This window comes from Hemiscyllium ocellatum, chromosome 10 (assembly GCF_020745735.1).
Source record: "Hemiscyllium ocellatum isolate sHemOce1 chromosome 10, sHemOce1.pat.X.cur, whole genome shotgun sequence".
NCBI lineage: Eukaryota > Metazoa > Chordata > Chondrichthyes > Orectolobiformes > Hemiscylliidae > Hemiscyllium > Hemiscyllium ocellatum.
The window spans coordinates 79,133,786-79,413,860 of NC_083410.1; the positions used below are offsets into that span (position 1 = coordinate 79,133,786).

The window sequence follows — 280,075 nt, forward strand, 5'->3', positions numbered from 1 at the left end:
GATGCAGCCACACACAAAGGTGGCCATCAGGGTGAGGGTGGCATTGGGTGTATTTTTTCCCCGTTGCCCAGATCTTTGTACAGCGAGTCCCTTCGGACCCGGTCCATCTTTGATCTCCATATAAACTGGAAGATGGCCCGGGTGACTGCAGCGGCACAGGTTCTGGGAATAGGCCAGACCTGTGCCATGTATAATAGCAATGATAGTGCCTCACACCTGATGACCAGGTTGTTTTCCTGCGATGGAGAGCAACTGTAGCTTCCATCTGCCCAGTTTCTGTCTCACTTTGCTGATACGCTCCTCCCGACTTGGCGCACACCCCAGCCCCCGCCGAACCAAATACCCAGCACCTTCAGGTGGTCGGTCCTGACGGTGAAGGGGATCAAGGATTGGCCGGCCCAGTTCCCGAAGAGCATGGCCTCACTCTTGCCTCGGTTTACCTTGGCCCCCGAGGCCCATTTGAACTGGTCACATATGCACATGAGTCTGCACACGGACAGCGGATCCGAGCAGAAAATGGCGACGTCATCCATGTACAGGAAGGCCTTAACCTGCAGGGCCCCCGCTGCCAGGAATAGTCACCCCTCTCAGGCTCGCATCCTTCCTGATGGACTCGGGAAATGGCTCTATGCAGCACACAAACAAGGCAGGAGAGAGAGGGCAGCCCTGCCTGACTCCAGGTCTGACTGGGAAGCTATTTGAATCCCACCCATTGATTGAGACTGCACTGACAATGTTGGTGTAGAGCAGTCTGATCCAATTGCAGATTCTCTCCCCAAACCCCATTTTGGAGAGAACATCTCTCATATACCTGTGTGATATCCTGTCAAAGGCTTTCTCCTGGTCCAGGCTGATCAGGCAGGTGTCCAACCCTCTGTCCTGCACGTAGGCGATCGTATCCCTGAGGAGTGCGAGACTCTCAGCGATCTTCCTGCCTGGCACAACACAGGTTTGGTCAGGGTGAATCACCAACGCCAGAGCAAACTTGATCCAGTTGGCGATTACCTTTGACAGAATTTTGTAATCCGCATTCAGCAGTGAAATTGGTCTCCAATTTTTGAGTTCCTCCCTCTCCCCCTTCCGCTTGTAGATGAGGGTGATGATGTCTTTCCTCATGGATTCACTCATGGTACCTGCCCGAAGCATACTGACATACACCTCCAGCAGGTCCTGGCCAATCAAGTCCCACAGAGCGGAATAGAGCTTGACCGGTAAGCCGTCGCTTCCGGGAGTTTTATTCTTTTCAAAGGACTCGAGGGCCTTGGTCAGCTCGTCCAGATATAGCGGCTGGTCCAGCCTCTCGCGTGTTCTGTCATCTAAGACATCCATGATAGAGGACAGGAACGACTGGGAGGCCGCGCTGTCGGTCAGCTTCGCGTCATACAGACTGGCATAGAAGGATTTACTGATCCTCATGACGTCAGCCTGAGATGATGTTATCGAGCCATCTTCTTCCTTCAGGCTGCTGAGCACAGAGCTCTCTTTGTGCACCTTCTGGAAGAAGAAACGTGAGCACGTCTCGTCCTGCTCCACCGATCGGACTCTGGACCGGAAGTTTATCTTGGAGGCCTCCGAGGCAGAGAGCGAGGCTTGCTGGCCCTTCACCTCCTTGAGGTCCTCCATGACATTGACCCCCAGCAGGAGCAGGTTCTGCATACTTTCCTGGAGCTGGGACAGTTTTCCCCACCTCTCTCTCGCCTCCTGAACACCTTTGAGGTTGAAGAACCTCTTGATGTTCCCTTTTACTTTTTCCCACCAGTCCGCTGGGGACTCAAAGAGGGGCTTCACGGTTCTCCAACCTGCGTAGTCCCTCTTGAGCTCCTCAATGTTTCCCGGGGTCAACAGCTTTGTGTTCAGCTTCCAAGTTCCCTTACCCGCCCGCTGCTCATCCTGTAGGTGACAGTCGGCCAGCAGGAGGCAGTGGTCAGAGAAGAACACCAGCTTGACGTCGGTGGATCTGACCGAGAGCGTTTGGGACACAAACAGGTAATCTATCCTCGAGCGGATAGACCCGTCTCCCCGTGACCAGGTGTATCTACGCTGCGTTACATCTGCAGGGATGCTGAAGATGTCATGCAAATTGGCATCTTTTACCGTGTCCATCAGGGCTCTGGATGTGGTGTCTAGTTTACTGTCCCCCCCCGCCGGATCGTCCATCTGCATCAATGTTACAGTTGAAGTCTCCGGCCAGAATGACCGGCCTGGACGTAGCCAGCACGTAGTGGGCGGCACGGTGGCACAGTGGTTAGCACTGCTGCCTCACAGCGCCTAAGACCCGGGTTCAATTCCCGCCTCAGGCGACAGACTGTGTGGAGTTTGCACGTTCTCCCCGTGTCTGCGTGGGTTTCCTCCGGGTGCTCCGGTTTCCTTCCAGTGTCCAAAGATGTGCGGGTCAGGTGAATTGGCCATGCTAAATTGCCCATTGTGTTAGGTAAGGGGGTAAATGTAGGGGTATGGGTGGGTTGCGCTTCGGCGGGTCGGTGTGGACTTGTTGGGCCGAAGGGCCTGTTTCCACACTGTAAGTAATCTAATCTAAACAGTGGAAGCTGCTGCAGGATGGCCAACCGTTCACTCTTACCCACTGGGGCGTACACATTAATCAGTCTCAGGGGAGCATTCCTCTACATGACGTCAGCGACGAGGAGGCCACCTCCTTAACCTCGGAGATGATGAAGTTGCCTCCTCGCAACAGGATACCCAGGCCGGAGGCGCGGCTATCATTGCCCCCTGCCCAAACTGATGGCCCATGGGCCCACAAGCTCGACCATCTCCTGTAGCTGCTGAGGTGCGGTATCCCACACTCCTGCAGAAACAGGACGTCGGCTTTAACATTGGCCAGGAAGGCCATCGTAGAAACACATCGCGTAGCCGATTTGATGCTATGCACATTGATGCTGCCAATTTTTAACCCCATTTTAACAGTTTACGAGTTTAACAGTGTCCATTTGCTGCTGGTCTTGCAACTCTGGGGTAGCTGTGTGCATCCTGTGGTGATGGCAAACTGCTGGACCTTCCCAGGGCTGAGGTAGAAAGGAAGATACACAAAAAGGAGAACATAAATCATGTGTTGTGTTCCTTCTCTATAGTTTTTGCAGCACCAAATACTGATGTCAAGGTAAATACAGTTAAGTAATCTACACAGCTATTGTGCCTACAATAAAACAGGGTAAAAGTCTGAGAAAAGTGGGAATTAGCCAATAATTCATGATTTTATAAAGTCATAGAGATGTACAACATGGAAAAAATCCCTTCGGTCCAACCTGTCCATGCCGACTGGATATCCCAACCCAATCTAGTCCCATCTATATCCCTGCCCATATCCCTCCAAACCCTTCCTATTCATAAACCTTTTGTTGCAATTTACCAGACTCCCCTCTGTGCCTATCTAGCCTAACCTTTGTATTCCTTTCATGGTCAGATTTTCTGGATGTCTCCTCCAACATGGACAGGCAGAATAGTCTATTTTTCTGTGCATTAGAATTATTGAATGGAATATTGTGATTCTCTGATGTGTTCAGTGGATCAGGTTCCCTAATGTTGAGGCATATTCGGGAAATTACCCTTAACAAGGAGTTGTAATGCGTATGTTTATATTAAGTTAAGGTCTTCTCATTATCTTACTTAATGCAAGATTAATCACTGGTGATAGCTGAGAAGCGCACTAGAATAAATTCAAATTTGTGCATCCATTCTAAAAAGTTTCAGAAATATAAAGTAAACTAAACTATAACATGCAATTCCAGTGAATGTTCTTGCTTGTTGTTTCTTATAGAATTCCTGACGTTGTTGATCTCTGAAAGCATAGCAATCATTGCACACAGCTCTGTGTCAACCAAAACTATGTCTTTTTTTCATGCAAAGTGCCCAAATTTTGTCACTCAAATTTTTTGCTCACTGTCTATTGATGTCATAGGCAAAGAGCCAGGGGCTCTGCATTTGTGGACAATGTCGATCTTCACTGATCAAATAGGAGCTGACATGAAGAGGAAAGCTGCACAACCTAAAATAGTGCCTGTATGCAGATGAAATATTTGGCCAGAGGCCACAGAAGGATTTGATGGTTTCACTCCTTCTTTCCTCAGTATATGGCAGTTTGGCTGTAACTCCTCATAAGTCAGAACAGCTCAGCTGTTCTATAGCAAAGAGAACTGCTACAAAGTTTTCAGCTGTTGACAGGCTTGACTTGCTGAGAGCACGGGTTAAATATAACTCAGGGGAACTGATTGCTACATAGCCACTAGTGTCACAGTATCTGAGGGCTGTATCAGCACCGACAGAGGAAACACAGCAGTGAGACATTAAACAGGAGAGCAACAGACTTATTTTCCAAACACTAACAGTTTCTAATCGGGAGCCTGTGTGGACTTTTTATGCTGGCCAGCCTGTCTAAAAGAAGAAACATACTCTCATCCTGTTTTCCACTATTTCCTGCATGATCTCAGCAGATGGTGGGTAGAGAGCATAAAGGAACTCATCTTCATCTGTTCTATACTGTAGCAATGTTTGCCTGATCTATACTTACCCAAAGATTGTGGAACAATCTCTAATCACTGAACCTGTGCTCGATTAGATCTGTTCTGTGTCTGATAACATCAGGTAAGAGAAGTTTCTTGTTATCTTTTCCTTCTAAGTTATCAAAATGAAATGAAAAGTAAAATAAAAGCACAGATTCTACCATTAACAGCTTCTATTGTTTACAGATAGTGAAACATACATTGTCCATTTATCTTAAGTAGTGAAGTATATCCTTTAAACTGTGAAAAGGTTGATACAGTACTTTCCTTTTGAAACTGGAGGTATGAACAGGAATGGCCAATCTTTTTCTAATAGTGTTCTAATTGTATTATATATATTATAATATAGCACACATAAACTAGATCAAAGTAGCCTCAATCAACATTAGATTCCAGAATTTGTTTTGTAACAACACAACAAAAAATGTTAATAAAATTGTGAACTCTTATTCTGCTCTTCCTCACTGTCTTCTCAATACAATAACATAAGATTTTGAGTATTGGACTGGGACTTCTTTAAAAAATGTAATGGCAATGTTGTGTATTTCAGTCAAATGGTTCATATCTTTAAAGAAGCCAATAATGAAAATTTAGCTATTGGAAATCTTTGCAATTTACTTCATTGTAATTTGGATATTTCATGGGTCATGATCGACAGCACTGTAGCTCAAGCAACTACCATCTGTTTAATGTTTTGTTCTGCTTTGCTGTGAATATCCAAGACAGACATAATGGATGTGATTGGTTATACAGACCACATAGATCCTTTTTACACTCACAGTCTTAGCCAACTCTTTTTTATGTAAAGGCCTGTTACGGAGCAATAGAAATACTAGCACGAGCAGATGCAACTTCAGTCATTGGCCTATTCCTTGAGACAGTAAAGAAGTCTGTTACTTTCAAATAAGAGTCATGTAAATTATGTCTGGAATCAAATCCACAAATGTACTATGTATAGATGTCATAATGCAAAATTTTGAGTCAGTTCATCATTTCTAAGATCCTTTTATGAGGCTGTGAATTTTCCGTTATTCTGAAACAATCAAGAGTACAGTATTCCCATGATTTATTTTTTTCCCTTTGGAATGATTCATTTTATTGGTGTTGTTGACTGCCATTTTAACACCATTGTGTCATTGTTGCAGATTCTTCAGCAGTTATTTGGCAGTAACTAGCCTTCATTTACCAGAAGGAATGTCTTACAAATGTTAACCATTTGAAAACCATATTGAAATTTTTATATGTTAGGAATTAAAGCAAATAATTTTTTAAAAAATCTTTCAATTGGCTAAATAAAATGAAAAGTTGTTGTTTTGGAAGTATGAGTTGGTTATCTGAATTCCAAAGAAAATCAATTATGTATATATTTTACTGTGAAGACCATGGGTACATTTTGAAAGCTTTGTCATTGAAAGAAAGATTAATTCTGAGAAGTAAAAAATTATTAGCTATGGTGACATCACTTCAAGTGGCATAGAAGTATAAACTCTAGAGAATGTAATTTGTAGAAAATCTACAGGACACTAACTTCAGTATGACATTAAGCCATTTAGAAGTTCATGTTCTTCATCCTACAAAGATGGAAACAAAAACAGAAATTGCTTGAAAAGCTCAGCTAGTCTGGCAACATCTGTAGGAAGAAATCAGAGTTAAGAAAGATCCAGTTATCCTTCCTCAGGATCTGAAACGTTAACTCTGATTTCTCTCCGTAGATGCTGCCAGACCTGCTAAGCCTTTCGAGCAATTTCTGTTTTTGTTTCTGTTTCCCGCATTCGCTGTTCTCTCAGTTTTGCAAAGATGGAAGGTGGTTTCTATTTTAGAATGCGTGACAGGCTTTATACTATGCTAGAAAATACAAACTAACTTATAGGTAAGGACTTAAAATCATGTGATACTTATTTGCTGAATTTCCACTATTTAACCCACATATCAGTAAGATATTTTTTAAAAATACAAAAATTCTTTCAATATCCATTAATTCAATCTTTGGTTGACTACGTTCCAACCATCTGATCCCGGTTAGTGCCAATAAATGTTAGTGACGTGCTAATTACTTACTTACATTCTGGAATACATAGATCTTTCCATGTGCTAAATTTGCATGGTGCTTGGAACTGCCAGAAACATATGGAAGTGACTGAACATAACACAATTTCATTAAAGGTATTCACAACAAATAGAAACTCTGAATGAGTATTGAGACTGCCTCAGTACAGAGCGAGGTAAAAGCTAACCCTATTCAGCCTTCATAGAGTTTCCTGTTTACCAGCAGATGTGTCCACACCAGTTGATCTTTACTCAGATTGCATTGTAAAGTTATAAATAACAACAAGCAACATCCATGGCCTCAGTTCTTTAACATTGACATCCTACGTCTTTTGGAAATGAAACCCATTAGTAGTTGCATTACCATGAATGGGATTGGAATGATCTGGTACATTATCTTAATGGCACTGACCCCTATAAAAAAAGTTATTTGGCTTCAGAAGTATGTCTCTCTAAAACCTGTGTGTTGGTTTGTTCTGGCAAAGAGGTTAAGTCAACAAGTGAAGTGAAACTAAAGAGTGGTTGAAATGTACATCTGTGTGAGCCATCAAGTAGGATCTGTGCCACACACAAGGGGGGACACAGTAGCATTGAGTGAATCATCTTGTATTTTAGTAATATTTTGTTGTGGATGAAGAAGCAAAATAGTTCGGCATGAGATGAGAAGTGAAGCCATTGCAATCTTTGCTCAGGAAAAGTCTGGAACTTCTCATCATTTTGCAGAGGAATTTCACTTTTTTTTTGTTTCCTATCAGTAACCAAACTTTAAACAGATTGCATTTAGAGCCTTCCTTTTTTTTCGAAAAAAAGAATAGTCTTGCTTGCAGAGAGGCTTTATCTTAGAGTTGTAATTTATTGGACAACAGGACTAGTTTGTGGAACATGAGAAATTAAATTGCACAGTACAAAAGGACAAAACTTTTTTTATATTTGTATATAGATGTAATGCACTTTTACAATCCATGCTTATGTACAAAAACTGTTTCCAATAGTAATTTTGGGGACTTATAAAGAAAATCAATCAATGCTAGTATAGTTTGTGTTCAGGTTCATTTATTGACAACAGTTCTGCTGGAAATTCAACACTCTTGCAATTTTGAGACAAAAGGGGTGACCTTCACTTCTATCCCAGAATGATGGTTCATCTTAAAGAAATGTTGACATTTTGGTGGCCATATTGTTTTGCAAACATGTTGTATCTTTCCCCATGATTTTCTTTGTCAATTACTTCCCTCTATTCTCAGAACTGTGAGATGCATTGCCTCCTCTTAGTTCACAACAATTGACACACTTGTCAAAAACCTGAAATCATATGGGAGCAACTTGAATTCCTGCTCTCAACAACAGGACATCTACCTAGCTCTGCCATCTAGGCTGGCACATGATGTACCTTCACTTCTGCCATTTTTGAGAACATTGACAGCAAAAAATGTTATTTGATATTGTTTCCAAACCAGTTTGTAGGTCCTCTTCTGAATTTGGAGCTAAGACAGTTTACTGGCTACTGCAAAAACTCACTCCCCAGATAACTACAGAAAATGTGTACTAGACACTTGATGTTTATACAAGGAAGATGTAGGAAAACATCATTTGGAAAACATTCAATTCTTTATGTTCCTTCCTTTGATGAACAAACAAAGGCAATCACCGTTCTCCTGACCTGCCTCGCCAGTCTTGGGATAGACCTGTTGAAGCACAATGAGCAATATGTGGTGTCAGAATTCATCTGGCTTTAAAGACATTCACCTGATGAAGGAGCAGTGTTCTGGAAGCTAGTGCTTCCAAATAAACCTGTTGAACTATAATCTGGTGTTGTGTGATTTTTAACTTAGAAAAATTGCACCTTCTTCCAAGTTTAATTTAGTCCAGTCATCCCATCAATCAGGATAATCTTGATACTAATGTTTGGGGGAAAAAAATACTTATACTGACTTGTAAACTTTTTTTTCAAAACAAACAAAAGTAGAGATTGCTGAAAATGCTCAACAGGCCTGGCAGCATCTGTGGACAGAAATCAGGGTTAACGTTTTTTGTCAAGTGACCCTTCTTCAAAACTTTTAGTAATGAGATTATTGCACAATATCCAAGGGATTTGTTGGTGTTTAATACTAATTTGTTATTGAGTTTTGGATTTCTGAACATAATGAAGAGTAATGCAGTTGTTGCCCTGTGTTACTGAAGGCCCTATATTGACATCACAAAAAAAAATGTGTGGGAGATGGAGGTTGGTTATCACATTCGGAAAGCATGAATGCACCTTTCAGTCAGTTAATGATACATATCCCATCCAGGTCTGAAAAACCTGTAAGAATATAAATAAGGGACCAATTATTTCTTTAGCCAGCAAGTGTTTGAAATGTGGATCACGCTAACACATAGTGAGATTTGTATGGAAAATAATGATCAACAGATTAGATGGACCCAGCATCCTTTTCTGGGTGATAATTTCACATTTAGATTAGATTACTTACAGTATGGAAACAGGCCCTTCAGCCCAACAAGTCCACACCGACCCACCAAAGCGCAACCCACCCAGACCCATCCCCCTACATTTACCCCTTCACCGAACCCTACGGGCAATCTAGCATGGCCAATTCACCTAACCTGCACATTTTTGGACAGTGGGAGGAAACTGGAGCACCCAGAGGAAACCCACACAGACACAGGGAGAATGTGCAAACTCCACACAGTCAGTCGCCTGAGGCGGGAATTGAACCCAGGTCTCTGGCGCTGTGAGGCAGCAGTGCTAACCACTGTTTCTCTTCATCATGCTTGTTGTGTGCGGTGATTAGGAACCAATTTATGAACGATCACTTTGGTTCTAGGGAAGAGGATTGAGATGAACATGTGAAGATAATGAGTGAAGTAGGAAACAGTAAGTGGCTTCATGTATCTGGAGTCAGTGCCAGCAGAAGATGGAAATATGGGAATGGAAATTAAGTAAAAGATTAGCTTGATTTAGAATAATTGGAGGGTGTAAGGTAATGGCTTTGAAAGGGTTAAGTTTGGAGACCTCATTAGTCCACACCTAATCTGATGATGTCACACATTTTGTCTCATTCAATGTCACAATGTCATTAGATGCATCCTTGCCAGTTCCTGATAGACTGAGTAATGATGGCCTACTAGTCAATGTAACTTGCACCTAACATGTATGCAATTAACCGTATAATGTTGTTAAGACAAGTACCTCTTCTGTTAAGACTTACTAATGGTTGATCTGCTAATGTTTTGTTTAAAAGAGTCTAAAGGAAGATTGGTGGTAGTACTCTAAACCATTACCTGGTAGTGGTTATTTCTGCAAACATTTGACTGAGTGTTATGTTTCAAGGGTGTTCAGCAAAGATTGCAGAAGCATTGACGGAAGTAGCTCTGAGGAACTTGAAATGATATGGTCAGCTAGTGCAGAGGGAGAGAGGAAGAGAAATAGGTAACTGACAAGAGAAGTTGGAGAAGGATGATCAACCAATATTGTGGTGATCCCAAGTGAAATCGGAGAAGCTGACGGGAGAACAGTAATACAAAGAATGCAAGTTTTATCCGGCAACAGTGGGTTGGAGGAGGAGTTAACTGCTATCAATGAGAATGGGACTTACAGAAACAGAGGGGAGTGGCTATGGCTAACACCATCGTGTCACCCCATGTGCATTGACAGACCCAAGGACACGATATCACAGTTAACGTAATGATTGCCAGTTTAGTACTGTGTTTATGAATGCTGAAACTATGTTTCAAATTGCCAGGAACCATTAGGTCATATTTTTAAATAATGTTCTGATATGTTTTGACAATGCAGTGAAATGCTTTGCAGAGTCCTGTGTAACTGCCAAGCTTCCTAATTTGTTCCGAAGTTTCTAGAGCATGTACTGTAGTCCCACATTACACTCGTAAGGCCAAATATGTCAAAGTTTTTGTCGTTATCACAGTTGTCAGCCCTACTGCTGCATTTAAGAGGTACTGAATTTCTGGGAGCTACACTACAGAGTGGGAAAGAGGAATTTTTAAAAAAACAAATGATGTGAGATTAAAGCATCACTTCAGTACATGCTCCATGATGCATAACATTGGGAGCTGAAGAAATATTAGAATAGATTCCCTACAGTATTGAAACAGGCCCTTTGGCCCAACAAGTCCACAGCAACCCTCCAAATAGTAGCCCACCCAGACCCATTCCCCTACATTTACCCCAACTAACACTATGGGCAATTTAACATGGCCAATCCACCCTAACCAGCACATCTTTGAATTATGGGAGGAAACCCACACAGACACAGGGAGAATGTGAAACTCCACACAGATAGTCACCCAGTGCAGGCATTGAACCAGGGTCCCTGGTGCTGTGAAGCAGCAGTGCTAACCACTGAGCCACAATGTCACCCCAAAATTAGGAATGTCCTTTCACAATGAAGATATTCACACAGTTTCAGTGATTGTGAGCAATACCAAACCAAGGTATTTCATTGTTAGATTTTATAATTCAGTTTATTTTTTATGTGTGGAGCCCAGTTATATAAAACAAAACAGAGTTTAGGTTGGCTAACCCCTGAAAACAGGGATGAGGAGAGCAATATGGCTGAGTGTGCAGTTAGACAATGGTGGTGTTGACATCAAATTAACATTAAATATTGATTTAAATAATAATCTCACTGGTCTGCATTCTGCTGGTGATCACTAGATATGTGCACACAAACTTATTTACCAAGAAAACAACTTGCAAACTTTTAAACATGTGTTCTTTCTGGTCATGGGGACATCACTGGCAAGGCTGACGTTCCGTGCCTCTCTAATTGTATTTGAACCAAATTGTTTGTTTGGCTATGTCAGACAGCAGTTAAGAGTCATCCATATTATTGTAGGTCTGGAATTACATGTCAGCCAGACCATGAAAGTATGGCAGATTTCCTTTCCAGAAAGGACATTATTGAACTCAGGGGGATTTATGACAATGAATGGTCACCATTACTGAGGATCCAGATTTTGGAATTAGATTTAAAGTTTGTGGGGATATGAACATTATGGGAATATGAACATTGGTTGGATATGAACCATGTCCCCAGGACACTGGATTAGTAGTCTAGAAGTATCATCACCACACCATTATTAACACCACTTCACATCCCAAGTGCACGTCTACATCTTGAACACAATTTATGAGTATTAGCTGGCCATGTAGCATACAAAAAGTCCAAACTAACCTCCAACAAAGTAATTGACTCCTAGATCAGTTGTGTCTAATGGCACTGATTGTTCCTTGTACTTAACTACTGTAATTCTTGTTTGAAACATATCTCCCAAATCTGTGGCCATTCACTATCTGAAGGAATAAAAGCAAAAGATTCCCAGGGAAACACATTGGGTGAACAAAATATCAATGTTCCTTCAGCATTGTCAGGTCAAGGTCCTTGAACTTGTTCCTGAACAGCATTGTTCCACCACCTCCAAACAGACCCCACCACCAGGGATATATTTCCCTCCCCTCCCCTATCAGCATTCCGGAAAGACCACTCCCTCCGCGGCTCCCTTGTCAAGTCCACACCCCCCACCACCCCAACCTCCACTCCCGGCACCTTCCCCTGCAACCGCAAGAAATGCAAAATTTGCGCCCACACCTCCCCCCTCACTTCCCTTCAAGGCCCCAAGGGATCCTTCCATATCCATCACAAATTCACCTGCACCTCCACATTCATCATTTACTGCATCCGCTGCACCCGATGTGGCTTCCTCTACATTGGGGAGCTCGACCGCCTACTTGCGGAATGTTTCAGAGAACACCTCTGGGACACCCGCACCAACCAACCCAACTGCCCCGTGGCTGAACACTTTAACTCCCCCTCCCACTCCGCCAAGGACATGCAGGTCCTTGGCCTCCTCCATCGCCAGGCCATGGCAACATGACGCCTGGAGGAAGAGCGCCTCATCTTCTGCCTAGGAACCCTCCAACCACAAGGGATGAACTCAGATTTCTCCAGTTTCCTCATGTCCCCTCCCCCCACCTTGTCTCTGTCCCAACCCTCGAACTCAGCACCACCTTCCTAACCTGCAATCTTTTTCCTGACCTCTCCACCCCCACCTCCATTCGGCCTATCACCCTCACCTTAACCTCCTTCCACCTATCGCATTCCCAACGCCCCTCCCCCAAAGTCCCTCCTCCCTACCTTTTATCTTAGCCTGCTTGGTACACCTTCCTCATTCCTGAAGAAGGGCTTATGCCTGAAACGCCGATTCTCGTGCTCCTTGGATGCTGCCTGACCTGCTGCGGTTTTCTAGCAACACATTTTTCAGCTCTGATCTCCAGCATCTGCAGTCCTCACTTTCTCCTGAACAGCATTATGAGAATACCTTCATAATTTGACCACAGTAGATCAATCAGAAGGTTAACCTTCTCAGACAACTACATTTAAGCAATAATTGCTGCCTCATCAGTCATTCCATAATCTGAGAATGATTTTTTAAAAAATAAAATGCAAAGGTAGAGTCACAGTGGGACCAGAACCCCAATGGACGACAATCACGAGAAGGAAAACTGACTAATTATCATAACTAACACACAAAGGCAATTCCAGCTTTCTGTCCACCACTCTTATTGAGATCATCCAGCCTCTGGAAATACTTCTGGTTGTACAGTCCAGTTCTTCACATATTAAACTCATTAAGCAATGAGCAGAATTAAAGCGATTGATAAATGTGAGCCAATGGTCTCTAGATGGTTCTTCAGAAGCCTTATCAAAGTTCATTTTTCAGCTTCATTGTGATGAGATGTGTTTGCCCCACAATACAAATTCATGGGAGGCACAGGAGCTCAATGATTAACAATATGGTGTCGCAGTGCCTGGTTCTTAGATTTGATTGTACTCTTGGGTGAATGTCTGTGTGGAGTTTGCACATTTTCTCTGTTTCTGCATGGGTTTCCTCTGGGTGTTCCAGTTTCCTCCTACAGTCCAAAGCTGTACAAGTTAAGTGGATTGGGCCATGCTAAATTGGCCACAATGTCCAGGTGTATGCAGAATTGATGTTTCAGGCATAAGCCCTTCATTCCTGATGAAGGGCTTATGCTCGAAACATCGATTGCCCTGCTCCTCAGATGCTGCCTGACCTGCTGTGCTTTTCTAGCACCACACGCTCCATTCTAATCTCCAGCATCTGCAGTCCTCACTTTCTCCAGGTATATGCAGGTTAGGTGGATTAGCCATGGGAAATGCAGAGTTATCGGCTGAGGGTAATGGGGAATGAATCTGAGTGGGATGCTCTTTGGAAGTTCAGTGTGGATTCAATGGACTGAATAGCCTGCTTCCACGCAGTTGGGATTTCACCAGCGCTGAAGAAAGATTCGATTAAATCACGTGGTCTCAAGATGTGATTTAGTTGTCAGTTTAAACAGTAAGGTTACAGATTTTCATTCTCCATGTTCTGATTTATGATAATTTTTCAATTTTAGGGACATGTTGACTCAATCTTTGAGTTTTCGGACAAAGAGTCACAGTTTTAGTATCAGAGTAACACTGCTATTTCCACTATCTGCAGATATTAACACAAAATAATTAAGAAACCGCACCTTAGGAGCAGTAAGGAAAGGAAGACTGCATTCACCAAGCACTTTTCATCGCTCCTAGACATCTCAAAGTGCTTTGCAACCACTGATGTGATCACTGTTGTAATGTAGGAATTGCAGCAATCAATATGTGTGCAATGATCTTCCACATGTCATCATTATTGACAGTCCCTCGCAGACAAGGATGAATCTTCCACTCCTAGGTTGATTCTGCAGAGATTGATGTGGCTACCACAGACTCTGTTACGCTAGGAGCAGATGGTGGTCACAGGAAGGGTGGCTGGGGAATGGTGTGGCAGGACGGTCCTTTCATTGTTTTCACCTGGCTTCCTTTTTTTCCAAATGCCAAGTTTTGAGGTGCTTGATGCCTTTCCAGTTGCTCCTCCTCCACTTTGGATGCTCTTGGGTCAGTGATTCCCAGGTGGGAATGCTGCACTTTGCCCGTGAGGCCTGGAGAGTATCACTGAAATTCTTCCTCTGTCCAACGAGCTTCCACATATAGCAATCTGATAGTGACTACATAATCTGCTTTCATGATCTATATCAATCGACTGAGGGATACCCCTACTGATCTTCTTATGAGTAGTGTCACCCAAGAAGGCAGATAGGGCTACCAATTAATTTTTATAATTCACAAGACAATATCTTCAATGATGCAGCAGTCCATTCAGACTGCACTGCACTGGTGTGGTTGATCAAACCCTAGAATGGGACATGAACTCAAAATTTGTGACACAGTGTGAGAGTGTTGTCAACTCAGCCAAGGCTGACAACTTAATCAGAGGATTGTCAGTCAAATTGAACACCATGCGCTTGCCTGATATTCAATCATACTGACTTTCATCCAAGAGCATATCGAACTGACTTGATTTTAATTTTATTGTCACGTGTGCTCAAGTATAAAAGTACAGGAGTACAGTGAAACGTGTATAATGTCACCACACAAGGCACCACCTTAGTACATACCTAGGTACAGAATCTTAAGAACAAAGTAGAAAGAAAGAACAAAGTTAAAAGTTAAACATTGCATTAATCACAGTGTAGAGTAAAACATATGAAGTAAGGTTAAAAGTTACACATTGCAGACCGGACATGTAACAGGCATCCATTCTATGTGATGGAGTCCTTTCTTTGTTACCACGTGAAATCATTTCTATTCTGTTGTAAACAATGTGAAACTTATTAGAACTTCCCATTGGATTGGCTTGTTGCTAATGTACTATTTGTTACATGATGGAAGCCGATTACTTGCATGTTCAGCAAGCTTAAAAATAAAAGCTCCTGCAAACTGTAACAAGGTAACAGTTGCTAGCAACTTTAAATGAAAACATTGGCCAGTGTTATGTGGATGCCTGCGGCCTAATACACAGAGTCCCTGTGACAGAAAGCTGCAGCTGCTGTCCCTCCTATAGTTCAACTGACAGCTCCAGCTGCCAGGCTTTTTATTGGTCTCCTTTGAGACTAGCTTCATGTGAAAATTACACTTTGAAAAACTCTAGTTGGAATTACTTCCAACCTGTCTTTCCAATAGCTTTATTTCCATTGTGGACTGCTTCAGATAAATGGCGCATTAAAAAAAAGTATTTATTATTTGTTTATTTAGCAAATACACATCCCCAGAGCCAAATGAAAGCTTCTTCCTTTGTTAAGTTTAATATGCTTGGTCTGAAATTTAGTCTGTCGACAGGGACATGCCTCAGTATGATGCAGCATTGTCTTCCACAAGTCCATAAGGCGTTTATACTGCAGTTCCAGTTGCGGAGGTTGATTACTAATTTCAAACCTTGTTCCTTGCTGGAGTCCAGTTCCCAGATTTCTTACACTCTGCCATTCATCATATTACTGTAACTTGATGATGGATATCACAGGCTTTTTGAATGTCACCGATTTCATTGCTAAGTGGAATTCTGTCCCATCCATCTACCATTTGTACAATTTTCTATCCGGTTTCACTGCACAGGGATCAGGCATGTAAAATTTCCCTACCCTGCCCCCGGGGTATTTGGGTTAGCTCCCATTTACACTCCAAAGCTGTCTTCATATTATTAAGAATAGAATTTATCTGAAAAGTCGCTGTATGCTCAGCACTGCACACCTGACTTTTTATTTTAAATTGAGGTAATACATGAAGGTTTATAGATGTGATTCATATACTCAATGTGAATTATATTGCAAATTTATCTCTTCCTTTACATCAGCGTGTGTGATACTCAAACTGTAGAAAATCGTTCAATTAATAAGAAAGTACAATTAATTATTCTGTCATTGAGTACATTATTCAAACAGACCTGGCAGTAGTTCTAGCTTTTCCTTTATTCTTTGGGGAGTATTTTACCTTTTCCACCACTCTCCCTCAACATATACCAGTCAAGTCAATATGAAACAAAATCATTCAAACAGTACAAAGTTTATGTCTAACTATTAGATTAATTAAAATACCCTGCAAATGTGTTCATTTTAACGAAATATCCTTGCCTAGAAGTACACTCCAGTTGTGGAGTGGCCATTCAAATGTCAACTTGGAGGCATTTGTTGCTAATTCACATAAATATGCTTTTCAATAAAGTCTACAAACATGTTGGAAGGTTCTCAGTGGCCAAGCACAATATTGGAGATACCAGTTAATCATTCATAAGTCAGGCAAATACCACCCCATATTGCCAGATGGTTTCATTTTTGGCTCTTACACCAAAGATGGCAGAAAGGTGGGAAATCAAGCTATCAAGTGTCATAGATGAGTATTGAATGATTGCCAGTGGCCCTTGAACTGCACTATGGAAGTCAATGAACTGAATTATAGAGCAATAAAAGGTAAGTGAAAGTAATGCAGTGGACAATTAGAACAATCCAAGAACAGAGGGCAATGTTCAAAATATTGGAAATACGCTGAGTCAATTGGAATTCTCAGTTGTCCAATCCCTGGAGTGTGCTTGGGTTCAAACTACCACATTCCAATTTCACAGCTGAGACTACATGTTTAGATCATAGTTCAGAGTGGAACATGCAGCATACCTTGCAATAGGGGCACAATATAGAGAAGCAATGGCTCAAATTTAGAAATAGACGATTGCACTTGTTCAGTAGAGATGGATGCAATTCTTTCTCACCAATGGAGACAAAGGATAGAATAAATTCTTGGCAGAAGATTCATAATCAGAAGACTTCATTTCAAACCTATTTCACCCACTTTGAAATTCAGTTAACTAGGCTTCATTTTCCTTTAACAGTGATGTAGGATGAATTCACTTTGACTGTAGAAGTACATCCTTGAAATATTTGAGAAATTGCTGCTGAATACCTTCAATCTCAGGACGACAGCAATATGAAACTAACTTGTTATTAAATTGCAGTTCCCAGTCCAATAGAAACTAAAGCGGTATTCTCTTCTCGTAAAAGACCGTGTGTAGTCTTGACACATTGATTGTGCAAGTAAAATGTTATAGAAGGACTGAATTTCCCCAGAGCTACAGGGTTTTTACCACCTTTCTGTCCTGCAAATGGCAGTGAAATGGAAGAAACTTGAAAAAGATTCCAGACAAAAGTCTCCGCAAAACTTTTTCAAAACTACTGTCGAACTGCAGCCTAAGGTTCATTTTACTCCTGAAAATTGAAGGAAATTCAGTCACAAGTGACCTACACTAGTTCTTATACTTTACCAGATATTCCTGGATATTTAAACCAGTTCCATAAAATCTTTGCCAAGATCCTTTGCTGTTCTTAATGTAGCCTACTCTGATGAGCATATACAGCTCAAACTAATGTAGCCTACTCTGATGAGCATATACAGCTCAAACTAATGTCTTCAATTTATGACATTTTGAAGGAAATATAAATTTATGACTAAATTTTAAATGAAGCATAACCCATAATTCTGGTGTTTATGATGCTTAAAAACTATTCTACATTTCTTCTTAATTAAACAAAATATTAACATCTTTTTTACTACAACTTCATGGCATCAGAAAGGTTCATACTAAAAATTGCAAATCTTCCTGATTGCATTTCCATAAACATGCTCAGCTTAAAATGTGTAAAAGGTTGACTGATGGCTTCAGACATTAATGTTCATGTATGAAGGGAGACATAGAAAAGGAATGTGTGATAGATGTGGTACTTTGCCTGTGGTTTTACTGTTTCCAATGATTTCCACATCTTCTAATGTTTGCAAATGAAGTTCTCAAATATTTCTATGAAAATCTGGCAGATGGAAAGAAATGTCTAGATGATCATTCTCCCTTTTCACATTTCAAAAAAAAGTCTTTATCAGTCCAACTGTTCATAATTACTAAAGCACAAGTCCTATTCCCTGGCCCCATAGTTCTATGCAGGCAACATTTCAAAGCCCTCACTCCAGGTTATTTTTAAAATTCCACTTGGCATTTAGTAACTCCCCTTTTGCTTACAAATGACAGATGACACAATTCCGCTGGGAGAACAGGTCTCCCATAATGATCGCAAAGGTACAACTTACAGTTTTTTTCAAATCACAAAAATTTTGACTTTCTCCAAAATTAATTTGACCCTGAAGGGATCTTAACTTTTAAGCCTGGCTATGCTACAGGCATTCCATTGGCTAAATAGCCAAGATTATCTAGGTATGTTTGTTGGTGGCAGCAACCCCTGGTGAAATTCCCAACTAATGAAAGCTGTAACTCAATCCACACATATGCGTCCCCTGGCTGGTATGCTAGATATCAGCTTTAGCAACAGGAGACTGTTGATCTATCCTGTACTAAAATCGCATCTTATTTTTGTCATGTACCATTGCATGTTAGTTCCAAGTTATAAATTTGTGTTGCTTGTTTTAATTGATTCGTGCATTCTGTTGTTGTTACATAATTACCATTATTATTTCTGCTTGATTGTATCTAACATCTATCCAAACAATCTGTTGATTAAGAAAGGAACAGGCTGTGAAGAACTCTGAGATTGCCTGGTATGCTTCTTAATCTTGAGTGATTAACTCTGCTATTCACAGTGGGATGCAGTCGTGCAGGATTACATTGCATACTTTATGAATAGAGATACACCCCACTCCCATTTCCCCCCTTATTTTAGCTCCCTTCTTATCAAATGTCATTCTATCTGATATGATGTGCACTCATATCAGAACATCACTCTCTTCAAAGTTACACAACTGACGTCTGCCAGGCAGTTCATCCTTTCCCTTTGGCAATTACAAACCTTTACTCTCTACCTCCTCCTGGTAACTTGATTGTGATAAGGGTTTCACAATCTGGATGGCCGATTGATACAATTAAGGCCCCCGAGGCATTTTATCTCATCAGGAGGGATGGCCATTGTATAGAAAGACTACCAGAAAAACCCTTGCCAGCCTCCCAGTTGCATCTGTCTGTTATGGCTGGTCTAACATCCTTTGGGAGATATGGGTCCCCAACAGCAACAGCCCCAACAGCCCCATGGCTTCTGCACTATCACAGTATGGCAACATGTCCCCAGTCACTTGGACCTGTCTGCCTTTCCCCAGGATCAAACTTAACTGCTCTTTGAGGGCACCTCACTATTGAAGCATTCCAACCTTTGTTTGGCAACGCCCTAGTGGTGACACTGCCAAGGCTGCCCACCCTCTGAGTACTGCTGGGTGGGCCACCAGCCTCCATTGCAAATTTATTCCAGTGCTAAAAATGTGTTGCTGGAAAAGCGCAGCAGGTCAGGCAGCATCCAAAGAGCAGGAGAATCGACGTTTCGGGCATGAGCCTGAAGAAGGGCTCATGCCCGAAACGTCGATTCTCCTGCTCTTTGATTGCTGCCTGACCTGCTGTGCTTTTCCAGCAACACATTTTCAGCTCTGATTTCCAGCATCTGCAGTCCTCAATTATTCCAGTGCTAGCCTCCTAGTTGGTTGTTACAAGTAAAATGCCATCCCAGGGACAGAATTCCATTATTGGAACATATTATCTTTCAATAAAATTCAGCCTTTGTTCTCTACTGCAGATTTATTTCATGAACCTAATTTAAATTCCCTACTGCTTTGGCAGAATGAGCTCATGATTCCATATCATGGCCTGATTTTAACAGTGTTAAAACCAGCCCCATGAATTATTCCAGGTCTCTGATTACTGCATCAGTAACGCAGCCATGGTGCTACATTATGTCTTGGATCTAGCCTAAAAGATGACTATGCATTAATAATTAAGAGCTAAACAGCCATCTTCAAAGTTGTCCTCACAAAGAAGATTATTCTATCAGTGAAACATTTAGAAATGGACTGCCCTACTATCCTTGATTGATTTGTATAAAATATTCATGAAAATCAACTGACAAGTGCACCTGTGATAACTAATACAAGGAACAGCAATATCTTCATCTATATTTACATGTGTGTTCACAGCAAAAGACTCAAAATTCTTCTATATCATGGAATATATCACTTTATATAATTATCATTAATTCATAACTTTACTAATTAGGCAATGCTATTAACATACAATTGCATACACATTTTGTTTAAATTATAATTATCCCACTTTCTGATTACAGAGTGATAAAATCATAGAGCTACACAGCACAGAAACAGACCCTTTATCCAATCCTCCCATGCTGACCAGATATCCTAAATTAATCTAGTCCCATTTGCCAGCATCTCGCCCATATCCTCTAAGTCCTTCCAATCATGTACACATCCAGATATGTTTAAATGTTGTAATTATACCAACCTTCACCAGTTTCTTAGGCAGCTCATTCCATACATGCTCCACCATCAGCATGTAAACGTTGCTCCTTAGGTCCCTTATAAATCTTTTCCCTCTCACCTTAAACCTATGCCCTTTAGTTTTAGTCCCGTACCCTGGCAAAAAAAAAAACCTTAGCTATTCACCCTATGCATGTCCCTCATAATTTTATAAACTTCTATAAGCTTACCACAGGGAAAACAGCTCCAGCCTATGCAGCCTCTCCCTAAAGATCAAACCCTCCAACCCTGGCAACATCCTTGTAAATATTTTTTGAGACCTTTCAAATTTCACAACATCCTTCTGATAGTAGTGAGACAAGAATTGAATGCAATATTCCAAAAGCAGCTAATGTCCTGGACGGCCTCAACATGACTTCCCAACTCCTATATTCAGTGCACTAGTAGTCCCTGTCAATACTATTTTAAGGGAGTTGGTGTTAGCTAACTGGAGTTAGGCCTACTTTGTCTGCCAATATGGCAATTGGATATGCAGATACTGAGCTGGACAGATTAGAAACTCTTTTTCTGAGTACTGGGACATTGGTCCTGTTTGATCGATAATTATGAAGCTCCTCAAACTTACCTTTTATTTCCTTCAACCCTGTGACTCCCCTCAAGTAGTTCCAACCCATCCATGTTCACTTACCCATGTACCCCTCAGGCCAACGCATCTAGTGTCCACTATATAGACTTCTTGAGCCCTATTATCACTTGGGAGCCATTGAGATGCTCATGAAACTGACAAGCTAAATAAACAGCCTTTCAAAACTCACTTGAGAAAAACTTATAACTGGTCATAAAATCTACAAGATAAACAAATTGATATTTACAGCTGTATCAATAGCCCCATTTCATGACGGGATTTTGCAACTCAAATGTAAATTATGTCAACAAAAGTACCAAAACTGAATACATTAAAGCTTTTGATGTTAGTGTCAGAACTTAACCATCCATTCAAGCTTTAAAGCTGGAAAAAAGAAAATATAAACTATTAATAACATAATTAATGTAGGTGTCAATTGCTAGTCAAATATGAATATCAATATTTTTTGATGCAGAAGAACACATTACACTATGGATAATAAATCACAAAGAGTCAGCACATCGGCACAGTGAATATTTACGAAGTGAAATGAAATGTTATTTTATTTTGCAAGAAGAAGTGAGATAGATTATGAAGTAGGAAAGTCTGGCTACAACTGTATAGGCCAACTCTACAGATCACACATACCCTACTGTGGACAGTTTTTGTCACTTTACTGAAAGATGAAATATCTATATTGGAAGTAGTTCAGAAAGGTCCATTAAATTTACTGTGAGATGAGGGGTTTATCTTACGAGGAAAGTTTGAGCTAGTCAGACCTATACTCGCTGGAGTTTAAAAGAATAAGAGGTAATCGTAAGGCAGTATTAGAGAATATAGAACCAGGATGCACAATTTAAAAAATAAAGGATGTCTTATATGTGATGGCAATGGGGAGGACTTTATTCTCTCAAAGAGTTGTTAGTATTGGAGGACTCCACCCTTATGACTAGTGAAGGTTGTGCCATAGATTTTATTCAAAGGTAATGTCAGGTGGACTGTTGATTGACCAGGAGTTGTGGATTGGGGAAGCAGGTGGGACAAGGAGTTAAGGCCGCGATCAGATCATCTCTAGATTTATAGAAATGTACAGCACGGAAACAGACCCTTCATAATCTTACTAAATGGTGAAGCAGGCTGAATGACCTACTCTTATTTCTTATGTCCTGTGGTTCTCATGCATCTGAAGACTTTTTCACTGTCACTTAGCTTTTCAGAGCAAAGTTCAATTGTTAATCACTGCGTTTGACTGGGGATAGTGTGAAGGTGACACACAGTCTTAAAATTTCCTAACCTTTATGAAGCAGTGGAGTTCTTCACTTGTCAACTGGCCACCACTGTCGCTCACCTCTGTGTCTGGAAAGTCATATTGACTGGATTGTACTTTCAAGTAGATCACAGAATCCCGACAGTGTGGAAGCAAGCCATTTGGCCCATTGAGACCACACTGACCCTTCAAAAGGCAACCCACCCAGACACAACCTCAACCCTGTAGCCTTGCATTTCCCTGTAGCCCTTTCCCATGGCTAATCTACCTTGCCTGCACGTCCCCAGACACTATGGGCAATTTAGCATTGTCAATCCACCTTACCTGCACATCTTTGGACTGTGGGAGGAAACAGAGTACCTAGAGGAAACCCATGCAGACACGGGGAGAATGTGCAAACTCCACACAGTCAGTCGCCTGAGGCGGGAATTGAACCCAGATCTCTAGCGCTGTGAGGCAGCAGTGCTAACCACTGAGCCACCGTGCCGCCCACAACATCTGTGGAGAAAAGTCCAAAAATGTGCAGATTAGTTGAATTGACCACGCTAAATTTCCTGTAGTGTTAGGTGAAGGGGTAAATGTAGGGGAATGGGTCTGGGTGGGTTGCACTTCGGCGAGTTGGTGTGGACTTGTTGGGCCGAAGGGCCTGTTTCCACACTGTAAGTAATCTAATCTAATCTAAAAATGTTGCCAATTGAGTTTCCCCAGCACTCTTGGTCTTTATTTCAGTTAAAGGCTCAGCATGTAACTAATCAAGGGGCCCCGAACCTCCATGTTCCATTCTTTCTGGTAGACTTTGTTGAGACCATCAGTATTGAATGTCCACACATTTCCACATACTTCTTTGAATTGCAACTTAATCTCTCGTCATTACTCACAAACCCAGGACCTACAGCTTAGTCATGCATTTTGCTGAAGTGTTCTCCCATTGAAGCCAGGGTAGTTGTGACCAATGATGACCATCAGTAATATGATATACCCATTTCCTCCCATACTTCATCATCTCCCCCTTCCACATTGAGTTTCCTTTCTTTCACAATTATTGTCCCTTCTGCATCCCAGAATATCGCCCCAATCCCCAGAATTAATTTCCTCAACTTCCATTGAACTATTAGAACTGACAGTGGCTTACCTCTGATTGACTTGGAAGGAAGGTCCAATTGATGACAGAACAGCCCCCTGACTTATTCCTGTGCAGCACCACATCTGACTTCCTGTGAATTCCCAGGCTAGTTGCACTGGACCTGCCAGACTGACCATAGCCCATTCCCTGGACCATAATGACATGGAACCATGTATCCTGATGGCCGACATGGCCAACTGACCATGTCCAAGACCCTGAACTGATATCAGATGCTGCCATCATGGGAACCTCTGACTGATTACTTATTCCCTTGGCCTGATAGAGGACTATTCCACACAAACTTTGAGCTTAACCGTTTGGTTGAAGCCCATCCACGATGTTTGCCAAGTGTTTGCTGCTGACATGTGAAATTGAGCATGATCCCATACAACACAGCACCCACCTGCTTGATTAATCACTGCAGATAACCATATGCAAATTAGGTGAATGGGCATAAAACTGGCAGGTGGAAGATAATGAGTGAAAATGTGAGTGTATGCATTTTGACATGAAGAATAAAGGAACTTGAAGTTACTTAAATGGAGAAAGACTGCAGAAGGCTCCAACACAGTGGGTACTGGAGTCCTTGTACATGAAACACCAAAAGCTAGTGTTCGAATTCAGTTGGAAAAGGGAAAGGCAAATGGAATGTTGGTATTAATTTCAAAGGGAACGGAGTTTAAAAAGTGGTAGATTCTGCTCAGATTAAACAAGCAATGAATTATACCAATCTATAATGCGGTGAACAGTTTTTATCCCCCTGACTAAGGAATTATACTGATGTTGGAGGCAGCGAACTTATTACGTGGTGTCAGAGTAAAGCTGAGATTGAGGGTTGAAGAGCTGTTAATCAGCTGCATTGAACAGGCCATACATTTGCTTGCCCTCTACTCTGAGCTTTGTTTCAGCTCATAGTTATCTGCTGGGCAGAGGAACTGCTTTAAGGACACTCTCAAAGTCTCTGTGAAAAAGTACAACATCTGCACCAACTCATGACAATCTCTTGCCCAAAAATGTCCTCTGGAGAAGACTCATCTGTGAAAGTGTTAACCACTGTGCCACCATGCCACCCACATTTGATAAAATGCTGTGCTTTACCATTTTTCCTTGCAAAGTGTGTAATTTTCACTTCACTGCAGTATACTCTAAACTCCACAAGAGTCTAATCTCACCCCCATGGGACAGCCATTTTTTGATGTTGGAGATTCCTGTCTTATCACTCTAAGATTTGGTGGGGTCAGTCCTCACTGATACCCTGCGGCTGAAAGTGGGAATCCTACTCCCAAGTCCCACCTCAGAGAGCTACTGACCCAGGAGGTGAATAGGTGAGGAGAGGAACACCCACATATGGAAAAGGGGCCTATGATGGAGGAGCCCACACCATTCTTGTCCGACATCCAGATGGCATAATCTATGAGGCTTTCCCATGTCCCTGAATGCCTCCTGCCAGCAGCCAAAGAAGTGGCCATGAATAGGACAGCAATTAGTCACTTACCTTAACAGGGGAGGGGTTAGGCTGGTCACTCTAGGCCTGTGCATAGGTCTCCTGTAGACAAGAGGTTGCCAGAAAGAATACCAAGATTCTCTCTGGGGGGACATTATGATTTTCCCTATAGGCTCCAGAAATCCATAGGATTTCAATTTCATGCACATTTTCAATGTCACTGTCACTGTGTAAAAATAGTATATTTGAACTCAGGATTTCTACTTGCTGTTCTGCTTCTTCATCTCAATCACAACCCAAGGGTATGTTTGTGTTTGTTCTACTTGAATGCTTTCACCATAAATCTTAATCTTTCTGTTTTGAGTACCAAGTAGGTGGCTCGGTGAGTGGAGGGGAGTGTGGGGGCATGGTCCTGAAAATTGAATGCAGAATATTTTTTTAATGATAAGCTTAGTGTGAAACTTAATTGTCATCAGCTATCATCAAGTTCAACATCCTAAAATTCTGACCCTTTAGGTTGGTTTGTTGAACTAAGCAACAACAAGAAGAAACAATAGAATCTTCAGAACATAAAAAGTAATGCATTTAAACTGAGTTAAGTTGGTAACATGTTTCTAGAAAAAAACCTTAGTTTATCTTTGAAATCAGACTTCAACCTATCTAAGGAATGTGAAATAATGATATTTTACATCTTTTACATTAGATTTTGATCTTTCATTGATGTTCAATAAGGTAAGCACTGTTGTTTATGAAATGGCACATTCTCTTATTTTCTAATTTGACTTGTTGAATTCCTGATAATGTTCAGCTACTGTCTAAGGCTATTTCTTTCACAATCCTTACTAAGTATCATATACTTGGAAATAGCAGAATTTCTATGAAGCACTAATTTGATTTTTAATTGATCATGAACAATATTGATAGTCACTATCATAAATTAGAATTAACATTAGAATTAGATTTTATTGTCACCTGTACTCAAGCATAGGAATACGTGAGTACAGTGAAAAGTATACAATCTAACCTCCACTTACTTAGTACAGGGGTTAACAACTTTCTCACCTGAACAACGGTTTTTAAGAAAGCCAATCTTAACAATTATTGGGAGTTACAAGATGAAAGGGCAATAAAGTGACAAATTGACAAGTGCCTCTGATTGAATGCATAACTTGCAGATTTAATTAGTAAAATGTATCTTTCGAATTTTTGTGTGAATACAATATGAAATTAAAAGAGAAAATGTTGAATATTGATTTTTTGAGTTTATTTACAATAATTTTACTCATAAAGTCATAATTAAAATAAAATTTGACTTAAGATGGGTAGAATTAAGACAATGTTTTGATAATTGATCCTGGTGATTTAGCTTCTACTAGTACCTTCAGAATATTTTATCATCGCAGTTTTATTAGAAACAATAATGGTCATAACCATAAAACCAGCTTCTTGAACCACAGGTATTATCTATACCTACTGAGTAACTCTATCACTCAAACAATTTCATTTAAAGCACGATGATTATTTTGTTAATAATAATCACTTGAAAAGTATGGTGCAGTAGAGTGGTTAGTGTTTCTTCCCTATAACAAAAAAAGACTCTTACTTATCTTCACATTTAGTTAGACTGATTCATGTTAACTTGATCAATAAATGAGATGCTTAAGAATTATGTGTGACTCCAAACGTAATGTCTTTCATGTACTCAGGGCATCTCTAAGAACCACATTGCAATTAATTATTTTCGAAGTTTGTAATTATTGCTGTTTAGATGCAGTTGCCAACTTAGATACAAAGTTGTGCATCAAGCAATACCATAGATGTTGTAATATCTTCCTCAACAGGCAGTCAGGCCTCAGTTTAATATCTCAAGTGAAGAAAGCCTCAGTTTAATATCACATGTATCTCCATCAATATAGGAATCCATTAGTGCAGCATAGTTTGTGAGTTCATGTGATTACAATTCATTCATTATGTGCAAAGTTAAAAATCATACAACACCAGGTTATAGGCCAACAGGTTTAACTGGAAGCACGAGCTTTCGGAGCGCTGCTCCTTCATCAGGTGGTTAATTATGTGCAATAGCCAGTGTTATCTGATGGCCAAGATCCTGGCTGGTAATGAGATTGAGTCTGTATTTTCTTGAGGATCTTCACCTTCCTTATAGAATTAGAACTTGTTGTTTTAAATAATTGACAAAGCATGGTTCTTGTGGCATAGTGGTAGTGTCCCTACTCCTGAGCCAGGATGCATGGTTTCAAGATACGTCATGATATCTGTGAAAACGTTGATTAGAAAATGTCAACAAAGCATGTGGACTGTGCTGACCTACAGGCCTGGCTATTATTGTGGGTGGGTTACAGAGGGAAGAGAATGCAACTAGGTGAAGTTTCAGACTGGGTGCTCTCGATTGATACACTTGGTTTCCAGTTGACCAGAGGCACTTCAGAGGAAGTTTCATTTATGGTATTATAGACTTCAATGTAATAGAATGTTTATTCCTAATTTAGAAGCAGCTTAATGTTGAAAATGATTTATTCTGTGAACTTACAGATCAATTCCTGCCTCAGGCGACTGACAGTGTGGAGTTTGCACATTCTCCCCATGTCTGCGTGGATTTCCTCTGGGTGCTCCGGTTTCCTCCCATAGTCCAAAAATGTGCAGGTTAGGTGAATTGGCCATGCTAAATTGTCTGTAGTGTTAGGTGAAGGGGTAAATATAGGGGAATGTGTCTGGGTGGGTTGCGCTTTGGTGGGTTGGTGTGGACTTGTTGGGCCGAAGGGCCTGTTTCCACAATATAAGTAATCTAATCTAAACTAAATAGCTGAATAAAATGTAATATAATCCAGTGTTATTCGTGGTTCTGTATTTACTGGATAATTTTCAAATCTGGCCTATTTATTACAGCTAATGGACTGCATGCGTAAATTCACTGGAAAGGTAAAAAAGTTCACTACTTAATAACATTTTTTTAATTCTGTTTTTTACGACATTCAATGCACTGCAATGAAATGTTATTTATTTATTTATGTTTGTTCTTGAATTTTGTGCACATTAATGAGGTGCGAGCTGGGGAGAAAACAGGTTCTTTGCCAAGGATAAGTGGAGCACTTATAGACACTGTAAACAGTAACTTTGAGATTGACTTTCACACAAATTAGGAATGGTTTTCATTTCTCAGCCATTGCAGGCAATTGACTGTTTTAAATGGAGGTGCTTTAGGCTTAGGATTATACTGAAAGACAGAAAAGCATCAATTTGTGTTCTGCAATGAGAATTAATTCACTTGAAACTGACAGACAAGAGTTCCCCCACTGATCTGAGCTGAGCATTTATACCACAGTTAATGTCTAATATGTCACAAACCACAGTCTCACCAGATAATACAACCCTTTTGGGGAAAATTTGACTTTGTGCAATATTTTAAAATGAATGATAGTGAATTAACCATCTGTTTTATATCTGTCCCAATACTCAAATCAATTGTAACTGAAGCCAATGGAAGCAGAAATTGTGAAAATTGTAAAATGAGCTGTTGATACTCAAAGCTCATTGCACACTATCAAACAAAATCAAAATTACCTCCTTATATTTTGTATTGCTGCTATTTATATTCTCCATATTGCCTTCAATCCAGTAATCAGTGTGCACTAATTTAATGATGGCATTTGTATAGATTGGAAGGTGTTTTGGTTTGCGTTATTCTCCAAGTATAATCAATCCAATTTTCTTTTCATTCAAAAGTATCAAACCTTTGAAACTGAAATGATCAGTAAAAAACTTGAGGAACATTTCAAATGAGAGTAAATATGAATCCAGCAAGTGGCCTTGAATCAAGATTCAATAAATTCAATTTTCCAGCAATTCACCTCTCGGTATTAATCCTTCCAGATCCATAAAGAATATTCCCCAGCAGCTTTTTTTCTTCATGATTAACATTATACATTTGCGCGGCTAATTACATTTACCATTCCCTATAAACATGGAAGACTGGAAGTTTGCCAGTTGGTGGACTGTTGCTTTGTATTCCCTTCCTGACAGTCCGAGATCTTTATGTCTCTTTAAACTAGAGAAACTTGGATTTCCTTACTGGAGGACATCTTCACTGCTGTAATAAGCAATTTCTTCTTTGTGGTATGTTGAATATTTGGACAATGGTCATCCTGTCTCAGTGGTGCTTCCTTGACAAGTTTTGTTCACCACATCTTCAATTTGGGTCAGCAGATTTTTTATTCTCAATCAGTCAGTGGATTTCTGCTGAAGCATATAATTTTTTTTACTTGCACTATTTGAGCGGTTTGGACTCTCATTTGCCTCCAGTAATCTCAGTATTGGTGAAACTAGCATGTTCACGGTCTCACGGTGTTGTACTCTGAGTTACCTCAGTTCTAAACTTTCAATTTGGCTCTGGTGTAGAATGTTATTCATGGCTATCTCACTGTTTGGTAAAAACAATGACTGCAGATGCTGGAAACCAGATTTTGGATGAGTGGTTCTGGAAGAGCACAGCAGTTCATGCAGCATCCGAGGAGCAGCAAAATCGACGTTTCAGGCCAAGGCCCTTCATCAGGAATAAAGGCAGTGAGCCTGAAGCGTGGAGAGATAAGCCAGAGGAGGGTGGGGGTGGGGTGAAAGTAGCATGGAGCACAATAGGTGAATGGGGGAGGGGGTGAAGGTGATAGGTCAGGGAGGAAGGTGGAGTGGATAGGTGGAAAAGAAGATAGGCCGGTAGGACAAGTCATGGGGACAGTGCTGAACTGGAAGTTTGGAACTAGGGTTAAGTGGGGGAAGGGGAAATGAGGAAACTGTTGAAGTCCACATTGATGCCCTGGGGTTGAAGTGTTCCGAGGCGGAAGATGAGGCGTTCTTCCTCCAGGCGTCTGGTGGTGAGGGAGCGGCGGTGAAGGAGGCCCAGGACCTCCATGTCCTCGGCAGAGTTGGGGGGGGGGAGTTGAAATGTTGGGCCACGGGGCGGTGTGGTTGATTGATGCGGGTGTCTCGGAGATGTTCCCTAAAGCGCACTGCTAGGAGGCGTCCAGTCTCCCCAATGTAGCGGAGACCACATCGGGAGCAACGGATGTAATAAATGATATTAGAGGACGTGCAGGTAAAACTTTGATGGATGTGGAAGGCTCCTTTAGGCCTTGGATGAAGGTGAGGGAGGTGGTGTGGGCACAGGTTTTGCAGTTCCTGCGGTGGCAGGAGAAGGTGCCAGGATGGGAGGGTGGGTCGTAGGGGGGCGTGGACCTGACCAGATAGTCACGGAGGGAACAGTCTTTGCGGAAGGCGGAAAGGGGTGAGGAGAGAAATATATCCCTGGTGGTGGGGTCTTTTTGGAGGTGGCGGAAATGTCGGCAAATGATTTGGTTTATGCGAAGGTTGGTAGGGTGGAAGGTGAGCACCAGGGGCGTTCTGTCCTTGTTATGGTTGGAGAGGTGGGGTCTTAGGGTGGAGGTGCGGGATGTGGTCGAGATGCGTTGGAGAGCATCTTTAACCATGTGGGAAGGGAAATTGCGGTCTCTAAAGAAGGAGGCCGTCTGGTGTGTTCTGTGGTGGAACTGGGCCTCCTGGGAGCAGATATAGCGGAGGCGGAGGAATTGGGAATACGGGATGGCATTTTTGCAAGAGGTAGGATGGGAAGAGGTGTAATCCAGGTAGCTGTGGGAGTTGGTGGGTTTGTAAAAAATGTCAGTGTCAAGTCGGTCGTCATTAATGGAGATGGAGAGGTCCAGGAAGGGGAGGAAGGTGTCAGAGATGGTCCAGGTAAATTTAAGGTCAGAGTGGAATGTGTTGGTGAAATTGATAAATTGCTCAACCTCCTCGCTAGGAAGTGGGAGGATTCGAAGGAGAAATTGTTAAGGGTGAGGACCAGTTCGGCCAAATGAATGAGAGTGTCAGTGGAAGGGTACTGTTGGGGACGTCGGGAGAGGAAAAAAACGGAGGGTTTGGAGGCCCTGGTCCTAGTGGATGGGTGTGTAGAGGGATTGGATATCCATGGTGAAGATGAGGTGTTGGGGGCTGGGGAAATGGAAGTCTTGGAGGAGGTGGAGCGCGTGGGTGGTGTTTTGAACGTATGTGGGGAGTTCCTGGACTAGTGAGGATAGGACAGTGTCGAGGTAGGTAGAGATGAGTTCAGTGGGGCAGAAGCATGCTGACAATGGGTCGGCCAGGGTGGTCGGTTTGCCTTGTAAACCTTGCTGACTCTTGTAGTCTGAGTTTTCTTCACAGTTAATGGAAATGGAAAACATTTGCACCAATTTAATACAGACACTGGTTCCCATCTCATTGATTGTACAAAACAAATTCTTTTGTGCTAACAGAACTAACTTCATTCAATTGTTTTCTATTAAGGTTTTTATTCAGCTTTTTCATTCATTCATGGGATATCTTTGGCTGGGTCAGCATTTAACGCCCATTCCTAGTTGCCTGAGAAAATGGTGGTGTGCTGCCTTCTTGAACCACAGTCCAGGTAGATCCACAATAGCATTAGAGAGGGAGTTTTAGGACTTTAACTCAGCAATAATGAAGAAATGACAATATAGTTCCAACTCAGGGTGATGAGTGGCTTGGAGGGGGACTCGCAGATGACGGTGTTCCCATATATCTGCTGCTCTTGCCCTTGTAGATGGATGTGATTGGATGTTTGGCAGATGTCGTCTAAAAAGTTTTGATGACTTTCTGTATTGTTTCTTACAGTTGGTACACACAGCATCAGTGGGTGGGAGCAAGTGAATGTGGATGTGGCTTCAAACAAGCAGGCTGCGTTGTGCTGGAATGTGTTAAGCTTCTTGAGTATTAGAGCTTCACTCATCCAGACAAGTGATCTTGACTTGTGTTGTGTAATTGGTGGACAAACCTTGGGATGTCAGGAGGTGAATTAATCACTGCAGGATTCCTAGCTTAAGATTTGCTCTTGAAGCTACAGTATTTATATGGTGAGTCCAGTTCACTTTCTGAGCAGTATGTTGACAATGGGGGAATTCAATGATAGTAACAACATTGAATATCAAAGAGTGATGGTTAGGTTACCTCTTGTTAGCAATGGCCACTGTCTGGCATTTATGTGGTGCAAATGTTACTTGTTACTTGTCAGTCCAAGCCTGGATATTGTCTAATTGTAAGCTGCTTTGTCCAGGTGGCATGGAGCTGCTTGCTTTTCTTCAAAGTGCCTTGGGATGAGTTGGGGGATATGATTTGGTAATCAAAACCTGGATATTCTTCATATCTTTCTTTATTTGGACATGGACTGCTTTTTCATTGAAAAATCATGAATAGTGCTGAACGTTGGGCAATCATCAGTGAACATCCCTACTTTTGACCTTATGATGGAGGGAAAGTCATGGATGAAGTAGCTGAAGACAGGTGTGACTGGAACACTACCCTGAGGAACTCCTACAAAGCTGTCTTAGAGTGGAGATGAATGACCTCCAACAACCACAACTATCTTTCTATGTGTCAGATATGATTCCAATCAATGGAAAGATTCCCTCCCCTCCGATTCCCATTGACTCCAGTTTTTCTTGGGTTTCTTGATACCATACTCGATCACATGCGGCCATCATGCATGGGCTGCTACTGTCACCTCACATTTGGAGTTAAACTGTTTCATCCAGCGCATCTTTGAACCAAAGCTGTCAGGAGCTGAGTGACCCTGGCAGAATGAAACTGAACATCACTGATCAGGTTATTGTTGAACAGGTGTTGCTTGATAGAACTGCTGATGACATTTTCTATCACTTTACTGTTGATTGAGAGTAGACTGGTGGGATAGAAATTGACCAGGTTGGGTTTGCCCTGGTCTTTGTGTACAGAACATACCTGATAATCTTTTCACATTGTTTGGTGGATGTTAGTGTTGCGGCTAAACTGGCACAGATTGATTAAGGGTGCAGTTAGTTTTGGAGCACATGCCTTTAGCATAAGCGTGGAGTGAATTGAATTGGGTGAAGACTGGCATCTGCAATGCTACTTGGGACCTCTGGAGGATGCTGAGATGGATCATCCATTCTGTATTTCTGGCTGAAGATTTGTTGCAAACGTTTGAGCCTTATCTTTTGCACTGTGCTGAGTTCTCCCATCATTGATTATGGAGATACTTGTGGAACCTCCTCTTCCATTGAGTTGTTTAATTGTCCACCACCATTCACGACTGGATGTAGCAGAACTACGGAGCTTAGATTTGATCTGTTGGCTCTGGCATTGCTAAACTCTGACTATCACTTGCTGCTTATGCTGTTTGGCATGTAAATAGTCCTGTTATGTAGATTCACCAGGTTGACACCTCATTGCCTGGTGTTGCTCCTGGCATGTCCTCCTGCACTCGCCATTGAACCAAGGGTGATCCCCTGGCTTAGACAATAGACAATATACAATAGGTGCAGTAGTAGGTCATTCTGCCCTTTGAGCCAGCACCGCCATTCATTATGATCATGGCTAATCATCCTCAATCAGTATCCTGTTCCTGCCTTATCCCCATAACCCTTGATTCCACTATCCTTAAGAGTTCTATCCAACTCTTTCTTGAAAGTATCCAGAGACTTGGCCTCCACAGCCTTCTGGGGCAGAGCATTCCATACACCCAACACTCTCTGGGTGAAGAAGTTTCTCTTCAACTCACCTATCAGCTGAAACATGCTTCCTGCCTCCAGAAGTCCAATCCTTTAATAATCTTATACGTCTCAATGAGATCCCCTCGCAGCCTTCTAAACTCAAGGGTATACAAGCCCAGTCGCTGCAATCTTTCAGCGTAAGATAGTCCCGCCATTCTGGGAATTGACCTCATGAACCTATGCTGCACTCCCTCAATAGCCAGAATGTCTTGCCTCAAATTTGGAGACCAAAACTGTGCACACTATTCCAGGTGTGGTCTCACCAGGGCCCTATACAGCTGCAGAAGGACCTCTTTGCTTCTATACTCAATTCCTCTTGTTATGAAGGCCAGCATGCTATTAGCTTTCTTCACTGCCTACTGTACCTGCATGCTTGCTTTCATTGACTGATGTACAAGAACACCTAGATCTCGTTGTACTGCCCCTTTACCTAACTTGACTCCATTTAGGTAGTAATCTGCCTTCCTGTTCTTGCCACCAAAGTGGATAACCAAACATTTATCCACATTAAACTGCATCTGCCATGCATCCGTCCACTCACCTAGCCTGTCCAGGTCACCCTGTATTCTCCTAACATCCTCCTCACATTTCACCATGCCACTCAGCTTTGTGTCATCAGCAAATTTGCTAATATTACTTTTAATACCTTCATCTATATCATTAATGTACATTGTAAAAAGCTGCAATCCCAGCACTGATCCCTGCGGCACACCACTTGTCACCGCCTGCCATTCCGAAAGGAAGCCATTTATCACTACTCTTTGTTTCCTGTCAGCCAACCAATTTTCAATTCAAGTCAATATTTTGCCCCTAATACCATGTGCCCTAATTTTGCTCACTAACCTCCTCTGTGGGACTTTATCAAAGACTTTTTGGAAATCCAGGTATACTACATCCACTGGATTTCCCTTGACCATCTTCAGAGTTACATACTCAAAAAATTCCAGAAGATTAGTCAAGCATGATTTCCCCTTCATAAATCCATGGTGACTGACCTATCCTCTTATTGCTATCCAGATGTGTTGTAATTTTGTCCTTTACAATTGACTCCAGCATTTGTCCCACCAATGAGGTCAGACTAACTGGTCTATAATTCTCTGTTTTCTCTCTCCCTCATTTCTTAAAAAGTGAGACAATATTAGCCACCCTCCAACCCACAGGAACTGGTCCTGAATCTATAGAACATTGGAAAATGATCACCAATGAATCCACGATTTCTAGAGCCACCTCCTTCAGTACCCTGAGATGCAGACCATCAGTCCTGGGGACGTATCAGCCTTCAGACATAACAGTCTCTCCAAAACCATTTCCTGCCTAATATAAATTCCCTTCAGTACAGGTCCTTCAGCCAATATTACATCTGGGAGATTGCTCGTGTCTTCCCCAGTGAAGACAGATCTAAAGTACCAATTTAACTCTTCTGCCATTTCTTTGTTCCCTGTAATAAATTCACCAGTTTCTGTCTTCAAGGGCCCAATTTTAGTCTTAACCATTTTTTTTCTTTCCACATACTTAAAAAAGCCTTTACTATCCTCCTTTATATTTTTGGCCAGTTTACCTTCGTACCTTATTTTTTCTTTGCGTATTTCCTTTTTATTTATCCTCTGTTGTTCTTTAAAAGCTTCCCAGGCAACCGATTTCCCACTTGTTTTTGCTATGTTATACTTTTTCCCTTTTGTCTTTATATGGTCCTTAACTTCCCACGTTAGCCACGGCCCACCCTGCCTCCGTTTAGGATCTTTCTTCCTTTTTGGAATGAACTGATCCTGCATCTTCTGCATTATACCCAGAAATATCTGCCATTGTTCCTCCACTGCCATCCATGGTAGGGTATTGCACCATTGAACTTTGGCCAGCTCCTCCCTCATAGTTCCATTGTTCCCTTTATTCAACTGAAATATTGTCACTTCTGATTCTACCATCTCCCTTTCAAACTGCAGATTAAAGCTTATTGTATTGAGGTCACTACCTCCTAATGGCTCCTTTACTTCGAGGTCCCTGATCAAATCCGGTTCGTTGCACAACACCAGATCCAGAATTGCTTTCTTCCTGGTAGGCTCCAGCACAAGCTGTTCTAAGAATCCATCTCAGAAGCACTCCACAAACTCTCTTTCTTGGGGTCCAGTACCATCCTGATTCTCCCAGTTGACCTGCATGTTGAAATCCCCCCATAACAACTGCAGTAATATCTTTGCAACAGGCCAATTTCAACTCCTTATTCATCTTACACACTACATCCAGGCTACTGTTTGAGAGCCTGTAGGTAACTCCCATTAGGGTCTTTCTACCCTTAGAATTTCTCAGCTCTATCCATACTGACTCTACATCCCCTGATTCTAGGTCCCCTAGTGCAAGGGACTGAATATCATTCCTTACCAACAGGGCCACACCACCCCCTCTGCCAGTCAGTCTGTCCTTACGATAGCATGTATAGCCTTGAATATTCATTTCCCAGGCCCTGTCCACTTAAGCCATGTTTCAGTTATCCCCACAACATTGTAACTTCCAATTTCCAGATGAGCCTCAAGCTCATCCACCTTATTTCTAATGTTTCGTGCATTAATATATAATATTTTTAATTTGTTACTCCCCTCACCCTTCCTATCAATCCCTATTGACCTTGCAGCATGATCCTTTTCTTGAGTTTTCTGCTCCATTGATTCCGTTGTCTTTCTTGACTTCTCTTGTTCTAACTTTCCCTTTAACTTCCTTCTTAAACGCACTATTTAGTTTAAATGCAGCTGTGTTGCTATGGCAAACCTACCTGCCATAATGCTAGTCCCCCCCTATTAAGGTGCAGCCTGTCCCTCTTGTATAATTTATCCTTACCGCTGAACATACCCCCAGTGATCCAAGAATTTAAATCCTTGCTTCCTATACCAGTTCCCCAGCCACACATTCAAGTCCATTATCCTCTCCAGCCCAAGGAGCTGGAAGCAAACCGGAGATAACTATCCTGGATATCCTGCTTTTCAGCCTTCTTCCGAGTTCTCCAAAGTCCCGCTGTAGAATGTCCATCCTCTTTTTCCCAACGTCATTTGTGCCAACATGCACCACCACGTCTGGCTCTTCACCTTCGCACTTGAGGATTTCCTGCACTCTTTCCTGTACTATGCCAAACCATGAAATTGCAGATTGTGTTGCACAAGTGTGCTGCTGCTGCTGCTGATGGCCCACTGCACTTCATGGATGCCCAGTCTTGAGTTCCTACATCAGTTTGCAGCCTATTCCATTTAACATGGTGATAGTTACACTCAATATGATGGAGAGTATCATTAAAGAGAAGACAGAACTGTGTCTCCACAAAGAAGGTGCTGTAGTCACTCACACCAATACTCTCATGGACTGATGCATATGCAGCAGGTAGATTGGTGAGGATGAAGTCAAGTATGTTTTCCCTCTATTATGTTCCCTCACAGTCTTCTTCAAATCCAATCTAGCCCCTTCTCCTTTAGGACCTGACCAGTTGGATCAATAGTAGGGATGTTGAGCCACTCTTGGTGAGGGATACTGATATCCCCGACCCTGCACCCTTCCCACACTCAATGCTTCCTCCAAGTGCTGTTCAATGTGAAGGAATACTGAATCATTAGCTGAATGGGAGGCAATTATGTAATTATCAGCAGGGAGTTTCCATGTTCAAGTTTGACCTGATGCCCAGGGGACTTCACGAAGTCGCAAGGCACCACCATGCTGCCACCTCTTATGTGTCTGTCCTGCCAATGAGTCAAGATATACCCAGGAATGGTGATGATGTTGCCTGGGACACTGTGTGATGTATCATTCCATGAGTACAGGTACAACAGTCTGATGTTTGATTCACCTGTGTTTAGGCCCCTTAAGGACATTACATTGGAGAGCAAGATGGGTTTTTATAACAATGGATTTATGGTCATCATTTGATTTTTTAATTCCAGATTTTTATTGAATTCAAATTTTGCCATTTGTTATGGTGAGATTTGAACCCATATCCCCACAAATTTATCTGAATCTCTGGATTACATGGCCAGTGACAATACAACTTTATAGTCTCTTCCTACTTGTTTTTTACTGGTGATTCCTACGTTTTGTGACCTTAGTAAAGACCCCCTTTTCTTTACTAAATTCTTTTCCTCCTCAGTTTAAATAAATTATTCCTGTCTTTATTGAAGCTCTTACGAAACATTTCCTGCAATTTCTGTGATTCTAACATAGATTTCTAAACTTTCTATTCTCTTTACAGTAAGCCTGCATAGAATTTTAATCTGCAAAATGTTATCACTTTAATTGTTGGCTTCACGAGTTTGTGACTTTCATTCAGTATTTCTTATGAGGCTCTTTACTTCTCTTTTAGTGGTGTGCGTCATGGTGTCTGCTTGTTGTGGTGGCAATGCCTGATTTGAGCAGCAGATAACTTTTGGACTTCTTGCTTTTCCTGCCTGGAATAATGTGCTTCTTTAAGGCTTCCCCTTGCCCACCAGGAGCTTTTTAATTTTACTAACAAAGCCTCCAATGACTGTTCACTCACCAGCTGAATTGTGATTCGGAATTACACCTCGCACCGTAACCACCTCACAATGCAGCGTGCATCTGCTTTGGAGTTACTAATTCCCTTTCTCCAATGAGTTGTTATTTTTCCTGTCGCAGTTCATTCCTTACCAAGTCAGAAACCGTTGTGAGGGCTGCTACAAGAGTTTCTTCTGTTCAGTTTTTAAAGCTTTAACTCTTGCCTGCTGCTGTGTTGTATGAGTTGGTAACATAAAGTTAATGATTAAATTAGATTCCCTACAGTGTGGAAACAGGTCCTTCAGCCCAACAAGTCCACACCAACCCTCTGAAGAGTAACCTACCCAGACCCATTTCCCTCTGACTAATGCACCTAACACCAAGGGCAATTTAGCATGGCCAATTCACCTGACCTGCACATCTTTGGACTGTGGGAGGAAACTAGAGCACCCAGAGGAAACCCACACAGACACAGGGAGAACGTGCAATCTGCACACAGACAGTCACCCGAGGCTGGAATCGAACCTGGGACCCTAGTGCTGTGAGGCAGCAGTGCTAACCACTGTGCTGCCCCACTTCACCACCCTGCCCCTGCCACCCCCTTTATCTTTGTTAAATCTGAAGATAACACACCTCTCCTCACCATGAGTTAAATCAAAACCTCACTGCTGCTTACCATGTATTATAGTAGACAGACAGACAGAAATCGACATTTCGGGTTTAACCCTTCTTAAGGTGTGTGTGTAGGAGGGGCTGCAGATCAAGGGAGCGTCAGGGGCAGGGTGGTGAACAGAGGATAGGTGTAGACAGGTAGAGGGTGCGACCTGGTTGGTCAATGGGAGGGGTGAGTCTGGTGGGTGGCAGGGAGGAATGAAAGGGAGTGGGAGGGTGAGGGACTGGGAAAGGAGTCGGGAGATGGGAAGGGAGATTATTTGAAATTGGAGAACTCAGTGTTGAGTCCTGCAGACTGTAGGCTGCCCAGGCTGAAGATGAAGTGTTGTTCCTCCAATTTGCAGTTTGATTTGTTGTGACAATGGAGGAGACCATCCCCCGACTCCTTTTCCAGCCCCATGAAGCAAATACTATGTGTATTTTTTCGCTCTCCTTACCTAACAGGGAACATGTGTGCTTGGGAGAGAGTACAACAAAAGTTCATCAGGGATGAAGAGAGTTTGAATAAGGAAAGATTGTCTTGGACTCAGTCTATTAAATTTGGAGTTTGAAGCTTTGAAGAATTAGATAGAATTGGATTGGATGAAAAGGCCAGGGATATCTGGAAGATGGGGTCATACTCTCAGTATAAAGCTACTTAAGACTGCAATGAAGAGACATTTCATTATTCAAAGGATTCTGAATCATTGGAATTCTTAAACCCAGAGAGATCAACATACAGATCATTAGACATTTGAATATTAAGGGAATTAAGAAATTTGGAGGTTGCACAGGAAGGTAGTGTTGGTATAAAAGATCTGACATGGTCTTGTTGAATGATGAAGCAGGTTCAAAAAAGCCAATGAGCTGCTTCTATTTCCCATATTCTTATAATGAACTTTTTAAGAGTTGTGTTTTTGGTAGGCATTGTAAACATCATAGAAAATGTAAGAAGCTTCACCACTTCAAAAAGAAAGTTTTTCTGATGTACTTTGTAAATCAGGAAATGTGGATCTCTAAATAACTGTATACAGAAGAGTCAAATTCACTCCTTCAGCTCATTTACTATTTGAAGGAAGGATCACATGGAACAAATGAAAATCCTGCCATCATGAGAGATTCCTGCTTGATGTTGAGAATTTTGAGCATAAAGCCATCTCATAATCACAGGATAGTTTGTGGCAAAAGAGCTTTCCAGCCATATATTGTCATTCAATTAACAAGAACTTGCATTTATATAGCATCCTTAACATAGCAAAGCATCTACAGGGGCAGAGAAAGAACATTCTCAATGTTCTTGGTGTGGAGGCAAGTCTACTATGGAGGTGGAAGCTGGCAATGTTGGTATTGCAGTGAATATGTAATTGAAAATTCATCTCGAGGTCATGTACAGCACAGAAGTTGCAAATAGTCTGTTAACCACAAACATTTGTCAGGGAGACAAATTGAATTTCATATAAAACCATATCAGGCCATGTTCAGACAAATGATTGAAAGGTTGGCCAAAATTAGATTTCAAGGAGCATCAAATGGGAGAAGACAGAGATAGAGAAGAAATGAAATTTAGTGGTGGTGGTGGTTGGGGTGGGGTGGGGGTGGGGGGTAGGAGGGGGTGCGAGGGGAGTGGGGAGAGGCGTTACAATCAGGCATCTAGGCTTGATAATGACATAGTTGGCAATGCAATTCAAGGATATAAAAGTAGAGAGATCTTAAAGCATTGAAGTGCCAGAGAAGTCACAGAGATTGAGGAGAGAGGTTGTGAAGGATTTTAAAAGCAAGGAAGCAAATTTTAATGTTGATGTGTTGTTGAACTGGAAAGCTAGAAGGCAAAGGCATGATGGACAAATTGAACTTGATGCAAGTCAGGATAGATGGAACAAGCTTTGGATGGGTTCAAGGTATTGGAGGCTGGCTGCGAACTTTAGATTAAAAACAGAAAATGCTGGAGGAACACAACAGGCGTGGTGGCATCTGTGAAGACAGACTGAATGTTTCAGGTAGAGATCCTTTCATCAGGTGAGTCCGATCAATTATCATAGGTGTTGGAATACTCAAGTCTTGAAATAACAAATGCATGGATGAAGATTTCAGTAGCAGATATGCAGAAGCAGGGGTGGAGGTGAGGCTACTATGGAGGTGGAAGCTGGCAGTATTGGCATTGCAGTGAATACATGATTGAAAACTCATCTTGGAGTCAAGTACAACACAAAAGTTGCAAACGGTCTGGGTTAACCTCAGATATTTGGCAGGAGGCGAATTGAATCAATGCTTAGGGAATAACTAGTTTTCCTAACTGTGGGAACATTCTGCTCATTCAGTTTGACAAACAGTCTAACAAATCAGAGACGGTGGGGGGATTGAGAAGTGTTGGCAAGATAGAGCTGAGAGTCCTCAGCATACTTGTACAGGATATCACTGTGAAAGAAATGCAGATGGGAAATAGGAGAATGCACAAGTTAGATATTTGTGATTCCCCCGAGGTAATATGCAGGAACAGAAAGAGGAGCCAATGTTGTGAGTGAGGGCGGTGCCATCAAACTGGAAGACATAGCCAAGGTACTGGAGGGGAATGCTGCAATCAACAAAGGTTGGAGATAGTTGATAAGGGATAAAAGGGAATAGTTTACCACAGTTGTAGCCATATAGTGTTACTTGTGACATTGTTAAGGGTTACTTCAATACCATGACAGCATATGACTCAACATGGAGTTCAGGAAAAGATGGGCACAGAATTGGAAGTTGACAGCATGGTCAACAGCTTTAGAGAGGCGAGAGTTGTTAGCAAAGTACAAAATCTAAACTACAAAATAGTAGCTTTACAATCCTTCCATCACAACAACTAGTCTTAACACCACTCATTCTTTTCATATGATATGCAGTAACTGTCATGAGCTGTCAAAATTTGTGTGATTTATATCCATCAGATAGTCTGTCTAAATTTCTAAATGAGTCTTGACTTAAATATGCAAACTGCAGATGACCTTTAACTAGAGACTTGGGGAAATCTACTCCTCAAATGACCAATAAATGCTGAACTGTGGTGATTGTGAGATTGGAGAGTGCCATGTTCTGAGGTGGGCTGTTTAAAGGACCCACCTTGTTCTCTGAAATTTCAGACCAGTTCTGCTAAATATTAGGACCTCTAGCCCTCACCCTTTACTTGGGAGCAAACACACTGTGTGTGCAGTAAGTAAACAAGTCATGCCTCACTGAAGTCATAGAGTCATAGAGTCTTAGAGATGTACAGCATGGAAACAGACCTTTCAGTCCAACCCGTCCATGCCGACCAGATATCCCAACCCAATCTAGTCCCACCTTGCAGCACCCAGCCCATATCCCTCCTCACCCTTCTATTCATATACCCATCAAAATGCCTCTTAAATGTTGCAATTGTACCAGCTTCCACCACATCCTCTGGCAGCTCATTCCATACACATACCACCCTCTGTGTGAAAAAGTTGCCCCGTAGGTCTCTTTTATATCTTTCCTCTCTCACCCTAAACCTATGCCCTCTAGTTCTGGACTCCCTGACCCCAGGGAAAAGAGTTTGCCTTTTACCCTATCCATGCCCCTCATAATTTTGTAAACCTCTATAAGGTCACCCCTCAGCCTCCGACGCTCAAGGGAAAACAGCCTCAGTCTGTTCAGCCTCTCCCTGTAGCTCAAATCCTCCAACCCTGGCAACACCCTTGTAAATCTCTTCTGAACCCTTTCAAGATTCACAACATCTTTCCGATAGGAAGGAAACCAGAATTGCACGCAATATTCCAACAGTGGCATTACCAATATAACATGATCTCCCAACTCCAGTACTCAATATTCTGACCAATAAAGGAAAGCATACCAAACGCCTTCTTCACTATCCTATCTACCTGCAACTCCACTTTCAAGGAGCTATGAACCTGCACTCCAAGGTCTCTTTGTTTAGCAACACTCCCTAGGATCTTACCATTAAGTGTATAAGTCATGCTAAGATTTGCTTTCCCAAGTCCAGAGCGACATCCAGTAATCATGAGTTCCCAAAACAATAAATCAAGCAAAGTCTCTTAATACCACTCAAGAGGATGGTCTACTGTCAGGCATCCAGTCAGGATGGTCTCGGTCAAGGGGTCTGCACTTCTGCAGTCTACAAGTCAGTCATGGTTAGTCCATGAGTTCTATAGTGGCAGATTCTGGGGTGGTGGTGGTAGTTGGGGAGGGGTGGTTGATGCAGGGAGGAGTGAGAAGGTGTGGGGAGGTTGGGAGTTGGTTGGATAGAGCTTAGGAGATCTCAGCAGCTTAATCTTTGGGACTGGGGTATGCAGGGTCTGAACAAGGGCACTGTAGAATTGTGGAGGGAGACAGCAGAATGTGCACAGGGACATACTATAAAGAATCGCTGGGAAGGCTGCAATGCAAGATGGAGATGTTATCCATAGCCAGGAGTACTCTGGCTTGCAGATGAATGGGACAGCGAATGTGTTCACCTCATTTGCTAAAGTCTGGGTAGGAAGGATCGGCAGGAGCAGGTTTATGTAGATACATTGGTCAAGGACTGGGAGAAATATCAATCCCATGGAATTGAAGTGATGGGTTTCTTGAAGGGGTGTACAAATATGGGGGCTCACCTGAAAAGTCACTGGAGACCCATGGTGCTGGAAATTGAAAGCACAAAATGGGGAAGAAAATAGTTGTGAGCACTCTTGGACTGGTTGGGGTAAGTGTCTCGACCTGTGTGGGAATCGTAGTGAACATCCATCATAAAGTTTTTAAACAGGAAGAACGTTGGTTACAGGCCTATGTAACAGGTTTCCAATTGCCAGGCCATCCTACAACACTGACCATCTTTGCATGTTATTGCACACCCACTGCTTAACAACTCTTTGACAGCTACGCCTTTGTGCACAGAGGAAGCCGAAGACTGAGAATGTCGAATGAAGAGAGACATGGGTGTGAGCAGGATTCAACGCTATGTGCATGCATGTTCCCCCAGCCTCCAATGTCTCATTAGCCTCTTAGCATACATCTCCTTCCAATGAGCCTTGTGTGTGGCCATGAGCTGGTGTCAGCTGGTGTGAAAGTGTGTTTAGCCATTAAACAGGGACACTTGCAAACACATACAACATCAAGAATATTTCTGCAAAGATTAGTATTGACTAACAAACCTTTTACACCCATGTCACCAAAATGCCCTCAGTTGTATTTTTTATAATTTCTCCCTCCCATTGTGTCTCAGTATATTTCCTGGTTCCATGGCTGGGGTTGGAGAGAACCTGCATTTTGTGGAGCCCATTGGCCCTGGTGGATTAATGGGGTGCCCCATGTGGTTCTTGCATCTGGACATGCCAGACATGCTTCTTACCAGATGCACGTTGACTCTTTTTGATGAGTAGTTTCAAGAGCTGAAAGGGACCAGGCAGATTGGAGATGGAGGACATGGCCACTTCTGTAGTGTCCAGAGTGGAGACTGCTAGGGAGGCTCTGAGCAATTCCACCTCCAGCTGGGTGCTTCCTGACACTGTCCTTGAGAAAAGGAGCACCTGGATTAGGGTCAAGGTACCCCATCCCCCTGTCAGAAGCCAATCTTCAGTACTGAGGACTAATGGCTGAGTCTGTGGAGTCCAGGCACTAGTGTCTCTTCAGCAGCCAACCTTCCTGAGGGTGCTGGGCCTGTCCCTGAATGCCAGCCACTTTCCTGTCTTTGGGGGAAGGGAGACAGTCATAGGACTCACTGCACTGATGCATCTCCAGGGCAATGAACACCAACATGTCATGTCTGCTTGACTGCTGCTACTCTCGGTGTATTTGCATAAAGTCCCTGACTATTGATGCTACAGCCTCATCTCATGCTTGGTCTTAAACAGGCACCTGGTCAAAGACACTGCTCCATGTGCCAGCAGTTTGGGATGTTTCTTTCTCAGCCAACTGAGGAGCTGTCACAGTGAGGATCTCATCAGACTGTGGTCTGACACTCTGTCCGTTACAGTTCCCATTGAAATGTCAGTATTTGGGCTGGTGGTAGGAGTACAGGAGGCAATCTTGCCAATGACTCCTCAAACATCTTGGTTGTTTTCATTCTTAGAGGTCCAGGAAGGTGCTTCTCAAGAGCTTGGAACATTGGAACTTGCAAGATGAAAGAGAAAGAAGGCATCTAGTCAGTGGTTAGAAGTGGTATGCAATGACTGAGATAGGCATCAGGGTTAATGGGAGAGTGGCAGTGGCATGCAGAGTGATATGTACTCAGTTAGCAGGATGTGTATGTCTCAGCACCTCCGGTAGAGCAGTCTCTGCCTTTACCTACAAGAGCTGATTCTATTCTTGTAGGTGTGATGGAACAGAAGCCGGACATTTCCCACCTATAAGGGTTTGCCCTGCTTTGCAATGGGCTGTCTTTTCCTGTAATGGGAGTAAGGTTGTGGGGGTGATGGGAATGTGGGGGTTGGAGGGATGCAGTGGAAGTGTGTGAGCTGACAATGGGTGGAACTGGTGTATGTTGAACAAAGGTGGAATCAGCACCGATGGCATGCAAGGTTAGCGGTGTGGGTGGCTGAGGGGGAAAGCAGATGAGGGAATAGTGGGATTGGAAGAGCATGAGTGGCGTGAGCAGGTTGGGCCGAAGGGCCTGTTTGCATGCTGACACCTCTATGATTCTATGACCCTTGGAGAGAGCTGAGTGCAGTGACAGAGATAGAAGACAAATGCAAGAGCAGTTAATAAAGCATTCAGTGTCCTTGGCTTTATTAATCAGGGTACAGTGTACAAGAGCAAGGACTTGATGTTCATTGTGCTAGACTTCGGCTGGAGTATGGTGTATCTGCCACATTGTAAGAAAGATGTGAATGTATTTGAAAGAGTGTAGATATGGTTTACAAGAATGGTTCCAGGAATGAGAAACTTCAGTGATGAGGATGGATTGATGAAGTTGGGAGTGTTTCCCTTGGAGACAAGGAGGCTGGGAAGAGATTTGATTGAGGTTTAAAAATCACAAGCAGGCTGGATACAGCAGATAGGGAGAAGCTGTTCCCACTTGTTAAAGGAACAAGAACAAAAGAGCATTGATTTAAAATAGAGTACAGAAGCAGCAAGAGTGATATGAGAATGTTTTTTCACTCTATGAGTAATTAGGGTATGGAAGTAATTAGGGTATGGAATTCACTGCCTGGAAGTATAGTGAAGCTAGGTTCAAATGTGGCATTCAAGAGGGTGTCAGATAATTATTTAGATAAAAATAATGTGCAAGGGTGTGGGGAAAAGGCAGTAAATTGGCAAGAGGTAATGACGCTCATTTGAAGAGTTGGTGTAGCCACAATAGCCTCTTTCTGCACTGAAACAATTCTGTGAAAGAGTGTGAGGTAGCAGAAAGAAGAGTGTAACACTTTGTGTGATGGAGTAAGAAGCTTAGTGACCATCCTTCTGCATTGCTGAAGCTTCCTCTGCATCCTGGAGATAGTACTTACCCTGGCGGTGACCTCAGACCAAACTGGCAGAGTCTGGTAGCTCATCCTCTTCTGGCGATGCTCCAGGAAGAGATTACCTTTTTGCTGCACCTCCCCTTTGACTAGAGCTTCCAGGTCCCTGTCAGAGAATTGCAGTGGCATCTTGCCCTTTTCTTGATGTCCTGTGCAGGGTAGCTACACAATGGCTGTACACACCATCGTCCAGAGCTGCTTTTTAAAGATGGCACAGGTGCAAGAAATGCTAGTGTTTCAGTGGATTCCCACTGAGTAGCAAATTGTTCCAAAAACAGAAATAATGGTGACATGGAATGGAAACGAGATATGGGAGATACCAAAGGGGCAGGATGGGTAAGAAACCTCATTGAATCTGCTTTTCCATGCAATATGATCACAACCAATCCTTCCCATCAAAATCATATTCCCCCTCTAGTTCAATGACGTCACTACTACGCCACCATCTCCCCATAATCCGTGATAGAATGGCCATGTATAGATTCTGGATAATGTAAACCTACAATACACCAGAATTGCTCATCCATGTTTGGCAGTTCATCTATTTTTAGTTAATGCAGCTTAAACTGAAAAATCTTCTGGGACAAGTTCAATTTGTGATCAAGCCCAGGTATCTTTCTGTGTTACAGAGTATTACTATAAAATATAATTCAGTGTTGAATGGAGTTATTGACATCCTTCCGCTTTTATAGATCTGCAATCAAAAATACTTGACACATCAATAGTGAGCCAACTCAATAAGATTCAGATATCTGGATATATTGAAGATTACAATCTCAGAAACCAAAAGAATGTACTCCAGCAATTGAAAAAACATACAATTGGTAAATACAAATGGCAGCAGCATGTGGTGGGGGGAGGGAGGGTGAGACATTGTAAATGCTTATTTAACCACAGAAGAGATTGTGTGGCTTAGGTTCTTGGCTTCAGTTACCTCCCCTTATCCACAGATATGGAGTTTTCCATAATTCATTTTCAGTTCCATGCTACATAATGCGTAGATCAGACAGAATGTCTACAAGTTGTTCTCAACTAACTTCGTGGATCCAAAACAAAATTAAAAATTGAGCTAAGCAGTTTGAAAATAAAGGGAAAGTTTTTTTTAGAAACAACTGTTTGATAGTTTCATTGTACACGATTTGGCTTCAAGAAACATTGCAGTTCCAATTGCTGTTATGAGGTTTATAAGCTTGTTTATGCTTTAGAGATGTGTCTTTAAACTAAATGAAAAGGTTTATGTGACTTGTTCTGAAGTCTCCCTGACAAATCTAGTTGGCTTGATTGTTAGAGATTAAAAGGGTCTAACAAAGAACCTTCCAACATAGGAACAGACCCTTCGGCCCTCCAAGCCTGCGCCGATCCAGATCCTCTATCTCAACCTGTTGTCTATTTTCCAAAGATCTGTATTGCTCTGCTCCCTGCCCATTCATGTATCTGTTTAGATATACCTTAAATACGCTATTGTGACACCTGTACCACCTCCGCTGGCAACGCATTCCAGACATCCTCCACTCTCTGCGTAAAGAACTTTCCACGCCTATTTCCCTTAAACTTTTCCCGTCTCACCTTGAAGTCGTGACCCCTACTAACTGAGACCCCAAAAAGCTTTTTGCTATCCACCCTGTCCAAACCTCTTATGATTTTGTAGAGTAACGTGGTTTGACAGTTAAGAAAATGCAAGGTATTTACATTTGGAGACAGTGCAGCAGGAAACAGTGAGTCTTCAATGAGATATCATGTTGAAAACAGTTGTACTTTAAACTGCCTATTTATTCCAAGAGAGTAAATGAGAATGTAAGTCTCCAGGATAACTGATCAGCACCTCTATGTGGATATAAAATGCATTTGGTTTCTGTTGGCATGGCAATGAGCTTTAAGATTGGAAAGGTAGACTGGAAGTTCGTGAGATGTTGGGTTACCAGTTTTCCTAAATTATCATAGAATATCACAGACAAGTTAGTTTGCCAGGATCAAGGAGAGAGGGGGAGAGAGAGAGAGAAAGAGCAGCAAGAGGCTGGAAGTTTCTATTGTTTCCCCATTCTGGAATGCGGATGGAAGCTTTTGCTTGGATTAGAAAGACGAAATTCAAAGGGAGTCAAAATGAGGATGGAATGGTTGCCTGCCTTTAGTGAGAGGGCAAATTCCCCAAGAAAATTTGCACCACGAAATACACTTCTGGTGTTAAAAGTCTCCAAGCTGTAAGGTAAAAATATGGAGAGTAAACCCTTGGGAACATAGGATCGTTTTGGATTGAATCTGGGAGGATGAATGTGTCCTTAAAAGAATATATAATATAAATCTAATCATTTTTCTTGTGTTGCATTAAACGTTCTGTTTTGTGGTTGAAGTTAATGTGACCTACAAAAACTAGCCTGAATACTCCAATGACTACATTGGAGTAGTGCAGACAGGAATTGTGAGTTGGGATCAAGTGGACTCCCAGTTACAGCAGAGTCCATGGGAATTGACTGGAAAATTGATGACTTCACTGAAAACTTTACTACCTCTGGAACCCTTGAAGAAATCCCTAAATCCATGAGAATTTAGAGGGTTCCACTTCTGATAATTTACTAGGAAATGTTACACAATTAAAAGCTTAGTTAAAATCCCGTGCAACTATGAAGTTGAGCCCCAACATGTCACATGCCCCTTCAACTGCACATCTCCTAGCCGCTTATACCTCCAGACAACCAATTCAGTCCTGCTCCACACCAACTGGATCATCCCCAACTGAAATATCTTATCGACTTTCAGGGAAGGCTTCTCTCCAGGAGGATCTTTTGCCACATCTTACCGAACTTGCCTCATTCTTACCGCACATCTGTGGCATCATCCAATCCTAGCCCAGTGTTACCATTTGCTGTACCTGGAATGGTTTTCCACTGCCAGGATGTCGCTGAATGGTCTGGCTTCTCTGGCATCTGTACTAACATTAAAGGCCATTGGGTTTACACTGTAAGTCCAGATCCGACCCAGATGGTTCCTGACATTTGCCCCAGGCGTGGCAAACCAGTGAAAGTGACATTTCACTTTGTGGACAGGGACCTGGTGGATGAGATGATGTCGAGTCAGATGTCATCTTCTCCTGGACCAGCAGAGGGTGCCACAACACCAGACCACACAACCTAGGTCAGTGTAATTTCAGGATCAGTGGTGCTGGAAGAGCACAGCAGTTCAGGCAGCATCCCAGGAGCAGTAAAATCGATGTTTTGGGCAAAAGCCCTTCATCAGGAATAAAGGCAGAGAGCCTGAAGCATGGAGAGATAAGTTAAAGGAGGGTGGGGGTGGGGAGAAAGTAGAATCAGGGCAGAGGAAATGTAGTTTCAGCCATCTGGAGGGAGGCAAGGTATATACGATGAAGGTCAATGTCCTTCTCACACTCCACCAGTATAAGTGCCAGTTTCTTCTGACATTCACTTTAGTTCTGCTACTGCACACACACCCCCACCAAGGCTCATACACTGCCACTCTTACGAGGGCCTACAAGATCTCTGACCCACCTCAACTCTCAACTCTTTGCAGGTCCTCTGTGCTGCTTGGGAAACCTCCCCGCCTGCACCAAAAGTAACACTAATGCCATCCACTTTCATCTCCCTAAATAGAGTCATAGAGTCATAGAGATGTACGGCATGGAAACAGACCCTTCAGTCCAATCCGTCCATGCCGACCAGATATCCCAACCCAATCTAGTCCCATCTTGCAGCACCCAGCCCATATCTCTCCAAACCCTTCCTATTCATATACCCATCCAAATGCCTCTTAAATGTTGCAATTGTACCAACCTCCACCACTTCCTTGTCTTGTTCCAGGAGAAAAACTGCCCCCAACTGGGAAGAAAAACTCAAGATAGGTACTGGTATGTCTCATATTTGCATCCTCATCCTTTCTGAGAGGATCCTAACTCTCATCTTGACTTGAGTGAGGGCTGCTGACAACCATGACAAGTAATGATTGGCATGGGAGAAATAGACTCTAATTCGTGAGGCACTGGCAGCAGTTCTGGTGAAAGAGAGATGAGATGGGCTTCATTTGAACAATGCTGGAACCAGTTTCTAGGATTGTAGATAGGGCTGTAAACTAAATAGTGGGATGAGGATTCAATTGAAGGCAACTTCAGAAAAATCAAAAAGAATCAAGAGAGATGTGCAGTGTAGTGAAGAGGTGAACGATAATCAAAGTGCAGAAATTAGAACCGGAGGGAGTAATAATAGAAAAAAAAAGATAAAGTTTAAGGTTTTTTTGGAACTTATGCAGAATTTGTTGGAAAATGATGTGTTGACTGCAGATACAGAAATAAATTAATATGACCTTATAGATGTTCAAGACATGGTTATAAGATGACTGAGGCTGCACACTCAATATTCAGGGGTATTCAATATTTTAGAAGAATAGGCAAAAAGGAAAAGGGGATTGGATAGCTTTGTTAATAAAGGAAAGTATCAGTATGGTGGTGTGTGAATGGGAAGGTCTTGTAACAATCTCTATCATGAGACATAACATACTTGACAAGGTAATGGGACTACTCTTTGAGTCACACTGTAGACTTGGATCTGAAATGGGAAGTGTACACACTCTGTTGATGACCTGGATATATAATTCTATGAATGGAGAATGAGACTAGCTGGATAAATCTTATGGGAGCCAGTACAGACGTGATAAGCTGAATGATCTGCTATACTGTAAAATTCCATGATTCTATGACTAAAGGCAGGACTTAATTGCCTGGTTTTAAAGGAAGTGGCTGAAGAGATAGTGGAGGCATTGGTCAAGATATTCCAAAATTCATTGGATTCTAGGAAGGTCTCTGCTAAAGTGACACCCTTGTCCAAGAAGGGAGGGACCAGAAAACAGAAAACTATAGAGTTAGCCCAGCATCTGTCATTGGGAAAATGCTAGAGTCCATTTTTAGGGAAGAAATATCAGGGCACTTAGAAAAGTTTCACACTATCAAATAAAATCAATACGGTTCTGTCAAAGGGAAATAATGTTTGTAAAATTTGCTTCAATTCTTTGAGGATATAACAAGCAGGTTTAATAAGGGATGAATATAGTGTATTTGGATTACCAAAAAGCATTCAATAAGCTGTCACAAAAAAGCTAATTGCACAAGATATGATTTCATGTTATTGGGGGTAATGCATAAACATTGATTGAGGATTGCATGGCACGGTGGCACAGTAGTTAGGACTGTTGCCTCACAACACCAGAGACCTGGGTTCACTTCCTGTCTCAGGCAACTGTCTGTGTGAAGTTTGCACATTCTCCCCATGTCTGCGTGCTTCGGTTTCCCCCCACAGCCCAAAAATGTGCAGGTTAGGTGAATTGGCCATGCTAAATTGCCTGTAGTGTTAGATGTAGGGGAATGGGTCTGGGTGGGTTGCTTTTCGGAGGGTCGGTGTGGATTAGTTGGGCTGAAGGGCCTGTTTCCACACTGTAGGTAATCTAAAAAAAACACATAGGAGACAGTGAATCGGGATGAAGGGATTTTCTTCAGGTTGGAAAGATTTAACAACATATAGAACATAGAACTTAGAAAAATACAGCGATGTTGCGCCGACTGAAGCCTACCTAACCTACACTAGCCCAATAACCTCCATATGCTTATCCAATGCCCGCTTGAATGACCATAAAGAGGGAGAATCCACCACTGATACTGGCAGGGCATTCCATGAACTCACAACCCGCTGAGTAAAGAATCTACCCCTACCATCTGTCCTATACCAACCCCCCCTTAATTTAAAGCTGTGTCCCCTAGTAACAGCTGACTCCATATGCGGAAAAAGGTTCTCACTGCCAACCCTATCTAAACCCCTAATCATCTTGTACATCTCTATCAAATCTCCCCTAAACCTTCTTTTCTCCAATGAGAACAGCCCCATGTGCCTCAGCCTTTCCTCATACAATCTTCCTACCATGCCAGGCAACATCCTGGTAAACCTCCTCTGCACCCGTTCCAGTGTCTCCACATCCTTCCTATAGTATGGCGACCAAAACTGCACACAATACTCCAGATAAGGCCGCACCAGAGTCTTATACAACTGCAACATGACCTCAAGACTCCGGAACTCAATTCCTCTACCAATAAAGCCCAGTACACCATATGCCTTCTTCACAGCACTATTTACCTGGGTGGTAACTTTCAGAGATCTGTGTACATGGACACCAAGATCTCTCTGCTCATCTACACTACCAAGTAGCCTACCATTAGCCCAGTAATCCATCTTCTTGTTACTCCTACCTAAGTGAATGACTTCACACTTAGCTACATTGAACTCCATTTGCCACCTTTCTGCCCAGCTCTGCAACTTATCTATATCCCGCTGTAACCTGCCACATCCTTCTTAGCTGTCCACCACTCCACTGACTTTTGTATCATCCACAAACTTGCTCACCCAGCCTTCAAGCCCCTCCTCCAGGTCATTTATAAAAATGACAAACAGCAATGGTCCCAAAACAGATCCTTGTGGAACACCGCTAGCACTCCAAGATGAACCTTTACCATCAACTACTACCCTCTGTCTCCTTCCAGCCAGCCAATTCCTAATCCAAACCTCTAATGCACCCTCAATGCCATACCTCCGTAATTTTTGCAGTAGCCTACCATGGGGTACCTTATCGAGCGCCTTGCTAAAATCCATATACACCACATCTACTGCTTTACCCTCATCCACTTCCTTGGTCACCTTCTCAAAGAACTCAATAAGGTTTGTGAGGCACGACCTGATCTTCACAAAACCATGCTGACTATCCTTGATCACATTATTCCTATCCAGATGTTCATAAATCCTATCCCTTACAATTCTCTCTAAGACTTTGCCCACAACAGAAGTGAGACTCACTGGCCTATAGTTACAAGGGCTGTCCCTACTCCCCTTCTTGAACAAGGGGACCACATTCGCTATCCTCCAGTCTTCTGGCACTATTCCTGTAGACGACGACGATATAAAAATCAAGGCCAATGGCTCCGCTATCTCCTCCCTAGCTTCCCAGAGGATCCTAGGATAAATGCCATCAGGCCCAGGGGACTTATCTATTTTCACCCTTTCCAGTATTCCCCGGACCTCTTCCCTACATACATCAAAGCCATCCATTCTAATGACTTGTGACTCAATATTCACATCAGCAACAGTGTCCTGTTCCTGAGTGAATACTGATGAAAAGTATTGATTTAGTGTCTCTCCAATCTCCTCTGCCTCCACGCACAACTTCCCACTACTATCCTTGACTGGACCGATACCTACCCTAGTCATCCTTTTATTCCTGACATACCTATAGAAAGCCTTAGGGTTTTCCCTAATCCTACCAACCAAGGACTTTTCATGTCCCCTTCTCGCTGCTCTTAGCTCTCTCTTTAGATCCTTCCTGGCTACCTTATAACTCTCAATCGCCCCAACTGAACCTTCACGCCTCATCTTTACATAGGCCGTCCTCTTCCCTTTTACAAGGGATTCCAATTCCTTATTAAACCACGGCTCCCTCACAAGACCCTTTCCTCCCTGCCTGACTGGTACATACTTATCAAGGACACCCAATAGCTGCTCCTTGAACAAGCTCCACATATCATTTGTGTCCTTCCCTTGAAGCCTGTTATTCCAATCCACACATCCTAAGTCATGCCTCACCGCATCATAATTTCCCTGCCCCCAGCTATAACTCTTGCCCTGCAGTGCACACTTATCCCTCTCCATCACTAGAGTAAAAGTCACCAAGTTGTGGTCACTGTCCCCGACGTGCTCACCTACCTCATTACCTAGAACCAAATCCAGTATGGCCTCACCTCTTGTTGGCCTGTCTACATATTGTGTCAGGAAACCCTCCTGCACACATTGGACAAACACCGACCTATCTAATGAACTTGAGCTATAGCTTTCACAGTCAATATCTGGGAAGTTAAAGTCCCCCATAACAACCACCCTTCTACTTTCACTCTTCTCCTAAATCATCCTTGCAATACTTTCCTCTACGTCTCCCGGACTATTTGGAGGCCTGTAGAAAACTCCTAACCGGATGACCTCACCTTTCCTATCTCTAACCTCAGCCCAAACTACCTCAGATAGCAAGTCTTCCTCCATCGTCCTTTCCACGGCTGTAATACAAATGGAGTATCATGTCACTCAGTCCTTGGGCTCAATTATTTACTATTTATATCAATGATGTGAAGGAGGAGGTAGAAAGTAATGTATTCAAGTCTTCTAAGGTTACAAAGTAAGAGGGAGGGCATGTAATGAGTCATACAAAATCTGCAAGGGGCTATAGATAGTTGAGTGAATCAGCAAAATCCTGACAGATGGAGTTTCATGTAGGAATGTGTCACGTCAAAGAATTTTGGTCAAAGAATCAAAACACAGGCTCTTGTTTAAATGAAGAGATAATCCAAAAAAGTGCGGCTCGGAGAGATCTGGGTGTTCCTGTGCATGAAAACTGAAATGTAAGTACACAGGTGCAGCAAGTAGCTAAGAAAGCAAATTGAATTCCGGCCCTCCATAGTGGGTGGAGGGATGGTGGTGGGCTGGGTGTGGGTTTCAAAACCAGTGAAGTTTTGTTACAACTGTGCTAGGCTGCACCTGGAGAACTTTGTGCAGTTTTGATGTGCATGTTTAAAAAAGAATATACTGGCATTAGAGGCTATTCAAAAGAGATTTACCAGGCTGATTGAAGGGGGTAATTTATCAAGGATGGCAAAACAGCTTAGAATCTTTATTCATAAAAGAAGGATGAAGGACAATCTTACTGGAACATACAAGATTCTGAGGTGATTTGAGAGTTAGGTGTTGCGAAGATGTTTCCCCTTGTTGGGGGTGCTGGGTGGAATCTTGGCCTGGGGACATGGTTACAGAATAAGTGAATACTCACTTAAAGCTGAGGACAAAGGAACATCTTCTCCCAGAGGATGGTGAATGTCTGAAATTCTCTACTCTGGAGATTTGTGGAAGTTAGATCACTGAGAAGAAATTAAAAAGGAGGTGAATAGATTTTGTAAATATCAGGGAGTTGACGGTCATAAGGAGCTGGCATGAAAGAAGAATTGAGGCTTAAGGCAGATCGGCCATGATCGTGTTAAATGGTCAAACAGGCTTGAGTGTCCAAATGGCATACTCTGTTCCTATTTTTATGTCATTATGCTTTATGTAAGCTTCCTACCTTGGTGTTTGCTGTAAACGGCAAAGCAGTAAGCAGCATTGTGTGCCTGCTATCCCTATCTAAGGGACAACATGCAAAAGGTAAAGTAAGGTAAGGCAATGCAGAGATGTTGTGATTATTCAGGTCAGCTCAAGCTGAGTGGGTGCTAAAAGAGTGAGCAAACAGCTGGAGATGCAGCCAGGTCTGGGCATGAGCTGGGTGCATGTTCCTGAGAACATAGCCTCCTTGTTGTAAAATTGAAATACAGAAGAATGCACTACGTGAGTTGGAGATTTTACATCAAGAGGATGGCACATGTTGGATGCCAATGTCCATGGAGAATGTCCTGAGATGTTACTGCATGGTGACCAACATTGAGGGTCTTGAAAGCTAACAATGAGCTGACATCACCAAATTCCCACTTTAACTTCCATGGTGAGAATTCTCAGTGTCTTTTTGCTCACTGCAGATGGTGAAATAGAAAACTAAATATTAATAAAATGAGATGCACAGTTAATAAGAGTTTTAACAAGCAGAGGATATGCTGATATAATGGTAGTGTCACTGGGGTAGTAATTCAGGATAGTGTTCATGGTTTGAGTCCACCATGGTAGATGATGCAAATTGAATTCAATAAAAAAAAGGAATAAAAACACTCTAGCCTCATGTCAACCATTTGAAAACTGTAAATTGTCATAAAGCTCATCTGGATCACTAATATCCTTTAGGAATTAAGGAAATCTGCTGCTCTTGCCTGGTTTACCCTACAAGTCACACCAGCCCCACAGCAATATGATTGACTCTTAACTGCTCTATGGGAAATTAGGAATGGGCAATAAATGCTGGCCTAGCCAGTAATGTCCATAAACAAATTTTTTAAAAAGTTCCCCTCAATACGCAACTCGCCACTGCCTAGTAAGAATCTCACCTTTCTGACTGGAACTAAGTGAAAAGATGCAGCAAGTTTTTCCTGAGACTGAAAGAGACCTTTCTGGACTTCTCACATCATTCTGCCACATTTCTCACTATAGCCCATGTTGTTCAGGATTCCACGCATAGTGTTCAGTCAAATGCTTTTAGCCTATTACAATAAATGTTTTCAAATACAAAACCTTGTTATGTCAATGTTTGGCTCTGTAATGTAAGATCGGATTTCTTTTTTAATGTTATTAGTCTCTATGGGGATTGTAACACACTCAATAATTTAGTGACAGTTGTTTGACAGGCTACTTTAAAAGTTCATGTCTTATTTATAACTGAAGGATGCATGCCAACACATTTATGAAAGCTTTTTTTTTCCTTGGGCAACTTTCTTACAATTAATTGACAAATTTAGTTGGAAGTAGTTTGTTCTGTATCACATTGATGATTTTAGCAACCAGTTGTAACACGTTCAAATACAGCTAGGCACGATTTGCAGTTTAATTTTCCTGACATTATACAGATGTGATGGATGGATTGTACAGTTGAACTGAAGTCATGATAAATATAAAATGAAAACCTGTAAATCCCTAAGATGCTGCTTTCCCAGCGATGCCATATTTCCCAACTATCTTATTCCAGAGGGAGGTCAATGAGTGAGTCAAGGCAAAAAGGAATTCCACCTTGAATTTCCACATGAAAGGAAGTTGCAATCACTGTTACAAGACATTTACTTCAGGGAGGAAATGTTAGAGGAAGCATTGTACATTACATTTTATTCTTCTGAGGATTTGAAAGCCGTCTGCCAGATTCTACTTCATTAAAGATGGTAAATGATGGATCTCAACATCTGTTTAGCTCCAGACAAAAAAAAATTAAAAGTCTGTCATTGATCAAGATGGAGTAATTGTCTGAATATCTGAAAAAAAATTAGTTCAGCAAATCTTTTTTGTAGTTGAGGGTTTTAGTGATATAGATCACAAGAGCATTATTGTGTTGGGTCCATTCAATACAATTGCTTGAAAATGATATAGGCAATTGGTGTTATCATTTCCTGGTCACAAAGGTGGTATCATTGGGAATTTAAGAACTTAGGGAACTTAAGAGCTCCAGTTTCACTATGGATGACCATGTTTACTAAAGCAAAGAGTGAATGCCTAAACTGGTTAAATCATTGATTAGACCACACTTTGAATATTAGTGGTCTTTTGACTTTGGGCAATTGTGTGAAATGGGTGATTATCAGATCGGTCAAAAATTGTTTATGTTATCATTGGAAGTTAAAACTATTCCCAGTTTCAGGTGCTTTGGTTTGGGAAAGAAGTCAAGACCCGCGTGTAGAGGAGATTCTGCCACTCCCAAATTACAGTCTTTAGCTATGAGGGGAGATTGGTGAGGCAGAGTTCTTTTTCATTTTGAAAGCAAACAAGGGTTAAGAGTAGAATTAATTAGCCTATTCAGAATAATTAATAGTTTTGGTAAAGTTAATTAAGTAAAAATTCTTAATTAGTTAGTGAATTTGTTTTTGTTCCAGGGAGCCATGTCCAGTGGGGTTCTGCGAGGATCTGTACTGAGGCTCTTGCTGGTTTTGGTTTATATAAATGATTTAGGAAGGTTGGTCAGTAAGATCATGGATGATACAAAAATTGGTGGGGTGGCAATTAGTGAAGAGGATAGATCACAAAAGGATATAAATGAGGTGATTTGTGGCAAATGGAACTTAATCCGGCTAAGTGTCAGGTGTTGCACTTGGGCAAGAAGAACAAGGTAAGAGAACGTATGACACATGGTAGGATCCTAGGAAGCATGGAAGTTTAGCATAGAGTTTAGGAGCAGGAAGGTTATGCTGGAGCTGTATAAAATGTTGGTTAGGCCACAGCTAGAATATTTCTGGAATTCACATTATTTGAGGGATGTGGTAGCATTGGAAAGAGTCAAAAGGAGATTTACCAGGCAGCTGCATGGGTTGGAAAGGATAAGTTATAAAAAGATATTAGCATTGTTTCCCTTGTAGCAGCAGAAACTGAGGGACATATGACTGAGATGTATAAAATCATGAGGCGCATTGATAAGGCTCATAGTAAGGAATATTTCCCCTTGCTGGAGGGGTTAATGACCAGAAGGCATAGACTTAAGCAAGGGGCAGGAAGTTTAGAGGGTATGTGAGAAAACATGTTTTTACTCAGATGCCCTTATCTTTCTAGATGGAAAGGGTTTGAATCTTTGAATTTCTGCAGTGCACCTTTGTAGACAATAGCAACGGTGCGTACAAAACATCAGTGTAGAGTGACTGAATGCTCATGGATTCAATGCCAATCATGGGCAGCACGGTCGCACAGTGGTTAGCATTGCTGCCTCACAGTGCCAGAGACCCGGGTTCATTTCCCGCCTCCCGCCTCAGGCGATTGACTGTGTGGAGTTCTACATTCTCCCTGTGTCTGTGTGGGTTTCCTGCATGTTAGGTGAAGGGGTAAATGTAGGGGAATGGGTCTGGGTGAGTTGCTCTTTGGCGGGTCGGTGTGGACTTGTTGGGCTGAAGGGCCTGTTTCCACACTGTAAGTAATCTAATCAAATGAATTATTTTGTATTGGATGGTATTCAGTTTCTTGAGCATTTATTGGAGCTGCACTCAGTGATACGGATAGGGAATATTCTTTCACAGTTTTTACTCCTATTTTGTAGATGGTTGATAGGCATTGGGGAGTTAGGAGATGAGTTACACACTGCAATATTCTCAGCCTCTGATCTGCTCTTTTAGCCATAAAACTAATTCAGTTCAGTTTCTGATCAATGGCAACCCCAAGGATGTTGATGATGGGGAACTTAGTGATGGTGTCACTATTAAATCTCAAGGGGAATTATTAGATTGTCTTTGTGAGATGGTTATTGCATGGCATTTGTGTGGTGTGAGTCTTGCTTGTTACTTGAACATCTCCACTTCTGACCTTATAATGGAAGGGAGGTGCTCATTTTACTGGTACAGGCTCAATGGGATGAATGGCCTTTTTCCATGATGTGGACTTGTATGACTCTGTGACAAGTCTCAGACCAACCTTAAGGAAAAGAACAGATAGGTTAGGAGACATTCATTTCTGGAAGACATGATGAGGCATTTGATAAGTTATGCTACTAAATAAAATAGGAGCACATGGTACTGAGGATGGTATATATGTATATATATCATGAATAGAAGATTGGCTAACTAATAGAAGGCTATAAGAATTATCTCAACTGATAGAATTGGATTAAGGGGAGAATTTTCAATTTAGCAACCGAGGTAGAGTACCACAGAATCATTGCACAGCCCACACTTATTTATGATATATACTAATAATCTGGATGAGGAAAGTGCATGGACTGTTGTCAAATTGCAGGTAATGCAAAAACAGGCAGGAAGGCAAATAGAGTCTACCAAGGACTATGGATTGGTTAGATGAGTGGGCAAAATTTTGGCTCATGCAGTGTAAAATGGGAAAATATGAAGTGATACACCAGGAAGAGGAAAGAGCTGAATGTTATTCAAAGGGAGAAAGATTTCAGAAGGTCACAGCACTGACAGATTTGAGGGTACTCATGCATAAATCACAAGGAAGTTGGAGTCATAGAGTCCTTTTGAGATAATGATTACAGTGTACAGTATAGCTATGTAAAATAAAATGTGAGACAATTTGACTGCATCAGATCTGAAGAAAAGCAATATATTTATTAATGTATATTCATGCTCATTTAATGCTACAGAAATCAGATGGAAGAAAGATTAACTTGGAGCAGTCATTTGTGGAGCACAGATCTGAACAGTTTTAAGTAATATTTAGTTTTTTTCCTAGTTAGCTTTACTGGTGTTATTTTTCGTCAGTGTTTCACAGCTTTCTAATAATATTTACAAATGTTTCACGATATTTAAAGTTATTCTTCTCATTTTCTTCCAATATAACAGGATTATCATCAAATGGTTAAATGTGCATAATAATAAAAAAACCCACTCACTATTTTGTTCTGTCCACAAACACACAGTGTTAATTTTTATCATTGCACCATTTGTTTAGGCATTATTGAGACAAACCAAAAGTGTTTTTGCTTTCCTTAAAAATAATACCTTCTGAATATACTCCAATTTAAAAGGTGCCCTTTTAAATATTTAGCAACAGCAGATTCAGATGTTTGGCATTTGAGCATTTAATATGATGTCATTATGCCCAAGAGACCCAGACATGTGCAAAAGAACAATGAGAGGGAGCAGCCGCATGTCAGAAGCCAATTTATTGAAAGGTTGAACATTTAACAGCAACACAGATCAAATATCCAACTATAGGGAATTCCTCTTCACAGCCAACTCATTAACCTGTTAAAACTTGGCTCAGTGGTAGCACTTTGTCTCTCAGTTAGATTGGAATTAAATTTAAAACAGAATTAAAGTAGATTTCTATCCAGATATGTAGATTAGTTTTGATGGAATGCTACATTGTCAGATGTGTTTTCTTTTGGATGAAGTATTGAATGAAGGCCCTAATTCTGTTCTGTTGAATATAAAATATGTTTGGAGATTTTTTTAAATAAAGCAGATGGTGTTTCTTAGTGTCCTGATTCATACGCCCTCCCTAACACAGCAAAACAGTTTAACTTTGTCTTCTTCAAATTGCTTTTTGTGCAACGTTGTGTAGGAATTGACTGCCACATTTGCAATGATAACAGCACTGACTACATTTTGGAAAATAGCTCATTGGGTTTTAAGAATCCAGGTTTTATGAGGATTTCTTCCATGTCTATGAGAAAGAGTAGGATAGTAAAAGGAAAAAGTGAAAGGAAACATACTTTCTGTTTTCCTATTTCAACATTATGTTACTCTGATTAACATGTAAAAATGTAGAGAATGACATTTCAACCTTTTTTTTTACAAAATTTGTGTTGTAATATGTACTGTTTTGTGTGGGAATATTTCTGTGTTTGTTCCAACATAATATGGCATTACATCAGCTTTAAATATTTATTTTATTAACATGATGTTTTTGCCACTTGTTCCTGTGAGAACACTCCACCCATGGGCAGATTGACTTCCAGCAGTCAGTAACAGAATCAACATGGAGTTACAGTTGAACTGATGAATCAACTTGAAATGTTAGCTTTGTTTCTCTCCATAGATGCTTCCAGAACAGCCAAACCTTTCAATAATTTGTACTTTTATTTCAAATTTCCAACATCCATTGAACAGCAATCTGTTGTAGACAAAAACCAGAAGAATATATTCACTTTGTAATGTTATAAACATGAGCCAATTTGTGCACAGCAAGATCCCGTAATCCCCAACATGATAATAAGCAGTTAATCTGATTTTTTACACAATTCAGTTCTGCTATAACACATGTTTCTTCAATGTGAATTAGCTTTAAGACGATTGAAGAATTTAGACTGTTGTTTGTTGAATGCAAACTTTCCTTACTTGTATTGGCTATAAAACGATTCCTGCCTCTATTAGTTTAAATGGCGCAGCTATTGTGCAATACGGGTAAAGCAAGATCGCACAAGAACGGAGCTATTGTGTTATACCAGAACCAACTGTACTTTTTAAAGTAATGTAGTGATTTAATAATGTAAATTTGAGATATAAATGTTGGCCATGACTTAGAAATAATGCCCTGATCTATGAAATGAAGGTTTTTTTAGATGCAGCTGAGAGAGCAGATAGGATCATCATTTAACATCAACAAAATAACAATAGCACTACACTCCCTCAGTACTACTTCATTGCGTCACCCAAATCCTGTTCAATCCAAGGTGAAAGTGCTACCAACTGAATTGGTTTGATATTTTTAGAAAAGCTACATTTGTTTTACTAGTGTTTTTTGAATACTATTGCAGGATAGTGCTGTTGGAATTGGATCTGTTAATAAATGTACCTTCAAATCAATTTTGCATACTTAAACATATGAAATGAGATTGTGGTGATATTTTTTGGAAATAGTATCATTGAAAATTAAAAGAGTAAGATTCCAGAACTGAAAATTTTGAAATATAAACTTTAGAATATCGAAAATACTGAGCAGGGCAGGCAGCCTCTGTGAAAAGGAACAGTTAACTAATTCTGATGACAGGTATTCAACGTGAAATGATTCTTTGTAATTCTTCTGAAAAATTTTATCTGATCCCCTGAATAGAGACTTGAAGATTACCCAAAATGAGGTAAAGAGAGTCATATTTCAAACTGATGCTATCAAAGAACCATTATAAGCATTTAACTATGAGTTGTGGAAGATGAAATTCCAAAGGTACAGAACAGCCTCAGATCTGTTTAAAGCAGTAAAAATTGAAGGTTAGAATTTTCCTTTATGCAATGGCCCCAGTGTCAAACAGATCCTTAACAAGCAGCTATAGAAATCAGAGAGAGACACTTTGATACATTTGAATTAATTGGCTTTAAGGAAGAGGAAGTTTTCGTGAGCTTGGAAGTGGATAAATCTCCAGGCCCCAGTTGCTGTAAGAAGCAAGGATGGCAGGAGCTTTGAAATAATTTTCTAATCCTCTCCCTCCACAGGAGGGATGCCAGAGGACTGGAGGACAATTAATAAGGTAACATTATTTGAGAAGGGTGGCAGGGATAAACCAGGAAACTACATGCCAGTGAGTCTAACATGAGTGGAAGAGAAACTATTGGAAGCAAAATTCTGAGGGGCCGAATTAATCTGCACTTGGAAGGGCAAGGACTAATCAAGAGTAGTCATTATGGCTTTGTAATGCAGAGATCATATCTAATAAACTGGGTTCAATTTTTTGAGGACAGGAGTATAGATGTAGATAGTCTATATTGGCTTCAGAAAGGCTTTTGACCAGGTACCACATGGTACAAAAGTTAAGAAGCTAGGCCTTTTGGCAGATAGGACCATAGAATCGGTTTAGTGACAAGAGAAGATGGTGATGGTCAAAGGATGCTTTTATGACCTGAAGCCTATGTCCAGTGCCACATCACAGGGTTTGGTGCTGGGGCCCTTGCAATTTATGTGCATTAATGGTTTTGACATGAATGTAAGAAATATAATCTGTAAGTTCACAGATAATATGAAAATTTATGGTATGGTAAAAAGCAAGTAGAAAAGCCTTAGACTAGGAGATGATATAGATGGATGAGTCCGTTAGGCTGAACAGTGGCAAATGGAATTTAATCCTGAAAGTTTGAGGTGTTGCATTTTTGGATGACTAAGAAGTATGGGAATACATGATGTATGGCAGGAGCCTAGGAAGTTCAGAGGGTCAAAGGAACCTTGTTATGCATGTTCCTTGAAGATAGCAGGTCAAGTAGATAAGGTGATTATGAGGGCAAACAAGATATTTGCTCTTATTAGTCCAGTCCTTAAATACAACAACAAGGAGGTTTGATGGGCTATTGGTATCAATAGTTAAAGCCACAGCTAGAATAGTGTACGCAGTTCTGGCTGCCACACAGCAGAAGGATGTGATTGCACTAGAGGGGGTGCAGAAGAGATTCACCAAGATGCTGCTGGGGATGGAATGATTCAGCTCTGAAGAAAGACTAGGTAGGTTGGGATTGTTTTCCTTGGAGCAGAGAAGGCTGAGTGGGGAACTGATTGAGAAGTACAAAGTTCTGAGGGGAATAGACAAGGGAAACTTTTCCCTTTAGTGGGAGAGATTAATAAATAGTTTTAAGGTAAAGAGCAGGAGGTTTAGAAGGCATTTGAGGCAAAAATCTTTTCACTCAGAGAATTGTGGATATCTGGAACTCACTGTCTAAAAGAGTGGTAGAGGCAAGAACTCTCAAGACATTTTACAACAACTTTACAAGAGTATTGGAAAATGAATGATGATTTATTGTCACTTGTACTCTACAATGAACAACATCGGTCAAGTACAGTGAAAAGCTTCAACTGTGGCCACAATCCCGCACCATTCAAATACTTAGAATATAAAGATAAAGCTGAATGAAAGTCATCTTCACTCTACCTCCTCCACCATGACAGCTGAGCCCTGAGCCAGCTGACCAACAAAACCCTTGTCACCATTTTGCCAGATCCCCAAATTTCAGAGTCACCACTCTTTAGGTGCCATCTCTTCATTGCTGGGCCCACCCTTCTGGCAGGGCACTGATGGTGGGTCTTTTGCTTGACCCACACTTGCCCTGCAACCAGTGCCTTGCCTTTAACCAGGAGACCCCAGCTCCAGCCCTGCCACAGCCAGAAACTGTCACCACCACTATGCAGAGGACCAGGAGTGCCCACTTTGGGCTTACCCTAACCAGATGTCCCTGCCACCACTTCAGCTGCAGCCTCACAATGCCTGGAATCCCCACTTCAGATGCACCACAGCCACGGGTCCTGGGCTTCAATGCCAGCACAGGCCACCACCTCACCAGCAGTTCTGTGCTGTCTGTTCTGTTCCACGACATCACTCCCTCCTCTGTCACTGACATGAAGAATACAATGAAAAAGAAAAGGAAACAAGACCACAGGGGTAAGGAAAGAGGGAGGAAGTGACCACCTTGGGCAGATGGGCCCAGGAGCCCAAACATTGCCAATCTTACCAGCACCACCAGCTTGGATTGATTAAGATTAGATTAGATGGATATCTGATGATTGGTAGGAACATCATGTGATGAAAATCCTCTTTCTGTCATGTAGACAAAATTATGACTATGACACATATCACATCAGTCATAAAATAAATAAATGTGATATGCAAATAACAAAATATCAATTGCCATAAGAACAGAGTGTTAGACTTAACCATATATCACCTAATGAATGGAAGAGTTGTGCCAAGTGTTTCAATTAATGCTCAGGACAAATGTTCAGGATGTAATAGAACAAAGGAAAATGAATTACAGGTTAGGGAGAAAATAGTATGGAATGGAGTCATGTTCCACCAGGACCATAGCATTTCTCTCTATTAAAAAGGGGCAACTAATTATGTTTAATTTGAGGAAGCATGTGGTAAGGTAAACAGGCAGGACTCCGTGAAATATTATAATCGATACAGGATTGAACTTGTCAACCTCAGCATTTTTTTGCACAACACACTAATTATCCAATCAACTGAGCTAACTAATACCACGCAAGATGCCTAACAAATTGTTAGTTTTTATCTATTTATTCCAATGTTACAAACTCTGCAGGACATTTGGGCAATAACTGAATAAATAGTCAATTCAAACAAGTGGGCATCTGATACATATTGCAGCTTAAATTAGAATTTTGTAGAAGTAGAATCTTCACTTCTGGAAATTACAATAATTTTTCAAGTTGCTTTTATAAAACTGGAATTGGAAATGGAATGCAAATATTGACCACTTGTAATAAAACATGTAGTCTCTTTACCTCTATATGCTTTCTCCATTGTAGGTTGGAATGAGATCCCGGAGCAGTGGAGAATCGCCATCTCATGGGCGTGTGTCCAGGGATAACAACCATGAAGGTGAGGAAAGCACTTCTGTAGGCAGTAAAAAGAAGAAGAAGACTCATCGCCAACATGATGGAGAAAAGTTAATGGGGGTATCAGGTCCTGCAAAGAAACAGCAGAAATCAACTGAAGAAAATGAGCAACAAAAGAAGTTACTGGAGCTCTCGAAAGATGATCTCCTGCGTCTGCTCAGCATAATGGAAGGGGAAATTGAGGTGAGATTTAAGTAGCAATGTCTTTAACATTTACAAATTTATTTTGTAGGCTACATAATGCTATCTAATTGTGAACCAGAGGATTGGAACAGATAGTGACATCAGGTTGAGTTGCTAATCTTAACATTACGCATAGAATAAATTCAGAGAGAACATTGCCAGCTGAACATTACCACACACTGTCTAACAGCCATTTAGAATCAGTTTGAGCAGAAACTTGGAAGTTCCCTTGGATGCAATGAGTGTTGTGGGTTGGAAGTCTAGAAGAGCAGAGGAAGGAAATGATTGAGAAAGAAAGGAAAGGACAGACTTGGCCTAAAAAACAAACTGTAAGCAATTCAAAGTCCCATAAAAATATATGAGACACATAATTCTGTACATAAAGTAAGTCTTGGCCAGAAGAACAGACGACAGTCAGCAATCCATTACAGACTCACAGTTACAAATGTGGTTTTATTGCAACACAATATGAATGAGATTGATTACAAATGCACTCAGAAAATGTTGGCAAATTCTTAATGAAAATATTAAGGACAACAATTTTCCATCAACTGTAGGGTTTAGGATCCAAGGAAATCAAACAACAGTCCAAGAATTCTCTTGTTAGTACAAACCCTTATAGACATAGATATAGAATCCTTACAGTGTGGAAACAGGCCCTTCGGCCCAACGAGTCCACACCGACCCTCTGAAGAGTAACTCACCTCAGACCCATTCCCCCGAGTTTATATTTACCCCTAACTAATGCACATAACCTATACGTCCCTGAACACTATGGGCAATTTAGCATGGCCAATTCATCTAACCTGCACATCTTTGGATTGTGGGAGGAAGCCCACACAGACATGGGGAGAATGTGGAAACTCATACAATCACCCGAGGCTGGGATCGAACCTGGTCCCTGACTCTGTGAGGCAGCAGTGCTAACCACTGTGCAACCATGCTGTCCCAGTGGTAAAGAAGAAACCTGCAGTTATGTAGCAACATATATATCCTCAGGTCATGCAAAATGTTTGACAGTGAATTAATTATTTTTGAGGTGTGGTCTTTGATTCCTGTGGACACATGTGACAGTTTGTACATAGTCAGGTTCCATTGCCACCACAGTGATAAGTTACTACTTAGCCATCGGTTAAGAGATATTCATTGTCTGAATTCCAGGAAAAGGCTCGGCTCAGCTTCAAATACCACCATGGGATCTTTTATATTTGTCTGAATTGACAAACAGCAACTCAGTTTTACAGCTCAAAAAATAGGGCAGCACAACTAGTAGTACACTAACAACGGCAAGGAAACAGACCCTTCGGTCCATACCAATCAGATATCCCAACCCATTCTAGTCCGACCTGCCAGCACCTGGCCCATATCCCTCAAAACCCTTCCTATCCATGTACCCATCCAAATGCCTTTTAAATGTTGCAATTGTGCTAGCCTCCACCACTTCTTCTGGTAACCCATTCCACACACACACACCACCCTCTGCCTGAAAAAGTTGTCCCTTAGGTCTCTTTTATATCTTTCCCCTCTCAACCTAAACCTATACTCTTGAGTTCTGGACTCCCCACCCCAGGGAAAAAAACCTTGTCTTTTTATTCTATCCATGCCCCTCATGATTTATAAACCTCTATAAAGTCACCCCTTAGCCTACAATACTCCGGAGAAAACAGCCCCAGACTATTCAACCTCTCCCTATAGTCAGATCCTCCAACTCTGGCAACATCCTTGCAAATCTTTTCTGAATCCTTTCAAGTTCCACAATATCTTTCCGATAGGAAGGAGACCAGAATTGCACACAATATTTCAAAAGTGGCCTAAACTAAGTACTGTACAGCAGCAACATGACCTCCCAACTCCTGTACTCAATACTCTGACCAATAAAGGAAAGCATACCAAACACCCGCTTCACTATCCTATTTCCTGCGACTCTACTTTCAAGGAGCTATGAACCTGCACTCCAAGGTCTCTTTGTTCAGCAACACTCCCTAGAACATTACCATCAAGTGTATAAGTCCTGGTAAGATTTGCTTTCCCAAAATGCCATACCTCGCATTTATCTAAATTAACTGCATCTGCCACTCCTCAGCCCATTGGCTCATCTGATCAAGATCCCCGTTGTGATCTGAGGTAAACTTCTTCACTGTCCACTACATCCCCAGTTTTGATGTCATCTGCACAAACTGTACCTCTTATGCTCACATCCAAATCATTTATATAAATGATGGAAAGTAGTGGAGCCAGCATCAATCCTTGTGGCACTCCGCTGGTCACAGGCTCCAGTCTGAAAAACAGCCCTCCACCACCACCCTCTGTCTTCTACCTTTGAGCCAGTTCTGTATCAAAATGGCTGATCCTCCCTGTATTCCATAAAATCTAACCTTGCTAACTAGTCGACCATGGGGAACCTTTTCGAACATCTTACTTAAGTCCATATAGATCACATCTACCTCTCTGCCCTCATCAATCTTCTTTGTTACTTCTTCAAAGAACTCAAGTTTGTGAGACATGATTTCCCATGCACAAAGCCAGAATGACTATCCCTAATCAGTCCTTGCCTTTTCAAATACATGTACATCCTGCCCCTCACGATTCCAACAACTTGTCCACGACTGACATCAGGCTAACTGGTCTATAGTTCCCTGGCTTGTCCTTACCACCTTTCTTAAATTGTAGCACCACATTAGCCAACCTCCAGTCTTCTAGCACCTCATTTGTGACTATTGATGATACAAATATCTCAGCAAGAGGCCCAGCAATCACTTCCCTAGCCTTCCACAGAGTTCTAGGGTATACTTGATCAGGTCCTGGGGATTTATCCACATCTATGCTTTTTAAGACATCCAGCACTCTGTAATATGACACTTCTCAAGATGTCACCATCTATTTCCCTACGTTCTGTATCTTCCATGTTCTTTTCCACAGTAAATGCTGATGCAAAATACTCGTTTAGTATCTCGGCCATCTTCTGCGGCTCCACGCAAAGGCCGATATCTCATGTCCCCTTTTTGCCCTCCTGATTTCACTCTTAAGTATACTCCTACTGCCTTTCTACTCTTCTAAGGATTCACTTGATTCCTCCTGTCTATACCTGACATACACTTCCTTCCTTTTCTTAACCAAACCCTCAATTTCTTGAGTCATCCAGCATTCCCTATGCCTATTAGCCTTTCCTTTCGCCCTAACTGGAATACACTGTCTCTGGACTTTCATTATCTCATTTCTGAAGGTTTCCCATTTTCCAGCCGTCCCTTTACCTGGGAACATCTACCCCCAATCAGCTTTTGAAAGTTCTTGCCTAATACCGTCAAAATTGGCCTTGCTCCAATTTAGAACTTCAACTTTTAGATCTGGTCTATCCTTTTCCATCATTTTAAAACTAATAGAATTATGGTCGCTGGTCCAAAAGTGTTCCCCCACTGACACCTCAATCACCTGGCCTGCCTTATTTCCCTAGAGTAGATCAAGTTTTGCACCTTCTCTCGTAGGTACATCGACATACTGAATCAGAAAATTTTCTTGTACACTTTTAACAAATTCCTCTCCATCTACACCCTTAACACTATGGCAGTCCCAGTCTATGTTTGGAAAATTAAAAATCCCTTACCATAATCACCCTATTATCCTTACAGATAACTGAGATCTCCTTACAAATTAGTTTTTCAATTTCCCTCTGACTATTATGGGGTTTATAATGCAATCCCAATAAGGTGATCATCTCTTTCTTATTTCTCAGTTCCACCCAAATAACTTCCCTCTAAGTATTTCCAGGAATATCCTCCCTCAATACAGCTGTAATGCTATCCCTTATCAAAAACATCACTACCTCTCCTTGCTAGCTTCCCTTTCTGTACTTCCTGTTGCATTTGTATCCTGGAACATTAAGCTGCCAGTCCTGTCCATCCCTGAGCCATGTTTCTGTAATTGCTATGATACCCCAGTCCCCTGTTCCTAACCATGCCCTGAGTTCATCTGCCTTTCCTATTAGGCCCCTTGCATTGAAATAAATGTAGTTTAATTTATCAGTCCTACCTTGTTCTCGGTTTTGTCCCTGCCTGCCCCGACTGTTTGACTCGCTTCTTTTCTCAACTGTACCAGTTTCAGATTGATCTTTTTTCTCACTATCTCCCCTGGGTCCCATCTCCCCAACTCACTAGCAGCTCTAGCAAATCTTCTTGCCAGTATATTAGTCCCCTTCCAATTTAGGTGCAATCCGGCTTTCTTGTACAGGTCACTTCTACCCCAGAAGAGATTCTAATGATCCAAAAATGTGAATCCTTCTCCCATACACCAGCTCCTCAGCCATACATTCATCTACTCTATCTTCCTATTCCTGCCCTCACCACCTCGCAGCACCGGGAGTAATCCTGATATTGCTATTCTTGAGGAACTCCTTTTTAAATTCCTGCCAAACCCTTTGGATTCTCCCTTCACAATCTCACCCTTTTCCCTTCTATGTCATTCGTTCCAATGTGCACAGTGACCTCCTGTTGGTCCCTCTCCCATTTTGAGAACATTCTGCACTGTCTCTGAGACATCCTAGATCCTGGCACCAGGGAAGCACCACATCATTCTGATTTTTCGCTGGTGTCTGTCACGTATGTCTGTGCCTCAAACTAGTTGTTTTTGAATCTGTAATTCTCCCAGACTGGAGCTCTATTATTTTAATTGAATTCTGTTGAGTTTATATTGTGGAGTGTCCGTCAGTTCTATGCATGACAATACTGGCCTTGTATTGACTGTTATAAAGCCTTGTTCAGAGCACAGTGACACTGTACATTCTGGTAGTAACTAGCATATATGCATTATTCTATTTTATTCTCATAATGATTTCAAACAAAAATATATCATGAAAACAAGTTCAGACTTTTGAATATTTTTGGATTGCAGAAAGAACAGAATAGGAATACCCATGATGCCTACTGGCAAGCAGTAGTCTATTAGTACAAGCAGTTTAGATTAGCTTACCTACAGTGTGGAAACAGGCCCTTCGGCCCAACAAATCTACACTGACCCGCCAAAGCGCAACCCACCCATACCCCTACACTTAGCCTTTCACCTAACACTATGGGCAATTTAGCATGGCCAATTCACCTGACCTGCACATCTTTGTGACTGTGGGAGGAAACCCGAGCACCCGAAGGAAACCCACGCAGACACAGGCAGAATGTGCAAACTCCACACAGTCAGTTGCCTGAGGCGGGAATTGAACCCGGGTCTCTGGCGCTGTGAGGCAGCAGTGCTAACCACTGTGCCACCGTTCCACCCACGATGCATTACAAAACGTGTGCGGACAGGATGTAGGGGGTATTTAATTGTGTGGGGTTGAGGCACTACTATTTACTTCTCTCTGCTTAAGTCCACAATTAATTTTCCTACCTGGACATTCGTTGTGGATGTCTAGGGGGCAATTAATGCCCAATCTAGCATCAGATTTTAAAGTCACCAGTTGGAAGGACGGTCAGGCGGGGAGAGGAAATAACAAACACCTTCAGGTTTATTCAATAAACTTTGGGTCAGAATATGCCTACTTGAGGGATGCAGAATATCGAAAGAGGAGGGGCTTTGAGCATTATCTTCTAATCAAATGAGCACCCTCCTCTCCAGCCTACAACTTTCGCCCTTTGACCTCTATCCTATTTTCACTCAGAAATGGCCTGGCTCCCTTATCAATCCTAGTCCTTTGGTCAGTGACAGCAAGAAAACTCAGGAACACTGCAATGCTGACCAGTTAAACCCCAGGCGGACTTTTAATTCCAATGGGCCTTCACAACAGAGCAACATGGAGCCCAGTTGCTGGTTGGACACCCTCATTGCAATCACACATGTTAAATTTGGCTGTGGTTATTTGTACTCACTTCGCACTACCATATCACACATCATCCCTCCATCCTTTTTTTAAAAATTTGTTCATGGGAATTGGACATTGTTAGCTAAGCCAGCATATCCCTAATTGTCCATCCAGGACAGTTAAAAGTCAAGCACATTGCTATGGGTCTGGAGTCACATGTAAACCACACCAGGCAAAGATGGCAATTAGCTTCCCTAAACGACATTAATGTACCAGTTAAATTTTACAACAATGTTTCTGTGGTTGCTATTTTTTGTCCTTTATTTAATTGAATTGCAATTTCACCATTAGCACGAACCTTTGTCCCAGAACTTTGACCTGGGGTCCTGGATTGTTACTGCTGCAAATGTGTTGCTGGTCAAAGCACAGCAGGCCAGGCAGCATCTCAGGAATAGAGAATTCGACGTTTCGAGCATAAGCCCTTCATCAGGAATAAGAGAGAGAGAGCCAAGCAGGCTAAGATAAAAGGTAGGGAGGAGGGACTAGGGGGAGGGGCGATGGAGGTGGGATAGGTGGAAGGAGGTCAAGGCGAGGGTGATAGGCCGGAGTGGGGTGGGGGCGGAGAGGTCAGGAAGAGGATTGCAGGTTAGGAGGGCGGTGCTGAGTTGAGGGAACCGACTGATTCAAGGTGGGGGGAGGGGAAATGAGGAAACTGGAGAAATCTGAATTCATACCTTGTGGTTGGAGGGTTCCCAGGCGGAAGATGAGGCGCTCCTCCTCCAGCCGTCGTGTAGTTGTGTTCTGCCGATGGAGGAGTCCAAGGACCTGCATGTCCTCGGTGGAGTGGGAGGGAGAGTTAAAGTGTTGAGCCACGGGGTGATTGGGTTGGTTGGTTCGGGCGGCCCGGAGGTGTTCTCTGAAGCGTTCCGCAAGTAAGCGGCCTGTCTCACCAATATAGAGGAGGCCACATCGGGTGCAGCGGATGCAACAGATGATGTGTGTGGAGGTACAGGTGAACTTGTGGCGGATATGGAAGGATCCCTTGGGGCCTTGGAGGGAAGTGAGTGTGGAGGTGTGGGCGCAAGTTTTACATTTCCTGCGGTTGCAGGGGAAGGTGCCGGGGGTGGAGGTTGGGTTGGTGGGGGGTGTGGATCTGACGAGGGAGTCACGAAGGGAGTGACTACACCACTGCCTCTCCCATCCTGGGAAGAATCTACGATATTTGAACCCTTGATATCACACTTTTCCCTGATATCGAACTTGTGGATGCTGGAAATCAGCATTGAGAACAGAAATTGTTGTAAAAGCTCAGCAGGTCTGGCAGAATCTGTGGAGAGAAATCAGAATTAATATTTTGGTTCCATTGCCCTTTCAGGTTGCAAGGTAAAATTTGTTTTTTATGCAGATGATTGGATGGCAGGAAGGATAGGTGAAGATAGAGCCCAGAGAGAGAGAAGAATAGTTGGACAGACAAAGGAGTGGACAACAATCATCTTAGAGAATGAATAGCTACTAATAGGGACTATTAGTGGTTAACAATGAGTTGTGTATAATAACAGAACATGTGATGACACGACCTGGTGTGGGGGGGGGTACAGTATTCAAGGCCAGCCTCCAGTGTTAGACCAAGAACATGGAAATGGATGGTCAGCCACTTTGGGATGGTCAGAATCAAGATATTCTCCACTAGGGGATTAGGAGCCAAATTTCAGGCACCCCGCTGCTGGTCTTCACCCTTTCTGCCTGACTGGCAGCTGATTTCCTCTTGGACTGAGAAAGGCAGATTATTAAGGGAGATGAAAGTTAGTGGTGCCACTATTATTTTTGATGCAGGTAGGAAGGTGTCCATAGCAAGTAAGTAGGCGGTGCAGTGATGTAGTGGGTTGGGGTCGATGATTAGTGAGTGAGAGAAGATCTTGCAGATAATAGTGAGTGTGGTAGAAGTTGGGTACAATAGCAGAGATGGAGTGAGTGTGAAGTATCAGAAAGAAGATGGTAGCACTCCGCTCAGGCAGAGTGCAGAAGGTTGTTGATTTTCTTCTTACGCTATTGTACATTTTTCCAGTTGGCTGAAACTACACCTCAGAGAAAGCGAGGACTGCAGATAGTGGAGATCAGAGTCGTGAGTGTGGTGCTGGAAAGGCACAGCAGGTCAGGCGGCATCTGAGGAGCAGGAGAATTGACATTTCAGGCATAAGCTCTTCACCTGATACCTGAAGCATTGATTCTTCTGCTCCTCGGATGCTGCCCGATCTGCTGTGCTTTTACAGTACCACACTGTCGACTGGGACTACATCCACCCAAGTTGCAACCTTGGGGCAGGTTAACATAATTTGGTGGCATGGCCTCCATTGCTAGTCCTGGGTAATGAGGAAGTCCTGTGTTAACACCACCCTTACCAGCAGGACCTCCAGGTCCTTGACCACACAGTGGACACCATTTTCCCCCATTACCATGTCTGGGGCAAATGTCAGGAACTAAAGTGGACATCTCTGAATTGACAGTTTATGTCTGGGTGCACAATGTGCTTTTAAAGATGGCATAGGTGCAAAGAATGCTGGTGAATTGTGGGATATCTGCTTAGTGGTGGGTTGTTTGGGGAGCAGTGCATGATGAGATGTGGCTAGAATTGGATATGGGGACAACACAGCTGTGGTTGTAAATAGTTAATGAGGCAAGATTTGTTAGATATGAGAGAAATTCACAAGGCCTCATGATGGAAAATAAACTCCAACAAAATCGATGCAGCACAGATTTAGCCAAAAGAAGTCAGATTTAGACCATTGAGTGTTATATTCATGCTGTTTGGTGCAACTGAAGACATGATTTCAGTCGCTAGGCTACAGTATACAGGCAGAACATTGAGGGATATGTCAGCTAAATGAACTGTGACCCATATGATGTTCTCCATATTATCACAGATCAAACAGACTGCCAAGTGAATAGCTTAGACCATTAAATCACCTTGGGACCCTCCAACCACATGGCATTAATATGGACTTCACCAGTTTCGTCCTTTCCCCTCCCCCCACCTTATCCCAGTTCCAACCTTCTAACTCGGCATTGCCCTCATGACCTGTCCTACCTGTCCATCTTCCTTCCCACCTATCCAGTCCATCTTCCCCTCTGACCTTTCACCATTACCCCCACTTCCATGTACCTATTGCACTTTCAGCTACCTTCTACCCCAGCACCACACCCCTCCCATTTATCTCTCACCTCCCCAGCCCACAAGTCTCATTCCTGATGAAGGGCTCTTGCCTGGAACATCAATTCTCCTGCTCCTCGGATGCTGCCTGACCTGCTTTGTTTTTCCAACACCACACTCTTAATTTTGGTCTCCAGCATCTGCAGTCCTCACTTTCCCCATGAAATCACTTATCTCAAAGTGTAAGATCAATTCAAAATAAGATTTTCATGTTGCCATGTTACACCTCAGAGCTACACCTTTGGGTGTAGGGTGACCATCAAGCATAGATCATGTTCAGAAGCCAATCAAGACCAATATTTCCAGGCTACCATCTATTCAAATTTTCTGAGATCCAAAATGTAATTCCTAGAAAATAAGGAAGGATGAAAGTAGTGTGTGACCAGCAGGCAGATATGAAAATATCTCAACTACACATGGGGCATAAGGTCAGAGTCGTACCTCGCACTGGGAACATGATTACACGCACAGGTTTTCAAATTATGCAAGGAGCCTTTATGAAGCCATGATACTGAATGGCACAAGAATGATGAAGAGCAGAAGCAATTTCAGAGATTTTATTTATTTATTTACTATTACATGCACCTTGTTACAAAATACAGTGTGAGGTGTTATATAGTGTTGTCATTCTCTGCCTTCAGCTTAAAACACAGAGAAATAAACCAAAACATAAAAAAGAGCAGAAAAATGGATAAATAAAATGTCCAGCTTTATAGTCCTTGTTAAGTGATCTGTCACGGAAGATTGGCCTGGTGGCAGACACGAATCCCCTCCGCTTGAATGAAAGTCGCCATTCTTTGGTGCCATCTTGCCTCCACCGATGTAACTGGGGGAGTTACATACTTTATTATAAAACTGGAATTTAAAAAAAACTGCAAAAGTAAAGGAAACAAAGCCAAAAGGAATTTGAAACATCCAGATATTAAATTCTTGCTTAAGTCTTATCGCCATGCAGGCACCCAGGCCAAGCCACAGCCTGGAGTCTCAGGAGGAAATCAGTACTTTCTGCAGCTGACGTTACCATCTCCAACTGCTGTCTGCTGCCTCTGATTCTATAACTACCAGTGCCACAACCGGGTCCCGGGACATGCTGTGACAGGGCCCGCTCACAGCCTCCGATTGCTAGATCCCGGGACATGCTTGGGCAGGGCCCATCATTAATGCCTCACAGAAGTAAAACTTTTTAAACAAAAAGGGGAAAGTAAAGAGCAAAATAAGTTTTATAAAAAGGAGATGGAAGTGAACTAGCTCTGGCTCAAACGCAGTACTGCTACTCTGCCACTATTTTGTTGCCATGTGGAAGTGAACAAATGTGGCTGTGCACAGGCAACACAAAACAACACAACTAGATGACAGTGTGAGGGAAATCATATAAAACAATCAACACATTGATGACACATCTGCAGCCAAAAATAGCCAAGGTAGAATCCACACTTCCAAAAAGGTACAGCATAACAAGATCTGGTAGAGCTGGCAACCACAGAAATGATATATAGAATCTTACCTGTACTCAAATTTAACAAAGCTACCTCTGCATAATTAATTTCACTTGTACCATACAAGATCTATCTTTGGGAATAAATGGGTGCATGTTGCACATTTGGAATAATGTCCCTTTGAGAATGTAACATGCAGTAGAGCCAAATACCCGGCTCTCTTCACGTTAGCACTCAAACCACAGGCTGTCTGGAGATTACTTTGCATTGCAGATATGTTTTCACTTTATGTAAACCTACCAGATATGTTCATGGGAATCAATGCACCTCATGATTTACATTTAAACTACACAAGAATATTATTCTATTCATAGCTTGCTAGGAACTCCTGTTAACTGACTGGAAGCAAATTGCAATTATTGTGTATAATGATTGCGTTTAGTTATAGGAGTGGGTATGGATGTGGGTGGGTGTGTTTGCTTTTTTGTGTGTGTGCTATATTGTATGTGAACACCGTTCTGTATATTTGCGTGTGTGATTAAAGCCATAAATACATCTTCTTACAGGAAAGGGACAATGTGCAATTCTTTGTATAAGGTTTCTTTTGGAGACAGTATATCTGCGTGGCAATTTATAGGACGATAATTAACATTTTAGTTCTCTCGGAAGTAATAACGTGTTGGTTGTCCAGCTAGTTTTACTTCTAAGGAGATTTGTTGGGCTGTTAAAAGTGTTTTCAAATGGTCATTAAATACAAATAAATTGATAGACAAGTTTATAAATTAGCTCTTAATCCATATGTTTATTTAGTTCTAGTGCTTTAAAATGTCTGCTCTATGCTTCTGTCAGTCTGCCTCAGGTCAGTCTCAAGCTGTAATTAACTGATCAAAAGACAATAGTCAATAGATAATAGGTGCAGGAGTAGGCCATTCTGCCCTTCGAGCCTGCACCACCATTCAATATGATCATGACTGATCATCCTTAATCAGTATCCTGTTCCTGCCTTATCTCCATAACCCTTGATTCCACTATCCTTGAGAGCTTTATCCAACTCTTTCTTAAATGAATCCAGAGACTGGGCCTCCATTGCCCTCTGGGGCAGAGCATTCCACACAGCCACCACTTTCTGGGTGAGGAAGTTTCTCCTCATCTCTGACCTAAATGGTCTACCCTGTATTTTTAAGCTGTGTCCTCTGGTTCAGCATTCACCCATCAGCGAAAACATGTTTCCTGCCTCCAGAGTGTCCAATCCTTTAATAATCTTATATGTCTCAATCAGATCCCCTCTCAGTCTTCTCAACTCAAGGGTATACAAGCCCAGTCGCTCCAGTCTTTCAGTGTAAGGTAGTCCCGCCATTCCAGGAATTGTCCTCGTGAACCTACGCTGCACTCCCTCAAAAGCCAGAATGTCGTACCTCAAATTTGGAGACCAGAACTGCACACAATACTCCAGGTGTGGTCTCAACAGGGCCCTGTACAGCTGCAGAAGAACCTCTTTGCTTCTATACTCAATCCTCCTTGTTATGAAGGCCAGCATACTATTAGCCTTCTTCACTACCTGCTGTACCTGTATGCTTACCTTCATTGACTGGTTTACAAGAACAACCAGATCTCTTTGTACTGCCCCTTTACCTAAATTGATTACATTTAGGTTGTAATTCCCCTTCCTGTTCTTGCCACCAAGGTGGATAACCATACATTTGTCCACATTAAACTGCATCTACCATGCATCTGACCACTCACCTAACCTGTCCAGGTCACCCTGTAATCGCCTAACATCTTCCTCACATTTCACCCTGCCCCCAGCTTAGTATCATCAGCAAATTTGCTAATGTTATTACTAATACCATCTTCTATATCATTAACATATATTGTAAAAAGCTGCAGTCCCAGCACTGATCCCTGTGGTACTCCACTGGTCACTGCCTGCCTTTCCGAAATGGAGCTGTTTATCATTACTCTTTGTTTCTTGTCAGCCAACCAACTTTCAATCCAAGTTAGTACTTTGCCCCCAGTACCATGCACCTAACTTTGCTCACTAACTTTCTATGTGGGACTTTATCAAAAGCTTTCTGAAAGTCCAAACAAGAGATTGGCATTAAGTGAAAATGCCGAGAAACAGAGTAAACATGAAATTAATTGGTTTAAGAAGGCAGCTCTCCAATCCTTTCTACAGGGTGATTATGGAAGGACAACAAATACTGGTCTTGTCAGCAATGCCCACACAGAGTCTCAGAGTTTTACAGCATGGAAAGAAGCCCTTCAACTCATCAGTATGAACTAGTAAAAAGCATCTGTCTGTTCTATCAAGTTGCACTTTCCACACTAGGCCTGTATGTAATGGCATTTTCAGTGTCCATCTAAATACTACTTAAATGTTGTGATGGTTCCAACCTCTGCTACCCTTTCAAGCCAAATAATCCCCACTCTTCAAAGGAAAAAAATTCTTCCTCAAATCATTTCTAAACCTCTTGCTTCTTACCTTCAATCTATGTCCTCTGGTTTTAGACCCCTCAACTAAGGGGAAAGATTTCTTCCTCTCTACCCTCTCTATTTTTGTCACACTTTTATACACTCAAGTGTACCCCTTAGCCTTCTCTGCTCTAGGGAAAACACCTGACTATCTAGTCTCTCTTCAATGCTGAAACACTTCAGCCAGGCAACATCTTGGTGAATCCTCTTTGCAATCATATCCTTCCTGCACAGTCAAGACAAGAACTACACACATACTCAAGCTATGGTCAAACTAATGTTAAATGCAGCTCCATCATAACCTCCCTATGCTTGTATTCAGTGCCTCTACTAATGCATTCTAATCCAACTGTCCTGTTGTCTTCAGGGATTTGTAGAGATGCACTCCAAGGTCCATCTGAGCCTCTGTACTTCCTACAGTCACTCAGCCCCCAGAATGCATCACCTTATACTTCTCAAGATTAAATTCCATTTGCCACTGTTCTGCTGTTTGACCTGGCCATCTGTATCATTCTGCAATGTAAGATTTTCTTCCTTGCTATTTACCACCATCAGCAATCTTTGTGTCATCTGTGATATCACTGATCATATCTCCTGTATTCATGTCTAGATTAATGTACACTACAAACAGCAAGAGACCCAGCACTGAACACTGCAGTACTCTGATGGGCATAGGTTTCCAGCCACAAAAACAACTTTTGTCACTCTTTGCCTCCTGTCACTGAGCCAATTATGGATTCAATTTGCCAAATTTTCCTGATGTCATGACTCTTATCTTCTTGATCAATATGCCATGCTAAACCCATTCAAAGCTGAAAATGTGTGGCTGGAAAAGAGCAGCAGGTCAGGCAGCATCCAAGGAGCAAGAGAATCGACGTTTCGGGCATGAGCCCTTCTTCAGGAATGAGGAAAGTGTGTCCAGCAGGCTAAGATAAAAGGTAGGGAGGAGGGACTTGGGGGAGGGGCGTTGGAAATATGATAGGTGGAAGGAGGTCAAGGTGAGGGTGATAGGCTGGAGTGGGGGTGGGGGCGGAGAGGTCAGGAAGAAGATTACAGGTTAGGAAGGCGGTGCTGAGTTCGAGGGATTTGATTGAGACAAAGTGGGGGGAGGGGAAATGAGGAAACTGGAGAAATCTGAGTTCACCCCTTGTGGTTGGAGGGTTCCTAGGCAGAAGATGAGGCACTCTTCCTTCAGCTGTCGTGTTGCTATGGTCTGGCGATGGAGGAGTCCAAGGACCTGCATGTCCTTGGTGGAGTGGGAGGGGGAGTTGAAATGTTGAGCCATGGGGTGGTTGGATTGGTTGGTCTGGGTGTCCAAGGGGTGTTCTCTGAAACGTTCCGCAAGTAGGCAGCCTGTCTCCCAAATATAGAGGAGGCCACATCGGGTGCAGCGGATGCACTAAATGATGTGTGTGGAGGTACAGGTGAATTTGTGGTGGTTATGGAAGGATCTCTTGGGGCATTGGAGAGAAGTAAGGGGGGAGGTGTGGGTGCAAGTTTTGCATTTCTTTCTTGGGGAAGGTGCCGGGAGTGGAGGTTGGGTTGCTGGGGGGTGTGGACCTGGCGAGGGAGTCATGGAGGGAGTGGTCTTTTCGGAACGCTAATAGGGGAGGGGACGGAAATATATCTCTGTTGGTGGGGTCTGTTTGGAGGTGGCGGAAATGATGACGGATGATATGATGTATATGGAGGTTGGTGGGGTGGTAGATGAGGACCAGTAGCGTTCTGTCCTGCCCCTTGGAGGGGCAGAGCTCAAGGGTGGGGGAGCAGGAAGTGGAGGAGATGCGGTGGAGGGCATCGGCGATCACGTCTGGGGGGAAATTGCGGTCTTTGAAGAAGGAGGCCATCTGGGTTGTACGGTATTGGAACTGGTCCTCCTGGGAGCAGATGCAGCGGAAATGAAGGAATTGGGAATATGGGATGGCGTTTTTACAGGGGCAGGGTGGGAGGAGGTGTAGTCTAGGTAGCTGTGGGAGTCGGTCAGTTTATGCTAAATGTCTGTGTTGATTCGGTCGCCCGAGATAGAAATGGAAAGGTCTAGGAAGGGGAGGGAGGAGTCTGAGACGGTCCAGGTAAATTTGAGGTCAGGGTGGAAGGTGTTGGTGAAGTGGATGAACTGTTTAACCTCCTTGTGGGAGCACGAGGCAGCGCCGATACAGTCAACGATGTAGCGGAGGAAAAGGTGGGGGGTGGTGCCAGTGTAGTTGCGGAAGATGAACTGTTCCACATATCCTACGAAGAGGCAGGCATAGCTGGGGCCCATGCTGGTGCCCATGGCAACTCCTTTAGTTTGGAGAAAGTGGGAGGATTGGAAAGAGAAGTTGTTCAGAGTGAGGACCAATTCAGTCAGTCGAAGGAGGGTGTCAGTGGAAGGGTACTGGTTGGTATGGTGGGAAAGGAAGAAGCGGAGGGCTTTGAGTCCTTTGTGATGGGGGATGGAGGTGTACAGGGACTGGATGTCCATGATGAAGATAAGGCGTTGGGGACCGGGAAAACAAAAATCATGGAGGAGGTGGAGGGCGTGGGTGGTGTCCCGAACATAGGTGGGGAGTTCTTGGACTAAGGGGGACAGGACCGTGTCGAGGTATGCAGAGATGAGTTCGGTGGGGCAGGAGAAGGCTGAGACAATGGGTCGGCCGGGGCAGTCAGGTTTGTGGATTTTAGGCCAGAGGTAGAAACGGGCGGTGCGGGGTTGTGGGACTATGAGGTTGGAGGCGATGGATGGGAGATCCCCTGAGGTGATGAGGTTATGGATGGTCTGGGAGATGATGGTTTGGTGGTTGGAGATGGGGTAATGGTCAAGGGGGGCAGTAGGAGGAGGTGTCCACGAACTGGCGTTTAGCCTCAGCGGTGTAAAGGTCGGTGCGCCAAACTACTACTGCGAAGGTGGGGCCTCTGCTGAGGACTGATCTGAAGATATTTGCTGTGAGCAAGATGGAATTGGTAATCAGAATAGAGTAGGAGTCAAAGACGTTGGCAAATGACTAATTAGAAGAAAACTTTGCTCACTTAGTAGCAGCTGTCAGACAAGCTATTTTATAATTAGGCAAAAGTTGGAGGACTGGAGAGGGTCCAGAGCAGCATGTGAGCTCTCGGCAAAACACTTCATTTATTGTAAAATGTTTTGGGTCATGCTAAGATTGTAAAAGGTACTATACAAATGCAAGTTGTTCTATTTATACAGAACAATTTTAGTCTATATTTTTATTTGGATTCATCAACGAATACCAAGAAAGAAATAGTTGTTCATGAAATTTCAGCGATTTGAATTATTGGGGAAATTGAACACTCCCACCCTTTTCTCACTTTTTTTTAGAAATGCTTTGAATCATCCAAAAGTGGTTGAAGAGGCTTCAGGTTATTGAGTGCCATCTAACAGTTCGAATCACATGTAATTACCTCATTTGAGATCCCTGTTAGTGAGAAAAGAACATGAATTCAAAAGTACCCAAGTCCCTGCTCTTCTTTTTCATTTAAAGTCTGTTTGAAGATTTGTAGCTCGGGTGTCCGTTGTTGTGGTTCTGTTCGCCGAGCTGGAAGTTTTTGCTGCAAACGTTTCGTTCCCTGGCTAGGGAACATCATCAGTGCTATTGGAGCCTCCTGTGAAGCGCTGCTTTGAAACATCAAAGCAGCGCTTCACAGGAGGCTCCAATAGCACTGATGATGTTCCCTAGCCAAGGAACGAAACGTTTGCAGCAAAAACTTCCAGCTCGGCGAACAGAACCACAACTTCTTTTTCATTCTCTGACAACTTTCCCAAACCCCAGTGTTTAATTTTTTTTTGGATTGCAGCTTTGAGTAATACACTTCACTATTAGAATTAAAATAGTTAAACCTCAGGAGCTGCACTGATCTGACGGCCTGTTGTTATTTGATGGAAAATCGCTGAGTGAACCAGCCTTTAACACCATATTGGCTACTTCAGTGAATGAATTATTAACATCAAAGCTGAAAGCAAACCGGTTGCCTCTTGATTGTAATTGGTTTGTTCTCTGGCCTTCTTTCAGAACACATCATGAACTAACAGCAGTCAGGATAGTAAAAGTTTGCTGATACTAGGCAGCATTTTTGCTTAGCAAGCCAGGAAATAACTTTAGTTCAAGAGGAACAGAACAATAACAGATTATTTGTAAATCACTAGCTAGATCATATCAAACATAATGACACAATGAATTTTGTGGTCTGCGGCTAGGCATTAGATTTTGCTGCTGATTCACTGAAAGCTGTCGTATTGATCTGGTGATCACTGTATTGAAAGTTTCTCCTTTCCCAAAGGTGGTTTACATCTGGTACTAATTCAGAAGAATGCCTTTGCATGCTACAGCAATGATGGTAGCAAACAGGTATCAAATGAAGAAGTTAAATTCATATAAAAATGTTCACTTTTAATGTAAGTTTCCAGACAGTGCAATAAATGTATTAAGATAGAACTAAGAGAGAGATACAGTTTAAAAAGAAAAAGATAATAATGATTAACCACTGATAAGAAATTTGACTTTCCGCAAATATAAAATCAGCATTTTAAAGGTTGTTTAGCAGAAATTGTTAAAGAAAGTTGTAAAAAGAAAACCAATTACACCTCATTCAACACAGTGCAAGTTTTTTCAGGATTTTTGCAACAGCACAAATATTAGACCATAAGACCATAAATGTAGAAGCAGAAGTAGGTCATTCAGCTCATTGAATCTGCTTCACTACTCAATGAGATCATGGTTGATCTGACAATCCTCAACTCCCCTTTCCTGTATTTTACCCATAGCATTTGATTCCCTTAGTGATTACAAATCTGTCTCTCTAAGTTTTGAATATAAATAATGACACTGACTCAACAGACTTTCTAGGATAAAGATTTTCTAAGATTTCCTATCCTTGAGAGAAGAAATTCCTCTTCATCTCTATATTAAAAGTACAATTCCTTATTCTGAGATAATGCCCTCTGGTCCTAGACTCTCCCACAAGAGGGGAAACAACCTTTTCACCTCTACCTTGTCAAGTCCCTGGAGATTCATATATGCTTCAACAAGGTTGCCTCTCATTCTTCCATATTCCAATGAATACAGGTCCAAAGGTCCAATTTACTCAACTTCTTCTCACAAAGACAATCTCGCTGGACCCGGTATGAACCTAGTGACTGACTCCAATGCCTATATATCTTTCCTAAAGACATGGGGCCAAAACTGTTCACAGTATTCCAGTTTAGGTCTGACTTGTGCCTCGTACAGTTTTAGCAAAACCTCCCTACTTTTATACTCCATTTGCTTTGAAATAAAGGCCAAAATTCCATTTGCTTTCTGTAGTTGTTCTCCATTTAAAAATATTTAGTTCCTCTATTCTTCCTGCTGAAATGAATGACCTCACGTTTTCCCACATTATCTTCCATCTTCTACGTTTTCTCAAACTTGGCCATTTTCCTAATCCAAGTCATTAATATTACGTTGTAAATAATTGTGACTGCAGCACTGATCCCTATGGTATTAAAATGTAAGTTTCCATCCATTAATAATTGCAAGGGAGCTAGCAGTTAATGGGACTGTCAACACGACACCTTATCAGTACAGAAAATGCACTGACAATAATCTTTGGATTTTCATGACACTCACACATGTCCAAACCCCCAAAGTTGCTGTCACTTTCAGTGGAAGAATGACAGCGAGTGCTGACAGATTTGCCATTATTACCTGAGTAAAGTCTGGGCCAATGAATATCAGGCACTGCATGATGCCTGCAAACTAGGAAAACAATAACTTTTGTCAAATAGCATCGTATGAATACGTTCAGTGGTTGACTGGTTACAGCCTAGGTCACTCAGTCGACACACTATTTTGATACCTTTTTTTTAAGTTCACAGATTGTATTTCACTTACAATTATTTTGTTGCGTGTTTTACTGCCACATGGTAAGTTTTGGGTTCATGGCAGACGGGTCAAGAAGAAGGCAAGCCAAGGACTGGTTTCTATTTCAAAACAACGCTATTTATTTTACTTCATACTAAATACAATGACATATCTTACAGTAGATTCCAACTTATAATTACATTATGATGACTAAGCTATCTTCTTCAAATGGTCAAATCCGTTTGCAGGATGTGTCTCTTTAAAAGAGTCACATATTCCAATGTATTTCTTCCAGTGTTCTTTAAAGTGTGTTCTAATTTGGCCCTTTCTGTGGTAATTATACTCAATGATATGCAATGATGTAACATCACAGTAGGTTTGCTCCAGCGTCTACTTATTCTAACAACCATGAAGCTCTTGCCAGCTATTGCAGACTTTCACCTACACCTGAACTAGTATACCATAGCCAATGTCACTTAACCAAGGGTGGTTCTGGCCAAGCAGAAAGTTGAGAGCAATGCTGTACTTCAGTCCTACAAGAGTATGATCTCATCCTTCAGCAGATCTAAGACTTTCCCATAGAGATCGAAGACTATCAAAAAAATGCAGGCTTCACACTGACCAAATATATGTTGTTGTTGGCAGGAAATGTTCCCTAAAGGTTCCACAAACAGCAGCCATTAATCCGCAGTAATACCCACACTGATTTTAAATGTTTCCTCATCAGAGGCCTGAAAGGAAACAGGAAACAATGTGTAAAAATTGTACCAGACTCCTTAGCTATCATTTATTTTTTGGTAATGGGGGTCTTTTATGAATGTTTTATTTCCCTGAGGAACATGGATCTATCCGGATCCATATTTATTGGTCACAAATTTTGCCATTTCAGCTAAGGCCAAAAGCTGAACTCAGAGTGCCTGACAGATCTGTCTCATTTAAGCTTTCCAAATACATTTGGGATAAAAAAGGACTGTATGAGTTATTTTCTGTTTGAAAACAATCAGAAGTCTCATGCACACATAATAACTCTAATTTGTTGAATGTATGAAGAGAGTCTTATTGCGAGACCTGGTTTTTATCAAGCCTAGGAACATTCTTGGAGCACAGATTTACGAGTGTTTCCTGTGATTGGCTGTATAGCTAATCTTAAAGCATCAGAGCTGTATGCTTCTTAAGGTTTAACAGTTGAATTTTAATAGTAAGTGTTACTCAAAGTTTCAACAAAAGGGAGAAAATAAAACACTAGGAATTGAAAATGTTTTAGCAGATGAAAAAGAGGAGGGGGGGAATGAGGGAGATTTTGAATTAACTCTACAATAGCCAATATCCTGTCACCGAGTCACACTTTATTTCCATGTGAAAAGTCCTTGATACTGACCAAGCTTCCTCAGAGCCAGCTCACAACTCAGAACCGCTAATACTCCTGTTCTTATCTATCAGCCAGGGCACCCTGTTAACCTGGACCAGGTTAACAGCCTCAATTAGGGAACTCAGTCTATAATGTGCACCTGGCTGACCTCATTACAATCACTACATTCAAAATAGTTATGTGCTCAAAATAGAATGGAAACAAATCAAGATTGTGACTGACCTCCAATGAGCAAGATTATCCTGTTTGCTGGCCAAAGAGAAAGAGAAAAGGCTGTTTTTATTTTTGTGTTCAGAAATTCACTATTATACTTGTTCCACTCACTTGATTCTATGTTTATTAAACAAGAGATATGAATCTGCTCTTATTTATAAAGATCATTTTGGATGTGGGTCACTCGGGTAAAGTTGTATTGAATGTCCATCTGTAGTTTCTCTGAGAAGGTGGCATAGGATTTCTGCTTGAGATGCTGCAATCCTGTGGTTGTGATTTGGAAATAATTCCATAACATCAACCCACCAACTTTAATTTGGGTCCAAATCATGATATTGTACATCTTGGAGGTAATGATGTACTCAAAGCCATGCTGCTCCTATCCTTATAGATTGAAATAATTTGGTGAATTCCTGCAAAAACGTAGATCGCACATGTTGCAGTGCACAAAGTAGGATGTGTGGATCTTGAATTCTTTTACAAGATCTCCAGCCACATTGAACTGACTGCTGTTAATCTTGATTCTGGTTTCATGCATCCAGAGATGTCTTCAGTAATGGTTCACTCAGTGACTGATGCAGGCCCAGTCTAGTGGCCCCCAGCTTCCTGCCTAGTATGTCAGTGATGGTACCACTGAACCACTCCTGATGATAAACACTGAGGTTCCCTGCTCAAAGTGCAAGGAACTTCCCATGCATTGCCTTCTCTTGGAGCTTCTTCCAAGTGAAGTTCAATATGCAAGACGAAATGAGAGGATTCCTGATGAAGGGCTAATGTCCAAAACATTGATTCTCCTGCTGCTCGGATGCTGCCTGACCAGCTGTGCTTTTCCAGCACCATACTCTCGACTTCAATGTGCAAGATTACTGATTCATCAGTTTGGTGTGGGAGGACATTAGATCAGCAAGTGAACTTTTTGTCATTGTTTGACTTGGAAGTCATAGCATCTCATTACAATACCACCAGGTGGGCTTATGCCCGAAACGTTGAATTTCCTGTTCCTTGGATGCTGCCTGACCTGCTGCGCTTTTCCAGCAACACATTTTCAGCTCTGATCTCCAGCAGCTGCAGACCTCACTTTCTCCTCGAAGATGTATATCACTATGCCCATATTGCTGGACAGTTTACTCATCTGGTAGAACAAACTTGCCAATGAGTGCTGATGGTCAAGTCTAACATTTTGGTTGTCAGATATAACACTGTAAACATGACTACATCCTGCTATGTACACTAGTCTGTTGTACAGTTCCACAACCTAGCAAAGAAGGCTTTTAAGTGTCAACCGGGCCAGGACTGCCGGAATCTTGACCTCATTTGATGTTTCAGGTGTTGGTCACTACAACACATACTGGATTCTTATGTAAATTCAGGTAAATCTGGCACCAACAGGAGAAATCTCTGTTACCTGGCCAATATATTCAGTAATTTAAAAAGACTGTGTGATGTCAGAAATAAGAAGCAATTAATTTGACTTTATAAAGCTCTGGTTAGGCCCCATTTGGAGTACTGTGTCCAGTTTTGGTCCCCACACCTCAGGAAGGACATAATGGCACTGGAACGTGTCCAGCGGAGATTTACACGGATGATCCCTGGAATGGTTGGTCTAACATACGAGGAACGGCTGAGGATCCTGGGATTGTATTCATTGGAGTTTAGAAGATTAAGGGGAGACTTAATAGAAACTTACAAGATAATACATGGCTTGGAAAGGGTGGACGCTAGGAAATTGTTTTCTGTTAGGCGAGGAGACTAGGACCCGTGGACACAGCTTTAAAATTAGAGGGGGTCAATTCAGAACAGAAATGCAGAGACATTTCTTCAGCCAGAGAGTGGTGGACCTGTGGAATTCATTGCCACAGAGTGCAGTGGAGGCAGAGATTGATAGATTTTTGATGTCTTGAGAAATTAAGGGCTACGGGGAGAATGCGGGTAAGTGGAGTTGAAATGCTCATCAGCCATGATTGAATGGTGGAGTGGACTTGATGGGCCGAATGGCCTTACTTCCACTCCTATGTCTTACGGTCTTATGGTCTTAATACTTGTTTCAAATGATCCAAATTAAAGTATTTGATGCATTCAATAAATATGCCAAAATTCCCTATGTTTTAATATTGAAGATTTAGGTTATTGAGGAATACCTGTCACTTTTATATTAGGAATTGCTAGATTGAACATTTCCAGCTAAGCTCCAGAGGTTTGTCTGTATTAATCACAGCATTATTGTGCTGAATTTCACGTTGCTGAGTTTAAGGCATGTGAAAAATGTGCTTTGTTCCAGCTGTTTTGATCACATTGTGTGACCTAATTGAAAGGGCCATCCTTTTATGGGCAGCTCAGTGGCATAGTGGTTAACACTGCTGCCTCACAGCACCAGAGACCCGGGTTCAATTCCTGCCTCAGGCAACTGTCTGTGTGGAGTTTGCACATTCTCCCTGTGTCTGCGTGGGTTTCCTCTGGGTGCTCCGGTTTCCTCCCACAGTCCAAAAATGTGCATGCTAGGTGAATTGGTTATGCTAAATTGCCTGTAGTCTTAGGTGAAGGGGTAAATGTAGGGGAATGGGTCTGGGTGGGTCCCTCTTTGGAGGGTCAGTGTGGACTGGTTGGGCCAAAGGGCCTGTTTCCACACTGTAAATCATCTAATCTAAAAAAAAATTTAAATTTGCAACATACTGACATTATCATGGGAAACTTGTGTTACACAAAATGTAGAAGGTGATTGATTCTGTTTGCTGAAACAAGGCTGTAAGCTGATATTCATTGCAAATTGATGACGAAGCATCAGACATATAGAAGTTGCTGAAGCATAATACCCAGTTTAATCTGAGGTTGGAGGGAGAGTGGAGACATGGGAGGGAAGGTCAGATAAATCATGTGGAACACAGGAATGTCAATTCCTATCTTCACAGTTGAAATACTAGTCGGTCTACTGTTGCTCATTGTTTAATGTGGGGTTGTTCTGTTTTAATTAAATACATTAGAATTATTTTATCATTGCTTATAGTATCAGTTGGATGTATACAAAAACACTTTTTGTAATTTTGTCTTTTCAAAGTCATTGTTTAGATTTATATTTTTACATAATATAAATGTTTGTATTTGTTTTTACATAAGAAATGTTATGAAAGCTTTATTAAATCCTCTTTTGCTACTATTTTTTTCTCTATGGATCGTCTTGGTGATTGTTCCACCTTTTGTTTTTCATTCTACATGATAGATCAAGGAATACTCATTACTCAATGGTCCCTGGTCTTATTATAAATATTTACACAACTGTTTCTGTTTGTCCAGATTCTCCTCTCCAGGTAATAAAAATTAGAGGTGTAGGTCATATAAAACTCAAGTATAATCACCTGTTAGGTTTCAATATAACCATATAGTAGGTTTTTTTACTGATAATGTCAGTTTGTCTGGTATGCTTTTGGTTGTAATTTACTCCTGCAGAAGTGAGTGCCATTGCCAATTATGAGATTTGAAATTAAAGTGCAGCACATGGGTGTCACTGTTAACAATTGTCATCGTTCTGCTGTATTTGAGGAAAGAGTGAAAAGACTGTGAGCCAACTCTTACTAGCCCAAATAACGTGGGTAATGGTGAATGAGTTGAGAAAATATGGCAAGATCAGCAGAATACAAAGATTCTCAACATAGGGGAGAATAAAGTCAGATCCTGCATCCCAGTTTTGAACAGTGAGGAGAAAGTTGTACTGGCAGGAAGCGAAAGAACTATTCATGTGACATTAATAACTAATCTCGCCTCAATGAAATATATTTTCCAATTCACATGTCAGACCGAAACTAGATGGCAACAAATCCCAATCTGATGACTGCAGCTCACCACATGCTCTGCCAGTTCTCCATCTTGGATAGCAGTTTCATGAAGTAATTCTGTTATCCCATCATCAAATCACACTTCATTTACAGGTGGAGAATCCTTGACCTCCCTCAGAACCAATTCTCAGAGTGAATAGGATGTCTGAGACTTCTGTTCTTAACTGTCAACCAGGGCTCCCTGGTTGGACCACATTAATAGCCCCACTCAGGGAACTCATATTCTATGAGATCCACCTGGCTTACCTCATTACGGCCACTACATCCCCAACATCTCTGTGGGCAGTGACCACTTACAGCTACATGGTCGACAAACATTGGCATTAGACATTCAATAGTGTTTCCACATCCTCAAGGCATATCTCTGCTCACACAATACAGTTGTCCACTTTAATACTGCATTTTGGAACACTTCAGCACTTTCAGCGAATGCTGCTACAGGGACACTGTGTGGAGGGACACAAACTCACCTCATTCATTGGAATAGGTTACATCTTAAGGCTCCTCACTTGCGCTCTTACCATTCACTCACTTTGCACTTATTCAGATGCTCATAGCACCTCTGCCTTGCCTTGTGTCGCCTTTTTGCACTTTGACCCTCATACAGAACAAGGCTCACAGTACGTCTGCTTTGCCTTGCCATTTAGTGCAGACTCAAAGCCAAGCAGCTTGTCAGTGCTGATATGGAAAGAGACTGGACATGTTAGTGTGGGGCATCACGCCAAGTCAATCTCAGACCCGCAGTACCTGGTAGCATACTCTGCATATGCTTTAACCAAATGGCCATGTCACAAAGGCTACAGGGAGTGGTTCTCAATCAAATCACCGAAGATGGCCTTCAGTCAGGGGATCCCAGCAGAGTAAGTCAAGGGCAGTGTCTGATATCAGTCCATAGACTTGAATATTGTCAGTCAGCTGCTTGTATAGGCAGAGTGTGTATCATTGTCTTCCAGGAAATGGGCCACGGTCATTCCTACAGGTCCAGCCAATCAGTTCTTGAATTGCAGATGTCATTCAGGGAGATGCACAGAGATCAATCAGGTATCCGGTCTCTCATCAACTGGGGTTCTCTGTCCAAATACACCTTTTACCTTTCCACGTCGGTTGTAGTGGCATCGCGACAGCGGACCCTGCACGGAATGGTGGACGAAGATTGGGCCCCGGGGAGCAGCAAGGCTGAGTGAATGACATTGGAGAAAGCATCCAGTAGCAGTGGCAGCAACACCAGGGTGAGGCGAATGATACAAGTGAGGCTCGACCCTAGTTCGAGGTCTCCTGGCAAGCACAGAGTAAATCCCAGACTTAATTGCTCAGTCTAGACTCACAGGCTGAGCTGATGCTCCAGGTCAGTGACTAGGCCCAGATGTCTGATGGCAGAGGCAGCAATATCAGTGAGCTTGGTCCCAGCACAGGACCCTGCAGCACCAGTGGCATCTGCACCAGTGAGGTTGGCCAAGTGTGAACTCATGGGAGGAGTAGCATTGGTGGTGGCAAGATGGCGCTGGAGACTGGCAATTCTTTATTCCAGCGAAGTGTGGTTGCAGCAGTGTCGTCGGTTTAGCTACTGGAACTTGAGGTCATTGGGATGGAGGAGCCTGAATCCAGGCCTATAACTAAGCCAAAAGCAGGAGCTGCTCCAAAGACCACCTAATTTTATTGAGTTAAAAACACCAGGTTATAGTCCAACAGGTTTAATTGAAAGCACACTAGCTTTCGGAGCATTTAACTTTGTACATCCCAGTCCAACACCAGCATCTCCAAATCATAATCCAAATAATGTGAAGGAGAATTCAAAGGGATTTAACAAATATATTAAGGACAAAAGGGTACCTAGTGAGAGAATAGGGCCCCTCAAATATCAGCAAGGCAGCCTACATGTAGAATCACAGGAGATGGGGGAGATACAAAACGTGTATTTTGCATTAGTATTTACTATGAAGAAGGACATGAAAGATATAGAATGTGGGAAAGTAGATGGTGGAAATCTTGAAAAATGTTTATATTACAAAGGAGTGGTGCTGGATGTCTTAACACGTATAAAAGTGGATAAATCCCCAGACCTGATCAGATGTACCCTAGAACTCTGTGGGAAGCTAGGGAAGTGATTGCTGTGCCCCTTGCTGAGATATTTGTATCATCGATAGCCACAGGTGAGGTGCTGGAAGACTGGAGGTTGGCTAACGGGGTACCACTATTTCAGAAGGGTAATAAGAAAAAGCCAGGGAACTACAGACCCAGTGAGCTTGGCGTCAGTAGTAGACAAGTTATTGGAGGGAATCCTGAGGGACAGGATGTACATGTATTTGGAAAGGCAAGGACTGATTAGGGATAGTCAGCATGGCTTTGTGAGTGGGAAATCGTGTCTCATGAACTTGATTGAGTTTTTTGAAAAAAGTAACAAAGAGGATTGATGACAGCATAGGTGGACGTGATTTATGTGGACTTCAGTAAGGCATTCAACAAGGTTCCCCATGGTAGACTGGTTAGCAAGGTTAGATCTCATGGAAATCAGGGAGATCTAGCTATTTGGATACAGAACTGGCTTGATGTTAGAAGTTAGAAGTTTGAAGAAGGTGGTGGTGGTGGAGGGTTGCTCTTCAGACTGGAGGCCTATGACCAGTAGAGTGCCACCTGGATCGGTGCTGGGTCTTCTTTATTTATTTATTCATTATTTATGTAAATGATTTGGATGTAAACATAGGAGGTATAGTTAGTAAATTTGCAGATGACACTAAAATTGGAGGTGTAGTGGATAGCAAGGAAGATTACCACAAAGTACTACGGGTTCTAGATCAGATGGGCCAATGGGATGAGAAGTGACAGATGGAGTTTAGATAAATGTGACGTGCTGCATTTTGGGAAGGTAAATTAGAGCAGAACTTATACACTTAATGGTAAGGTCTTGGGGAGTGTTGCTGAACAAAGATACCTTGGAGTACAGGTTCATAACTCCTTGAAAGTGGAGTCACAGGTAGATAGGATAATGAAGAAGGCGTTTGGTATGCTTTCCTTTATTGGACAGAGCATTGAGCATAGGAGTTGGGAGGTCATGTTGAGGCTGTATAGGATATTGGTTAGGCCACTTTTGGAATATTATGTGCAATTCTGGTCTCCCTCCTATTGGAAGAATGTTGTGAAATTTGAAAGGGTTCAGAAAAGATTTGCAAGGTTGTTGCCAGGGTTGGAGGATTTGAGCTACAGGGAGAAGCTGAATAGGCTGGGGCTGTTTTTCCTGGGGTGTCAGAGGCTGAAGAGTGACCTTATAGAGGTTTCCAAATCATAATGGGCATGGACAGGGTAAATAGACAAAGTCTTTTCCCTGGAGTGGGGGAGTCCAGAGCTAGAGGGCATAGGTTTAGAGTGAAAGGAGAAAAATGTAAAAGAGATCTAAGGGGCAATTTTTTCATGCAGGATTAGATTAGATTACTTACAGTGTGGAAACAGGCCCTTCAGCCCAACAAGTCCACATCGACCCGCCGAAGCGCAACTAACCCATACCACTACATTTACTCCTTACCTAACACTATGGGCAATTTAGCATGGCCAATTCACCTGACCCGCACATCTTTGGACTGTGGGAGGAAACAGGAGCACCCGGAGGAAACCCACACAGACACAGGGAGAACGTGCAAACTCCACACAGTCAGTCACCTGAGGTGGGAATTGAACCTGGGACTCTGGCGCTGTGAGGCAGCAGTGCTAACCACCGTGCCACCCACAGTGGTACATGAATGGAATGAACTGCCAGAGGAAGTGGTGGAGGCTGGTACAATTACAACATTTAAAACCATCTAGGTGAATTTATGAATAGGAAGGATTTCAAGGGATATGGGCCAAGTGCTGGCAAATGGGACTAGATTAGGTTAGGATATCTGGTCAGCATGGGAGAGTTGGACCAAAGGGTTTGTTTCCATGCTGTACATCTCTATGACTCTGAGTGTTTTGTTATCTGAGGGAGTGGGCTCTTTTGTGAGCGGTGTGAGGCCCCTTCAAGGATATTTGTATTTATCAAGCATTTACTATAGTTATGATCCCTGCTTGCAAAATGCATGCAGTGTCCAATTGTGAGGGATACAAATCCTGGTCATGCATAATCTTGACCATATCCTTGGTCATTACAGATTAATCACAATCATCTCCGTGAGACAGAAGTAATCACAGATTACCTTAAAAGTGACATTTGTGAGCCACAATTCACAAAGACAATTTCATTGGCTGCACAAGGGCAAGGAGCTGATTTCCCCTCACCTTGAACCATAAGTATTTGCCAACATTCTCTATTATGAAATGTTGCTTTCTTGGGTGACATGGAGAGACAAGTTATCAGTAATCATACAGCATCAACAATCTCCTACTGCATTTGCTCCACATGGCTTGTGCTGCATTCATCAGAATAAGGTCCTCTGTTAAAGGTCTATGTACAGGCATTCCATGGCTCGCCTTGTCAGAGTCCTCCAGGAGCTGCCAAAGGCCTCCAGCATGAAGAAATTGAAGTTGAAAGTAACCTCAGGATGTGGAGGTGATACAGAAGGCCAGAGTCTTTCATCCATGATGCATTTTCTCCAGATCAGCCAGGCACAGTGTTGCCGCAGACTGAGAATATCCAGAACATGGTCACAAAACTACATCAGCTGCTGGAGCAAGACTTGGGACCTGAAGGAGTGGGTGGTCATCCTGTCCTGGGGCTGTCAAGGTGAGAGCTGTACTAGACATTTATGCAATTGACTCCTTCTAAGGTTCCGATGGGCATCTTTGTGTGATCTCTCAATCCTCAGCCCACAGATGTATCAAGGCTGTTACTAATGCAATTTATAGCAGATCTCACAACTTCATCTCGTTTTCCTGTGATGAGCTTAGTGCATCAGCCAGGCAGCAGTCCTTGTCAATATAGTTGGGTTCCCCCAGCTGCGGGGTGCCATAGGCTGTACACAGCACGTATGAGCACCATATTATAATGGTAGATGGCTTCACCAAAAGATTCCAGCTTCAATTCTTTTAATGTTCAATCATCTATGATCATCAGTACCACATCTTCCAGATACCCTGGGAGCTGCCATGATGTGCATGAACTTCTTCACTCTCAGGTTCCTACTTCATTTGAAGGGCTAAATGCCTTATGGTTACTGGGAGACTGGGGCTACCCTCTGCGACCATGGCTGATGATTCCATTCTACAATCCCTGACAGAAACCAAGCAGAGATACAACACAGCTATTCTTCAACCATGGCTATGGTGGAGCAGGCGAGACATTTGCAGGGGAAGAAGGAAGCTTACTGAACATTCCAGACAGAGTGTGCTATATAATCCTAGCATGTTGTGCTCTGCACAATGGGAACAAACAACAGAGGACATGATAGACGCTGAGGAGGAAGATGAAGAAATTGAAGAGGAAGAACATCACCATCAGCACAATAGAGCAATGCAGCATCAGGTACAACAAGCTAGACAGGGATTCATTGACACCCGGTTTCAATAGATATAAGCTGGGTGCGTTGATCATTCATTGACTATAAATTTGTTGTTACTTGAATGGCAAGTAGTCCTTGTTTGTTCCGAGAGATAAATGCAGTTTTACTTTGTGGAAAAGCAGTGGTCCCTCAGATGGGCTTCCAAAATGGGGTAGTGCTAAGGACACGTAACCTGTGGAGCTTGTTTCTTAAAACTGCAGCTACAATGACTGTTGACTTCTGCATCAATAATACATCACTCCAGGCTAAAGTACACTCAACAAAATGTGTGAATGAGAAAAGACATGATCAATGTTGCAGTTTTAAAACAGATGGTGGACAATGGAGAAATCTCCAAATTGCAATGGGCGGATAGCAGCATTCAGCTCTCTGTTTTACAAAGAAAGGAGCAAGCTCGAAGAAATTATTGGACATTCTGAAAAAAAGGCATTGGAAATTTAATGCGCAAAGTAAAAAACAGAAATATAATGTGTTGATTTATTGATAATGAAAAAATAGAATCTGATATCATATGGTCTGAAAGAATAAGGGATAGGTGATGGATTTACTAATTAAGGGGTAATTTGGGATAAACTGGTTGTGTAAATTTGGGGAACAAGTAATCAGGCATGGTGGGGGAGGGCAAGGTTGGGGGGGCTGTTGGGGGCTGGGGTTGGGGGTGGGGGGGGGGGGGGGCGCAGTGTCTATGGTGTGTGCTTTACCAAAATAAAGTTCTCACTAAAAATGTGCATGTTGACTCTTTCTACCATGCATCATCTGGAGTATAACAAAGCTGAGCACTTTTTAAAAGTTTGATTTTCGGAGACATTTGGATATGCTGGCAGATATGTTATGGAAAGTTAACGTGCAGGTGCAGCAAGCAGTTAAGAAGGCAAATAGAGTGTTAGCTTTTATTGCGAAGTAGTTGGAGTATTAGCATGGAAGGTGAAATTTGGCTTGATAGCACACATTTTCCTTGCATCTCATCCTCACATTGTGTGCACAATCCTACAAAGTCTTCATCCTCAAATACCTGTCCAATTTGCTGTAACAACTATTAAAGAAATCAGCTTCTCTAACCTTTTCAGGTAGAACTCCAGATGCCAATAATTTTGTCAATAAAACAAAGTCTCTACCTCTCCTCTAGATATGTTGCTATTGATTTTTAATCAATGACCTCTATTTATTTACTCATTCATCAGAGGTTAACAAAACCTTGAATCTTTCACTAGATCACCTCGTAACCTTCTCTGGTTCAAGAATATCACTAATGTTTCTCATTTCTGGATCCTTCCTTTGTACATTTTTTATGGCCCCTGTATCTTTACTGAAGTATAGTGTCCTGAATTGTCCACAGACTCAAGTTGAGCCCTAACCAGTGATTTTTAAGGTGCTAAAATGATTTTATTTTGTTCCATCCCTGCATTTATAAACTCAAGTAATCCCCATGCATTTTTAATGATCTTATCAGCATATCCTTGCCACTATTAAGGATTTGTGTTTGTAAACACCAATGTCTTCCACGCATCTACACTTGTCATTATTTCTCAAATACTTTAATAGATTACACTATTGTTCCATATTAGGCCTCCTAAAGTATATTACCACACTTCCCTGTGTGCAACTCTACCTACTATGTCTATTCCCATTCACTAGCCTGTCCAAATAATCCTAAATCCTAAAACTAACCTTATCACTATACACTGCATTGCCAAGTTTCATATCATACACACACTTTTTAATGCTACTTATGCACTGAAATCTTAGCCATCACTAAAGGTAGTGGAATAAAAACTAGGGGAGAAGATGTGTAAGTCACCGCCCTGCCAGAAAAACATTCATCCACCACTACCTTTGCATTCCTAACAGTGGGATAATTTTGTATCCATACCACAAGTTCCTCTAAATTCCATTTTCTTCTAAATTGCTTTCCAAAAGTCCATATGTACAAAATCTACTGCACTGTCAGGATCAATCTTTTCTGTACCCCATAATAACCCAATGAAGCTAGTCAGACCTTTAACAAATCCATTCTCTTTGATTGACCAATGCCATTGTAAATGTAGTTTATGTTATCTCAGATTATACTTTTTTCCAAAATCATATTCAAAGAGGAAAAGATTTTCATACTCTGTTAAATGAATTTTCATCAGGCCTGAAAAGTCCATTCTCCTGTTCCTCGGATGCTGCCTGACCTGATGTGCTTTTCCAGCACCACAATCTCAATTCTAATCTTCAGCATCTGCAGTCCTCACTTTCTCCTGCAGTTCTTATCTCTATGATATGCTACCAATGAATTGGGTTAGGAAAGATGAAGTGGGAAGATCAAGATCCAGGATTAAGGACATCATCAAGATAGCAAAGTTTAGGAGAGAGTAAGCAGTAATTGTGTCCTGCTAATCTTGTAGAGAATGGAGGAAAGAAGTTAAGGGAGCTAATGGGTTTCACAGCCTTGAGGCTCTAGGAAATTATTAATTATTAAGTAGAAGCCTATGCAATAAGTCTGGATCCAACAAGTAAGCTTGCAGGAAGCAAGAACAGCTTGCAGGCCATGTATTTGGTGATAAAGGTGAACAGTATTGGACAAGCGATGAACACATTGCTGAAATAAGCATAGTAAAAGATTGAAAGGGAGTACCAGAGGTGAGGGAAGGAACAGCCATCAAGTGATAACTATTTTTCTGTCATTTACTCAGAAGTGTGAACGAGGTGTTTCAAGAGTCTCCTAAGACATTTTAGCTGTTTGCAGTTTAGCATGTGCTGAGTTGTTCCAGTGTAACAGCTTGTGCATGGGATTAAATGGTGTCTGTGAACTCCTCAGGCAATTCAATAAAAGTGTGTGCTATGGTGAAAAATTGTACTGTCATTCTTTTCATAATTGGATTTGATTTGCAGCCTTTAAAATGAAATCTTTCATTCAATTTCACATTATTTTAGTTTAAGTTGTCCCACTGGATTTTAATTTTAAAACATCCACTGTGTCTGTGTTTTCTAAATGGCTTCTTGCTGCTCCCTAAACAGCTACATTGACGATGAAATTATGTCATCAACATCAAAGGAATAGGAACGTTGTGGAAAAAACAGATGTTTCTCCCTGAACAGTAAAACCTGTCATTGGCCTTAATTTTACCGGATTCAACATTGCTCCATTTCGCTATAAATTCCGCACACAACTCTAGTTGTAGAAAAATGTACAACAATGGGTTTGCTGTTAACTAATAAAATCAGAAAGTACTGGAGAAACTCAGCAGATCTGTGGAGTCAGAAATTGAATTAATGCTTAGAATCCTGTGGCTCTTCTTCAGAATATCAGACTCAAAATTTTAACTGTTTTCTCTCTGTCTTTGTTTTAGATTTCTAGCATCCACAGATTTTTGTCTCAGTTTGCTGTTAACTCATTTGTTCAGCCAGGCTTTTGAATTCATCTTTGATATCAAATTATTATTTTGTTGACATAAGAAGAACTGCTTTTGAGCAATCTGACCCCACTCCTGAGCCCTTCTCACCCTCCAAATGCATTTCTCCTTCCTTGCAGCCATCTATTCAACTTGGTTTGTCAAGTAGTGAATCACAGACTGGGGCAGCTGAGCAGGAACTTTCTTCTAATGTTTAAAAGTTGTCATAGTCCCACAGGGCTGTTCTCTCCTTAGACGGAGACAATTGATGGACAGTTCAACCTCATGGTCACCACTCCATGGGTGAGGGGTGAGGTTGAGAAAATAGGACCTTCATGGTAACCTTAGCCAGTACAGAAATTGAAGCCATAGGGTTGGCATCACTCTGCATCATCAACTAGCTGTCCAGCCAACTGAGCTAGCTAACCTTTCCTTTGCCTGTCCACCTCTCTCAATTGAATTGGGAACTGTCTCCATGCCAATTATAGAGGGACTCTATGAAAATCCCAATGAGTGTCTGCCTTCCCCAGCTCCATCCCTGCCCCAGTGTAGGTTCAGAACCTGAAAACAGTCCTGGTTTGTTTCCTGCTACTGTAAGGATAACCCAATTGTTGAGCTAACAAACAAATCGTTGCGCTACCATCATAAGTTCTGTCATGGTTTATTTGACAAAGGCACTGCCTAAGAAGATATTGCGCAATATTGGTCCACTTAGTCATTGATCTATATTGAGTTTGCTGATCTCAATCAAAGCAGCAGTTGCAGAGCTACAACTGGTCTTAGGTAGGACTTGCACTTCCAAATGTTATTGGAAGACTCCTATCGGAAAAGATTGAGTAAACATATACTTTGGGTAACAATGGGATTGACTCAACTATGATTGTCTCTCTATGGGGCAATAGCCTGGTGGAATCATTGAGCGAGGAATGGCAATCGATATTACAATTGGAACATGCGTTTGTATGAATACACCTTTCAAGACAGGAAGTGACAAAAATCAGAGTGAGGGAGACAACAAAGAAACAATAAATAAGAAAGGGTTTGCTTATTTTCTCAATGCAAAGACATCATTGAAACTAACTGCTAACCACCCGATTCTGTCTCCAACATTAATTCTCAGCATTTCTAGATTTCTGTGCATGCAAAATATCTGAAATTTTCCACAGTTGTTGAGAAGTAGCAGAAAATACTAATTAGATAATACTATCAGATAATTTGATAATACAGTTCTAACATCATGCAAACAGCCTGTCACATTCATTGGCCAAATTGCTGACAAAGCAAGTAGTAATGTTGATCCATTGTAAGCAGAGTTTATTGTGATTCCTTACCAGGCAGGTTTACTTATTGCTCTTTCCAAACCACCACAGTGTTAGGGTTAATGTTCAGGGACTTGCATCATCTTATGGTTTGGTCGAAGGCCAACATGCAAATAATTAATTACATTAGCTGCTTAACTTCACTGTTCTGAGAAAAGTGACATCATCCCATGGAGTATTTTGGCAACAGAGCAAAACCAACTTTCATAGACAGGAAATTTATATTAAAAAAAAGACAAATGTCTCTGAATTCTTAACCAGCCCATGTGGAACGCACAAACCCATTTATAGTCAAATCGAAATTAAAGTATTTTTGAAAGTTGTGAAGAAGCTGACATTTGGAGTGTGTGTTTATCAAGGTGAGAGATAGCTACACTAGAAATTGGAAAAAATATCTCCACTTCCCAATTAATAATCATCTCTCAGATTATCAGGTCAGGAATGGGACAACTCAAATATAATGTAAGCTGCCTTTTTTTTTGAGAATTACAGCCTTAATATTAGTATATAAATTAGACTATTGTGATGTTTTTTCTCTGTTTCTGGCCTCATTGGCTATCAGAGTGCAGAGCACTGAAGTCCGTTCCAAATTGGATGATACATAGATTTTTTCTTGGATGAAATAACAACTGAAAGCAGGGCAGAACATATTCTGCTGAATATCATTCCTGATGAAGGGCTCTGGCCCGAAACGTCGAATTTCCTGTTCCTTGGATGCTGCCTAACCTGCTGTGCTTAAACCAGCAACACATTTTCAGCTCTGATCTCCAGCATCTGCAGACCTCACTTTTTACCAGAACATATTCTGCACCTGGCTAATCTGTAATGTGCTGGCTTCATCCATAGATTGAGTCAGCCTAATTGAAATATCCACGATAAGCACTATTGTGAACAGGAGCTAACTTGACTCTGTTGATTTCAAGATATTATAAAATGGGCTGAAAGCACAACTATTTAAAAATGATGTCTAGCAGGTTTGCAGGAAATCAGAGGGTCCTTGGGCTTTCAGATGAAGCTGGGGCAGTGTGGAAGTGGTGTAGAAGAAGGCAATTCATCTTGGCACAAAGTGATGAATGAGCAATTGAAGACTATGGTCAGATTAGTCATTGCCAACTTTATGACCGGATGCATGGCTGGGCAGTGCATGAATAGGTTAAGTTGCCAAGGTAAGTGAAGCCAGACATTTTTTCTGAGAATGTACTTTACGGACCCTGTCCACAATTCACAATCATCTGCCTTCGTATTATGTTTAAATGCTTGAATAGCTTAAACTCACGGACTGAGCCTTCACATAGAAGTATTCCTCCTGGAACATGTGCATTTATCCAATAAAAGATTTACATAGAATCATAGAAAATAGAAAACGGAGTAGGCCTCTTTGAGCCTGACCAGCCATTCAATATGATCATGGCTGATCATCGAACTCAGTAGCCTATTCCTGATGTCATTCCCAATCCTTTGATCCCTTTAAACCTAAAGACTATATCTAATTCCTTTTTGAAAACATTTAGAGTTTTGGCCTCAACCACCATCTTAAGCAGACAATTTCACAGGCTCACCACTCTCTGGATGACACGATTTCTCCTCACCTCAGTCCTAAATGCCCTATCCTATATCCTTAAACTGTGACCTCTGGTTCTGGATTCTCAAGTCATCAAGAACATCCTTCCTGCATTTACCTTGTCTGGTCCTCTCACAATTTTATAGGTTTTTATGAAATCTCCCCTCATTAATGTAAACTCCAATGAATATAGTCCAAACTAATTCAGTCTCTATTCATTTATGAGTCCTGCCATTGCAGGAATTGGACTGATAAATCTTCATTGCATTCCCTCCATAGCCCAGAACATTGTCCTCCAATAAGGGTGCCAAAGCTGCCATAGAATTCTCCAAGTGTGGTCACACTAAGACCTTGTACATTTGCAGTAAGACATCCCTGCTTCTATACTCAAGTCCTCTTGATATGAAGGAGAAAGTGAGGACTGCAGATGCTGGAGATCAAAGCTGAAAATGTGTTACTGGAAAAACACAGCAGTTTTGGGCATGAGCCCTTCGTCAATTCTCCTGCTCCTTGGATGCTGCCTGACCTGCTGCGCTTTTCCAGCAACACATTTTCAGCTCTTGATAAGAAGGCCAACATAAATTTCACGTTCTCCACTGCCCGATGCACCTATATGCTTACTTTCAGCGATGAGTGTAAGAGGACACTCGAGTATCATTGTATCTGCTCTTTTACCAATCTGTTGCCATTTAGGTAATAATCCACCTTCATGTTTTTGGTATCAAAGTGGATAACCTCACACTTATACACATTATATTTCATCTGTCATATATTTGTCCACTGACTCAACATATCCAATTCACACTGAAGCATCCCTGCAACCTCCTTACAGTTAGTTCACACTTCCTCTTACCTTTATGTTGTCTGCAAACTCAGAGATATTATATTTAGTTCCCTCATCAAAATCATAAATATATTTTGTGAATAGCTGAGGTCCAAGCAGTGATCCCTGCAATACTTGCTGATCACTGGTTGCCACTCAGGACGTGACAAGTTTATTCCTCTTTGTTTCCTGCCAGCCAGTTCTCTATCCATGTCAGTACACTACACTCTCCATTCCAGACACTTTAATTTGACATACTAAGCTCTTATGTAAGACCTTATTGAATGCCTACTGATAGTCCAAATAAACCACATCTGCTGCTTCTCCCAATCAATCCTACTAGTTACACCCTCAAAAAAGTCCAGTAGATTTATCAAGCATGATTTCCCTTTTGTAATCCATACTGACTCTGTCCAATACTGTCACAGTGTTCCAAGGGCTCTGTTATAAATTCTTTTGTAACAGATTCTAGCACTTTCCCTACTACTGATGTAAGGTTAACTCGTCTATAACTCCTTATTTTCTTTTTGCTTCTCTTTTTTAAATAGTGATATTACATCAGCTACTTTCCAAGGTAGGTTCCATAGAAACTGTTTCAGAATATAAAGAATTGTGAAAATGACCATCAATGCATCTGCTGCTTTCAGGGCTGCTGCCTTAACTATTCTGGGATGTAGATTGGCAGGCCTTCAGGATTTGTTAGCCTTTAATTCCACAAAGTTTCCCAACACCATTTCCCTATTAGTACTGGTTTCTTTCCCAAACTATACTTGTAATGTTGGGAAAGGCAACTATACCATGCATTCCCCACCATTTTGGCATGTTACATGTATCCTCTTTTTTGACAACAAAACCAAAATATTTGTTTAATTTATTCCCCATTATAACTTCCCCTGTTTCTGGCTGTAAGGGTCTTACTTTGGACTTCACTGACTTTCTTCTCTTCACATTCCTATTAAAAACTTTGACATTCAGTTCATTGCAAACCTACTCTTGTACACTATGTTTCCTACCTTAATTGATTCTTTTGCCCTCCTTTGCTGAAATCTAAACTGTTCCCAATTCTCTAGTCTAGTGTTCTTTCTGGCAAGCTCGTATGTCCCTTCCTTGGAACTAATATTATTCCTAATTTCTCTTATTAGCCTTGGCTGGGCCACTATTCCCATTTTACTTTTGTGCCAGACAGGATGAACAATTGTTGCAATTCATTCATGCATTCTTTAATGTTTGTAATTGCCTATCTACTATCATCCCTTTAAGTAATGCTTCTCAATTTATCATAGCCAGCTCTCATCTCATACAAGCGTTGTTTCTTCTTTTTAGATTCAGAATCTGCTACATCACGCTTGATCTTAATAAAGAATGCAATCAAATTATGGTCACTCTTCACCAAGAGACCTTGCACAGTTAGATTGGCAATTATTTCTTTCTCATTACATAATACCCATTGAGAATGGCCCATCCTCTCATTAGTTCCTCAGCGCATTGATTTAGAAAACCATCTCATACACACTCCAGGAATTCCTCCTGTACTGTACTGGTATTCATTTGAATTGTTCATCTTTATGCAGAATAAAAATGCTCATAATTACAGCTGCACCTTTATTGCTCATAGCTCTAATTTCATGTTTAATGCCTTTCCCAATATTACCAGTACAATTTGGGGATCTATATACAACCCCTACAACTATTTTCTGTCCCTTGGTATCTCTAAACTTTATTTATATAAATCCTAATTTACCGGAGCTATTATTGTTCCTCTCTATTGAGTTTATGTCCTCTTTGACCAGCAATGCTATCCCATCTCCTTTTCATCTTTGTCTGGCCATCCCAAAAACAGAATACCTCTGAGTATCCAGTTCCTATCCCCAGTCCTCCTGAAGCCATATCTCTATAATCCCAACTGTATTGTAAACCATTTTATCTATTTACATGACTAATTCATTCACTTTAGTGCGAATGCTCCGCACATTAAGACACAACACCTTAAGTCTTGTCTTCTTAATATGTTTCGTCCTTTTCACATTATTTAGCACTGTGGTTTGAATTCTCTGCCTGTCATTTTTCTTTTTTCTGATTCTGTACTTTATTTTTGCCCTTGTTGTTTCCCTCTCTTCTATCTTCCTGTATAGAGATGAAAAGCATGTCTGTAATGTAAGATAATGTTAGATGTTCTATTTTTTGCTCAAGGACTTGGGAATCCCAAAATAGCTGAAAGAGAAATGTGATAGTTGACAGACCCCCAAACATCAGCCACCTGACCCCTTCTGCAGAGGAAGCTCTCGAAATCTTCAGTCAATGATATAATCCAGGAAGGGGAGTAGGAGCTCAATTGCAACTGTGGACTTACAAGAAATTCTAAGCTAGGGCAGTTGGTGCTGAAACAAGAGGAGGGAGATCTTGTGCATAGATCAGAATGTACCAGAGCCAGATTTCAAGGGGTTTGATTTTAAAAGTAAGATGCTTGTACAGCATTAAATGTTTCAGCAAGAACTGGACACTGTAACAGCCAGCAGGCTGCAGAAATGGAATTTCTAAATCATACATGGAATGTTTTGTATACTGCAATCTTGAAACAGCTTTATATGGAGTTGAATTACCGTAACAAAAGTTCCAAAGGTATTTTATGTTGTTCCATAGACATTCAGAGGCCTGGAGTATGATATTTGAAAGAACTTGATGGATGGTTATGGATAACATGACAAGAGCTAAGTGAACTCATTTTTACCCTTCAGGTCGGTGGCTCACTTAAGAACTCTATCCCATTCTAAATGTCATTACTCAGAGCACTGGGTATAGGAGTTGGCATGTCATTTTGTGGCTGTGCATGGTATTGGTGAGGCCACTGAACTACGTACAGTTCTAGTCAACCTGCTACATGAAGGATATGATTAAACTAGAAAGGGTGCAAAAAGGATTTACAAGGATCTTTCCGTGACAGGAGGGTTTGAGTTATAGGAAGAGGCTGCTTAGGTTGGGACTTATTTCCCTGGAGCATGGGAGGCTGAGGGGTCATGTTATAAAGATTTATAAAATCATGAGGAGCATTGACAAGGCGAACAGAAAATGTCTTTTTGCTAGGGAGTTCAAAACTAGAGAGCATAAGTTTAAGGTAAGGGGGAAAGATTTAATAGGACTTGAGAGACAACTTTTTCACATAGAAGGTGGTGTGTATATGGGACGAGCTGCAGGAGGAAGTGGTAGTTGCAGTACAATTACAAAATATAAAAGACGTTTGAAAAGATACATAAATAGGAAAGGTTTAAATGTGTATGGGACCAATACAGGCAAATGGGACTAGATTAATTTGGGAAACCTAATTGATATGGTTGGACCAAAAGGTCTGTCTCTGTGTTGTATGACTCTATGGGTTTCCTCCGGGTGCTCCGGTTTCCTCCCACAGTCACAAAGATGTGCGGGTCAGGTGAATTGGCCAAGCTAAATTGCCCGTAGTGTTAGGTAAGGGGTAGATGTAGGGGTATGGGTGGGTTGCGCTTCGGCGGGTCGGTGTGGACTTGTTGGGCCGAAGGGCCTGTTTCCACACTGTAAGTCTAATCTAATATATAAGAAATAAGATGCCTAATTGTCATTTCCACCTAATTTACATTGAATTGCCAAAATACACACAGGTCAATCCCCCAACAAACAACAATAACTGTGGGAAAAGGGATGGATGTGAACGTAGACTCATAAAATGGAAAACACATAAACAGGCCCTTTCCTAAATGTATCTAGTCTCATTTGTCAGTATTTGGCCCATATCCCTCTAAACCTTTCCTATGGTGGTGCTCGATTCTCCATTGCTCTGGCAGTTCTCTGTACAATGACTCGTCTGCACTAAGTTCTCTGCTGAAGGAAAGTGGTATTGTCAAAGGTGACATCTTTACAATGGAAAGTTAAAGCAAGGTGTCTGACAACTTTGCCGAATGTAAAATGCTAGCATTTCAGAGACCGTGGGAGAGGTTCCCACCAGTAGCTATCCCTCAATCAAAATCAATCAAACAAGGACAAACAGCTTATTGCTCCGCTAAAATCAATTCATGCCTTTTCTATATTACAGCAGTGACTATGGTTGCAGAAGTACAAAATTGGCTGTAACACATTCTGCAACTTAAAAGCTGTATGAATGCATATTTTTTCTTATAAACTGTCTGGAGATTCATTAATTTTTTTGTACATTGGGCAGACTTCACATTCAGATTGATTTCAAAAGGTGGCAATTTTAAATTTACTCTTTGGGTGGATAAGAGCCTTTTTTCTGGGAAATTGGCATTTCATCCCTTTGTTTACTATTCTGAGGCAGGATTGCTTGATCTTTTGGGAAAATATGACAAGTTCAACACAAGTGAGAATCCTTCTGAGAAAATATCAGATTCTGCAATCAAGCTTTGAATGGTGAGAGTAGAATCTCACTCGTGAGTGATAAGAGACATATTTGCAAGCAACTGCATGAAATTGGTACTTAATCTCACCTAATTTATTTGCATTTTCCTTTTCTCCCACATGCCAGATTGAAACTAGATGATCAGTACTACCATGAAAGTGGATACCTGACAACTCCATGACTTTTCCCTTTAAGCCTCCAACTTGGGACAGCAATCCCAAACATCTCAGGGCATGCTCCATGGATAGTGATGTCCATTATCCACCATCCCCACGTTTTGGCTTCAAAAATGCACCAGTCTCTTTGCATCTTCATAGCACATCTCCAAAGTAACAATCATCTTCCAAGGTCTCACAACCTGCACAACGTACAGGAGCTGCTTATTTCAGATCTTTGTCTATAAAATATCCAGTCCAGAGTGTCCAGAGAGAAGACTTCAAGAGGGGTCCTGTATGTACTTACTCCTCCAGATGGGTGCCTAGTGCCATAACTGCATCTCCTTGTGCAGAAGGGGCACCTGGAATAATGTCAAGATCCTACCACTTTATCATTTTTACTGAGCATCAAAGAGTTAGTCGAGGCTATGCTCATACCTAGCAGACAATGAGTGTATTGAACCTAGCGCTCCATAGCAACTACTTTCCTATCCCTGGACGCAGCCTGACCGCAGCACGGATATTGGGCGGCACGGTGGCACAGTGGTTAGCACTGCTGCCTCACAGCGCCTGAGACCCGGGTTCAATTCCCGACTCAGGCGACTGACTGTGTGGAGTATGCACGTTCTCCCCGTGTCAGCGTGGGTTTCCTCCGGGTGCTCTGGTTTCCTCCCACAGTCCAAAGATGTGCGGGTCAGGTGAATTGGCCATGCTAAATTGCCCATAGTGTTAGGTAAGGGGTAAATGTAGGGGTATGGGTGGGTTTCGCTTCGGCGGGTCGGTGTGGACTTGTTGGGCCGAAGGGCCTGTTTCCACACTGTAAATCTAATCTAAAGAAATCTAATCTAATCATATTCTTGTGAATCTAAGATAACCTCAAATTAGAAACCTACATTCCTCCTTTATGAAATCTGCTTATTATTCAGCTTTCAGATGTCCTGTTGAGTTGAGCAAAACAGAAAGCAAATAGGTTGGTAGTGCTAATGTTTATCCAAGGGGAGGAGAATAAGAGGAGTTCCGGAACACTTTTCTGACAACCTGAATGACAGGAGCAAAGGAACACAAGAAAAGAGAGAAATGGTATAAAACCAGCTTTACAAGGTATTAACTTATAAGACCATAAGACCATAAGACATAGGAGTGGAAGTAAGGCCATTCGGCCCATCGAGTCCACTCTGCCATTCAATCATGGCTGATGGGCATTTCAACTCCACTTACCAGCGTTCTCCCCGTAGCCCTTAATTCCTCGAGACAACAAGAATCTATCAATCTTGGCCTTGAAGACACTTAGCGTCCTGGCCTCCACTGCACTCTGTGGCAATGAATTCCACAGGCCCACCACTCTCTGGCTGAAGAAATGTCTCCGCATTTCTGTTCTGAATTGACCCCCTCTAATTCTAAGGCTGTGTCCACGGGTCCTAGTCTCCTCGCCTAACGGAAACAATTTCCTAGCGTCCACCCTTTCCAAGCCATGTATTATCTTGTACGTCTGTATTAAGTCTCCCCTCAATCTTCTAAACTCCAACGAATACAATCCCAGGATCCTCAGCCGTTCCTCATATGTTAGACCTGCCATTCCAGGGATCATCCGTGTGAATCTCCGCTGGACACGTTCCAGTGCCAGTATGTCCTTCCTGAGGTGTGGGGACCAAAACTGGACACAGTACTCCAAATGGGGCCTAACCAGAGCTTTATAAAGTCTCAGTAGCACATCTCTGTTTTTATATTCCAACCCTCTTGAGATAAGAGACAACATTGCGTTCGCTTTCTTAATCACGGACTCAACCTGCATGTTTACCTTTAGAGAATCCTCGACTAGCACTCCCAGATCCCTTTGTACTTTGGCTTTACTAATTTTCTCACCATTTAGAAAGTAGTCTATGCTTTTATTCTTTTTGCCAAAGTGCAAGACCTCACACTTGCTCACGTTAAATTCCATCAGCCATTTCCTGGACCACTCTCCCAACCTGTCTAGATCCTTCTGTAGCCTCCCCACTTCCTCAGTACTACCTGCCTGTCCACCTAACTTTGTATCATCGGCAAACTTTGCTAGAATGTCTCCAGTCCCCTCATCCAAATCATTAATATATAATGCGAATAGCTGTGGCCCCAACACTGAACCCTGCGGGACACCGCTCGTCACCAGCTGCCATTCTGAAAAAGAACCTTTTATCCCAACTCTCTGCCTTCTGTTAGACAGCCAATCCTCAATCCATCCCAGCAGCTTACCTCGAACACCATGGGCCCTCACCGTTCTCAGCAGCCTCCCGTGTGGCACCTTATCAAAGGCCTTTTGAAAGTCTAGATAGACCACATCCACTGGGTTTCCCTGGTCTAACCTACTTGTTACCTCTTCAAAAAATTCCAACAGGTTTGTCAGGCATGACCTCCCCTTACTAAAACCATGTTGACTTGTTCTAATCAGACTCTGCTCTTCCAAGAATTTAGAAACCTCATCCTTAATGATGGATTCTAGAATTTTACCAACAACCGAGGTTAAGCTGATTGGCCTATAATTTTTCAGCTTTTGTCTTGATCCTTTCTTGAACAAGGGAGTTACAACAGCCATCTTCCAATCATCCGGGACCTTTCCTGACTCCAGTGACTCTTGAAAGATCTCAACCAATGCCTCTGCTATTTCCTCAGCCACCTCTCTCAGAACTCTAGGGTGTATCCCATCGGGGCCAGGAGATTTATCAATTTTAAGACTTTTTATACAAAGAAAGAGGTTAAAATGTTCACCACAATATGTCAGGTGCAGGATGCATTTATTTGAATGATATTAGCCCAACATGGCTAAGCACTTAAGAAGGACTGCAGTGTTGAACTTTTAACTTTATTCTTTGATTTTTCTGCGTTCCACCAAGAAGGACTTTACTGTTAAACTTTTAACAATTTTTTTTAAATGTTCTACTTTGTACCTAAGATTTTATACCTAGGTACCTAAGATGGTGCTGGGAATGGTGACATTGTATATTTTTTACTGTACTCCTGTATCCCTGTACTTCAGTACACGTGACAATAATACCTAATCCTAATTCTAATTCTAAATGTATGAACGAGATGAGTCACACCAGCAACTCGATAATTTTCAACGTTTGTCTTACTCAACAAAAGCACAATAGTCTGCTTAACATATTACAACAATTTGCTAGTTCTTTTAAGTGTTAAAATATATCCTGTATCTAAAGATGAAGGTAATTGGCAGTGAAATTTATTAACCTGCAACATCTTTGTTGGCCTTTATGATTTTGACTTCACTAAAAGTTAAATCTGTAAAGAATCAGCCTTTATTAGCTTCTTTAAAAGTGCCGCATATGGTAATTCTAATTGAATTACATTACCATGAAGTCATTTTCACTGTACTCTGGAGAAACTGAAATCACAAAAATGCTTTCTCAGGTTAAATATAAAGATATGCACAGGACTATTCTATACTAACATTTGTCAGAATATTACTTCATAGAAGTGAAAAAAAATCACAAACATTTTACAAACTGCAATTGTACCAGTTAAGGTAACTCTTAGGTTATGGCTGCCAAAGGGCAACAGTCTCACTGAGCAAAACAGTCCTATAATCATTTGTCTTAAGAGCCATAATGTCGAACGTTTAATACCACAGCAAGTTGTATTTATACACTTTTAATTTAAGTGTATTATATATGTGTTCTTCACAAAAATAATAAAGTCAACATGGAACCTAGGAGAAAGTGAATGAGAAAGAGATCTTAATATTACACTGGTAATGTTAATGTTAGAATAATTTACAAAGTGTAATATTAAGTCCATATTACAAAATAACACATAATGGAAAATATGAATTGAAGTTTTCCTTCTATGGCTTTACTTTCATTTTTCCATTTCTCTTATTTTAAATTCTCCCTTTATGCTTATTTTTATTCACACATGGGATGTGGGTGTTATTGGCTGGGCCAACATTTTTGGTCATCCCTAGTTGCCTTTGAGAAGGTGGTGGCAAACTGCCTTCTGAATGGCTGCAGTCCATGTCCTGTAGATGGGTGCTTAATGCTATACACATGGGAATTCCAGGATTTTAACCCAGTGACATTGATGGAACAGCAGTATATATCCAAATTAGGTTAGTGAGTGGCTTGGAAGGGAATTTGGAAGTGGTGAAGTTCCCATTCATCTGCTGTCCTTGTCCTTCTAGATGAAAGTGGTCATGGGTTTGGAAGGTGCTGTCTCAGGAACCTTTGTGAATTCCTGCAATGAAGTTTGTAGATGGTACACACTTGCTAGTCTGCATCAAAAGTAGAATGAGTGAATGTTTGTGGGAGTGGTGCCAAACAAGTGGGTTATTTTGCCCTAGATGGTGTCAGGTTTCTTTTGCATTTTTAGAGCTGCACTTATCCAGGTAGGTGGAGAGCCTTCCATCACAATCCTGACTTGTGCCTTGTGGATGGTTTGGAGAGTCAGAAGGCAAGCTACTCATTGCAGAATTCCTAGCCTCTGACCTGGTCTTGTAGCCACTGTTTTGTATGATTAGTCCATTTCAGATTCTGGTCAATGATAATGGATGTTGACAGTGGAGGATTCAACTATGGTATTTCATGGAATCTCAAAGGGCAATCCCTACTCCTTTAGAGTCATCTCTAATTGCTCAGGGGCACAACATTGCTCTGTGTTTGGAGGTGTGTGCAGGCCAGACTAGGTAAGGATGGTAAATTCCTTCCCTTGGGACAATAGTGATCCACATGGGCGTCATTGTTAAAAAAAACAGTAGTTTCATGGTTGCCATTAGGCTAGCTTTAAATTCCAGATTGTTATTGAATTCACATTTCACCAGTTGGCATGGTGGGTTTCAAACCCATGCTTTCAGAAAAATATCCTGGGATTCTGGATTACTAGTTCAGTAAGTCTACCACTCTGCCACTATCTCTCTTGGTGGAGTTGGTAATTCCCTGACACTTGGGTGGCATGAATGTTACTTGGCCACTTGTCAGCCCCAACCTAGATATTATCCATTTCTTGTTGCATTTGAACATGGATTGCTTCAGTGTTTGAGGAGCTGCAAATGGTTCTGATTGTTGTGCATTCATCACTGAAAATCTCTACCTCTGACCTCATGATGGAGGGAAGTTAATTGATGAGGAGCTGAAAATGGTTGGATCTAGGATGCTACCCTGAGGATTTCCTACAAAACTAACTGATCTTCAACAACCACGATCATCTTCCTATGTGCAAGGTATGACTCCAATCAGCAGAGAAAAGTTCCTCCCTGATTATCATTGACTCCAGTTTTGTGAGAGCTCCTTGATATTATACTTGATCAATTCCAGCCTAGACATCTAGGGCAGTCACTTTCAACATTACTCCCTGAGTTTGATTTAATTTTTGCTTACATAGCTTTGTTTATTTATAAACTAGTTTCATCCATGCATTCAAAGCATTTTACTCATAATAAAATTTAGCTTAAACTATATTCTGACATTTAAAAGTCTTACTGAATTAATCAAATTATTTGTTTAAAATTATCTGCACTTTCAAACATCTATATATTTACATGACGACATAGGGCAGAATATTCCATGAAAATGTTCTGATCAGAGACACCTACATTCTTGGTCCTTCAAAAATGTTTTATTAAATTCATGACTCTGATGTGATTACATTTTGAGATGACCTAATGTGATTTCTATGTGATTCAGCAGTGCTAATCTTTTACATAAGGTTGCCAACTCTAGAGCTGACAGTATCATTGGCCTGACACTATCAGAAACGTGCCTTGATCAATGAGTTAGGATACAACCTAATTAAGAGACCACCTTCTGTAAAATAGTTCAATGGTCTGTCTCCCAGTAGGTGCAGGCTTTGGACCGTCAATTGGTCCTAAAATTGTGATTCTGAACATTTGGGAAATTCTGTCTATTATGTCTGTCCCCTGAATCACACCCCCTATTACTGGAAAATGGGGTCTGAGATGTGTTCTCACCCTTCTGATAGGAAGTATGCTGGACAAAATCTTGATAAAGGGATTTGTGTGAATGCACATAATAACTACTGAGAGCATAGATAGCTGTCTTGATATCAATCATTATGCAACTTACTGATTTTACTCCAGCATTTCAATTTCCAACAACTACATGCCCTGTCTCGCACAGCTGAATATGTTAAATAGCATATACCTCCACCTGTACAATTTAAAGGGAATATTAAACATTCATAGGTTAGTTGCTGTGTTGTTGGTGCAATTGTGTATGTTTTGCTAAGCATTTCCATAATTCTCAAAGTTTGAGCATTTTGCCTGGCAAAGTCTAGCTGGTACAAAATATTATTTAAAAGCTTATGCTGAATCCATTTGCTTCCAGACATGAGTGGCCTGATTAGTCTTCATCTTGGAAATTAGTATAGTTGGAAGAATGAAAAGAACCCACAGAAAGCAGAACAAGCTTCTGGAGGAGGAGCAGGGTTGGGAGATGAGTTCACAGCAGGTGTCATACTCACCGAGAATGTTAAGGGCTTTAATTCTCTTATCTCAAGTTCAGCAATGGCTGACAGTTCAGAATTTGTTGCTTCATTAATGTAGTAATGACAGAAATCTGTGAAGTCTTGCAGCCACCAATAGAGCCTCAAGCAGGCAGGAATGCTTTGGTTCCAGTTGTCAATGTTACCCTGGATCTTTGCTTTCCTTATTCTAACGCCTTCTAATGCTACTGGAGATATTGGCAACATGTCACATTTTGCAGTACATTGCTATCTGAGGGAATGCACTGAGGCTTTGTAGAGACATAGCGTCACCTCATTCCTACTTGCCACAGAAAAGCAGGCAGAATGAGCCTGGGGGTTTGGAAATGTTGCCGGCCTCCCAATAGTGCAGGGTGCCATTTAACTACATCCCTTCACTTTTCAGGAATGTCTTATGAACTCAGCTATTTTCGTGAGTTCCAGTCCCTCAATATGGAAATGGTTTTGAATGCAGTCCATTATTTAAGCAGAAATAACAACTCTTTCCCCATGTGATGGGCCTCTCTGTCAAATGCATTGCATACATATTCAAAAGTCAAATGCTGGTTTGTTTACTCATCACATGGCTCATAACTGTATTAAGATCCCTCGCACAGTAGGAGATGTTCAATGAGAGCCATGTTTCCTCAGGGAATATTATAGGGTACACCCATCAGCATCTTCAAGCAAGTCTAGGATTGCCCTGGGGCAATGTTGCAGGAATGATTCCAAAATGCTCTACATTACGGACCAGACCAAACGCCTCAAAATATGTTAAAAAGATAGTCTAGACCCTAATGTTTTCTTATTTTAAAAGTAGTTGTAAGTCGGTGCATTCCAGATAGAATTTGATTGGTCAAATTACTCAACATTAAGCAAAACACACTTCACTCATACACTTTTGGTAAAATATAACAAAAGAAAAAATATAGAAAAGAATCAGTTTAGCTGTAACTCTGTCGAAATGCTTAACAAAATAACAGATACAGTAACTATTATTAATTAACTGTTCCAATGTAGTAATGTCCCGTAAACACACCCTTGACAAAGGCAAATTCAGAATAACAGACAATCTCATCTGCAACTCCAGCAGCAAGAAGAGAACCCCCAACTTTAGCTGTAACCAAGAGAGGGGGAAAAAAAGGCTTCCACTTCTTCAAGACCCCAGCATCATATGCTAAAAGCTAAAACTAAAAATCCTGGTTCTTTGGGAGCTTGACCACTCAGGCTGCTTCTATTGTTACAACTTTAAAAAAACTCAAAGGCCTCACAAGCTGTTTACTCCAGTGACTCTGCATGGATTGCTCTGACCTCTAACTTAGAACCTCTCTTCAAAAAAAAAACAGGACAAAATATATCTCTTAAGGCCATAGTATTGTCACATCTAGTAGTAAGCTGCATGCTGTATACCCTTGTCATTGTGATGGAAGAAATCCATGGTCACGTGTTGGTTCACAGTGAAGGAATGAAATCTCTTTAAGTTTAAAAAATTCTTTGAATTCCTTACTGCACACAGTGTTGACTGCCACACTCACATTGTGAGGTTCATAGAACCCTGGACCATGGGCACTGACCTCATTGTAATGTAGGAGAAAGTGAGGACTGCAGATACTGGAGATCAGAGTTAAAAAGTATGGCACTGGAAAAGCACAGAGGTCAGGCAACATCCGAGGAACAGGAGAATTGATGTTACGGGCATCAGGAAGGGCTTATGCCCAAAACATTGCCCCATCGTTTGTGGGTGGCATGGTGGCACAGCACTGCTGCCTCACAGAGCCAGAGACCCGCGTTCAATTCCCGCTTTGGGCAACTGTCTGTGTGGAGTTTGCACATTCTCCCCATGTCTGCATGGGTTTCCTCTGGGTGCTCCGGTTTCCTCCCACAGTCCAAAAATGTACAGGTTAGGTGAATTGGCAATGCTAAATTGTCCATAATGTTAGGTGAAGGGGTAAATGTAGGGGAATGGGTCTGGGTGGGTTGCTCTTTGGAGGGTCAGTGTGGACTTGTTGGGACAAAGGGTCTGTTTCCACACTGTAAGTTATCTAATCTATTCTGCAAGTAATCTACTCCTCCTTCTCAGATGCTGCCTGACCTCCCAGCACCACACTTTTTGACTCACTAAATGTAGATCATTCTGCAGTTGGAGATTACACCATAATGCATGCCAGTTGTCATTTAAATGGTCAGGTTGGATAGTCGGCATGAGGAGAAGGAAGGGTTGGGGGCCATTGTCTGTACTTGTAGTTTGTTGAGAGGCTGGGAATACTGTTATGCAGTTAGGTGGTTGGGATGGGGATAACCTTAGTGGAAAGGTCCTGGGGGATTTGAGAGAGCATGGAATTCCCAGGGCTCGAAATCATGATAAATACTTACTTTTTAAATTCTGTGCTATTTAGTATTAGTTTCCTAGAGGTAATATGCATTACTGCTGGCTTCCTCAGGGAAAACCAAAGGTGCAGCAGTGGCCAGAAGCAGGCTTTGGTTCCTGTTTTCACACTTGCAAACACTCCAACACCAGCTTCAGGCATGGTGAAAGGATATCACCAAGATGGCCTCCTGTGCATTTCCTGTAAAAAGTGTGCATGAGAATCTTAGACCTCATCCTTATCTAAAACAGATGCTATGTGGTTTAATCTACACTCTAACTCAATAAAACACAAGAATAACTTTCTTAAAGCATAATAAAGGCAGTTCTGTTACAACACATGTTTCTTCAACATGTATTGGTTTTAACGCAAATGAGGAATTTAGACTGTCATTTATACAATGCAAACTTTCTTACCTGTATTGGCTGTAACATGATTCCAGCCCTGTTAGCTTAAAAGGCGGAGCGATTACATGATTTTCTTATAACACGAGATCGCACGAGAATTGAACTATTGCATTATATTAGGACTGATTGTATATAATTTCTTTAAACATAATTCTTCCTTTTTTAAAATGTGCTTTTAACGTTTTTCCCACTATGAGATTCAATCAATAGAAGAAAGTGATAAATAAAAAATGCTATTTTGATCAGCAAAAAACCTGGTCAAAAGGCTACTCTCGTTATGATTTATTAACTAATAATGGCTTCTAGATACTTCATTTACTAGTCAGCACACACCTCTGGAGCAGGTGGAATTTGAACTTGGGTCAGCTTGCCCAGAGGTAGCACCATACTACCATGGTACCACAAGTGCTCTAGTCATGGTTGCAATAATTGCAGTCACCTTGTAACTTTGTGGCAGAATAAGAGTGAAATATCTAGGAGCAGTTTTATTGAGTACTTGGCAGAATCTACATTCCATGGTTTGTCACAAGAATTTTAACTTCAAAAGGTTTCTGGCAAAGAAGACACAGTGTTAAAATTCCTCATGCAGGGTAACAGGATGTTGGTTTCTACTCATGATACTCAGTAATAAAGTTCCTGCTCTCAATATTGCAGAAAGGCACACCAGAAATTAACTCTTATTGACCTAGCAGACTCAGTTTTGGACTGTGATAAACATCTAAACATTTTCCTGGTAGCTACCTAAAACATTAATTGGATTCTTTGATGTATAAATGTGGTTTCAAAGAGCATGCTTGGGTCCCCTCAGAAATTGGGCTGAAATCAGGGGATAAACATCAGCTTTCATGGTTGCTATAACACCCTCTTCTGATCATCACCTCCCAACTTTTACCACTTTCTCGCCTTTTGTCTTTCTGCTGATGAAGCAAGAACCTAATACTTGCTGATATAAATGCAAAAACTACCTTTGAAGACAATATGGCAAGTCACAATTTTCACTTTTGTGATATCTGAGGCCCAATAGCAGGTCAGGATCCTAAGTGGAAGCTGCACTCAAATCAGTGTTGGTCCTGAAAATAGGCTAAGGTAAATTTCTACTTCTAGGCATTTCTCTACAGGAGATAAATACATTCAACCTAAACTGTCCATATGCTTCTAAATGGATCTACTCAAGACTAATGGAGATAGAGACTAATGTTTAGGTGTTCGTGAGGGAACGGAATGTAGATTAGTGTGGGGAGAAACAAAGAAATCTGAAGAGACAGAATGAAAAATTAATTGAAAGTTTTAGGAAATGGGGATTACCATTTGCAAATCTGAATTTAAAGGATAAAAGTGATGATTGGTCGTGCCATTATTTGGACATAACTCCAAATCAAATTCTTATCTTCACCTTGTTAATGGATGCCTAAGTCCATTAATAGCTCTGGTAAAGTAGCAGTGGGAGAAAGTTCTTCTGAGCACATTGTGCTCATATGACAAGATGGCTGGGAATAATTTCCAGCCTGACACAGTATGTATAATTTATGCACAATATTCTGTGATATTTGTGGGTCTTGTGGTACGATGATTTTTAAGCCAAGTAATTCCACATTAATTTTATAACTACAAAATATAATTCACAGTTAAAAGTAGAGTAGTTCACTTTAAAATAAACTTATGAATGACATATTTCTGATCTCACTCAATTATTTATTTTTCAATATATCACAGCTCTCTTTCATTTCCCATTTATATAAACGATCAGAGAGAAGGATGGGAGGGAGAGGCTCAGTGAACAAGGCCTGCTGTGACATTAATCCAGGTTTTTCAACCATTTCAGACCAAGTGAGGATATTTCCTTTTTCCAGTGATCTAATTTCAGTGTTTTATCTAGTTGACACAAGATTTTATACTTCAATGACCACATAGATTCCATGTTTGTTTAAGCAGTTGCGGAAGAAGCGTCTTTGTCTGGCCTTGTGTAAACTATAATGAGAACTAACTCTTTAATCATACAATCACTGAGTTGTTGTATAATTAAATATCTAGAACAAGGAAGTTGTGCAGAACATTCATTTTTACGATTTGGTTTATGAGACTGCAAGAAAATAAAAGCATCAAATCAGTAGTTAGAAATAAGAATCATGTTGTTTGATAATGCAAATACATCACCACTTGCAATTTTGTAACACACATATCAATTGGATTTTCAATCGGGGTGCAGGTACACAACAAAAATTGCCATCTTGGATGGTGTCACTAGAACAACAAAACAAAGGCAGAAACAGGGAGCCGTCAATTTGGACATCTCCAATTAATATCTTGCTAAGCTCATTAATAGTCTTTGGGGCAGCAGATAGAGGAGCAATGGAAAATGGAGAGTATGGGATATGTTAAGTTGCAGCTGTCACGGACACAGTATAGAGCTGGATGGGCTCATGAATACATGCTGAATAGTAGTTCAAAAAAAGGGGAGATTTAACCTCAACAAGTTGCACAGAGTTTGCCAACATTGGTGCTGAGAGTTTACATTTTAAGCAATGACTGGTTGGGCTCATGTAGGGATGTGAAAATGCTAACATCACTTAGGTGTCAGGTGAGTAGACTAAGCTGTGGTCAACCAATAAGGATAAGCTGAACAAATTGAGATGGGAGCAGGATCCTCTGTCATTTATGTAGTGAGCTTCAGCTGTTGCAGTCTCATTACTTTGGAGGCTAAGAGGTATTGCTGTGAGAGAAAAGAAAGCTTCGGATAGCAAAATTATTTCAATGTAAGAAAATATTGCATTTTACTGAGTTGTACAGAATGTTACTGTTTTTTCTTGTTTACTCTTAGCCCTTGAAATGAAGCATTAACTTGTGAGCTAAATGTAAACATGTTTTTACTCAATTTCTACAGGCGCGAGAGGATGTTATTCACTTGCTGAAGTCAAACAAGATTAATCCAGAGTCTTTAGAGGCTTATTATGGTCTGGCCGTTCCTGAGACAATTTTACGGACATTGTACAGGGATGCCAATCAAGCCCAGGAAAAGAAGACAGGTGAAGATGTTTATGACAAACCAATGGCAGAGGTATGCTTTCAGGTTTGGATTATTTATGTATCGTGCAGGAAACTCTTAATCTGATGCATCATATCTGAGTGCTTTCACCTGGGCCCAATAAAGGATTAGTAGCCCATTTTAGGATGGGACTATCAAAAATGTCCTAATATTAATTTTAGCCAGAACTATACTGTGCAAGTTCTGACTAGTTCCATGTGTAATGTAATTGCAGAGATCCGGTCACTTTGAAAAATATCCCTGTCAGATTTAAATGATGCAGAGTCTCAGAATCTATTGAGAAACTTAAAGATAATCCCATCCTATAACAATGATGTAGGATATTTCCATAATGTTAGATGGTTAAGCAGATGGTGAAGCAGGTTACTACAGTCACTCCTGTAATGAATAGCTCCACAGCATGAGTGGCACGGTGGCACAGTGGTTAGCACTGCTGTCTCACAGCACCTGAGACCCGGGTTCAATTCCCGACTCAGGCGACAGACTGTGTGGAGTTTGCACGTTCTCCCCGTGTCTGCGTGGGTTTCCTCCGGGTGCTCCGGTTTCCTCCCACAGTCCAAAGATGTGCAGGTCAGGTGAATTGGCCATGCTAAATTGCCCATAGTGTTAGGTAAGGGGTAAATGTAGGGGTATGGGTGGGTTGCGGGTCGGTGTGGACTTGTTGGGCCGAAGGGCCTGTTTCCACACTGTAAGTAATCTAATCTAATCAGCATCCTATCAGAAGCTCATAGGATTTTCTGTTTTTTTTCCTCAAGTTCCTTGTCAATTTCTCTATAATTTTATAACTGGCACTGAAAGCACAGGATTTACATACGTACAAGTATACAAAGCCGATAGGTTAGGAGTCCTTGTGGACCAGTGCTGGTATCCATACCTCCAGGCCAGAAGAACTGGGTTTGAATCCTACCTGCTGTACATATGTCATTACATCTCTGAACATGTTGTTTAGAAAATATCTGTCAGGCTAAAGTAGAAACCTGAGACCAGGCATCCTTGCTGGAATGTGTACCAATGGGCACATCCTACAAGAAAAAAGGTCAAAGCATTTGCAGTCATCTTCAGTCACAAATGCTGAGTGCATGATTGACCTCCAGTTACAATCTCTATCCTCACAAAGCCTAGCCAATTCAAATCACACCACGTGATTTGAAGAGAAGGCTAGATGTACCGAAGGCTATAGGTTCTGCCAACTATAGGGAGAGGATGAAGTGGCTGGGGCTTTTATCCGTGGAGCATCGGGTGACTTTACAGAGCTTGGTAAAACTATGATGGGCACGGATAGTGTAAATAGTCAAGGCCTTTTTCCCAGGCTAAGAGAGTCCCAAACTAAAGGGCATAGAATGAAAGTGAGAGGGGGAAGATTTAAAAGAGACCTGAAGGGCACCTTTTTAATGTGGAGGGTAGTGCGTGTATGGAATGATTTGCCAGAGGAGGTTGTGGAAGTGGGAACAATTACAAAAGGTATCTGGTTGGGTATATGAATAGAAAGGGTTTAGAGCAAAATGGGTGAAATGTTGGCAAACGGGACTCGAATAGTTTAGGATATCTGGTTGGCGCAGATGAGTTGGACCAAAGGGTTTGTTTCTCTGTTGTTAAGCTCTGTGACTCCATGACTCTATAGTGCTGAAAACCTATTCTATACTAGCCAAGCTCCTAGTACAGTTACAACACCTGCATTTACTGGACAATGTGGACACTTTCCAAGGTATGTCCTGTCCACAAAAAAGGGAGAAGTCTGCTCCAGATAATTACTGGCCAATCACCGTAGCTTCAATAGAGTCATAAAGATATACAACACAGCAAAAGGCCCTTCAGTCCATCGAGTCTGCACCAGTCAAAAATAACCATCTAACTATTCTAATCCCGTTTTCCAGCACTTGGCCCATAGTCTTGTGTTCCTTTGTATCACAAGTGCAATCTTAAATGTTTATAAGGGTTTCTGCCTCTTCACCCTTGCAGGCAATGAGTTCCAGATTTCCACCACCTCCTGGGTTGACATGCTTTTCTCTTGCATCTCCTCTAAATCTTTGCCTCTTACCTTAAATTTATGCTCACTGGTCATTGATCCCTCCATGCCTCTCTCCTATCTGCCCTATCTATGCCCCTCATAATTTTATACATCCCAATCATGTCTCCACCCAGTCTCCTTTGCTCTTAGGAAAACAGTCCCAGTCTGACCAATCTCTATTCATAACGGAAACTCTCCAGCCCAGGCAATATGTTGATAAATCTCCTCTGCATTTCTCTCCTATAATGTGGTTCCAGAAGTGCACACATTACTCTGGATGTGGCCTAATCAACATTTCTTACAGTTCCATCATTACCTGTCTGCTCTTAAACTCTATTCCTGATTAATAAAGGCAAATATATCATATACCTTGTTAGTCACTTTGCTTGCTTGACCTGATACCTTAGGGGACTGTACACCAAGATTCTACTGATCCTTGGTGTTTCCAAGGTTACTATTGTTCGTCATGCATTCCTTTGCCTTCTTTCCCCTGCCCAAGTGCAACAATTTATGTTTATCCAGATTGATTTGCCTCTGATTAGTCCACTTGACCAGGCTGTCTGTATAATCTCTTGTAGTTTAAGCCTATCCTCCTTACTATTTACCACCCCACCAATTTTTGATTTACCTGTGAACTTACTGATCAATATTTCTATATTCAAGTCTAAATTATTTATACATAACAAAGGGCCCTAACACTAACCCCTATGGGACCCCACTCGGCACAGAATTCCATTCAGAAAAACAACCCAACCATCATCCCCCTGCATTCTGACAGTTGTGGATCCAAGTTCTCAAATTTCCTTGGTTTCCAAGGGCTCTTACCTTTGCTATCAGTCTTCCAAGCAGGCCTTATCAAAAGCTTTGGTAAAGTCCAATTAGACTTCACCAAAATAAAGTCTACATCTACATATCTGGTCACCTCTTTGAAAAATTCAGTCAAGTTGGTCAGATGTGATTTCCCTTAACAAAACCATACTGACTGTTCTTGATTTAATCCCTGCTTCTCCAAGTGCAGAATAATCATTGCTTCCAATATTCTCTCCATCACTGAGGTTAGACTTACTGACCTGTAGTTTCCTGGTTCATGTAATAAATTAATGGAAGCTGTCATAAACTGTACCAACATGAACCACTTACTCAGCAATAACCTACTGACTGATGCTCAATTTGGGTTCATACTTCAGGACTCAGCCAGTTCAGGAGTACTGGAGTTAGCAAGCCATCCTTGGTGATGACTTTGAATTCCTCCATTCAGACTACATCTTGTGTCCTTATCATCCTCAGTGCCTACTCCAGATGTTATACAATCCAAAATGAGATTGGATTGCACAAGTGACATGAAACTAACTGGCTGTGACATCATCACAATGTTTGTCTAAGTGCAATATCAAGCTGTTTATTGAATTCAAATATTACTATCTGCTATGGTAGGATTTAAACTCTTGCCTCCAAGATATTAACTTGGTGTTCTGGACTACCACTCCATTAACATTACCACTATGCCATGGCCTCTTCCAAGAGTGGTATCAATGAGCCCTACCATAATTGAAATCAATGGAAATCAGGGTGAGACTCCACTAACTGGTGTCGTACTTTGCACAGTTAGGAAGATGACGTTGGTTATTAGTGATCAATCATCCTTATTCCAGGCATAACTTCAGAAGTTCTTGAGAGCAATGTGCTAGACCGAACTATCTTCAATTGCTTCCTCCATGATGTTCCCTCCATGGTCACGACAGAAGCAGGAACTTGCACTTTTGATTGCACTGTGTACAGTTCTGTTCACAACTCCTCAGACACTAAGCAGTTCATGTCTACATGCAGCAAGTTCTAGGCAACATTCAGGTTTGAGCTCATTAGTGGCAAGTAACCTTTACATCACACAGGGCAAAATCATTAGCTTTTCTACCAAGAGCGTCTCGCCCATCTTCTATTGTCATTCAATAGTATTGCCATGGGTAAATCACCCACAATTAACAAACACCTAACTGGATCAGCCACACAAATACAGTGGCTACAAGAGCAGGGTAGAGGCTGGGAATTCTGAGCGGCTCATTGCCTGACTCTTCAAAATACTGCAAGACACACAGTAGGAGTGCAAGGGAATACTCTCCACTGACCTCTAACCAAGATTACACATAGCATGATAAAATATCACATTTAGTTTGAGAGTAAAAATATGGCGGTAAAACAAAGATCTTAAACCTTTAAATGCAATTTAGAAGCAAGAAACAGTTGGCTAAAGTGGAGTAGAAAAATAGGTTAAAATGTAGGGAAGCAGTGGCAGATATTTAAAGAGATGCTTCAGAACTCTTAAAGATGTATTCTGTCCAGAAGGAAAGAGTATGTGAAGGATACAGCATCTGTAGCCAGTTGAAGATGTCAAATCTGATATCAAATTGAAAGAAAAATCATATAGAGCTGTGAAGGTTAGTGATGGTCAACATTAGGCAACTTCTTTTATAACGGTAAAAGATGACTAAAAAATAAGTCGGAGATTTTAAAATGTGAAATTAGCAAGAAACATATGAACAATAAAAGGTTCAATATGTGTACAGAAAGAAAGAGAGCAGAAAAGTAAGCATCAATACAGTACCTTAGAAGGTAAAACTAGTGAGCAAATAATAGGAAATACAGAAATGGCAGACACTGCATAAATATCATATATCCATCTCTAGAAGACATAAATCATTCTAATAGCAGAAAGTCAAGTGGCAAAGGGAGGCAGGAAATTAAAGCAAATATAATCACCAGAGCAAAGTACAAGGAAAACTAATGCAGCTAAAGTCTGATATTTGTCCTGCATCTCAGGGTCTTTAAAAAAATGGCAGTAGAAAGTAGAAGTATTGGTTAAATCCCTCAAAATTTCTTAGATTCCCAGTGGACTGAAAAACAACAGACATAAATCTCTATTCCAGAAAAGTTGAGGCAGAAAGCAGAAAATTATGAGCCAGTTAGCCTAGCCTCTGCCATTGCGAAAATGCAAGAATCTATTATTAAGAAAGTAAAGCAGGACATTTCAAAAATCATAATACATTCAGTCAAGGTGTGTCAGGATGACTTTAAGAAAAATTGTAGTTGACAAATTTGTTAGAATTCTTTGTAGATGTAACAAGCAGGTTGGATAAAGGAGAATCAGAAGATGTCATGTATTTGAATTTGTAAAATACATTTATTAAACTGACGCAGTGGTAATGTCATTGGGCTAGCAACCTAAAACCTGGGCTGATATCCTGTGTTGAATTTCATCACAGCAGGTGGTGAAATTTGAATCCAGTAAGATGCTGACCTAATGGAGGCTACATAACCACTGACAATTATAAAATAAACACATCTGACTCACTCATATCTTTCTGGAAATTTGCTAATCTTACCTAGTCTGGTCTACATTTAACTACAGATCTACTGCAATTTGGTTGATACTTAACTGCCCTCTGTTAGACTAGCCATTGATGTCACAAACAAATATAAATTTAAGGTGCTGCATAAATGGTTAATATACAAGGGAAGAATTAAAAATGCAGGGAGTGATATATTAACTTGTATAAAGGACTGGCTAATTAACAAGAAAGAGTCAGGATAAGTTAGTCATATTCTGTTTGGCAACATAACTGGACTGCTACCTGTTGGAGTTAGAAATGGAGAACTGTTCTAAGAGACATTTAGGTTCAGAACAGTTCTAGAATTGATTTGTGGCATGCTTATTGGACTGTTCTTCATCTTGGGGGGCTGGAGTGAATTATTCCCACTCTGATACTATGTTGATTTAACTCTCTCCCTTCTTTCCCCAGCTTTTTGTTTGTTGTTGCATTGCTCCTAGTCAACAGGAGATTATTTGCTTGGAGTGATTAGGTTAATGAAATAGTAAGTTGAGTTCCTCTCCCTTGTTTCCCTGCATTCCCCTTTCATTTTTTGTCATTACATTGCACCTGGTGGGCAGTGTTTGTAATTTGATTGAGTGATTTTGAAAATGGATTGTCGAAATAAAAAAAACGAGGTGAGTTCTTCTCGATTGTAGTGTTGACTTCTGGACAGGGAAAGTATGCATAAGAGAAAGGTGGAAATTGATGTTTGTGCGAAACCATGGATTTGCGAAATAATGCTTGAATATCAGACTTGTTGCCATATTCAGCATACGGCTATTGGCATATGAAACACAACCTGGCTGAAGGGACTGATCAATTGCAGTTGTATTCGTTGACAAAAAGAAGATAAGGAAACCAGTTGTGAGGAGGATAGAATGTTTGCAAAGTGACTAAACTAGGTGAAATGAGTGGGCAAAGTTTTGAGAAGTCGTATAAAGTGGGAAGTTGTCTCTTTTTGACAGGAAGCATAGAAGAGCAGAATATTGTTGAAATGGAGAGAGACTACAGAATGGTGCAGCTGAAAAGGGATCTGGTTCTCAGTATTCGTAGGCACTTATTTGACAGAGTGAACAAAGAGAGAATATTACCTCTTGTGGGGAAGAGGACAACTAGAAACCATTAATATTAAGAGTCAATAAAATATCCATTTGGGAATTCGGAAGAAGCGTCTTTATCTGAAGAATGTATGAATGTGAAACTTTCTGACAGGAAGCAGTTAAATTTGAAATATATTGACATATTTAAGGGGGAGCTGGAGGGAAAAGGGCTACAATGGTTACAATGATAGATTTAGGTGAGAAAGATAGGCGGAGATCTAAGTGGCGCATACTGGTTAGACCAAAAATAGCCTTTGATTTTACCGCTAGATAATCATGTACAAAATCCTTCTCAATCAGCCTCTGTACATGTCTAAATCTGTGGGCAACAAAGGCTCAAGAAGGCCGTACACTATCACATTCTCAAAAGTGAAAACTGCTAGTCTTGGCAGTAATTCTCGCTTCCCAAGGATGAATAGATAAAATTTGTCACACAAATTGAATTTGTTTTTTTTTCACAGTATTCCCATTATCAGTAGCAAGATATTCCTTTATATCAACACTGAGAAAAGACCCAGTAATTATTTGGTTTTTTGATCAGTTTAAGATAGTGAAAAACTGTGTGCAGTCTTCCAAGGAGTTCAGTCTTAGAATATGAGCAGTTAGTAGTGCCATTATATTTAACAGATTATTTTGACACTGTTAAATTTTTATACAACAGATGAGCACATTGATCAAAGATCACCCATATGCATATCTGTGTAAAGATCACCCGGCCTTCCTCTGGTTGTGTCTAGCAGAATACTACTTTTCATTTCTGTTTAATAAGCAAGGGAAAGTGTGTCTTCAATGTCTGCTTTGAGAGGTGCCCGTGTAGAACTGCTGCTTGAGTCAGAATGTTCATATCACAGTCTGGAAACCTAGTGTTTAATCCAGGCTGATGATTCTGTGTGTGAGAGACAAAGACACCTTTTAGACAATTCTTGAAACTAATTACCTGACTGCTTTCTCAGGTAGATACAAAAGATCCCCTGGGAAACAAAGGGGTAAGTGGGGCCTTTTTATTTGAGGAGCTGTTAAGCACCATAAGGAGGGATGCAAGTTAGTGAGGGCAGGACACAGATATCGGAGGCCAGCTAAGGAAGTACAAGGAGGAGAAAATCTTGGGAGGGGCATGGTATCAATTGGCACAGGAGATGGTCAACTGGATGTATCCACATTCCTTCCTGCCCTTTCACCCATTTTTGAAGATTAAAACATACAGATTGGTTACTCTTGTCTACCTTCTACTACCCAGTATATTAGTATTTTTAATCAACCTGCTAAGACATGTTATGATACACTTTGGAGCAGTTAGGTCTTCTAGGCCAGAGGCAGGAATGTTACTACAGCACCAAAATAATCCCTTTCTTAGCATCTGATATCAGATACGATCGAGTACCTTCATGGGATAGTCAAAGGCTTTTATGTTTCTCTCATCAATCCCAAGCTATACAGTTCTATGCTGGTGGTGGTGGTGGCGGTGGGGGGGGTGGGGTTGGAGTGGAGGGGGGGGGTTGGAGTGGAGGAGGGGGGTGCCAGCTGGTGACATGTCTCCCTATTTTGGGTAGTTTGGAGTAAATAGGAACAGGACTATACCATTCAGCTCCTCGAGCCTGCACCAGCATTCAATAAGATCATGACTAATCCAATATTGCTTACAACCACTTTCTTGCCTTTTCCCCCATAATTTTTGACTCCCTTGCCTATCAAGAGTCTATCTATCTCAGCCTTAAGTGTAGCCAAGGACTCTGTCTCCACATGTCTCTGTGGCAAAGAGTTCAGAAGACTCACAACCTTCTGATAAATGAAATTTCTCCTCATCTCACTCTTAAATTGACGTTGCTTTGTTCTGAGACTGTGTCCTCTGGCCCAGGAGGGAAAATATCTTCTCAGCAATATGTCCATTAGGGGGCAATGTAAATTCCTCCCCATTGATTCAGCTCTTTAAATATTAATAAAAATCAAGAGATTTTATTGGCCAGCTGACTCAATGTCATTCATTCTAAGGGACGTTTGGTAAGCTAACCCTTTCAGGTACTAACTAATAGCATAAGATGAGCTCTGTCCATTAAAGATATAAAAGACTGCACCTGCAGGAATCAACCCATGTTCTACTATAGTTCCAGCTGTGGAGTTCATGTAGCTAGCAATAATGTGTACTCACACTCAAATACAACTGACATCTCACTAACGTCTACCATGTAACTCTGAGGTAATGTAAGTAGTTATTAAATACTACATAAGAAGCCTATTCTGTTTATCAAGACGGAGACTTCTCACTGCCAAAGACATTTAGTAGTCAGCCTTCTGTATTTGGTATCAGTCACTTAGATTGATACCCATGAGAAGGACTGATGAATCTGGTTCTGCTGGCAGCACTGGTATCTGAAAACATACCATGAGGCACCCCGATAATTTATAATGATCCATACTTATTCATGGTTGCTTCCCTGACCTCTGTGCATGTAGGAGCATGGCACTTAACACACTAGAGGGCCATTTTTAACATTTCACCCCTCAGCATTCTGCTCTGTGTACATTTGACCAAGGTGGTATTCACTTACGTTTCCCCTCTTGGGAAAATGACCGTGAGGCAAGGTAGAAGATCAGATGGAGCAGAGCTTCCCACCCTTTGGGTCAGGGATTTCAAGCACCCTTTCAGGACTTGAAGGCCACAGAAGATGGATCGTAGAGCCATACAGCACGGAAACAGACTTTTCAGTCCAACCAGTTCATACTGACCATATCCCAAACTGAACTAGTCCCACCTGCCTTTGTTTGGCCCATATCCTTCCAAACATTTCTTATTCATTTACTTTTGTAAATGTATTTTAAATGTTGTAACTGTACCCAAGCGGCATTGACCACTTCCTCTGGAATTCATTCCACTCACAAACAACTCTCTGCTTTAAAAAAAATTGCCCCTCATGTATCTTTTTAAATCTTTCTCCTCTTATCTTCAGAATATGCCCCCGGTCTTGAAATCTTCCACTTTAGGGAAAAGACAACTGCTATTGACCTTATCTATATCTCTAATGATTTTATAAACCTCAGTAAGGTCACCTCTCAACCTCTTACACTCCAGTGATAAAAGTCCCAGCCGATCCAGCCCCTCCTTTCCAATCCTAGCAACAACCTGGTAAAGCTCTTCTGATCCCTTTCCAGCTTAATAATATCTTTCCTATAACAGGTGACCAGAACTGGATACATTACTCCAGAAAAGGTCTCACCAATGCCAAGGTGTGTCATTATATGGCTAAATAAGATGAAAACTAATCCAAATCCTTCTTCAAATATGCCTATGGCAAGTGGGCAAAGTGGGAGAGTTTTCTGGTTAGGCAAACCTGATGGTAGCTGCAGTGCAATGTCCTCCCACATCCACAAAATTCCATGTGAAGTTCTTGCCATCCTTACTATCCTTAGTAGCCACACACGTGGATGACAAGCAACATGAGTTCAACTGGGACAACACTACTATTTTCGGACAAGCCAAACAGAGAACAGCCAGGGAGTTCCTAGAGGCATGGCACTCATCCACAGATTATATCAACAAACACATCAACCTGGACCCAATATACCGGCCACTGCAGCAGACAGCTGGAACTGACAACTGGAAGTGGCAGAGACAAACCACTATAAATGCCAGAGGAAACATCACAGAAGCGCTTCACAGGAGGCTCCCAAGCACTAGGATGTCACCTAGACTGGGAAATGGAACGTCTATAACAAACATTCCCAGCTTGGCAAACAGAACCACAACTTCGAGCACCCGAGCTACAAATCTTCGCACAAACTTTGAGTTCTTGCCATGATAAACATAATTTTCATTTGACACATTGTGCGAGGCAGAGATCTGACAGACTGCATATAAAGAGGGCAGAGCTGTTACGTTTGCAGGAGGCCTTATTAACAGAATTATTTACCAGAGCTATAACCTAGAATTATACATCATATATGCACTGTTACGTCTGGAGATCCAGTTCCTCTGCACCCCTATTTATTACCAATAATAACCTGATCCTCTGACACAATGTATAATGTAAGGCATAATGTAAGGTTCCACGAGAACAGTAATGGATTGCCGCACTATCTCAACATCACCTCTATTAAGCTTTCGTCTCTCTGATCTGTCATACTACCTGTCAAAATGAGCAGAAATTTTCTCTAATAAAGTTGAAGAAGATGAAAACATTTTTCCGCCTTAATCAGCATATTTAGCATCATCAGAAGTCCAACATGACATCAGATTTATCTAAATGTAAATTGTTTTGTAAATGCAGTTGAGCATGTAGAACACAGGATGTGACACCCATTTGCCTGGTATTGCAGCAAAAGTGTTTGGCAATTTAAAATAAACAATCTAACATCATGCAAACTCATTCAATGTTCATAATCCTAAAGCATTGACAGTAGTTTCTTGACTGTTAACTGCTTTACCGCTTAATAATCATAGTGCCTGGTTGAACTCAGGACCTTGGGTGGGGGTAGAACTCCCAGAAAATAAAGGTTCCCTTATTAAATGCTGCAGTAAACTGAATTGGTTCTAAATGTGACCACTGACCTTGACACTGCATAGCATTGACTTTCATACAAAGTTGATGAATACCATTGATTTGATATCACTGAGCAGATTAGTCCATTGTGCTCACAACTTACAACAAGTCCTAACAACTTGTAGCACCAAGGTCTAAACAGAGCAGAGAAATAAATGTGGTGAGCAAATTGCTTAGTTCACAATTCATGTACTCTTCAATGTTGAACACCATAGAGTCATAGAGATGTACAGCATGAAAACAGACCCTTCGGTCCAACCTATCCATGCCGACCTGATATTCCAACCCAATCTAGTCCCACCTGCCAGCACCCAGCCTATATCCCTCCAAACCCTTCCTATTCATATAAACATCCAAATGCCTCTTAAATGTTGCAACTGTACCAACCTCCACCACTTCCTCTGGCAGCTCATTCCATACCCGTACCACCCTCTGTGTGAAAAAGCTGCCCCTTTGGTCTCTTTTATATCTTTCCCCCCTCACCCTAAACCTATGCCCTCTAGTTCTGGACTCTCTGACCCCAGAGAAAAGACTTTGTCTATTTATCCTATCCATGCCCCTCATAATTTTGTAAACCTCTATAAGGTCACCCCTCAGCCTCCGACACTGCAGGGAAAACAGCCCCAGCCTGTTCAGCCCCTCCCTATAGCTCAAATCCTCCAACCCTGGCAACATCCTTGTAAATGTTTTCTGAACCCTTTCAAGTTTCACAACATCTTTCTGATAGGAAGGAGACCAGAATTGCATGCAATCTTCCAACAGTGCCCTAACCAAAGCAGTGAGGGAGTGGGAGGCAAGGGTGCAGATTTAGTTCTCGCCCGGGTGAACTTTAATGTCCATCACTAAGAATGACTCAGTGGCATCACGACCTGTTGAGCTTTTTTTAAAATTTACTGATGGGATGTGGGCATCGCTGGCTGGCTAGCACTTTTTATTTGCATGTCCCTAGTTGCCCTTGAGAAGGTGGTGTTGAACTGCCTTCTTGAACTGTTGTAGTCCACATGCTGTAGGTTGACCCACAATACCCTTACAGAGGGAATTCCAGGATTCTGACCCAGTGAAGCAATGGCGATATATTTCCAAGTCAGGACAGTGAGTGATTTAGAAGGGATCATGCAGGTGGTGGCGTTCCAATGTATCAGATGCCCTTGTCTTTCTAGACAGAAGTGGTCATGGATCTAGAAAGTGATCTCTAATGATTTCTTTGGTGAATTTCTGCAGAGTTTCTTGCAGATAGTACACAATGCTACTTTGAGCATCAGTGGTGGAGGGAGTGGATGGTTGTGGATGTGGTGCCAAACAAGTGGGGTTGCTTTGTCCTGGATGGTGTCAAGCTCCTTGGTTGTTGTTGAAGCTGCACGCATTTGGAGTTGGGAGTACTCTATCACACTCCTGACTTGTGCCTTATAGATGTTGGAGAGGCTTTGAGAAATCAGGAAGTGAGTTACTCACCACAGTATTCCTAACATCTACTCTGTTCCTGCAGCCACTGTGTTTATGTGGCAAGTCCAGTTGAGGTTTTGGTCAATGGTAACCTGCAGGATGATAGTGGGGGATTCAGTGATGGTAACACCATTGAATGTCAAGGAGTGGTGATTAAATTGTCTCTTATTGGATAGTCATCACCTGGCAATATGTGGTGCGAATGTTATTTGCCACTTAGAGTCATAGAGATGTACAGCATAGAAACAGACTCTTCAGTCCAACCCGTCCATGCCAACCAGATATCCCAACTCAATCTAGTCCCATCTGCAAGTACCCGGCCCATATCTCTCCAAACCCTTCCTATTCGTATACCCATCCAAATGCTTCTTAAATGTTGCAATTGTACCAGCCTCCACCACTTCCTCTGGCAGCTCATTTCATACCTGTACCTCTGTGTGAAAAAGTTGCCCCTTGGGTCTCTTTTATATCTTTTCCCTCTCACCCGAAACCTATGCACTCTAGTTCTGGACTCCCTGACCCCAGGGAAAAGACTTTGTCTATTTACCCTATCCATGCCCCTCATAATTTTGTAAACCTCTATAAGGTCACCCCTCAGCCTCCGATGCTCCAAGGAAAACAGCCTCAGCCTCTTCAGCCTCTCCCTATAGCTCAAATCCTCCAACCCTGGCAACATCCTTGTAAATCTTTTCTGAACCCTTTCAAGTTTCACAACATCTTTCCGATCGGAAGGAGACCAGAATTGCATGCAATATTTCAACAGTGGCCTAACCAATGTCTTGTACAGCCAAAACATGACCTCCCAACTCTTGTACTCTATACTCTGACCAATAAATGAAAGCATACCAAACGCCTTCTTCATTATCCTATCTACCTGCAACTCCACTTATAAGGAGCTATGAACCTGCACTCCAAGATCTCTTTGTTCAGCAACACTCCCTCGGACCTTACTATTAAGTGTATAAGCCTTGCTAAGATTTGCTTTCCCAAAATGCATTTATCTGAATTAAACTCCATCTGCCACAAGATCCTGTTGTAATCTGAGGTAACGTTCTTCACTGTCCACTACACCTCCAATTTTGGTGTCATCTGCCAACTTACTAACTATATGTCTTATGCTCGCATCCAAATCATTTTTATAGAGGACAAAGCACCGATCCTTGTTGCACTCCACTGGTCGCAGGCCTCCAGTTAGAAAAACAACCTTCCATAACCACCCTCTGTCTTCTATCTTTGAGCCAGTTCTGTATCCAAATGGCTAGATCTCCCTGGATTCCGTGAGCTCTAACCTTGCTAACCAGTTCCCATGGGAAACCTTGTTGAACGCCTTAATCCTCTTTGTTACTTCTTCAAAAAGCTCACTCAAGTTTGTGAGACATGATTTCCCACGCACAAAGCCATGTTGACTATCCCTAATCAGACCTTGCCTTTCCAAATACATGTACATCCTGTCCCTCAGGATTCCCTCCAACAACTTGCCCACCACCAACGTCAAGCTCACTGGTCTATTGTTCCCTGGCTTGTCCTTACCACTCTTCTTAAACAGTGGCACCACATTAGCCAACCTCCAGTCTTTCGGCACCTCACCTGTGGCTATCGATGATAAAAATATCTCAGCAAGAGGCCCAGCAATCACTTCTCTAGCTTCCTACAGAGTTCTAGGGTACACTTGATCAGGTCCTGGGGATTTATCCAACTTTATGCATTTCAAGACATCCTCTGTAATATGGACATTTTGCAAGGTGTCACCATGAATTTCCCTACATTCCATATCTTCTACATCCTTTTCCACCGATGCAAAATACTCATTTAGTATCTTCCCCCATTTTCTGAAGCTCAACACAAAGGCCACCCTGCTGATCTTTGAGGGGCCCTATTCTCTCCCTTGTCAGCCCAAGCCTGGATATTGCCCAAATCTTGTTGCATTTAAACATGAACTGCTTCAGTATCTGAGAAGTTGTGAATGCCAATAAACATTGTGCAATCATCAGCAAACATTCCCATCTCTGACCTTATGAATGAGGGAAGGTCATTGAGGAAGCAGCTGAAGATGGTTGTGTCTCGGACACTACTCTGAGGAACTCCTGCAGAGATGTCCTGGAGTTGAGATGTCTGACCTCCAACAAACACAATCATCTTCCTCTGTACCAGGTATGATTCCAGCCAGTGGAGAGTTTGCCTTCTGAAACCCATTGATGCCAGTTTTGCCAGGGCTGATCAAGTCCGAAAGGATATAGCTATTTGATCAGGAAGGAGCTGAGAATGTGATGGGTAGATGAAGGTGAGGGAGAAGGTGATAAGTTGGAGAGGAGGGTGGAGCAGATAGATGGGAAAAATAATGGACAGATCAAGAGGGTGGTGCTGATTTGGAGGTTTGGGACTGGGATAATTTGGAGGGAGGGGAAATGAGGAAACTGGTGAAATCCATATTGATCCTGTGTGGTTGCAGGGTCCCAAGGCGGAATATGAGGCATTTTTCCTCCAGGATTGGGTGGTTAGGGTTTGGTGGTGGAGGAGGCTCAGGACTTGCATGTCCTTGGTGGAGTGAGAGGGGAAGTTGAAGTGTTCAGCCACGGGGCGGTGGGGTTGGTTGGTGCGGGTATGCCAGATATGTTCTCTGAAATGATCCATCAGTTGGCATCCTGTCTCCCTGATGTAGAGAACACATTGGATGTAACAGCATAGTAAATGACATTGGTGGAGGTACAGGTAAATTTCTGTTGGATGTGGAAGGCCTTGGGCACAGTTTTTAACCGTCGCATAGTCCCAGTGGAGAGAGAGTCCCATTTTCACACCTCAACCTTATTGAATCGGGTAGACTTAAAATAGATTTAGTGAATCAAAACTGGGCTTTCATGAGACACTGTGGACCATCAGCATCAGAACAACACTCCAAAACTAACTGCAACATCATGGTCGGCACATCTCTCACTTCAGTTGTCGGTTTGCTCAACAATCTAATCTACAACTTGAGCTACAAACCTTCTCCAAAATCTCAAATATCCTTCACTCTATCACTGCTATTAAGTCAGGAGATCAACCTTGTTTCAATGATGAGTCGGAAGGTTATGCTCAGAGCAACAACAGGAATATCCAGAAATGAGGTGCCAGCCTGGTGAAGCTACAACACAGCAAAAGCAGCAGGTAGCAGACTAGGCTAAACAATTCCACTACCAAGGGATCAGATCTAAGCTCTGCTGACCTGTACCATCCAGTCGTGAATGGTTGTGGGCAATGAAACAATTCGATAGAGAATGAGGTCCAAAAACATCCCCATTCCCAAGGATAAGGAGCCTAGACATCAATGTAAAAGATAACGCTGAAGCATTTGTAGAAGTGCTGATTAGGATCCTTAATCTTGGCCTCCACTGAAAGCTCCTTACATCATAGTTGCCAGTCTTCAGCCCATTCAATTCACTCCACATAATATCAAGAAATAGTTGATGGCAATAGATGCTCCAAATGCTATGATAGCAGGCTGACAACATGCTGGCAATAATATGATGATTTGTAACCCAGAACTTGCTGCAGCCCAAGACAAGCTGTTTCAGCACTGTTACAATACTGGCATTTACCCAACAATGTTGAAAATATTCCTGAAGAAGGGCTTATGCCTGAAACGTCGATTCTCCCGTTCCTTTGATGCTACCTGACCTGCTGCGCTTTTCCTGTAACACATTTTTAAGCTCTGATCTCCAGCATCTGCAGTCCTCACTTTCTCCCAATGTCGAAAATAGCCTTACAAATAAAATTACATCATATTCAACCCAGCCATCATTCTATGTCTCCTCTTGATTGTCATTAAAGTGTTTAAAAGGGGATATTTGCAGCTTTATAAAGCAGCACTTCATCAGCAATAACCTGCTTACTGATGCCCAGTTTGTGTTCCACTAAGACCACTCATTCCTGATCTCATTACAGCATTGGTCCAAACATGGACAGAGTGCCGAATTCCAGAAGCAAGGTGAGAGTGACTGCCCTTGACATAAATATCAAATTTGATCAAACATGGCATCAAGGAACCCAAGCAAATCTAAAACAATATGAATCAAGTGGAAAACTCTCTGCTGGTTGGAGTCATACCTGTTACATGGAAAGATGGCTATAGTTGTTGAAAGTCAGTTATCTCAGCTGCAGAACATCTCTTCAGGAGTTCCTCAGGATAGTATCCTAGGCCCAACCATTTTCAGCTGCTTCATCAATGGCCTAGCCTCCATATGGTCAGAATTGAGAATGTATAATTATCAATGAACAATGTTTAGCATTAATCATGACTGCTCAATGTTGAAGCAGTCCATGTTCAAATGAAGCAAGACATGGACAATATCCAGGCTCAGGCTGACATTTCCAACAAAAGAACCTAATCATCACTCCTTGATATTGAATGCTATTACCTTCACTAAATCCCCTCACTACCAGCATCCTACTGGTCACCATTAACCAGAAACAGAACTGAACTAACTATATAAATACTAACCATATAAAGTAGGTTAGCGGCTCAGTATTCTGCAGTGAGTAACTTGGCTTCTGACTCCCCAAATCCTATCTACCATCTAAAAGGCGCAAGTCAGGAGTGTGATAAAAATGACTTTGCTTGAATTAATGAAGCTTCAAGAATGTTCAAGAAGCAATCGACATTGACTCTACCAAGGACGTGCAAGTCCTGGGTCTCCTCCACAGCCAAATCCTAGCCATCTGACGCCAGGGGGAAAAATGCCTCATTTTCTACCTTGGGACACTCCAACCACACAGAATCAATGTTGATTTTCACCAGTTTTCTAATCTGAACTCCTCAGATCCAACTCTCCAACTTGGCACCACACTCTTGAACTGTCCACCTTCCTTCCCACCTATCTGCTCCACTCTCCACTCTATCACCATCACCCCTTACCTTCATCTACCTATACCTTTCCCCACTCTTTCCCCCCCCCCCCCCCCCACAGCCCCAACCCCGTCCCAATTATCTCTCAGACCCCTTGTCACACCATCCCCACACATCACTAATGAAGAGCTTCTGGTTGAAGCGTCAACTCTCCTGCTCCTCAAATGCTGCCTGACCGGCTGTGCTTTTCCAGCACCACATACCTAGGGTAAAGCAGCCTACTTGATTGGCACCATATCCACAAACAGTGACCTGCTCCCACCAGTGATGTACATGTGCAACAATGTGTACTACCGACAAGGTGCACTGCAGAAATTTGCCAACGTTCATTCCACAGCACCTACCAACCGCAGTGCAACAAATATATAGAATACCACCAATTTTCCCTGTAAGGCACTCACCATACTGACTTTGAAATATATGGCCATTTGTTCAGTATTGCTTGGTTAACATCTTAGAACTTCCTCCCTAACAATAGCAGCAGTTCAAGAAGGTAGCTTATCACCATCTTCTCAAGGGCTACTAGGGACAGGTAATAGATGCTAGTCCAGCTAATGAAGCCTGCATCCATTAACGAATTAAAAGAAAGATCAAATAGCCAACGACAAATAAAATTTTTGTCAAAAATCTCCCCATGTTACAACAAAGTTTTAACTTAGATGGTGGCAGTATTGTTCCATAAAATGTGAAAATCCACACTCGATTATGTTTCACAGGTCAGTGCCTGATTCCCCCTCTGAGACAATGGGTTAATATACTGTCTGATGTGATGATAGCCACAGAACCTGGATGGTGCTGCCTGTCCCTTAATAGCATGGCTGATCTTATCAAAGATCAGCACAGCCTCAGCATTGCTGAATGAAGAAAGATGATCAGTTGGGGTTCTCGTTCCTTGTTGATTTTAGCAGATCTTTCACTAGACGGTCTGCTAGTGTGGATGATGGTGGAGAATAGTATCAGGATTGACTATAATTCATTCAAGATAGATTAGGACAGTCCAGCCTGATTTTAATGAATCTACCCTGTATCTGCAGTTGGATTTGCTGGTGGAGAAGCACAGAGAGACCTACCGGCGTATGTTGGAACAATTACTTCTGGCTGAGAAGTGTCACAGGCGTACTGTGTATGAACTGGAGAATGAGAAACACAAGCACACAGACTATATGAACAAGAGCGATGACTTTACCAACCTCCTTGAACAAGATCGAGAGAGGTAAGGATGAAGTGAACTTAGTGTCTCATTGTACAATTAGTGGCAACAAATCATTGATGACATGATGTATAAAACAGCCAGAGAAGTATTACATTTCTGTAACACAGCAAATGTTTTTTTTCAGAAATTGTATACCATGACAGCTAAGTGTATGATTAGATAATTAGCACATTTGAACTACAATGCTACTGGTGATTGTGGCTAACTCTCCATTTGAGACACAAGATAGCTTTTTGTAAAAGTTTCAAGAAAACAGAATTACTTGCTTTTCATGGCTCTTTTGAGTTTGATATTTGCTGCCATGCTGTGAATTTGGAGGAAAGAAATCACATAATAAGAGGAAATAGAGTCACACTGCTTAGAGCAGACATGCATGCGCAAATACAATTTACTGTCTATATGCAAAATATTAACACTTAAAAATCACTTCCATCTCCAATGATCAGAGAGGCTACAGTTGAAGTAAATTATATGATCTGTAATAAAGTAACTGAAACACAATAAAAATTCCGCTCTGTCAGGACCCAATCAAGACAAGTATTCAAATGACTATACATCAAGACACTACTGTGATGTATAACAAACTGCATGCACTCAATAAATCTTTTGATCAACTGTAGGCATGAAACTTCCTGAAAAATAATGGAACTCATTTTTGGCTTTGATCAATTTGCTTAAAATAAGCATGTTGGCCACCATAATCTGCAGCTTTGAAATTAACATTTGCGCAAAGGATAACGGTTATTGTATTTTTGCCAATGGTCCATTTTAAATGAAAGAAAACTATTGTGGATATCAAAACTCCAAAATAAAACAGTAAATTCTGGAAATAGTGAAAATCAGAAGCAATGGTCGAACAAACAGAATGCGCATTTAAGATGATGGACTTTCATCAGAACTGCTCTTCAAATAAAGAGGTGCGACACTTTACACCCACTTGAAAAAGAAGGTTGAGTTTTACTTTCGGATCTGAAAGACAGCACCTCCAAAAGTGCAATATTTCCTGACATGAGCCATCTGTTCTTATTATAATATATAAGCTAATTTAGTTTAGTAAAACCAGATTTGATTAGTAATTATGTTGCTGAATTGCGACCACATTTCCTGACTGTATGTTGTGATAATCTGATGCTTCTTTTCCTGGTGACTGAATAATAAAACTACACTTCTGCACTCAGAACCTCAGTTTTGTGAGGAACGTTCAGCTTTCTCTAAAAGCTGAATTTTACCAAATGGCCCAAAATCCTCTCGTAGACATGGCATATTATCAGCAATGGGAACCTGGGTGGTGTAGCTGTCTGCAGGTTGACCAAATGAGTTATTGTGTGCTCAATCGATCAAGGGCTTCTTCTCACTATGGTAGAGTGAATGCTGTCAGATAAAAACTGACAGATTCTCAATGGTACCAATCTGCCAGTATTTCCTTAATGCTCACAAGATAATGGCACTTGTCACCTGGCTCCAATCTGCCAACCTTCCTACCGCTGGCAAAATGACATAATGGCAGTGAGGCATTAAGCACCTCCAATGTCTTCACATGCCAATAGGCCAACATTCCACTCTCTATCATCACTAAAAAGCTGGCAAAACTGTGGTCATTGATCTCAACGTGGGTAATGGAATCATCACTTTATATCGAAGACAGACAAACCAGGATATTTACCTAACAATGAAGGATTAGAAACTATGGAGGAGTAAAGAGATTCTGTAGTCAAGGTTAAAAACTCACTCACAGCTTGTGCATAGTAAAAACGGTAATCAAAGAGCTGATGAAGTGTTGGCCTTTTTGTCAAGGGGGTTGAACTATAAAAATGAAAATGTTTCAATTGTGTAAGGGGTTGATCAGACCCTACCTGGATTTATTTTCTGTGCCTCAGGAAGGATGTATTAGCTTTGGAGAGGATACTGCACAGATTCCCTCACATGATATCAGATAGGAGAAAGTGAGGACTGCAGATGCTGGAGATCAGAGCTGAAAATGTGCTGCTGGAAAAGCGCAGCAGGTCAGGCAGCATCCAAGGAGCAGGAGAATCGATGTTTCGGGCTTGAGCCCTGAAGAAGGGCTCATGCTCGAAACGTCAATTCTCCTGCTCCTTGGATGCTGCCTGACATGATATCAGATAGTAAAAGATTAAGTTAAAAGACATGATTTGGAGATGCCGGTGTTGGACTGGGGTGTACAAAGTTAAAAATCACACAATGCCAGGTTATAGTCCAACAGGTTTAATTAGAAGCATACTAGCTTCAGATTGGTACCATTGATGAAGGAGTGACGCTCCGAAAGCTAGTGTGCTTCTAATCAAACCTGTTGGACTATAACCTGGTGTTGTGGTTTTTAACATTAAGTTATAAGGACAGCTTGATGGTCATATTCCCTTAAATTTAGAAAGTTGACAGGTGGAGAAATCCATAACAATCTCTAATCTTAAAATGACAGCTGGACCATTCAAGAGTGAATCAGGAAGCACTACTTTTTTAAACAACAGTACTGAAAATCTGGAATCTGTTTCTTCCAAAAGGCTGTGGCTACAGGATCTGTTGAATGTTTCAATATTTACATTGTGAAGCCAAGATGGATAAATTGAGTTCAATGTCAGCTGTGATCTAATTGAATAACAAACTAGGCTTAAGGGGTTGACTGATTTATCCCACTTTCTACATTTTATCTTTTACCTCTCTTTCATTTGCGATCCACTAGACTTACCTTGTAAAATTTCACCTTGGTAACAAATGATCAGTACTTAATTTACCTGATTTTCTGGCCTACTTAGTTCAGTATTGTTGGTCTTCAGCATTGTAAACCTTGGTCTCTCAACTAGATTTCTCAACAGAAATAACGCAGGTAAGGTTGAAAGGTGTGTTATGTAGACTCTACTAAATGTACTTTCCAAAGCTAGGCTGAACTTTCAAATATTCCAGAAGAAGACAAAGAAAATGCTTTGAAGACACTCTGATGCTGTCCTTGAAGCATGTTGGCAGTAAGCTCAATAACTGGGAGGAACCTGACATTTTTAGAATGGTGATAACTTATTCACCAAACTGCATCACACTTTCAGCCCCAACGCATTAACAATAAAACTGAACAGTGGCAGAAAAAGAAAGGAAGCGAATCTTGCATCCTGGATTCTATAACCTTACACCCTACCCCATGTGCTTGAAGATCTGTGGATTAAGAATCAACCTGTTCAATCACAAGAAGATCAATGTGCCGCACTGAGTTAACATCACTTTGAAACTGAGGGACAGATTCAGGCATTACTGGATGAAAGTAATGTGAATTGAGCAAGATCTCATCATTGGATAATATTATTGAGTATTATTACATTGTATGTTTGGGATAGCAAGCAATTGTAAAATTATTTCACCCCACCAGCTTAACTTGAAATAGTAATTGTTTAACAATATCCAAATCTATCTGGAATAAAACAATAAAAAAAAGTTGCACTGCATTATCTACAATACTTATTTCTGTAACACTTTCCTGTTATTCTATGTCCATTGAATTATTTCAGTCAGACTTGTTCCACTTATCTATCACACTCGAATTGTAGCTATGTATTGTTCTTGGCTGTCATCGAGTCTGAGATTTTTCTCCAGGATAAGGCCACTGTGACACAAATTGCTTCAGCGTCATACTACCTTGTTGCCTGTTCTGTTGTCACGAACCCATTGCCTTTGCCTCCTTTCTCCTCACACTGACATATTTTCATGTTATAGAGTCGTAAAGTTATACAGCATGGAAACAGACCCTTCGGCCCAACCAGTCCATGCCGAACATAACCTCAAATGAAACAAATCCCACCTGCCTGCTCCTGCCCCATATCCTTCCAAACTTTTCCTATTCATGTATCCATTCAAATGTCTTTTAAATGTTGTAATTATTCCCTCATCCACCACTTCCTCAGGAAGTTCATTCTACACGTACAGCATCCTCTGTGTAAAAAGATTGCCTTTCATGTGTTTTTTTAATCTTTCTTCTTTCATCTTGAAAATGACCCCGAGTCTTGAAATCCCTCATCCTAGAGAAAAGACAACCACCATGAACTCTATTTGTACTTCTCATTATTTTATAAACTTTTATCAGATTGCCTCTCAACCTCCTACGCACCTGTGAGGAAAGTCCCAACCTAGCCAGCCCTTCTTTATAACTCAACTTTCCATACCTGACAACATCCTGGAAATCTCTTCTGAACCCTCTCCAGCTTCTGCTTGTTGCCTCTCCCCTCTGTCTCTACAACTGAGGGAAATCTTTTGCTTGGGGGGTCCAGCTAACTTTGCTGTTAATTGTCTCAGACTTCCAAAAGAGTACTGTGAGTCCTCATCTCCCAAAGTCTGTAACTGATCAACCTTTTGGAAGAGTCTCTCTTGATCACTAGAATAATACATCCTACCAATGTTCAGTCCTTCCAAACCCTATAACTCATTAATCACAATTCGTACTCATCTCATTAAGTTTCCACTCCGCTGTGTTTCCATACTCGTCACCACTATGGGCAGCATGGTGACTCAATGGTTAGCATGCTGCCTCACAGTGCCAGGAACTCAGGTTCGATCTCAGCCTTGGACGACTGTCTGTGTGGAGTTTGCACATTCTCCCTGTGTCTGTGTGGGTTTCCTCTGGGTGCTCTGGTTTCCTCCCACAGTCCAAAGATGTGTAGGTTAGGTGAATTGGCCATGCGAAATTGCCCATAGTGTTCAGTGTTGTATAGGTTAGGTGCATTAGTTAGGAGCAAAAATATAGGGTCCCGTGAGTTACTCTTCATAGAGTTGGTGCAGACTTGTTGGGCCGAAGGGCCTGTTTCCACACTGTACGGATCCTATAATTCACTATCACAATTCTGTCAGACACAATAGTCCTGCGATTAACATAGAGACACATTTAGATTTGGCTAGGACAGAAATTCAGAAGTAAATTCTACATTATTGTCAGAGGCATTTATATTCTTTTTTTTTCAACACAACCACTTAAATATCATTTTACTACTGGATTCATCATGGATTCTGTGGCAGGGGGTCTACTGAACACAACATGACATTAGATTAACTCCAATATTTAGTGGGCCAATCCAATCACAGAATTTGGAGAACACTGGAAGCAGGAAAAGATTGGCTTTGACATTCGATTCAGGATGAACAAAGATTGCATCCTGTTTAATACACACACCCCTTCTGGAGACAATAGGAATCAATAAGGAGAGAGAAAAACCCTTTTACAAAGTGTGCCCAGGAGGTCAGTAGCAGGTGTATTGTGTTACATTAATGACCTACACACTTCAGGACAAGCAGCTACAGTTTTACATTCAACAATGTGTATTCATGTGTGTATTACCCTCTTCCACCTCACCACTAGCCTTGTCAGGCCTAAACCAGAACGTCGTGTCATAGTGCCAGATTAGAGTAAAAACAGGTGACTACTGAAAATGTGATCCTCACTGCTAACTTCTTAAAACATTTATTATGGACCTGACTGACATCTTACTGATGGAGCAGAATATTAGATTACTTACAGTGTGGAAACAGGCCCTTCAGCCCAACAAGTCCACACCGACCCACCGAAGCGCAACCCACCCATACATTTACCCCTTTCCTAACACTACGGGCAATTTAGCATGGCCAATTCACCTGACCCGCACATCTTTGGACTGTGGGAGGAAACCGGAGCACCCGAAGGAAACCCACGCAGACACGGGGAGAACGTGCAAACTCCACACAGTCAGTCGCCTGAGTCGGGAATTGAACCCGGGTCTCAGGCACTGTGAGACAGCAGTGCTAACCACTGTGCCACCGTGGCGCCCATAAAAGATATCTTATGGGTATGAACAATACAGGCAGAAGCCTTCGGACTACAGAATAGAGCAGATGCGTATGTCTACTTCTTTGTCTGTCTGTTTTTCCCTCCCTCTCTTTCTCTCTCCCTCTCTTTCTTCTTCCCCCACCCATCTTTCTGACCCTCTCTCTCCCTTCCCCCTCTCCCTCTTTCTCCTTTCCCTTCCTTCCCCCACTGTCTTTACCCCCGCTCCCTCTCTTCCCTCTCCCATTGCTTTTCCCTTTTCCCTTACCCCCTCCCTCTCTTCCTCCCTCTCCATTTCTTCCCACTTTCTTCCCACTTTCTTCCCCCTTTTCTTGCCCTTCATCTCTTTCTTCCCCCTCTCCTCCCCATCTTCCCCCTCTCTCTTGCCCATTCTCTCTTTCTCCTTCTCTCTTTCTCCTCCCCTCTCTTTCTTTCTCCTCTCTACCTCTCTCTTTTCCTCTTTCTCTCTCTCTTCTTCTCTCACTCTCCTTCTCTCTCATGTCTCTTCCTCCTTCCTTAAGCCCAAAGGAAGCCTTTTTTAAATCTGTTGTCTCAAGTTGTTCTTGTTAGTCAATAATTCAGAGACTTTTAAATTTGTGAACCAGTTGCTCTGTACTCCCATAAAAGCCTACTATAGGAAAAATGTTGTGAAATTTGAAAGGGTTCAGAAAAGATTTATAAGGATGTTGCCAGGGTTGGAGGTTTGACCTATTGGGAGAGGCTGAATAGACTGGGGCTATTTTCCCTGGAATGTCAGAGACTGAGGGGTGATCTTGTAAAGGTTTGTAAAATCATGAGAAGCATAGAAAGGGTAAATAGGTAAGGTCTTTTCACAGGGGTGGGGGTGTCCAAACTAGAGGGCACAGGTTTAAGGTGACCTAAGGGGCAACCTTTTCATGCAGAGGGTAATGCATGTGTGGATGAGCTGCCAGAAGACATGGTGGAGGTTGGTACAACTACAACATTTTTTAAAGGCATCTGGATGAATAGGAGGGGTTTAGAGGGATGTGGATCAAATGCCGGCAAATGGGGCAAGATTTATTTAAAATATCTGGTCAGCATGGACAATTTGGACCGAAGGGCCCATTTCTGTGCTGCATATCACTATGATTGTATTATGTCCACTTTCCCTGCAAGCAAAATTTCTCATATCCTCATGTATCTAACCACCACTGACAGTCAACTTCACCAAATGCACTCCATCTATCAGCTGAACTATTGCAGTCAGTCATTCCCGTTGCAACTCCTGCTGTTGAATAAAGAAGAATGCAGAACAAAACAGAAAGGGAAGGAACCAGAGGTGGACCATCACAGTCAACAAAAGCAGAGGTGGAAATGCAGAAAAATAGATGCATCTTTGTTCTGTGGCCAAGAGACTTTTCAGTTTACTGGTGACAGAACAAAATAGCATACACACATGTTTTATATAACAGTCAACTATGTTCTCTTGACTTCAGCAAGCAAGTGAAATTGAATCACTTTCATAATGACAAGTGCAAATATGTGTCTTTTATCTCTCACTGGGCATTAGACACACAGCAGAATTCCATGGACCTTATGGGTAATAAATCCTCAGAGGAGATTCCTTCTGATGTTTCACCATCACAAGAATCATATGTGTTATGCACAAGCTCAGATACTTGCACTTGGCTAAGGACATACTAGGTTAGATGACCAAAAGCATGGTCAATGACACAATTTTGCAGAGGGTAGACTGTGGATCATTAATCAGGACTATATTGAAATAATTAAGCCTGACGGTAAAGGTAAAGTCACCACAGTTCCACTCTCTCTTTAGAAAGAGAGAGATGACGAGTGGTGGTTTAAACTGAGAGTCGCTACACTTCAAGTGAGAGGAGAGAGTAGGGTTAGGGGAATTGAATTGAATTTATTGTCACGTGTACCAAGGCACGGTGGCACAGTGGTTAGCACTGCTGCCTCACAGTTCAATTCCCGACTCAGGCGACTCACTGTGTGAAGTTTGCATATTTTCCCCGTGTCTGCGTGGGTTTCCTTCGGGTGCTCCGGTTTCCTCCCACAGTCTAAAGATGTGCAGGTCAGGTGAATTGGCCATGCTAAATTGCCCATAGTGTTAGGTAAAGAGGTAAATGTAGGGGAATGGGTGGGTTGAGCTTTGTCAGGTCAGTGTGGACTTGCTGGGCCGAAGGGCCTGTTTCCACACTGTAACTAATCCAAAATCTAAAGGCACAGTGAAAAGCTTTGTCATGTGAGTAATACAGGCAGATCACAGAGTTAAGTAGCATAGATAAGTAAGTAATAGGTATACAGTGGCAAAAACAAAAACACAGATGCAGGCAAATGTTGAGACTTTGTGAGTCCATTCAGTATTCTAACAATAGTAGGGTAGAAACTGTTTCAAAACTGGCTGGTGCAAGTGTTCAGGCTTCTGTACCTTCTTCCTAATGGTAGAGATTGTAGAAAAATATTGTCAGGATGGCATGATCTTTGAGAATGCTGGCAGCCTTTCCTTGACAGCGGACTTGGTAGATAGATTCTATAGATGGGAGGTTGGCCTTTGTGATTGGCCAGGCCGAGTTCACCACTCTCTCTAACCATCTCCGATCTTGAATGGTTTAGTTACAATACCACCTAGTGATACATCCAAATAGAATGTTCTTGATGGCGCACCTATAAAAGTTGGCAAGGGTATTCACCATCATGCCAAATTTCCTCAGCTGCCTGAGGAAGAAGAGATATTGTTGGGCCTTTGTAACCAATGCGTCCACATGAAGAGTCCAAGAAAGTTTGTTGTGGATGACGACTCCCAGGAACTTGACATTCTCCACTCGTTCCACCACTGTGCTGTTAATGTGTAGGGGAGCCTGAGTAACATCCCGCCGAAAGCCAATAATGAGTTCCTTGATTTTGCCAGCATTGAGAGCTAGGCTGTTCTTAGTGCACCATTTTTCCAGGTCTTCCACCTCCTATCTGTCGTCTGTTTCGTCGCCATCTGAGATTCAACCGACTATAGTGGCATCATCAGCAAACTTGTAAATGGCATTAGTCTGGTATTTGGCAATGCAGTCATAGGTATATAGTGAGTACAGTAGGGGGCTGAGTACACATGTCAAGGGGGCTCCAGTGTTGAGTGTTATGAGGATGAAATATTGTCCCTAATCTTCACTGATTGTGGCCTGTGGGTCAGGAAACTGAGGATCCAGTTGCAGAGAGTGGGGTTAGTCCGAGATCACTAAGTTTAGTAATCAGTCTCAAGGGGACAATAGTGTTGACTACAGTTCAGCCTTCAATGAGTAAGATTCTTATGTAGCTGTTCTTGATGTCAAGATGTTCTAGAGAGGAGTGAAGAGCAAGTGATATGGCATCTGTTGTTGATGTTTTGGTCCAACAGGCAAATTGAAGTGGGTCAAGAATAGTGGGAAGGCTGGAGTTGATCAATGCCATGACCTGCCTTTCAAAGCACTTCATGACCACCGAAGTTAGGGCTACTGGGCGATAGTCATTGAGACATGCTGCATGATCCTTCTTAGGCACAGGGATGATGTTGGCCCTCTTGAAACAGTCAGGGACAGTGGCCTGCTGCAGGGAGAGTTTGAAGATGTCCGAGGAGACCTCTGCCAGTTGATCTGCATATGCTCTGAGTGCATGGCCTGGTACTCTGTCCAGTCCCATCACTTTCCTTGGATTCACATGAAGGAAAACTGATCTGACCTCTGATGCAGTGACTGTTGGGATAGGTTTGTTAGGACTTGTTAGGATAAGTGTTACCTTGCTGGTGAAATTCTGCTCAAAGCGAGCATAGAAGGCGTTGAGATGATCTGCTATCTTGAGAATGAGGCTGAGAATGAGAGTCCTTCATTGTAACATCAGCTGGTCCAGGAATTGAACCATGCTGTTGTTTTGACCTTGCATTGCAAACTGCTTGTCCAGTTGACTAAGCTAACCAACCTTCAATAGTCAAGTGACAAAGAGAGGATAGATTGTTTCAGATGAGATATGACAAGTGGCAAAGTCAAGCATAGTTTAGATGGATCAGTGGTCATACTGATGACACAAGAAGGAGGTCATAATCATAGGGTTAAATTTAAGGTTGCAATCCATTCACCGTAACCTCAGACCTTTGCCAGGGACACGCATGGAGCCAGGGACACGCATGGGGAACTGAAAACAAAAAATGCTGAAAATCACAGTGGGTCAGGCAGCATCCATGGAAAGAAAGCAAGCTAACGTTTCAGAACATAGTTTGGTGTAGGGACTGAAACCAATGGCTTCAGTCTTTCCAATATTTATTTGGTTGAAATGTCTACCTATCTGGTACTGAATCTTAGGTAAGCAGTCAGTTAACTTAGCAGCAGTCAAATGAATAGCATATATTATTAAGCGACACACCACTCCTGAGGAATTATGCACAACTAACTAAATATGTTTGAATTAACAAAGGTTTGCCATTTGAAGCCATCTTCCTGATATACTCACGTTTTGACGGCTTTAACTGACTACTCCCCAACCATCTACACCTAAACCTCTGTCACAACGTGAAAGTTTCCCCTGGAAACCCATTCTCCCCATTTCCACTCAACAGAATTTGTGTGACTTTCAAATGTTGTCCTATCCCTGACTACTGTCCTAAATCTCCAGACCTCAAACATTATCCACAGAGGATGTTATTGTTATTAATGACAGTTTTCCATTTTATACCTGCCTTTTGTAGTTTTGTGATTATAACAGGATATTATAACAATTCATTTCGATGTTCAATTGACTGAGAGCTGAGAGGATCAGACTGTGGCTTCCATGTTTAATTGTACTTCCAGTTAGTGAAACTCTGATATTTGGATATTATGATCTGTACTAATGTGAGACAGAGGCTCTGTGTAATGAAATTTCCAAAACTAACTCCTACATCAATGTGAGATTGTGTTAATTCAGTCACATTCTATATCCATTCTTTCCCAGCCAAATTTTGAATGTAACCACAGATTGATTCTATAGCTTGCAAATTTGAGACTCAGATGGAAAATATATGTTGTAATTTGACATTTAGTTTTGAGGCCAACCTCGTCGTATAAATGAATGAAATTATATACAATTAGTCCTACATATTATGTTGCATGAGAAAAGTAAATTCCTTCTGAGGTGAGTAATTCCTTTTGTGGTTTCTTTAAGAAATAACTCGTCAAGGTTCAAAGTTACCCTTTGTGGGCCAAGAAAACATTGATTCTGTTAACATTTTCTTTGCCACAACTGATTAAAAATATCTTGAATAGACAGAAGATAAGAACGTGTGTCTGATGGAAGTATTTTTGACATAAATTATGGGAGAGAAAATGTTGGTTTAAAGATTGTATTCTACTTGTTTGCACGACAATTGTGTTGCTGTTATTTGAGTTGCTGATAAGTGCCATTATGCAGCAATGCCCATTGAATGGGAAACAACAGGATCCTTGGAAGTAAAGACTCATTCCCACCGTACAGTTTTCTGATTTTCTCGGCAGATTCTCTGTCCCCTCAGGAATGTACAGGCCAGTCTCTAAGCAATGCATCATTGCACATTCCTTTCTGCTGCTATCATTCTGGCTGCTCTTCTGGTGGTGTAATGTTAGGACCAGGTCACTCCTGACAGAGAGTTCTAATCCATAAACAATAAAAGAATGTTGCTGCACCACTAACCACAACCCCCAAATCACCACCCCCACAATCCCAATCCCCATTCATCACACCTTTTGAAGACATTCTTCATTTCAATTTTGTAAAATAAAATTATTCTGAATGTCCTCCTTCTGTCTTTAAAGGAGACTGACTTGAATGTACCGGATACAACTCTCTCCCTCTACCATTTACATTAGTACTAAGAACTATTTTGGTGCACAGTGGACATCTCTATGACTCTATGGAGAATAACAGTAATGGACCAGAATAGTTACTCATTCATGGGATTTGAGTCATACTGGCTAGGCCAGTATTTATTTCCTATTCTGGATTTCTCTGGAGAGGGTGATAGTGAGTTGCCTTTTTTCCTATTGAACACACAAAGTCAAACAGGAAAGGTGGCTCAACCATGGTTTACAAAATAAATTAGGGATAGTGTTAGATCCAAAAAGAAGACATAAAAAATTGCTAGAAAATGCAGCAAGCTTGAGGATTGGGAGCATTTTAGAATTCAGCAAAAGAGAACAAAATGCTTGATTGAAAGAGGGAAAATAAAGTGAGTATAAACTTGCAAGGAACATAAATACTTCTATAAATAGGTGAAAAGAAAAGAATTATATAAGACAGAAGGTTAGAAGTTAATGGAGTTGTGGTGATGCGTTTGTGGTGATCTACCAAAATTCTGTAGACTACGGAACAATTCCTATAGATCGGACAATGGCAAATGTAAATCCATTATTTAAAAAGAGGAATAGAAGGGAAAAACACAACTATAGATGAGTTAACCTAACATCTGTAGTGAGAAAAACTTAGAATCTATTGTAAAAGATGTGAAAACAGAACGTTTGGTAAACATTAGCATAACTAGACAAAGTGAGCGTGGGTTATGAAAAGCAGATCATGCTTAACAAAAGTAGTGGATCTTTTTGAGGATGTAATTAGTAGAAAAGATAAAGGAGAATCCATGGATATTGCATATTTGGATTTCAAGAAGCTATTGATAACTATACAAGAGACCAGTGGGCAAAATTAAAAAAACATGGGTTTGGGATAACTCACTGGAATGGATTGAAAAATGTTGACAGCCCAGAAACAGAGGTGGGAATGAATGTGTCTTTTCCTGCTGACTAGTAGTTTACCACGGGGATCACTGTTTAGGACCCAATTATGCAAGATATATATAAATGACTTGGATGAGGCAGCCAAATATAATATTTTCAAGACACAAAACTAGGTGGGATTGAGTTGTGAGTTGAGGGCAATCTAAATAAGTTGAGTGTGTGGGAAATCTCATAGCAGATGCAATATGACATGGCTAAATGTGAAATTATACGTTTTGGTGTGAAAAACAGAAAACCAGAGCATTATTTATCTGGTGATTCATTGGGAAATGTCGATGTGCAATGAGATTGGAGTGCTCTTGCACAACAGTCAACGAAAGCGAACAGGCAGGAACAGCAAGCAGTTAGGTGGACAATATTGGCCTTCATTGCAAGTGGATCTGAGTTAAGACGTAGGGATGTCTCACTGCAGTTATGATGAAGAGGTGCCAGTGTTGGACCGGGGTGGACCAAGTTGAAAATCACATCACACCAGGTTATAGTCCAACTGGTTTATTTGGAAATATGAGTTTTTGGAGCCCTGCTCCTTCACCAGTGGGGCAGAATCATAAGAACAGAATTTATAGCACAAGATCATAGTGTCATGTATCTGATATGATATATTCAACAAATTACTGCAGTTATACAGCTCTTTAGTAAGACTGCATCCAGAGGTCTCTATGAGAGGATGTACTTGCCATAGATGGAGCTCAGCAGAGGTTCACTAGTCTGATACTGGGGAAAGCAGGACTGTTATATAGGGAGAGATCGGTTTTACTGAGGTTGTCTTCATGAGAATTTAAAAGAATGAGATTGAAACAAGTAAATCCTAACAGGGTTAGATGCAGTCAAACCAGATTGAGGAATGTTGTTTTCCCTTTTTGAGGAATCTAGAACCAGAGGTCATAGCCTCACAAGAGGGAGTAGGCCACTTCAGACTGAGATGAGTAAACAAAGCTTCACTCAGAGAATGATGAACCTGGGGAATTCACCACTGCAGAAGGCTGTGGAGATGGTTCCTCACTAAGGATATTCGAGAAAGAGATTGATAAGTTATTATATATTAAAAACATCAAGGCGTTTGGGTAGAAAACAGGAACAAAGTTTTGAGAAAGAGGATCTGCCATGATCATTTTGAATGGTCGAACAGGATCACAGGGCAAGTGGTTAATCCTGCTCCTAGTTTCTATGTTTTTTGAAACGTTGCAGTCCTTGGGTATGGAGATATTCACAATGCTGCTGGAAACAGAATTCCAATTTTTGAATAAATGACATGGCAGCTTCCGAGTCAAGATGATATGTGGCTTGAGTTTGAAATGTTCCCATGCAGCTGCTAACTTTATCCATCTAGGCGACTGAGGTTTCAAAAATGCTGTTAGAGGAGCCTTTGTGAGTTACAGCAGTGAATCTTGTAAATGAGCCACACTGCTGCACTGTGCATTAGTTGTGGAGGGAGTGAATGTTGAAGGCAGTGAATGACGTACTAATGAAGCAGACTGCCTTACTCTGTGTTGGGCTTCTTGAGCTTTATTGATGCTGCATTTAACCAGACAATAGCTGTTAAAACATGGGCAAAAATAATAGTACCAGTTAAATGATACAGCAACTCCAAGTGAGGAGTTGATGTGGTGTGAAATGTGAACATCCACAAGTTGCTGTCCAGGTTGCACAACTCTGCAGTTACTTTTACTAGAATGGCATTGCACTTTCAGGCTTCCATTTTTTAGAAAATGTGCTTTCTCATTAACATGTCCATTACCTTTACCACAAAGTTCATTCTTGTCATCATAAGTGCAGATCTCTTTTAACAGCATGACAATTGTTCATAGCTGCCTTTTGCACCAACAATAAACAGTTGCAAGTGTGCAATCTCATTCGTTAAAGTTTGGAAAGTATGGAAATATGTTACAATTTTCCATATTTTCCTGTTTCTTTTTCTCTCATAATCCAATTTTTTTTTTATTTGTTTTTCTGAGTTTAGAATTACTACTGTCTTTTTCACTTAACCTTCTTCCCAGTCTGGTCAGTGCTTACTTCCCAATCCCTAAGTTTGCCCTGTTCACTCAGGTCCCAGATGCCCTGATAAGTCAGCAGTACGTGCTTGTTGCTAAGATCTTTCTGAATTGCGGGGTGCAAGAGTAAGTCTACCTAATAGCTTTTAGCCCTGCAACAGGTCATTCTGATCCAGTAAGTCTAGCAGTGTCATGATCCTAGTAGTTTAAAAATGTTTAAGTCTCATTACCAAATACTGTTTGTTAAAACCAGGGAAAATACTCAGCTGAGAGAGATAATATGTGCTTTGGAAATAAATGCTGTGAGCAACTGGTAAGAAGTTGCTATCAAGGAAACATCATCAGCTCTCAGTTAACTGCAGTATTTGTTGTATGACTGTACTTGTTTCTGACTCCCCTTCCAAAGTAACCCAGAGAAGGAGATTCTAAGAAGCAAACTCCTATCCATTCTTGAAGGGTCATAAAATTAAGTCTATGGGCCTAGTGTGGGAAAGTTGGACGAGTGTAAGTAGTAGAATATTTTTGCTGATATGGTGTCAATAGGTCTATGGGCCTTACTTTACTGCCAAGTGAAATATTCCTTCTTGTTGAGCAAACTATTCACAAAAAAAGTACAAATGAAAATATACATGGCAATAAGGCAATTGCTTTTGGGAAGTCAGTGGATTTACAGTTTACACAATCTGGAAAATTTATTGTATTTGCTTAACAAGATGTGACCTCTTTGATCAGAATATTAAGCATTTGTTATTGGCATCAGGCGATTGGAGTTCAAAGGAACAAAGGCTATTTATCTAAAAAACTACATCAGCACCTTTTCCATCCACCTTCTCACAGGTCAAAAATTCTACGTGTTATGTGTTGAGCTCTTGAGGTACAATGGTAGTATCACTACCTCTGAGACAGGACACCCATGTTCAAGTTCTATCTCCAGAAGTGCGCAATGACATCTTTCCCAAGTTGATTAGGAAGTATTCACAAGGCTTTGGGCCAAGTGCTGGAAAATGGGATTAGAATGGATGATTGTTTATGGACGGTATGGTCTCTTAGTGGTAGTATTGCTGCCTCATAGTGCCAAAGGCCTGGATTTGATAACAGCTTTGGGTAACTGTGTGGAGTTTGCACATTCTTCCAGTCTCTGCATGGGTTTCCTCTCACAGTCCAAAAGTTAGGTGAATTGGCCGTGTTAAATTGCTCATAGTATACAGTGATGTGCAGACTAAGTGGTGGGAAATGCATGGTTGCAGGGATAGGTTAGGGATGAGATGCTCTTCAGAGTATGGGCCAAATGGCCTGCTTCCACACTGTAGGATTCTGTGATACTAAAGAATGCAGGACGAAGGGGAAATGAGTAAATCAAAGTGTACAAGAGATCAGCAATAATATATGATATAAAAATTTAGATGCATACCATCATGGATCCCAGTAATCAACCATTAAGAAGAAACTTTAACAAAATTGTAGTAGTAGACTTGTAGGTATGACATTGTAAACTTTGAAGATATGATAAATAAGATCTTCATAAAATCTTAGTGGACCACCCAAGTTAGGTTAGATGCAGGTTAGGTGAATTGGCCATGCTGAATTGCCCTTAATGTTCAGGGATGTATAGGTTAGGTGCATTAATCAGGGGTAAATGTTGAGTAATAGGGAATGGGTTTGGTTGGGATATTCTTCGGAGGGTCGGTGCGGACTTGTTGGGCCGAAGGGCCTGTTTCCATATTGTAGGGATTCTATTTCACATCATGGAGTCCACTCATTATACATGATCAGCATTGTGATACAATGATAAAACAGAATTAAAAGCTCTATGTCTACCCAATTGTAATACTTTAACACTCTAAAATAATTAGATCCTAGGGGATTTGATAGTATCATCAAAGATTTTAAAACAATTGAAACTCAGTTGAGCTTTTGAATTAATCATGTGTGTTCAGGCCATGTACAAGAGTGCCAAACATTACATCAGGAATGTGTATAACTGCAAGGTATTAAAAATAAATTCCCACTTTAGCAGAGAGTATTTCTGTTTGTGGCTGGTTTGATTAAAGGGAACGGAAGAATATGAGGAGGAACAGCTGTAGCACCATATACAACATAAAAAAGGCAGGAAAACGCTGAACAAGCAGGAACTCAGGAGAGCTATTGAAGGACCAAAGGAAAATATGTTTGGAAAAACATTTCTTATTGTTTGAGAAAAGAAATACCATACATTGTCATGAATTCATTTCTCAATTCATCCTTGGGATTTAGGAAGGGCCAGAATTTATTGCTTGCTCACTAATTGTTCTGAGTATGTGGCTGTTCACTGTTTTCTTGAATTTGTGACAATTCAAGTGGTGAAGGTACTTTTGACAGGAAGGGACCTCCAGGTATTTGGAAGGAGCAACAGTGCATGACCATGTCATGATTGTGTCTGTTTTTTGCATAAAACTTTGAGGTGATATAATTCCTATGTACTTGTTAGCCCTGTCCTTCCAAATGAAAGAAGTTACAGGTTTATGATACTGACAGCAGGCAGTTTAAGTATCTAACAGGATGATGATAATAATTTCCATTGTACCATGTGTTGCTGCTACTCCAAGTTGCTCTAGTAACTGAGCTGGCTAACTAACAGGATCTAGATGGTAGCATGATTTGAAATGATCCTTTCTTCTGTGGCTTTAAATCTGATTCCATCAAATAATAAAGAATAAAAGTTTGGTCCTCTCCTTTCTGCTGTAAAAAAAATTATGTGAAATATGATTAAGCTTTCTCAAAATACTGAGTACAATTCCAGACCAAAATGTTGTCCAAAATCATTTTTTTCTAATGCACTCATCAAGGCTACAAGAATGACTACTGTAGGAAATGTTACATTAACAGTTGTTGTTCTGTGGTTTGAATTAAGGAAAATAAGGCTGCAGAGAAGGAGGTTTACGCTGCAGCTTTACCTGAGCTGGGCATACTTGATGCTGAGGTGAAAGTGAGCTTTGGAATGCTTGATGCTGACACTTGATACAAAAAGTTAAATTGTTCTAGTTATCAGTACTAATGTTCCTTAATTAACTAAAGACAAAGTAGCTCCAACATAAACAGTAAGCATGTTTTGGTGAGATAGTTGCCATAACCTCAATTACTCAATCTTTTATGGACAGGAATGTATCCTTAGGCTTTGTGAGGGAGATGGCAGCTGACCAATGTTTTAGAAATTTTATTGGTTCCCATAGACAGTTTCATGTGAACCTTTGCCCATGTCTCCATAACAATCTTAGGGGAATACTGGGCAAGTGCTTTCAGGATTCAGAAAAGATCAACGTTTCTGTGGTTGTTTCAACAGTAAGGACTTATAAACCTTGTTTATTTCTTTGTAATCAAATATTAAAACTTCTGCTCTCGTTATAATTCAGCACTATGGTGAATGGTAGCTTATTATCCAACTACAAAAGCACAGCTGCATGACAATACTGTGTAACCATGTTCAAAGGTAAATGATTCAATTTGGCACAAAGAATCTCAGCACCTGTAAGAAATCAGAGTCATAAAGGAAATTCCATATGTCAGGCTCTATACGCTAGGAAGCATTATGTAAGACTACCATCGTGCCTTGGCTAACATGGCTGTGATTAATTGAAAGGTGTATTTAATTAAAGTTATTGCAAATCGAGTGTTGTAGAAGGAAAAATGCGAAGTGTTGCTTTTTTTCTGACAGCACTTGAAATTTCTCCAAGTTGATGGTAGGTGCAGATTCCATATTTGGTGTAAGTTGCAAAGTGTTTGACATTGAGAACTATTTGGGTCCACAATTCTTCAGTGTTCCCATAAGATTGTTATGGAGACATGGGCAAAGGTTCACATGAAACTGTCTATGGAAACCAATAAAATTTCTAAAACATTGGTAAGGTGATCGAACAAATTAGCCATTGTTGATTACACTACATCATTCTTTACGCTCTTCTTTAAATTTAAAGGTACCGTGCCATGTATTTTCTTTAAAATAGTGAAGAAACATTGTTTTGTAAACTTCCAATAATATAATCTGTTACTACAGTGATATGAATAAACTCAGACGACTGGTTCTTGATTACAGGCAATCAAGACTTACTTTATTTGTATACTTGAGAATTCTGGACATTGACTGAGGAATAATACAAAGCAGTAATCCAAATTCTAGTGCTCATTCAATCTCAACAATAGCTAAATATAAAACTGATACAACAACACAAACAAATTAACTTCGGCCAAGCCACAGATAAAGGATGGTCCATTTGTCAAGGCGAGGCACCCCCACCTGTGCTATACATTTGCATCATTGATTTAGCTAAGAACTGAGGTTTGGGAACAGGGTATTTTCAAAGGTTTGTATGCTAAAAAAACCCAAAGAAGTTAATAAACAAGGTAATTAAAAGTTAGAATAAGATAAAACAGGAGCAAATGTGGACGGAATAGCTTAGTCCCTGATCTAGATTGAGTTAACTAATTTCAGCAGTAAGGCAATAAAGGTACTCACAATTTCTGAGTCTCTGTCCTAGAGTAGGAAAGTGTAATTTCCTGATCACAATCTGTTGAACCTCACCAGGATGCTTGCTGATGTGAGGCTGATTTTGTCATCCTAATGTTGGGTAAACTTGCAGCAGGCGACTGACAATGGATATGCAGTGAATATAAATATAAAATTCTCTGTCAATTCCCACTAGTTACCATTTGACTAGTATGACAAACGTACCAGTTTATACCTGTTGAGTACCAATGGGTTCTCAAATGCCTTGATCATCTTGAATTTTCCTAAATTTGAGATGCTCAGTGAGGTAGTTGGGATTGTGAAACTTTGTGAAACATGCGCAGTCAGTCATGAACTGGCCTTGATGAAAGCCAGTTGTGAAGTTGGGAATCATTTATCAGCTAAGTTTAAAGATCTTTCAAACTTCAAATGCTATAATGATATGCTTTCTGATAGGTTACATATGTTTATAATGCATATAAGCATAATAAGCATAGGCCTCTGTCTAAAAAAGATATCATTAAAATGAATGGCATTGTTTTAGATGCATTAAAATACTTTCTTCAGTAGATAAAGTGTTCTTTCACAGTCAGTATTGCAAATAATCTATTAATGCATATCTGGACCTAATACACCAATTCTTATATCAATATATAGTTCAGACTTCTGCTGAAGCTTTGAAAAAACTCACTTCTTGTATTGACAGTCCATCTATTGAAAACTTGGGAAAAAATGACTACCCATCTATTCAATCAACTTCAAAGGCACCATTATATTGAACTCTAGATGGTTTATTTTGGCAGCTTTGGAATGGAATCATATTATGGATAATTTTCCCACTAATAGATTTAGCTCAATAGGGGTTTTCTCTTCAGTTCTCAATGGGACAGTCAATTTCATTACGTTGACAGTTTTATGAGGTCTTGATATGATTAAAGTGCATTGAAGAAGTTTTGGCCCAACCCAGATTCTTTCATAACCCATGAAAATTATGCTTATGAACTTTGAGTGCGAACAAGGATGGTGATACCCACACAAAGAGAGTAATTGTGTTAGCAAGCACTTCATAAGTGGTTAATATTTTGAATTGTTGTCTGTATAGGGCAATTGTAGTGAGAATAACAAAAATATTTGTGAGACAGCTAGGATTGTGATTTGAACTCAACATTTCCAATATCAGAATGAACTGCATGCGTGCATGAGGTTCCTCATCAACACCAATTTTTGTGATCTATGTTTATTTGAGTAAATTTCAGTCTAATATTTAACCAGATGCTCATTAAAATCTTTTTAAAGGAGTTAATTGATTCAGTACTTTCTGCTTTTCACCGTGGTGCATTTTATATATTGACTCAGGTTTTATAATTGTTGCGTAAAAATTCTAAGAATGCACTGAGGGTGAGAATTTCCCAACAATGTGAGACTAAAGAAAGGCCTCATGCACAGCTTCTTCAGAATATCCAGGGAGCAGGGGATCCCAAAACAGACTGGTCTCAAACAATGCAGGCAGTCATTAGCCAATGTGATGTAATCATTGACGAGCTGGTACAATGAGGAAGGCTCAATTTTAACATTATAGATGATTCACAATTGACTCAAATGCTTCTGGATTTGGGAGGTGAAAGCCTCTGCCCTTAATTTCTATTGAACAATCCTTGCTAGAAATGTGTATTAAAACAAGCACATATTCTACTTTAGTCATTCCTCTGAAGACAAATATCCTGCAATTTCACTGTAAAGAAAGATCACTGAAAGCCACAGACTGATACAGACCAAAGGTGACCATTTGGCCATTGTATCCATGCAGTTCTTTGGAAGAGCTATTTAATTAATTCTACTCCTACGATCTTTCTGATTTTTAAAAAGTATTTATTCAGTTCTGCTTTGAATGTTACTACTGAATGTGTTTTCGTTATATCATTTCCTTCAGAATAATGGCTGCAGGATGAATGCATTTGTTTATTTTTTTTAGCCTACGTAGAGAAGATGCCCTTCAGGGTAAAAAATGCCCCTTCCTAATCATTGGCTAACACCTATAGTGCATTCTCAAAACTTTTACTCAAGAACCTGCCTTGATAATGAACTGTTATTTCAGAAGATCAGACTGGCTATGCAAATATTATTTTTACGCACAACTATACCATGACAGTACACATCTACACTGATACTGATAATTACTGATAATGCTGATAATTAAGCAACTTTCAATTGTTCGTTTTAATTTCATAAATACTTCTTGAAACTTTGTGATTGACCCACCTAAATAGACTTTCTTATTGACTTCAAGAAAATTCTTTGGATCCTTTAACAATAAGGGGGTGTTAGTTTATGTTTCTGTCACGTAGAGTATATCTCTGTGCAATAGATTAATCACACTCACTCTGACACCATTACCTCACTTTTCAGGTGTTTAAAAACAAAATGATTGTCTCTTTTTCCAAGGCTGAGATGATTTATTAGCATATGAGGTAATGCTCTGTAAATAAATAACATTGATGTCAGTTTGTTCAGAGTCTTGTTTTATGACTGTACAGCAGCTTTTTCAATATGTGGTTAACACTTTCCTCATGAAAACATGGATATTAAAAAATCTGCCATTAAAGCATTTTTTTTAATATCCCTCAATCTCTAGAAAGTTTCCATTCAGATTAAGTGCCGCAAGGAATTAGGCACATTGGGTCATTTAGGGTCTGAACTTTTGACGCAATGTCTAGAATTAATATTCCAGGGCTCTGAAGAAGGGTCATTGTTTCCAAAAGATTAACTCTGTTCTCTCTTCTCTCTCTCTATAGATGTTGCCAGACATGTTAAGTTTCTTGAGCAATTTGTGTTTTTGCGCGTATAATATTCCAGCTTCTGATTAAAAAAAACAGAAAGGTTAATTCCATGCCAAGATGTTGTGTGGCAAGGAGGGAGCTTGGAGGTTTTGGAGTTTCCATTTGCACTTAATCTTCCAAGCGATGGAGGCTATAGATTTTGAAAGAAGTGTTGAAGAAGCTTAGGTGAGTTGCTGCAGTGCGCTTTGTAGATGGAACATGCTGCTGCAGTTGTGATGGGGAAATGAATTTTCAAATTGGTTGATGGAGTGCTAATCAAGCAGGCTGCTTTGTCCTGGATGGCAATTAACTTATTGAGTGCTATTGGAGCTGCACCCATCCAGGCAAATGGACATTTTTGAGTCTTTGATAAATCTTCTGATTTATGTGTTATAGAGGGACTTTGAAAGGCAGGGACAAAATACCTTAGCCATACGCCATTCCCACTCTGTCCATGCCAATTCATTGGGGAATCAGGATCTCTCTCTCACACACAGACAAATGTGCCTGGTATATGATTGTCAATACAGTACTTACCACATCGCACAGTAAATCTGAATGTCGGCTTGGTGTCACAACTTCATATTTCATCAGAATCAGTAGTAGTATATGCATGCAATATGAGGCAGAGAGATTCCTGTGAGTCTGCCCAGGCTAATACTTTTTAAGTGTTTCACCTTAACCAGATCCTATCATCCAAACATGGCAAATAAAACAAAAAGATTACCTCCTCCCAAGTGATCTGAACATGAGGAACATCTGGACAGAAGTAAGTAGTGAGGGGTCAGGGCGCAAAAGACTTTAGACAGTTTAAAAGTCATTGTTTAGATAAAGAGGGCTGACTAGCTTCAGAACCTCCACATTTGGGGTTGTGTGCAAGTAGCCTTACCATGTCAACTCCATTCCTGAAGAAGGGCTTATGCCCGAAACGTCGAATCTCCTGTTCCTTGGATGCTGCCTGATCTGCTGCGCTTTTCCAGCAACACATTTTCAGCTCTGATCTCCAGCATCTGCAGACCTCACTTTCTCCTCAAAGTTTTTAACCCTAGAGACTAGCCAGTTCTGCATTCCCCTTCTCCATTCTCTAGCAGGTGATCAGGATGTGCCTATTTAGATGACAATCCTCACTGAGGAACTTCAAATATTCTTGAACATTATCCAAGATAAGGATATTCTGGGACCATCAGGAGAAAGGTCATAGATGTTTACTGTGCTATTCATATATTAATAAATATTCAGACCCCATTTACTCAAATGTTGCAATCAGGTCTCACTAAAAGAAAATTTGGTTCTACATTGCCCGAAAAAGATAGCCATTTTAAACAAGTTCCAGTGAACTAGACATTAGAATTACTTGAAAGCCAGAGACTCCACATTTAGCCAAGTTTAAACTGCAGTGGTGAAATTGAGAGTGCTCTTGGGTACAAGAGCTGTTGACTGCCAAGACATCTAATTAATTGGCTCACCTTAGTTAGTCCTCTGAGACTTTGTTTGCTTTTATTTAAAGCCCTTGCTCCTCTCCCTCCCCATCAAACTGTCTACTCCCCACACCACCTCCATGCCTTTCGTAGCTTCCATTATTCCCCTGCCCACCACCAATAGCCCTTTATATCTTTCTTGTCAACTCATTGCATTTTCATATTCATTCATACATTAAACTCTCTGAAGAGAACCATGAGCCCTATTGTAACAACAAGAAAATTCTGCTGTCGCTACACTTCCATGCTCTCAATTAACCAGACCACTAAATATCTCAGAAACTGTAAGAACTTGACTTCCCTTTGTCTTGTGCAAATAAACATTGAGCCATTGTTAAACAAGATCACAGGGAAGAAAGTGATTTTTATAACATCCTAAAGGAAAGTTTTCACTTTTCTACACCTGTGGCAATAAAACTAAACCTTTTCTAGGAGTCTGGGTTTTCACCAACTTGAAGGTGGATGAGAGTTCATGGGCTGGGATAAAAGCTTTCAAGGGCCTTGGAGGTGAGTGAGGAGCATGTCTGTGCATGTGTGTCTTTTGACCTTGCCTTTCAAATTACCTGAATACAGACTTTGGTTAATAACTCCACTGAGGGTCCATGAATCACAAATCATCGAGAAGTTGATCCAATTCCAAGAAACTTGCATGGGTCTTGGAGATTACAACTCCCATTATGGAGCCAATCAGACCAGCAATATGGGTTCACTACCCACATCTGCATCTTCCACAACCAGGATTTGATGGTGCAAGGAAGGAGGGCCAGACGCAGGTCCCGTCTGCCATTTTTAAATGACTCCTGAGTTTTTCCAACTCTGAAAATCTGGCCCACATTCTAGGCCTGCAATCCAGTGCAGTGCAACAAGACTGGCGCAGTTTTTCAAATGACATCTTAAAGCTGTGTTCCATTTGCCTCAAGCTAGACATGAAGGCTTCCATGGTACTATTCAATGACAAGCAGGCTTGTTCTCGAAGTATCTTTGTTGGCATTGCTCCCTCAATCAACCTTAAAAAAAATGAGTCATTCATTTAATTTACTTTCAAAGGATATTTACGCAGGTTGGCTACTGTGCCTACTAAGTGATAGTGATTACACACCAAAGGAAATTGGCTGAAAAACACTTTGTGTTTACACTTGAGTCATTATTTTTTAAAAATTAAAGTTCTAAGAATGATCTCAATACTTGTGACACTATTGATTCTCTTATTCTTTTTTTTTCAAATATGAGTGAAATCACCCTGGTAAAAAAACTGTGCTTCAAAACAAGTTAATGAGCAAGCAAGGATTTTGATGTGACAGATCAAAGATTACACAGCAATTGCAAGGAAGAGAAATGTGCAGTCCATTAGCATATCAATAACTGTAAATCCAACAATTAAATAAGTTCCACCTTTTATTTGTCAGGGCTGCAACTGTATGTGCCTTTTAGTCATCCGTTGCAAATAACTAAAATTCATTACTTTTAAAATACTAAATAGGGTTACATAAAGCTTGCCTTGAATAGACATGACTGAAGTTAAAGACAGGCAAAGTTCACACTGAAAGAGCCCTTTACCAACCCCCTCCCACCTCCTCTTACAAAAAAACCTCCCTGTCCACTAATACAAGCCTGAGATTTGAGCTTTGTTCCAGCTGGATTCCTCTGTTAGTTCAAGTTCCTTACACTCAGAGCTAAAACTCCACCTCTTCACTGACCAAAGTAAAATTCTACAATGCTGCCTCATATATGGAAGAGATTACATCATTAGTTTTTGGTTCAGGACTTCTACATACTGTAAAATTCACCTTTCATTGTCTAATGACACAGCTGGAATGTTATGGTTAATTCCTAGTGGGGCAGGGACCAGTGCCTGTTTGGTCTGTGAACACAGGAGAATGCAGTGAAAGCTTCTCAGGCGTGGAGTTAACTGTCTCCTACCTCCAAGGTAAGAAAGGAGTTCTCATATTTTCCTCTCTCTCTTGCAGCGAGTTTAAGCTCTTATGCACAGAGTGCTTACCCTTTTTTTCTGTTGGAGCTTGTAAGCAGATAAACTCACCTGGCAACTGTTTTTAACTATTTGGAGTTCTGTGGATATTACAGAATACAATACTAGTTAAAGAGTATTTTTTGTTCTGGGATAAACGTTCCTTTGCTGTGTTGTTTGTAAGGAGTAAGCAAATGCCCTCAATTTACTTGTCTATACAGTTTTAATGTGGGATCTCGAGATGTTCTCTTTTCCTTCACAGCTCTGCACTCACTCAAGCATGGTGACTTCATGCTGAGAATCAGAGGGGAGAATATTTGTTTAATCTAAACCTCCTTTGTTCCTTAATATTTTTCAAATGCTCTTACCAATATTCATAATATTCTATTGTGTTTTTCCTTTTTCTTAAAGGTTTTCTCATTTAGTTTGCTGTGTTGTTAGAATCCCAGTCTCTGTCTCTCTCTCTCTCTCATGCACACACATGCAAGTGATGGAAGTTTGCTTTAAAATAGGCGGGGAGGGATGGAAGAGAGGAGAAGACACTCAGTTTACCATTAATTCTGGAAAATGCTTCAAAGCTCAGACTACTTAATTGAAGACTTAAAATTATTGTAATGTGTATTGATTAAGTAATTACTTGTCAATGTGTATTCTTATTGGGTGGTAATTTGTGATTGACTGTCTGCATAGTGTAAGTGTGAGGTAATTTTTAAATATTAATAGCAAAGATTAAGGTAAGATTGCAGCCTGAGCCAGATGTTTTACTGCATGGTGCCCAACTGAGGCAAAATTGATCAGTCTTAAATTCGTTTTCTAGCTTGTGTTGGTTCAAATAAAAATAGCTGCAACCAAGTATATGTTGAAGTAAAATGTCCTTCTTATTTTTAAAAAAATGTATTAGTAGTTAACTTGGATAGTTCTGAGTATGAATGCTGACTCAAATTTAAAGGAGTTTTACATTTGAAAGGATATTGTCACTACCAGATTTCTTGAACTCTCACTGCTCAGTTGTCAAAGATTAGCATTGCAACTGGTTTTACTAACTACTATTGGGTTATCATTAAATTCCCTGGGCTTAATTCTCACCCCACAAACATCCCAAGCTACCCTGCAACCCTCCTTTCAGTTTTGAATATTGCATTTGTTTTCCCACCAGCTGGGTTTTAGAGCTGTGGCATTGGTAAAATGGGTAAACAAAGTAAACTGTGGGAGATTTTGCATGAATGTAGTACAGCTCTATTTGAGTGCTACCTTCACTCGGAGTTTCATAACTCTGAGAAAGATAATTCAGTAAACCTGGTCCGACACATGCAAAAACAGAGTCAGCAAAGTTGTGTGCAATTCTTGCTGATTCTCATGCTCTGTCACCATGCTTCACAATTCAGATTTTCTATTAAGGAAAGCATTTCTTTTATTTGTAAACAAAACATTTTGACTATACCAATGCTCCAAAGAATTCCAGTGGCAGTTAATCATTTAGGTTGAGGTCTGTTTTTGACTGTAAGAGTCACACTACACTGTCACTGCAAACTGTAGGACCTGGCTTTAACTCAAAGCAGTGGTGATTGTGGAAGACTGTCACTCAGCTGTGATTTCAGGTTGTTAACCAGCCAATTCATGGTTAGCATATGGACCTCTGAAGTTGCAACCAAAAAGAAGCACTCCAGTTGATAGAAACAGAAGCTGAACTCTCAGGTAAGGGACAAACCTCTCCAGAATACTCTCCCTACGGTTGTCATGAATTTAAGTAATGTGCTTGGTAGTCAGGCCACAAAGTGTAAGAAAACATGCCTATGGGGTATTTTCAGTTGGCAGGCAGTACTAGGTTGCTACATTTTTGTCTATGTGCTTCTCAGGACTTGGATGCTGAAACTTCTAGTTAGCTGTTGACCCATAGGCCTTCATGTGAAATGGTTATTTGCAGCTTGTGTGAAAGTAGTCCCTCCAGACCCTTCTGGGAAAATGGCCCATGATGGGATAGAGCTGGTCAACTGCTGTACACCTACTCACCTCCATACTGGACCTGATGGGACCTTAAAAAGGCAGATCTAAATTTGTGTAAATTGGAGCAATTTGTACTAGTCTTGGTAATTGTATTTAAGAGGTGTAAAAGAATAGGTGGACAATCCCATAGTTGTAATGGATACAACTATGCATCCATAGTTGTAGCTTTTAATAAGTGATATACATGTCCCATAAATGTCAACCATACAGTGGCATCACATAATTTCTCTCATTTCAGAAATAGGCCAGACACAATGTGCCCCATGATCGTCAATTTGTTCTCATACATTAGTGGGCGGCACAGTGGCACAGTGGTTAGCACTGCTGCCTCACAGCGCCAGAGACGCAGATTCAATTCCCGCTTCGGGCGACTGACTGTGTGGAGTTTGCACATTCTCCCTGTGTCTGCGTGGGTTTCCTCCGGGTGCTCCAGTTTCCTCCCACAGTCCAAAAATGTGCAGGTTAGGTGAATTGGCCATGCTAAATTGCCGTAGTGTTAGGTGCAGAGGTAAATGTAGGAGAATGGGTCTGCGTGGGTGCGCTTCAGCGGGTCGGTGTGGACTTGTTGGGCCGAAGGGCCTGTTTCCATGCTGTAAGTAATCTAATCTTAACAATGTGGTGAAGTTGGCTACATGCCTATATTATTCCAGCAATTTTGCTGTGCCTAAAATCCAGACCACAATCATACTAAAAATATGGTCTAACTTTTGTATTGATGTTCAGTAAGAAATCATAGAATCCCTGCAGTGCAGGAAGAGGCCATTTGGCCCCTTGAGTCCTGCACTGTCCCTCTGAAGAGCATCCTCCCAGACTAGCCCTCACTTTGTCCCCATAACCTTGCATTTACTTTGGCTAATCCATATCACTAGACACTACAGGGCAATTTCACATGGCCAATCCACTTAACCTGCACATCTTTGGAAGACTGCAACTTTGGGGCCTGAATTTTCAGTCCTGTGCCGGGTGCAAGATGGAAAATATATCCCAGATCTATGAACCCAACCTATAATATCAGCTGCTTTATGTTGGTCCGATGTTGTGGGATTGGGGCAGGTGGATGCTGGATTATAAACTGAAACTGTAGCCAGGTACATAGGCTGGCATGCAAGAATGCTTCCCTCAGGGATCTGGCACAGTGTCCAAAGTTTAAAAAGTCGCAGAGTCATAGATTCATACAGTATGGAAAGAGACACTTCAGTCCAATTCATCTGCGCCGACCAGACATCCCAAAGTGACCCAATCCCATTTGTTAGAATTTGGCCCATATCCCTCTAAACTCTTCCTATTCATATACCCATCCAGATGGCTTTTAAATATTGTAATTGTAGCGACCTCCACCACTTCTTCCAGCAGCTCATTCCATACATGCACCATCTTCTCTGCATGAAAATGTTACTCCTCAGGTCGTTTTTAAATCTTTCCCCTCACCTTAAACCTACGCCCTCTAGTTTTGGACTCCCCCACCCTGGAGAAAAAAGCCCTTGACTATTCACCCTATCCATACCCCTCATGATTTTTATGACCATCTGTAAGGTTACCTCTTAGCCTCCGCTATTCCAGGGAAAATAGCAGCAACCTATTCAGCCTCTCCCTATAACTCCAAGCTTCCAGTCCCAGCAACATCCTATCAATATTTTCTGCACCCTCTCAAGTTTAACAATAATCCTCTTATAGAAGGCAAACCAGAATTGTATGCATTATTCCAAAATTGGCCTCATTATTGTCCTGTAGCCACAACATAAAGTCCCAACTCCTATACTCAATGTTCTGACTAATGAAGGCAAGCAAGCCAAACGCCTTCTTCACCACACTGTCTACCTGTAACTCCACTTTCAAGGAACCAAGCACCTACACCCATAGGTCTCTTTGTTTGGCAACACTCCCCACATGAAACATTTCACCAGCTATCACTGTCACACACTCCTCATTCCTCCACACACTCTGCATTTTTCATTCATACCAAACCATGCCACCTCATGACCCCAACCACCCCCATGGACCCCCATGCTGAGGCATGCCCTTCCCCCAATCAACCTCAATGGCCTTTTGTACCAAGCTATTCCTCCTACGCACATCCTATGGCCTCATTTACCTCAATGCCAAAAGGTATGCCCTTCATTCCCTTTTGTGGTCCTTTATAGCCGCTTATGCAAACTTAGTGCCATCTCATACTCCCCACGAACCAATGTTTGCCCTTACATCTACATGCCAACTGACCAACAACAGACTTATACAGAGCTGCGATAAAATAAAGTTCAATAAAATAAGTTGCTCCCGTCTGAATCAGTTTGAGAGAGACCAGAGCGTCATGGTGGCACAGTGGTCAGCACTGCTACCTCACACTACCAGAGTCCTGGGTTCAATTCCCGCCTCAGGCGACTGTCTGTGTGGAGTTTGCACATTCTCCCTGTGTTCGCGTGGGTTTCCTCCGGGTGCTCCAGTTTCCCCCTACATTTCCAAAAATGTGCAGGTTAGGTGAATTGGCTAAATTGCCCATAGTGTTAGGTGTAAGGGGATGGGTCGGTGTGGACTTGTTGGGCTGAAGGGCCTGTTTCCACACTGTAAGTAATCTAATGAATTACCTCAACTTAAACAAGGGCATTTACAGAGGAATGAAGAAAGAGTATCTAATGTGAAAATGGATTAATGGGAAGATCAATAAATGAACAGTGAGACATTTAAGCAAATATTTTATAACAGTCAGAAAAAAATATTTTGGTCAAAAAGAAGGACTTGATGGGAAGTATGAACCATCCATCATTAACATGTGCATTCAAGGAGAACATCAAAACAACAACTAAGGCAATGCAAAGCCAATGCAATGGTAGGCCAGAAGATTGGGAATTTTGGGAACTAGCAGTAGATGACCAAAAAGGCAATAAAAAGGGAGAAAGCTGTTTATGAAAGTAAATTGGCAAGAAATATAAAAAGAATCAGAGCTTCTGCAGATTTCAAAAAAGAGAATAGCAATGTGAGTGTGGAGAATGCAACTGGGGAATTGATTAAAAAAAAAGGAATAGGGAAAATGATAGATAATGGCAGGTTAGTTTATTTTCCTTGGAAAGAGAAGGCTGAAGGGAGCTGCATGAGGTATACAAAATTATTAGAAGAATAAGAAGAGCTTATTATCAAGAAGAGCTGCTTGAGGTATACAAAATTACTAGAAGCATAGAGTAGATCATGAGAATCTTTTTTCTCATGACAGGAGTGTCTAAGACCAGAAAGCATATGTTTAAGATGAGGAATAAGAAGTTTAGAGGAGCTCTGAGAAAAAAAACCTTTTCACCTAGAGGTGGTGAAAATATGGAACATGCTGCCTGACACGGTGGTGGTCAGGTATTCTCACAACATTTTAAGAAGCATCTGGTTATAGTGGGCTATGGCCCGAATGGAGGTAAATGGAATTAGTGCTGTTTGGTGTTTGTTGGTCAGCATAGATATGGTGAGCCAAAAGGCTTGTTTCTATGCTGAGTGGCTGTATAACTCTATGATTTAAACTAATACTTTTCATGGATCTTCATAGTGGAAGACATCAGAAATATCACAGATATATTAGATCAGTTCAATAAAGCTAACGATCTCAATCATGAGGGTCAAAGTATTTGATAAAATAACAGGATGAAAGGTAAACAAGTTGCCAGGACCTGATGGCCTGCATCTAAGGCCTTTAAAAGAAATGGCTACAGAATTGGTGGAGATATTGGTTAAGATATTCTGGAACTCACTGGATTCCAGAAGGGATCTACACGGTTGTGAAAGGGAAATTGTGTGTGACAAATTTGCTAGAGTTGTTTGAGGATATAACAAGCAGAGTTGATAAAGAGAAACTGGTAAGTATAGTGTAATTTTCAGAACACATTTGGTAATATGCCACATAAAAGGTTATTACACAAGTTAGGAGCTCACAATACTAGGGTAATATATTAGGATTGAGGATCAGTTAACACATAGAAGTCAGTAGGGCCTTTTTCAGGTTGGAAGTTTATCTAAAATTACAAAGGAAGCTTGATCAATTGGGCCAATGGGCAAAGGAGTGGCAGATGGAGTTTAATTTAGATAAATGTGAGGTATTACATTTTGGTAAAACAAACGAGGACAGGACTTCTACAATTAATGAGGTAAAAACCTCATTAATGATTTTAACCCTACTGCGAATCCTCTTGCAAGGATGCCTGCCTTGAAGAAGTTTTCCTCCTCTCTCTACAAGAATCTCAGGGAGTCCCTCTCCCACTGCAACTCCCAGGTCACTTCCTCTGCCCTGAAGCTCTTCAACCATGTCATGAAACAAACTCGCTACCACAGCCACATTTGCTTTCTCAGTGCCTGGCTCCATAACCAACTCATCCCACACGGACTCCGGACCACCTTTAAACCAGCAGAGTTCGGACCCAAACAGGACAAACAGTACAGACTACAGATTCAAAAACACCAGCAACAGTTCTCCTTCAAGATCCTCCGCTCCACACTTGCAGCAATGCGCCAGCACCTAACCTCTCTACAGCCTCAGCTGAGGGCCACATTCTCACAGAATTGCATAGGACCCACTCTGTACTACATCCTCAGGAGAATTCATACTCTCAACAAACAGTATTTCAATTCCATCTCAAACATGAAAAACTGTAAGTACAACAAATTTTTATCTACCCATCTCCATAACCAGTGCTCCTCAAACATTCCAGAAGATTCCCCTGGCCTCGGAAACTACTCAGATGCCATTAGCCATGTGGCTGATGCAGCTGCCACCCCCACGCTGATTGATGATGTCACTTCTGCCCCTATCATGGCCACTCCCACAACCACTTCCACCCCTCAATTCCTCATGCATCACACGTGACATCACTTCCGCCCCTCACATCATTGCTGATGCCACACGCTCAGTGACTTCCGCCACCCCTACTGCCATGGTCACCACCACTTCCACCCCCACCAGCGCCACTCATCTGCATTCTGCTGACATGCCCCCCACACTATCCTCACCCCCCAGAACCCCGAAGGGAACACTACCCCTGCTCATGACTCCACCCCCATTCCCCCTACCACCACACCCACTCCAGTTACAGGTTCTGCCCCCACTCCCAGCTCCACACCCACACCAGATCCCAGCTTCCAGCCCTGCAGAGTTTTCACCATCCCCCCAGACCTCTCCCTCACTGAGGACAAACGATCAGTCCTCAGCAAAGGGCTCACTTTCATCCCCCTCCATCCACGCATCAATGAATTTAATACATGCCGTGACGTCAAACAATTCTTCCGTCGCCTCCGCTTCCGAGCTTACTTTCACAATTAGGACTCCCGCCCACCTTCCGAGGACCCCTTTGCCCATCTCCAACACACTGCATCCTCCTGGACACCCCGCGCTGGCCTATTACCTGCCCTCGACCTCTTCATTTCCAAATGTCGCTGGGATATTAACTGCCTCAATCTGTCTACCCCGTTCCATCCTCTCACCCTCAAAACACGCAGCCCTCCAATTCCTCTGCTCCAATCCCAACCTCACCATCAAGCCAGCGGATAAAGGGGGCGCGGTGGTAGTCTGGCGCACTGACCTCTACTCCGCTGAAGCCAAACACCAACTCAAGGACACCTCTTCCTACTGCCCCCTCAACCATGATCCCACCCCCCATTGCCAAACCATCATCTCCCAGACCATACAGAACCTCATCACCTCAGGAGATCTCCCACCCACAGCTTCCAAGCTCATAGTCCGGGAACCCCGCAATGCCCGGTTCTACCTTCTTCCCAAGATCCACAAGCCTGACCATCCTGGCCGACCCATTGGCTCAGCATGCTTCTGCCCCACTCAACTCATCTCTACCTACCTTGACACTGTCCTATCCCCCCTAGTCCAGGAACTCCCCACATACGTTCAAGACACCCCTCCAAGACTTCCCCGGCCCCCAGCGCCTCATCTTCACCATGGATATCCAATCTCTCTACACTTCTATCCGCCATGACCAGGGCCTCCAAGCCCTCCGTTTTTTCATCTCCAGACGTCCCCAACAGTACCCTTCCACTGACACTCTCATGCGTTTGGCCGAACTGGTCCTCCCCCTTAACAATTTCTCCTTTGAATCCTCCCACTTCCTCCAGACAAAGGGGTAGCCATGGGCACACGTCTGGGCCCCAGCTATGCCTGTCTCTTTGTGAGCTACATAGAACAATCGATCTTCCGTAATTACACCGGCACCGCTCCCCACCTCTTCCTCCGCTACATTGATAACTGCATTGGCGCCACCTCGTGCTCCCGCGATGAGGTTGAGCAATTCATCAACTTCACCAACACATTCCACCCTGACCTTAAATTTACCTGGACCATCTCTGACGCCTCCCTCCCCTTCCTGGACCTCTCCATCTCCATTAATGACGACCGACTTGACATTGACATTTTTTACAAACCCTCCGACTCTCACAGCTACCTGGATTACACCTCTTCCCACCCTACCTCTTGCAAAAATGCCATCCCATATTCCCAGTTCCTCCGCCTCTGCCATATCTGCTCCCTGGAGGACCAGTTCCACCACAGAACACACCAGATGGCCTCCTTCTTTAGAGACTGCAATTTCCCTTCCCACGTGGTTAAAGATGCCCTCCAACGCATCTTGTCCACATCCCGCACCTCCAACCTTAGATCCCACCCCTCCAACCGTAACAAGGACAGAACGCCCCTGGCGCTTTCCTTCCATCCTACAAACCTTCGCATAAACCAAATAATCCGCGACATTTCCGCCACCACCAGGGATATATTTCCCTTTCCACCCCTTTCCGCCTTCTGCAAAGACCGTTCCCTCCGTGACTACCTGGTCAGGTCCACGACCCCCTACAACCCACCCTCCCATCCTGGCACTTTCCCCTGCCACCGCAGGAACTGTAAAACCTGCGCCCACACCTCCTCCCTCACCTCTATCCAAGGCCCTAAAGGAGCCTTCAACATCCATCAAAGTTTTACCTGCACATCCACTAATATCATTTATTGTATCCGTTGCTCCCGATGTGGTCTCCTCTACATTGGGGAGACTGGGTGCCTCCTAGCATAGCGCTTTAGGGAACATCTCCAGGACACCCGCACCACTCAACCACACCTCCCCGTGGCCCAACATTTCAACTCCCCCTCCCACTCTGCTGAGGACATGGAGGTCCTGGGCCTCCTTCACCGCCGCTCCCTCACCACCAGACGCCTGGAGGAAGAACGTCTCATCTTCCGCCTCGGAACACGTCAATCCCAGGGCATCAATGTGGACTTCAACAGTTTTCTCATTTTCCCTTCCCCCACCTCACCCTAGTTGCAAACTTCCAGCTCAGCACTCTTCCCATGACTTGTCCAGATTTGTCCTACCTGCGTATCTCTTTTTCCACTTATCCACTCCACCCTCTCCTCCCTGACCCATCACCTTCACCACTCACCCACTGTACTCTATGCTACTTTCTCCCCACCCCCACCTTCCTCTAGCTCATCTCTCCACGTTTCAGGCTCACAGACTTTATTCCTGATGAAGGCTTTTACGCGAAACATCGATTTCGCTGCTCCTTGGATGCTGCCTGAACTGCTGTGCTCTTCCAGCACCACTAATCCAGAAGTATACAATTAATGGTAGAGCCCTGGAGAGTGTTGTCAAATAGAGAGAGCTAGGGGTTCAGGTACACAGTTTGTTGAAATTTGTGTCACAGATAGTCAGAATGGTAAAGAAGACATTTGCCTTCATTGCTCAGTGTATAGGAGTTACAAGACGTTGGTGAGGCCACGTTTGGAGTGCTGTGTACTGTTCTGGTTGCTGTGTGACAGTAAGGATATTACTAAGTTGGAGAGGATGCAGAAAAGATTTACATGAATGTTACTGGGACTGGAGGGTTTGAGTTACAAAGAGAGGCTAGGTAAGCTGGGACTTGTTCATTGGAGCATAGTAGATTGAGGAGTGACCTTATGAAGATTAATAAAATCATAAGGAGCATAGATAAGGTGAATGGCAAGGCGGTGCTTTCCCTAGGGTTGGGGTTCAAAACTAGAGGGCATAATTTTGAGGTGAGAGGAGAAAGATTTTAAAAGGACCTGAGGGGTAACTTTATCACATAGAGGGCAGTTCGTTTGTGGAATGAATTACCAGAAGATGTGGTAGATGCAGGTACTTTTACAACATTGAAAAGACATTTGGACAGGTACGTGAATATGAAAAGTTCACAGGGATATGGGCCAAATGCAGATAAGTAGGACTAGTTTAGTTTGGGAAACTTGATTGGCATGGACGTGTTGGACTGAAGGGTCTGTTTCTGTGGTATATGACTTTGACTGTATGACTCTATGACCCTGCCAGCCCATTCAAAGCTGGGTAATTTGGCCAGTAACGTCTCAGCCATCTGCAGGAACACCCATCAGTATTGGAAGAAAGTCACTGACCTTCTATGCTCTACCAAGTGAAGTGCTACTATCTTCTCTCTACTGCCTCACAATCACTTTGTCTTTGCTCCTGCACCCATGTCCTTCCAAGACTCATGTTCTATCACTCTCGCTATTGCATGCAACATCTTCCCTTACTTGTTCCTACTCACACAGTACTCCCACACCACTAACCCTGCCTTTCCTTTCTTCTGTCAACGCACTTACTTGAAGCATCTCCTCACTTTCTTCCATCTGCACTAACATTAATAGCTGTGCTTCCCACATATATCACTTAATCCTTTATTTGTGGGTGACACGGTGGCACAGTGGTTAGCACTGCTGCCTCACAGCGCCAGAGATCTGGGTTCAATTCCCGCCTCAGGCGACTGACTGTGTGGAGTTTGCACGTTCTCCCCGTGTCTGCGTGGGTTTCCTCCGGGTGCTCCGGTTTCCTCCCACCTTCCAAAGATGTGCGATTCAGGTGAATTGGCCATGCTAAATTGCCCGTAGTATTAGGTAAGGGGTATATGTAGGGGTGTGGGTGGGTTGCGCTTCGGCGGGTCAGTGTGGACTTGTTGGGCTGAAGGGCCTGTTTCCACACTCTAAGTAATCTAATCTAATCTACATTTGGGCAGAAAGAGCTAAGACAGGTGGTTGGCTGCATAATATTTGGCTCTTCACACCAAGCCAGCAGAGAATTATGAACCTGATTGTTGAGTGCCAGAGCCCCAGGACTGATATCTGAGGAAGACCTTGACTACTATGCAGTGATTAAGGGGTATCCCTATTGACGTGACAGAACACTGCTCTCCTAAGACTTTGAGACATGGCCATTCGCTTGAAGCACATGTTGGAATATGATAAAAATGTGGGACTGATATAGCACAGTGCTGTATACCAACACGTCAACTCCCTCAACTGATGACTGTTGACAGCCATAATGAGTTCCCTGTTTTTGTGTCTATGCTAAAAGGCAAGTTGAGACATAAGTTCTAAGCTAAGAGGGTAGTGTTAAAAGGTAAAGCAAGGCAGAGATGTTATGAGTATCCAGGTAAGTGTTAAGGAAGTGAGCACTTAGAAAGCAAGCGAGTAGCCCTGAGATATAGTCTGTTCCAAACCATGAGCTGTCAAGTTTGATAGTAAGAGCCTCTTTAAATCTATAAAAGGGAAGACAGAAGCAAAAATTACTAAATATGCAAGGGACAAAGGAGAAGAAATAAATACAATAACTATTGCTCAAGAAAATGTGTTCTGGAAATTAATGGGACTAAAGATGATTAAGTCCCCTGGACTTGATGGGATGCACATTAGAATATTAAAGGGAGTAGCTGCAGTGATAGTGAATACACTGTAGTAATTTTCAGGGAATCCTTAGATTCTGGAAAAGTCCCAGAGGATTGGAAAACTACCATTATAAAACCTTAATTTAAAAAAGGAAAGAGACAGAAAACAAAACTGTGCCATTAAGTCGACATTACATCTACCTATCCGTGCTGTTAAAATGCATCACCTAATACACATCTTTATTATATCTTGTCTGCTCATTTTGTCTATAACGTTGAAAGTGATTTGTATCATCCTCACTACTTTCCACACTTCCAAGTTCAGTATCATTAGTAAATGTTGAAACTCTACTCAGTATTCCAAGATAAAAACGTTTATACACAGCAAAAATAGTAGTTTTCCTAACACAGACCCTTGGGGAACACTAATGTTCATGATCTTTCAGTCTGAAAAACAACCTTTTGCCAGAACTAGTTTTCTTTACTTAATTCTTTTTTGCAACTGGAGTATCCCATGAGCCTCAATTTGGTAAAGCAGACATTTAAAAAGTACACTGTCAAAGCTCTCTTAAAATCCATTATCTGACAACTTCTAATATATTTCCTTCATCAACCTTTTTTGTTATTTCTCAAAATGTTCCGGTTCTAAAGGCTCTCAGGCACATGTGTACTGGAAACCACACCAAAGCTAATTAACAGCCATCTTTTAACTAGTTACTGTAGTGAAGTTGGTGTTTGTAAAATTATAAAAATGTTAAAATGGGGAAAGCATTACATAGTCCCTTTAAAAGATGGTGTTTCTATGGTGCTTAGTTAAAATGGATGTCTGTGAGCTGCTTTCATGTTTGCAGAAATAGGGAGAGCCAGAATTGATACATCTTGTATCAAGAGGCCAAGCAGTAGTTTTATCAAGACTTTTTTAAATTTAGCGAATCAATTTAATGAAGCCCTTAGCTACAAAAAACCTATTAAAATTAAATCCGATGGTTTTGACAACCGAGGACCAATCCAATTGTAAAAATATTGTTAGGTCATCAAGGGTATAAAAGATGAGGGCATTTGGAAAATTGGGGAGCCAATTGCCACCTGCTAAGAGATAACAGCTCTCAGTTCTTATAGAAAGCACCGTCTTTTAACCATGGTACCGCAGAACACCAGCAAAAGTCCTGATAGACAAATCTACAGAGAAAGTATTCCTGACAGAAGAATCAGCAGAGAAGACACAGATAGTTCTGGAAGACACGTAACCTGACTACAATTTCAATAGACTAAATGCAATTGTTTTGTTTTATAAGTGGAATTTGTATCTATTGGAGCAGCATACCATTGGAATCTTGCGTTATTGAGGAATAGCGAGTAATTAGAGGAGAATTGTTCAGTCTGTTAAAAGTTTAGTTAATTTGCTCACTGTTAGAGTTAGATAAATAAATTGTTAGTTGTGGATTGTAAAGGGAGCATAAGTGATTTCTTTTACACAACCTCTAAAAGTTGCTGAAAAAATGGATTGCACTCCTTCTCACACTCCTTTTAACAGATTTATAGCGTGATGCACTCCCTTTGGGTGAGTCGGTTTTAGTTCTCAGAGGAGAGGGTCAATGTTGGCTTTATAACATTACACAATTCACAGTGAAAAATCACACAACACCAGGTTTATAGTCCAACTGGTTTAATTGGAAGCACACTAGCTTTCGGAGCGTCGCTTCTTCATCAGGTGAGAGTGGAGAGCTCAATCCTAACACACAGAATTTATAGCAAAACTTTACAGTGTGATGTAACTGAAATTATACATTCAAAAATACCTTGATTGTTTGTTAAGCCTCTCATCTATTAGAATGACCATGATAGTTTCACTTCTTTCATATGTAAATCACAAAACCTTTTTTTAAAAGTTACATTCTCTGGTTAACTGTAACAATTGGCGTCAGCGCAAATAAGATGTTAGCCCCTTGTGGTTCCCTGTCTGTACCATAATGTTCAGACTGATTCTAATCTAAAAAGTGAGTTAAAAGAGTATGGATGAATTCATACAGTTTTTGAGCAAAGTACAATGTAACTCTGCAAGTACAAATTCACTCCACAAACGTGTGTGTGTGTCTGTGAGAGAGAGAGTGTATATGTGTGTGTATGAGTGTAAAATGGTCTCAGTCTGTGAGAGGATGCATGTGTGAGTGTGGGAGTGTATGTGTCTGTAGGAGTGTGTGTGTGTGTGTGTCTGGGGTGGGGGGTTGTGAGTGTCTGTGAGACAGAGCCTCACCCGGACCTTGGGTTCATGTCACATTACAGGTGACCACCATTGCACTATACGCACACAAAGACACTCCTAAGCGTGCACACACAGGCACTCCTATACACAGACATGCACACAGACACACACACAGACACACACACACTCCTACAGACACACACACTCCCACACTCATACATGCATCCTCTCATAGACAAGACACTTTACACTCATACACACATACACTCTCTCTCACAGACACTCACAATCCCCCACCCCAGACACACACACACTCCCACACTCACACATGCACCGTCTCAGAGTTAGACCACTTTACACTCACACACACACATACATACATATATACTCTCTCTCACAGACACTCACAAACCCCACCCCAGAAACACACACACATACTCCCACACTCATACATGCACCCTCTCTCAGACTTAGACCATTTTACACTCACACACACATATACACACACTCTCTCTCACAGACACTCACAAACCCCCACCCCAGATAGACAGACAGACAGACACACACACACACACACACACACACACACACACACAAAACCCATACGCACAAAAACCCACATGCACAAATACACGTATAAGTTTGTGGGGTGAATTTGTACTTGCAGAGTTACATTGTACTTTGCTCAAAAACTGCATGAATCCATGTAAGACTCTGTTAACTTACTTTTTAGATTAGAATCAGTCTGAACATTATGGCACAGACAGGGAACCGCAGGGGGCTAACACCTTCAACATCTCAACATCTTATCTGTGCTGACACCAATTGTTACAGTTAACCTGAGAATGCAACTTTTAAAAATGTTTTGTGATTTACATATGAAAGAAGTGAAACTATCATGGTCATTCTAACAGATGAGAGACTTAACAAACAATCAAGGTATTTTTCGATGTATAATTTCAGTTACATCACACTGTAAACTTTTGTTATAAATAGTGTCTTACAATTGTGCACTCCACAACGACCTGATGAAGGAGCAGCACTCTGAAAGCTAATGTTTCCAATTAAACCTGTTGGACTATAACCTGGTGTTATGTGATTTATAACTTTGTACACCCCAGTCCAACACCGGTATCTCCAAGTAGATGGGAGAGGGCATTATCGCATGAAGAAAGGTTTGACAGGCTGGGTCTGCATTCATGGGAGTTGAGAATAGTAGAGAGGGAATATTGAAGTATATAACATCCTAATACTAGAAGGATGTTTCCTCCTGTTGGACAGGCTAGAACTTAAGGACACAATTTAAAAATCAAGAGGGACAGAAATGAGGAAACCTTTCTTTCTGTGAGGGTTGAGAGTCTTTGGAACTCTCTTTTTCACTGTGAATGGTGGAGGCAGATTGATAAAATACAATGAAGACAAAGGTAGGTAGAGTCTTGACTAACAAGACCGGTAAAGATTATCAGAGTTAATGAGATTGTAGAGGTGAGGCCACAATCAGATCAGCCATCATCATATTGAATGTAGAGCCGGCTTGAGGGACTGAATGCCCTATCCTTGTTCTTAAGTGGTCTGTTTGTATGAGAGCCCTAGCTATTAACATAATAGTTATAAATTCCTAGTGCTACACCCCTCTCCAAATTATTCATTCTACTCATAAGCTATTTACATTTTCATTCTACTCTTGCTACCAAACCCCAGCTTCACTGTCACTTTTAAGTCACATAGAAAAAGATAGTGGTGATTTAAATAACCTGCCTGGCACTGTTTTTGTTTCTCTTGGAGGAGTGGTAGGAACACATACATCCAATAGACGATGTGAACAATGCATAGAAGTGGTAGGGGTAACTTTCCCCTTATCTGGGCAGTCAATCCAGATCTGCAAAGGCAGCTTGCTGATAGACATCAATACCAATTGAAAAGTAAGCTCTGCAGTGTTTGGATGTCTGAAATAAAATTAAAATGTTTGGCAAAACTCAGCAGATCTGGCAGCATCTTTTGAACTATCAACCAATGCAAATCTGTCTGAGGATGCCATGGTTAATGTTGTCTAAGTAAGAATGAGGATGAACCACAAGACTCAACTCAGACAGGTTGGTTCTCAATCTGATTGTTAACAGAATCCCAAGGGCAGGATTATGGCAGTTTATGTGCTTTATAGCTAAAGTTCAAGACAACAGATTGGTTTGTGTGACTGCAATCCACTAGCCTGGCCTTGTCCAAGTCAGCCTTGGTAACACCTGGTCAGACAGTATGCAGGAGACTTTGAGCCAATATATAACCTCCTGCCTGTTAGGAATTCTGAAAAAGTCAAATCATTTTTGTAAAGAAGTAGACCATTAATTAGGCAAGCCCAGGTTGATGTCAACATTTCTCTTTGACAGAGTCTTGACTGTGTGGAACCTTCCACCTTCAGCCTCACCAGTTACCTGTGGACATCAAGGTGAACTAGTATTGAAGAGTTTGAAGAAACCATTAGTGAACTGCAGACCATTGTCTGAGATGACCACCTTGGGAATTCCAAGTGTGGCAAAATCTCTTTGAGTATAGTGATAATTACTGCTGAGGTGAGGCCATAAAATACTTTGGAATATTAATCAATGATATCGAGAAAGGTTTTACTCTTGATGACAAACGAATCCATCCCAAGGTGGCCCCATTAGGAAAAGGGGATACATGAGACCATTATGGTTCCTTATATTCTTGCCTGTGGATTGTACATTAAATTTTGATGTCACAGGCCACCAGATAGAGTTGGGTCACGTGCCTGGCTCTTGGCATTGGAAAAAGTCCAGCTTAAATACAATGGGAACAACCATGCAGTCATTACAGAGGGGGTTGACGTTCAGAATGCTAAAATGATGACATTGCTTAAAATGTTATGTAAGAATGCAATTAGCAAGAATGTATGCAAGTTAACCCAAGACATAGTACTTTGTATATGTGTGAGTTTTGCATCAACCGTCTAAAGTTTTTCCAACTTCTGACTGGTTGGCATGAGCAACATGGTCAACAAGGAAGCATTCAACTCCATTTCCTCAACAAAGTAGACACCAATCTGTTTAGATGTCCCACAGGAATGAAGATCAAGCATCAGCTGTGGTCTTGAGCTTGTCATAGACAGAGTCCTCGGTGATGGCAAAACACATAAGACTTAATTAGAGCTATTAGATTCAAGGTAGCAATTTTTCCAGCTCTTTGATGCGAAGGAAGGTCACCAATGACTTTTCATCTTGGAACGTGATTTGAGGCCTGAACTATTTGCTTCTTTCCAGATGACTGTGTATCATTGCCCCATAGCTGACCAGGAGGCCAGTAGACACACCATTCAAAGCAATCACATGAGTTGGAACAAACTCTTGTGACAATGGAAGGGTGCATTGGTTGCAAAAATGATAGATGGTTTCATATCATAGAGGGTAGATATGTACTTAATCATTTTAGAGACCGGTTATTGGTCCTCGTCCCAATACCAAGCCTGATCCTATTTCTGGAGCTGCTATAGCAGTTCATTGATTTTGTGTTAAATTGTGTAGAGACTTGCCAGCTGGTTAACCATGCTTATGCTTGAACTGGAATTCAACGACGGTGCAGGATAGTATCCACTGTAGTGGAGACATGAATGAGAATTTTATCCATGTGGAATATGACTCCACTGAGGACCTGTCAAATGAAAGTCATAGAGTCACAGAGATGTACAGCATTGAAACAGATCCTTCAGACCAACCTATCCATGCCGACCAGATATCTCAACCCAATCTAGTCCCACCTGCCAGCATCCCTGCAAACCCTTCTTATTCATATACCTATCCAAATGCCTGTTAAATGTTGCAATTGTACCAGCCTCCACCACATCCTCTGGCAGTCATTCCATATACGTACCATCCTCTGCATGAAAAGGTTGCCCCTTAAGTCTCTTTTATATCTTTTCCCTCTCACCTGAAACCAATGCCCTCTAGTTCTGGACTCCCCAATCCTAGGGAAAAGACTTTGCTTATTTACTCTATCCATGCCCCTCATAATTTTGTAAACCTCTATAAGGTCATCCCTCAGCCTCCGACGCTCCAGGGAAAACAGCCCCAAGCGTGTTCAACCTCTCCCTGTAGCTCAAATCCTCCAACCTTGGCAACATCCTTGTAAATCTTTTCTGAACCCTTTCAGGTTTCACAACATCTTTCCGATAAGGAGACCAGAATTGCACGCAATATTCCAACAGTAGCCTAACCAATGTCCTGTACAACCGCAACATGACCGCCCAACTCCTGTACTCAATACTCTGACCAATAAAAGAAAGCAGACCAAATGCCTTCTTCACTATCCTATCTACCTGCGACTCCACTTTCAAGGAGCTATGAACCTGGACTCCAAGGTCTCTTTGTTCAGCAACACTCCCTAGGACCTTAACATTAAGTGTATAAGTCCTATTAAGATTTGCTTCCCCAAAATGCAGCACCTGGCATTTATCTAAATTAAACTCCATCTGCCACTTCTTAGCCCATTGGCCCATCTGACAAGAACCCATTGTAATCTGAGGTAACCTTCTTCGCTGTCCACTACAACTCCAATTTTGGTGTCATCTGCAAACTTACTAATTGTACCTCTTATGCTCACATTCCTAATCATTTATATAAATGATGAAAAGTAGTTGACCCAGCACCAACTGTTGTGGCACTCCACTGGTCACAGGCCTCCAGTCTGACAAACAACCCTCCACCACCATGCTCAGTCCTCCACGTTTGAGCCAGTTCTGTATCCAAATGGCTAGTTCTCCTTGTATTCCATGAGATCTAACCTTGCTAATCAGTCTCCCATGGGGAACCTTGTCGAATGCCTTACTGAAGTCCATATAGATCACATCTACTACTCTGCCCTCATCAATCCTCTTTGTTACTTCTTCAAAAAATTCAATCGTTTGTGAGACATGATTTCCCATGCACAAAGCCATGTTGACAATCCCTAATCAGTCCCTGCTTTTCCAAATACATATATATTCTGTCTCTCAGGATACCCTCCAACAACTTGCCCACCACCAACATCAGGCTCACTGGTCTATGGTTCCCTGGCTTGTCCTTACCAAACTTCTTAAACAGTGGCATCACATTAGCCAACCTCCAGTCTTCTGGCACTTCACCTGTGACTATTGATGATACAAATATCTCAGCAAGGGGCCCAACAATCATTTCCCTAGTTTCCCATAGAGTTCTAGGGTACACCTGATCAGGTCCTGGGGATTTATCCATTATTATGCATTTCAAGACATCCAGCACTTCCTCCTCTGTAATATGGACATTTTTCAAGCTGTCACGATCCATTTCCCTATATTCTGTATCTTCCATGTCCTTCTCCACAGTTAACCATGATGCAAAATACTGATTTAGTATCTCCCTCATCTCCTGCGGCTCCACACAAAGGCCCTATTGCTGATCTTTGAGGGGCCCTATTCTCTAGGAGAAAGTGAGGACTGCAGATGCTGGAGATCAGAGCTGAAAATGTGTTGCTGGAAAAGCAGCATCTAAGGAGCAGGAGAGTCGACGTTTCGGGCATGAGCCCTTCTTCAGGAATGAGAAAAGTGTGCCAAGCAGGCTAAGATAAAAGGTAGGGAGGAGGGACTTGGGGGAGAGGCGTTGGAAATGCGATAGGTGGAAGGAGGTTAAGGTGAGGGTGATAGGCCGGAGTGGGGGTGTGGGCGGAGAGGTCAGGAAGAAAATTGCAGGTTAGGAAGGCAGTGCTGAGTTCGAGGGTTGGGACTGAGACAAGGTGGGGGAAGGGAAAATGAGGAAACTGGAGAAATCTGAGTTCATCCCTTGTGGTTGGAGGGTTCCTAGGCGGAAGATGAGACGCTCTTCCTCCAGCCATCGTGTTGCTATGGTCTTGCGATGGAGGAGTCCAAGGACTTGCATGTCCTTGATGGAGTGGGAGGGGGAGTTGAAGTGTTGAGCCATGGGGTTGTTAGGTTGGTTGGTCCGGATGTCCCAGAGATGTTCTCTGAAACGTTCCGCAAATAGGCGGCCTGTCTCCCCAATATAGAGGAGGCCACATCGGGTGCAGCGGATGCAGTAAATGATGTGTGTGGAGATGCAGGTGAATTTGTGGTGGATATGGAAGGATCCCTTGGGTCCTTGGAGGGAAGTAAGGAAGTAAGGAAGTAAGGCAGCGCTGATCCCATCATCAATGTAGCAGAGGAAAAGGTGGGAGGTGGTGCCAGTGTAGCTGCGGAAGATGAACTGTTCCACATATCCTATGAAGAGGTAAGCATAGCTGGAGCCCATGCGGGTACCCATGGCTATGCCTTTGGTTTGGAGGAAGTGGGAGGATTGGAAAGAGAAGTTGTTCAGAGTGAGGACCAATTCAGTCAGTCGAAGGAAGGTGTCAGTGGAAGGGTACTGGTTGGTACGGCAGGAAAGGAAGAAGCAGAGGGCTTTAAGTCCTTCGTGATGGGGGATGGAGGTGTACAGGGACTGGATGTCCATGGTGAAGATAAAGCGTTGGGGACCGGGGAAGCGAAAATCATGGAGGAGGTGGAGGGCGTGGGTGGTGTCCCAAATGTAGGTGGGGAGTTCTTGGACTAAGGGGGACAGGACCGTGTCAAGGTATGCAAAGATGAGTTCGGTGGGACAGGAGAAGGCTGAGACAATGGGTCGGCCGGGGCAGTCAGGTTTGTGGATTTTGGGCAGGAGGTAGAAACGGGCAGTGCGGGGTTGTGGGACTATGTGGTTGGAGGCGGTGGATGGGAAATCCCCTGAGGTGATGACGGTATGCTCCCACGAGGAGGTTGAACAGTTCATCCACTTTACCAATACCTTCCACCCCGACCTCAAATTTAACTGAACAGTCTCAGACTCCTCCCTCCCCTTCCTAGACCTCTCCATTTCTATCTTGGGCGACCAAATCAACACGGACATTTACTATAAACCGACTGACTCCCACAGCTACCTAGACTACACCTTCTCCCACCCTGCCCCCTGTAAAAACGCCATCCCATATTCCCAAATCCTTTGTCTCTGCCGCATCTGCTCCCAGGAAGACCAGTTCCAATATCAAATAACCCAGATGGCCTCCTTCTTCAAAGACCGCAAGGTCCCCCCAGACGTGATTGACGATGCTCTCCACCGCATCTCCTCCACTTCCCGCTCCTCCACCCTTGAGTCCCATCCCTCCAATCGCCACCAGGACAGAACCCCACTGGTCCTCACCTATCACCACACCAACCTCCATATACATCATATCATCCTTTGTCATTTCCGCCACCTCCAAACGGACCCCACCACCAGGGATATATTTCCCCTCCCCAATCAGCGTTCCGAAAAGACCATTCCCTCCGTGACTCCCTCATCAGGTCCACACCCCCCCACCAACTCAACCTCCACTCCCCGCACCTTCCCCTGCAACCACAAGTTATGCAAAACTTGTGCCCACACCTCCCCCCTCACTGCAGTCCTCACTTTCTCCTTTTGAAAGTTCTTGCCTAATACCATCAAAATTAGCCTTTCTCAAATTTAGAACTTTGGTCTATCCTTTTTCATTGCTATTTTAAAACTAATAGAATTATGGTCGCTGACCCAAAGTGCTCCCCCACTGACACTTCAGTCACTTGTCCTGCCTTATTTCGCAAGCGTAGGTCAGGTTTTAAACCTTCTCTAGTAGGTACATCCACATACTGAATCAGACATTTTTCTTGTACATGCTTAACAAACTCCACTTCATCTAAACCCTTAACACTATGGCATTCCCAGTTTATGTTTGGAAAGTTAAAATCTCCAACCATAACTACCCTATTATTCTTACAGATAACTGAGATCTCCTTATAAATTTGTTTCTCAATTTTCCTCTGAGTCTTACAGGGTCTATAATGCAGACCCAATAATTTCTCAGTTCAGTCCAAATAACTTCCTGGATGTATTTCTGGGAATATCCTCCCTAAGTATAGCTGTAATGCTAGCCCTTATCAAAAACGCCACACCCCCTCCTCCCTTCCCTCCCTTTATGTCATTCTTGTAGCATTTGTATTCTGGAACACTAAGCTGCCAGTCCTGTCCATCCCTGAGCGTTGTTTCTGTAATTGCTATGATGTTCCATGTTCCTAACCATTCCCTGAGTTCATCTGCCTTCCCTGTTAGGCCTCGTGCATTGAAATAAATGCAGTTAATTTATCAGTCCTACCTTGTTCTCTGCTTTGTCCCTGCCTGCCCTGACACTTTGACTCCCTTCTATTCTCAACTGTACCAGTCTCAGATTGATCTCTTCCCTCACTATCTCCCTGTGTCCCAACCCCACTCCCCCAACCCCCATCTTAGCTTAAGAGTAAATCCTCCTGAGCAGCTCTAGCCAATCTCCTTGCCAGTATATTAGACCCTCTTCCAATTCAGGTACAATCCGTCCTCCTTGTGCAGGTCTTATTTTGTTCCAAATGCTACATCCATTTAGGTAGTGGGTCTCATGACCATTTTGTCCTCCTTTGACTTTATTTGCTGCTGTTTTTCAATGTCTGTATACTCTACCCCTTCTTGTCCCACTCTGGGGGTCAAATTGATGCCCTGCAATGCTGTCCCATCCTTTTGCTTTGTAAGTCTATGTTTTTGCTCCCCTCATTTCTCCTGCCCTCTAATTTAGTTTAAAGCCCTAGTTATTTAATTCATTAGGGCATCGTCCTAAACATTTCAAGTGGAGCCTGTTCTTCTGGGACATTTCCCTTCTACCCAGTATTGTTGCCAGTGCCCATGCACTGAAACATATTCCACCATGCCAAATATTGAGTCATGTATTTAATTCCTGAGCTTTATTCACCTTGTCCTAGTTTGCCTGTAGTTTGGGGAGCAATCCCAAGGTAATTACCTTGAAGATTCATCTTTTAAATTTAACTGATATTTGTTCAAAATCTTTTATCAGAACCTTCTTTCTAGTTCTGCAATCCATTCATACCAGCATGGATGAAAATAACTGGATCCCTCCCCCCCTCACTCCAAGTTCCTCTCCAACCCTGAGAAAACCTCCTCGACCCTGGTACTGAGCAGGCAACAAAGGCTTTGTGACTCATGCTGATAGGCACAGAGAACTGCATATATTCCCTCAAATTGTACTGTCCCTTACTAGTCTTTTTTATTATCTCTGCTCACTTGATTGCCTCTCTGTATCACAGTACGGGTGGTCCGTTTACTCATCCTCAGTCCTTATTCTCATCCATATAGCTTATGACAATCTTGTAACTGTTAGAGAGTTGCTGGGGATGGGACACCTCAAATGCTACCCCATAATTCCTTCACATGCAGTCCTGACCTCAATGTGAATTTGGACTTTGGACTCTTGGCTTCAGCGTGGACCCAGCGTAGCGTTCTCTTGGTCTGGTGTGGCAGTCTCCTGGCCATGCGGGCCTGTCTTTCAACAACTTGACATGGTGGTCTTTCAGCAACCCATGGTGGTCTTTCAGCCCAGCGTGACCTCAGCTTAGACTTCCAGTCTTGTCTTGATTCAAGGTCCCGCACAGACTGGAGGCAAGGTGCTGGCGTGGACTGGGTTGGAAGGACTGGTATTCCAACATTTTATTTCTCTATTTTTCTAATTCATTCCAATGATCTGTCATGCTGGGCTTTTAATTTCTTCATTTTCTAATTTTCTTTTCTTAAGAACTTGTACTGAAGAATTTGTACCTCGATATCTTGTCTCTAAAATAGTGTCAAAAGTGGCAACTTGGAACTTTTTCACTATACTCATTTGAGTACATGGGACAATAAAGCTAATTCAATTTAGTTACACCCTCCTGCACCTGAATGAACTGGAAGATGTAGGATCATAGATGTAATAATGAGTCTGCACATGCTTTACTTCTTTCTTTGACCTGACTGGAGTTTCCATTTTTGTGTTTGTGATTCATTGGGTAGAAAACCATAGGCTGATGAGCCCCAAAAATGACAAACCCCAGCTGCCATTCCAATGGTGTTTGTTTCGCAAAACACTTAAGCAATGTCACTCACCAGCAATGCAGTAATCCCAGTGCCAAATTAAAACAGCCTGCTAAGTTCTTTCATACATGTGACCGCTGTCAACAAAAATTCTGGCCTGGTGTTTGTGGTATGTGTGAGCATGTGAAAGTAAAAATAGGGTGTCTCATGGCCTTCATTAGGTAAATGCATATGCACTGCAATCAATACATTTCAGAATGTTTACATGCTGGGTGGACAATATTTGTATTTTATAACATCTTGCATTGTCATATGGCAGTCATTGTGGCAGGAATCTTTTATATGGATCATGGAGGCTGAGGCATTCCCACAACTGCAGCTGCTCAAAAGACGTAGTCCATGTAATCAGCAGTGCTCATACCTTTGCCTCCCTTTTCACACTGTTCATTTAATGGATTTACAATGAGTCTCATACAAGATTTTTACACCTCTTTTTAAAAAAGTAATTCATGGGATGTGGGTGTCTGTTGCTGGCTGTGAAATGCCTACTCACCCTTGAGAGACTGCAGTCCTGTGCTATAGATGGACCCAAAATGCCCTTGGGGAGAGAGTCCTGGTTGGACAGAGGAAGCGCTTCAGTGATACCCTCAAGGCCTCATTGGCAAAGTTCAGCATTTTCCACAGACACTTGGGAATCATTGGCCCAAGAATATCCAAAGTAGAGGAGGAGCATCCAGGAGGATCTCAAGGAGAGGGGCATGATGGATATTGAGTTTAGGGATAGACATTTGAGTACTCTTGCTGCAAATGTGTTGCTGGTCAAAGCACAGCAGGCCAGGCAGCATCTCAGGAATAGAGAATTCGATGTTTCGAGCATAAGCCCTTCATCAGGAATAAGAGAGAGAGCCAAGCAGGCTAAGATAAAAGGTAGGGAGGAGGGACTAGGGGGAGGGGCGATGGAGGTGGGATAGGTGGAAGGAGGTCAAGATGAGGGTGATAGGCCGGAGTGGGGTGGGGGCGGAGAGGTCAGGAAGAGGATTGCAGGTTAGGAGGGCGGTGCTGAGTTGAGGGAACCGACTGAGACAAGGTGGGGCGAGGGGAAATGAGGAAACTGGAGAAATCTGAATTCATACCTTGTGGTTGGAGGGTTCCCAGGTGGAAGATGAGGCGCTCCTCCTCCAGCCGTCGTGTTGTTGTGTTCTGCCGGTGGAGGAGTCCAAGGACCTGCATGTCCTCGGTGGAGTGGGAGGGAGAGTTAAAATGTTGAGCCACGGGGTGATTGGGTTGGTTGGTTCAGGCGGCCCGGAGGTGTTCTCTGAAGCGTTCCGCAAGTAAGCGGCCTGTCTCACCAATATAGAGGAGGCCACATCGGGTGCAGCGGATGCAATAGATCACCAATATAGAGGAGGCCACATCGGGTGCAGCGGATGCAATAGATCACCAATATAGAGGAGGCCACATCGGGTGCAGCGGATGCAATAGATCACCAATATAGAGGAGGCCACATCGGGTGCAGCGGATGCAATAGATCACCAATATAGAGGAGGCCACATCGGGTGCAGCCACCAATATAGAGGAGGCCACATCGGGTGCAGCCACCAATATAGAGGAGGCCACATCGGGTGCAGCCACCAATATAGAGGAGGCCACTTTTTACTCATTTGATTACTCTTGGTCAAGTCGGCATGAGGAGGGATTAATTGTTGGGTATTCTCAAAGGCATCAAGGTGGACAGGTCCCCACATCAGTTACTGAGGGAAGCAAGAGAGAGAATAGCTGGGGTCTTAACAGATATCTTTGCAGCATCCTTGAACACAGATTAGGTCCCGGAGTACCGGAAAATTGCTAATGTCCCCTTATTTAAGAAGGGTAGCAGAGATAATCCATGTAATTATAGACCAGTGAGCCTGATGTTAGTGGTAGGGAAGCTGTTGGAGAAGATACTGAGGGATAAGATCTATTCCCATTTGGAAGAAAATGGGCTTATCAGTGATGGGCAATATGGCTTTGTGCACGGAAGTTCATGTCTTATAAACTTAATAGAATTCTTTGTGGAAGTGACAAAGTTGATTAATGAGGAAAGGGCTGTAGATGTCATATACAGGGACTTCACTAAAGCGCTTGATAAGGTTCCCTGGTAGGCTGATGGAGAAGGTGAAGTCGCATGGGGTCCAGGGTGTACTAACTAGATGGAAAGATAATTGGCTGGGCAACAGAAGACAGAGATTAGTAGTGGAAGGGAGTTTCTCAAAATGGAGAACTCTGACCAATGGTGTTCAGCAGGGATCTATGCTGGGACCACTCTTGTTTGTGATGTACATAAATGATCTTGAGGAAGGTATAGGTAGTCTGATTAGAAAGTTTGCAGATGACACTAAGATTGGTGGAGTAGCAGATAGTGAAGTGGATTGTCAGAGAATGCAGCAGACTGTAGATAGATTGGCGAGTTGATCAGAGAAATGGCAGATAGAGTTCAATCCGGGCAAATGCACAGTGATGCATTTTGGAAGATCCAATTCAAGAGCGAATTATACAGTAAATGGAAAAGTCCTAGGGAAAATTGAGGTACAGAGAAATCTGTGTGTTCAGGTCCATTGTTCCCTGAAGGTGACAATGCAGGTCAATAGAGTGGTCAAGAAGGCATATGACATGCTTTCCTTCATGGATGGGGTATGGAGTACAAGAGTTAGCAGGTTATGTTACAGTTGTATGACTTTGGTTCAGCCACACTTGGATTACTGCAGTTTTGGTTGCCACATTACCAAAAAGATGCGGAGGCTTTGGAGAGGGTGCAGAAGAGGTTCGCCAGGATGTTGCCTAATATAGATGGTGCTAGCTATGGGGAGAGATTGAGTAGATTAGGATTATTTTTATTAGAAAGATGAAGGTTGTGGGGGGGGAACCTGATTGGTCTACAAAGTTGTGAGATGTATAGACAGGGTGGATGGCAAGAAGCTTTTTCCCAGAGTGGGGGACTCAATTACTAAGGGTCACAAGTTCAAACTGAGAGGGGAAAGGTTTAGTGGAGATATGCATGGAAAGTTCTTTATGCAGAGGGGTGGTGAGTGCTAGAATGGATTGCCAGCAGAGATGGTAGAGCCAGACACAATAGCATCATTTACGATGTATCCAGGCAGGGAGCAAAGGGATACAGATCTTTAAAACAAAGGCGACATGTTTAGATAGAGGATCTGGATCAGCGCAGGCTCGGAGGACCATAGAGCCTGTTCCTGTGCTGTAATTTTCTTTGTTCTTTGCCTTGAGACTTGCCATCACGGAAAAATAGAAACAGCAGAAGGAGCATGCTTCTACACCAATGCCCCACCTACCGTTCCCCTGATCACCACCTGACCAAGTGTGACAGAGCCACTGGTGGCTACATTAGTCTGTGCAGCTGCCTATGGACCCATCCTGAGAGTGGAAGAGAGTCATCCTTTATTGCATGGGACCGCCAATGATGATGAAGGAGGGAATTTCAGGATATTGATATTAAAGGAATCGTAATACATTTCCAAGTTATGATGATGAGTGGTTTGGAGGGGAACTTGCAGAGGGTGGTTTTTCCATGTACAAATGGAAGTGGTTATGGGTTTGTGAATTTCTGCAGTATGTCTTGTAACCGTAACACTTCTACTACTGAGCATCAGTGGTGGAGGAAGTAAATGTTTGTGGATGTGGTGCCAATCAAATAGGCTGTTTAGTCCTGGATGGTGTTAAGTTTCCTGAGTATTATTGAAGCAGTACTGATCAAGACAACTAGGGAGTATTCAATCATATTCTAGACTTTAGCCTTGTGGATGGACAGGCTTTGGCGAGTTACTTTCTGCAGGATTCCAAACCTCTGACCTGGTCTTCTGGCCACTGCATTTATGTCATTCATCTAGATTCATTTTTGGTCAATAGAACGTCCAGGATGTTGATAGTGGGGACTGAGTGATGGTAATACCATTGAAATGTAAAGATAGAATCCAGCTGAGATTTATTGCAACTCAGTAACATGTATAAATATTAACGAACAAGCACATCAGTGTCTGGGCTCACATTAATTTACTGGATTACAAAGAGCCTCCATCAGTGCGTCATGTTTCCTGATTAAGGAGCAGCACCAAAAAAGGTAGTACTTCCAAATAAACCTGTTGGACTATAACCTGGTGTTGTGTGATTTTTAACTTTGTCTACCCCAGTTTAGCACTGGCACCTCCACATCATGCTCCAGATGATTCAAGTTAAAATGACACAAAAGACTCTTATACCCACAGATTGTGTGCTATGATTGTATGATATCATGAGCTTATCTTTTTGTGGTACACTGATTGTGAGACATAACACAACAGCTGCCAGATCAGCTGAGTATTTCCAGCACTTCCCTTTTATTTGCTTGATTGCGAGCTGTTGCAATATTTTACTTTCATTCTGAATGAATTCTGACAGGACTTAATTAGTCTGAACAGTGTGATCTGGGTCTAGGGTTTCTACTCATTTGTACTGGTCTCACCTGCACCTTTCACATGAAGTCAGCCAAAACAGCATACAATACTGCTAAATTTTAACTGCATGTAATGTCTTTAACACTGGTTCAAGTACCATTGTATTGAAGGGGACTTCGTCATCAGATCAAATTAATGATCTGGTAAATTTCTCTTCAATGTGACTGTTCAGGGAGGCTTTTCAAATTAAACTAAATATGTGAACATAAATCCACTAATTGGTAAGTTTTTATAATGTTTATTTAAAATATTTACTTTAATAAGAAACTGTTTGATGTAGACTAATGTAACTAATAAAATATGCTGTAGTTTTTTTTGGAAAAGTAGTTTTTATTTAAAATCAGTTTACTTACAATTGTGGGTGGCACAGAAGCTCAGTGGTTAGCACTGCTGCCTCACAGGGACTCGGGTTTGATCCCAGTCTCGGGTACCATCTATTTTGAATTTGCAAGTTCTTCCTGTGTCTGCATGGGTTTCCTCCAGATGCTCCGGCTTCCTCCCACAGTCCAAAGATATGCAGTTTGATGGATTTGTTGTGCTAGGATTAGGCCTGGGAAATGAAGGGTTACAGGAAGGAGTGAGTCTGAATGGGATGCTCTTCTGAGGGTCAGAGTGAACTTAATGGGACGAATAGCCTGCTTCTCCAAGGTAGGGATTCCATGATTCAATGGTGTATACTAGATACTTCATTTAAAAAATGTTTTTATTTTTAATACATCTATTTTACCCAATGTTAATAAAACTGTATCTTGCTACCACTTATCAAGGACTTTTTAATTGCCAAGATAAATAATGATATTCTATTACGCTGCTTGATTGCACTGGATCATGGATACTTTCATGATATTTTACAAACATCAATTTAGGCAGAAATTTGATCTTTAACTTTAGCAAATTGTTATGATTTCAAACAAAGTGCACCCTAATGCTGTTTGTACCCAACTGGAAACTCCACATCATTAATTTGTACCCTTGCAGATCTAAATACAAGGATGGGAAAGGACTGCTGTTCAGCAAGAAAAATGGGTGAATGCATTAACCACTTTCAGAAATCACAGTGAAATGTGAAATTAATGTTTTAGAGCAAGTTGAGATTGCATGACTGATCAGCAATCTACCTTTGTAGCACAAAACGCTACCACATAATATGCGCAAAACAACATAACAGGAACGTTCAACATTGTGCACATATTCCAACTGTTATGGAGTACATTTACAGCTAATCATGGAATTACAGAATTCAGTATCACAGAATTATTACAGTGCAGAAGAAGGTCATTCGGCCCATTATGTCTCCATTGGTTTTCAGAATGAGCATCACAACATAGTTCTATTGCCTTGCCCCTTCCCTGTAGCCCTGCACATTATTTCTATTTAAATGATCATCCAATTGCTTCTGTAATGCCTCAAATGAACATGCCTCCACCACGTTTCCAGTCAGTGCCTTCCAAATCTGAACCACTTACTATGTGAAAGAGTTGTTTTTTCTGATATCTCATCTACTTATTTCGCAAATCACTGAATTCTCTGCTCTATTCTTGGCCCTTTTTTTGAGCAGGAACAATTTCTCCCTGTTTACCAGACCTTGCAGTGCATCTTTTCTTGGTGAACTACACACATACTGCAATACAAAATTCTCCTGAACACAGTCTAAGAATGCTTGCCCTTCTCTGCTCTTAACATTATCACTTTCCCTGTAAATAATCAGCAACTGAAGTCCCCCATTATTACTAGTCTATAATGACTGCACCTCTAATTTTCCTGCACATTTGTTCCTCTATATCCTTCCTATATGTTGATGGCCTATAGACTACATCAAGCAACTTAAATCCATTCTTCTTGTTCCTTCGCACCAGACAAATCAAATTTGTCCTTGAACACTCGAGGTATCTTCTTTTTCCAGTACAGCAATAGTCTCCTTTACTAAGACCACCATCCCTCCTCTTTTGCTTTCTTTCCTATTTTTCTTGAACACCTGGTAGTCGAGAATACTTAGCACTCAGTACTTCCCGTCCTTCAGCCAACTCTCTGATGTCACCACATCATAACTCCATGTGGCACTCTGCACCTGTAACTCAGCAGTTGTCTTTACTGTATGTCATGCATTCAGTACCAGTTGTAAAACAGTAATTTAGAATGTCTCCATCTCAAATTTCTCCATCACCCCAACTCCACCTATTAATTTACTATTTTCTCTTCTAGTGCTGGTTGTCCTAATATTCTATGCACACTGGCATTATTCTCTAATATTCTCTCCTGGATAGCACACCCTTGCAGATTTAGTTTCAAGCCTCCTCAACAGCATAAACAACACAACTTACAAGAAAATCAGTTCCAGTTCTATTTGGCTTGTACAGGTTCCATTTTCCTGGCGCCATTTCCAGTGATCATAAGCTCATAAGACACTAAGTAAAAATTAAGCCATTAGGTCCATCGAATCTGCTGTGTCATTCAGTCATTGCTGATCCGTTTCTTTTCAATGCCATTCTCCCACTTTCTCCCCGTAACAGAGTCATAGAGTCATAGCATAAGCTTTGATCCCTTTGACAATCAATAACCTATCTATCTCTGTTTTAAATTTACTCAATGACCTGGCCTCCACAGCCTTCTGAGGCAATGAATTCCACAGATTCACCACTCTTTGGCTGAAGAACTTTCTCCCTATCTCCATTTTAAAGGCTCTTCCCTTTACTCTAAGGCTGTGCTCCCGGGTCCTAGTCTCTTCTGCCAATGGAAACATCTTCCCTACATCCACTCTGTGCAGGCCATTCAGTATTCTGTAAGTTTCAATTAGAACTCCCGTCGTCCTTCTAAACTCCATCAAATATAATCCCAGAGTCCTCAAAGTTCCTCATATGTTAAGCCTTTCATTCCTGGAATCATTCTTGTGAACCTCCTCCAGACCCACTCCAGGGTCAGTACATCCTTCCTAAGGTACGGGGCCCACAATTGCTCACGATATTCGAAATGTGGTCTGACCAGAGCTTTTAAAAGCCTCAGAAGTACGTAGAACATTACAGTGTAGTACAGATCTTTCAGCCCTCAATGTTACGCTGACCTGTGAAACCAATCTGAAGCCTACCTAACCTACACTATTCCATTCTCATCCATATGCCTATTCAATGACCATTTAAATGCCCTTAAAGTTGGTGAGTCTACTACTGTTATTCTGAGTAAAGAAACTACCTCTGATATCTATCCTATATATATCACCACTCAATTTAAAGCTATGTCCCCTTGGTGCTAGCCATCAACATCCAAGGTAAAAGGCTCTTACTGGCCAACCTATATAAACCTCTGATTATCTTGTACGTCTTAGTTAAGTCACCTCTCAACCTTCTTCTCTCTAATAAAAACAGCCTCAAGTCCCTCAGCCTTTCCTTGTAAGACCTTCCCTCTATACCAGGCAACTTCCTACTAAATCTCCTCTGAATCCTTTCCAAAGCTTCCACATTCTTCCTATAATGTGGTGACCAGAACTGTATGCAGTACTCCAAATGTGGCCACACCCAGAGTTTTGTACAGCTGTAGCATGATCTCATGGTTCTGAAACTCAATCCCTCTACCAATGAAAGCTAACACACCATATGCCTTCTTAGCAACCTTATCAACCTGGGTGGCAACTTTTAGGGATCTCTGTACCTGGACACCAGATCTCTCTGCTCATCTACACTACCAGGAATCTTATCATTAGTCTAGTATTCCTGTTACTCCTTCCAAAAGAACATCCTTGCTTTTCTATTCTTGTCCTCTCATGATGAATCATGACATTGTGTTTGCCTTCCTAACTACCAATTCAACCTGCAAGTTTACCTTAACAGAAGCCTGAACTGGGACTCCCAAGCCCCTTTGCACTTCAGATATCTAAGGACTTTGTCCGAGGAATTTGAAGTCCGCCTGCACTATCTTTCTAGACATGCATTGAGTATTGGAATTGGGAGGTTATGATGCAGCTTGATAGAATATTGGTTAGGCCACTTTTGAAATACTACATACAATTCTGGTCTACCTGCTACAGGAAGGATGTTGTGAAACTTGAAATAGTTCAGAAAAGTTTTATGAGGATGTTGCCAAGATTCAAGGATTTGAGCTAGAGGGAGAGACTGAATAGGCTGGGGCTATTTTACCTGGAGTGTTGGAGGCTAAGGGGTGACCTTGTAAAGGTTTATAAATCACAAGGGGCATGGAGAGGGTGAATAGCCAAAGTCTTTTCCCTGAGTTTGGGGGAATCCAAAACCAAAGGCATAGATTTAAGGTGTGAAGGAAAGATTAAAAAGGGACCTAAGAAGCACCTTTTTCATATAGAGGGTGATGCATGTATGGAATGAGCTGACAGAAAAAGTGGAGGAGATGGTACAATTACAACATTTCAAAAGCACCTGGATGGGTAGATGAATAGGAAAGATTTAGAAGAATATGTGACAAATGTTGGGAAATGGGACTACAATAAATGTAGGATGTCTGATCAGCGTGGACAAGTTGGATGGAAGAATCTGTTTGATTGCTGTACAACTCTATGATTCTTATTTGTCTGTTTTACCATTCTATTGCTATACTTATTTGCAAGTGCTACTAGGAGAAACCTGGATTATGGTTGAAGTCCTATTTGCTAATTTTCTCCCTGGCTCTCTCAATTCTGACTGCAGGACCACATACCCCTGCCTAACTTTTTGTTGATACCAACATTGAACATTGGCTTTGGCAGATCACTCTCCCCAGAAAAATGTGACATCCTTGACCCCAGCACCACAGAGGCAAGATGCCATCCTGGAGTAATGTCTGTAGCAACATGAAACTTGTCAGTTTCCTGAACTGGCATTGGTACTAACAGAGCTGTATGAGTGGGAATAGAGGATTAGAATAGAAGAGAATCCCTACAATGAGGAAACAGGCCATTTTAGCCTAATAAGTCCACACCAAAATTCCAAAGAGTATCCCACCCGGACCCATTCCCCTAACCTGCACATCCCTGAACACTATAGGCAATTTAGCATGACCAATTCAGCTAACCTATACATCTTTGGATTGTGGGAGTAAACTGGAGCACCTGGAGGAAACCCATACATACATGGGGAGAATGTGCAAACTCCACGCAGACAGTTGCTCGAGGCTGGGATTGAACCCGGGTCCCTGGTGCTGTGAGGCAGCAATGCTAACCACTGAGCCATCATGCTGCTCCTATTGTGGGGTTGGTGCTGCTGAAGTTATTACAGCAGGTGACAGGAAGAGTGCATAGAAATATACTCTTTAAGCACAAATTAAATGAAATTACGATTTAAACAACATCATGGCAAGAACCAAACTGGAACAAAGGCCTGAGGCACATGATTGTCCTGGGGAATACAGGCTGGTTGGTTACTCTGCCACAGATAGCAAAGAGAATCTTTTCTTGCTGTTATCCATTCAATGAGAGACCTTGGAAAAAGCAGTACCTTTAAACACACATCACATGACCATACTCCAACAACTAGCCAGTCACCAACCACGGTCAGATCAAATACATTCCTAGGTCCATTGTAAAATGTGATCAGATTCAAATGGTCAGGTGGGCCCTCATCCCAGTCGTGGAGCATAACCAATGTTATTGAGTCGAAAGGCTTGGTCTTTTTTATCCACCTGTTGGGCATGTTATGACACATTTCTGCGGTTAATATATCCTGTGGTGGGATGTGAAATCAGACATTCTGGCCCAGAGGTTTGGGAGACCATAACAGGCCCACCAAAATAATTAGATTATGCCTGAATGTATTTGAATAATTCAGGAAGTGGCTGCTCACAGTGAGCTTATTGTTTTTTGAGGGTGTTGGATTGTGTTCAAATAATGACTGAAATCAGTGAGTGGCAAAAAATAGCCTCTTCATTTAGCATCCACTGTAGCGCAGTTTATGACGGCTATGGAATCCGAAGTACAGTTCATACAGTAGCCTCTTTACACACAGTTTTTACATATATTAATGTTTTAGCACTATGGTGTTGCCTAATTGTATCTATTATACACAAAAGTTTGCATGACATCTGCCCTGGGGAAGCTGGAGTGATTTAAACATTTGCTAAATGCTGCTGTTACTAGAGTGGGATTAGAGTGCCTGTTTGGTCGCTTGCATAATTAAGAGATGTTGTCCTTTTGTCTTTTAAGTTAGTGATGTTAGTAAAAAATACTAGATCTATATGATCTAAATAAGTTGGGAATTATATGTGTACTAAATAAAAGTATAGAGAATATTAAACTGATCTACTGCAGCTGGGTCATGATACTTTATTTCCTATTACCAGTCTTGATATTCATTCATGCAGTTTCACGGAAGCGCTGTTTTGATCATGTGTTTCTTAAAGGGCGTAGCGACCCTATTTAACAGGTACGTACTGGTTGAGGAAACTATTTGATTTTCTGCAATCAATTCAGGTCCTGAGAGATGGTTGCTAAGGACTGATTAATATTATAATCTTTCTGTAATTTTGGATGAGTCATGGAGACCTGGTAATGGGGGTGGCATTGTCCTGAACAGGTTATAATATTAACACTTATTCATGAGTAGCCTTTGATAGAGAAGCTGGTCTAAACACTTCTTTTGCAACATGGAGCCAATAAGGATTGAAGGTGTAAAGAAGCAGTAATGGGTTTGAAGGGATGTTTTAATTTAGTCTATCCTGTAATAGTAAAATGTACTGCAAAAACACAGTTTTATAAATTGAATTTATTGTCACATATACCAAGGCACAGTGAAAAGCTTTGTCTTACGAGCAAAACAGGCAGATCACAGAGTTAGCATAGATAAGTAAATAAAAGGTAAACAGCAGCAAAAACAAAAACACAGGTACAGGCGCATGTTAAGAGTTTGAGAGTCCATTCAGTATTCTAACAACAGTAAGGTAGAAACTGTGTTCAGGTTCTGTACCTTTTCCCCGATGGCAGAGGTTATAGAAAAACATGACATAGTAAACGTAGTGCACTGCTGAGTAAGTTAGTAAAAGAGTTATGAATGAACAAATGGAAACTTAGTATTAGTAAACACAAACATGCTGATGAGTGAGTTTGTAAAAAGAACTAGAATACAATATCTCACAAGGGATACGTCCAGAAGCCTGGCTCCATTCTGACAGCTTTGTAAAGTGCTAGGTAAGGTTATGCCAAGTTCCGAAGAAGAGCCATTGGACTAAAAGTTAACCGTGTTTGTCTCTTCTAAGATGGTCCCAGACCCATTGACTTTCTCCAGTAGTTTGTGTTTTTATTAATGTAAATATTCAGCTTTAAAGTCATTTTAAAAATTATTTTTTGGTTTCAGATGCTCATTAAAAAATATTTTGTCTTATTATAAAACTGGCTTTATAATACACTAGGAATTCCTGAAGAAGGGCTTATGCCCAAAATGTCAATTCTCCTGCTCCTTTGATGCTGCCTGACCTGCTGCGCTTTTCCAGCAACACATTTTAAGCTCTATATAGCTTAGCCAAGATTAAACAATTGAATTAACACTGCTAGCTCCCTGTTCAGCAAATCAAAATTTTCTATTATGACATGCCTGAATCTATTATGAAATCAAAACAGGTGTTTATTTCAGAAAATGCTAGGTACATCCACCGTTATCATTGACTGATGATCCTCTCTGATAATCCAGCCCAGCTATCTAGTGTATTATAAAGCCAATTTATAATTCTTCAGAAACGTCGATTCTCCTGCTCCTTTGATGTTGCCTGATCTGCTGCGCTTTTCCAGCAACACATTTTTAAGCTCTGACCTCCAGCATCTGCAGTTCTCACTTTCTCCTAAGCTAGATAGAGGTACTTCTAGGTCACATAGGCAATAGTTATTTGTTACTACTTTCTCAAACTGTCTGCATTGCCATCTCATTTTCCCAGCAAAATCTTATATTTTATTCTGCCTTTAATATAGTAAAATGTTTTTAAAATACTTGACAGGAGCTTAACCAAATGAATATTTAATATCAAGAATGTAAAGATTGGTGTCCCAAAGCTTGGTGAAAGAGGTGCATTCAAGGTCCAGCACTAAAACAACTCATTTCTGTGTAATTAGTGTTCCTGCTTTAGCGCTTGCTTCCTCTTCATCCTTCCTCATCTAACAGCATCCTTCTATTCCTTTCTCTGATGTAGATCTTCAATTCTCACAGGTTTATCTTTGGGTATTGTTGTGATGTGATTACTTAACATATTCAGATAGATTATGGTACATGTCTGGGGCAAATAGGACCTGAACACAGTCCTTCCAGTACAGAGTTAGGGACACTGCCGCTGTGCCATAAAAACCCTCCCTTGTTGTGATTTAAAATTATAAGTTGTAGTTCAAACATAGCAATTAGCCAATTGTCATGAAAGTCTAAATTAACCATCACAGCTTCTGATTGCCACATATCTAACTGCTAATTGCTCTTCAACATTCCATTGCAATAGCCATTCAAGACGGTCCTTAAAAGGGTTGTTTTTAAATAATCAACTACGATGACTCCCGAGGCATGATAAATTTCAGTTTCTGATAGTTTTTAATTCCATTCTCATGCAACTTCTCTTATTCCTAGGTTGAAGAAATTGCTTGAACAGGAAAAATCCTACCAGGCACGGAAGGAAAAGGAGAACAACAAGCGATTGAGCAAAGTGCGAGAGGAGCTGGGCAAGTTGAAATCATTTGCACTGATGCTAGTGGATGAACGACAGATTCACATTGAACAGCTCGGCCAGCAAGCACAGAAGTTGCAGGAATTGGGCCAGAAACTCCAAGAGGAGGAAGAGAAATTCCGAAGTCTTGATGAAAGAGCTAGGGAGGAAAGTCAGAGAGTAATCCGGCTTGAGGCAGAACTTGGACATAAGTCTGCCAAGTCTTTGCAGGAGCATGATGAGATGATGGCCAAACTAGCCACCCAGGAATCTCAAAACCACCAGTTACGACAAAAGCTGTCCAGTTTAAACCGCCGACTTGAAGAGCTGGAGGAAGCCAACAAGAGCCTACAGAAGGCCAAGGAGGAACTTCAGGAATTGCAGGTTAAAATTAGCCATGGAGAGTGTGGAAACTCCAGTCTGATGGCTGAGGTTGAAAACCTGAGAAAGCGGGTACTAGAGATGGAGGGAAAAGATGAAGAAATAACTAAGGCAGAAGATCAGGGCAGGGAATTAAAAAGGAAATTGGAAAAGGAGGAGCTCCACAGTAAGGAGCTGAAAATGGAAGTGGAAAAACTACAGAAGAGAATGATTGATCTAGAAAAATTGGAAGGTGCCTTTAACAAAAGCAAATTTGAATGTTCACAGCTACATGTTAGCTTAGATAAAGAAAGGAATCTGGCCAAAGACTTGGTCAACGAGTTGGAATTGGTGAAAGCCAGAGTGAAAGAACTTGAAACATCAGAGGCCAGATTGGAAAAAAGTGAATTCCTCTTGAAAGATGACTTGACAAAGCTGAAGTCTTTTACTGTGATGTTAGTAGATGAGAGGAGAGGTGTGGCAGAAAAGTTGCATCAGGAAGAACAGAAAGTGAGTGATCTTAATAGCAAGTTGATGCAGGAACAAAATAAAACAACAGAGATAACAGAGAAGCTGATTGAAGAGAGCAAGAAGCTTCTCAAATTGAAATCGGAGATGGAAGAGAAAGTGTCTGCCCTGCTCAACGAAAGAAATGAATTGAAGGTAAAGCTCAAAGATGAAGAACAAAAATCGAATGAGCTGAGCTTTAGAGTTGGCCTATTGAAGAAGAGGCTTGACCGTGTAGAAGAAACTGAAAGTGACACCCTCCGAAATAAGGCCAAGAAAGAACTGGACAGACTTCCAGAAGACACTGGACTTGACAATAATAAAATAAAAGAGCTAACGTTGGAAATCGAGCGGTTGAAATCTCGATTGAAGCAGCTGGAGGTGGTGGAAGGTGATCTGATGAAGACTGAGGATGAATACGATCAGCTAGAGCAGAAATTCAAGACTGAGCAGGACAAAGCAAACCTCCTGACCCATCAGCTGGAAGAAATAAAAAAGCAGATGACCAGGGGCAAGGAGAAAGGAGAAGCCTTGACCCTGGAGGCCGAGGCTCGCAATCGGCTTCGACTCGAGGAGGCAGAGGTTCAAGCACTCAAGGAGAAGATTCATGAGCTGATGAACAAGGAGGACCAACTCTCCCAACTGCAGGCTGATTACTCCATCCTCCGGAAGAAATTCCAACAAGAGGAAAGTAAAAACAAAGACATGGGCCAGGAGGTGGTCAGCTTGGCAAAGGAGCTGGAGCTATCCAAACGCTACAGCCGGGCCCTGAGGCCCTGCCTCAATGGCAGAAGGATGGTCGATGTCCCAGTCACATCCACAGCCGTCCAGACCGAAAGTCTACCCAATGGACTTGGGGAAGAAGACAATGCTGCAGTTTTTATCCGAAAGTCCGTCCAAGAAGAAAACCACCTGATGAGCAACCTCAGGCAGAAGAAGCCCATGGAGCGGCCCTCCGTGCTGGAGCGCTATCCACCAGCTGCCAATGAGTTAAACCTAAGGAGATCATGGATCCCCTGGATGAAGAAGAAGGAGAACAGCACTGAGAGAGCCACGCAGGCCAGTGCAAGCCCCAGGGAGGTGATCGTGGCCCAGAGGCAAGGCCAGCCACTGCACATTCGAGTGACCCCTGACCACGGTAACAGCACTGCCACTCTAGAGATCACCAGCCCGTCGGCTGAGGACTTCTTCTCCAGCACCACAGTCATCCCCACCCTGGGCCAGCAGAAGCCGCGCATCACCATCCTGCCTGCTCCCACTGTTGCCTCATCCAAAGGCAAAGCCTCAGACAGCTCCTTCTCACCAGAGCGTGCAGCATCTCCTGTTACAATCACCACTTTCTCCAGGGCTACCTCTCCCCCAGCAAGAGGCAAGGCAGCCTTTCTGGACACAACTACTTGTCCAGACACACCTGCTTCCCCCATTCAGATCATGACAGTTTCTACTTCGGCAGCCCCCGAGTCTTCAGTCCCTCCAGATCAAGCCCAGGAACCAGCCATGGGACGGGCAGTTTTCAAAGTGTCCCCAGAGAAACAGACGGTGCCAGCACCAACTCGAAGATACAGCCCAAACACCAACATCATAACGACTGAGGACAATAGGATTCACATCCACCTGGGCAGTCAATTTAAAAGGCCCGGCAGCAGCTACACCGAAGACACCAGCCCTCTGATAACTGTTCGGCCTCTGTCTGTTGCTGGTGGGTGTGAGAACAAGGAGGTGACAATGGGAACAGTTCTCCGTTCCCCTCGTAACTGCACTGCTCCTAAAAACTCAACCAACAAAATGACCAGCAGCATCACTATAACTCCAGCCAGTACCACATCCACAAGGACTACAACGTCAGTGGTGAGTTGAAAGCTTCATTAATCTTTATTCGGAATGTGGTGATATCTATGTGCATCATGTTTTACCTTCTAGTGTCCCGTCATGTACAGTGACTTTTTATTTGATCTGGTTAGCCATTGTTTTGTTTGCTTTCACAGTAAATCCTATTGCAGTCACAAATTAACTGAAGAACGGACAGAGACAATTCATGTTTCAAAGCTTGAAAATGTCAGTTGATGTAATGCTTAAAAAATGCAATTTCTAATTAGAGGTGTGTTTTTCACCCCCCTAAAGATATGAATGAGCTGGTGCACTCAATTAACTTGGTAGAACCCTAGTTAATAATATTACTCCAAACAAATATTCATAGAAGGCACCGTAATGAAGATAGGAAGAAATAGTACTTAGTGTACTTGCAGCTTTGTTCTCAGATATGCAGCAATACTGTACTGTGCAAGGCTGTGGATTCAGGAAGACCAACAAAATGGAAATGAATGAGAAATACTTCGAGGAGATGGTCTCCATCAGACAAAGAGGAAGCCCTTGAAAAATGTGCATGTGATGAATATGCATTGAGGTACATGTTTAAAATAATAGGGCACTCTAGCCTCCCCCTATTCTGCAATTAATATCTACTCTGGATATGTACTTTGTATTTTCTCTATAACCATTGCCACTCCCTTTGCCTTTTCTTTCAGCACACCTTTAATCTCTAAATCTTCCTCTCCTCTTAACTTTGCCCTGATCCTCACTTCTCTTCCACTTGCCATTCCCACCTATGTAAAAATAATGAAGCCCATCATATTTTGATCTCTCTTCAGTTCCAAAGAGTAGTAATTCTTGATTTGAAAAATTAACTTTTTCTCTGCAGATGTTGCTGGATCTGCTGAGTTTCTCCTGCATTTTCTGTTTTCATCTCATAATTTAACCATCTTAAAAGTCAGCTAGTAATGCTCAAGTTGCATCTTCTAAAATTATTTTTTAAATTACATAACCATAACAAACAATTTTGATATGACTACACAGTGTTACGAGTAAAATATTGTCTGATTGAAAACCTACTCAGATGTGGTTTCAGTATAATCTTCTTTTAAAAGGGCTAATGAACTTGGAATGCACTGACAACTTTAGTTTAAGATGATTATATCTGCAGGAATATCATCCTAATTTCTGTAACTCAAGTATCAGAATTCTGTTTTAGGTGTTGCATGCTCTAATTTGTCAATTTATGTTTTGAGTTGTTATGCATTGTTAGTCCCTTCACCACACAAGAATAGACATTCCAATGAGTCACGCATAATTACCAAGCATTAATTAAGTGCATAAAGCTTGTCAGGAAAAATGTGTTGGAGAATTGATTTGCCATTTATTATGAATCAACTTGAGGCAGTAAACTGTCCATACAGTGTGGAAGCAGGCCATTTGGCCCATCAAGTCCACGTTGTCCCTCTGAAAAGCATTCCATCCTGACACATAACCCTGCATTTCCCATGGCTAATCCATCTAGTCTGCACATTATGGGCAACTTACTATGACTGATGCACCTAACCTGCACATCATTGGACTGTGGGCGGAGGCCTGAAGAAAACCCACATAGCCAAGGAGAGCATGTGCAAGCTCCACACAGACAGTCACCCGAGGTTGGAATCATACCTGGTGCTATGATTTGGCAGTGCTGATCACTCAGCCATGATGCCCTCCAATGTGGGTCGAATGTAAGTAGAAGCTTCATTTTAATAGGTTGGTGAAGTTCCAATGATATTTAGACGTCATGGCATTTTTCTCCCTGCACAACATAACCTTGTGATCAAGTTTCAAGGTATCAAGGTTTGCTATGGAATTCGATATATGGAATAAGATTTAAGGTATCTGCCTTGACTCAGTGGTAACAATCTCATCGTTGAGACACAAGCTTGAAATTTGAGCACACAATCCAGACTGATGCTTAGCTGAGGTACTGATGGAGTGCTGCATTATCAGAAAAATCATCTTTTGATGACTCATTAAAACAGGCCAGGTTTACCTTCCCAAAGAAAAACAAGCATGTTATCCCTTTTCTGGCACCACCAAAATAGGATTGTTCTGTCATTATCTCAAAAGAACATAAAAATGTAAGGACATTAGAAATAGGAGCAGGAGTAGATCATCTGGCCCTTCAAGCCTGCTCCCTCATTCAGTAAGATCATGCCTGATGTTGTTGTGGCCTCAGCTCCACTTACCCGCCCATTCATCATAACTCTTAATTCTGTTACTGTTCAAATAATTATCTATCTTAGCTTTAAAAACTTTCAGTGAGGAAGCCTCAACTACTTCACTGGGTAGAGAATTCCACAGATTCACAACCCCCTGGGTGAAGACGTTCCTTCTAAATTCAGTCCTAAATCTGCATCTCCTAATTTTGAGGTTATGCCCTCTTGTCTTAGTCTCACCTGCCAGTAAAAACATCCTCTATACTTCTATCTTATATATTCCCTTCATAATGTTATATGTTTCTATAAGAACTCCCTTATTCTTCTAAATTCTAATGAATATAATCCAAGTCTAGTTAGTCTCTCCTCATAAGCCAACCCCCTCAACTCTTGCATCAACTACATCCTCCTTTCCCCCCCTCTCTAGTGCCAGTACATCTTTTCTGAAGTCAGGAGACCAAACCTGCACTTGATACAGCTGCAACATAACCTCCTTGCTTTTAAACTCAATCCCTTTAGCAACGAAAGACAAAATTCCATTTGCTTTCTTAATTACCTGTTGCAGCTGTAGGATAGCCTTCTGTGACTAATGCACAAGGATACTCAGGTCCCTCTGCATAGCAGCATACTGCAATTTTTTAACCATTTAAAAATATCCCTTTTTACTGTTATTCCTACCAAAATGGACGACTTCACATTTATTAACATTATACTCCATCTGCCAGATCTCAAACAATCTATGTCCCTTTGCAAAGTTTCACTGTCCTCTGTACCACTCATTTTGCTGTACCACTCATCTTAGTATCATCCCCAAACTTTTGACACCGTACATGTGGTCTCCAACTCCAAATCATCTATGTAGATTGTGAATAATTGCAGTCCAACACTGATCCCTGAAGTACACCACTAGTCACTGATTGCCAACTAGAAAAGGACTCATTTATCCCCACTATTTGCTTCCTGTAAGTCAACCAATCCTCTATCCATGCTAATACATTACCCTAACACTATGCATCTTTATCTTGTGCAGCAGCCTTTTGCTCAGCACCTTGTCGAATGCCTTTTGGAAATCTAGATACCACATCTACTGGGTCCCCATTGTCCAACGTGCTCGTAATGTCTTCATAGAATTCCAGTCAATTAGTTAAGCATGACCTGCTTTTCATCAACTCATGCTGCGTTTGCCCAATGTGACAATTTCTATCTAGATGTTTTGCTATTTCTTCCCTGATAATAGATTCAAGCATTTTCCTCACTACAGAAGTTAAGCTAACCAGTCTATAATTCCCCATCTTCTGTCTACCTCCCTTTTTAAACATTTGCTGTTTTCCAGTCTGCTGGAACTGCCCTAGAGTCCAGCAAATTTTGGAAAATTATTGCAAGTGCCTTTGCTATTTTTCCCGACATCTATTTTACTACCCTGGGATGCATTCCATCAGGGCCAGGAGACTCGTCTACCTTTAGCTCCACTAGCTTGCCCAAAACTACCTCTTTCATGATAATGATTGTTTCCAGCTCCTCACCTACCTTCGTCTCCTTGTCAATTACTGGCATTCTTTTGTGTTCTGTACTTTGAAGACCATCACAAAATACCTGGTCAATGCCTCGACCATTTCCTCATATCCTATTACTAAATCCCTCTTCTCATCCTTTAAAGGACTAAAGTTTACCTTGGCCTCATTTTTTCGTTTTATATATTTATGGAAACATTTGTTATCTGTCTTTATATTCTGAACTAGTTTACTCTCATAATCTTACTTTTCTTTATAGCTTTTTGTGGCTTTCTGTTGACCTTTAAAGGTTTCCCAATTTTCTAGTTTCCTGCCGGTCATTGCCAGTTTGTATGCCTTATCTTTTAAGTTGATAGCCTCCCTTCTTGTCTTAGACATATTACCCCTTTTCCTACTGTCCTTCCTTTTCCTTTCCGCTCCTGGGCCAGTACATCCTTCCTGAGTATTGGGGCCCAAAACCACACAAAATACTTCAAATGAAGTCTGACCAGAGCATTATAGAACCTCAGAAGTACATCCCTGCTTTTATGTTCAAGTCCCCTCAAAATAAATCCCATTATTGTATCTGCCTTCCTAACTACTGATTCAACCTATACATTTAGTTTGAGAGAATCCTCCTCAGGGCTACCCTGACTGACCTGGTTTGACCAATCGCCACGTTGATTAACATCACCTATAATTACTGTATCATTTTTACAAGTATTAGTTATTTCTTCGCTTATTGCCCGCCCCAATGTGATATAATTATTTGGTGGCCTATAGACTAAGCTTATTTGTGACATTTTCTTCTTAGAATTTCTAATCTCCATCCAAAATGGATTCAACCTTGTTCTCCATAGAACCTATATCATCTCTCATCACCACCCTGATGTCATCCTAAAAAATCAAAGCTACACCACATTCCTCACTTTTCTGTTTGTCCTTCCAAATAGTCTAATAGCCCTGGATATTTAACTCCCAGTCATGACCATCCTGTAACCATGTTTCTAAATCATACTTATTCACAATGACTTGTGTCATTAACTCATCTACCTCGTTTCGAATGCTACAAGCATTCAGGTAAAGTGCCTTTATGCTGCTTATCACAAGAGAGACTTAACATCCAAAAATATAAGATTGGTTGTAAAGCAACTTGGAACATTCTAAAAGTTCTGAAATGTAAATCTGTCTGTTGTAAGAAGCACTGCCTTAAGATTATTGGGAGAAAGATTGAAGCTTATGCACTTTTTATTATTGCCATTCCTGACAATTATCAAGAGCCCTTATGGCAATTGCAATGCAATCAACAGTCAGAAAAGCCTGTTGGGAAAATAAGGTTAGCAGTAGGCCATTTAGAATCTCATTCAATGAGCTCATGGCTGATTTGCAATCTGATTCCAGTTTTACTCCTGATCCCATAATACCTTCTATGTAGGAAAATTTTATACATATTATAAATAATTAACAATTGATCTGCCATAATTTACTGTTTCTGGAAGAGAGGTCTAAATTTCTGCCACCTTGCTGTATGGAGAAGAGTTTCCTGATTTCATTCAGGAAGTTCTGGCCCTGCTTAAACAATTTCCTACCTGTTCTGTCTGCATTTCACTCATTTGTGGGTTCTTCCCATTTGCACTGGGCATTATTTAGAACAATGCCCTCATCCTAAATTCTCCAGCTAGCAAAAATCTTTGTTATTATATCTCCCGTGCCTGTGTCCCTTAATTTTTGAAAACATCAATCAAATCACACTTCAGGTTTCTAAATTTCATGGTATGCAGCCTAAGCTTTTTCAAGTTCTTTGTAGCTTAACCTTTGGCGTTCCAGTATCATTTTAGGAAATGTAAGCCGCATTCCCTCAAAAGACAATGTTTCCTTCCTGAATTGTGATGCTTAGAACTGCTCACAGTCCAAATATAGTCTAGCCAAGTCATTAGCAGAAGTGTGACTTTGAATCCATGTTTCTCACCCTGTCACCAGGTGCAACAAACCATCTGGGATTTTCGAACCAACAAAAAGAATGTTATCAGTCCTCTTAACAATGATTGGATTTCCCTGCAGTAACCACACTGGACTGCCTCTCCTTCTTGTCCTCCTCCTTGTCCATCCTTTGAATATTTTATGCTTCAAGATGCCATGGTCACTATTCTGGCTGTCCTTCCAACAATCATTAATATTAGACTTACAGATAGCATACAAGTTACATTTGTTGAATAGAATCAGTTCCTGTAGTTCCTTTTTCTCTCTCACCTAGGTTCCCCTCTCTCCCTGTGGACTATTGGCCAGACAGACCTCATTCTAATGCATTAACTTTCTGTGATGTCTGACCAAAGTCTGGACAAAACCGCTGAGAAGCTGTTCCTGTTTCCTTATGTCAGAGTGTCTGTGGCCCACAGTAAAGCTCAATATCTCTGAGCTGGAGAGGTCAAATATGGAGCTATCTACTGCAGATCTGTTCAATCTGGACAGTCTTCATGTCCGCAAACTCCAAAACTTGCAGTCAAAACATTCTACCTGCTCTGTCATATCTCACAACTCATATCTCATAACTTAGACTATTTAGTTTTAATTTATTTCAATATTTTTCATTCTCAATTCAGAACTTGCACTAAGCATTGAACAGAATTTTTGAGTACTTAGTGTTTCAAGCTCTGACTGTAAATAAAAAAAACCTTCTTCCCACACTCCCATCATATACTGACAAAGGATGTTATATATTTTAGGTTTGCAGAGCATTGGTGAGTCTGCATCTCTAAAACTGTGTGTAGTTTTGTCTCCTACTTAAGCAAGGATGTAAATGTGTGGAGGAGACTGAGAAGTTTACGAGATTGATAGCTGTAATAATTGTGTTGTCCTTTGAAGATAGGTTGAACAGAGTGAGATTGTTTCCATACGAGATTGGAAGTATGACGGGTGACCTGATTGATCCTGTACGAGATTCTGAATGGTCTTAACAAGGTGGATGTGGAAAGGATGTTTCCTCTAGTGGATCCAGAACAAGGGTGCACTGTTTGAAAATTAAAGTCAACTTAGATGGAGATGAGAGAATTGTCTTCTCCAAGGATTCTGTGACTTTGGAACAGTTTTCCTCAGAAGGTGGATGAGATGAGGTCATCAACTATTTTTAAGACAGCGGTAGCTATGTTCTTATTAGGCAAGGAAATCCAAAGTTATCAGGAAAGATAGAGATGTGAAATTCGAAACACAGATCAGCCATGATGTTATTGAATGGCAGATCAGGGTTGAGGGTCTGATTGATCTATTTCGGTTCCTATTTCATACGTTCAGAACTCTGTCAATGCTGTACTCTTCAGAACCCACTATAGCGTGGCCACTTTCCTGTATATTTTCGACATCCAGCATTCTGTTTCCAAATGAATCTCGTAACACATACCTGGTAGGGAATATGGGGAGCTGGCTCACATGGTGGTCAACAGGGAGTATCGATACTGAAAGAGGCATTTAGTGCAGCCAACATGTATATGACATTGAAACAGCTCTTCCAACTTAGTTTCCACCTTCTTTCAAATTTGCTGGAGTGCTTCCAAATGGGTTGAATGCCCATTTGCCACTTCCTTTTGCACTCACTGGTAGCACAACCTCCTTCTGCAATTATGGAGCCAGATGCTGAACTATTCTCTCATTTGACTTCTGGATGGATTTTCACTGATTCTTGATCACTATGAACTTCATTGGCACTGCATAATTTTGTCCTAGTGCATAAAGAACTCATTCTGTTTCTAACCTAAACTTTATTAAAATTGTCTCTGGATATGTTGAAGTGCAATGAGCAAAAAATGTTTTTTCTTCTCTGGACCTGGGTTCAAAGTAAGCCCAGACTGATAGAATGAAAATGTCCTGTGTTTGGGAGTCAACTTTTTGATATGGTCCCTTTAATTTAGCACCATTAGCTAATAAAATAAATGACTATAAAATTTGATGCTGAGCTACATGAGATGTTAGGATAGTTGACTAAAGGCTTAGAGACTGAAATAGGTTGTAGGGAGTCTCTTAAATGAAAAGGAACAAATAGTGATGGAAAGAAAAACAGAAATTGCTGGAAAAGCTCAGCAGGTCTGTGGAGAGAAATCAGATTCAATGTTTCATGTCCGGTGACTCTTCTTCAAAACTGATGATAGCTAGGAAACCATTGGATCTTATGCAGAAGATAGGGTGGGGGGAATGGGTAAAGAGTAAACAATAGGTAAGGAGTAAACAATAGCACAAAGGAGTAAACAATGGAGCACAAAGAGGGAGAGAAGCATAGTTGGAAATACAAAGGGTGGATTTAGTGTGTGAATTCCTAAACTGAAGATATTACATCCAACTTAATTCCTAGCGAACACAATTTTATAGCATAATATTGTCCAAATGTTGGTATCACTGTAATTTCTTCAAGTGTTCTCACAGATGACTTTTGGAATAAGGACAGCAATTATTCTTATTGCAATCAACATATCTTCTTGGGTGGAGGGGAGTGCGATGTACCATCAACATGAATTAAGAATACAGAGAAACGCTTGAGTTGCTTTCAAGTTCAATGAATACAAATAAAGAAATGTATGGTATTGTAAACATTTTTGAAAATGCTGCAAAGTTTAATTGCACAATTTTATTTGTTATGTGTTATATTTCTTATTTCATCAAGAAACAGTTGCTTCATTATGGAGTTTCTTTTTGCTTTTGAGAAAGTTGAAGAGTTCATGTGTTGCCTTATTTTAATATTTAGTAAAAAGAAACAAAAGCTTCGCTGTTTGAAATAGTTTCCTTGGGGATAACTGTTGCAGTAAATTTTGATTTGTAAATGTATAACAGTGAGATGAAGAATACAAACAGCAAGTACTGGTATGCTCTCAAAATGACTAGTCTAGTCGCCAATAATCAATGAAAAAGTAGAAGTTTAGCCAGAAGGGAGTCATCCTGAAGTACGTGCTTAGAGACTTCTCCACAGGCTGCATACACACTGCCACATAATGCTTCATTGTTGGACTTTGAGCTAACAGACTAATCACTGGGGAATCTCTATGACCTCTTTCCTCATGCTATTCAAGGTTTCTAACAAAAAATTTGAGAGGCATCTCAGATACAGACAGCACAGCTCATTATGTAATCTTAAAGTCTATTTTTAGGTCTTTATGTTATCAATTTTATTTCTCCATACGAGTTCTCAATTATCTGTAGAAGACCAAACAGCAAAGTATTTTCTGAAAAATATTTACAGCAATTTGATTTAGTCTGATTCGTGTTTTAATAGATTTTATTGATTTCATATATCTTCTATTGTTCATCATTGGATTTTCTCCTCACAGCTGTTCTTACATTTTACACATTCTTTACCTTGTGATCATGCTTGTTGTTTTCATAAAATACATGCAATGATTTTGATTAATCTACATGGTTAAATGTAACCTGGCAAAAGCAAAGAAGGTTTTCTAACAGTTCTATAGACAACATTTAACCACCAATTATTTCTGCAGGATAAATGGATAAACATTGTGCTCTGTCCTGTGCCTATTTCGAATGAAATTAGATTAGCAAAATACCAGCAAATATTAGAAATTGACTGCACTTATAGTGATAATTTTGCTTAATTCCTTTTTAAAAATCGATCAAATTGATCTTTAAAATATAAGCTATAATATAGACATTTTTGATGCTTGAGGGAATGAGGAGAGATTATCTGAAGAGAAGAATCATAGAATTTACTAAAGACCCATTGTGGAGAAATGTGATATAAAATATAAATGTGGCAACAAATATAGGTTTGTTCTATTCCTGTCAACAATCATCGCTCCCCCCCCCCACCCCCCACCCACCAGTCTTCATTTATTATAGCTGCCCTATTTGACTCACTGGTAGTAAACTCACCAGATGGTCAGATGGTCAATGCTATTCTAAGTCCTTTAGCAAATATCCGCACTGACATTTTATAATGTAATACTGAGGGAATGATGCACTGCAGGAGGTGCTGTATTTTGGATAAGACTTTAATCTTGAGACACCATTTGCACTTTCTAATGGAATTAAAACATTATTTGAAAAGGAAACAATGTTCTCCCAATTTCCTGAACAACATTTATCCAACGCCCAAAACTGATGACCTTGTCATTTATTTAAAACCTTATTGTATATTAATATGTTGCTGTAATTTCCTGCATTGCCACAGTAACTACACTTCAGAACTACTTACTTTGGTTGAAAAATGCTTTGCGATGCCTTAAACTTTTGAAAGTGGAATTGGTGGGGGTATCATTGAATTCAAGCATTTTTTCATTATGTACTCTGATGGATTACAATAGAGAAAGAGAATGAGATGGAATTAATATATATAAATTTTATAAAACACGTGCATCACAATTGCTTTAAAGTCCAAAGATGAAAGGGACAGAGGAACTTGTTGAACTTAGAACCCTAGTGAGCCATGTGGGTAGTAAAGTCATATAAATATCACTGATATTTTTCCAAAATATGCATAATGCTGGAAAGCTTCTAACAGACTTGAAAATAATTCATAAATATGTTCCCAAGATAACATAACAAAATGCACTTGAATGTACATAGGTTGAATGAATGAGCAAGAAGATTGGTGGATGGAGTGTAGTGAAATGTGAAGTCGTTCAATTTTGTGGAAATAATAGAAAATTGGACTATTACTTAAATGGACAATGAATGTAGGGTTCCAAGATACAGAGAGATTTTGTTCTATTATATGAGTTACAAAAATATTAATATGGAGGCACAGCAAGTAATTAAGAAGGCTAATGAAATGCTATCCTTTGTTATAACAGGAGGAATTGAAATGAAGGTAAGGATTTAGTGCTACGGTTACATAGGATGTTGGTGAGATCACATGATGAATACTGTGTGTTGTTTTGGTCTCCTTACTTAAGGAAAGATGTAAATGCATTGGAGATGGTTCATACAAAGTATACTGTTTTGAAAGCTTGAGATGAGTGGTTTGTCTTATGTGCAAAGGAAAGACAGATTGGATTTGATTCCACTGGAATTAAATTGATTGATTGAATCAGAAGACTATTTGATTGATTTGATACAAAAGCCTGAATGGCTTTGACAAGATGAACAAGAAAAGGTTGTTTTCTCTTGTGAGTGAATCAAGAATTGGAGGGACACTGCTTAGAAATTAGGAAATTTCCTTTCAGGGCAGAAGTGAGAATAATGTTATTTTCACACATGATTGTGCAACTTTAGAACTCTCTAGCTTCTGCAGGTAGGGCTCATTGAATACTTTTAAGGCCGAAATAGACAGATACTTATCAGGTAAGGGCATAAAGTCATAGAGATGAAAAGCATCAAAAACTATTAGCCAGAAATGTGAAATTCAAATGATCAAATCAGATATGATTGTACAGAAGAGCTGGCCCGGTTGGAGGGGCTGAATGGCATACTTCCGCTTCTATTTTGCATGTTCAAAAAAGGACTGAACTCAGTGAAAAATGAGGGATACTGACCTTGATACTAAGTAGCATTTCACTGTGTGACATCAAGAAGCCAGAGATAAATGAGTCATTGCGAATTAGGGAGAAAACTGCCTGCTGTTTGAAGTAATCACTAGCAGTAAAGAAGGTGGAATGCAGGTTCATAGCTCCTTGAAAGTGCAGTGGCAGATAGATAGGATATGAAGAAGATGTTTGATATGCTTTCCTTTATTGGTCAGAACATCAAGTGTAGGAGCTGGGAAGTCATATTGTAGTTGTACAAGACATTGGTTAGGCCACTTTGGAATATTGTATGCAATTCTAGTCTCCTTCCTATTGGAATGATGTTGTGAAACTTGAAAGGGCTCAGAAAGGATGTACAGGGATGTTGGCAGGGTTGGAAGGTTTGAGCCATAGGGAGAGGCTGAATAGGCTGGGACTAGTTTCCCTGGAGCATCAGAGGCTGAGGGTTGACCTTATAGAAATTTATAAAATCATGAGAAGCATGGATAGAATAAATAGACAAGGTCTCTTCCCTAGTTGGGGAGTCCAAAACTAGAGGGCACAAGTTTAGAGTGAGAGGGAAAGATTTAAAAGGAATGTAAAGGAGCAACTTTTTTCATGCATGTATGGAATGAGCTGCCAGAGGAAGTGGTGGAGGCTGGTACAATTACAACATTTAAAAGGCATCTCGTTGGGTGTATGATTGGATGAGTTTAAAGGAATATGGCCAAGTGCTGCCAAATAGGACTAGATTAGTTTAGGATATCTGGCCGGCAAGGACGAGTTGGACCGAAGGGTCTATTTCTGTGCTGTACATCTCTGACTCTATCATGTTGAAATGGCATAGAAATTTTGAAATTTAAATTGTTAAGAGACTATTGGTTTTTAGCCATATTCTCTTGTTAGGGCCACATCTCCACTCCCAATGTCCAGTAGAAACTGTATGAACATAGCGAATAACTGTCAGCTATTAACTGCTAGATTGGCTAGACAATAAAAGACACTATTGAGCCTTGATCTCATTTTCTAAAAGGATCATCCTGGAATGCAAGAATAGTCTAAAAATAACTACTGAGCACATGAGTAAGGAGCTGTTGCAGTGACATCAGATTATATTTAACTGGAGCCTGACCCTTGGAATCATAGAACCTTTACAGCGAGGAAACTATGCCCAACAAGTCCACACTGACCCATTCTCTTCTCAAATGTGCTACATTTCCCTGACTAACACACCTAACCTACACATCCCTGAACACTATTTAGCATGATCAAGTCACCTAACCTGTGGACTGTGTGAGGAAACCCACACAGACACAGGGAAAATGTACAAACTCCACACAGTCACCCAAGGCTGGAATCGAACCTGGGTCTTTGACCTTGTGAGGCAGTAGGGCTAACCACTGAGCCACCATGCCACCCCTTCTAGGGTTCCAGAAGTTATCCTCTCTCACAAACCACTGTAAAAAATTGTTTAATAAAGCTTATTTATATTTACTAGTTACTAGCTTCTTGAAACATTGCCAATTCACACAAAATTAAGTGAGATCTGTGTCTTGCTAATTTTATCAAGGTATATTAAATGAAGGTGAAAATTAGGAACTGAATAGTAAAACTGATATTTTGTCCCATATTTAATAGGTTGTATCTGATCCTGTTTTGAACATTAGAGGATGCTCATTTCCATGCAATAGCATGAGACATTATTTCTAAGGATACTTAATCACAGAAAATGGTCTCACCTTTACAGAAAATGTTCAGTTCTATAAGACAATATAAACAATCAAAATTTTCTTTCATAAACTAATACTGGCAGAATGTGCAAACAGTCTTTTTCTCTGTCTTTTTCTAGGCAGCACAGGAGGGGTCAGCACAACGTCCCACACCCACACGCATCCCCATGTCAAAAGGTATGAAAGCAGGAAAACCAGTAATGCCAGCTGGTGGAACAGGAGGTGTGGCAAGATATGAATCTCGTACCGAAAGCCAGTCAATGAGAATTGAACTGAAGAAGTCTCCTGTCAGCAGTCCGATCTCTCAGGCTGGGGGGAAGAGCTGAGGATAGACATCATGGGGTAGGTGGACGTGTTACTGTTACCATAGAGATCACCCAATATGTGGCAAACTTCCATATCCCATACTCACTCAATGAATGAACTCTTCCCATGTCTTATAGTATATTAACAGTATTCATTTTTTTAAACTGGTCATTAAAATTACCAACATCTTAGCACTGATAACTGTTGTATCACAAAAGTAAGATTCATCTGAGTATATGTACACTTGCGAAGACAAGTTAACTATTTAACAAAGTTAAATTGTTAGTTTAACATATTATGTAGGCATTGGCATAAAAAGCACCATTCTCCTGTGTGTACAGACAGGGAAAGGTTCCAGTCACTTAGTTTTGATTTCAAATGAAGCTTGTATAACAACATATCTATTAGTTTGGATAAAATAATTTCATGTCTCTTTTTTTAAAAAGAATATGAAAAAGTAGTTTAAGAATTTGCAAGCTGAATAACTGTCTGACTGGCTTGACATGAACATTGGCCATCTTTAAATTAGCTGATGTATGGCTATTGTTCTTGTCAGTGGAGAATTTTATCATTTCCTGCAACACATAAAAGGCTGCTGGCACAAAGGGAGAGCTGACCACACTCACCAAATGGGTGTATCCTATTTGATATAGATCTGAAGTTGAGTGAGAGTTCCACTCTTGAATCAGGTTTGAACACTGCTCTTTCCTGGTTCACAGGTGGGGAGGCTACCGCCAAGTCAAAGACTTGTCCTGGTTAGATAAACTGCGCAAAGCAAATTAATTCATACAAGTAGGGTCAGTAAGGTAAGAGGCCAGTTCAAATGAGTGAAATGATATATTTGAAATTGATTTTAGAATACATTATTCCCACAAACATTTTCAGATGAGTTAGTGTTGTCAGAGATACTAGATGAACACAAATTAAGTTCAGCTTTGGGCGCTTTCTAACCTGTAAATTTCTAGTTAATGTGAAATATTCACTAATCTACATGACATCCTGCAGTCATAACATGGGTAGACATTAATAAAGAAGAATTCATAAAATATTGCTAATTTCTAATAGCTTTGCTGCTTTGTGACACATATGGTATGTTCTGTCAGTTTGAGGTTACAATTTTAAGATTTTCTCTGATGACAAATAATAAAATATTGCTCTTGTAAACTGGTAAGTATCTTCCATATAAAGTTATTGTCAACAGTAATTAATGATATCGCTTGCGATTGAGTGTGTTAAGCATGTGTACTATGTGTACACCCTATCCTATTACTTTCGGTATATTGAATGTTGTAGTGGTGTCTGTGGCTCTTTTATTCAAACAGGGCTGTTATGTCACATCTTGGAACTTCCTTCCTGAAGGCAACTATATAAGCTGAGATATTCTGATGGCTAGATAGTTGTAGGAGCAGCGGACACTAACGTTGCGCATCAGGACAATGCAGAATTCCCAAGTCTATTGGAATTGCCAAGGAAGTGGAAACTTGTGATGGGCAATTCCCCTGCATCCAGAAGCTATTGAAAAAGCCCCATAAATTTGGAGAATTCAGAGGGTTCTCACAGCTGTAAACATAATATTTATGCAAGAAAAGTTAGAGGATTAAATCACCACTGACATTCCACCCAACTACAACCCCCAATCCCTGACATCATTCTGTCCCCAGCCTTTCTGACTGGACGGCCATCTTCCCCAGTCTAACTTAATTTCCTCCCTTATCTCTGGACCTGACCCAACACTGACCATCACCTTCCCAAATTCCATGTAACATTCCTAAGCCAATGCCACCCCTCACCAAACCCCTTCCCCAACATCCATCCTCTACTCAACCTGACATATCCAGACCCTCCCAAGTGCTCATCAATTTACCTGGATCCAGTCCAACTCACCCACTTAGAACCCTACCACCTAACCCAACGAAACCATTACCATCTCCTACTCACATTACATACTAACTCTTTCAAGGTAGTTATTAAAGTGTCTGCTATCAAAGTGTGTACTGGACATTAAACCACATAATACACAGAATAAGTACTTTAAAAGGGGTGATGGTTTGTGCAAAGATCTTCTTGGCTGCTGGAATCATAGATTCCTGAACAGCAGTACCCCAGAAGATAGAACAAGCCCTTCAGCCCACCATGTCTGTGCTGACCATGATGCCATTCCAAACTAATCCCACTTATTTCACATCTCCCTGCTTATGGTCCAAATCCCTCCATTCCCTCTCTATTCATGTGTCTATCTGAATATTTTTAAAGCATTGCTATCGTCTTTGCTTCTACCACCTTCCCTGGCAGCATGTTCCAGATGCCTACCACCCTCAATGCAAAAACATTTCCTTGCACATCTCCTTTAAATATTTCCACATTATGACCCTCATATTTGACATTTCCACCCTGAGAAAAAGATTCCGACTATTCACCCTATCTATGCTTCTCATAATTTTATATACTGTCAGGTCACACCTCAGCTTCCGATACTCTAGTGAAAATAGTCCAAATTTGTCCAACCACTCCTTGTAGCTAAAACACTCCAATCAAGGCAACCTCCAGGTAAACCTCTTTTGTACCCTTTCCAATGCCTTCACATCCTTTCCATAATGAGGTGACCAGAACTGTACACAATACTCCATTATGGTGGCCTAACTAAAGTTTTATTTAGGGACCTCCAAGCCAGTCATCATTAAGTAGGTAGTTTTTTTAATCTGATCAGAATATTTGGAACTATGTTTTTAGGAATGTATTTAGCAAAACTGGAGTGGCTGTGTGCAGGTTATGGTCACATCCTCACACTATGAAGACCCAAATATGGCAGTTTGCTGGTTTATTTAGCATAGATTAACAGAAACAGTGCCATCAGGTTTCCCAGTTTCAATCGGTCTCTACAGGAAACTTTGTGTATTTACTTGTCTGGTAAGAGCATATTTGTGCTCACCTCTAGGTTTTCTCCTTATCATTTCTGTCTGACTTCCTAGTGAGGTATATTTACTTTATCTGCAAATCTTGGCAGGTTATTCCTCAAGCATGCAGCAGTTTTTAGGTCTTTAATTAGTAAGGTATTTTTTTGAAAAGGCAGAACTTGAAAAAAAAACAGGCACAGCATTGGAAAGAAAGCCCCTCCAACAAAATCACTGGGACCAATATAGGTCACTGAACACAGGGGTGAGGGGTGAAGGGAATTGTGTGAGTGTTGGATGACCTCAACCTGACAGAAGGTAAAATGTGGAAAATTTGCAAAATTGTGGACCGGAATTGTCAAATCATAGAGGTATAGCTAAGGCTTTCAACTGTGGGTGAGCTGAGGCAGGGGCAGAATTGGACATTGTTAAGGAAGTGGGCAGCCGTAGCAATGGTGTGAATATGTGATGGAACCTTATCTTGGGGTCAGAATGACACCAACTGTTGTGAGCACTTTGGTTTGGCCTCAGAAGGTTCTTATGAAGACAGATGGAGTCAGTATGTGAGTTAGCTCACTGAGCAGGAAGATTTGTTTTCAGGTGTTTCATCACCATACCAGTAACATCATCAGTGAGAGTCAGTGGCTAGAGATCAGAATTTTGCCAAATGTTGAAGAACAATAGCTGGCAAAGAGATGGGTAACATCGATGTACATGAGCAAATTGACTTCTGAAATTTTGCATGATTTTGCTAAGGGGCAGCATGAAAATGAGACTTAGGGGTCAAGGAAAGATCTTTGAAGGTTTCAAGAGGTTTGAAGGTTTCCTGAGGGAGCGGGAAGAGAAGTCATTGATTCTCTGACTATGACCGGTTGTGTAAAAATAGGATCAAGTGAGAGCAGATGTAATCCGGTGGGTTGACAATCAAAGACTTTAGAGGATGATGGCGTGGCCAACCAATCAAAAGCTGGAGGTAGGTCAAGAGGGAGATTTCATTTGTGACTTTGAGAGCAATTTAATATTGTGACAAGGTTAGAAAGCTGACTGGAGGAATTCAAACTTGGGATCCTGGGAAAAATAGGTGCAGCTTTGGGAGATGGCAACACATCCAAGGGAGATTAGAGATGGAATTGTGTAAGAACAGAGGAATTGAGGGATATCTTTTGAGGAGAAATGTAGTGATGGTGATATGAAGGAGGACACTCAGTATCTGATGAGAGAGAACTGTTTACCATACAGCAACAATTCTTTCTCTGTTGACTTGAAAACTAAGTTGACTACCATGTCACCCACTTACTCCTATCAACTGCCTGTGTCAAAAGGACCTTGAAATACCTCCTTAAAACCTATATCTTCAGTTGCCCGAAACATCGATTTCGCTGCTCCTTGGATGCTGCCTGAACTGCTGTGCTCTTCCAGCATCATTAATCCAGAATCTATATCTTCAGTCGTCTACTTAACAGATCTTCCTATCCTTACTAGTTCTTGATGCTGAATCACATCTATTTCATGGTACTGTACATTAAAGGTTCTGTCTGCATGTAAGATGTTTATATCTTAATAAATAGTACACAATAGATTGGTTTTGAACTGAAGTAAGCAGTAAGGAATATGCCATCAAGTTTAAAGATAATAATGACTCTAAAGAACTACTTCAGAATATATTTAAGTGGGAGTCAAATGTGAGATGCACTGTTCCACAACAAACTATTTGTCTCAGGCTCCCACCTGATCAAACCCCTATGCTGATGACTTTTACGAGGCTTTTTAATGCTTCCATCGAGCTTTTGGGGAGGAAGTCTACCAGGGGAATAGAACTTGATATTCTTCAATTAAAATGACTTGAAAGGCCATAGCTAATGATTAATGAAGATGGTCTTTGAATCTGTTTCTATTCAATAACATAATACTCCAAGCAAGGTTGACTTATGTCCCTTAAGAGACTATTACAGTTGAACTGGAAGACATTTATAGTTCATGCTGTATTATTTGATTTACTGGTTCTTGTGCTTTCTACTGCTTAACATAGGGAATGATGTCCCTTGTGAAGCCTTGCAAACATGCTGGTAGTTAACGAACAAACGTGAATTGAGATAGGATGTTAGGGCTAGTTTGACATGAGGTAAGTAACAGAGTAAATTTACAGTATAGATTCTGGTAGCTCTTTCTTTGAGTTAATTTCTTCAATATTTCTGCTTCAAATATCAGTGCCTACAGCACCTTACAGAGGACATGTTGCATTTTGAGAGCTATTTGATTTCAGGAGATGTTTGTTAGGTGATCAATTTGTTTCCATTTGTGCACACCAAAGTAATTAAATATTCTTCCCAATCAGAATAAATAATGACTGCAGGTGGGGATTTTTTTCTCAATTTTTCAAGTCTTTGTTTAAAAAGCAAATCATTTCAGAAGTTTCCTAATCGGAATTTCTTGACTAAAACAAATTTTCCCTCTTACGCATTCCATATAACATCTTTGCTACAATGGTCTCTGAATCTCCCTTTCTACATTAATAATCTAATTAGAAATCTATGACTTTTCATTCAGCTTGTTTAATCTTAGTTGATTTGATTTCCTTGTGCACATTGGCCTTGGCAGAAATGACAGTATCTGCTAACATGCAAGGATACTAAGTGATACTTGGACAGAAGGTGGGATGAACAAAAGACTAGATAAAGTTTACATTGACGTATGTGATATGGTGTGATCTTCTACACCTTTAGTGAAGGCAATTGGTATTAATCTGGGTAAAGTGTTGCAGGAGCAGAATTGAGATGATCCACATTTGTACTAATGGTACAGGATGAAAATCTCAACAACTGCCGCTAAGTTAAACAGGTACTGTACAACAGTATGCATATTTATCACCTTATCTCCCAATTTATCCCAAACTTTGATGTTATATCCTATTGCCTTTTATAGTGAATCTACATTGGCTACCAAACCCTCTCAGTGTCTTTAAATCCTTTTGTGGCCCAATCTTCTGGTCTACAGATAGTAAGGGACAGGATATACCTCAAAAGATAACCGCAGGGCCATCTTGGAAATCTTGACACACTGACTCAACAGGAAGTTTAAAGTTTTAAACTATTGATGGGAAATTCCTCAGCTCCTTTGAACCCAGCACAAATGTGAGTCAGAGGCATGGAAGAGAGCCGACTTACTTACCTCATTAGTTGCTCAGGAGATGTTAGTCAGATTAAAACCATGTTTAACTCTTCGTTAACTATATAATTAACACAATAACCCTCTGAATGGCCCCAACACTTGTGATCCAAAACTCCTGCCCCTCCAACAACCTCGCCCAACTCCCCTCCTGACCCCTTGATTCCACACCCATACCACAATGTTCCATCTCAGTCCCTGACACTCTATCACCTCAACATTACAAAACATAGTCCCTAACTCTTGACTTCCCCGACATAATCCTTTCAATCTGCCACCTACCCAGCAATCTGCCACCCATCCTGCGATATATGCAATCCACCACACAAAAATTAAATATTCCAAGCTGCCCAACATGCTAGTGAATGAGGTTTTATCAGAATATGCTATAAAAAGGAGATGGTGCCCATCATCCCCTGCAATGCCTGGCTGGAAATCTAAGAAGTCCTCTGAATGATTGCTCTGCATTTCTGAACAGGTCAGGTTCAGAACTTCCAGCCACAAAAGTGGAATTTTGTTGTCTGGTTTAAAGAATGTTGGAATGGACTGTAATCCAATGGAGATGGCTAGTGCTTAGAAGATTTAGCTCTCAGATCTCTTCTGGTTCTACAAATGTCCCAGAACATTTTGTTCTTCTGGTCTCTTGCAATTGCACTCCATCTTCCCACCACTTTTGTTAGAACATAAGAAAAAGGAGCAGCAGTAGGACATTTGGCCTGTCGAGCTTGCTCTGCCATTCAATAAGATCATGGCTGGTCTTTTTGTGGACTCAGCTCCATTTACCCACCCACTCACCCTACCCCTTAATTTCTTTAAAGGTATGTCCATCTTTGTCTTAAAAACATTCAATGGGGTAGCCTCAACTGCTTTACTGGGCAGGGAATTACACAGATTTATAATCCTTTCGGTGAATAAGTTCTTCCTCAACTCTGTCCTAAGTCTGCTTCCCTTTATTTTGAGGCTATGTCCCCTTGTTCTTGTTTCACCTGCCAGTGGAAACAACCTCCCTGCTTCTACCCCATCTATTGCTATGCCAACAGCCATCCTGAACACATATTTTAGCAGTTCCTCTCTCCCACCTTACCTCCCATTTACCCAAGCGTCATCTTACTTTGGTATCTGTCTGAATTATAGCTCTTGTAAAGCATATATTTTTCTACATTAGAAGAGCTATATAAACAAGAATAAAGCACTTAATTTGACCAAAGATGGGTGGGCTACTACTGCTCCCTCTGCCTCAATCCCAGTCATTTGTCACTCGTGCCTTTTGTCCCTCTCCTCTCCCCATCATCATCTAGCCAGCCATCCAGCTCCTGGTAAGGCTATAAAATGCTTGATTCTGGATTAGTGGTGCTGGAAGAGTATAGCAGTTCAGGCAGCATCTGAGGAACAGTAAAATCGACATTTCGGGCAAAACCCCTTCATCAGGAATAAAGGCAGAGAGCCTGAAGCGTGGAGAGATAAGCTAGATCAGGAATAAAGGCAGAGTGTGTAACAGTGATACCCAATGGGGTTGACACTAAAACGAGGTAATGGAGCCTCGCCACCTCCCCACCAAAAATTGCTGAATTTCTCCAAGCACCTTCTGGCGTTTGCCCGAAACGTCAATTTTACTGCTCCTCAGGTGCTGCCTGAACTGCTGTGCTCTTCCAGCACAACTAATCCAGCATCTGCAGTCATTGTTTTTACCTATAAAATGCTTGATCCAGGTTTGAGAACTAGCGGAAGATAGCAGCTTGAGAAACCCAGTTTCATGAAAGGAACATTTAGGTAATTCCCAACAAAGCCAGGTTATTATTTGGTGCTGATTATTGGCTCAAGCACAAGCTGAAGTTTAATCAAATACGGTTTTCTTGGATCCTGGGTATAGAAGGCAAAATTACTCCTTGACTGAGGCTACACAAGATGTTTTTGTTGATGAGGTAATGGAATTGAAACAGTCTGGAATTATTTTGAAGTCAGATGCTGTTTTTTATGTTTTTTTAGCAGCTTGTTACAAAGCTGCACAGTATTTCAACTTTCAGGTCAGCAAAATGTTATACAAAAGTAGTAAATTTATGCAGATATTCAAACAACAATATCACAAGACACCTTTCATTGCAGCCGGCCGATTTACATGCTACTTTGCTCAAAGAATTAGAAATAATGGGGCTAATTGGTACTGCTTTGATCCTTAGTCCATGCTGTGTTGGCTGATGCCATTTAGGTGGATGGAAACATCAATTGAACTTCTCATTCTTGTGTGTGTGTGTGTGTGTGTGTGTGTGTGTGTGTGTGTGTGTGTGTGTGTGTGTGTGTGTGTGTGTGTGTACACTTCCTGTGTGCGTGTGCACGTGTGGGCGCACACCATTCGGCCCTTTGAACCTGTTCCATCATTCAGTAAATTTATGACTGCTTTAGTTACCCTATCTTCTTGTCTACTGTAGACCTTCATCCCTTACATACATCAGGAATCTTCCTACCTCAGCCCTAAAAATATCCGAAGACTCAACTTTCACACATTTTGAGAAAGGGAATTTCTCAGATTCACCACTCTTTGGTAAAAAATGTCTCCACGTCTCTGTTTTAAATGGGGGGACCACTTTTTTTAAAAAATAGCTACTGCTATTTCTAGAGTCTTCCACGAGAAGAAATATCCTTTCCACAGCATCTAAGTTTCAATCAAGTCACCTGTTACTCCACTGATCTCCAATGGATGCAAGCCTAGCCTATCAAACCTTTCCTCATAAAACAACCATGCATTCTAGGTAACAGTCTGGTATACTTTCTCTGACTCGCTTCCAATGCATATTCATCCTTCCTTAAATAAGGAGACTAATAGTGTACACAGTACTCAAGATGTGGTCTTACCAATGCCTTTTACAACTAAAGCATAACCTCCCTACTTTTATAATCAATTCCCCTCACAATAAGTGATAACCTTATTTTGGCTTTCCTAATTATTTGCTATCCTTGCATACTAAACTTTTCTGGTTCATGCAGGAGGACATCCAGATCCCTCTCCATCTCAGGACTCTTCAGTCTTTCATAATTTAGATAAAATGCATCTTTTTTTATTCTTCTTGCCAAAATGGACAATTTTACATTTTACTGCATTATAATCCATTTGTCAGATCTTTCTTCACTCTTTGAATCAAACTCTATCCCCTTGTGGTATCCTTATGTACTCTTCACATCTTGCTTTCCTGTCTATCTTTGAGTCATCAACAAACTTAGCAACCATACCTCTAGACCCTTCAGCTAAGACATTCATATATAGTGAATCATAGAATCATATAATTTACAGTACAGAGGAGGCCATTTGATCCATTGTGCCTGTACCAGCTTCTGAAATAACTATCCAGTTAATCCCATTCTCTAGCCCTATCTCCACAGTCCTCTAACTTCATCACTTTCAAATATACATCGAGCTCTCTTTCAAACCTTCTCATGGAATCCACCTCCACCACTCTTCCAGGCAGCACATTCCAAACCTTAATAATTCTCTGAGTAAAAACATTTCTCCTCATTTCATTCCTAGCTGTCTTGCTGACAAACTCGAAATTGTGATCCCTAGTTACCAACATATCAACAAGTGGAAACAGAATATACTTTTCTACCCTATCAAAATTGTTCATAATTTTGTACACCTCAATAAGGTCACCTCTTAGTCTTCTCTGCTCCAAAGATAATGAACCAAATCTCTCAAATCTTTTGTTGAATCTAAAATCCCTCATTGTTAGTATCATTCTAGTAAATCTCCTTTGCACTCTCTCCTGGGCAGTTAATGTCCTTTCTTAAATAAGTTGTTAAGAACTGAACACAAAACTCCAAATGTGGTCTGACCAATGATTTATAGAGATGTAGCATCACTTCCTTATTTTTAAATTCTATGCCTCTATTTATAAATAGAAGAATCCTTTAAGCCTTCTTAACAACTGCTTCGACTTGCCTCCCATAAACCCTGAGGTTCCTTTGCTTCTGTGTTCTTGTCAAAGTTGGACCCTTGAGCCTGCATTGTCTCTCAGTATTTCTTCCATCAAACTGCATTACCCTACATTTTTATGCATAGAGATTCAACTGCCAGGTGTCTTCCCATTTGGCCAACCTGTCAATATGTCCACAATCACCCAATGAAGGAGCAGCGCTCCGAAAGCTAGTACTTCCAAATAAACCTGTTGGACTATAACCTGGTGTTGTGTGATTTTTAACTTTGTCCACCACAGTCCAACACCAGCACCTCCAAATCAAAGTCATCTTTGCAATTCACTATTTTCCCTAGCTTAATATCATCTCAAAATTTCATACCTATTGGACAGCTTCAAGGAATCCTGGGTTTCCTAGACCTGCTGTCTCCTCTCCTTTGGCAAATGGTCACCCATTCACCTGCAATCTCAGTATTCCTCCTCTGCTGCTTCTCAGAAGGTGGAGCAAATGGCATTATTGCTGAATTGTTAATCCAGAGACGCAGGTAATGTGGTGGGGACCCAGGTTCAAATCCTGCTATAGCAGATGGTGGAATTTGGATTCACTAAAATATCTGAAGTTAAGAGTCTAGAAATTATGAATCAATTGTTGTGGGCAGCACGGTGGCACAGTGGTTAGCACTGCTGCCTCACAGCGCCTGAGACCCGGGTTCAACTCAGGCACGTTCTCCCCATGACTGCGTGGGTTTCCTCCAGGTGCTCCGGTTTCCTCCCACAGTCCAAAGATGTGCGGGTCAGGTGAATTGGCCATGCTAAATTGCCCGTAGTGTTAGGTAAGGGGTAAATGTAGGGGTATGGGTGGGTTGCGCTTCGGCGGGTCGGTGTGGACTTGTTGGGCCGAAGGGCCTGTTTCCACACTGTAAGTAATCTAATCTAATCAAAACCATTGTGCCAACCTGAAAATAATTTATTTATATCTACTCTTTATACTTATCATAAGTCACCCAATTACTTCATGCCAATATGCTATACTCTATACCATGATTTTATTTTCTCAATAATCTTTGATGTGACAGCTTACCAAATGCTTTCTGAAATCTAAGTATAATACATTCACCAGCTCCCCTTTATCCACAACATATTTCTTTCTTTAAAGATTCCCCAAAAATATAAATCTTGCCTGATTATCTTGGATTTTTCTGCATGCTCTGTTATAATGTCTTCAGTAATGGCTTCCAACAGATGTTTAGCTAGCGTGCAGTTTCCTCCTCTCTGTCTCACTTTGTGAAGGTGATATTTCTCCTCAATCTTCCTCCTCAGACAACTGCTGCTGTTCTCCCAGCTCCTCAATATCCAGAACATCATAGTTGTGCAGGGCACAGCATGCAAGGATAACGTGCACACTCCATTTGGAGTACGTTGCAACTTTATCCACTCACCTCACTACTCCCCCACTCCCCAGCTCCACCCAAGAAAAGCAGCATTACACAAAGGATCATGCTTTCAATTCTAAAAGTTAAGAAAGGAGAGAAAATCACTCTGTTCTTATATGATCCAATAACACCTTTGATTTTCTTTTGGATTGTGACTCAGGGATGACTCTGCTAAGGTCATGTATGCTTACTTCTCCTCACAGAGACAACATTGATCAATTTGTAATGGTGAATAACATGGTCAAGGTTGCTTATGGCCAGGGCTTGTATTTCACATGGAAATACCCAGCAGGTCTGGCAACGTCTGTGGAGAGAAAGCAGAGTCAACATTTCACCTGAAACATTAACACTGCTTTCTCTCCATAAATGATGCCAGACCTCAAGTGTTTTTGCAGCAATTTCTGTTTATGTTTCAGATTTCCAACATCTGCCCTTCTTGATTTCATTTGTATTTTACATAGTTGGTCACTACATTCAGTTCATGTGCAGAAATCTGTGTTTACACATATCTTAAACATTATACTGTTTAAGTAGCTGATTTAATGCAATTGACCTTTGAAGGTCTTCACATTACTTACAAGTATCCTCATACATTAAAAAAACTTTCCACCTACTTTGGTGCAAGGGCAGCCATTTCATTTCCAATGCAATGCAATGCAGATGAAGATGGAGGCAATGCAGGATGTTCTTCAAAGTTTGGGTTGCTAGCTTGACCCGTTAATCTAAGTGACGCTCCCAAACCTTCATGCTCCTTTCCTCTTTAAACTGCCTGATAACATTCTCGATTCTGTGGTTCCCTACATTCCCACCCAACGCTTTCATTTAAGTCTTCACCATATTACGCACTGTGTTACAGCCTTAATTATGCCAACCAGTTTAGTTCTGCCAACCATCATGCTGTAGCATTGCCCTGTCAAAGCTCAGGTGGTAGTGATCGTCGATGACCCCTGCTCTCTTGCAGTAACCAGTGGCTTCCACTGCAGTATCATCTCCAATCCCAATATTATGAGTTTTCTCCCCCCCCATCGTAATTGTTGTCCCCTCTACACTGCAGCCTGCTGCTTTCAATCCACAATTTGCTTCTTAAATTCTGATAACTGCTATTGATTTGAGTGAAAACACCCCCAAGGACTGACCACGGCCCAGCTCACGTGATCAACTTGAAACCAGTGCCCTGAAGTCTGACCAGACCCTTGATTGATCTCTATTCAGCTACACAGCTGACTTACTGCTAATACTCAGACTGGTGGCCCAAACCTTAGACTGCAATGATATGGATCACTTGACCCTGAATGCCCCAAGCTCCTGGATTGAACCTGGCCAATATCCTTGATTGGCTGAGCTGGGACTCCCTGTCTGAAGACTCCTTCCCAAAGACTTTGAGACATGGCCATTTGGTTGTCACACATTAAATGAGTTTGGCATGTAAGCTGATGGCACATGCTGTTGGTAAGACATTGACATAGTCCAGTATTGTACAGAATATGTCCATCCCTTTGACTAATCATTGTTGACACTATGACAAGCTGCCTGGCTTTGTGTCTGCACCCAAAAAGCAGAGCATACAGGGATGTTCCATGAAATTGCAAGTTATAAATAAGACAGCAATATGCAAAAAGAAAAGGGAAGGCAGAAATGCTGAGAGAATCCAAGAAAGCACAAAATGAGTCAGTGATAAAAGAGCAGGTTAAAAGCTCTCAAAAGCATGCTGTTATGATACACAAGATGAGTGCCTGTACCTGCACAATGCTGTCTTTGTAGCAGCGTTGCAATGAAAGCTGTCAGTGCAGTCCAAAGTGCAGCATTGAAATGGAAAGTCAGAGATGTACTATGAGGATGTAGTGAGCTGGTGTGTGTCCAATGCCAATTTTGGATGAAGGATGCTGGTAGTTGCTACCCATGGAACATAACCCATGATAGAGTCAGAGTCACAGAGATGTACGGCCTGGAAACAGACTCTTTGGTCCAACTCGTCCATGCTGACCAGATATCCTAAATTAATCTACTCCCATTTGCCAGCACTTGGTCCATATCCCTCTAAACCCTTCCTATTCATATACCCATCCAGATGCCTTATAAATGTTGTAATTGCACCAGCCTCCACCACTTCCTCTGGCAGCTCATTCCATACATGTACTACACTTTGCATGTAAAAGTTGCCCCTTAGGTCCCTTTTAAATCTTTTCCCTTTCACCTTAAACCTTTGCCCTCCAGTTTTGGACCCCTCAACCCCTAACCTGGAGAAAAGACCTTACCTATTTACCCTATCCATGCCCGTCATGATTTTATAAACCTCTGTGAGGTCATTCTCCAGACTCCTATGCTCCAGGGAAAATAGCCCCAGCCCATTCAGCCTCTTCCTGTAGCTCAAACTCTCCAACCTTGAAAACATGCTTGTAAATCTTTTCTGAAACCTTACAAGTGTCACAACACCCTAAAGGAGGAAGATCAGAATTGCACACAATATTCCAAAAGTGGCCTAACCATTATCCTGTACAGCCACAACATGACCTCCCAATTCCAATACGCAATGCTCTGACCTGGGTGGCATGTTGGCTTAGCGGTTAGCACTGCTGCCTCATATCGCCAGGGACTCAGATCCAATTCCAGCCTTGGGCGACTGTCTGTGTGGAGTTTGCACATTTTCCCCGTGTTTGCGTGGGTTTCCTCTGGGTGCTCCAGTTTCCTTCCACAATAAAGATGTGCAGGTTAAGTGAATGAGCCATGCAAAATTGCCTATAATGTTCAGGGATGTGTGGGTTAGGTGCATTAGTTAGGGGTAAGTGTAGGGGAATGGGTCTGGGTGTGTTACTCTTCAGAGGGTCGGTGTGGACTTGTTGGGCCAAATGGGCAAAAGTGAGGACTGCAGATGCTGGAAACCAGAGATTAAATCAGAGTGGTGTTGGAAAAGCACAGCAGTTCAGGCAGCATCCTGCTCCTCGGATGCTGCCTGACTTGCTGCCAAATGGCCTATTTACAATCTGTAGGGATTCTATGATCCTACGATAAAGGCAAGCATACTAAACACCTCTTCACTATCCTATCTACCTGTGACTCCATTTTTAACGAACTATGAACCTACACTACAAGGTCTCTTTGTTAAGCAACAGTCCCCAGGACCTTACCATTAAGTGTGTTAAGTCCTGCCCTGATTTGCTTTTCCAAAATGCAGCACTTCACATTTGTTGGGGAATACTGACCAAGTTGGACACCTGGATGAACAAGTACCTGCCGTGACTCTCGGGTCAGAAATTTTCACTGTCTGGTTTCTCACCAATGTCTGATGAAATAAAAAATTGCATAGAAATGAGGCAAGATTGGGTAATAATGAGACATTAATGCATGCAAATAAGCCTCTCACCACTTACCAACAAGATTCCCACAGAAAATCAAACTCTTTATTTTCCAGTATGAGAATCTAATTTCTCTGATCTCACTTAATTTCCCAACTGATTTGCCATTACCATTGTCATTCAGGGCTGGGAAGATTCCACCCCAGAAAACAGCTGTTAGTCTGTTTTGCAATTGGACCTGGCCATAAACATTTGGCCAGTTTATGTGACAAATGTGCCATCTAGTGGATTTTGAAAACAAAGCACGCTCAGTGATAACAGATTGGGTAAGTGACTTGTTGGCGTGTGAAGGACATTGAAAATGCAATTCCATATTGAGTTAACAAGGTGAATAAAAATGCCCCATGCTACACATCTCTACACAGGAAACACAATTGTTTTCTAGCCAATCTAATGGTCCCATTGCAACAAAAAATGTTACTGCACCAACTTTGACAGTTCTATGACCTGTGGACTAAGGTCTGACCAACTTAACTATTTATCCATATGGGACCTGTGGTTTGTTGTTGAACCTGATTCTAGCCCCATTAGTTTAAATGGCGCCACTATTGCACAATTTTTGTATAATGCGAGATCACATGGGAACAGAACTATCACTTTATATCAAAACTGACTGTATAAATGCTTTTCTTCAAATTAGTGTTAGTTCCATTCTCATTTTCAACAAATTATATAAAGTTGCTCAGAAAAAAGATCTGTGTTGGCTCACCTTTTCATTCTGCACTCAAAAAGGGAGCAACAATTTATACTGCATGAGAAAAGGATAATGTTTGGTTCGCAAGTCGACTCTAGTCAGTGTATTATTCATGGAGAATGCACCCAGGAACAATTGCCGCCAACCATGAACCACATTTTGTTTAAGGTGCAATGCCTAGACAATTTGTTTTCCTGCTTTTAGAGGATAGATCACTGTGTTTGAAATATGTAGCTTTTGGCATGCATACATGAGTTACATTTCAACCTCAATTTAATCCTGATTTCACCAATCAAGAGCTACAGTGGATATAATTTACTCAGCAAGTCAAGTCCAAGAAAAGTACACAGAACAGCTACAACCTTTTAATTTGATCTTATTTGACCTCACAAAAGCCTTTGACTCTGTCAACAGGGTTGGATTATGGAATGTGCTCCTTAAATTTAGCTGCCTGTTCTTCATTGTCCTTCATTATTTCTCAACTATTGCACGATGGCATGTAAGCCATGAATCTCAGTGATCGATCCACTTCAGGCCCAAACGTATGCAAATTAAGCCATGGTGCGTCATTGCAGAAACATTCTTCTCCATCTTCCTTGTCACAATACCCCATCCATTTCCTTGAAGCTTCCCTCTGGTGGGGAGATAATCGATAGGAAAAGGAGGAAACTGTTGAACCTCCGTCACATCCAATTCAGAATCATGACTATCCTAACCTCTGAAATTGTGCTACAATCTGTAAACTATACTTGTGCATATGTACACTCAGAGGTCAACTCCAGATTTTCAATGATACATTCACAGAGGTACATGAGACAATGGGCTTAAAATTAAATATCCATAAGACCAAGGTCATCTACCAAACTGCTTCAGCAGCAAAGCATTGCCCTCAACAATCAAGATCCAAGGTGGGCCACCAGACAATGTGGATCAATTCCCACATCTTGGAATGTCCACCTATTGAGTGCATACTCTATTGTGCCAACATTGTCTTTGGTTTTCTGAAGATCAGAGTGTACAATGATAAAGACCTCAAATCAGATATGAAATCATTCTCTAGAGGGTAACAGTGTTAACAGTGGTTTTGGATGCACCAGAGACATCGATAATAATAGAAGACACCTCAAATCCCCTGAGAAATATCACTAACAACATCTCTGCAAAATACTGGAAATGCACTGTTAGAGTAGATGTATCAATATCAATGTCCACGGTCAGGCCAACATTCCTAGAATTGACGCACAGGTCACTATAAATCAGTTTATTTGGGTGGGTCATGCTGTCCACTTGCCTAACACAACCTCCAAATAATGCTTTCTACTTCAGATTTCATCATGACAATGTTACTAGGAGTAATTTCTTCATGGATGTCCTCAAAGCTTCCTGGGAAAAAAATATATTCTCACTGACACATGGGATTATTTAGCCCAAAGACTGCCTATCTTGCAGAAGAAGCATCTGTGAAAGAGCCCACAATTTCAAGTATCTCCACCAGGCACTGGGAGGCCAAGCGCAAACAATGGAAGGAGCATGTGAAAACGTGAGCATCCCACCCACCCACTTCAACAGACACTACATGCCCCATCTGTGGCAGGCTTTCTGAATCCATAAATGATCTTAGGACCCACAATCCTCTAGTGGAACAATATCTTTCTTGATCCCAAGGGACTGCCAAAGAAATTGTTCGTGAAAAATACCACTCATGTTGCCACTGAATGATAGGAGTGCAAAATAGCTAACTTCATCTGATGATTAAATGTTTTGAAATACCTTAGGCTTTTGGATGTAGGTTTGCTTGCTGAGCTGGAAGGTTCATTCCAGATGTTTCATTACCCTACTAGGTAACATCTTCAGTAGGCCTCAGGCAAAGCAATGCTGCAAATTCCTTTTTTCTATTTATATGTTTGGGTCGGAGATGTCATTTCCTCTGGTGATGTTATTTCACTTGGTGAAGTCACTTCCTCTTCCTTTTCTCAGGGAGTGATAATGGGGTCTAACTCAATGTATTTGTTGATAGAGTTCCAGTTGGAATGCTATGCTTATAGGAATTCTTGTGCGTGTCTTTGTTTGGCTTGTCCCAGGATAGATGTTTGTGTTTCCTCATCCGTATGTGAGGATACTAGTGGGAGAGGGTCATGTCTTTTTGTGGCTAGTTGGTGTTCATGTAGAGTGGTGGCTAGTCTTCTACTTGTTTGTCCAGTATAGTGTTTGCTACAGTCCTTGGATGGTATTTTGTAAATGACGTTAGTTTTGCTCATTGTCTGTATAGGGTCTTTTGAGTTCATTAGCTGCTGTTTTAGTGTGTTGTTGGGTTTGTAGGCTACCATGATGCCAAGGGGTCTGAGTAGCCTGGCAGTCATTTCCAAGATGATTTTGATGTAGGGGAGAACAGCCAATGGAGAACTTCAAACCAGTGTCTACAGGAAAACAACATACAGACCAAATATTGAAGTACAGAAGCAATCATCCCAACACCCACAAACGGAGCTGCATCAGGACATTACTTTAATGAGCCAACACACACTGCAGCACAGAGGAACCAGGCAGAACAGAGGAAAATCATCTTTACCGTGTATTAAAAAAATGGCTACCCAATGAACACAGTCTGCCGATTTCTCAGCAACAAACCCAAACAAGCAGACAAAACATATCTAGAAATTCGAGCCACTTTCCCCTACAACTAGCCACAAAAAGACAAGACCCTCTCCCACTAATATCCTCACATACAGATGAGGAGGTACACCACTTCGACTGGGACAACACATCCATCCTAGGACAAGTCAAACAAAGACATGCATGAGAATTCCTAGAAGCATGGCATTCCAACCGGAACACTATCAACAAACACATCGAGTTAGACCCCATTTACCACCCCCTGAGAAAAGGAACAGGAAGTGACTTTGCCACAGGAAATGACATCACCAACCCAAACATATAAATAGAAAGCAGGAATTTTAGCCTGAGTCCCACTGAAGATGTTATCTAGTAGGGTAACAAAATGTCTGGAAATGAACCTTCAAGTTCATCGAGCAAACTTGCATCCAAAACTTCAACCTGAACTACAAATCTTCTCAAAACTTATTAGTACCTTAGGCTTTCAGGGTGATATTAGGTAGTCTGGGCATTTTCAGATGTGAAAGTGGCAGTCTGATGTTTGTTGATGAGTTTACATGAAACAAGTAAGCAATGTTCTATTCTAGATAGCCAATATTCCACAGAATATATTTGATGTAGCCTAATTCAATGTCAAGCTTAAATGGTGAGCTGGGGCCTATTTATGAGGTTGCTAAATGGCTAGTCTTGCAGTACTTGAAGGACACTGGGGGACAATCTTTCGACATCAAACTTGTCAAGTCCTCTAAGAATATTGAGCACTCCATTCTAAAGAAGGGTCACTGGATTTAGAGTTATAGAGTCACAGTCTAACCAGTCCATGCCGACTGTAATTCCAAACTAAATTAGATCCCTCATATCTTTTTAATCTTTCTTCACTCACCTTTAAAATATACCCCTTAGTCTTGAAATCCCCCATCATAGGGAAAAGAGACCTGCCATTCACAAGTTCATGATTTCAAAAACCTCTATAACGTCACCCCTCAACCTACTACTCTCCAGTGAAAAATGTCCCAGTCAATCCAGCCTCTCCTTATAACTCAAACCTTTCATTCTCAGCAACATCTAGTAAATCTCATCTGAACTCTCCCCAGCTTAATAATATCGTTCCTATAGCAGGGTAACCTGAACTCCAGAAGAGGCCACACCACAACCTCAATATGACTTCCCAATTCTTATACTCAAAAGTCTTAGCAATGAAGGCAAGCATGCTAAACACCTTCTAAATCACATGTGACACAAACTGTAAAACATTTGTGGACCTGAACCGCTAGGTTTCTATGTTCTACAACACTACCCAAAGCCCTACTTCTAATTGTGCAAGTACTGCCCTTGTTTGTTTTACCAAAATGCAATATCTTGCGTTTATCCAAATTAAATTCCATCCGCCAGTCCTCAGCCTGTTGACCCAATCGATCAAGATCTCTTTGTAATCTTAGATAACTTTCTTCACTGTCCACTATACCACCAGTTTTGGTGTCATTTGCAAACTTACTAACAATGCTTCTATATTGTCATCTAAATCATTTATATGAATGACAAACAAATGTGCACCCTGCGTAATATTGCTAGTAACAAGCTTCCTGTTCAAAAGACAACTCTCCACCACCACTCTCTGTCTCCTGCCATCAAGCCAATTTTGTATCCAATTGGCAAGCTCATCCCGAATCCTATGTAAACTAATTAGTCCACCATTTGGAACCTTGTCAAAGTAAACAATGTCTACAGCTCTGCTCAAGAAATTCAATCAAGTTTGTGAGATATGACTTCCCTTGCACAAAACCATGCTAACAATGCCTAATCATTCCTTGCCTCTCCAGAATGTATAAAATTCTGTCTTTCAGGATCATCTCCAAAAATCCTGAGGTTGAGGGGTGACCTTATCGAGTGTTTTACAATCATTATGGATATAGATAAGGTGAATGGCAGGTGTCTTTTCCCTATGGTGGGCAATTTCAAGACTGAAGAGAAAGATTTAAAAAGGACGAGGGGCAACTTTTTTACACAGAGGTTGGTTCGTGTACAGAATGAACTTCCAGAGGAAGTGGTGAGTGTGGGCACAGTTACAATGTTTAAAAGACATTTGGATAAGTATACGAATAAGAAACATTTGGAAGGATATGGGCCAAGTATGGGTAGTTGGAACTAGTTTATTTTGGGATTACGGTTGGCATGGACTGGTTGGACCAAACAACTGTTTCCATGCTATGTGATACTACAACTTATCCACCATCAAAGTCAGACTCACAGGTCTATTGTTTCCAGGTTTGTCCTTTTATCCCTTTTTAAACAAAAGCACATTAGCCACTCTCCAGTTATCCGACACCTCACCCGTAGTTATAGATAATACAAATATTTCTGAAAGGGGTCCCACAATTTTCTCCCTGTCTTCCCCAATGTCCTGGGATACACTAGACCTGGAGATTTATCCACCTTTATATTTCTCAAGACCTCTTGCACATCCTCTTCTGTAATGTGAATTGTTTTCAAAACATCAATATGTATTTTTCTGCATTCACTAGCCCCCATTTCTTTCTCCACACTAAAAACTGACGTGTAATATTCATTTAATATCTCTCCCATCTCATGAGGTTCAACACAAAGATAACCACTTTGATCTTTAAGGGGTCTACTCACTCTCTGTTTTCTCTCCACAGATGCTGCCAGACTTGCTGAGCTTATTCAGCATTTTCTGTTATGCTTGTTTCAAATCTCAGCATCTGCAGTTCTTTGTTTTATTTAAGTGTGAGAACAGAACACTTGGAAAGCATTAACAGGACAGTACAAAGCCAACATGAGTTTATCAAAGGCAAATCATGCTTCATAAATCTAGTGAAGCTTTTTTTTAGAATGTAACTTGTAGAATGGAGTAGTGCCTTTTTACTTTCAGAAGAGGTTACTGGTAAAAATTAAAGCACACTGGATTAGGTATAATATATTGGCACAGACTGAGAATTCGTTAACAGACAGGGAACAGAGAATGGAAATAAATGAGCCTTTTGCCAGTGATTTGTGTTACCATAAAATCAATGTTTTGGCTCCAGCCATTCATGATATCTATATATATCCGAATGAAGGAACCAAATTCAACATTTTGAAGTTTGCTTATGATATAAAACTAGGTAGGATTGTGAGGAACATGTAAGGAGGTGGTAAGGAGATTTAGATAAATTGAGTAAGTGGGCAAACACTGTGGCAAATGCAGTACAATATGGCTAAATGTGAAGTTATACACTTTGGTGTGAAAAACAAAAAGGAAGTGTTTCATTTCAATAGTGATATGTTTGTATGAAGGGTTCTGGATGTTGTTGTACACCAATGAATGAAGGTAAATAGGCAAGTGCAGCAAGCAATTAGGAAGGTAATATTGGCCTTCTTTGCAAGAGATTTTGAGTTCAGAAGTAGATTTGTCTTTATTCAGTTGTACAGGTAACCGTACCTGAAGCATTCCAAGCAGTTTTGGTCTCCCTAGCCAACAAAGAATATACTTGCCACAGAAGGAATGTAGCAGAGATTCACTAGGCTGCTACCAAGGACGGCAGGACTGGCCTGTGAGGAGAGATTGGTTCTACTGTCTCTATATTCACTAGAGTTTAGAAGAACAAGGGGCAACTCTTTTTACACAGAGTTGGTTCGTGTATAGAATGAACTTCCAGAGGAAGTGGTGAGTGTGGATACAGTTACAACGTACCCACTCCACTTCCCTCCACTTCTCCTCCACTTCCCGCTCCTCCGCCGTTGAGCCCCGCCCCTCCAACCGCCACCAAGACAGAACCCCACTGGTTCTCACCTACCACCCCACCTACCTCCGTATACAGCGTATCATCCGCCGTCATTTCCGCCAACTCCAAACGGACCCCACCATCAGGGATATATTTCCCTCCCCTCCCCTATCTGCGTTCCGCAAAGACCACTCCCTTCGTGACTCCCTCGTCAGGTCCACACCCCCCACCAACCCAACCTCCACTCCCGGCACCTTCCCCTGCAACCGTAGGAAATGCAAAACTTGCGCCCACACCTCCTCCCTTACTTCTCTCCAAGACCCCAAGGGATCCTTCCATATCCGCCACAAATTCACCTGCACCTCCACTCACATCATCTATTGCATCCGCTGCACCCGATGTGGCCTCCTCTATATTGGGGAGACAGGCCACCTACTTGCAGAACGCTTCAGGGAACACCTCTGGGACGCCCGAACCAACCAGCCCAACCACCCCGTGGCTCAACACTTTAACTCTCCCTCCCACTCCACCGAAGACATGCAGGTCCTTGGACTCCTCCATCGCCAGAACATAACAACACGACGGTTGGAGGAAGAGCACCTCATCTTCCGCCTGGGAACCCTCCAGCCACAAGGGATGAACTCGGATTTCTCCAGTTTCCTCATTTCCCCTCCCCCAATCTTGTCTCAGTCGATTCCCTTGAACTCAGCACCGCCCTCCTAACCTGCAATCCTCTTCCTGACCTCTCCGCCCCCACCCCACTCCGGCCTATCACCCTAACCTTGACCTCCTTCCACCTATCACATCTCCATCACCCCTCCCCCAAGCCCCTCCTCCCTACCTTTTATCTTAGCCTGCCTGGCACCCTCTCCTCATTCCTGATGAAGGGCTCTGGCCCAAAACGTCGAATTTCCTGTTCCTTGGATGCTGCCTAACCTGCTGTGCTTTAAGCAGCAACACATTTTCAGTACAGTTACAATGTTACTTACATAAATGATTTGGATGCGAGGATAAGAGGTACAGTTAGTAAGTTTGCAAATGACACCAAAATTGGAGGTATAGTGGACAGCGAAGAGGATTACAACAGGATCTGGACCAGATGGGCCAATGGGCTGAGAAGTGGCAGATGGAGTTTAATTCAGATAAATGCGAGGTGCTGCATTTTGGGAAAGCAAATCTTAGCAGGACTTATACACTTAATGGTAAGGGCCTAGGGAGTGTTGCTGAACAAACAAAGACCTTGGAGTGCAGGTTCATAGCTCCTTGAAAGTGGAGTCGCAGGTAGATAGGATGGTGAAGAAGTTGTTTGGTATGCTTTCCTTTATTGGTCAGAGTATTGAGTACAGGAGTTGGGAACTAATATTGCGGTTTTACAGGGCATTGGTTAGGCCACTGTTGGAATATTGCGTGCAATTCTGGTATCCTTCCTATCGGAAAGATGTTGTGAAACTTGAAAGGGTTCAGAAAAGATTTACAAGGATGTTGCCAGGGTTGGAGGATTTGAGCTATAGAGAGGGGCTGAACAGGCAGGCTGGGGCTGTTTTCCCTGGAACATCGGAGGCTGAGGGGTGACCATATAGTGGTTTACAAAATTATGAGGGGCATGGATAGAGTAAATAGGCAAAGTCTTTTCCCTGGGGTCGGGGAGTCCAGAACTAGAGGGCATAGGTTTAGGGTGAGAGCAGAAAGATATAAAAGAGACGTAAGGGACAACTTGTTCACACAGAGGGTGGTATGGGTATGGAATGAGCTGCCAGAGAAAGTGGTAAAATTGCAACATTTAAGAAGCATTTGGATGGGTATATGAATAGGAAGGGTTTGCAGGGATATGGGTCAGGTGCTGGCAGGTGGGACTAGGTTGGGTTGGGATATCTGGTCAGCATGGACAGGTTGGACCGAAGGGTCTGTTTCCATGCTGTATATCTCGATGACTCTATGACATTTGGATAAGTACACGAATAAGAAACGTTTGGAAGTATATGGGCCAAGTGCAGATAGGTGGAGCTAGGTTATGTTGGGATTATGATTGGCATGGACTGGTTGGACAGAATGACTGTTTCCATGCTATATGACACTATAACTTACCCACCACCAAAGTCAGACTCACAAGTCTATTGTTTCCAGGTTTGTCCTTATATCCCTTTTTAAACAAAGCACATTAGCCATTCTCCAATTATCCGACACCTCACCCGTAGTTATAGATGATACAAATATTTCTGAAAGGGGTCCCACAATTTCCTCCCTGTCTTCCCCAATGTCCTGGGATACACTAGACCTGGAGATTTATCCACCTCTACATTTTCTAAGATGAGAGGGGATCATATATAATTTCAGCAGGGCTGTACAGATTAATGCAAGGAGGATGTCTTCCCTGGTTGGGGAGTGTAGAACCAAAGTCTCAGGATACAGGATAGACTATTTAGGAATGAGATGAGAGAAGATGTCTTCACATAAAGGGTAATGCACCTGTGGACATCTCTACCACAGAAGACCATGGATGTCAAGTCACTGAATGTTTTTGAGCTAGATACATTTTAGATTTTAAATAGATCAAGAGATATGTAGAGAAAGCAGCATTGAGGAACAGGATCAATCATTGTCATAATGAGTGGTTGAGCAGGCTTGAAAGACTGAATGGTCTACGCCTGCTCCCAGATTCTATGTTTCTATGTTAGATATAGTGTCACCAGAATATTACACTATGGAGGATTTAAAAATGTTCTCACTCTGTATCTTTGCATATATTTTTAAGTAAGGATCCATAAACAGCAATGAAGAACAGAAATCCTGACAAATATTCTTCCCTCCAGACACCCACCATTCCTCCCTCCTGACCATGAATGAATCCTGAATCTTCCTGATCTGCAACACCAGATGATGCCTCCTGTTCATGGACCATTTGAGGGGTTATTATTTATTAGATTTTTGCAAGTTTTTTTTGGGGGGGTACAATTTAAATTTATTTCAATATTTTGATCATTGCCATTTATGTTATTTTTTGAAACAATCAACCAGAAGTGTGTTCCTGCTTGTATTTGATGGTGATGCATGCGTAAATCTGGCCTGATTTATGGAAAACATTGTTTGCATTGTTATTGATACTTGAGGTCACAATTCTATGGGAAGATGCCTCAAAATTTCAATATTCTAAGATAGATTAAATAATTCTGGACTAGCCTTAAAGGAATTTTATGTAGCCCTGTGGCTCAGAATCAGTGAAATTTCAAAGATAAAATGTAACATTTTTAATGGAAATATAAGCAATTTAAAAGGTTAGAAACATAATTAGATCTGTCAGCATCTGAATAGAATAGAATAGCAAGTCAGATGTGACTGTTTATTGATGAACCAGTTAACTGGCGTTGCACTTTCAATTTTTATGCTTAATTCCCAAGTTCATCTTTTTCTTTATATAACAACGCGGAGCCCTAGAAGAAAGGGATACTCTGTCATTCAAAGTTGCCACTCTTTTTAACGCACTAATCATACTTTTATTCCTCTTTTTGTAGAAAGCATAGTCATTCATCAGGTACAGATGACATCGGCATGATGGTCCTCTAATTGTTGGGAGCGTGCCTGTGATTTTATTGCACTGCATTACTGCTGGTTGAAAGAAACATTGCCCTAGGCTGCAGCCTCCATGGCTCTGATTCCAGTCTTGTATGCTACTGACCACTACGAGAGAGACACTGTAATCATAACCTGTATATTTTTTGAAGAAATTGAATATTTCATTTTATGTGTATAGAATTAGCTCATCATTTTTCCTGCGTTGTAAGAAAAGAGGAACAGAGGCACAATGTCAAGATTTGCTGCAATTTGTTTCATTACATGGAAGTGTATATTTTTAAAATATTCTCTTAATTCATACATGGCCAATGGTATCATGGGTTCATTTATCACAACACATTAATCAACTCTTCTCCCTTGACAAGGGACAGAATAGCATCGCTTTGAAATTCAAAGAAGAGGAATAAATGAAACATCTGTTAATCTGATCTAACCTCATTCAGAAATTAAGACAACTAATTTTCATATATCGATTGACTTTTAATTTACCTTTTAGTTCTGCTTGGCATTTAATGTGAATCATTTTGATTCTGTAGCAACACTTCAATCTGTACCTAAATAAAGAAATGTAAACTAATGTTTTTTTACACTTCATAAATGTTCAAGTTCTTTTGAATTTGAAATTTTAAAACAGGACTTTTCATTTTCAAGGACTTCCCCATTTTGAAACAAAACTCCTTGCTGCAGCAATGATTCTAGACTTGAAGCTGTGGTCAGATTAGCTAGTTGGCACTGCCCTACCTTGGTTTGTTCCTCTAGCAGCGTTATACTGCAAAATAACATGCCAGTGTTTTGAGATGTAATTTTAAAGTTGACTATCAAAACGCTGATAAGCATCCTGTGTTCTCTTAGCCATGGTGCTGCACAATGCTGATAAATTGTTAATGAATATGATGCACATCTTACATTCTGGTTTTAAAAATCTACAGCACACTCTGACTGATTGTAAGTGCAATTCCAAGTTTTAAATAATTAAAGACTATATATTTAATTCAGCACGTTGGTTTTTTTTTCCTTTTGTCATTGCAGCATGTATTTGATTATCCTTTGGTTCAAACAATAGTATTAACAGTTGGCTTTATTTCAATTTTAAAAATTACTTTTCAGAAACACCTTTTAATGTTTCCATTTGTCAAAGTGATTGTCTGCACAAAACAAAAATGCAGACTGAAAATTAACTACTTGTTTTTTGGGAATGGAGGCAAAGCTCTTCTACAAATGGTCCACTTTGGAGGAAGACAAAATTCACTGTGTTTCTATACTGTCCTATCACAGATTTATTAAAATCAATAGAGATAAATAGCTAACTCATTTGTCCATCTACCTTACATATTCCTGTTCATGAGAAAAGCATAGAATGACTCAAACATCAGTTATCAATGTGATCAATTTGCCTGCATTAAAACAACACTTCAAAAGTCATAGATTATATGAAGAGGCTTGAAACATTTTGCTTTATCCTGTGTTGAAAACCAACACAATTACCTCACATTGAAACACTGTAAAAAAAAGTTGCCCCTCATGTCCTTTTCAAATCTTTCTCCTCTCACCTTAAAAATATGCCTCTGAGTTTTGAATTCCTCACCCTAGGGAAAAGACCCTTGCCATTCACCTCATCCATGCCCCTCATGATGTTATGAACGTCAATAAGGTCAGCCCTCAACCTCCTACGCTCCAGTGAAAAAGGTCCCAGATTTTCCAGTCCAACTTTACATCTCAAACCCTCCATTCCTGGCAACATCCAGGTAAATTGCAACGGAAACAGGAGTAGGCCATCTGTAAGATCATATCTCTGATTGTGTGCTGAAATCCACACTCTCAGTTATTTCTGATAACCACTGACACGTTTGTTCATCAAGAATCTATTTGTCTCTGTCTTAAAAATATTCAATGACACTTCCACCACTCTCAGGGGAAGAGAGTTTGAAAGAGTCATGACCTTCTAAGAGGAAACATTCTTTTAATTTACGGCTTGAAGTGGAGATACTTTATTTTTTAACTCTGTTGTCTAGTTCTAGCATCTCCCAGAAAAGGAAACATCCTCTCAGAAACCACGCTGTCAACTGCCCTCAGGATTCTGCATGTTTCAATGATGTCACCTCTCATTCTTTGCACCTGTATTCCAATGAGTTTCAATCTGTACAACCTTTCCTCATAAGAAACCCCTTGACCTATATTGTCCCAATTGTCTAACTGTCTTAACTACGTAGTCTTGGTAATGATTAACATCATTAATACTGTTATCACAGTTACCAACATGATCACCATCTCTACATCAAAGCCTCAAAGTCAAAACCTGACAAATTGAGATGATCTGAAATTCTGATTGGATATCCTGGTCTAGATTTTTTGAATTTAATACAAGGATGATGGTATTGAACCATGTCTACAATAATGGTACCATTCTGTATATTCTGTATATTGTCTGACGAAAACCCATGGCTGACCCATATACCTTGATAATCAAACTTCATGCCACTCCTTTTTTTTAAGATTAGATTACTTACAGTGTGGAAACAGGCCCTTCGTCCAACAAGTCCACACCGACCCGCCGAAGCGCACCCACTCAGACCCATTCCCCTACATTTTAACCCCTGCACCTAACACTACGGGCAATTTAGGATGGCCAATTCACCTAACCTGCACATTTTTGGACTGTGGGAGGAAACTGGAGCACCCAGAGGAAACCCATGCAGACACGGGGAGAATGTGCAAACTCCACACAGTCAGTCGCCTGAGGCAGGAATTAAACCCAGGTCTCTGGCACTGTGAGGCAGCAGTGCTAACCACTGAGCCACCGTGCCGCCCATTCTTGTTCCTCCTGAATGCCCCTTCAGCTGTTCTGACAGTATAACATCTTGGCTGATCTGCTTTTTTATGATGACCATGGCTTCTGACTTTGTCTCCCCAAGCCCTGGCGTTAGTGTCGATAGAGGTTTGGCCCTGTGTCTATAGTTGTACACGTCTGCTACAAATTCTTGTGTCTTTGCTGTTGTTGTTTTATGCGGGTATTGCGGGTGCCCATGGCTACTCCTTCAATCCTGACCAGCAGTCAGTGAGTCTTGAAAAAGATGCTCTTGTATCAAGTTTTAATTTCATTTGAAACCCATTGACTAAACCCTTATATCTTCAAGTGGATGGTCCAAGACCTGTTTTAGCACTTGACGATCTCTCCCTGGAATGTCACCTTCAACTTTTGTTCCATATCCCTATTTTTCTGTGTCTCTCCTTGTTCCATAAATTCCATTTCTCTGGAAATGGTCCTTTCTCAGGTCTTTTTTTTTGTTTTTCATTGATGAAGGTGCTGTTAACTTACATGTTTTGTTATAAAGTTCCCAACTGGCCATGTTCAACTTCACCTGCTGGACATTAATTTAACTTGGAACTGCATTTGAAGTCACATCATGTACAGCCTGGTTGACATTGTTTCCCAACTTTTGGCACTTTGATGGGCTTTCAGAAGGATGGAAATGCCATCTTGGACTAACCTATCTGGCCACTTCAAAAGAATTCCTGATGTTTCCTTGGACTGTGATTTCAGCCTGCGTAATGAATTGATTTACCTGTTCTAACACTAAATTTGGATTTAAGTAAATTTGACAATGTGAGAAACGAAGCTTTAATAATTTCAGTCTGAGATAAGATCTGAAGCAGTAGTATCGTTTATTACGGTCTTGCAAGAGGGGTGTGGTGTCTACTGTTTACAAAGGCAGTCACACACACACCGAGTTTAACGAGGAACACAATATGTAATTTGTTTCTCTTCCCTCCTCCCATTGCTCCTCCTCTGTTTACATTTCCCACTACTCTAAGCCCACTACTCTTGTTTATCTCTGAACTCGTCCGTGGCAAAATATTTATCTCTGGCCTTGCAAGGCCGTTTGACCACCTCCCTCTGTGGTCTTATTGTCACATAACCTTCTTCACTACCATCTGTTTCCCTTGCTTGTAACATTTCCTCCCATTCTTCATTCATACTGAGCCTCTTGATTGTGGTTTTGTTCTTGTTTTTGCAGAAGTGGGAAATAGATGTTTATGACTACTGTTTGTACAAGCATACCTAACTTAACCCCTCCCCTCACAGCACCTTATCTATTTGTCTGTGACAATTGTTTGCAGGCACATTTCATTCTTGTATGCAGATTTTAGCTAATACAAAACAATTACATATTTCCTTCACATAGTTTTCATTCTTGTTAACTCAGCTCTTGGCTGAAACAATTATACACTGGTGCGAGTTCATTTACCCTGCATAAGTAATTATGATTGCAGAAGTAACACTGCTTTACCTGTATCCCACAACAATTTCTCATCCCTCGCACAAGCTACTATTCGGTCCGATTAATTCATTTTTTAAATCTCCTTATCTGCAATATAAATCAATTTAAAAAGGCATTATTTGTGTCTGTTAATTGCAGAGATTACTGATCAAATCTTGCCAGTGCTCTCAGTAAATTTGTTTTGGATTAAAATGTGCATTGGGGACTTTAATCAATACATCATACTGTATAATACTTCCATCTTTTGCCTTTCAAAGAGATCATCCATTGGACCAACAGTACTGCTGTTTTGCATGTAAACCTAAAGCTATTTTAAAGCATTGAAACTGCTACATTCAGAACCTTCCACTCCACATGCCTCATTGTAGGCCTTCTGCATTATCAAATGGTTGAGGTCATGGCAAGTTTTCCATCAGAGCTGCCATCATATGACGTACATATTTGATTGACTTGGGTAAGTTCTGGGGTTTTTTCCTTTTACTGTTGAAGCATTCTAATATTCTGTTTTCCTTCTCCAGAGAACTGCTGTTTCAAAGTCTTCCAAGGTTATTTTTCCTGCCCTTTGGAATCTTCCTACTTTTCAATTAGTTACACCTTTGAAGTCTGTTGTGGTCCTTTCCTGCCTTTGGAGTCCTCCCTGTTCAGCTATGTCCTTGTACTTTATTTTAACTTCAGAATGTGGCTATAGAGTTTGTTTCCTAAGCTGCTATCAGGCTTTATCTGGCTTTCAGCCAGTACTGCTATCTGTATGTTCAGATACCAGTTTGAAGTGCCTCAGGATGTGCATATCTGCACATCCACTGTCCAGAGGGTGCTTGCCCCCTAGCCTTTTAACTCTTCTGTAGACCAGTCTTCTATAAAATTCCTTTAGTTACATCTATACATGGTTGATTTTCAAATACGATTGTCGTGTCATGTCTAAAATCAAGATCACTCTCTCCATATGCTCATTCTAGACTTATGTCTTCTCTCTCACAGTAATGTGATCAGTTACATCAGCATGATTTAATAAATATCATTTTACCACACATTTCAATATAATCAAGCAATATTCAAATTTTTTCATAAAATACTGAGGTAGATGGTTTTTTTTATGATCTACATAGAGCTCTCATACATTGCATCATAAACATTGGAGCAGAAGCAAGCCATTCAGCCTATTGAGTCTGCAGTGCCATTCAATGAGATCATAGTCAATCTCATATTCCTCAACTCTACTTTCCTGCCTTTTCCCCACAACTGTCGACTCCCTACTGATTAAAAATCTGTCAGCCTTGATTTTAATTACTGACTTACACAGGCCACTACGATAAAGAATTCCACAGATTCAGTAATCTCTGAGTGAAAACATACCTCCTCATCTCTGTTTTAAATGAGTGGTTTCTTAGTCTGAGGTTATGCCCTCTGGTCCTATATTCTACCACAAGAGGAAACAATCTCTCCATATCTACCCTGTGAAACTTACTAAGAATCTTATATGTTTTAATAAGGTTGCTTCTCATTCTTCTATTCTCCAATTGAGTATAGGCACAACCCATTTAACCTCTTCCCATTAAAGAAAATCCTCCATACCTAGAATCAACAAGGTGAACCTTATCTGGACTGTTTTCAATGCCAGTGTACATAGGGGGCAAAACTGTTTGCAGTATTCTGAGTGTGGTACAACTAGTGCCTTGCATAGTTGTATAAAGACTTCCTATTTTTAAACTTCATTTGCTTTGAAATAAAGGCCAATATTTGATTTTTTTTATTTAATTGGATTTATTATTGTTACATGTACCCAGGAACAATGAAAAGTTTTGTTTTGCGTATAGTAAAATCATGCAGGTCACACCACACAAAGTGTATTACAGTAATAGAACAGAACAAATGATATGATGTTACAGCTTCAGAGAAGATGCACAAAGAGAGAGATCGATATTAAATCTAAAATTTGAGATGTCCATTCAGAAGTCTAATAAAAATGTGAAAGAAGCTATTCTTGAATCTGTTCTGATCAGCATTACATCACAGCATTAGAAAAACAATCAAAAATGTCATTCTATTCGGCCCCTTATCAGTAAAGAACCGCCTTCTGCTACAAACAGGTGGTGAATGCATGCCTAGCAGTAGCCACTGGCCTGCAGAACTGACACAGAATGATAACATGCTATCTGCATAAACTAGAATGTGTATTTGATTCAGGTCAGAAAGTCTCCTATATTGTGTGGTAACATGTCTGAACAGGTTGAATAAAAATAAAAATTTATTCAGCCTGATCTTGAAGATGGTTAGAAACAAAAGCAAACTGCAAAGCAATATGGCAAAGGTTCATGAAGGGCAAAGTCCCAGCATCTTTGATGGCAAGTATGTGTTTAAGCTTTTGTATCTTGCCTTGCACGTGTTTAAGGTTTTGTATCTTGCCTCGCCTATTATCACTTCCTAACTTCTCTCGCATTGGACATGAAATATTTGTAATGATGGGGAGTTGACTTAGTAGAGAGCAGCAAATTACATACACCAAAAAGGGAAAAGATTATCTTGAGAGGAATTACCTCCAACTTTAAGCTTTCTGCAGTAATTTTCAGAAAATTACTGGCAGAGAACCTGGAAGTAGTTGACTGTCTCCTTGGCTAAGGTTAACATGTGGAAAACGGAGACTAAAGAAAACAATGCAATTCAATATAATGTTTTTAAAAAGCCTAGATCATCATGCATCCATGTAATAATATTGCTGCCATAGAATAGACTCTCATTTACAAACAAGTATTTTATTTGCTTTTTCACTTGAACAAGTAACACATTTATGATTTAAGTGGAATCAGTTCTGAATTATAAGCAATAAACGTACTTCTAGGGCTATTGTGGTGTAGTGGTAGCATCACTACCTCTGGACCAAGGGACCTGGATTCACATCCCACCTGATCTATAGATGTGCAATTATATCTCTGAACAGGCTGATTAGAAAAATAGGTTAACAAAAATGTTAAATAAACCTACTCTGAGGGATCTTGTGGCACAGTGGGTAGTGTCTCTACCTCTGGTGCAAGAGAGTCAGGTTTGGGTCCCACCTGCTCCAGAGATGTGTAATGCATCTCTAAACAGGATGATTAGAAAAAATATAACAAACTTATTCATCAACCTTCAGGGAATCTTCATTGCTCCACTCACTGGCTGGTTGAAAAACCTGTAGGATTCCATAATTGTCCCCTGGAGCTTCCCATTGCCCTATACAGCAATTCCAACAATGCAGGAAAAATAGGAAAGATTTTTGAAAATAGTCAGTGTAGTAAGTAGCTACATGAAAGTAGGAAGACACAACAAAGTGGAATGAACATAAAAAACTTAAGTAGAGAAGGAATTTTCGTTTAAAGCAGTCTTGCCAGTGCCGGTACCTAAACTAAGTTGAGAACTATTGAATGATGACTGTGCACAAATTATTGTGAACAATGATAAATAGTTTGAGTCAGTATTAAACAAAATCATTATAGAAGTGCATATGACAGGTCCATCTGCGTCCAAAATATCATACTGATTTACTTGTAGCTACAGACTCACTTGTGTACAGGATATACTTTCAAACATGTCGACAATGATAGTAAAAGAATATATTTGAATTATTTTTACAGGGAATTCTTCACCTGCTTGAAAATATCTTTTTAAAAATGGACTTATAATTTATAAATGGATAGTGCCCAAACAATGACATTTGTTGTATGAACAATGCTTTGGTGTATGTCTTCATCACACTTGCTAGGATACAAAATATATTCTGATCAGCATTACATCACAGCATTAGAAGAACAATCAAAAATGTCATTCTACTCAGCCCCTTATCAGTACAGAACCACCTTCTGCTAGAAACAGGTGGTGAATGCATGCCTAGCAGTAGCCACTGGATTGCAGAACTGTTACAAAATGATTATGTGCTATCTACATAAACTAGAACATGTATTTGAATCAGGTCAGAAAGTCTCCTATATTGTGTGATAACATGTCTGAACAGTTGAATAAAAATATTTATTCAGCCTGATCTTGAAGACTGTTAAAAACAAAAGTAATCTGCAAAATAAAAATGGCAGAGGTTCATGAAGGGCAAAGTCCCAGCATCTTTGATGGCGAGCATGCTTTAGTGGGATGCTGGTCCTCCCCTGAGGTATTGTCAGTAAGAGGCATCCAGTTAAGGAGGTTGGCAGACTTCTACAGTGCTAGCCCAATAAGAGGGCTAACAGCTCTTGCAGTCTCAGAAGTAACATTGAGACAGGTGACCACGAGTGTGGCAACAAGGGAAGTGGGAAGTCTCCTCCAGTTAGTGGGAAGGCACTAAATGTCCTCGTAGAGGTAGCAAAGCTTTTAATTTTGCTGGGACCATCAGTCAGGCTCCCTCCATGCGCTATAAACTTTCTCGCTGGCTTATGTCCAGCTTGGGAGGGAACCTCTATGCAATTTGGCAGGGAGCTACTCTGCCATCAGAAAAAAGCCAGCAGTCCAGGAACTTTGGCCTTTAATTTTTCAGATTGGTCTGTGGGCAGCTGCAGCGCTGCTGTACCCAATAGTGAGATACTTTTCCAGTAACACGGCTGCATGCAGCTGTTCCAGTGCAACTACCTAGCATTTTATCCATCTGGTTGCCGCAAGGCTGTTAAAATCCTAACTGTTTTAGTTAGAAATGAATGAATGATCTTATTATCAAGTGTATTTTACAGTGTGAAAAAAAGTAAAATACAGTGAAAAGCTTTTCCACTGTCGCCATGATCCAGCAACCTTTGAGAATAAGAAAATAAATAGAAAGATATAGCTTGAAGTGAATCAATTAGTCCTGAGCCAGATCATCATCAATGATGCCTTGCTGCCAGCTCTCTTCCATTGACTCACTACTGTCTACACCAGACCCAACCAACATTGAAGTCACTGCTCATCAGATGCCATCTCTCACTGCTGGGCAGATTCTCCTCCATCGTCAACCTCACTGCTGCCTGCATCAGACCCACCAATGTCAGAGTCACATTGTGCAGATTTTGCAGCTGAGTATGAAGGCTGCTGGAGAATAGTAAAGAGTGGGTTAGGGTAATGGCATCTCAAGTAGCACTGTTGTTGAGTAGTTCGAAGGTCTGATTACAGTTATTTGCTACTGTAATCAACCATTGGATTCCTGTATATCGAGTACTGAGATAATTTTGTATCAAAAGAAAAGATTGATTGTTCATATTGTGGTTTAAAGTTTAAGTTACCAACAAAGATAATGTTATATCAATAGCGCTATTAGTCTTTTGTCTTAAAAATGAAATCATGATCTTTCATCCTTTTAGCTTTAGTTGTCAGTCTCTACAGATATTTAGAAAGTATTATGTGATAAGTGGTCACAATTTTCTCACCAAGTTCACAGCAACCAGTAGGTTGTCTGCATGCATCACATGTTCCAAAGCATGATTAATTCAATTCCATTCCTCTCATGCCTTGACTTCCATCTGATCCCTTTCATGTCTTAGCTGACATTCTTCCAATGCACCCATTAGGTTAATCCACATTGGCTGAGCAGGTCACTGGTCATGATGACATTTTGGATGGACTCCTATGCTTTTCAACAGCCTTGCTGTGCTCCACCTCGCTGATGTTCCTGTGATCTTTCCTCCTCTGCTTCCACGACCTCTTCTTCCACAGTCATTTCCTCACCACTTCCTCTGAGGTTAGGGATGCTTCCTCATCCCCCTCTGCCTTAAATGCCAGAGCCTTTGAAAGCACCAAGTTATGAAGGATACTGCAAACAATAATAAACCTTGCTTACTGCAAAGATTTCCCTGAGCAGTGTGACATCTGAAGCACAACTTCAGAAAGTCAATGCTGCTAAATGAATGTTCCTGTGTGACGGGAGCACTCATTATACCTTCGCTGTGTGCTGTTTAAATTTGATGGTGTGAGTAGCCACCTCCTTGGATGATGTCCCCTCTCCCTGAGGATCCATCTGTCCAATAATGGGGTTGGTCTGAACAGTCAAGTAATCTGATTTCTTACTGATTAAAGAATCATAACAACTGTCAGGTTAACAGACACAAACATGTATGTACATTCAAAGAGGAAGTTTTTTTTGTTGATATAATAGTCTGGATTTTTTTGCTGGAGCTTTTATTGTAACAAGGATGCCCAATATCTGTGCAAGTTCAGACAGTAAATTGGTTGAAATTTGAGTTTTGAAATTAAGGCTGCATTATTTTACTGTCTCCCATTATGCAGAAGATGAAGTCTGTCCCATTACCTCTGTGGTTGACAGCTCCACTGGTGTTATAGGAAATTACTTCACTAACCCTGGAGAAAAGCTTTTGATCACAACACATTCATATAGCAACATCTTGGGGAGTTGCCTGCATTAAATATAGTGTGAATCTTCACAGAGTCCTTACAGATCTCCAAAAGCAATTTGGAGGACTGAGAGGGAAGGGTGGTATGATGGCTCAGTGGTCAATACTGCTGCCTCACAGTGTTAGAGACCTGGGTTCTATTCCACCCTTGGCTGACTGTCTATGTCGAGTTTGCACATTTTCTCTTTGTCTTTGTGGGATTTTGCCAGGTGCTTCAGACTCCCCCTCCCTAGTCTAAATATGTGCAGGTTAGGTGGATTTGCAATGGTAAATTGTACATAGTATTAATGATGTGCAGGCGACGTGAATTAGGTAGCGTTATGGAGATAGATTGGGAGAGTTAGGCCTAGGCGGGATACTCTTTGGAGGGTCAGTGCAGACTTGTTGGGCTGACTGACCTCTTTCGGTTGGGATTCTATGATAAATATATATGCATATAACTCATTTTGTTTTCAGATGTTTCATATACTGTAGAAGGTTTGGAAAAATAAGTTTGGAAGTGGATTATTTTCTATGAACTGATATCCATGCATTTGGTTTCCAACCTTATGTTCCTGTCACAAAACCTGAGAGCCCTCATTAAAATTCAAGTTACACTAAATTGCATAAATCTTAAGTTATTAACAATAACTAGAGATTCTGATTTAGGATTTATCCATCAGTGATGCTGAAATGCTATTAATGGTTCCAGGCATACAAAAATCATACTAGACCAACAAGCAAGACAATGGGATCACCAGAGTTAGGGAAATAATATATCAGCATTCTTTGTAGCATTGGTTCAGTAATAACAATATTAAGTAAAATAAGTAACATTTGAAAATAACTGACACTGTACGAATTAGAGTTCCACTTTAATGTATACAAGATCAGTTCAGGCCTGTAGCAGTTATTTTCTACCTTTAAATTTGTGTATCAAGGAATCTGTCAAGCAGAAACATCATTGCCATGTCCAGACCTAACTCATGCAACTCACAACTTTATGCAAAAATTGTAAAGCTAGTGGAAGATCATTGAAGTGATCAAAAGCATTTTGGAGAGCAGGAAAGATTTAAAGGAGTGCCACAGATTGTCCATCAGCATAATCAAACAAATGAATTGGAGGGTGGGGCTTGTAGGTTTGGAAAGGCATATCTTTTCAGCCCTCCTGACTCAGGGATGCAGGAAGTTCAGACTGTCAGATGAGAGGATGTGTGGATCATGCCAAACAAGCTGCAAAATGGGGATGTCGCAGTTATATATCCAGGCTATTGGGGCAATGAGAGAAATGTGTGTCCAACTGGAGAGAACAAGGCCAGAAGGTGAAGGCAGCAACATCATGTACTAAAGTAGGAGATGGAGACCATGAGGTTTTATCTTGAGATAAAGGTATGCTGACACCAAAGGACCAATTTGGACATGACAACAAACCAGTGAAGAAGACCGCAGCAATTAACTCAAAAAAATTATTTCAGAGGTATCTGCCATGTTGAAACAATATTTGGCAACGTAGTCTGCAAAACTACATGCTCTGCCAGTCGTATTTTGTTTGACAGTAGCTCTACATTGTTATACAGCCAGTTCATTTAATGGATTCACAGCAGATCTCTGCATCTTTTCACAGTCAGCCACCTATATACAGGCAATTACAGATACCTACTTTGCTAGCGGAGCACATTAACTTTGCCAATGATGTGAGGGACAGGGACTTCACAGTAAGGGAGCCAGAGGTGTACCCATGATATCATAAAGGCACCAATTAATCAATGGAGACCCATGTTAACAGAAATCCTTTCATTCTTTGAATGCCCAGGGGACATGCAAGCCCACTAAGATGTTTCTGCATGTAAGTGCAACGTATCTGAGAAACTTCCATGAGTATTTTATGCTGAGAAATGCAAGCAACCTCTACTTTTTAAACCACAACTTGTTTTATAGTTGTTTCTGAGAAATGACATGTACCCATTAATGAAGTGACCAATAATTTCTTAGGCAGCTGCACATAGAGCCCAAAAGGGGTAGAGAAACAACCACATGCTGATCTGTAAAACAGTTGAGCAAGCTACTGGCATCTTGAAAATATGCTGGAGGTGCTTTGATTATGCTAGATGGTCCCTACAGTAGTCCAATGCAAGGATCTCCAGGATAATTCTCATTTGCTGCATGCTCCACAATATGGCTCAGTAGACGGACTTACAAGCAGAAGGAAGAAGAGGGCAGCAATAAAAGACCACTGGAGGGCCAGGCTGTCATTTCCATGGCAGATTCCATTAAGGATGAAGTCATTGTCAAGAGCCATGCAATACAGAGGCAGATTCTCCTAGGTTCTTGCTACGCCCCTAAATACATCATTGAAACCCTATTAATCAGCTTCCACATAAATTAGCCTTTAATACGTAAGTCACACTTTTTCAGTGAATTGCTGATCTCAACAAGAGAGAAAACCAACAGTCCATACTGAAATTCAATATCATCAACATGGCTGAAACCATGGCCATCATAATCTTTGGCCTCAACATACTGCACAAATGTGTCTCGAGCAGTCTTCAGAACCTGTACATTTCAGAGACATGCCATGATTGACAGTAGGAAGGATGACTTTGGACTCACAAGATTCAAACACGACTGTATGTACTGCACAACTACATATTGTGCAAGTGTGATGTTTCACATGTACACTTTCCATATTCTCCCTCCATTGCTGGTGTCTAGTGTCAGGAGTTTGTAACATATGCAATATGCAGTATTGTCAATGTCTCAGTTCAAGATGGATCCGGCAACTTAAAAGACAAGGCGTCAAAGAGTCATCCAGCATAGAAATAGGTCCTTTGACCCATAATATCTATGCCCACCAACAAACATCAAACTACACTAATTCCACTTACCTATACTTGATCCATAGCCTACTATGGCCCAACATTTTACATTCTCATCCACATGTTTCTTAAATGCTGCAGGAGTATCTGCCTCCACAACCCTCATGGCTGCACATTTCACATATATCAGCCTTTGGGTGAAAGAAACTTTTCTCATATCTCTTCTAAACCACTTGCTCTTTGACTTAAACTTATGCCTCTAGTCTTAGACACGTTTGCCATGGGAATGATTCTCCCCATCTACCTTGTCTATGTCTCTCATAATTTTGTATATCTCAATCAGATCTCCGCTCAACCTCCTCTGCTTCAAGTAATCCAGGCTATCCAGTCTCGCCTTGTAACTAAGATTTTTCTTCCCAGGCAACATCCTGGTGAATCTCCTTGTGCCCTCTCTGATGCAATCATGTTCTTCTGATAGTGTGATGTCAAGGACTGCACATTGTATCCCATCTGTGGCCTAACAAATGTTTTAAAAGTTGACACAAGCTCCTATATTCTACAGCACAATTAATGAAGGCCAAGCATCCCAAATGCCTTCCTCACCACACAATAAACCCACGCTGACACCTACAGGGATCAATGGACTTGTACACCCAAGTCACTGTGTTTCTCAGTACTCCTTAGGGGCCTACCCTCATTGTGTATATCCTTCCTCAAACCTCCCAAATTGCATCACCCCACACCTACCGGGATTAAATTCCACCTGACATTGCTCTGCCCAATTTACCAACTGATCAATACCAGACTGTAGTCTGAGACCATCTTCATCTCTATCAACAATATCCCTAATTTTCCCTCAAGTTTAACAACATCTTTCCTATAGAATAGCGATCAGAATTGTACATGGTATGCCAAAAGTGGCCTCACCGGTGTCCTGTACAGCTGCAACATGGCATCCCAACTCCTATATTCAATGTTCCCACCAATGAATATGCAGGCGACTGCATGCAACTCAGCACTCGTGCTTGGACCACACTTGTTAAGCTGGATTGAATAATTGAGTCAAATCATTCATCCTCCCTTAATAGCAGTCTTTGAGGGTATTTGTGGCATCCTGGTAGTGTCCTTAAGCTTGGACTGGGAGGCCTGGTTTCAAATCCTAATAACATATCTGAACAGGCTGAATAGAAAATAGGTTAAATTAAAGAAACATATAAGCAGTTTTGAAAGTTCTTGTAGTACAGTAATGGTGTCCCTACCTCTGAACCAGGAGGCTCAAGTTCAACCAGGGGCAGCACGGTGGCTCAGTGGCTAGCACAGTAGCCTCACAGCGCCAAGGACCTGGGTTCAATTCCAACCTCGGGCGACGGTCTGCATGGAGTTTGCATGTTCTCCCCGTGTCTATGTGGGTCTCCTCTCACAATCCAAAGATGTGCAGGTCAGGTGAATTGGCTACGCTAAATTGTCCATAGTGTTCAGGGATGTGACGGTTAGGTGCATTAGTCAGGGGTAAATATCAAGTAATGGTAGGGGAATGGGTTTGGGTGGGATACTCTTTGGAGAGTCGGTGCGGACTTGTTGGGCCGAAGGGTCTGTTTCCATGCTGTAGGGATTCTATGAACTGTCAGAAAAACAATATGGGATGGCATGGTGGCTCAGTGGTTAGCACTGCTGCCTCACAGCGCCAGGGACCTGTGTCTGCGTGGGTTTCCTCCGAGTGCTCCAGTTTCCTCTCACAATCAAAAGATGTGCGGGTTAGGTGAATTGCCCATAGTGTTAGGTCCATTAGTCAGGATAAATCTGGGTGGGTTACTCTGCGGAGGGTCAGTGTGGACTTGTTGGGCCGAAGGGCCTGTTTCCATACTGTAGGGAATCTAATCTTCCACTTGCTCCAGAGGTTTATATTAACAGGTGGATGAAAAAGAAAGCAGTCATTGATGGAAAAGAAATACTCTAAGGAGCATTTCAATCCACAATTCTTGATTTACTATTACCCTATCTGAACGTATTGATAAGGAAACAGTCCTTCCACTGCAAAACATGCTATGGGCACAGAAAACAACAAATGCTGGAGATCACAGCTGATCAGACACCATCCGTGGAGAAAGAGTCCAGATGACTCTTTTTCAGAGCTAAAATGACATATGGAAGGGGGGAAGCATTCACGCTGTAGCTGAGTTGGGGGGGGGGGGGTTGTTGGAGGAGAGGAGTCAAGATGCAACGTGCTTCTGGAGAAAATATGTTGCTAGTTTACATTAAGTGACTGCAATGTGAGAATGGCAGAATAATGGTGTGTCTAACTGCCACACTTTAAACAGAATATAGTCCTGTTGGAATGGGGGGAGGGAAGAGAGAACATGGTGACGAAGAATGTAACAAGTAAAGCTAAAAGAAAGGGGAAACAATTGGAATTGGTTCATAACTTGAAGGTGTTGAACTCAATAGTAAGTCCAGAAGGCTGTAACTGCCTAGTCTGAAGATGAGATATTGTTCCTCCAGTTTGCGCTGTGATTCACTGGAGCAATGAAGCATGCCGAGGACAGACAAGTTGGCAAGTGAGCAGGAACTTGTGTTGAAAAGACCAGCTACGGGAAGGTCAGGGTAATACTTGTGCACAGACCAGAGGTGTTCTGCAAAGCAGTCAGCCAGGCTGCATTTGGTTTCTCCAATGTACAGTAGACCACATTGGGTGCAGCGAATGCAATACACAAGATTGGAGGAGGTAGAGGTGAAATGCTGCTTCACATGGAAAGACTTGGATGGTGAGCAGGGAGGAGGTGAAGGGGCTAGTGTTGCACCTTCTGCGGTTACATGGGAAGGTGTCCTGGGAAGAGAAAGTGGTGTTGGTGGTCATGGAATGGACTAGGGTGTCCCGGAGGGAACAGTCCTGCAAAATGCAGATCAGACATGATTATGTTTTGACTCAAAAGGCCATATTTCCTGCTTCTGATAGCTGTGGCCCTATGTTTCAAGCTTACATGAAACAACATCAAAGCCATTCATGTACTTCTGACCCTATCTAACATGAAAGCGTTGGCATTGTTCTTCAGCACTAATAGTTAGGCTAGGGGCTCTGGGCAAATGTGCTAAAGGATTGTAAGGACCATTCAGAAGGGATTCTTGACACAATATGTAAACAGTCCAATCAAGAAAGGGGTTAAATTGGACCTAGTTTTGGGAAATGAGCCCAGCCAGGTGAGTGAAATTTCAGTAGGGGAGCATTTAGGAGTAGTGACCATAATACAATGAGTTTTAAGATACTCATGGAGAGGGATAACAGCAGTCATCGGGTGAAGGTGTTAAATTGGGGGAAGGCAAACTACAACAATATTAGGCAGGAACTGGAGAATTTTCATTGGAGGCAGCATTTTGAGGGCAAATCTACATTGGACATACAGTATTGGAGCATTTCAAACAGGAATTGATTAGAGTACAGACATGGTACATTCCTGTGAGAGTGAAGGATACCTTTGGCAAGTTACGTGAACCTTGGATGACCAGGCATGTTATGACCTTGGTCAGAAAGAAAAGGGAAGCATATGTAAGGTCTGGGAGGATGGGAACTGATGTAACCCTTGAAGTGTATATAGAAAGTTGGAAACAAATTAAGCAGGGAATTAGAAGGGCTAATAGGGGTCATGAAAAGTCATTAGCAAACAAGATTAAGGAGAATCCCAAGGCTTTTTATATGTATATAAAAGGAAGAGGATTGCCAGGGAAAGAATTGTTCCACTCAAGGACAAAGCAGGGAATCTATGCGTGGAGTCAGAAGAAATAGGTGAGGCCCTAAATGACTACTTTGTGTTAGTATTCACCAAAATGAACGAATTGGTGGAGGATGATCTCAAGGAAGGGAGTGTCGAGTTTCTCAGCCAAGTTGCTACTAAAAAAGAAGAGGTATTATAAGGTAGATAAGTCCCAAGGGCCTGATGGGATCTATCCTAGGATATTGAGGAAGGCAAGAGAACAAATTGCTGGAGCATTGACAGACATCTTTGTATCCTCTTTGGCCACAGGTGAGGTCGCAGAGGACTGGAAAATAGACAATATTCTCCCATTGTTTAAGAAGAGTAATAAGGATAATCCTGCAGATTACAATCCTCTGAATATCCTGTAGGTGGTAGGGAAATTATTGGAAAAGATCCTCAGGGACAAGATCAATATGCATTTAGAAGCAAATGGACTTATTAGCAATAAACAACCTGGTTTTGTATGGGGAAGGTTGTGCCACACTAACTTGATTTTTGAGGTGGTGACAAAGGTAATTGATGAGGGAAAAGTGGTTGAAGTTGTCTGCATGGACTTCAGTAAGCCCTTTGACAAGGTCCCTCATGGCAGATTGGTACAAAAGGTGAAGTCATATGATATCAGGTATGAGCTGGCAAGATGAATAAAAAACTTCTTAATCATAGAATACAGAGGGTAGCAGTAGAAGTATCCTTCTACTTTTGGAATGGAGGGCTGTGACTAGTGGTGTTCCACAAGGACCAATGCTGGGACCTCTGCTGCTCGTAACCTACACAAACAAATTGGAGGAAATCATAGCTTGTCTAATTAGTAAGTTTGCAAATGATGCAAAGATTGTTGGAGTTGTCGATGGTGAGGAGGATTGTCAGGAGATACAGCAGGATTAAGATGTGATGGAGTCACAGACAGAAAAATGGCAGATGGAGGTTAATCCGGATAAATGTGAGGTGAAGCATTTTGGAAGGTCAACTACAGGTGGAAATTATACAATGAATGGCAGAACCCTCAGGAGTATTGATATGCAGAGGGATCTGGATGTGCAGGTCCACAGATCACTGAAGGTGGCAGCGCAGTTAAATAAGATAGTAAAAAGGCTTATTGCATGCTTGCCTTCATTGGAAAGGGCTCTGGCCATAAGGATACACAAGTTATGCTGCAGCTTTATAAAACTTTAGTTAGGCCACACTTGGAATATTGCATACAGCTCTGGTCACCAGAAGGATGTGGATGCTTTGAAGAAAGTACTGAAAAGGTTTACCAGGATGTTGCCCAGTATGGGGGATTTTAGCTAGGAAGAAAGGTTGGCTAGTCTGGGTTCGTTCTCACTGGAATGCAAGAGATTGAGGGGTGTCCTGATAGAAGTACACAAGATTGTGAATGGCATGGATAAAATGGAAATTATGAGGCTTTTTCCAGGGGTGGATGGGTCAATTATTAGAGGACACAGATTCAAGGTGCAAAGGGGGAGGTTTAAAAGAGATATATGAGGCATGTTTGTCACACAAAGATGATGAATACCTGGCGGAACGTGCTGCCAGAAGAGATGGTGGAACCAGCATTCAAGAAGCACCTGGATGAATGCAAATAGAAAGAGAATAGAGGGTGCAGATCCTGTAAGTAAAGACAGTTTTAGTATGGAAGGGTAAAATGTGGTGGCACAGGCTTGGAGAGCTGAAGGGCCTGTTTCTATGTTCCTTGTTTTTTGTTACTGTATAAAGATGCACAACAGGATTGGGAAAAATGCACAGCAAAAATGTACAGCAAACAGCATTTGACACAGTTAAGGCAAGGCATCTCTTAACTCCTGAGCATTTCAAACCACAATTCAGAAATGTATTTTACAACAGATATGCCAAAAAATGTCATACTCTCATGGTACATTGAAGAAAGTGAATGATCATTATTAGAAACTGAATCCAAATTCTTTATAGAACAGTGAGAAACATTAACCTGAATCTACGTTTATGAACATTAACATATGGTAGAAAGTTTATTCTCTGCATCGACATTCAAATGTTGACTACTTTGTTAGCCGTGTCAAAATCTGCTCATTAATCTCTAAACGTCTATACACAGCCAAATCATCTTCATGAGGTATGGTGAGATTTGGTGCAGCACCAGATGAGAATTCTGGTGAGGTCTATCTTCCCATTGAAAACATCTTGCTACATCTTTTATGCATTTGCTGTGTGGCAAGGTATGTTTCTTGGTAGTCAGCAGGAACTTACCAAATAAAGGGGATTATTGCTTGTTAAATGCCCTATTAATGGCCCGATTCACCTCATTAATGTTCAACTTCTTATCTTACCAAACACACCAAAGAAGCCAGACATTGAGAATACTCAACATTGAAATCAGAGCAGATACCTGGAAATTTCAGTTAACTGCTTGCTTTGAAGGACCTCCATGTTGGACAGTAGGCACCAACATCTCAGATCATGTTCCATTGGCACTGGCCATATTCATCTCAATTTTATGGACATTGGCATCTGATATGTGCCAGCCTTTAAGAACCTTATTGCACATCGTGGATCCACTAATAGTATACTTCTGCACTTAAAAACTGCACCTTTGGCTTCACCAGCAAATTTTAATGTAAAGCTGCTAAAACAACACTTTATGCCCAGGGTCTTGAACCCAACTCATAGACTGAACTAGGCTCATAGTTTTCACACACTGTGAGCCTACATTGATGTCATAGTATCTTGCCTTACAGTGCTTTTTCTTGCCTTTTTGCACTTTGTCCCCTCAGCCAGAGATATCAGGCTTAAATACTTCTGTCTTGATTTGCTGTGAGGCCCAGACACATAGTCAGGAAGCTTGTCATATTTGCCATGAGGCTTTAATCAAGTCAATGTAAACAGGTTCATTCATGGAATCTAGCTCATTAACTCAAGGGCAGCTTTTGATACAAGTACAGCGGATTGGACACATTCGCTAAGCCAGCCAGAGTCGGGATGCTCACCACATAATGGGTGAAGACCCAAACGTTAGGAAGACCACCATTTATCTTGACGCTTTTGCTTTACTGGGGGCCATTTCCCTTTAGGCATGGTGGCACAGTGGTTAGCACTGCTGCCTCACAGCACTAGAGACCCGGGTTCAATTCCCACCTCAGGCGACTGACTGTGTGGAGTTTGCACATTCTCCCCGTGTCTGCGTGGGTTTCCTCCGGGTGCTCCGGTTTCCTCTCACAGTCCAAAGATGTGCAGGTCAGGTGAATTGGCCATGCTAAATTGTCCGTAGTGCTAGGTAAGAGGTAAATGTAGGGGTAAGGGTGGGTTGCGCTTCGGCAGGTCGGTGTGGACTTGTTGGGCCGAAGGGCCTGTTTCCACACTGTAAGTAATCTGATCTAATATAATCTAATAAAAAAAGGGGCAAGGAAAGGAGATGAAAGTAAGTGGCACAGCTTTTAATATTGACAGCTGTGTAGGTTACATGAGCAAGTGAGGAGGCAGTGCAGAGCTAGTGGTGTTGGGAGTTGGGGTAGGTGATAGTGAATGAGGAATGATGTTGCAGGCAATTGTAGAAGTGGTGAAGCATAAGCCTTGGTGGGAGGTCAATATACTGGTAGAAATAGAGGAAATGTGGCAAGTGGGAGAGAAGATGGTGACATGCTGACGGAGTGGCTTACATTGCTACATATTTCTCCAGATGGCTGAGACTGCATAGGCACGGTAGCCTTGAACCAGGTTGGGACAATCTGGTGTCGTGGCTTCTGCTCCTGGTCCTCAGGAAGAAGACATCACCAATCTGCACCATCCCACCAGTAAGACTCTTGTTCCTTAACTGCAGAGCAGGGTGCCTCTTCCTCCTTGTCTGCCATGTCTATGACATGGGCTGACAATGCTTGTCCAGGTACACAATGGCTTTTGAAGATGGTGCAAGTGTGAGGCATGGCATTTATTTGGTGGATATCTGATGAGTTGTTGCGTGAATGTGCGTGGTAAGACAGGGCTACAATCAGAACTGCCATAGGAGTTGCCATAGGAGCGGGGTAACTAGATAATGAGATGATTTTGGTAAGATACAGTGAGAAATCTCACGAGGCCTCTCAGTGAGAATCCGTTCAAAAACTTAGGCTCAAACATAAGATTCAGCCTTATGTGAATCATAAATGATCATAATTCTTGTTAAATGAGTGGACTGGTAACGAACTGTGCACAGCAGAGAAGAGGCTAGTAACATAAAACTGAGTGGTTGCCTGAAATAGAGGAAGAACCGGTTCTACACTACACAATACACAATGAACTCACATTGTTTTTGACAATAACTACACTGCACGTGAAACTTGAATGGTTATTGCAAAAACACATTTAATATATCATGCCTAGGAAGGAGCATAAAGGTGGATAAATCCCCAGGGTCTTTTGCCCGAAACATCGATCTTCCTGCTCCTCGGATGCTGCATGACTTGCTGTGCTTTTCCAGCACCACTCTAATCTTGACTCTGATCAGATAGAACATAGAACAATACAGCACAGAACAGGCCCTTCAGCCCACAATGTTGTGGCGAACATTTGTCCTAGATTAAGCACCTATCCATGTACCTATCCAATTGCCGCTTAAAGGTCACCAATGATTCTGACTCTGCCACTCCGACAGGCAGACCATTCCATTCCTCCACCACTCTCTGGGTAAAGAACCTACCCCTGACATCCCCCCCTATACCTTCCACCCTTCACCTTAAATTTATGCCCCCTTGTAACACTCTGTTGTACCTGGGGAAAAAGTCTCTGACTGTCTACTCTATCTATTCCCCTGATCATCTTAAAAACCTCTATCAAGTCACCCCTCATCCTTCGCCGTTCTAATGAGAAAAGGCCTAGCACTCTCAACCTATCCTCGTACGACCTATTCTCCTCTGCACCCTCTCCAAAACTTCCATATCTTTCCTAAAGTGAGGCGACCAGAACTGCACACAGTACTCCAAATGTGGCCTTACCAAGGTCCTGTAGAGCTGCAACATCACCTCACAACTCTTGAATTCAATCCCTCTGTTAATGAACGCTAATACACCATAAGCCTTCTTACAAGCTCTATCCACCTGAGTGGCAACTTTCAAAGAGCTATGAACATAGACCCCAAGATCCCTCTGCTCCTCCATCTTACTAAGAACCCTACTGTTAACCCTGTATTCCGCATTCTTATTTGTCCTTCCAAAATGGACAACCTCACACTTGACAGGGTTGAATTCCATCTGCCACGCCTCAGCCCAGCTCTGCATCATATCTAAGTCCCTTTGCAGCTGACAACAGCTCTCCTCACTATCCACAACTCCACCTATCTTCGTATCGTCTGCAAATTTACTGACCCACCCTTCGACTCCCTTTTCCAAGTCATTAATAAAAATTACAAACAGTAGAGGACCCAGAACTGACCCCTGCGGAACTCCACGCGTAACTGGGTTCCAGGTTGAATAATTACCATCTACCACCACTCTCTGACTTCGACCGGTTAGCCAGTTCTCTATCCAACTGGCCAAATTTCCCACTATCCCATGCCTCCTGACTTTCCGCATAAGCCTACCATGGGGAACCTTATCAAATGCCTTACTAAAATTCATGTATACTATATCCACTGCTCTACCCTCATCCACATGCTTGGTCACCTCCTCAAAGAATTCAATAAGACTTGTAAGGCAAGACCTACCCCTCACAAATCCTTGCTGGCTGTCCCTAATCAAGCAGTGTCTTTCTAGATACTCATAAATCCTATCCCTCAGTACCCTTTCCATTACTTTACATACCATTGAAGTAAGACTAACTGGCCTGTAATTCCCGGGATTATCTCTATTCCCTTTTTTGAACAGGGGCACAACATTCGCCACTCTCCAGTCCCCTGGTACCACCCCCGTTGACAGTGAAGACGAAAAGATCATTGCCAACGGCTCTGCAATTTCCTCTCTTGCTTCCCACATAATCCTAGGATATATCCCGTCAGGCCCGGGGGACTTGTCTATCCTCAAGTGTTTCAAAATGCCCAACACATCTTCCTTCCTAACAAGTAAGTCCTCTAGCTTACCAGTCCGTTTCATACTCTCCTCTTCAACAATACGGTCCCTCTCATTTGTAAATACTGAAGAAAAGTACTCATTCAAGACCTCTCCTATCTCTTCTGACTCAATACACAGTTTCCCACTACTGTCCTTGATCGGACCTACCCTCATTCTCGTCATTCTCATGTTTCTCACATATGCATAAAAGGCCTTGGGGTTATCCTTGATCCTACCCGCCAAAGATTTTTCATGCCCTCTCTTAGCTCTCCTAATACCTTTCTTCAGCTCCCTCCTGGTTATCCTGTATCCCTCCAATACTCTGTCTGAACCTTGTTTCCTCAACCTTATATAAGCCTCCTTCTTCCTCCTTACAAGACATTCAATCTCCCTCGTCAACCAAGGTTCCCTCACACGACCATCTCTTTCCTGCCTGACAGGTACATACATATCAAGGACACGTCGTATCTGTTCCTTGAAAAAGTTCCACATTTCAATGACATCCTTCCCTGACAGCCTATGCTCCCAACTTATGCTCCTCAGATCCTGTCTTGCAGCATCATATTTACCCTTCCCCCAATTGTAAAACCTACCCTGTTGCACGCACCTATCTCTCTCCATAACCAGAAAGTTACAGAATTGTGGTCACCATCACCAAAATGCTCACCCACTAACAAGCCCATCACTTGTCCTGGTTCGTTATACCGAGCACCAAATCCAATATGGCCTCTCCTCTGGTCAGACAATCTACATACTGAGTTAGAAAAGCTTCCTGGACACACTGCACAAACACCACCCCATCCAATCTACTTGATCTAAAGAGCTTCCAATCAATATTTGGGAAGTTGAAATCGCCCATGACTACTACCCTGTAGCTTCTGCACTTTTCCAAAATCTGTTTCTCCACATCTCTGCTGCTATTGGGGGGCCTATAGTAAACACCCAACAAGGTGACTGCTCCTTTCCTATTTCTGACTTCAGCCCATACTGCCTTCAAAGGCAGATCCCCCTCGAACTGCCTTTCTGCAGCCATTATACCATTTCTAATTAGCAACACCACACCCCCTTCTTTTTTACCACCCTCCCTAATCTTACTGAAACATCTGTAAACAGAACCTCCAAAAACCATTCCTGTCCCTCTTCTACCCATGTTTCCGTGATGGCCACAACATCGTAGTCCCAAGTACCAATCCACGCCTTAAGTTCACCCACCTTATTTCTGATACTTCTTGCGTTGAAGTATACACACTTGAGCCCATCTCTGTGTCCACAAGTATTTCCTGTCAGTGCTATCTTCTCCACAGCCTTGTACATCCTGAAAAACAGCTAACATACTTGTTAGACTACAAGTCCGGATCCCATCCCCCTGCCAAATTAATTTAAACCCCCCTCCCTAAGAGTGCTAGCAAACCTACCTCCCAGGATATTGGTGTCCTTCTGGTTCAGGTGCATCTGTCCTGCTTGTACAGGTCCCACCTTCCCCAGAATGTAGTCCAATTTTCCAAATACCCTAGATGTACCCTAGAACTCTGTGGGAAGCGAGGGAAGTGATTGCTGGGCCCTTTGCTGAAAATGTGTTGCTGGAAAAGCGCAGCAGGTCTGGCAGCATCCAAGGAGCAGGAGAATTGACGTTTCGGGCATGAGCCCTTCTTCAGGAATGAGGAGAGTGTGCCAAGTAGGCTAAGATAAAAGGTAGGGAGGAAGGACTTGGGGAGGGGCGTTGGAATTGCGATAAGTGGAAGGAGGTTAAGGTGAGGGTGATAGGCCGGAGTGGGGGTGTGGGCAGAGAGGTCAGGAAGAAGATTGCAGGTTAGGAAGGTGGTGCTGAGTTCGAGGGTTGGGACTGAGACAAAGTGGGGGGAGGGGAATTGAGGAAACTGGAGAAATCTGAGTTCATCCCTTGTGGTTGGAGGGTTCCTAGGCGGAAGATGAGGCGCTCTTCCTCCAGCCGTCGTGTTGCTATGGTCTGGCGATGGAGGAGTTCAAGGACTTGCATGTGGAGTGCGAGGGGGATTGGAAGTGTTGAGCCACGGGGTGGTTAGGTTGGTTGGTCTGGGTGTCCCAGAGGTGTTCTCTGAAACGTTCTGCAAGTAGGCGACCTGTCTCCCCAATATAGAGGAGACCACATCGGGTGCAGCGGATACAGTAAATGATGTGTGTGGAGGTGCAGGTGAATTTGTGGCGAATATGGAAGGATCCCTTGGGGCCTTGGAGGGAAGTAAGGGAGATATATATCAACGATAGTCACAGGTGAGGTGACGGAAGTCTGGAGGTTGGCTAACATGGTGCCACTATTTCGGAAAGGTGGTAAGGAAAAGCCAGGGAACTACAGACTGTGTGCCTGACATCAGTGGTGGGCAAGTTGTTGGAGAGAATCCTGAGGGACAGGATTTGCATGTATTTGGAAAGGCAAGGACTGATTAAGGATAATAAACATGGCTTTGTATATGGGAAATCATGCCTTACTAATTTGTTTGAGTTTTTTGAAAAAGTAACAAAGAGGATTGATGAGGGCAGAGCAGTGAACGCGATCTATATGGACTGCAGTAATGCATTTGACAAGGTTCCTGATGGTAGACTGGTTAGCAAGGTTAGATCTCATGGAATACAGGGAGAACTAGCCATTTGGATACAGAACTGGCTCGAAGGTTGAAGACAGGGGGTAGTGGTGGAGGGTTGCCTTTCAGTCTGGAGGCCTATGACCAATGGTGTGTTGCATGGCTTGATGCTGGGTCCACTGCTTTTTGTCATTTATATAAATGATTGGATGTGAACATAAGAGGTATCGTTAACAAGGTTGCATATGACACCAAAATTGGAGGTGTAGTGGACAACGAAGAAGGTCACCTCAGAGTACACCAGGATGAGCCAATGGGCTGAGGAGTGGCAATTGGAATTTAGTTTAGATTAATGTGAGGTGCTGCATTCTGGAAAGGCAAATCAGGGCAGGATTATACACTTAATGGTAAGGTCCTGAGGAGTGTTGCTGAAGAAAGAGACCTTGGAGTGTAGGTTCATAGTTCTTTGAAAGTGGAATCACAGGTAGGTAGGATAGAAGAAGGTGTTTGGTATGCTTTCCTTCTTTGATCAGAGCATTGGTTATTGGTTTTATATATATCATGTTGCGGCTAGCTAGAACACTGGTTAGGCCACTTTTGGAATATTGTGTGCAGTTCTGTTCTCCATCCAATCAGAAGGATATTGTGAAATTTGAAAGGGTTCAGAAAAGATTTACAAGGATGTTGCCAGGGTTAGAGGATTTGAGCTATCGGGAGAGGCAGAATAACCTGTGGCTGTTTTCCCTGGAGTGTCGGAGGGTGAGGGGTGACCTTATAGAGGTTTATAAAATCATGAGGGGCATGGATAGGGTAAATAGACAAGGTCTTTTCCTTGGGTTGGGACAGTCCAGAACTAGAGGGCATACGTTTAGGCTGGGAGGGGAAAAATTTAAAAGGGAACTAAGGGACAACTTTTTTCACCCACAGGGTGATGTGTGTATGGAAAGAGGGAGTGGTAGAGGCTGGTACAATTACAATATTTAAAAAGGATCTAGAGGCTGGTACAATTACAATATTTAAAAAGGATCTGGATGAGTAGATGAATAGAAAGGTTTTATATGGATATGGGCCAAGCACTGGCAAATATTACTGGATTAGGTTAGGATATTTGTTCGGCAGGGACAATTGGACTAAAGGGTCTGTTTCTGTGCTGTACATCTCTATGACTCTATGACATCTGGGTATCATTCGATAAAACTACAATCCCATGAAAGAATCTGGTGGTCAACAACAGAGCACCATTATCAAAGACCTTTACATTTCAAAGACGATTTCTATTTTTAGAGAAAACAAACAAGTTGAACTCCAAAGGACGCCTTCGTGAATCGTACACGTTTGTTGTTGAGGTGATTTAATTTCAAATAAGTTTTTTAGTGTTATCAGATAGAAATGTAATATTCAATTGTTTGGTGTTTGATTTTTGTGTCCAGTACTGTTCTCTATATATAATTAGTTAAACCATGGTGTCGACATTAAGCTGAGGCAAGCTGTTAAAAGCATGAAAGCAGATATTTTAAAGCTTTGAATAAAATTCTGCTCAGACAGTAAACCTGAAGTGTATCATCATATCTCTGAAGCACAGAACACAACAAAAAGGACAAAGGAGGAATCCTAAGCAGGTAAAATAAAAATAGAGAAGAACATGTACATACAACGTGTGCCACCAACTCACTGCATGTGCTTCAGCCAAATTGCCATATCTCAAAGCCGAAGGTGGGTTGTCCTCAGTAAAATTTATGGAGAATGTTGTCAGTCAGGATTAGCAGTTATCTAGGCCTTTGCTGTGTTCGGAAAGTTAGATTAGATTATTTACAGTGTGGAAACAGGCCCTTCGGCCCAACAAGTCCACACCAACCCGCCGAAGCGCAACCCACCCATACCCCTACATTTACCCCTTACCTAACACTACGGGCAATTTAGCATAGCCAATTCACCTGACTCGCACATCTTTGGACTGTGGGAGGAAACCGGAGCACCCGGAGGAAACCCACGCAGACACGGGGAGAACGTGCAAACTCCTTTCTTTTTATAATGAAAGTTAGAAAGTTGTGAAATCAATTGTGGGGATTGGCACATTCTGGGATTTGGAGGAATAATAAAGGGGCAACTCAACATGAAAGAGCGGGAGGTGATAGTGCTTTGAAGGACATGGATTACTGCATAAGTGGGGAGGTTCATTGATGGTCACAACCAGTTTGGCTTCAATGGGGAATCAATGCTACACTATGGTTGGCATGGCTAAGCTGGAAACCTGGGGCTTAGGGTTAATGTTGATAGATGAAGATGTTTGGAGTTGACAAGGATTGTGAGGAAGAAAGGAACATGGGATTTTGAGGAGGATGGGGAGAACAATGGTAATGAATGGACACAGTAGACAGAAAGAAACTTTTTCTCTTGGTGGATCGATCAATGGTTAGGTACATAGATTTAAGTACGGTGGCAGCAGGTTTATATGGATGTGAGGAAAAATCCTTTCACTCAGAATGGTGGGAATCTGGAAGTCACTGCCTGTAAGGATGGTAGACTCAGAAACTCTCATAACATTTAAAAAGTATTTAGACTATATACTTTTGATGCCAACTCATACAAGGCTCTGGGTCAATTGCTGGAAAATGGCATGAGAATAGTTAGGTAGTTGTTTTTTGACAGGGGGTGTATACTCAATGTGTTGAAGAGACTTTTTCTGTGTTTTTTTTTGATTGTATGAATCTAACCCCCTGCCTGAGGCTGAGTGCAGATTCAGTACAGCCCATTCTTTGACCAGCGCTACAGTGGAGTAATGACAGGTCTCCTGAAGATGAGGTTCCATTGCTTGGCAAGGTCTGGGGAGGGAGCCAGTGAGGCTTGCAGTACACTCTACACGGAGTGTGGTTCACAGACCTGTAATGCTCTGCTCAGCACAACTGAAACAGCCAGATTAGGAATGTGATGATTGCTGAAGAACTGACAGAGCAGCAACAATATTCTGAGGAGGAAGAGAAGGACCTTGAGTAGCCCAATAGAACAGTGCAGCATCAGGTACAACAAGCCAGACATGACTTAATTAACAAGAGATATGAGCTGAGAGTTGTGATCATTTGTCAACTATAAATTTATTGTTGATCGAAAGATAAGTGATCCCTCATTAGTCCCAGAAGCAAATGCAGTATTTTTTCTTTGCTATTTTTCTTCTTCACTTTTGCTGATCTTCAACAAAAGTTAAAATTTTCAACCTCTCAAGTATGTAATGACCCAGGTTCCCACACCTCTGCCCTTGAACCTTACTCCTCCAACCGCAACAAGGATAGAACACCCCTGGTCCTCACCTTCCACCCCATTCATCGCCAAATACAGCGCATTATCCTTCACCATTTCCACCAACTACAATCAGACTCCACCAAAGATGTATTTCCCTTTCCACCCCTATCTGTGTTCCACTGAGACTATTTCCTCTGTGACTCCTCGTTAGGTTCACCCCCACCAACCTATCCTCCACACCTTACACCTTCCCCTGCCGCCATAGGAGGTGTAAAACCTGCACCAACACCTCCAACCTCACCTGCATCCAAGGCCCCAAAGGATCTTTTCATGCCCAGCAAAATTTTCGTGCAAATCTACCCACTGTATCCATTGCTCTCGATTTGGTCTCCTCTACATCAGGGAGCCAGGATGCCAATTCATGTAGTGTTTAAGGGAACATCTCTGGGACACATGCACAAAGCAACCCTACTGCACTGCGGCCAATCACTTCAATTCCCCCTCCCACTCCCCTAAGGACATGCAAGTCCTGGGCCTCCTCCACTGCCAAATCGAAGTCACCCCACCGGAAGAAGAATGCCTTATCTTCCATCTTGGGACCCTTCAATCACACGGCATCAACACTGCCTTCACCAGTTTCCAAATCTCCCCTCCCCCAACCTCATCCCAAATCCACCATCCAACTCAGCACCACCCTCTTGACCTGTCCATCTTCCTTCCCACCTATCCGGTTCACCTTCCCCACCGACCTATCACCTTTACCTCATACCCACATCCACCTATTGCCTTCTCGGATACTTTTCTCCCAGTCCCACCTCACCCACCTATTTATCTCTCAGCTTTCTTCCCCCTCCACATTCTTGATGAAGGGCTTATGGCCAAAACATTGACTCTCTGCCCCTCGGATGCTGCCTGACCTGCTGTACTTTTCCAGCGCCACACTTATCAACTCATTCTGCCAAGCATGATGTGTATTTCTTTTATGTTTTCTTGACTTATAAATGTGAACAATAAATCGGAAATGGCTGTGACTACACCTGGTGTAGTTAGAGTCAGTGTTTGTTTTCTGTCCCAACATTTGAGCTTTACTTCTGATGGATAAGGGGCCCTACAAGGGCCAATAGCTTGACTGCAACCACTGCACAACTATGAAACATGCAAATACCAGTCTAAAGAAATCTCAATCATGTCAATTATCATTGCATATTGAATAGAAGTCTTTTCTGTGAAGCACAGTAGTCACAGATGATCTTAAAAGTAGCACTCTCAGGCCACAAAGTGCAAAGCTAATGCAAGGTCTCAGGCTGTAGAGGGGCATGGATCTGGTTTCCTAACACCTTGAACTGAAGTACAATGCAACATGCTTTTATATGCAAGGATGCTTTTCCTGGGGTGGTGTAGGGCTGGGATTCATGCAGCAATTCCAAACTCTTACAATATCTTTGAGACATGACTTCTGATGTATTTTTCGGAATAAGGTCCCATGTCAAAGTACCAGGTAGAAGCACTCCTTGCTAGAGTACTCTATGTCCCACTGTTTGTTGCAGTATGGTAAACCATCATTTGTGACTAATATGAATTGCTAATTGCTCACATTACTGAAGACATATACTAAAGGCTAAATAAGGTTGTTACAATCATGACTAATGGATCCAGCAGGGGTTATCAGCTGCTACTGTGTTGCAACAAGGTGCAGAGAGATGGAGGAGGAAAAGATAGGCTAGCAAGCTCAGGACTAACAGGGGATGCTGAATAGCCTTCACATTAAAGAGGTCTTAGCTGAAGGGTACCTCAGGATGCTAAGGAGATATAGAAGGTCAGAATGTAACATCTTCATTGCCATTTTCTCCAGATGACAGAGACACTGTCCTATGACACTGTCACAGGACAATGCCAAGTTTTGTGGTGGGACCGATCATTTGAGGGAGTGGTTGGCCATCTTTCATTTATTCATTCACAGAATGAGGACCTCACTGGCTAGGCCAGCATTTACTTCTCATCCCTAATTGCCCAGAGGGCATTTAAGAATCAATCACTTTGCTCCGCATCTAGAGTCACATCCAGGCCAGACCAGGTAAGGAGCCTAAAGAACATTAGTGAATCAGATGAATTTTTCCAACAATCAACGATGATTTCATGGTCATCATTAGACTTATTTTCTTGAAAACTTCCATCACCTAACATGTTGGGATTTGAACCTGCAACTCCAGAACATTACCTGGGTTGTGAGATTAACAGTCCAGCGATAATACCACAAGCCATTGCCTCCTCATATCTCGAAGACCATCAAGGTGACACCTGTATTGACACTGATTTATATACAAATGACTTCTATCAAGAATCCACTGGATACATGCATGGACCTCTCAATCACACATGCACAAATGTAACTAGGCTATTACTGATGCCATTTGTGCCAGATCAACATCGCATTTCATTTCCCTGAATTGGCTTCTCCCATGTGCATGGCATGATAGATTGTACACCCATTTCTCTTAGAGCCCTATAACACAAAGCAGTTGAGTTCATAAACAAAAAGGATTCCATTCCACCAAGACAGAAGTCATCTGTGTTCATCGATATCACATACAGGAAGGTGCCCTGGTGTTTACATCCTTGACAGTTCTTGGTGTTCCTACTGTGTTTGAAGAGTCAGGTGCCTTAGAAGGATAGTTACAGGTGGTCAAACACTACCCTCTGTAATCACAACTGATGATTCCATTACAACCCCTTGAGTGAGTCTGAGCATATACACAATGCAGCTCATTTTTTGACCCAGAGCTATGGTGGTGCATACACAAGCCTTCTGAAAATGAAGTTCTGATGCTTGCATAAGCCTGTGTAGCCTCAGAGTGTACACCAGATAAGGCATCATGCATTATCCTTGGATGCTGTGCTCTGAAAAAAAATGTCTGGCAAAAAGAGGTTGTGATGGATACTGATAAGCTGGGAGAGTGGGGGAGGTCTTCTGAGGAAAATGAGGACATTGAGTAGGAGGAACACCACCTCCAGCATGATAAAGTGCAGCAATGTCAGACACAAGCCAGACAGAGTTTAATTGACATCTTGTTCAAAAAGGTGTAAGTTGGGTGCAATGATCATTAAGATACTGCAAAACCTTTGTGCTCAAAAGACAAGCAGTTTGTTTCTGTTCCAAATGCTAAATGCAGCTTCCTTGCTTATTTTCTGTTAGTTGTTGCTATGGTTAAATATAAGGTTAAAGGCTTTCCTACATGTGATCAGCCCACATTGAACAATATGAAGATACTAGGCAAAAGTGGGCATTGTGGAAAGAGGGGCAGTCACTTGGCCACATCTCATCTTACTATTACTCTAATGTCAGAAGTCACACGACACCAGGTCATAGTCCAACAGGTTTATTTGAAATCGCAAGCTTTCGGAGAATTGCCCCTTTATCAGGTGGAGTGAAGAGAAGCACTCAGGCACAGACCTTATAATCAGAGAGATCAAACATCACACAAATGATGTGAATGGAGTGATGACCGGCTGAATAATAGGTCCCTGCAGGTGATTGAGAGTGTCAGACTGTTTGAGTAGAGTGTCAACAACTGAATAGCAGGTGAAAGGATGACCTATAATCTGATTAATTAAGCTAGAGAGATAATACAAAATTCTTCACTCCACCTGATGAAGGAGCAGTGCACCAAAAGCTTATGATTTTATTGTTAGACAATAACCTGGTGTCGTGTTACTTCTGACCTTGTCCACCCAAGTCAATCATCTGCACCTCCACATCATGGCTACCTCTTGAAGATGTGGTTTGGTGATTAAACAGTGAGAGATGGTGGAATCTGCATAGAATTATAATCTGAAATGTGTCCCCAAAGGATTCAGTCAAATCAACCTGTTCAGAGATGTTATTCTGCACCTCCAGAGCAGGCAGGACTTGAACCCAGGCTTCCCAGTCCAGGGGTAGAGACATTACCACTGCACCACAAGAGGAACCCCACTGGCTCTAATTTATTTATTTTTACAGGGGTAGGGAAACTAGAACTGTGCCACTGACTTGGAAACATATTGTCTTACCATCATTGTCATTGGGTCAAATCCTGGAATTCCCTCCTTAGGGCATTGTGGTTCTACCTACAGCACATGGACTGCAGCAGTTCAGAAATACAGCCCACCACCTTCCCAAGAACAACTAGGAATGGGAAATAAATGCAGTGATGCTCATGTTCCACAGATGAGTGAAAAAATGGATATTAAGGTGGAAAATGTAACTGCTAGCAATAGTTTGTGGGTGGTTAAAGTACAAGTTGTCATAGAACTGACAGAAGAGGTTATGCAGACCTCTAAAATGTCTGCCAGTCAGTAAAATTGCTTTTCCTCTGACTGGAAAAGAACTCAGGCAAAAATGCACGTCCAACTGAACCAGCTACAAATTGAAGATCACAAAAGTTGATAACAATGTGATATAATTGACAAAGATATAAAAGAAACTGAGAAAGTCCACCTTATTTCTCCTTTGTAGTTTGGTCTTTGGTCCACAGACTTGGTATGTTTTTGCTTATACTTTCCACCCACAATATTTCTGCTTGAACTGGTTGCCTCATCTGCCTTGTTCATTCAATGAGTGAACAAATGTGTGCTTAGATTTATAGGTACATAAAGAGGACATCTTTTTATTTTCTTTATTTTTGGACTGTTGACCAGAACTAAAAAGGAAGATACTGTTTTAACCAAGGACATTATGCAAAAACATTGCTGCTGTTTTAAAAACCATATTACTGGAACACTTTGTGAGTTGCACACATGTTACGTTTTTCCTGGAATGGAAGCAGAAACCATGGAGCCGATAAGGTCTGAACGAAAGGAAACCTGATTGATAGTGATGTTCTGATTGGATTCTGAACAAGCGACCATAGCTTCTATAAAACCAAGTAAAGCAAAGAATCACCTAGCCTACATAGGGAAAACATGAAAAACAATCTCTCTTGTGTGAAGGTATAAGAAAATCTCCAGGAACAGTTTATTATCTTCAACTCACCTTTCTCTGCCAATCTCTTATAGAAGGAGGAATAAAATGACACCAGTGAATGAGAGTATCGGTGTGCAAAAGACCATGTGTAAACGACAAAGAATTAGAAAGGAATTGAAAGTAAGAGAAAGAAAGCAACTTGCTGTCTTCTGGTCCATTGAACTATGCTTCCCTAATTGTTTTTTACTTTTTCCACCTTAATATACATAAACCCACAATGCCCTTAGGGAGGGAATTCCAGGATTTTGACCCAGTGACAATGAAGGAAAGGCAATATGTTTCCAAGTCAGGATAGTGAGTGGCTTGCAGAGGTACTTGCAGGTGGTGGTGTTTCCAAGTATCTACTCTCCTTGTCCTTCAAGATTGAAGTAATCATGAGTTTGGAAGGTGCAATCTAAAGATCTTTGGTGAATTTCTGCAATGCATCTTGCAGATGGTACACACTGCTGCTACTGAGCATCAGTGATGCTTGTGAATACTTGAAGATGTGGTGCCAATCGAGTGGGCTGCTTTGTCCTGAATAGTATCAAGCTTCTCAAGTGTAGAGCTGCATCCATCCAATCAAGTGTAGGGTATTTCTTGTGTCTTATAGTGGTGGACAGAACGTGGGAAGTCAGGGGGTGAGCTACTTGTCACAGTATTCTAGCTTCTGACCTGCTCTTATATTCACATGGCACCAAGTCCAGTTGCTTTTCTGGTCAGCCGTAACCCCAGGATGTTGATAATGACGAATTTAGTTAAGTTAATACCATTGAATGACAAGGGTTGATAATGAGATTGTCTCTTACTGGACACTGGGAGAAAGTGAGGACTGCAGATGCTGAAGATCAGAGTCAAAGAGGGTAGTGCTAGAAAAGCACAGCCAGTCAGGCAGCATCCGAGGAGCAGGAGAGTTGACATTTCAGACATAAGCCCTTCATCAAGTCGACTCTCCTGTTCCTCAGATGCTGCCTGACCAGCTGTGCATTTCCAGCACCACACTCTTCGACTCTTACTGGACATGGCCCAGCATTTGTGTGGCATGAATGTTACATGCTACTTGTCAGCCCAGGCCTGAATATTGCTATTGATCTTGTTACATTTGAAAATGGACTGCTTCAGTAACTGAGGAATCACAAATAGTGCTGAACATTGTGCAATCATCAGCGAACATCCCTACTCATTGAACATTGTGGTGGGAAGATCATTGTTGAAGCAGCTGAAGATGGTTTGACCTTGGACATTACCCTGAAGAACACCTGCAGAGATATCCTGAAGCTGAGATGACTGACAGACAACAATTAATCACGTTCCTATGTGCCAGATATGACTCCAACCAGCAGAGAGTTTTGCCCTCTAATTCCCATTGACTCCAGTTTGTGAGGGCTCATTGGTTCCACACCTGGTTGAATGCAGCCGTGATTTCAACGGCAGTCACTCTCACGTCTGGAATTCAGCTCTTATGTCCGTGTTTAAACGAAAGCTGTAATGAGGTCAAGAGCTGAGTTGCTGTACTGGAGCTCAACTGGGTGTCAGCGAACTTGTACAAGATGAGGAGACAATAGCCTAGTGGTATTATTGCTGTTGACCCAAGGACGTAGGCAATATTCTGGGGACCTGCTTGCGAATCTTATCATAGTAGATGGTGGAATTTGAATTCAATAAATACCTGAAATTAATGAGAGGCTTGTATGCCTTGACTGTGAATACTTGCCAATTGCTCTGGGTGGCACAGTGGCTCAGTGGTTAGCACAGCTGCCTCACAGCACCAGGGTCCCAGGTTCAATCCCAGCCTTGGAGTATGGAGTTTGCACATTCTCCCCATGTCTGCGTGGGTTTCCTCCGGGTGTTCTGGTTCCACTTCAAGGATGTGCAGGTCAGGTGATGTTAAATTGCCCATAGTGTTATGTTCATTAGTCAGAAGGAGTGGTGGGTCGCTCTTCGGAGGGTCAGTGTGGACTTGTTGGGTCGAAGGGCATGGTTCCACTCTGGAGGGAATCTAATCTACATAGAGCATAGAAAGTTACAGCGCAGCACAGGCCCTTCAGCCCTTGATGTTGCACCAACCTGTGAAATTAATCTGATGCCCATCAAACCTAGGAGAAAATGAGGACTGGAGATCCTGCTGCCTGACCTGCTGCACTTTTCCAGCAACACATTTTCAGCCCATCAAACCTACACCATTCCATTATTATCCACATGTATGTCCAACGCCCATTTAAATGTCCTTAACGTCGGCGAGTCTACTAATGCTGCAGCAAGCTGTTCCATGCCCCTACTACTCTCTGTGTAAAGAAACTACCCCTGATATCTGTCCTATATCTATCAACCCTCAATTTAAAGCTACGTTCCCTAGATTAGCCTTAACCATCAGAGGAAAAAGGCTCTCACTGTCCACCCTATCTAACCCTCTGATTATCTTATATGTCTTGATTAAGCCACCTCTCAACCTTCTTCTCTCCAACAAAAACAGCCTCAGTTCCCTCAGCCTTTCACCATAAGACTTTACTTCCATACCAAGCAACATCCTAGTAAATCTCCTCTGAACCCTTTCCAAAGCTTCCACACCCTTCCTACAATGTGGTGACCACACTGTACGCAATACTTCAGGTGTGGCCTTATCAGTAGTTTTGTACAGCTGAAGCATGACCTTATGGCTCTGAAACCCAATCCCCCTACTAATAAACACCATCACACCATATGCTTCTTAACAACCCTATCAACCTGGGTGGCAACTTTCAGGGATTTATGCACCTGGACACCAAGATCTCTCTGTTCATCTACACTGACAAGAATTTTACCATTAGCCCAGTACTCTGCATTCCTGTTATTTCTTCCAAAGTGAACTACGTCACACTTTTCCACATTAAGCTCCATTTGCCACTTCTCCACCCAGCTCTGTATCTTATCTATGTCCCTCTGTAATCCACAACATCGTTCTGCACTATCCACAACTCTGCCTACCTTAGTGTCATCTGCAAATTTACTAACCCATCCTATTACACCCTCATCCAGATCATTTATAAAAACGACAAACAACAGTGGCTCCAAAATAGATCCTTGCTGCACACTACTGGTAACTGAGCTCCAGGATGAACATTTCCCAACTACCACCGTCCTCTGTCTTCTTTCAGCTAGCCAATTTCGGATTCAATTCACGAAATCACCTTCAATCTAGACACTCCATATTTTGTACAACTGCCTACTGTGTGGAACCTTATCAAATGCCTTACTGAAGTCCATATACACCGCATCAACCACTTAACCTTCATCCACCTGTTTTGTCACTTTCCGACGAACTCAGTAGAGTTAGTTAGGGTTAATTAGTGACCTACCCTTCGCAAAACAATGCTGACTGTCCATAATCAAATTATTCCTTTCCACATGTAAATTCTACCTCTTATAACCTTTTCCGACAGCTTACTCACAACTGAAGTAATGCTCACTGGCCTATAATTACCTGGGTTGTCTTGATACCCCTTCTTACACAAGACATTTGCTAACCTCCAATCTTCTGGCACTACTCCTGTTGACAATGATGACATAAAAATCAAAGCCAAAGGCTCTGCAATCTCCTCTCTGGCTTCCCAGAGGATCTGAGGATAAATCCCATCCAGCCCAGGGGTCTTTTCTATTTTCAGATCTTCCAAAATTGCTAAAACCTCCTTGTTGTCAACCACAATCCCACCTAATCTAGTGACCTGTATCTCCGTTTTCTCACTAACATTGCCCTTTTCCATTGTTATTGCTGAGCAGGTACTGCTTGACAGCACTGCTGATGACACTTTTCATTGATTTGCTGATGATCAAGAGTAGACTGATGGGGCAGAAATTGATTGGGTTTGATTTCTCTTGCTTTTTTGTGTACAGGACATCACATTGTTAGGTAGATGCCAGGACCTTAGCTCAACTGGAAGAGCTTGGCTGGAGAGTGGCATATTTTGGAGCACATGTCTTCAGTACTATTGCCAAAATGTTGTCAGGTCCCATCGCCTTTGCAGTAACCAGTATTTCTAACCATTTCTTAATGGTGGTTTGAATCAAGTTAGCTGAAGATTGGCATCTGAGGGTGTGGGTATTTGGAACTAATTGCCTGAAAGGGTGGTAGAGGCATTATTTAAGAAAGATTTAGATGAGCATTTGAAATGTCATTGCTTACTAGGATATAGGCCCAGTTCAGGAAAATGTGAATAAAATAGATGGATATTTGCTGTAAAAATTCTACAATTCTGAAGATAGTAACTTGATCAAGGTACTGATGGTTCCCTATGCGTGTGGAACCACAACCAACATGACACCTGTCTGCACCACCCTCCCAACTGAATGTTTGCCTTAATTGTTGACCAAATCGACCACATCAGTCAAGGTTGAGTCAAATTAATGTACTGTATAACAGAATTTTCCAGTTTATCGTCTACCTTACACAGAAAAGTCACTCTGGGAGGGGACTTTCTATTATAAAAGGGCTTGATTGATTACATGGAAGTGTAGAATCACAAAATTTGTATGGCACAGATCAAGGCCATTTAGTCCATCATGCCTACACCATTTATATCCAAATACTTTTGTTTTCTCTCTCAACACTCTTGCTTCATTTGCATATCATGTTAAATCTATGCTTTCTTGTTATTTCTTCTTTTAGGAGCCTGAATGGCTTCTCCCTATCCACTCAATCCCGTTGGCTCATGATTTTGAAAACCTCTATCAGATC

General features: G+C 41.6%; 1 protein-coding gene across 1 annotated transcript; it reads left to right on the forward strand.

Moving 5' to 3' along the window:
• The first annotated feature begins 4,282 nt into the window (after positions 1-4,282).
• Positions 4,283-241,941, forward strand: LOC132819472 (filamin-A-interacting protein 1-like). Its single transcript, XM_060830998.1, has 7 exons — positions 4,283-4,596; positions 65,796-66,068; positions 119,416-119,589; positions 137,945-138,123; positions 200,170-202,960; positions 215,907-216,129; positions 241,379-241,941. Exons 2-6 carry the CDS (start codon positions 65,802-65,804, stop codon positions 216,111-216,113), a joined length of 3,618 nt encoding a protein of 1,205 aa, XP_060686981.1. The 5' UTR covers positions 4,283-4,596; positions 65,796-65,801; the 3' UTR covers positions 216,114-216,129; positions 241,379-241,941.
• The last annotated feature ends 38,134 nt before the right edge of the window (positions 241,942-280,075 follow it).

Excerpts from the sequence above, each read along its gene's own strand:
- LOC132819472 (XM_060830998.1), top strand. The coding sequence starts at position 65,802 with ATGAGATCCCGGAGCAGTGGAGAATCGCCATCTCATGGGCGTGTGTCC. Across the intron at positions 138,124-200,169 it reads CTTGAACAAGATCGAGAGAG|GTTGAAGAAATTGCTTGAAC; the intron begins GTAAGGATGAAG and ends TCTTATTCCTAG. Across the intron at positions 202,961-215,906 it reads CAAGGACTACAACGTCAGTG|GCAGCACAGGAGGGGTCAGC; the intron begins GTGAGTTGAAAG and ends GTCTTTTTCTAG.